This window comes from Carassius carassius, chromosome 31 (genome assembly GCF_963082965.1).
Source record: "Carassius carassius chromosome 31, fCarCar2.1, whole genome shotgun sequence".
NCBI classification, from domain to species: Eukaryota; Metazoa; Chordata; class Actinopteri; order Cypriniformes; family Cyprinidae; genus Carassius; species Carassius carassius.
In genome coordinates, this window is record NC_081785.1 from 23,933,506 (window position 1) to 24,169,947 (window position 236,442).

At 37.7% G+C, this 236,442-nt stretch overlaps 6 protein-coding genes and 2 pseudogenes across 11 annotated transcripts; 5 read left to right on the plus strand and 3 right to left on the minus strand.

Moving 5' to 3' along the window:
- Positions 1 to 5,916: 5,916 nt before the first annotated feature.
- Positions 5,917 to 9,793, minus strand: LOC132112127 (STAGA complex 65 subunit gamma-like; annotated as a pseudogene).
- Positions 9,794 to 10,754: 961 nt separating this feature from the next.
- LOC132111797 (kanadaptin-like) lies at positions 10,755 to 19,230 on the plus strand. Of its 2 annotated transcripts, none has more exons than XM_059519397.1 (14): positions 10,755 to 11,566; positions 12,723 to 12,918; positions 12,998 to 13,126; positions 13,212 to 13,272; positions 13,519 to 13,658; positions 14,235 to 14,395; positions 14,486 to 14,555; positions 14,648 to 14,840; positions 15,935 to 16,031; positions 16,147 to 16,372; positions 16,604 to 16,702; positions 16,902 to 16,978; positions 17,477 to 17,546; positions 18,814 to 19,230. In XM_059519397.1, exons 1-14 carry the CDS (start codon positions 10,772 to 10,774, stop codon positions 18,861 to 18,863), a joined length of 2,364 nt encoding a protein of 787 aa, XP_059375380.1. In that variant the 5' UTR covers positions 10,755 to 10,771; the 3' UTR covers positions 18,864 to 19,230. The 2 variants fall into 2 exon arrangements, with proteins under 2 accessions (XP_059375380.1, XP_059375381.1); XM_059519398.1 differs by having other exon boundaries at positions 15,938 to 16,031.
- A 3,396-nt stretch (positions 19,231 to 22,626) lies between these two features.
- On the minus strand, positions 22,627 to 47,247 carry LOC132111799 (uncharacterized). The gene is made up of 6 exons (XM_059519399.1): positions 47,004 to 47,247; positions 46,678 to 46,907; positions 35,543 to 35,624; positions 33,233 to 33,708; positions 28,467 to 28,520; positions 22,627 to 24,030 (listed from the first exon to the last, which is right to left on the minus strand). Exons 2-6 carry the CDS (start codon positions 46,744 to 46,746, stop codon positions 23,905 to 23,907), a joined length of 807 nt encoding a protein of 268 aa, XP_059375382.1. The 5' UTR covers positions 46,747 to 46,907; positions 47,004 to 47,247; the 3' UTR covers positions 22,627 to 23,904.
- An 8,397-nt stretch (positions 47,248 to 55,644) lies between these two features.
- Positions 55,645 to 59,814, plus strand: LOC132111801 (large ribosomal subunit protein bL33m). Its single transcript, XM_059519400.1, has 4 exons — positions 55,645 to 55,753; positions 56,080 to 56,098; positions 56,455 to 56,561; positions 59,361 to 59,814. The coding sequence occupies exons 1-4, from the start codon at positions 55,732 to 55,734 to the stop codon at positions 59,408 to 59,410; spliced, it is 198 nt and encodes a 65-aa protein (XP_059375383.1). The 5' UTR covers positions 55,645 to 55,731; the 3' UTR covers positions 59,411 to 59,814.
- A 176-nt stretch (positions 59,815 to 59,990) lies between these two features.
- On the minus strand, positions 59,991 to 90,109 carry LOC132111800 (ribokinase-like; annotated as a pseudogene).
- A 1,192-nt stretch (positions 90,110 to 91,301) lies between these two features.
- LOC132111808 (BRISC and BRCA1-A complex member 2-like) lies at positions 91,302 to 200,525 on the plus strand. Its single transcript, XM_059519413.1, has 12 exons — positions 91,302 to 91,409; positions 93,457 to 93,609; positions 97,772 to 97,848; positions 101,684 to 101,778; positions 134,990 to 135,184; positions 140,669 to 140,743; positions 185,197 to 185,306; positions 193,876 to 193,975; positions 196,279 to 196,349; positions 197,213 to 197,295; positions 197,735 to 197,888; positions 199,039 to 200,525. Exons 2-12 carry the CDS (start codon positions 93,473 to 93,475, stop codon positions 199,100 to 199,102), a joined length of 1,161 nt encoding a protein of 386 aa, XP_059375396.1. The 5' UTR covers positions 91,302 to 91,409; positions 93,457 to 93,472; the 3' UTR covers positions 199,103 to 200,525.
- Positions 200,526 to 210,241: 9,716 nt separating this feature from the next.
- Positions 210,242 to 218,728, plus strand: LOC132111802 (fos-related antigen 2-like). 3 transcript variants are annotated; one of them, XM_059519402.1, is made up of 5 exons: positions 210,242 to 210,419; positions 210,625 to 210,839; positions 213,954 to 214,208; positions 214,491 to 214,598; positions 215,848 to 218,728. In XM_059519402.1, exons 2-5 carry the CDS (start codon positions 210,738 to 210,740, stop codon positions 216,394 to 216,396), a joined length of 1,014 nt encoding a protein of 337 aa, XP_059375385.1. In that variant the 5' UTR covers positions 210,242 to 210,419; positions 210,625 to 210,737; the 3' UTR covers positions 216,397 to 218,728. The 3 variants fall into 3 exon arrangements, with proteins under 3 accessions (XP_059375385.1, XP_059375387.1, XP_059375386.1); XM_059519404.1 differs by having other exon boundaries at positions 210,747 to 210,839; XM_059519403.1 differs by having other exon boundaries at positions 210,242 to 210,839.
- Positions 218,729 to 220,783: 2,055 nt separating this feature from the next.
- Positions 220,784 to 232,594, plus strand: LOC132111803 (molybdenum cofactor biosynthesis protein 1-like). 3 transcript variants are annotated; one of them, XM_059519406.1, is made up of 12 exons: positions 220,784 to 221,047; positions 224,350 to 224,488; positions 224,915 to 225,082; positions 225,513 to 225,677; positions 226,301 to 226,362; positions 226,641 to 226,752; positions 227,848 to 227,960; positions 228,268 to 228,378; positions 228,475 to 228,595; positions 228,732 to 228,779; positions 231,070 to 231,297; positions 231,394 to 232,594. In XM_059519406.1, exons 1-12 carry the CDS (start codon positions 220,796 to 220,798, stop codon positions 232,122 to 232,124), a joined length of 2,250 nt encoding a protein of 749 aa, XP_059375389.1. In that variant the 5' UTR covers positions 220,784 to 220,795; the 3' UTR covers positions 232,125 to 232,594. The 3 variants fall into 3 exon arrangements, with proteins under 3 accessions (XP_059375389.1, XP_059375388.1, XP_059375390.1); XM_059519405.1 differs by having other exon boundaries at positions 231,070 to 232,594; XM_059519407.1 differs by lacking the exon at positions 231,394 to 232,594 and having other exon boundaries at positions 228,732 to 228,794; positions 231,070 to 231,211.
- The last annotated feature ends 3,848 nt before the right edge of the window (positions 232,595 to 236,442 follow it).

Consider the following 236,442-nt stretch of genomic DNA (forward strand, 5'->3'; position numbering starts at 1 on the left):
TATAACATTATCCAGAGAAACAAATGTTAATGATAAATCCTCTGTTATGTTTGTACTGGCTACTGTATACAGGCCACCAGGGCACCATACAGACTTTATTAAAGAATTTGGTGATTTTACATCCGAGTTAGTTCTGGCTGCGGATAAAGTCTTAATAGTTGGTGATTTTAATATCCATGTTGATAATGAAAAAGATGCATTGGGATCAGCATTTATAAACATTCTGAACTCTATTGGTGTTAGACAACACGTTTCAGGACCTACTCATTGTCGAAATCATACTCTAGATTTAATACTGTCACATGGAATTGATGTTGATGGTGTCGAAATTATTCAGCCAAGTGATGATATCTCAGATCATAATTTAGTTTTGTGCAAACTTCACATAGCCAAAATTGTAAATCCTACTTCTTGTTACAAGTATGGAAGAACCATCACTTCTAACACAAAAGATTGCTTTTTAAGTTATCTTCCTGATGTATCCAAGTTCCTTAGCATATCCAAAACTTCAGAACTTGATGATGTAACAGAAACTATGGACTCTCTCTTTTCTAGCACTTTAAATACAGTTGCTCCTTTACGCTTAAGGAAGGTTAAGGAAAACAGTTTGACACCATGGTATAATGAGCATACTCGTACCCTAAAGAGAGCAGCCCGAAAAATGGAGCGCAGCTGGAGGAAAACAAAACTAGAGGTATTTCGTATTGCTTGGAAAGTAACATATCCTACAGAAAAGCATTAAAAACTGCTAGATCCGATTACTTTTCTTCTCTTTTAGAAGAAAACAAACATAACCCCAGGTATTTATTCAATACAGTGGCTAAATTAACGAAAAATAAAGCCTCAACAAGTGTTGACATTTCCCAACATCACAGCAGTAATGACTTTATGAACTACTTTACTTCTAAAATCGATACTATTAGAGATAAAATTGCAACCATTCAGCCGTCAGCTACAGTATCACATCAGACACAGTGCACTATAGACCCCCTGAGGAACAGTTCCACTCATTCTCTACTATAGGCGAGGAAGAATTGTATAAACTTGTTAAATCATCTAAACCAACAACATGTATGTTAGACCCTATACCATCTAAGCTCCTAAAAGAGGTGCTTCCAGAAGTCATAGATCCTCTTCTGACTATTATTAATTCCTCATTGTCATTAGGATATGTCCCCAAAACCTTCAAACTGGCTGTTATTAAGCCTCTCATCAAAAAACCACAGCTTGACCCCAAAGAACTAGTTAATTATAGACCAATCTCGAATCTCCCTTTTCTGTCCAAGATACTAGAAAAGGTGGTATCCTCACAATTATATTCCTTCTTAGAGAAAAATGGTATATGTGAGGATTTCCAGTCAGGATTTAGACCGTATCATAGTTCTGAGACTGCTCTCCTTAGAGTTACAAATGATCTGCTCTTATCATCTGATCGTGGGTGTATCTCTCTATTAGTTTTAATGGATCTTAGTGCTGCGTTTGACACAATTGACCACAACATTCTTTTGCATAGACTTGAACACTTTGTTGGCATTAATGGAAGTGCATTAGCATGGTTTAAATCGTACTTATATGACCGCCATCAGTTCGTAGCAGTGAATGAAGATGTATCCTATCGATCACAAGTGCAGTATGGAGTACCTCAAGGCTCAGTACTAGGGCCGCTACTCTTCACGCTTTATATGTTACCCTTGGGAGATATCATCAGGAAACATGGTGTTAGCTTTCACTGTTATGCTGATGATACTCAACTCTATATTTCTTCGCAGCCCGGTGAAACACACCAATTTGAAAAACTAATGGATTGCATAGTCGATATAAAAAACTGGATGACGAGTAATTTCTTACTGCTAAATTCTGAAAAAAGGTGTTAATTATAGGACCTAAAAACTCCGCTTGTAATAACCTAGAACACTGTCTAAGACTTGATGGTTGCTCTGTCAATTCTTCGTCATCAGTTAGGAACCTAGGTGTGCTATTTGATCGCAATCTTTCCTTAGAAAGCCACGTTTCTAGCATTTGTAAAACTGCATTTTTCCATCTCAAAAATATATCTAAATTACGGCCTATGCTCTCAATGTCAAATGCAGAAATGTTAATCCATGCTTTTATGACCTCAAGGTTAGATTATTGTAATGCTTTATTGGGTGGTTGTTCTGCACGCTTAGTAAACAAACTACAGCTAGTCCAAAATGCAGCAGCAAGAGTTCTTACTAGAACCAGGAAGTATGACCATATTAGCCCGGTCCTGTCAACACTGCACTGGCTCCCTATCAAGCATCGTATAGATTTTAAAATATTGCTTATTACCTATAAAGCCCTGAATGGTTTAGCACCTCAGTATTTGAATGAGCTCCTTTTACATTATAATCCTCTACGTCCGCTACGTTCTCAAAACTCAGGCAATTTGATAATACCTAGAATATCAAAATCAACTGCGGGCGGCAGATCCTTTTCCTATTTGGCGCCTAAACTCTGGAATAACCTACCTAACATTGTTCGGGAGGCAGACACACTCTTGCAGTTTAAATCTAGATTAAAGACCCATCTCTTTAACCTGGCATACACATAACATACTAATATGCTTTTATTATCCAAATCCGTTAAAGGATTTTTAGGCTGCATTAATTAGGTAAACCGGAACCGGAAACACTTCCCATAACACCCTATGTACTTGCTACATCATTAGAAGAATGGCATCTACGCTAATATTTGTCTGTTTCTCTCTTGTTCCGAGGTCACCGTGACCACCAGATCCAGTCTGTGTCCAGATCAGAGGGTCACTGCAGTCACCCGGATCCAGTACTTATCCAGACCAGATGCTGGATCAGCACCTAGAAAGGACCTCTACATCCCCGAAAGACAGCGGAGACCAGGACAACTAGAGCCCCAGATACAGATCCCCTGTAAAGACCTTGTCTCAAAGGAGCACCAGGACAAAACCACAGGAAACAGATGATTCTTCTGCACAATCTGACTTTGCTGCAGCCTGGAATTGAACTACTGGTTTCGTCTGGTCAGAGGAGAACTGGCCCCCCAACTGAGCCTGGTTTCTCCCAAGGTTTTTTTCTCCATTCTGTCACCGATGGAGTTTCGGTTCCTTGCCGCTGTCGCCTCTGGCTTGCTTAGTTGGGGACACTTCATCTACAGCGATATCGTTGACTTGATTGCAAATAAATGCACAGACACTATTAAAATGAACAGAGATGACATAACTGAATTCAATAATGAACTGCCTTTAACAATCATTTTTGCATTATTGACACTGTTTTCCTAATGAATGTTGTTCAGTTGCTTTGACGCAATGTATTTTGTTTAAAGCGCTATATAAATAAAGGTGACTTTGACTTTGATCCGTACAAAGTTTGGCGCGTAACTTGTCCCGCAGTTCTTGTCACAGACCAACGAAACAGGCGTCAAATCATGCGGCCTATTCGGGAATGGTGTGCTATGACTTTTATAAGTGATCGGGTGTACGATGTTCGCACACCGGGCGAAAAATCCCATAGACAATGCATTACGACCAACTTTGACGGATCGTAGCTCCGAGAGAGAATTTTTCAGAAACATGTGAATCACCACATTTGGAGAGGCTATCAGGCTGTGCGAGAACATACCCCGCAGTGGGGTATAAGTTGTACCCCTGGGGCGCAAGAGCCCCCCAAATTTGCCCCATAGACATAATATGGTGAGAGATCGCCCATGAAACAATGTGTTTTTCCTACTATGATAAATTACATAGGGATTTTGTATTGAATATAACTCTGCATCACAATGTCATAGAGACCCTAGCAACCACCCCGATTACCCTGGCAATTACAATGCATACCCTAACAACTGCCATAGCAACCATGAAGGGGACCCTAGCAACCGAGGGGCGAGTTTTGCCACTGCAAGCACCACTCACATTTTCTTCAGGAAATGTACATTCTAGTTCAAATTACACTTTCTCCCATTCATTGTTATGAGATTGCATCATCTTGGTATATCTGAAGTCTTTGATTCAGCTCAGTTATGAATAGCCTTCTTCAACCAAAAGTAAAACAAACAAGCTATAAATATATAGTAACACAATACAGAAAATAACTGGTTGTTAAAATGCAAGGGAAGTGGAAACATTTTAAACCCGAATTATTTGCATCTTTTACATGAATTGTGTAAATTAATCTGAACTACAAAGAGAATTTTTGACCGGTTTGTTTAAATTTGTTGGCTGCAAGATAGGTAACATCTCCCACATCAGTGAAACTATCTTTTAAGCCAGTAAAAGCCAGACTGACTGTACACTTCGCTCATAACCATATATATTTGCAAGCATCTTCAAAGCTCATAGGTATAATTATCTGCTGAAGTTCTGAACATGTTTCCATTTAGTGAAAGGACTTCACAACTGTCACTAGAGATGGGTAAAACGGATTACTCTCTCTGCTCAAATACAGCTTGTTCACAAAGCAGGATGCTCAATAAAAGCAGACACAGCCCAGTGGAATATTGAACACCTGGAACGAGACTTAAACTGCAATGTGTTTGTGGAAGAAAATCAGTGTTGCCAGGTTTTCACAACGAAACCAGCCTAATTGCTACTCAAAACTAGCCTAATCGATTTCTGGGCGTTAAAATGCATGGAAAATACATGCTTTACCTACGGTTTCCCTGATAATATTTGCATTCCAGGGGCTAAATATCATGTTGGTCCAACCTATGGACATGAAAAACAACCTGCAGCAACAGTATTAAAGTAGCACAATTCCGTTGGAAAACCGCGGACTTGGCAACACTGAAGAAAATGTGCCGGTGTGAAGCAGTACTGCCCCCTGCTGTTTCAGTGATCGAAACAGAACCCAGCAACAACATCCAATTAAACTGAAGATGGGGATGGAATAAACAAAAGGTTTTTGGAGACATTGTAATGAGCACAAGGATGGGAAACATAACACTTTTTTTTAGTTTGAAAAAAAAAATGCATAATGAATCATTATAAAATTCAAAGATTTCTCACACAGATTCACAAATGCCATTTTGTTAATTACAAATCCACAGCTGTGGAAGGAATCAATTTCAAAGTTTAAGATATTTTTTTTTCTTTTTTTTTTTTCGTTTAGAAGGCTACACACTCATTTTAAGGTGATTCTTACAAAACCTGACAAAAAAGTCCGCTCATTTCACTTCACTTCACAAGAAACAAAAAAATAAAATAAAATGACACCTATTAAGATTTATTAATAATTAAATATTTTTAATTACCAGAATGTATGTATGATTTTAGTGTGTTGTAGATAACTAGTTCCAAAAAGACCACTTAAAATGTGTGTCTGCAAGATTATTTCAAAGTCAAATGATCATTGTGTGAAAAAATATATATTTATTATATTGCAGTTACAATAATGAAAATCTAATGAGAAACCAAGAATAATAAGAATTACAAATGAACTCAAGAATAAAATTCCCAGGCACTTTACAGCAAAGAGAAGGGTAAAATGTGATATTTTGTCATGAATATAATGTTCCAATGCCATTTTACAAGTTAAGAATTTTAATTATTTTAATTTAGGCATTAACAGATTTGGTAGCTTGTGGTATGAAGTCAAGGTTTACAGAGGTTTTTTTTCTTCTTTTTTTCTAATAAAAATGCCCTTGAAGTGGCCCCTGGAAGGTTATACCATTTCATTTAAGGATGTTGTGTGAAAGCTATCTAGTCTTGGTCACTTTTGATTGAGCCTCAGAAAGCATTGCTACCTGTGAGGAGCTAAATTTACACTCAACAGAATGTGTTCAGGAAAACAGTTTTGGCGCAGGTGGCTAGGAGACAACACCTCCACTGTGACGCATGGGAGTGTACAAGCAATGAAATGGCTTGCTTATTTAACATGCCGATTTATGCATGCTGTAATTGATTTGCCATTAGTCCTTGATTGATGTCCCTGTGTGTTTTGAAGCAGACATCAGGCTATAATTACTCCCCATGTTGTGCTCCCTCCATAGTTTCATTACAATAAGCAGATGCCTTGTTGTCCTGCTAAATAATTGGGTAAAACAGTGACCGTCTGCCTTTTTTCCGGTGGAGCATTCAAACGCTTTTTTTTTAATTGTCGGCTTCAAGTTCACTAAAAACTTCCATTCAGAGCTAAGACATCTAGTCCCAACAGAAGATAACACTATGCATCACAATGATTGTGGAAGTGCTTTCAGTCTCTTTTTCAGAAGACAAAATCATTATTGTTTTCTCATCTGTTTCTTTGGCCGTGAGTGAAAGGGGATGTGCTTATGAGAGAATCTGGTGAATGGGATATGTAACTTCCTTCAGAACCTCCAGGAGGACATGGGGCCCTCTTCAAAGACGTTGCTGCCCAGAACCCCATGAGCTGATACCTGGCCCTCCTCACTGTCCTGAGGTTGCATCTTCGCCTGGGCTAAATGCCACAAAGGAGAGCTGTTCCCTGCCGCTCCTATTGAAGACAAAATAAATATAATAATATGGATTATTAAAAATAGATGCTGTATTACGCTTTTGTTTGAGCAAAATATCACAGTGGAGCCTGTTAAACCTACATGTTAACTGTTGTTTTTAGATCATCAGCCCTTTTATATCAGAGCAGAGAGCACCTATGCATGGCTGCCAGATTGGGAAGATGAACTAAAACATGAGGCAGCAAATGCATCAATTTAAGAGAAAAGCTGACTGAGGGATTTAAACTTTTGACATCCGGGCAGCCTCAAGCATAGGTTAAGTGTATCCAAGATAACACTAATGTGAAATAAATACAAAACGTTTTTGGGATAAATAACCAGGGAGCAAATATCACTGACCTTTATGCTTAATTAAATATAAAATATAAACATATAATAAAATATAAACAGTTTCTGTCACTTTAAGACCTAATGCACAGATCCAGTATAACGTTCACTAAAATTGTTTGCATTCACTTAAGACTAGGGGTGGCACGGTTCGCTGAAAAAAACGAACCGTTCAGTTCTCCACACACGGTTCGGCACAGGCTGGGACCGCAGTTCAACTTAAATCTGACAAATCATCTGTAATTTCGTTTGCTATAAATAACACGTAAAACAACCTGGGTCCAGCTAATATATGTTTCTGTTATCCATTCTGGATTCCCAGACATAAAAACAGTGGACAAACCATGTGCTCTTGTTCAATGTGAATGCCTTTTATGCTGAATATGAGCAGTTTATTCCGTCATCACCCGGGTGCTGATAGCGTGCGCGCACAGATGAGACCTGAACTCATTTAAAGGGTAGTTCACCGAAAAATGAATATTATGTCATTAATAACTCACCCTCATGTCGTTCCAAATTCCGTAAGATATTTTAGAGAACGAGTCAATCTTTTGTTCATTATCTGGCTCGGCTCAGTGTTCATCTTCAGTTCTCTCTTCACAGCAGTTCAGTCAGTGTACTGTTTGAGTACATTAATTACTCCGGGATATTGGTTTGTTTGAACTCAGAGGGAGTGTCAGCCACATTAAAAAACTTAACAGCTTAAGTCATTTGTGGATTAATGCGTATTGGAGACGCGAACCGTTTAAAACGATTCAGTTCGATTTGGTGAACTGGTTCAAAAAGATCCGGTTACATCGAATGATTCGTTCGCGAACCGGATATGACACTGCTTTGATTTGAAATCTCTCACAACAGACACTGAAGAGAAGACAATGCTGAATAAAGTCGTAGTTTTTGTTATTTTTGGACCAAAATGTATTTTCAATGCTTCAAAATATTCTAAATGACCCTCTGATGTCACATGGACTACTTTGATTATGTTTTTATAATAACAACATGAGTATGTTTCAGTGCATTCTCTTAAAGTGACAGTCTTTATATTAATCGAACAGCAACAACAAAGAAATCACTCACTGCTCTTGATTAAAAAGCTTTTGTAACTTTAAAGAACAATCTTTAATTTATACAGTCCAATATGCGATGCTGTTACATTTGATTACTTTATTCAATTTCTGTACCTTAAAACTAATGCTCCCTAAAAAAAAATGTTACTCTATTGTATTTATTTGTGCTGTTGCTCATAGTTAGATAGATTTTTTTTTTTGTATAGTTTCTACATAAACATAGCACATACTGAACTATACCGAAGAAAATGACTCTAAAACCGTGAAACAAACCGAACCGTGAAAAAGTTGAACCATGCCACCCCTACTTAAGACATAACCAACTGTGTTTACATTCTTGTCAAGACTTGTAACGAGTTGAGATCTCTTTCACGGCGTGCTTTATGCATTATTGTGAACAGTCTTCCAATTTAACAGAATTACTTTACCAAACCAAAGCTTTAACCAAACAGATCTGAAGAAGCAGTGGCTGCTCACACAGACATGTATAACAGACATTTTGCCAGAGATAAAGATAAAACATAGAGATCCATCTTAAAATGCAAACCAGAGATGGTTAAATTAGCCTAATCAAGGGTAAACACAATTAATGGATAAATCAAGACATATATGAATGATCCTATATGAACGTGGAACAGCTTGTCAGTGAACAATGGCTCTGTGTAGTTAATGTTGCTCTATGTGAAAGCACGCACGTAATGGAGATTTACCGTTCATTACAGAACCGACTGTGTGAGGGGAATGTCCCTCCTCCAGTCCTCCTGCCAGTCTTTCATTGGATTTGCCCAGAACACCGACCAGGAAGGGCCTGGTCACCTGAGGCCAGATCTGCTTCTGTCTCCTCGCTTAAAAGGAGTGCAGTGTCACTCATTGGCTCCTCTTTAACCTTCAAGGGTTTGGAATCCTCCAGAGCCTTTTCTGGATTCACAAGTCTCTCGTACTCTTCTGAGAGCTCCTTACTGACCTAGAGTCAAAGACAACACTACTTCCTCATGGAATACCTGTTCCACCACATCAGGGAAGGGTGTAGAGCCCTGGCAAGCCTCCCTGTCACAGCCACACGCAGCAACTTGGTGATCCGCAGGTAATGTTCATGGGTCAGGTCGGTCAAAGTCTCTAGCACACTCTCGTTCGCCAACTCGATTCCAACGTGAGCAAGCAGTGTGGCGACCGACTGGTACAGAAGCTGACGGCAGGATGGCCAGCTCAACTCAGTGACTGGCTCACCTTTACCTCTAAGAAGAGGGAGATGTTGAGAAATAAAAAAAAAATAAAAAAAAATTAACTACTAAACTATTTTTTTTATACCAAAAACTATTTTTGTCTTTATTATCATATCAAGACATCTCTACATTTTTTTTATGCTCCCATAAAATATCAAAATCAATTTTAATTCAGAAATTAAAAAGGTTCTCATCCTAGAAGAGGTGTATTCAGGTCAATATATTTTCATATATTTTTGAATAAATTAATAGATAGGACAAACAGTGACTGATACACATGATGATCTACTGACATACTTGTAGAAGTCACTCTCTGGGTCACTATGGTGTAGTTGGAATGGCTGTCGAGGAGCTTTACTATCCAGTGGAATTAGATCATCAGGTACAGTGGGTGTGGCAGGCCGGGGAGGTAGAGCATCCCCATTCTCGGGTTTCAAGGCACCCTGGGCATCTGATAATGTGGACAGGGGTTGCTGGCCTTGTTGGAGACGACGAGAATGCTGGCTCAGCTGCACAGTATGGATTGTGAGGCTGCAGGGCTCAGAGGGGATATCCAGCATGGTGGTAGGACGTGGACGCTGTGCAGAAGGTTGGTGCAGGGGAGGGTCTTGCATCTCCACCTGGCAGAACTCGCGCTGCAGGACGTGAAAAGAACTGCGGCCCGAGGGAGCCGAAGCCACTGGGAGCTCACCCCAATAACGCATCATCTTCACACAGTGCTGTCACTCAGTGCTTCTTTGACAATGGTACAATCTGACAACCACAGTAAACATTAGTCAGGTTGAAATAAAAAACATATCACTCATATCTCCTATCACCTGGTGCATATGTAGTGGTTATGAATGGTTACCTCAAATATCAAAATATATTTTTAAAACTTTAATTTTATATATTTTTTTTGCATTGTGATATTTAAAACTATCCCCCACCAACACACTTCTACAAGTACTGCCTGTTCACTGATTAAAAATAACAAAATAACAAAATAAATAAGTTACAAGAATGACTGACAATTCTAATGAAATCAATGAGAAAAACTATTACAAACAAACTCAAAAGTACAGCAAAAATATATAATGGCCTTAAAATGTGATAGATGATCCATAGATTTTGAAAGACTTGGAAATGTAAGTAAGACATTTACTGATATATTATAATATGCACATGAAACGTTTATTTTCTTTTTACAAACTTTCATGATTTCGTGTTTTTAAAGACTTCATTCTGCACTTTTACATTCACTTTTTCTTCACAACATCAGATGCCTTACAATGTCCATTTTTTAATGTGGCACATATAAAACATAATCACCATCATAATCATCATAACAAATCGCTTAGTTTACCTTTTATAAGTAGATGATCATAAAGGCGAATAATAATCAAAATAATTAAGCAATATGTATAATTTTGACAAAACGACGAATGAACGACGACCAATGTGAGGTACAACACTAAAATGTCTCCGTACAGAATGTAAATAGTTCCTAGACAATAGAGATAAGACATAACAACTTTAAAACGTCAAAACTACTATATATTGCAAATAATTATTATACATAATTATTAAAATATTTTGATACATTTCTGGTTATTAACTAAATAAGATCAATCAGAAATTCTAGACTACAGGATCGGAATCATTAAAAAGTTACACCAAACACACACCATATCGTGTAGTGGACACATGATGGAGTCTGAAAGCAGCGGACAAATAGAAAATAATCACACTGAAATGGAAACAGAGAGTAGCTCGCGCCCTGAGAACGGTCAAACCGGTGATACTAAACAAGACTTCTCCAGCACTAATGAAACCACAGATGCTTCTTTTAAGAAACCGGATATTTTTGTAGCTCCATCTCTCCCTGCGAAGAAATCAGGAGGGTTAAACTCAAGCAAGAAACTAACAGAGGAAATAAGCAGCAGCATATCAGAGAATAAAGGCACGGATAGTAAACACCAGCAACTATCTGCAAACCCCACAGACAGTCAAACAGACCCGTGCGATCATCCATCCGAGAAATCAGAGGTACAGAAGGTCCAGCCGAAACCGAAAGACATCCTACCTAAGATTCCTGCCAAACTACCCCCGGCGGGTAATTTCCCCCCGCTCCCGTACACCGAGCCCCCGTGGGGATCTGTTCCTGACATCCGCTACTCGTTTGAGCTGCTGAAAAACGGTTCAATCTTAGACACGGTCCCGCTGACCCAGAGAAGTTACTTCGTGGTGGGTCGATTGCCGGTGTGTGATGTGTCTCTGGAGCACCCGTCCATCTCCCGCTATCACGCTGTGGTGCAGTACCGGGGCAGAGCTGGGCAGGACGGGGTCGTAGGAGAGGAGAAGGGCTTCTATGCCTATGATCTGGGCAGCACTCATGGGACTTTTGTGAATAAGAACAAAATACCACCTAAAACTTACATAAGGCTACGAGTGGGACACGTTCTGAAGTTTGGAGGAAGCACGAGACTCTTTATTTTGCAGGTGTGTATTTATTAAGAGTAGCACATAAAATACATATGCCACAATGTCAAAACCTGATAGAAAAGCCTCAAATAGGTTATTACTAAGTATTAGTACAATATCACAGTATTCAATATCACATTCATTGTCATTAACACGTGTTACAGCCATGATACCATAGTTGATCCAGTTAGTAATATAATCTGTAACTTGGCAATAGCCACTGCTGTCTGCTTTTTACACTGGTAATGTCTGGTACTTACACTGTATTAAATAAATAAATGGGGTTATGTTAGTTTTCTTCTAAAAGAGACTAAAAGTAATCAGACCTAAAAAAAAAAAAATTAATGCTTTTCTGTAGGATAGGTTACCAGATGTGTTGTTGTTTTTCTTTGTCTTTTTTCTTTTTTTTTTGCCTTTACAATAGTAACAATAGCTGTAGTAACTATTGTATTTCACCATGAAACTGTGTTTACCAATTCAAAGTAATCAAGAATTATTTTCACTCAGAAGTTGCTAGTAAATTTCACAATTAATTACAAGGAAAAACATTAAAAGTTACATATTGAATTAAACACGAGAAAAGATGAAAAACTGAAAATAACAATAATAAAATAAAATAAAAATATATAAATAAATAAACATTCTACAGAAATCTTTGTTTTATTTACCACTTAGAAAAATCAGTTTTACAGTGTAGTCCAGCAGTTGATAAAAAATTAAGAATGTATGTTATCTAGTGATTGTCTGACCCTTATAAAATACAATTTTATATATATGATTTTTTTAATGAATTTTTAATGATTAGACCACTTTGATCAGTAACACTTTATTTTAAGGACCAACTCTGTTAACTAGTTGCTTATTAACATGCCTATTTCTAGCATATTGGCAATTTATTAGTACTTATAAACTTATACACAGGTTAATGCCATATTCTGCATGACCATATTTTAGACCCCTTAACCCTACCTCATACCTAAACTTAACAACCACCTTACAAGCTGTTAATGAACAGCAAATTAGGAGTTTAATTAAGCCAAAAACATAGTTAATAGTTACTTAATAGTGAGAATTGGTCCCCAAACTAAGGTGTAAGCGATTTCTCTCATGCTCCTTATTATTATTATTATAGCTTGAGCTAGCTTTGATTATACTAGATTCCCTCTTCTCTCAGGGTCCAGAGTTTGACGAAGAAGCGGAATCTGAACTGACGGTGACAGAGCTCAGAGAGCGTGCTAGAAAACAGAGAGAAGAGCTGGAGAAGAGGATGATGGGTGATGGCTCAGATGAGGAGGAAGAGAAAGAGGACAGCGAAGCCAGTGCTTCAAGGGGAAGCTCCTCAGAACATACTGGATGCTCTTGGGGAATGGGTAACAAAGAAAACAGATGATCCTCAGTCCATTATAACGACCTCATTCTTAGTGATCTCACACTTTGTCCTTTTTTTAGCTGAAGAGGCAGTGCCAGAAGAGGATGAGAATGAGGAGAATCCGTTCGCCACAGAATTTCAGGAGGATCAGGAAGCAGCTTACTTAAAAGATCCTAAAAAGGCATTACAGGGCTTTTATGACAGAGAAGGTAAAATAACTTGATTCAAATCATGAAATCTTGATTTCTTTGCAACATACAACCATAAAATCATAATTGTTTATTTTCTTTTCAGGAGAAGAACTAGAGTTTGAGTATGAAGAAAAAGGCCATGGTACCTGGCTCTGCAGAATTAAGTAAGCACTTAATCTCTGTTTGTAGCCAAACCTTGTCAAAATGGTTTTTGTAGCAATTTAACACCTGCTACAAAAATTGCAATGATTGGTGGCAAAATTATCTATGGAAATACACATACTGGTGGCTATGCATTTGTGAATATTACTTCTGGAAAAAGGATACAGGTGATTTTGGTGACATTTATGTAGAAATTGAGGTTTGAAAATAACTTTTTTAGAAAATATTGTGATTTCTGTGTCTTTTAGGTTGCCGGTGGATGATTCTGTAGGCAGGCAGCTGGTGGCTGAAGTGACCCACACAGGGAAAAAGAAAGAAGCAGCCGTCCAGTGCTGCTTAGAGGCCTGCCGCATCCTGGAGGCCCGTGGTCTTCTGAGACAGGAGGCAGGTAGGTAGACTTACCAGAAGACTTCAGTGACATTTATGACTGAGCTCATACTCATGGATAAACCTTTTTAACAATTGCCATGTTAACTATTTGTTTTTTTACCATATAAAATGTAAAAAAAAAAAAAAAAATAGTTGTTTATGTATTTTGGTTGACATTTGTGTAAAACTGTGGATTTTAGAATTTAGTAGGGTTGTTCAGTTATGGGTCTTTCAGGGTCGACTCCTCAACTCCATTTACTCACAGTGGTGGCATTAAGCAGCAACAAGATTGCAGCTGTTATATTAAGCACTAAATGGAGACTATTTTTTGTCTCCAGTAAGTAATCCATATAAAACTGTTCAGACCAACTTTTCTGAAGAGACTCGATCACTTTATATGATGAATATATTTAATTTTGGCCTTAATTCACATATTTACATTGAACAGTTTCCAGTTTTTAAATTGTTGGTCTCTCTTTAATGATATTTTGTTTGCTGACAGGTCAATAAAACTTCTAGTTTTCATTCTTCTTCTTTTTCTTTTGCCAAGCATTTATAGTCCACTTGCAAGCATTCTATTTGTGTCTCTTTGCAGTGTCCCGCAAACGCAAGAAGAAGAACTGGGAAGATGAAGATTTTTATGACAGTGATGATGACACGTTCCTTGACCGGACAGGTGCAGTGGAGAAGAAGCGGACTGAACGCATGAAGAAGGCTGGAAAGATTCAGGAGCGTCCTGATACATATGAATCACTGGTATTGACCCTGCATCATATTTCCTTTGTGATTATCCATGCCCCTGTGTGTGCTGTACCCGGTATTGATGTAATATGTATTCTTTCTTAGCTAGCCAAACTGGCTAAGGTGGAAAAAGAGCTGGCTGACACTGAGAAAAGGCTCAGTTCTTCTGGGAAAGGTAAAGTGGTGAAAGGCTCTGTCCTTTTTCATGTTTTTCTCCATATTTCATGATGTGTAAGGTTACACTTCCTGTTTGTTGTCCTCCTTCAGGAGTCTCCAGTTCTTCCACAGAGGACCCTCTGGATGCTTTCATGAGCGCCGTACGGAGCGAGGCCGCGCTGGATGGGGTGGAGAGAAAGAAGCTACATTTACATGTAGCCGAGTTGAAGAAGGAAGGTCAGAGACTACGCAAGCTAGCAGACCTGGCCAAACCCACCCAGCTGCCCTCATTACAGGCCAGCAGGTGAGCTCAATGTCCCTTTCAGATCCGCTGTACTATAGACTGTAAAAAAAAAAGGACAACACTACATAGCCCGTTTCACACTGCGATTCCAGAAAATACACGGGTAATTTAACTGCTGGCAGTTGTTCCCAGGTCACTTGATTTTGCCCCTTTCACACTGCCAGTTATTAGCCGGAATATGTGCGTGTGTTCGCACACAACCCGTAAAGGTCCCGCAAAGACACGTAACATCAGGGCGTGACGTGTAATGTACGAGTCCAAAACGCTAGGCACGTTAACTTTTATTTAAGCTGGCGAACGATCTCCGCTTCAGCGTGGATCGTGAGGAGCTAACTGATCTCTGCTTCATTACAGTTTGCACATATTTTTTTTGCGCGAATGTTGATCTTCCTTCAAAACACCTGGTAAAAAAGTTGCGCGATAACGTTTCATCACTACAACACACCCTTTACAGCGTTAGTTCTGGCTTTTGTTCACACAGCGCTCGTTCCGGGACTGAACCCGGCAATGTTACTAGGTCCCAGAATCAATCCCGGGATGTGTTTGCGTTCACACAGAAGGCGACCCAGAAATGTTCCCCCAATTTTCCGGTGTGAAAGGAGCTCATGTCTCCTGTTCATTCCACTGTTGATAAGTAAAGCCAAAATGTTCTAAGATCTTCAAGTGGGCCATTAATTGTTAATAATTGTTTATGAAATATCACACTTTTTTTTTTTTACTATGTTTTAGTTTAACCAGCAAACCTCTGAAGCACAGCACTTTGTTTTTCAGTAAATGAAAGGAATTGTTCAAATTTCTTTTGATTTGAATTAAATTGGTAAAGTTGTATGTATTAATTGGATTACCACAACAAAACCGAATCCAGAAAAATTAAAAAAGACAAAGCCAAAGTCATCTCAAAAATCACGGATTTTAATAAATTCTTCAATTGTTAAAGTTTCATAAATTCATCTGATTGCCTAATGTTGATTGTTAGAGCGTAATTAAACCAGAAACGGAATCTAGAAAAAGTTAATCCTGAATTTAAAAACACAGAATTTGGGCCTAATTTTGTATGTAATGTTTTTGTTTGTTTGCTTTAAACACAAATCTAGTAGTCAGGACACCGAGAAACCTAAGAAGTTATCTCTGCCTTTGTTTGGAGCCATGAAAGGAGGGAGTAAGTTCAAACTGAAGACTGGAACTATAGGAGTGAGTCTTTTTACATTTATAAAGGAATAATATATAGGTCATTCTTAGGCTTTGTAAGAGTTGCATATGACTCTCTCTCTCTCTCTCTCTCTCTCTCTCTCATTCAAATGAGTAGACGTTACCCCAAAAGCGAACCAATCTGCCTCCCGAGCTCTTCAACATGAAAGAAATGCCCCCTGGTGGTGAGGAAGAGAATGAAGAAGAAGAAGAGGAGGAAAAAAACAAGAAAACAGAGGACATGCTCACAGATGGTGATATGGAAGTTGTTCAGTCTGTAGAGCCGACCAGCTCAGAACACTCCGGTGCAGACAGAGCTGAAACTCAGACACACCGCCCTAATGGTTAGACATTTACAAAAATAACTACCCACAGCCTTTACAACGCTTTGTTAGGAATTTACTAATTACTTGTAATACATAGTGTAATTCTATTTCTGACCACAAGAAGGCAGTGTTGTGCCTCACAGAGTCTCATTTTACTTAACTACCACTATGTACAAAATGTCATCCATGATATTAGCATGTAATCAGAGCTAGATATTGTCTAAAATATTTCCGTGTGTCTAGCCAAAGTAGTCCTCGAGGACCAGCCTGCCAAGATAGCTGCATCTCATGAAAAACAGAAATACAAGTCTGCCCATCTTCAAGACAAAAGTGCCTCTCCTCCAAAAGGTAGAATCAGATATTTTGTGTATGGTTTCACGTATTGTAATTTCTTTGAAAGGTGAAGTGTGACTGTTTTAAAAATGTTCTTCCGTTTGTCTATTGATTGTTGTTACAATTGGTGCTTCTATCTTTACCTTTAAGTGGATAATGGCTGTGACAAATGTCTGATGCACACTGTTTTTAATTATGATTCATATCCCAACAGAAGAATTTGAGAGCAGTGTCTCAAATGTCCAGAGTCCAAAGACAAATACGAAGAAGAAAGTTATCGGCCCAAGCAGGGTAAATATTGTAATAGTAAATAATTATTATCCACATAAAATATGGCAAAGATCGACAAAACAAGCCGTTTGAGGTTTGGACCTACACTGGCCCCAAAATATAAAAAAGTGGCTTTTATTTTAAATGAAGTTAACTTAAAAGCATGCTTTTCAAATTAAACATTTGTCAAAAATATGTTTATTAGGTATTCACTTGTGAGACTGATATACTATTCGAAATGAAGACAAAAAAAAGTGATTCGACTTTTTCTGGTTGTCAAACCAGACCATGTTTGTAGTAAATATGGTAGATACAAAATAATTCTTGTGTGAAATATTATTGTATTGTTTTTACAAAGTCACTCTGCTAGCTGGAACCCTTGTGTGATCATTAAGTGTGTAAATATGCAACCACTGTATGAATCTAAACATGTACAATTTGTCTGTAACTTACAGTAAAGTTCTAGAATTAGTTTCCATGTGCCCTGATATTTATACATATATCTACCCTTATTTCTAGCCTCCTGTGACCATGTCTAAGCAATACCCAGAAGATGACCCCGACTACTGCGTTTGGGTTCCTCCGTCAGGTAAATAGCTCCCTCTCTTCACCCCTGATGACTGTGATATAATTAAGTCCTTCCTGTACTTTTATACAAAACCCTAAACAACTACTTATGTCTTTGTGCAGTTAGAAATATGCATCAGAAATCAAACATTCTTGGCAGTGCACCATTAAATCTCAATTTGCAGGCTTTCGCTGAATGAGTGTTAGCTTCTGATCTTAGGACACTTAAAGCATAGTTCTGACATTTCTGGAGATTAGAGAAGTTGCATTATTGGAAAGCATTAATTCCAGGCCAAGGAATTTATCTTAAAGTCAGGAGGTTATTATCCGATAAGGTTCTTTGGTTCTTAGAAAAAAAGAGGGAGATCCAGTCTCTGCCAGAATCCATTTTTGTTGATATGGTGCTTAAGTTGTAATCATGTTAAGCGAACCTAAAGCAAAAACAAATGGCCCTTATTACTACACTGTATTAGCCATATGGATATCTTTGACTTTATCAAAATGTATAAAGACTTAATGTTGACCTGAAGTATATTTCATTTGCAGACGTGCATAGTGTGTTCTTTAATCTGCTTTGAAAGAATTTTTGTTCAATTTAGACTACTGCTGGGGTCTGGGGTCAGTAAAATGAATTTATTTATTTATGAAAGAAATGTATACTTTAACTCAGCGAGGATGAGGACAGTAAAGACGTTTTATCTAAATATCCTAAAATGTATCACATATTCCACACAAATATTAAGCAACACTGTTTTGTTAAGAAGAAATATATCTTGAGCACCAAATCGGCATATTAGAATGATTTCTAATGGATCATGTGACACTGAAGACGGGAATAATTCAGCTTTGCCATCACAGGAATACGTTACTTTTTAACATATCTAAAAAAATAAAAGTGAAATTGTAATATTTTACAATCACACTGTTTTGCCATATACTGTATTTGACTAAATAAATGCAGTCTTGGTGACCCCAAACTTTTGAATAATAGCATATTTTAGGGACTTCCAGATTATTAGAGACTTTTGAATTTTTTTTATGATTGCCTATATGTACGGTATATAAATATCTATGCATAAAAATTTACATTTTCCCCCAATTACTTTAGAAAAGGTCCCTGATGCATACAAATAAATGATTATCCTGTGTTAGTTTGCTTTACATTTTCTCTTTGACTTATGGAAGTCAAATAAATGCTTTGTAATTGCCATTTCATGCTGTCATAAACCAGAAATGTTTAACGGGTGAAACAAAGAGATCATTTTATCCTGTGTGTCTGTTTTGAACAGGTCAGACCGGTGATGGTCGAACACATCTGAATGATAAGTACGGATACTGAATAGAGAAAGAAAAGACCATCCTCACTGGATCAGGAATGGAATCAGTCCAACCGTTCATCTTAGCCCTTCGGAGTGGCCAGATATATCATTTTTTCCCATCTTTGTGCCAAAAGAGTGAACTTTTCGACAGATGTAAGCTTATGATAAGATGTTTCTAGCACTGTTCTGAAAACTGTTTGGTCCCGTGACTGATTTTCATTTCCCTATGCCCTGTTTTCTTTAAAATACATCCATTTCCACCTTTTTACACCTGGTCTGAAACCAAGGATAGTTTTGGAGTGGAGGTAGCTGAAGGTTGGGGAAAAGATCATTCTGTTTTCGGGGTTGGTTTCCTGGGCAAACAATGTTTTGGAGTTTCTGGTTATTTAATTCGAAATGTATTCCATTTGACATTGTATTTTCTTCAGCTGTGTCAGTCGTGTCAGTCCACTTATGTTTAAGCACTTCTGTTGTTGACAAATCTCTACGCACAGCTTGCTGTTCTGGGATCATTTCAACAAGCTTAAGCGAGCTCATTGACCACTCAGTGCGTGGTTCTGGGTCATTCTCTGAACAACGGCGGACTCCCTCTTCAGTTTGGCTGAGTGGCCACGCTCCGTATGGCGAGAGCTCCTGTTGGATGCGGTTCTGTTGACTGCTAATGATGCCTCCTCAGAGAGAGATGGCTTTACCAGCCATCTGGACACTTGCTTGGCATTCTAGGATTGGGAGCAAGCGGTTAATGAATTCGTCTATGTGTGTGTGTGTTTGCAAGAAAGGGAGTGATAGTGAGCTCTGTGTACATTATTAATGTGTGTGTTCACTTCTCTTGATATTAATGAAGACTGACTCAGTGTTGGTGAAGTGTGAGCTTGTGTGTGTGTGTGTAGGTGTCTCTGAGGATTGATTAGGCCCCCCACATTCACTACTCTGTGTATCCAAACCTTTTAGTGCTTTTAAATTCTCCATTGTTTGGAGAGCATGTTTAGTCATATACAAAATGTGGTTTTTGTTATATTTTGTCAATTAAAAATCTACACTGTGTCTCACCAACATGGAGTCTTGAGGTTTTGGGATCTTATAGCCGTATAAAGCCGTATAAATTTGATCATATTTGATGATGCACAAATATCTATGGCCTCTAAATTATCAACATGATCAGATGCTTCCTGAAACAAAGTCTGTATGCCTTTGGTCATCTTGTTGATTGCCTTTTACTATAATTTTAAAAATGTTCCTCTTCAGGTCGTCGTATATGGTCCTTTTTTTTAATGAAGTCAATTATAATATTAATTACAATATTAATAATCACTTGCACATTGCCTGTTAAACACATTAGCGGTTCTCACATTTGTTCATTATCTATGATCTTTTAAAGGAGTGTTTAAAAATAAAGGTTAAGGTAACCATAAAATAAATCAATACATTTCTGTAAAAACAAATAAGATATGTGTTTACAGTAATACTGTTCTGGAGGGTGTAGACCAGAAATACAATGGTTTTTTTAAGCCATTTCTGATGCTTGTTCTGAACAAAATAAATAAATAAATACTATATGTACATATCCATCCATATATAGCCATCTTCAAGAACGGGCTAAAATCACATATTCCTTCTTTATTTGACCCTCTAACTCTTGCACTCTCTATTCTAATTCTATTTTTTTTTAAATCCCCCTTTTAGACTTGCACTCTATTCATTTACTAACTGCTCGCTTTCTTAAAAACTTCTCTAACCTTTTAATATTCTATTTATTTGTTTTCTTTTAATTATGATTCAATTAACAAAAGCAAAAAAAGGCCTCTAACACTAGCTTGCGCTATTCTTTTTATATTCTATTTTCTTTCTGTTTATTTTATAATAAAAAAAAAACCTTGCTAAACTAACTTAAGCTAACTGAGACTTGTTACTTGCATATTATTGCTCTCTTGTTGATTTTGATTGCTTCCATCATCCGTCACTTTGGATAAAAGCATCTGCTGAATGACTAAATGTATTTGTGTATACACACACACACACACACACACATATATGTTTGTCTGTGTGTGTGTAGGTATAGTACAGTTTTGTATAGTACTTTTTGTAATATACTATGGTAGTTGAAGGTTTAAACAAAATGCAATGTAATCAGTTCCCCTAAGCTGTGCTGTTTACAGCATATATTTATATATTGATATATAAGCATTTGTATCACACTATATTTCAGGATGTTTAAGGATGTCTTTTTAAGTTTATCCCTGTGCACTTCCTCACTCCATAAACCTTGAAGGCAAGGTAATATAATTTAACATAATTTTTTGACAGGAAGTTGTGAGAGACAGAGTTTCAGTGTGTTCAATCTATATAACATGCCCGTTGTTCAGCTGGCAAAATGTTTGTTTAAATGTAATGTTTAAAACTAAGAATTATTATACTGAATGAGGTTCACAAATGCTCTTTGCAATACAACTGCTTTAGATCACTTTAGATGGGTTTTTACAAATGTGCCATTTGCAATTAACTTTACCCATTGCACATTCTAAACGGAGTGTGTACACACTGCTTATCCTACAGGAAAGTGGATTTGAAAGGCATCTGATTTAACCATATTATTCTAGAGTATCGTCTAATCAGGCTGCACACACCCATCATGATGTTTTCATTCCTGGCTTACTTTCTTCGGCCCCTCATCATAGCTAGGCACTGACGTCACTCGTCGGTTCCCTGTACACAAATACACAGCTGATTGCTCTGTTTGGGATCTGGCTCAGATAGGCCTGTGGAATCAGCCCACGCTGGAATGAGAACGCTCCTTCAGGGTGGATATGAACCTGCAATGTTGGCAGACAAGCACATACACAGTAAAAAAAATAACAACCTTCACACAAACACTTTATTACATGTAGAAACAACTCTCATGAAAGTGGCTTTTGAGAGGCATGTTTATGTAATCGGTAAAATGAGACATGAACATTTAGATGCCACTTGCTTACGCAAGTATTATAACTTTAAAATAAACTATTATATTATTAGCAAATATTTTAATAGCACTTTTTGTAACAACAGTAATATATTGATATATAACAGTAACTCTTACTGTTATATATTAATATATTACTGTTTTTAATTACAAAATGTGCTATAAAAAATATATTTTCCTAAACTATTTTGTGAGCTAAACTATTTCCCAAAATATGTATTATTTATATAGCAATTTTGTTTGTCATTTTGGTCAGTCATTAAGCTCTTAATAATTAAAATGTAAAAATGAAAGGTAAATAATTTTAAAATACAAATATTTTGTTTACTTGCTAATCGTGTCCATTAACCAACATCAGAGAACTGTGATATAACAAAATTGCTATATAAATAGTAAATATTTTGGGAAATAGTTTAGCTCACAAAATAGTTTAGGAAATATTAGTAGTAAAGTATTTGAAGTGAAGTAACAAGACTCAAAACTGGGAAGAAACATTTATTCCCCTCATTTGAGGTATAGACAGAAAAGGACAAATATTCACATGTTGCAAGCATGTACTGTACTATATGCCCCTATAGCTATATTTCAAAAATACTGTATTTGTTTCACATAGATACATGTAACGCCTAGGTTAAACTTATGCAACAACTACAAGTAATTGTCCTTGTACTGTTCACCCTCTGGTTGGCCTAGCTTATTGACCCTTACATGGGTTACAACTGCAGTTTACATTCAGTAAAACATATTGAAGTATGCTGCTAAGTACATTACATCCACAATCAAATCCTCAGATGGATAGGTTCTGAAATATACTGCATGGATAGGATTCCTGCTGTCCCCAATTAAGATGCACATGCTGAGTCCTGTACTTAACTTTTACACATCATAAGGGTAACACACAGCTATGTTTGGAATAGTATAATAGCATACTCATCTTACTATTTTTGCAGTATGTTATGTGTGTAGCGTGAATAGTATGCACATTTTCTGGAGACCTTCTATTTCCAGTGTGATTAATAAACCATTATTATTACTATTTTTTTTTTTTTAAGAAATGAATCCATGCAAACTAACATTTTATATATACTGTATGTATATATATATATATATATATATATATATATATATATATATATAAACAGCATTTTTTTTCCGAACATTGTTGTAGTTATAATGTATCACATTATACTGTATTTTTTTTAAATAGTACACAGTATATAATGTGTATTTTGCAGGAATGATTGTATCCTTGGTGTGTTCAAACAGTGTCAAAACATTTAATAAACTAGATCTTGATGGTAAAAGTTATTATATTTATGTACACAGCACTGAGTATGCTACATAGTAAGGCGCAAGTTTAATACAGTATATGATGCTGAAAGATTCTAGTATTTCTAGTGTTTTTTTTTCCCTCGTTCTTCACTTAAGATTTAATTACTTTGGAATTCACATCAGATAATCAGCTCTGATAACTGATAGATTGTTATGGTCAGACTTACATAACATCTGAAGTTGAACAATGACTTGGACTATCTGGCCTGTGCTTTCCGGTTTACATTTTTTATAGATCGAAAAACTATTTTAGCAAAAATGAATCAAGGCCCATTCTGGCATTAAACTGATTGTCTCTCATCACATTTTGCGGTCTAAACCAAAAGCAATCTGAATGTGGTTTTACGTTATACTCTCAATCCGATGATCTCAACATAACCATGTGGACCAATCATGAGACGTTTTCAACGAACCACTAACTAATCTCTGCTCACTCCCGTTAAACACATCAGTGAGACCAAACCATTTAGTTGTTGTTTAAAAGATGGCGCAGTGGTCATGGCCTTTATAATAAGTTCTAAGTGGGTTTCCTGAGAGATAAAGAGGATGAGACGGTTAAAGGCAAAGTGTGGCCATCTCCTCATTCCTCTTCTACATTCTGGCCCTGATCACACTTCCTGTTTTGTCAACAGGCCTTATCACAGGGCCTTTGTTCACACTTATATCCTGCAAAATAAAAGGCAGTGCAAACAAACATTGTCTTTAATGTTGGGAATTTTTGGTCCACAAATTTGTGATGTTTTGTCTCTGCGAGTTTCCAGTCCTTTCCCTCAAGCACATGGAGGCTCCTCAGCAGGGAGCAGGGGGCTGCAGGGTGGAGCGCTGCTCAGAGGGCGGAAAGCGAAGATGGATGGATCGTAGGAATAGCGGGGTGTGTGACGGCCACCAGTCAGGTTCTGTGAGGGAACCACAAGCAACAAAAAAAGGCTATGAAGGCGACTGGAAGATGAAGTGGGAAGAAACTGGATTTGATTTATTAGTGAGTTTCCATTAAGTCTACAAGACTGTTCGGGGTGCCATTCGTCATTTTATGATTCAGAAAGGGCACTCTTGAGCACCCCTTTGTGATGGTCTGGGATGAGGGAGGCATTTGCAAGAAGAAGGCAATTTGAATCTCTCAACCCTTAAATGGCCACCACAACTTCCAGTGCAGTGCAGTATACTGAATTTGTGAGAATATTTAGCACAAAATTAAATATTGAGGATGTTACGCAACAATACAAAGCAATATCAATACAATGCACCTTAACACTTTATGACAGAAAGACTACTATCACAGTTTGCTATGGAAGAATACTATATCGGAGAGTTTTGTGGAACATAAGCAATCCATTCCAATCAATCTGTCTATTTGTCATCCCAACCATCGTCTCTTGGTCATCTACTTGGATTTACAGATCTTCGGTGGAATAATGTTGAATGAAAGTCAATTTATATGATTTATAAGACATCAGTGGCAAGGTGGGGGAGTAACCATTTCTGGCTAATTAATCAAAAAGCTGTAGATCCAAATCACACACATTTGTAAAGCGGTTACCGAATGTTTTTTTGAACTATGGTTTTGGAGAACAAAATTCTTCTAACTTTGTTAGTAACGATGGAACTTGAGACCATAGTTGTGAGGGGAAAAAAAATTAATAAAAAATTAAATCTGACTAATCAAAGAATGCATTACTATTAAGTCATTAAGTAACAAACTATTTTCTTGAAATCTTTGTATGGTAAACTCCATCCGACTTTAACTTGCATGTAGTCTATCATCACTGGCTTACATGACTGAAATTAACTTTAAAACAAAACCCGAGTAAAACCAAATGAGCAAAAACCTGAAAAACCCAGAGAAAGGAGGAGTTCCTGTCCTGGGCAATGAAAAAAAGTTGTTAATATGTTTCACATATGGCCAGCTAAATCTAGCCTGGCTTAAACTGCACAACTCACAAAGATATATAGGCATGTACCACAAGGTTAAGCTCTTTTCCTGTCAAATAGCCACTCTGTTTGAGGTTTTCAAATCCATCAAGGGGGGGAGATCAACACTTCATCAAAATAAAAAGAGGAGGCCTCAGGGTTTCATTGCAGTGCTACATAATTCCATTTACTTTCTACAAGCAGCTGTTTTCCATGAATCTCCCTTCACAAGCAACGTTTGGAGTTGAAACATGGTTTCATTCATGCATTCCTCACAGCAAATGCCAAACTATCAAATACTTTATTTTTATGTTTTAAATAGCTCCACGGGCCTTCATACTGACATAGGAACTTTAGGAAGACTAATAATAATAAATAGCTCAGGCATTTTGAAACCACATAATGCATTTAAAACACTACACGCTACACCACTCATACATGGGAAATATTTAACCCTTCAACCCCTAACATCGGTCTCGTCAACAAGTTTGGACCAAAACTCATCCAGGCAATGAGACTGGCTTCATCCTACATTGATTTTTTACCCCCCATTCTCTCTCTCTTTAGTTCACTGCTTTCTTGTTTCTGAGCCCTCATACTCTCTGGTCATGACCCAGACCTCTTTCCTCTCCCCTAACAGGTCCCCAGATAGCTGCTTCGCTCTTCATCTCTAGTGCTCACCTGGAGCGTGGCCAGCAGAGAGACAGGGGCTCTGAGATAAAACGAGGCAGTTGAGAACATGTGCAGTTGAGAAAGAATATAAAGGGGAGAGTGAGTGGGAGAGAAGTATTATTATAGGGTTATTTTTGTATATTAGAACAAAAAGACAAGCTACTGTTTCGAAAAACATTTTCACAAACTGAAATAAATGAGAAATTAAAATGAAACAAACAAAAAGGTATGAATTAGGGGCTTAGGGGTTAATAGACAATTAATGCTCAGTAATATTAATGTTTTAACCAAACTATCAGATGAGAATAGAGCTGGATAATGTCACTAACTTTGCAATGCAATGACGTTATTGCCTGCTGTAGAGCTGCTTATAGGCTGAAAAAAGAATGGTGTAAAAACAACATTTCACGATTATTTAATAAGAAATGGTAAGTAATATGACTGTGGCGTTGAAAGACTGAAATAGAATTTTCTTGTAAAACACTCCAATAATATTTTACTTACAACCAAAGTTTTACAATGCAGCTTAAACCAATTAAAAAATGTTGAATTAAAAGGCATAATGACACTTGTCTTCTGTAAAACTTGGTTACAGCTAAAATTGAACTTACTTCAATAACTGACACCTGGATAGTAAAATATGCATTGTAGTAAACCATCCAAGTATTTGACTGTTTCATGAAAACTAAGGACACAGACATACTTCTCCTGAATCCTTGGTTTTCATGAAACAGTCAAATACTTGGATGGTTTACTACAATATATATTTTGCCTGTCTCTGAGGTCTAAAGTGTGGTCTAATTTTAAAGCAGAAATACAGAACATAATTATCTAAGAAGAATCAATGTCTACTTGTCACTGTTTAGCTTAATACCTTGTGAAAGTGATATGGTTATAGTTTTCACTAGTCTGAAACTTTGAATAGATCGATGGATGCAGAAATTACAGGGTAAATAATAAAACCATTTCCAAAATGCATATTTAACAGTCTCTTCCAGTGTCATTTTAACTGAGCTGTGACCAACATTTTACATTTTTCAAAGATTTACTGACTAATAATGAGTTATTGTTTAAATTGTTATGTACAGATGTGACTGATAGGTAGTATCTATCTATTTTTTATACCCTTTAATCCTAGATAGCATCACAGGGAGTGCTGGAGCTTATCCCAGCATATCTTGGGGCAAAAGTGTGTTGATATAACCATAAAACTATATGGTGTTGATTGTTTGTTGATTGTTCCAAGCATGAGCTATGTCCCATGCTTTCCCATGTGTTTGAACTACATAAATTATGAGAAAGTGGACTTTGTCTCCTTATTTTAGCACAATGCACACCATTGGTGTAAAAGCATCCTTTTGTGGAATATATGGCAGATTGCAGTGCTGCATACAAATTGGAGAATTTAAATACTTTTAAGATTAAGTGACTTGAATAAAATCTGAAAATACTAAACAATAATAAGCTTGGTGCAAAAGTGGTGGAGAAGGAAAAGAAATAGAGAGCCTGAAAGGAACAGAAGATGTGGCCACCCATGGAGGATAATTTGAACATGTCTTATAAAACGGATATACATAATATGACAATATAGAGGCAAAGTGTAATAGAGTGCGAAAGCAAAGAGAGTGGGAAGAGTGAAAGAAAGTTGAAAACAACAACAAAGCAGAGGAGTGAAGCGATGAACATCTTTGCTCTCTATGGCTGTAGATCCTGCAACAGCCGGCACTCTATAAATGGAAAATGACTTCATCCTAACACGCGCACACTTCCTTCTCCCTCTCCCTTTTCATCCCTTGCTCATCTCCTCACCTCCAATCTCCTGCAGATGAAATGGAGGTTTCTGGATGTTCAGTAGAGTGACAGACAATTACATAATTATTTTGCAAACAGAACATTTTACAGGAGGTAAATCTGCATTTCAGGAAGCTAAAAAAATACGTTTTATTATTATTATTATTATTATTATTATAACATTTTAGTGCTGCAAAATTCTGTAAATATGAGAATATCGTGGTACTTAAATGTTACTAAAAGTTATTTCAAAGAATTCAATGCTATTAATATCTTTATTTTTTTTCCTTGCAAGGGGCCCCTAAGAGGTGACACAGATTGTGCTTCTATTTAATTTCTCTGACGCCTGGTCTGTAGCCAGGGTTGCCCAAGAGTGTTTCAGTTCCTGTGCCATGCATGGCGGGAGGAGGCAAGCAGGAGACTCTGTTCTGCAGACTAAAAGGTGCCGAGCTCATAATGACGTCACACACTGGCATCACTGAGTTCGGGCCTTCTGGACCAGTGTGATGAGGGCCAAAGAAACACTCGGGGTCCACGACCATGGCTATGAGGGTCAGCGGGTATGCTTTGGTGAGGCTCCAGCGCACTACCGAAACAAGGCCTGCTCACATGTTATGTTTTATAAAGCAATCTAACCACTCTCATTCAAAGAAATCATTTATTGTTTGATTAGATAAAACCTGATCCAAGACCAGAATTACAAAAACACTGCAGTTACAAAATGTTCAACACATTAATTATAAACATGCTTTATAAGATTTATTTATTTATTTTTTAATTTTGAATTGCATATATATATTTTGGTCAAATTGTATTTTTGAAAAGTGTGCTTGAGCGATCATTCTTGATAATAAATGACACTTTGTTTAATATTACATTTAATATTTTAACTATTGCAGTGACATTCATACGAACACTTTTTGGGGCCCAATGTATCAGAGACCATTTTTGATACACTCACCCGAATCTTGATTGTCCTTGTTTTCCCTCCACAGTTCTTTTTTAGAAGCATTTTCTGAAAAAAAAAAAAAGCAAAATTACAAAAAAAAGAAAGGAGAAATTGTGGTTAAAAGGAATTACATAAACCTTCCATAAGTCTATTCAAAGCCAAACTCTACACAACAGCACAATGAGGAACAAGTTTTTTTTTTTTTTTTTTTTTTGCCCTTGAGCTGTCCTGGAAGAGCCCTGGAAGTTCTGGGCTACTGTGGCTACCAAAACTAATGAGTCTTTTATGTAACTGAGCAAAACATCCTGTGGGCCACCCCCTCGGGACAACCATGGAAATCTGTTTGCTTTCCTTACCCAGAACTCTACTGTTAGTGCTAAACTGAGGCCTGGTGGCAAGTTAAGTCGGTTTCTTTACAGTTCATTTTAAAAGCAGTACACTTAGGGTTTAACAGTCTGTTGAGCGGTCACATTACAGTAAAAACAATCATTTATCCTCAAAGATTACAAAACTTTTATGATTAAAATAAAACCTGCAATGAATAAACATTTCTACATTCTACATTACATCTCATTTCAAACAAAAAGAGGATGTTTGGCAGAACGCTCAGGCTTCATCAAAGACCAGGGCCGTCAATGCACAAAAGGCAGTTTATAAAAGTAGTCTAAAAGTTTCAGGCATAATATACATTTTTATAAATATGAGGAACATTTTTAAGTCACTGATTATCTTGAACTTCAAATCTCATACACTCTTTATGCTTTTATTCTGTAGAAAAGAAAAAAAAAATCCACAAAAGAAAGATTGTCATACACAACAATGGCAACCCATCATTCATGATGATGGAATAACTCTCTGTTTCTTTAGAGATCATTTACAACCCGAATTCCGGAAAAGTTGGGACGTTTTTTAAATTTTAATAAAATGAAAACTAAAAGACTTTCAAATCACATGAGCCAATATTTTATTCACAATAGAACATAGATAACATAGCAAATGTTTAAACTGAAAAAGTTTACAATTTTATGCACAAAATGAGCTCATTTCAATTTTGATTTCTGCTACAGGTCTCAAAATAGTTGGGACGGGGCATGTTTACCATGGTGTAGCATCTCCTTTTCTTTTCAAAACAGTTTGAAGACGTCTGGGCATTGAGGCTATGAGTTGCTGGAGTTTTGCTGTTGGAATTTGGTCCCATTCTTGCCTTATATAGATTTCCAGCTGCTGAAGAGTTTGTGGTCGTCTTTGACATATTTTTCGTTTAATGATGCGCCAAATGTACTCTATAGGTGAAAGATCTGGACTGCAGGCAGGCCAGGTTAGCACCCGGACTCTTCTACGACGAAGCCATGCTGTTGTTATAGCTGCAGTATGTGGTTTTGCATTGTCCTGCTGAAATAAACAAGGCCTTCCCTGAAATAGACGTTGTTTGGAGGGAAGCATATGTTGCTCTAAAACCTTTATATACCTTTCAGCATTCACAGAGCCTTCCAAAACATGCAAGCTACCCATACCGTATGCACTTATGCACCCCCATACCATCAGAGATGCTGGCTTTTGAACTGAACGCTGATAACATGCTGGAAGGTCTCCCTCCTCTTTAGCCCGGAGGACACGGCGTCCGTGATTTCCAACAAGAATGTCAAATGTGGACTCGTCTGACCATAAAACACTATTCCACTTTGAAATAGTCCATTTTAAATTAGCCTAGGCCCACAGGACACGACGGCACTTCTGGACCATGTTCACATATGGCTTCCTTTTTGCATGATAGAGCTTTAGTTGGCATCTGCTGATGGCACGGCGGATTGTGTTTACTGACAGTGGTTTCTGAAAGTATTCCTGGGCCCATTTAGTAATGTCATTGACACAATCATGCCGATGAGTGATGCAGTGTCGTCTGAGAGCCCGAAGACCACGGGCATCCAATAAAGGTCTCCGGCCTTGTCCCTTATGCACAGAGATTTCTCCAGTTTCTCTGAATCTTTTGATGATGTTATGCACTGTAGATGATGAGATTTGCAAAGCCTTTGCAATTTGACGTTGAGGAACATTGTTTTTAAAGTTTTCCACAATTTTTTTACGCAGTCTTTCACAGATTGGAGAGCCTCTGCCCATCTTTACTTCTGAGAGACTCTGCTTCTCTAAGACAAAGCTTTTATAGCTAATCATGTTACAGACCTGATATCAATTAACTAGATGTTCTCCCAGCTGAATCTTTTCAAAACTGCTTGCTTTTTTAGCCATTTGTTGCCCCCGTGCCAAATTTTTTGAGACGTGTAGCAGGCATTAAATTTTAAATGAGCTAATTAAGTGGATAAAAGTGTAAAATTTCTCAGTTTAAACATTTGCTACGTTATTTATGTTCTATTGTGAATAAAATATTGGCTCATGTGATTTGAAATTCCTTTAGTTTTCATTTTATTAAAATTTAAAAAAACGTCCCAACTTTTCCGGAATTCGGGTTGTAAATGCATTATATTACAAACAGGGTTTTTCATTACCATAAAAACAACCAACATATTGTAGAGGTTGACTATAATAATAAATCTATGAGAACAACCTATAGGAAGATTAATCCACATTTCAAGCAGGGTCTTTGTTCTACAAGGGAAAAACCCAGGAATTGTCCAGATCTGCGTGACTGGAAGGCAGCCATGGTGAAAGCCCAAGTGGAGTCTGAAATGAGCTCGCCCTCATTTCAAAGTTCCCAAAAAGGAGATAATGTTTGTCAAGCTCATTCAACCATGGAGGGCAGCATTTAGACATCTGTCAGACAAACCATTCATTTCACACGAACAATAGCTGGACCCCTGCGTTTGAGATATGAGTAACTGCATACGTGCAGGAATGGATTAGCTGGCAAGGATTAATAATGAAAAACTAACACCGCTCTTGGCCAAATGTAGCGCAGGATATTACCATAACAGTTGTCGTATATAATTAAACATGCGATACGTAATAAGTTGAGGCTGGACACGTTTACAACTTCAATAATGATGACTTACCATTTTAGTTAAAAATGGATTTGGTTTTTAAACATTAAAGCTAAATGAGCATTTCGTAGTTTACTTGAATGGTTTCCCATATTGTTTTTCCATCAAAACCTCCCATTCCCATTCCACCAAGCACACACACACACACTACACTCTGAGAGTCATATGGTCCTCACAGCCATCTTCATTCAGCTCCACTCTCTGTTCTCACCTTTTTGTGATTTCTGTCTCCACATACCTTTTATTTTTCACCTGGCACAGCTTATTTGAACACCTGAAGACAAAACTACTAGGTTTACTTAGTTTACTCCTACTTTGCTGTTTCATTCACTCACATATTCACTCCATTGGGCTTTTGTTTAAAGTGAGAGAGGGGGGCTGACATCTGTCATCCTCTCTTTCTCTCTGGAGGTGGTGGGCACAAAGCCCTGGAGCACATGGAGTTGTCTGATTAAGTGTAGTTGTGTGCATTTGTCTTGCACTTTTTTCAAACTTAGCCATTGAGTTAACGAGGACTCTTGGTCTGAAACAATATTCCGAAGAGATTTTACACCAGAATGTAATATAAGATGGTCTTTGGAATTAAAGCATTTAAGTAGTATCTATTTTTTTAAAGGAAATGTCACAATGACTGGTCATAAGGTTTTATAAAGTTTTTGTTGATGGCTGTATGAAGTCACTTCCCCTCAAACTCATACAGGTGTCTATGCAGAGTGCCCACAGTTTCCCGTACGTCTGAAGAAAACAATAGTGTCCATAGAGTTTTATCTTAATAGAATAAAATCCATTAAAAATAAAATGGCACTTTATCTAATACTTTGTTTCTAATGCATTGATATTAAAACCTTTTTTAAGTGTGACTTAACTCTCTAAATACTTTTTGTAATTTTGGTGTGAGAAATATACTAATATTTTAATTTTTTTAAACTGTAAACTGTCGCTTCATTAGTATTTTTCTAAGATGCAGATATATTTCTTTATCAACTGTTTTTATCATTGATTTTCCAACTGGGGTCATATGGATAACCATTGCATTCATTTTGATGGTTTTTGAAGCATTAACTATGAGGGTTCCTTCCACTTGCATTATACACACTCAGAGATGGATTATTTTTCTAAACAATCTCAGTTGCAAAAGAAAGGCAAAAAGATTTTGGTGCAATATCTAACTGATCTGTGTAATTTGTTTACCCATTTGCTGTATGTGTCAAAGTTCACAATGTCTTTGTGTTCACTCTTCACAGTCACACTTTAGTCCCATGATTAATAAGGCAGAGTGCCCATATCTTTTTTTATATTTGTCCGCACCAAGTCATAGTTCATCCATTTGTACATTAACCATGTTCCTAGTTCTGTTGAGCGATCCCCCTTCACAGCTTTTCAGTTTTCCACATCCATTTCTTGAGCTTTTTTCAAAATGTATGAATGTCGAGAATGGCCAGAGCTGAAATATAGGGGTATCACATCCCTATCGGGAAAAATTAATTGGTGACTGATTTAGCTAATAATGTGTTCCTGGATGTATATCCTAGTTAGTCCTGGAAAATTAGTCCTATCAAGCAGTCAGATTTCAGGATTAGGGGTGTCTTCTACATTCTCATCAACATTTGTATTTTCCTCTGATTTATAGCAAGATTGAGCATAGGGTTAAGACTACAATTGTTTAAAGAATATGATGTTCAAGTACCAACAAACTATGCTGATGTCCTCCTACCTTGCAAAATCACACAAAGCCTCTTGCTGGCTAAGTAAGAACTTGGGGGGAAAATGAGTGTTTCTTACCTGCTGCATTTTCTCAAGGTCCAAGCTGGGGCGACCAGATTCTCCTGTGTAAGTGGGCCGGTGTCTCCAGTAAGGCATGGAAGGTTGTTCAAAGTGGCTGAGAATAATGGGCCGCACAGCAAGGCGGGCTGGGGTGTGAAAAGGCTTGAGGACTCGAGGAGGGGAGGAGCTGAAGAGAACGGGGCTGGGAGAGGTGGTGCTCAAGCGAGGTCCCGCCGATGATTCATTTGGCCCACACAGGTCCTTCACCTCCTCATCACTAGAGGCACTGCTCATGTCTCCATGTCTGTGCCACTTTCGGCCCCCTTCTGCCACCGTAGCTCCTGCGATGCGCTCAAGCTCCTCTTCGGAACTGTGATGGTCCAGGATTGGGTCCAGGAATAAACGGAGACGCCGTAAGTGGGCGGGAGAAAGAATGCCCTGGTTGTGCTGCTGGCTAATGGCTAGAGGGGTCAAGGCGCAGTTCCGCCGGCGCTCTGCAGGGGGTGTAATATAGCAGAGGGATGTCATTTAGCAAAATCTAAACTAAAAACACACTTAAAGGGGTCATATGATGCAGTTAAAATTTTTCCTTTCTCTTTGGGGTGTTACAAGCTCTTGGTGCATAAAGAAGATCTGTAAAGTTGCTTTATTCTAAGAGAAAAGAGTCAACTACACCTACATGGAACGACTCATTCTAACATGCCCCCACATGTCTACATCACAATGTGGGAAGATTTGCATAACGCCGCCCAAATGTACACGGAAAGAAAGGAGGAGTAACTTTTATTCTCGCTGTTGCCGCCATTGCTGTTAGTTTCATTGTTAAAAAGCTAAATTATTTTGTCTGGCCTTCCAAAAGAGGGCACAACTAGAAATCTGTGGTTAAGTTGTATTTACAACACTGTTACAGAACAGTTCAACCCAAATATTCAGATGTGTGCAGGGCATTTTACGGAGGACAAGGACTATTTCCTGGAAGAGTAGCCTACAATGCCCGTGTCTGTTTTTATAAAGTGGGGCAATTCCAACTTTGCAAAGACAGTCTGACGCTTCTGACTCACAGTCTGTAAGTATGTTTATGTATTTAAAGAATTTTCCACTGATAAAGCAAACGTGAGTTTTGAGAAGTGTAGAGTAATGCTTCTTGTTTGTCATTTCTCCGATCACAAATGCAGACATGTTTTTTTGTTTACGGAGTGCGATACGCAACGAAACGCATAAAAAGTCTTTATAATCTTTCTTTATAATAAAGAAATAAGTCATTATAATCAGTAATTATTTGGTCACTGGATGCTACAAATGCCTCTTTGTAATGGGTTTTATCTCGTGGCGCCAGGTACTCAGCATCATAGTATGTTAAGAGGCATAACAGTTCGGTCACACGCTTGAGGAATTTGGCCAATCACAACGCACTGGATAGCTGGCCAATCAGCGTATACCTCGCTTTTCAGAATGATGAGCATTGTAAAAGTCGACGCCTTTCAGAAAGGTGGGGCAATAAAGGAGAAACAATAATGTACATTATGTGGAAAATAAAATGATTATTTTTTTTATTAACCTTAAACCACATAATCACATTGCATTACACCAAATACAAAAAATAATGTTATTTTTAGCAACGTCACATGACCCCTTTAAAGGGGTCATAAACATGAATTTTTAAACAAGACAATATGATGCAGGCTTTTTTTAGAGAAACTGAAAGCAAAAAATGCCTAGTGCTTAGTCTAACCAATTTGGATCCAACACTAATATTGCACATACAGTACAGACCAAAAGTTTGGACACATCTTCTCATTCAAAGAGTTTTCTTTATTTTCATGACTATGAAAACTGTAGAGTCATACTGAAGGCATCAAGGGCTATTTGACCAAGAAGGAGAGTGATGGGGTGCTGCACCAGATGACCTCGCCTTCACAGTCACCGGATCTGAACCCAATCGAGATGGTTTAGGGGTGAGCTGGACTGCAGACAGAAGGCAAAAGGGCCAACAAGTGCTAAGCATCTCTCGGGGAACTCCTTCAAGACTGTTGGAAGACCATTTCAGGTGACTACCTCTTGAAGCTCATCAAGAGAATGCCAAGAGTGTGCAAAGCAGTAATCAAAGCAAAAGGTGGCTACTTTGAAGAACCTAGAATATGACATATTTTCAGTTGTTTCACACTTTTTTGTTATATATATAATTCCACATGTGTTAATTCATAGTTTTGATGCCTTCAGTGTGAATCTACAATTTTCGTAGTCATGAAAATAAAGAAAACTGTTTGAATAAGAAAGTGTGTCCAAACTTTTGGTCTGTACTGTACATGTGGCAAAACACACACACACCTCTGTCAATCTGTGCCAGCTCTTGGTTTTCACCTTCTGAGTCTTCGCTCTCCACTCCTTCCTCACTGCCATGGTAGGAAATCTGTTTCAAAGCAAAGCAAAGGTCAGACAAACCTGAATCCCCATGATACAAACAAGAATACTCATACTGTCACGTCCCACAGCTCACAAACTAATGGAAAGTGTTTTTCATGCATCTGTATTCCAGTCTAGTAGCATGAAAGTATTGCTTATAATTTGCTATCACAACAAGACCAATGACTAACACTTGGGCAACTTCTTAGGAAACGTTCTAATATTACAAAGGGTGAGACAAACATAAGCGGTAAGTGCTAAATCTTTCTTGCAAACAGTCTATATCCTAAACAAAGAGGTTATCTATTTACTCAAACTTATTGCCGTTTCTAAAGAAAATGTACGAAATGATTACCCATGCAAAAGTTGCCTTCAATATGCAAGGTTGATGTGTTTGTGTTTTTTGCATGTTATGCTTTGGTTGCATGTTCAGTGGCCCAAGACATAAAAGCCCACCCCCAAACCTTGATGAGAATATGTTCTATTGGATTTTTTTTTTTATATTTGGCCCATTTTGTAATCTGCCTGCAGAAAATCTGAAATTTCAGTTTTTAAGAAAGTAATAGAACACCTCAATAACCTACAGCAGAGATCCCCAACCATCGGGTCGAGACCCAGTACTGGGCAGTGGCTACGGGGGTCGCAAGTACATTCTGGGAAAAATGTGTATGACACTGTTATTTATTGTGTTTTAATGACTGTTCAAATTATTCCGTATTTTCACTTGTTGTGTGCCATTGTTATGAAGTAGCAATTTTACAATTTCATGTCAATTAAATGTTTTATTAGTAAATTTATTATTGTTAAGATTTGTCATATATTAGGGGTTAAACGGATCTCAGTTGATCCGTGATGTGCATGGACCAGGCACCACAGTTTGGCACGCATGTGATTTGCAGATTAATTTGCCAATTTACAAGTTCAACCGATTTTAAACCACAAAAAGAAGAAGCGAAAGGGAACTTAATTCGTTACTCACACGCAGTTTTTGGTTTGCACAACAGCCGCACACACCCAGTGTGCGCACAAGCACAGAGACATGTTTCAGACAGCGTGTGAATACGGAGTTGATTCCTCTTTCATGTCTCCTTGCATTTGATATACATTCACATAAAATAACCTTATTGAAAATCATCCGATCGTTGACTAAAAAAAAAAAACACAATATGATCCATTGAACCACTAAAATATATGTAAACCCCACCCCACTCCAGCTGGTGCACAAAAATACTTTCAAAATATAATAAGTCCATGGTGTAAAAGAGGTTAGAGACCCCTGATCTAAATGAATCATGCCACACTTAGGCTAGCACAAATTATGTGTAATACATCAAAGTTTAATACCCAGCATAAGCATTTTTTTATAGCAATGCCTGCCTTAGAAAACAGCACTGATGATTCACAGATCCACACCTAAAGTGAGATAAGATGAAGTGTGATTAGATTAGAATGTGAGCTCAAATGGAAAAGGTGCTCACTTGCCAAACGAAATGTATTTCAACTTAAACTTCAGTATGTGCATTTCATTTTTTGATTTGCCTTGTTTACATAAATACCCTGAAAGTGTGAAAAGAAGAAACAGGACATTAGGTTAAGAGAAGTAAAAACAAGAGGCACACCCAATACCACAACACCAATTGCTCTGAAAGCTTAGCTGAGTTCCAGTGTAAGTTCATTTAGACAAGATTATTTAAGAGCAAAACTGATTAAAAGTCTCTCAGCGAATGAGGGATTGGAACTGAGAGAAAACCCAACAGATTGCACCAGTAAAGAGTTAAGTAACACAGTGCACGGTAATTACCTTGTCCAAGCCCAGCTAACCAGCTGCCATCTGTTCTCAAGTACACACACATGCATACACACACACACACACACCACTTCTCTTCTCATCTCTTTCGCCTTTCACTAAGCAAACAGTGAGAGAAACTGAATGACTCAAATGTGTCACTCTTTCTCACATGCACTAGGATCTCATGGCAGATCAGGGCCCCCAGAAGAGCCATTTCCAATCACTGAAATCCAGTCTGTCTCAAATCTAAAAGTCATTACAAATTACCATTCCTCACCACCAATACCTCAAGTGTCTTCAAGAAGTGTCTCAAGAAGCTATACACTAGGTTTTCATTTAATATCACATACTTAGAAACTCCTGCCCATTACTGTATTTGAGAGTATACGTTTCAGAGGTGATAACCATACAAATAAATACAGAATGAATGCCCTTATTGTTCCATGTGTGTACTGAAAACACAAGTCAATCCCACTAGACAAGAAAACACACTGAGCCGGGAGAAGGTACAATATTCATCTGCAGTAGACAATGTATTTTCAAAATGTATTAGTTAGTGGGTTAGTTCAGGAGGAAACCCATATAACTAGGCTGATTTACTGCTTTAAAAAGTTTTTTGCTATATATGGTTACTAAGGTGTAGTCCTTTAATAAAGTAATTGGACAGATATTCAACAAATAAAAACGCTAAACAATTTATTGTCAGTTATTTTTTTTCTCAAGATACTGTGTCTAAAGGTAAGGTTCAGTATTGTACTCTCAATCTATATCGCTATTTTTGTAGGGAAAATGTAACTGACCACCATTGTCACAAAAAGTCTGTGAAAAGGTGAAATACAGGTTACTCAGTGTACACTGACTATTTCTATTCATTTACATTTAATGCATTTAGCAGATGCTTAACCAAAGCGAGTTACAGTGTATTTAGGATGTACAACTTTTTACCAGTCTTCCATGCTATGAAAAAAACGATGCGATTCCCTAAAGTATATATATATATATATATATATATATATATTTTTTTTTTTTTTTTTAAGCCAACACCAAGGTGCATACTTTCAAAACTAAAACTATTCTAATGGCTCTACGATAAAAGTAGAAGCCAAATGAAGAATAAGGAATTACTGGGTAAAAGATTGCAATATATCAGTTTTACACAAGTTTTGAATGACAATACATTTACAAAGCATAATATTATTGTATCGTGATACAAATATCAATATAACATCCCTAGGTCCATGCAGATTCCTCCTCCTACTGTAAGATTTAATGCCACAACAACAGAGCAATGACTGGAATAAAAATTATAATAATATTTATATATATATATATATATAAACGATAAGCTAATAAACGATATCAGAAAACCTGTTTCTGTATGTTATTATGGACAAATAGACTTATTTTAGGTATAAATGTACTGTCAGCCTGTCAATATTGAAAAATAAACCTTGACACTGTGATCTTGCATCACTCTCAAGGAGTTTACTTTGTGATAATGACCAAGTGTTTATTAATGGTTTGGTTATGTAAGCTGTTTTACCATGCCAATAAAGCAAATAGAACTTATTATAGCCTATATGTGTGCCTCTACTAAACAGACTGGTCTCCTTGTAGCTCTTTAAAGTAGGCAAAGGGTGACACAATATCAGAGCTACAAGATGCTGGCAAGTGACCTTGACTTGGTGATAGCCAATCAATAGATCCTGGGAGCGTTCTTATACATGCAGCCTAGTTTCAACCCATTTCAATGTCGAGAGAGAAAACATTACTGATACTAAGCCGACTTCTGATTCTTTGCCTGCACAGAGAAGCTCTGATAGGATCTCATGGGTGCAGACACAAAAAGCTGCTCAAAAGGGAAAAGCAGTTCCAGTAGCACACAACAAGAAAAACAGGCTTTGTGTATACTAAGTCTGAGGCGGATTCAATGCCAGAAGGTAATGTCTTAAGATAAATAATGATCCTACATTTTATTTTGGCTACACACAAACACACATGCATATACACACAGCTGAGTGACTGAGCTAAATACTGCAGCACTGCATGAGGCCTGTTTCCCAGGGAACGCCCCCAGATGGGATGACAACATCTTCACAAGGGATTATGGGATGCATGTGTTTAAGTGAAGATATGTTAACAGAGCTATTGTCAAAATCATCAGCATCAGGGTCAAATTACCCATCAAGCTGTTCACTATGATTTTGGATAGAAATAAAAGTACAGCCTGTTTTCCTCAAATAATTGTTTAGGCAGTATCTTCTCTTAGTTTAAAAAAAAAATAGTTCAAAGTTCAAATGAGGTCAGTGCTCACATACCACTGGCTTTGAAGAATGAAGATTGAAATACATGAGATAGATAGCATATCGCTTCATACTACCAAAGTATTCACAGTATGCTTTTGAATTTCAGTAGGTTTCAATGAATATCTCTCAGCCATAGCACTACTTTAATAAAGAAACTACCATTTAAAACAACTAAGCCATTGGTAATTCCATGGTACTGACATGGTTTTACATTGTAATAACGTGGTATATGGAACATTTAACATGGTAACAACATGTTAAATGTACCATCTGAAAATACATGGTACTCTGAGATACTCCTAAGAGTACCATGGTACAAACATATTGTTAATTTGTTTTTTACTATTCTAGAGGTGGTACCAGGTACAAAGGTAAGCAAGATGCACCAATAAACAAACAAGCAATTCTTCCACCAAGTTAGGATAAGAGTAGGATGTTTATGGTAGTCAAGAAATGTAAGTTAATAATAACATTATTATTAGAGACCAACTGATGTCATATATATTTACACATTTAAAAGAACTTATGAGTTATGTGAGTTACGAGTTTTATTAGCTGTAATAATTTTAATATCTACAATTTCAGAGCTGTACTATACTAATAGTATAACGTTAAATAGGAAAGACTATTCAGTTCTTCATTATGGTCATTAACTTTGCCTCGATGGCATAACTTAAAAATGCAACAGGTAGCACATTCATTCAGTGACTGGTTATTTATCTGAAAAACTGACAGACAAAGTTAGTAGGGCAGGTAAACAACACAGGTATATGGCTGCGCTTGAATAATTTTCCTAATAACTATATATGATACAAGGACCAATTTGCTGTGCCCTTTTTTTCAGGGGTGGGTGGCATGAGGTCAGTAAGCACCCATTAGTAGCAGTTTTTTTCTAATGTACATGTCGAGACTAAAGTATCATTTTAAATCAAACCGACAAAGACAGCACTGTTTATTAACATAAATGCATGTCATACTGCAGGGGACTGCAGCTGTAGTCATGTAGGTGTGAATCAGTTGGAGGTTTACAGCCCAGCCCATTCCCTCTGCATTTGCATATGTATTTGCATTTGCAGTGGACCAGAACTGATTTGCTTACACGTGGATTATGCCTTTCCTTCATCTATGGCAATACATAATTTTCATCAATACGAAGTACAATTCGAGAAAAAAAAGTGCATAATTATAGTTCAAATCATCATCTAAAAAGTATTAGAGTGCCATGGTGATACATCTTTGTATCAGATGGTCCTGAATAATTACCACATTAAATGTACATTACCATAGAGTGTTTTTAAATAGCTATTCACTTTTTGTATCGTGGTTCCAAAAGAAGTACGTTTCAATTAATGTGTATCATTCATTAAAATGCTTTAATAAAATAAGATGTATGGTTTAATGGGTTAAAGAGTTATGGTTTCAAATGGTATCAGATGATCATACTGAATTCATGATTACAAAATTCATGTAGATTCATGGAATTTACATGACACTAAGAAATACTTTAAAGAATAGAATGGCATTATCATGGTACCATGTCTAAAATGGCATTATCATGGTACATTTGTTAGTTATAATCAACTCTATTCTAATAATAAACATAAAAAAGATGCTTCAAAGAAACATTTACATCATTCATTGTAATGAATTTAGGATGGAAATTTCCTTTGAGGAAAGTTTTTCTTAGATTTGAATTTGATAACCCCTTGTTGTAAAGTTATGATTTAAAGCTGCATGATTAAATATAAAAAGTGTTTTTTGGTATCCCTGACAGGCGGGATATCTTGTTTAAAATCGATCCCATGATATTTTCTACAGCAGTAGCTAGCACAACCCTTTTGCATCAACACATGCAACAAAACAGCATTTGCATGAGGCTTTGATGCAGACCACAATGCACCTCTTGCAGGCAGAGCTGTTTGCATAGTTTATGGTTTACTCTATATCCTCTGGCACTGTTTGAGCTCATAATTTGTAGGGTGGTCTGTGTGTTTGTATATGTAACATAATCAGTTGCCCCGTAGCCTCAGGGTCTACAGTACCATCCCGCAAAGCAGTCTGGGAATGAGAGAGGCAGGGAGGTGCCACTCCTGTCATGGCTTTATGGATTAGCATTGGCTATTCTCATTTGAATGTGTGGGGTAGATTAGGGTCAGTGAGGATGGTCATGGATTACAAGCTTTGGAGAGGGTGTGTGTGAATATTATATCAGCTCAGAAAGCTGCTGGCACACAAATGATTTGTTAGTGTGATAATGCTCAAAGGTCAATCACCTGATAGTCTAAATTAACGTCATTATGAGAAACCTAGGCATCCTAAAACAGACGAAATCACATACATACCAGCGAAATAATGGTACATTGCTCTAAATTCTATGCATCATGCCAATAGGTCCTGATTTTGCAGTGGCCCATAATGAGAGAGTGATCTGATTGGTTACTGTTGACCTTTATTACAGTTGCTAAAGGTGAGATGTATAATTTATAATACTTTCCCTCACCACATCTTAAAATGCACTACACAAATGCAATACACAACTACAAGTAAACCATATGTAGACCAGTACCCTAAAAAATTTGTGGTAGTGTGACTCTATCAAAAACTGACCAGCTAACACAATCTAATGGCAGTTTTTATTTTACAATTTGGCTAATCCTTATGAATTTGTACAATCTAGGTGTGTTTTTTTTCTTTTTCTTTTTTTTCTTCTTTTTTTAATGATCTGCATAAGGTCACAGTTATGTTTAGGGTTGGACCTTAATTCTTTTTCATTTTATATATATATATATATATTTCACATACAAATTTACATGAAATGGCTACCTGTTAAAATAGTTATATTTAACCATGAGATTGGGTTGGACAAGCCCAACACCGCAAAATTGGCTCAAGCAATGGAGTGAATTTGGGGTGGGACTATTCATTTGTTCACTAATGGCAGGAAAGGGGAGTGTTTTACTGTTCACTGATATCCTGCCAAGGGCGCGAGGAACTGATGTACCAAAACTATTAATGCATAACTAGCAATTGCTCCAAAGTCAACTAAATAAACTTTAGCTCAACTGTCTCAACCAAAGAATTAATCAGTGTCAACAAAAATGTAAGCTTCACATTTTTCTTATTATAAATCCCCCATGTATTTGCCTGCTTGCCTTGTAATTTTTATTTATTTACAAGGTATTTTCTATGGTAATCAGCAGCAGATCTGAGATGTCTCAGAGTTTAAATTATATTTCACCCAGAACATGTAAATGTTACATTGAATGACATAAGTAGTGTAGTAAGTAGGTTCCACAACCCATGGAGACCAGTCCTAAATTGCCCATGCAATCTACACTGTTGGGTTGTAGTCCAGTCTGCAACAGTGCATGTGTAAGAAAAGAATGCAGTGCAGCATAAAAGATGGTGCTTCTGATCACTCTTCTGAATAATCAAATGGCTAATAAAACACCTTATGTCCTCTTGGGCTTCACAAGGTTATATCAAGTGTGCCATTTGGAACAGTGCCCCAATTCTCTCACAATGCACCAAAAAAAAAAAAAAAACTCCTAATGTTGATGGCTAAATTAATGGAATTAAAAAAGTCTTGGCCCGTTTTCCTCAACATTCCTCAGACAGAGTCCCCTAAGAGTTTTAATGGTGTTTGTGATGTCAAAGCAGTATGCTGTGTAGTGGGCGGTAGGTGAGAGCTTCATACTGGGCGTCAACACGCATGTTCTAGCTATGCCATCTGCTTAACAGTTTAGGATGGTGATTGGTTCTGTAATCACAGTCTGTGTGTTTGTGTGCAATTCTGCATGTGTAGATCATGAGTGTTCAACAGACAGAAAAAGTAACCACTGTAACACACCACTCTGCTTCTTCCATACTTTTTAAAATGAAATACTTACGCATGCATACATTCCAGAATCTTATATTGCAACACAGAATCAGATTCATATCATTGCATTACATCGACGCAACTTCATGATATTTTTTCTTTAAACGTTAAACTCTCACAAACTTTTCTTTAATTGTATAAGGGGTTATGGGCAATATACATTTAAAAAACACATGCACCTCTGACATATTTTCAGTGAGTTATGCTAATGTCTATTTTTGAGATAACTTAGTTTAGAACAGAAAATGCCTCTTTAGAGCTCAATGCAGGCCTTTCTTTAGTTGTCATATGAAACATGTCTGCTTGTCCTCAGTTGATTGACAAGTAACTGTTGGAAACATAACTTTTCATTAAATCAGCCAAACCTAAAGGATTTGTTGAACCAACATTTTAAAATAAGCATTTACCCACCTTTATGTTGTTCCAAAGCTGAACTTTCGTTCTCATGTGGAAATATTTTGAAGAATGCTGGCAACCAAACAATACTGGAGCCCACTGATTTCAATGTACGGATAAACCGCATTAAGACATTTCTCAATATATTTTCTATGTTCCACAGAAGAAGGAAAGCCATAAACTTTATTTTTTGGCTTTTGAATGAAACGAGGGCGAGTATATGACGAAATTTTCATTTTTGGGTAACCACTTTAACAGATCTTTGTTGTTTAATTTTAATGTTCAATTTTCAACCACAACCTTAAAAACACGTATCGTGCTTTCTGCAACAACACTGAGGGTTTCACAATTCTCAAAATTCGCTGATAATACTTGTGACCAACCACAGCTGTGTTCCGATCGACTTGCTAACAATGTCCAGCAGAAAGTGCCTAATCACTACCAGCCGCTACCCTGCGTGTTTCACATTACCACCCACAGCAATAGCAGAACTATCAATGTTGAAATAAGTTTTGCTGCAATTAGAAAACCAACAGCAGGAATTAATAGTGAGGCAATAATACAATTGCATGAAATAAAATATCTGATTATGTGTTTTTGTTTTTTGTTTTATTACGATGACATGCATGCTTAAATACAGACATAAGCTGCCAATTATGCCAAAGGCCTATAAAATCTACTGCAGCCCGAGTACATTCGCATTTCTCCCTTTGGCTAACCATACTACACAATGAGTATGTGGAAATTACTCAAGTAGGAAGCTAAAAATGCTATTACAGCATCATTGTGTTACAAATCCATAACGTCACATTTACTTGTTAGCATTATGAATTACTTGGTTTTTCCTCTCATGCTGATTAAAACCATTACACGTATCCAACTTTCTTTAGCCTGGCTGCTAGATTAACATTTAAATGACATTGGACAAGAGTTTCCAGTCTTCATTCTTTTGGCTTATAGAAACGCAAACATTTGGCAAACTGTTTGAGGTTTGGCAGTAGGATTAAGGCGAGCGTGTGAATCCAGCCAACTGTCCTTACATATATTGCATGACATCTTACATTAAGCCTGCACAACTGACATAAAGTCAATGACCTTTTTGGCTTGTGTGTAAACATAAAACAAAGTCTATGTAGGTCGGCAATCTAATGCTTCGTAGATTGCAAACGAATGACTAAATTAATCTGATAAAGTGCTGCACTTTACAAGAGTCTTGCACGACTTGCAAAGGCACTTTTGTAAGATGAAGCAGTCTGCTAACCATGGGAGTGTTTAGGCCAAGTCCTCTGTGGTCAATTTAAGATCACACAAAGAAAGAAAGAAAAAAAAAACAGAAACATTTTTACACAAAAACATTTTTACACAAGTGGACAAGAACAAACCAATCAAAAGGGGATCAAGTGAAAGGCTATGATACAGGACACACTCAAACACAGGAAGACACACAATAAACAGGGCCATGACTGCAGCTCTGTGTGTTGCGTCTGTTTACGCATGAAGGAAACTTCTGGGCGACTCTAGCTTCTGGGTTAGTATATAGATCAGTTTATGTTCTTCTTGTACAGTGTTGGTTCACTGGTAATGTGTCCTAACTTATATTTGAATTCTACTTCTGTATTTTTCATTTAATAAGGCCCTTCCAAATGACTTGTGACAAGATTCCCCAATGTGAGAATCATGCTAAAGCATTACAGCTGACAGAGATTTGTATGCAGGTCAAAAGTTCCAACATTATGCTCAAAGTTAAATTACTTAAAGCATAAAGTAACATTCAGAGGATAAATCTTATAAAAAGGCCTTTACTTATGGTTTGATCTTCTGGCTTGTATCTGTAGTGAAGATCCTTAAATTTCCTCCAAAGCTTCTCAGTGGTCTACTAGATCTACTCAAACATGACAGATACAGACACTTACACAAACACAGCCTCCATCAGCAACCCAGCAGTGCTAAAGACGTTACTGACAGAAGGCCACAGTCCAACCACCATAATTTTATTTCTTAGTGTGAGCCACAGGGTCAAGCTGAGATCAGAAATGTGTCCATTGGTACAGGAATTACAGCCTTTGGCACTGAGTAGTCAAAACGTCTGCTCAGAACATCTTTCCATCTTCATTTAACACGTTGAGACGATGAAAAAAGTTTTAGTTTTGTTTCAAATGGCGCTAAAGCTTGAGAATCAGCCAGGTTTTACAAATTTTGATCTCAACGTTGATCATAGAGTGGTGCAGCAAACAAAGCTTTGCCATTCATACAGTCTTTCAGCTCTTTCAGTCTTTAGATAACTATGGTTACATGAGCAATGTAAATAGAAAGCTTCTGTATTCCACTGTGGCACAATACAGCAGTCATAAGACAAAGTGCTTCTTGATAGCATGTCACATTATACTGTAAAATACCGTATGTTACTATAAATTATTACCAACGTAAGAACGTGTGATTACAATCGGTTCATTATTTCATTAGTACCGTATTCAGTACTTATTTATGCAACATTAACATTGCTTCATAAAGTATGGGATTTTTTGGTTTTGATTTATTTAAATCAACCTATTTAAACATGCATAGTTCTGCATACTTAATTCATCTTGGCCTACAAGGTTATTTAGCATTATTGTTAGTACAGTCAAGTTATTTTTTTTTTTATTAATTTAATACATACATATTTTTTGTAATACAGTTACTGTCTTACCTTTACTTGAAAAGGGTGGATCTCATTCAGAGAGTGCCTTCTGAGTTTTTTAGTAAGGGTCTTCAGCATTCTGTCTGTTTCTTCTTCTGATTGTTCTCAGCTTTGTTTAAGATCACTTCTTCAAATTACAGATTCATATTTAATACATAAGGTATGGAATGATCACCTCTTTCTAAGAAAAGTCAATGAGTCTATTCAGAGATGTTAAGCTCCATGCAAACAAATTCATGCTGAAACACAAACAAACAACGATCATGAGTTCCCAAAGCCAAAACAACAGCAGCTCTCCGTGCAGAAGGGAACAGATATGTTTAAAGTTAACTTACCAAACTCTCATAGCTTGGTCTAAACATCCATTACTCTGATGAATGTAATTTAATTAAATATAACTATTTAATTCCTGTACTGTGAAGAAATGGTCAGCGACATTGCCATTCTTCCTCAAAAACGTTTTTTTAAAATCCAGATGGGTAAAATCAATGTTAATCTTACTCCAAACCCCAGATGGACGATGAGGCTGAAGTGTGTATAATTAAAAAAAAAAAAAAAATATATATATATATATATATATATATATATATATATATATATATATATATATATATATATATATATAAAAGTCTATAGAATCTCACCCATACACGCACACACTCACACATACACATACACACATCCGTATGCGCTTTACACATACTACTCTCTCTAGCTCATGCTCGTCGTGGTTTCCCATTGGTTGCTTAAACCGATGATGCCATTGCGTTCTAACAGGAGGCGGGACAGTAACATCTTAAAGGGGTATGAAGAATTTTTGCAGAGTCTGGCAAGTATAGGTCTCTGCACGAAAGTAATGGGAGTTACCAGATCAGGGTGTTTTACACCATGATACCTGGTTGGCTGACGTCATAGTGACGTTAGGTTTAGGGGTGGGGTTGGGTAAGGGGGATCATTTTGATTGCATGATTCAGAAACACCCAGCAATTTGAAAACACCCACAAGGTGATAAACGCCCACTTTTGCTCTGCAGAGAGTGTGACATGTTTCTTAGGCGCAGGTAGAGCCCTCCTAATCTATAGGCTCATTTTAAATATTTTGTGGATATTTTATTTTAAGTGATATTTTATATTATTTTTTCTATATTCTTATACAATTATATATTCTATAATTGTGCATTGTACTGTACAAAATTTGTAAGAATAATTTTCTTGATATGAAGCGATTCTAATGTGTTGTTAGAAGCCAAATTATTTCTAACGTTAAAACAGATTTAGTGTAATTTAAATAGACAAAAAAAGAAAGAAAATCGTATGTCATAACTAGTAGGGCGTATTATTATAGTTTGTGTGTGTGTGTGTGTGTGTGTGTGTGTGTGTGTGTGTGTGTGTGTGTGTGTGTGTGTGTGTGTGCGCGTGCAATAAGGTAAAGTACTTTTGAAAATATAAAATAAATTAAAGTAAATAACAGTAAAGATAATAATAACAACAATAATAAATAGTAGTAGTAGTTCATTGCTCTTGTCTCCATAGTTACATTTTGTTATAGTCTACTTTTGTAAATATTATATTTTGCCTGAAGTGTACTTTTGCTGTTATGAAATGCTATATGACATATCTTCAAGGCAAACACATCAACAAAAACACTGACATTGAGTTCTTTTTTTTATTCTTCTTTTTTTACACTTCTTGTGTTTTTTGTCATTGGTTAGCTTTTGTTTTTTATTTATGTTATGTTATGTTATGTTATGTTATGTTATGTTATGTTATGTTATGTTATGTTATGTTATGTTATGTTATGTTATGTTATGTTATGTTATGGGCTTCTATACTCGTGTCAGTACGATTGCCACATTAAGAAGAAAATGTAGGAGCACAATATGAACACTAGAGAGCACTGTCTTTTAAAAAAATGAATGCGTTCGTTGCACGTGGCTTTTTGTCATGTTATTAGTCAGAAGGACTGTTGATGATTCCTATGAAGCAGTTTGAAGCCAGGAAATGTGAAATTAGATTAGAATTTACAATTTTCAGTTTTTGTATTTGACGCTCTTCATGAGTGCAGACCTGGAATTTGGATATTGGAACATATTCCATACTACCATTATTCTTAAGTGAGGAATAATTCTAGTTGACTTGTGCTTTTGAACAAGGGTCTGTAGCTAGTCTATTAACATGGTGTTAAACTTTCTCCAAATAAAAAAAAAAAATTAAAATAAAATATTTTCATTTGAATCATCTCAGTTCCGCTATTTGTCAATAGAGGGCGCTGTATGAGCGACCACTGATGAAGAGCTCCAGCAAGAAGCTATGCATGTATGTATGATGTAAATAATAAGTTATATATATATATATATAACACATCTCAAACAAACATGTGGCATGTGAAGCGTTGTGACCTTCACACCCTTGTTGCAGTACACAAACGCTCTCAGCCTACTTGTCCTGAACAGCATTGACTTTGCAGGTGCACACAGCCCACACCGCCCACCGCTCTCTGGACCAGTTAAGCCCATCTCTTCCTCCCCTGTGGTCTGCCTCCCTCTCTCACCCACTGACCCACTGGCGGAAAGCGTGGGCATTGTGCGTCCAACAGTCCGCTTTTAGAATGCCAGATGGCTATTTTCTTCCTCAAGCACTCTAAAAAAGGACATACTTACATAAAACCACCACGGCTAAAAATGCTGGTCCTGGAGAGATCTTTAGAGAACAAAGGAAGCATTTCTCTATCAAGTACTTCATAACACCTATCTATGTTTCTTTTCTAAATAACACATGCAAATGTGTGAATTTTAAGCAGAGATGAGCCACCTAAAACTGATATTTTGGGCCATCATTGTTCATGATGATGTGTGAATAAAAATAAAATAAAAATCTAATGAAAAGCCACTGATACATTAACTTTGAACGCACTGTCATATGGAATGGCATGTGATTCAAAGACATCAAAACATTAGGTAACTCTTTCCATTTTAACACCAAAGTCAAAAGTCAGGGATATTAATAGCACAAATCACGACTTGCACATGCAGATGTTGTCATGATGTGATATACTGTACTGGTTGTATGACTTCTGTAAAATTGTGTTACATCGTGACGACATTGCTGATGACTTGAAATGACCATATCCTCTTGGAGAATGTGTGGGTGTGCATATCAGCATATAAAAAAATAAGCAATGCTACTTTAGTGGTTAAAAATGATGTGCAGTTGTGGTGTCTAAGTGCACGCCTGTTTTGCAAACGGGAAGCTGTTTGGAAAATGGAGATATTTTTTGGATGACTTTAAATTGACCTTCTAATAAAAGTTTCAAGTTTCTAAAATGATTCAGAGTGAAACTTTGGATTGTTCCAATAAACTCAGAGCAAAAACAAGTCTTTCATAGTGGTTAAATATTATATGCTGTATTATTTAACCAATTATTAAACTATTATCCAGAGTAGATAGTTTGTGTACAGATTTTTTGCACTAAATGTCTTTTTACAACCTCTTTAGCCCCATTTACCACTTTTTCAAGACAAGTAAAAGTTTTAAAATCACAAGGGGGTATAACTGATGTATTTTATTCATAGAATAAAAGTAAAATATCTTGAGCTTGTGTTAACCACATACATTATTTCAGGCATTTAATAAAAAAATTCATTGACTTGGATGGAACCAGTGCTAAAAACTCATTTCCGGGCTTTAACTTACAGACATGTCATCTCTGCAGCATTCTTTAAGATACTTTTGCTCATTTTATTGTCCATCTGATGATAATCAGAGGTCCAATTGCTTTTACAAGTCGCAGAGCACTTTGCAGCAAGTTGCATGATTTGAGGTATCATTTTCATCTTTAGCACAAACTTGCAGTCTGAGTTTCACATCTTTGTTTAATACTTTGTTCCAGTACCTGACATTAAAAGAGTTCCTAAGCAAGCACAACCAACACACTTAATAACTTACATATTACAAGTAGTAGCCCACTTTTGTATTTAACTTTTATTTATTTTTTAGTATTTTGTAAAGAAAATTTTAGCATATTCTTTGTTAGCTTGATTCTGTACCATCTGTTTTTCTATTCTGTACCATCCATTTTAATGGCATACTGTATGAAATTAAAGAAGAGTATCAAACACTTTAGTGAACTGCATGTAAATGATTTGAACGTCTATAAGTCTTTCTTCGAGGGAAGTAATGCATATGAGACATGGAGAGTGGAAACAATCCAATCAGAAGTGTTCCAGTGACTAATCCACGGCTGTGTTAGTAAAGGCACGGATTTGTTTGGGGTGCTACGTCCTGCGTAACCTTGGCATCTGTTGCTAGGTGATGGATGGATGGAGTGGAGACAAAAGGTATTCAGTATGACACATGAACAGGAATTAGCAAATGTTTTTTGGGATAGTTTACCCAGCAATTAAAAGTATGTCATCATTTACTTACCCTCCAAACCTATTTTCTTTCTTCTGTTGAACACAAGAATCTTGGCAACAAAACAGTTGCTGGTATCCATTGACTTCCATAGTGTGTGTATATATATATATATATATATATATATAATTACTATGGAAGTAAATGGCTACCAGCAACTGTTAATTTTCAGAAATTCTTCGAAATATCTTCTTTTGCTTCTTTGAAACTTTGAAAAGAAAGAAGGATATGCAACAATTATCATTTGAAGTGACTCAGCTTCACTTTATTACCAGCAGCCGCTGTATTTCCACCAACTTCTGATCATTTTCAACAGACCATTAACATTTTTCATTTTTCAGCAGTGCCGTGGTTTCACAGTAGGTTTCCAGCCGTACTGTAAGTGGACTGATCTTATTTTACCCTCCCTGTTCCTTTTATTCATTCATCTTTTCTCTCTGCCTCCTCTTTCTCCTCATGGCAGATGTCAGCAGCCTACTCTCCCCTCGGTGGGAACAGGAGGCAGTCCACTCCCACTCCCGCTTGCGTCACGGAAAGGAGAGAGGCTTCCGAAAGTGGAACACAGATGGGAGAGGCATCCATTGATGAGAACAAAATCCACACAGACTGCGATTGAGGCATTTGACACTTCTGTACTAATGCATTAATGAGTGGTAATGCGAGAGGAAGATTTATTTATTTTTGTACTTATTATTAGTACGTATTTATTTATTTTTGCAACTGATTAGAAAGTAATACCTCCTGTGTATTTAGGGTACTTTTGGAGTAAAATTTTATTGTAACTTAATGAGTTCACTTGGATGTAAAATAACACATTTCGGTGTATTTTCTTACCTGCAGCCTGGGGAAATCTATATTTTTTTTTATCAGGCCTAACTAATTATAGACATCTGTAAGCTGAAGGCAATGCTTTCTGAAATAAAAATTATTTCATGAAATGCTTTTGTTCTTATTCAGACACCTGTTCCATACGGAGGTATCATTGAGAGGGTACAACATCATCTGGTTTTCTGAATTGCCATCGCCATGGCAACCTGATGCACATCTGTATGACATCACAGCTCACTCAGTCAAACAAGCAGGGACAGAATGTGATTTGAGTCTTCAAGACTCTCTGACCAGTTATTTTCACAATAATTAACAAATAAACATTCCTTAAAAGCATTATATAAAATATTTGATAATGACATTTTAGCATGGTTTTTCTAAAAAGAAAAATAATAATAGTAATAAATTATAATAAAATAAAATAAAAACATAAAAATAAGATGGATAATTAAGCTGCATCCGCCCAAATCTTGAAAAATAAACAGCAATATAAAAAAATATTCTCATGTTTATTATAACTAACAATATACACTATAACTAACACAATTATAACAAACAATATAAAAGTTATTCTATATGAAAATCATTAAAGACCTCACAGCAAAAAGACACATGCACCACAACCTGAAGGAAGATGTTTTTAGAAATATACTAAAAGGCATTTTACTTGATAAAAAGTATAAACCGTCAGACAACAGATCGCATTTTGTAGATTGTGTAAAACATGTTTTTCATCAAAGTTTTTATTATGTTGATATTTGAGATGCCTTTAAAACGATCAAATGTGATACAGTAGGCTTTATTGAGTTAAATATAATATATAATCACAAAATGTATGCAAATTTAACATGAAACTTAATTTGAACTTAGGGTTCAGAAAAAGAGATAAATGTTTAAGAAAATCTAAATGTCTTTGTCTATTTCGTAATTTTGGAATATTCAGCATTTCAAAATAATCTGTTGGCAGATCAGATTTGGCACCTTCTCTCTTGCACATGTGTCTATTGCAGTATGTAGTGATGACATGCTTCTTGTGTCAGTGACAGTAAGCAGGGTGGTTTCGTTAATAAAATCTGGGAAGACGTGAGCTATTTTAGCAGGCTGAATGAAATGCTTCTTCTGCCACTGTAAGGTCTCTCCACAGAACCCTCAACTAATGACGCAGGCAATTTCACACACATCCTGCCAGCTGGTAGCAGTGTGGCCCATCCAACAATTAATTTCCTGAACCCTGTCTTCCTTTTGGCAGTATCATTTCCCCTCTACCAGTCATCACTCTTTCTATAGAAGCTGCCTCCCACATTAGTAAATCTTGAATATGAGCTGCTGGTCTGCAAGGACAGCACGCAATTAAGGTCACGTACACACTGTGGTGTTGTGGGACTGACAAAAGCATTTAATTTCAAGACTGAATGCTCCAAATTATCATTCCAAATGTGTACAGAACAGGACTGCCACTAAAATTCTGTATATGTGGGCCTCCTCTCCCCAGGGCCTGGAGCAGCTCAGACTCCAAAAAATACAGTTACTCCAAAGAATATAATTTAAAATGTTATTTTCAAATAAAACAACTCATTTGGCAGACTTCGAAAGATAATTTTGCCAATTTGCAACCATCTTTGTATTGTTGCAATGTGCTGCATGTAAATTAAACAGTGTACTTTTTTACAGTGTACATTTATATATTTGTCATTGTCAACTATATATATTTCATTTAATTTTCAGTTTTAGTTCTTTTAGTACTAAGCTACTTCTTTTAGTACTGTATATTTGTATATTTTAAAATGCCATAGGCCGCATCCAAAATTGCAAACTTCCCTACTATATAGTAGTCAAAAAAAGAGTATGTGACAAAAATAGTATGTCTGAATTCACATTACTCATAAAAAAGTAGACAAAAAAAATAAAAAATAAATAAATACCAAGATGACATAATATTACTGGCAAGATTCTGAAATGTGTTGTACATTGAATATTTACTATCCCACACAAGGTCACAGGAGAGGATTTATGCATGGCAGTGAAGCTACACAACTGACGTTGGTAGGTAATGTGATAATGACAACATGGTGAATGTAATATGTTCTGATTACAAAACCGATGGATGATATTGTTCTGTTTATTATAAGCATGCTGCAGTTATATTGTCTACCGCTTTAAATGCTAGAGCTTTTTATGGTCGGGTGAATTCTGATTGGCTGTCAGTGTCCTGTGTGCTGTTATTGTTATAGTTGTCATCTTTTACAGTGCATAGAAGGCATACTTTTTTTCAGTATGCGCTCCCAGGAAATTGAACATATGACAATGATCTCATGCTCTACTAGATCATTTAGAGGTATATTCATATGCTTGACCTAGCAAAACAGGAAATATTTGTCATACAAAAGTGAACCAAAATCTAAACAAAAAATATAAAAATAAATAAATATAATCTACCTAAAGATATTCTGCTATAATCTATAATTTGACATGAACAATAAATATATTTTTATTATTATTATTATTATTTAAGACGATTTATTTCGCAATCCAAACTGTATAGTAAGTTAAATTTTAATAATTGGATTTCTGGACTTAAAAAAAATAAAAAAATAATAAAAATCTTCATATAAGAACTGCAGGCTCTAGGGTCATGACCTACCAGTTGAGAACCGCTTATTAAAAAGCAAGCAAACAAACAAACAAAAAGCTATTATCTAAAATAGGCCTAAATTACAGACTTCACAAGTCTTTAACAACTACATTTTCCCCTTTTCTATATCAGTAATAGACTGACCTTAATATTTAACTTACAGACAATTATTATTATTATTTTATTTTTATTTTTTTGCAGAAGTGGTTCACATCCTATTCATCCCTTTCTGAGTAAACAACTTGAAAGTAGTAAAAAAATAATAATAATAATCAACTTTATTATTATTTATTTTAAGTATTTTAACTGTCAGCCTAATTCATTCATTCATTCATTTTCTTTCTTTCTTTCTTTTTTAAGCTTTTCATGTTCACATATCCACTTTCAATATCTACATGTTAAAGACAAATAACATGTAGAACCACGCTAAACCATAGGCGAAATAACTTTTTTATTATTATTATTGTTGAACACACTTATTTACAAAACACGATTTACAAAATCTCTCATTGGGACACTTATGGGCAAGACATATATAAACACAATTAAATGAAACAAATTTCGATAAAGAAAATAAATACAAATAAATGTAAAATAAAATAAATTAAGCAAAGGCACTTCAGTCCATAAGGCATGACAAAATTGTTTACATACATATATTGTCCTCAGTCAACATATATTCTTAAACTAAAGTTACATGGAAGCTTAAGTTATAATGACAAGTATTTTGAGACATCTTCACATAGTGAGTAAATGTTATCACTGCAGCCTTTCAGAAGTTTCAAAGAAGCAAAGTATTACCTCAGTTCAATTTTAAACACCATTAGGGATGGATTTGTTTTGCCATTTACATTTATTAATATGGTATTTACCCATCATTGTTATGATATTGTACATTCTAAAAAGTTCCTTTAGAAGGTTTTCATTACCAAAAAGAATCTGCTCTAACTTTAACTGTGTAACTCTCTCCATTTTTGTTTCCAGCCAATTCATGACATCTTGCCAGAATATTTTTATCACTGGACAAGAGAATAGGCGAAATTACTTAACTCGAGTTCCATCAAAGTCCCGATGACGCAGATGACACCGGAAGCACTGGAGCTTCACCCGGAAATTTAAAATCAGATTAGCTCAATGTGACATTTCGGAGCGTTTTTTTCTTAACTGTAATAACTTAACTGAAGAATAAGAATGTTTCTCACTACAGTAAACCGTGAGTACACCTATAATAAAAAAGATCTAGTTACAATATGAAACTAAAAATATTTACAACACTTCTTTGTCAGCATAGCTGTGGGCAAAACGTGTAGACGGCAGAACAGATGCATTGAGTTAGCGGCTAATAACCAGTAGGTTCACGTGTAAATGCATAATATTTGTATATTCATAAAATGCCGAAATTCAGATATGCTTAATTATATACCACCAAGATTTGTTGTAGATGTTACTGGTGTTTATCTGTTTATATAAACGTCCTTACGATACACTTGTTATTAGATGTGCTAATTACTTTTTTTCTCTTTAATTATTTCTCAATAGTTGCCAAGAGCAAATCTAAGTGAGTATTGCCACATCTTCACTGAGCTTGTTTACATATATAAAATTTAAACTATCCTGTACAAATATTTAGTATGCTCTGCTGCCAATGGCTCTTATGATTAGTTTATGAAATGTCAAACAGAGATCATTCAGAATAATGCATTTCATTGTCAAATATTGCTGTTTTGTTTTGGAACATACAGTTGTTAACTTTGATTTGTTTTATGAACTTTGATAGCAGTTAATTTTGGTAGGTCTGGATAAACACTTGATTTAATAATAGTTTCTGTTGCTTGGTTTAATGTCTTGTTTTATGACAGACACATGGAAGTCAGTGCTTTATACTTGTACTGACTCTGGCTTCTTGTGTTTCAGGACATTGCTGGTTCAGATGGTGAGTGCAGCTGGCACAGGTTATTGTTTTAACACGAAGAGGGGCCGATTGAGGGACAAACTGGTTTTGCGAAAGCATGACCCTATAGGTGAGGTGTACAATCCATTTAGTTCATGTTTACTTTTACTATATAGATTCTGTTTTCATCAAAAGAAGCCAAACTAAGTGGATCAAAATTAGATAATGTGTTTTATGTCTTTGTAAGTAAAATGGCAAACACTGAATTATACATTACACAAACACAGTATAAAGGCAGTTCTATATATTCATGTAAACCACCTCTTTAGACTGTGTGTGAGATATAGTCATTTTACACTTAATTGTAGGGTTGGGAATCGTTGGGAATTTTCCGGTTCCGGTTCCACCCAACGGTTCCGGTTCCGTTTCCGGTTCCATTAAAATCATTAAACAATTATTAAGAAATAGTGGTAAGGAAAAATGCACAATACTCAACTACTCAATGCTCAATACTGTTTATAACTTACTGTCAACTTAATTTAAAGGTTGGCAATGTCAAAATGCAACATATATTAAAGTGTACAGCTCTTCATAAGTAGGGTTGGGTATTTTTAGAAATTTTCCGGTTCGGCTTCTGGTTCCATTTAAATGAACTATTATTATGTTTTTTTTTTTACTATTTTACCTTCACTGAATGTAGCGTTGCTGCAAGGTAGTAAGTAATGTTGAGTAATGCTAGTCCATCAATCAGCATGTTTTTCAAAGTTGATGTTTTTTACACTATCATTTTGCTTTTCAAGCAGGAATAAGCTTGTTGGCCAAATAGTCCCTTGAGGGCTGAGACACTTGTTAATTTCCCTTAATGAAATATAAACGGTTAAACCTCTAAACATGTATACACACTCTCCATAAAGTCCCTATTTTACAAATAATAATGCAGTCAGGAAATGGTGTGATGCAATGAGTGGTTTCCACATTTTTAAACATTTCAAATGCATAAAAATAAATATTTTCTATCACTTTGTTTATCACTCTTGAAATGACCTGTACACTAAATAATCTAACCCCATACTTGCATAACAATAGCAGTCTATTTATTTAGTGGTCCAAGTTGAAACCAGTATGTATATTAATCACAATATGGGACAAATATAATGTAATTTAGTCGCGGCAGGTGCAGCGCGCTGCTGTTAGATGTACAGTCAGACCAAACGATGTGCAGTTATCAAAGGAGCGAGTGCACATACAGTCGTGGGAAACAATGTGTTCAGTGATTAAAGAGGCAGGGAGGCGTTTCTGTTATTCGGTTCGTGACATCCTTTACAGGAAACGCTGATTATTCAGAACACCGGCGCAAGGCTGCTCACAGCGCTTGGTCACGTGTTGCACCAGAACCGTTTTCGGAACCGAAACTTAGAAATTGCTCACGGTTTCGGTTCTTTTCAAAGAACAAAACCGGTAAGAACCGGTTATCGGTTGCCATCCCTACTTAATTGTACAAATACATTTACATCAGTTTCTATTACAAAGAAACATTCACTTGTATTACTTCGACAGCTTGCTGTTTCTACCCACTGTTAATGTTAAGACAAACAAACTAGAAACCTGTTCATTAAAAGAAAACGGAAACCTTTTAATTAAAATGTGTGCATACACCAATATGTGAAATAATTATCAATCTTCAGTCGATTTACAGATAATATTGCTTTAAATCCCCAGAGAGCATGTCCATCACAAGAAATACTTATAAATAAATATTGGTAACACTTTACATTAGGTTTAATTTGTTACATTAGTTAGCTACATTACTTAACATAACCCAGAATTAATATTCTAAAATTACATGACTTATTACTCTTATTACTTATTACTCATCATTTAGTAATATATTTGTACAATCAATACTGTTAAGTCTGTTAACATTACATAGTGCACTATGTCTAACACAAACAATTGTAATTTTGGTAAGACTTAATGTTAATAAAAGTCTAATTGAGTGAGTGACATGACATACAGCCAAGACCCATACTCAGAATTTGAACATTTTACCCATCCAAAGTGCACACACACACAGCAGTGAACACACACACACCCGGAGCAGTGGGCAGCCATTTATGCTGCGGCGCCCGGGGAGCAGTTGGGGGTTCGGTGCCTTGCTCAAGGGCACCTCAGTCGTGGTATTGCCGGCCCGAGACTCGAACCCACAACCCTAGAGTTAGGAGTCAAACTCTCTAACCACTTAGCCACGACTTCCCAATTGTTTGTGTTAATTAATGTTAACAGATACAACTTAACTTTTAAAAAGTATTAGTAACTATTGAAATTAACATTGAATAATATTAATAAATGCTGTATAAGTATTCATTATTGTTAGTTCATGTTAACTGATATTAACTAATGTAAACCAATGAGACCTATTGTAAAGTGTCACCTAAATAGATTTCCATACACTTATTTCCTTGCACTATTTTTTCCTGAGACTGTCATTAGGCTAAATAATTGCTATATTGTAATTTTCCTTTTAAAAAATCAGAAAGAGAATTTGGTAAGTATGTTAAAATATTGTTACACATTTAATTAATATATTATTAATTATTATTAACCTATGACCACCTTGCAAATGGACTTTATAAAAATGCACTTTATAAATAATTTCTTTCTCTCAAGTGTTCTGTGGGCACAAGATTGGATACCACTGAGGTTGTGTATTTTTAAACGATGACAAAATAGACCTTCGATACGTTGTGCTCAAACTTCAAAACACAAGTCAAGACAAAGTATAAAGGTTTTTTTTACTGTTTTGGGGGGTCTTTAAAATAGATGGTTTTATTAATGGTTTGTAATGTTTTTTTTTGTTGTTGTAGTTATTTTTTTCTCTTTCATATTTCAGTTAATGTTTTAACATTTTTCTCTTCATTACTCTCCACAGTAAACAAACATGTTCTATTCACTGAGAAGAGGAAGATACGTTCTCTTTAAAAATGGGAGACTCTTTTGATACAGACACTGAGAAATTTGACTTTTTAAAGTGTCACTGGAATATAACAACTGCCACAGTGTGATGGACAACAGCAAACATCTGAAAGTGTCACTAATCAACTATGAAGGAAGAAGATTTACTTTAAAGTAAAGAGTTTTCATCACTGCAGCTGTGGATGACTGGTCTAAAGAGACCAGAAATTAGCTGTACATCTTGTCAGGATGATATGCACTGTGTTAGATTTGTTTGGTTGTTTTGTTTTCTTTAGAAGTTTGACCTACTGCAAGCAATGAACCACCTACTCAATGACTGATTGCTTCAGGCTGAAGTGGATTTGCTGGAATAATTAGCCTGCAAAATCTGTTTAATAGAAAAAGATTTCATTAAAAAACTCCCCATCTAACTTGCTGTTTGTACTTTGTCAATATCTGAGATATTTAAACATTATATCATCTCATTTACAAATAATGCCAGGAAATTACTTTATCTAGAACTCTCCAGGAAAATGGTTTTGTTTATTATACAAATAATGGACACTGTGCACAGATTAATGGTGTTGTTTTTAGGTCAAGGGTCACCTTCAGAATGGTTCAGTTGGCAGATCCTTCTGAAATGGAAAAGTCGTTTGAGTGCCGACAGTTTGTACAGACACGGCTGCGACGAGGTTGGCTCTCCTGGCCATCTCTGCCAGCGGCATTGTGGGATAATGGGTAGAAAGCCAGAGCACCAATGAAGCTGTCGCCTGCTCCCTGTTAAAAGACATTTTTTCAATTCAGTTTGTGGCATTTGGATTAATTCTCACAATGCAGAAAAGAGCTCTGAACTTTTCATCACTACTTAGAGAAACAAATATGACAGCAGGGGGTGTCGTCATACTTTTCAATGCCAGTAGGTCCAACGGTTTTTTAAATTGCAAAAGAAATATGGGAAACAAATAACACCACAATGTACACATTTTATTGAGTCCATCTTAAAATAAATATTAAACTACCAGTTGCTCCTAATTCTCTATTTGTGTGCCGAGTCATTTGTGTGTTTCCGTTGTGCAATGCATGGTGAGTAAGTCTGTAACTGCTGCCATGGGCACAGGTCAAGGGTCAGAGTGAAACAACAAGCATGCTTTAAGTTTGCTTTGACCTCCTGTCAGTGATGTTGGGTCACCTCCTGTCTTGAAGTCTTTGTGAAGGTCTTCTGTTGTGAGTTGTGCACTTGCTGAGACATGCAGTGTGACATTATTTTTGTGTGTGCATTTTTTACTTACTCTCCTACTTAGTAATTACTCAGTGAATATTTATTGTTGAGTGACTCTCATGTAGCCTGACAACCAGCCTCGAACTCTCATTATGAAAATTATATAAAAAACAAAGATCTATTTAAAGAGAATTAACCAAGTATATATATATATATATATATATATATATATATATATATATATATATATATATATATATATATATATACACATACACACGTGATAATAGAAGTCTCCCATTCCTCTCGATTACAGTAATGTAAAATATATATGTTCATATTATAGTAAAAAAAAACAGTAATATTGTGACATGTAATACGTTATTTTAAATAGCTGAATTCAATTTAAATCCATTGGAATCTAAAAATATGTATGTATATATTTTAAGAAACTGAGCAAGGGGATTTTTGTTTATTAATTTAGGGACATTCTTTTTTCCAAGTCAGCAATAATACACACTAAGCTGCCTTTATTTTATCTCAACTTGTATGAAATTGATAAGGACATTGGCATGTTTCACCATGCCTGCAGGGGTTAGACTGGGATCTAAAGGGAGGGGGGATGTTTGGTGTTGAATTTATGATGGGAAAGCCCAGAAGAATGCAATGATGTGCAGATCTAACCGCAGATCGCCCTGTCACTGGTTCTCACAGGTCTACCAGATTACTCATCTCAATGGCTTGTCTCTTAAACATTGATCTCTATTACACACTGCTGACTGTCCATTCGGTCTTCATATAGCCACTAGGCAAAAGACCGCAGTTGTCTAAACTCCCCTGCTGACTGATGACTGATTCAAGTGAACTATACAGACAAGAATCCATTACAAAATGATCACAGTCCACTTTTGCCCAGTTTGGCGTAAGTAATGCATTTTGTGTGTTTGGGTAAATGGAAGAACATCTGCAATTGGACATATGTTGTGGTCATGAAAATAAATTCCCATAAAATTTAGGCAAAGGCTTTAGGCCACCTTCTTCAGATGAAGGCTAAACCTATCACACACCTCTCTTACTCCAATAAGATTCAACAATTGTGATTTTTTTTGCTATAGGTCATCAAGTTGGTCATAGTGGCAGTTCCTACTTTTAAAAGGAATTGCTGTCAAAAAGCATCTTTAAAAATTACACTTTGAGGTATAACAATAATTTTACTAAACAAAAAGTGAAAGTAATGTTAACCACAGACCCTAAGACTCGTGTAAAAAAAACAAAAACAAAAAAAACACCATTCTAAAAACCTGCAAGAATGGCCTAAAACATTACCATCATAAACGATCAGCTACATTGCCAACAAATATGCTATTTTGTTTCCACAAATAATTTTTTTTTTTCGGAAATTTAATACAACCACGTTATATCTTGCTGCAAGTGGAAATTATACATTTTCACTGACAGTTGGTGATATTATGTGGCTGTAGCAATGTATATATATATATATATATATATATATAGTGGAACATGTTAAAAGTAAGTTAAAGAAAAAAAACTTTTCAAACTTGAACACTATGATGTAAAAATCAATGTAACTTTCCAGTTCTTCATTAAAACGATCATCATTCAGGTGAGTTCGCAAGTGAAACTGACATCTGACAACATTTGTCTGAACCATAGTGTATCCTCCCATTAGCATCCAAATGGTCCCAGACACATTCTGGTAAATGTTATATAGAGCTCTCTGTCAATCATATGATACATTTTAGACCAGTGTTCACAGGAACAATAATGTGAACAAGGAAATTAACAGAATTGATTCTGAATGCATACTGAAGTCAGTTGTCAATGTTATATACTAAACTAACTTCTAATTTTGTGCTAGTCCATGATTATGACCATTGGATTAAAAGCATGGAAAAACTGGATGGCCACCACAGTTGGAACATTTTATCACAACAACAATGTACATCTACAAGTCCACTGGTTAAATACAGTAAAAGTTTCCAAAAACAATGGAAGGAGTGGATGACTCACAGATGATGTGATCAAGATGTCATCCAGAACTTTAATGCTGAGAAATGTCTATCTGTGGTCACTGAGTGAATGACCAGTGGGTGGGTTGCATGAAGTAAAAAACATAAAGACGGCATAACAAACACTGTTATTCTGTTGCTGATCACAAGCCTTCAGAATTTCCAAAAGGTTTGTGTATCCTAAAAAGTGTTTTTGAAGTAAAACCTATTGATGTTCCGAGAGACATACAGTACAACCTTCAATGTTTATTGATGGTCAAATGTCTAATCTTTTATAAAAACACTTGGGGGTCTAAGTTGTCATCTTGTGTCACCACAGCATATGCTGCTAGGATATGTTCCCTCAAAAGAATGGCTGCTGTCTAGTGGGGCTCAGTGTGGGATCTTTGTGGGCTTCATTTACGGTCTCTTGGTGTGATGACATCAATGTTGGTTGGAGGAACGCAGTGTTTTCCGGTAAATACCCACCACCTTCTCCTGTAAAGATCCCTGTGGTGGGTAATCTATGGCTCTTTTCAAAGAGGTGAAGTTTGGCTGATTGTGATTGTCTGAAACAATTTGAAACAACTACAAGCCGTAGTTGGCTTGAAGGCAAGGTTCTGGAATTGGGTTGATCTACAAATGAAAGAGCACAGACCACCCACAGTCCATCTGAACTGACTATGCTGTAGGTTAGACAACTTGGTCTCTTTGAGCACACACACATAGACTACAGATAGAATCACATTCTTATGAAAGGTTTGGTCAGGTTTAAATGTATAAAGGCCTTTGTAAGATTTATGGAGGAAAAAGGAATGATTATAGAATGGGTGAGTAGCCACACAGAGGAAAACTACTTACTTATTTGCCCTTTCAAATTTGCAGTGTCTGCCGTGCTTTTCATGTAATGCCATACCACACAGCTTTTGATCACAGAAGAGGTGCCTAGCTGATGTGAAGCTGTAAAAACAAAAGATCCTTTTAACTTGAGACTGCTTTTGTGTCCAAGGGAAAGGATTCCTTGGTCATGAGTATACACCGGCGCAGTCCCTTTAAAATAGACAAGAGATTCCTTGTGCATAACATCCCTTTAAGAGAGTCAGAAGCTAAGTAAAAAGTTGGGAAAATTAACAACCCACACACCATTTTTCAGTCATTTTCATAAGCTCAAACAGCAACAAAAATAATTCTGGCAGTCCCATCAACCCAACTCTCTTTGCAACCTCTGGGAACAACAAAAAGTTGAGAATTTCTAAGTGGCTGTTGATGGGCGGTCTTTCATGGCTTTGGTGTGACCAATGAGCTAGCAGTTGTGAACACGGAACTCTTTCAATCTTCAAATGCATGCTGAAGAACTGACAAGCCATAATATCCACAGCCCAACGAATGATTGTGAAAATAAAATTGTGGCATCGTCTTTTTTTCTTCAGCAAACAGTATATCGTCAACACTACATCAAGACACCAGTTGACTTATCGGTAAGACCTGCCCCCCCTCAGTTACTTTTGCAAACTCGGACAAACAAATGGATTTGCTAACTGTCTTACAATGACAGCTTTCAGTGTGAAAATCTTGTCACAAGATGTTTTTGAACAATTCTGGACACAGAAGAACCCCCTTCAAGGGGGATATATGCCATTGAGGGAGAAGCCTCATGTTACGGTCGCCACGATCGCAAATAACAACATCCCAGATCAACACTGTTCATGTATTGCAGGGTACGATTAAATTAATTTACATTTAACCAGTTTAATATGAAGAGAGGAAATGTAGACCTTCGTTTATGTGTTTTTGCCCTACACTGTACAAGATGTGAGAACAGTCCACTATTTAGGTTTGTATGGACTAACTAACTTTGACGTTTGCTAGTTTTAGCCAGAGATACCTTGCAAGCACAAGATGACATTAATGTTCTGCTTGAGCAGATGAAAATTGTAACTTAATTAGAGCATGATAACCAGAAAACTAATGTTTTTGTCTTCATTTGGGGATGAATGTTTTGGGACATTTTGCTCTGTTTTGTTTGGGTTTAGGAAATAGAATAAAATAAATTCCATTGCCTATCCTCTCAACGTTTTTCCATTTTTGAAGCATAAACCCCATATAAACGATCTTCTAAAGACCAGAAGCTAAAACCTACAGATGTCCGAGCTCTGCTCCATGTGTAACTGATTTGGTTCATCTGCATTTGAGGTGAGGGGCTCACAGGTCAATTGTTGTCCATGGGGTCTACGTGGTGTTTCTGTTCTCATTTCAGCGAACGTATTGACTTTTGGTTGCAAAAAGACAGAATCCATGAAATAAGTGACAGAATCCATGTTTAAATGAATATCCCTCTTTCACATCTAGATAAGTGTGACAGACCCAAAAGAGAGTAATTTCAGCAACAACAGGTTAATGTGACATCCGGTTATCACTGTATTTCAAGTTGATCAGTTGGCATTTTGCTTAAAAAATTACAAACAGACATATTTTTGTAATCTCATTTCTGTCCAAAACCATTAGTTGCTAAGTAGTTGTGTATGAGCTGTGGTGCAAACTGAGCCACTTAAACAAAAAGACAGCATTCAATTCTTGCAATACCAGAGGCAATTTTCATGCCTATTCTCTGAAATCAATGGTTTGTTTAGTATGAAATACTGAGATTCGGTGACACTGCAGAAAATGCTGGATTAAGGCCAAGGAGCAGAGAGGGCTTTGTGACACACACAACAATGCTCGGAGAGAACCATTGTAAACACTTTAAACTCCTATTGAATGTTCCTTAATGACTTAAGATAGTACTCATAAATAAACACTTGCCACACACTTTTGCTGCTGGCAGACCAAATAACCGGAAACACAACAAAAGCTTATTTTTAGAAAGTGATATGCCATCATTCTTTGAGAATAAGCTGATGGAAACATGCCGTGCTCCTGTCTAGCCGTTGAGATAAAATCTGGCACTTGCCCCCATTCCCTCCTCCTCCTGGCTTTTAACAAGTGGGAAAAAACAGAGTTACTGGAAGAGGGATCAAGGCATCCAAAAGAGTTAAACAACTCAGGATTTATGGGTCATCAAAGTGCGCAGGAACAGACCAACCGCCACGTGGAGACCACAGCCAGGCGGACTCCCGCTGAGTGGATCACTGCTAAGCACTGAGTCATTCAGAAAGGGCAGGGGAGCCAGGGGCAGCATACCCTGATGAGATGGGTCACATGCTGTGCTTTACATGTGTGAGTGTGTGAGTTTTGAGAGAGATGTTAGAAGTGTGTTGTGGTTAAAGATCAGACAAAATAAAATGCATATTTAAACGTTTTAATCACTGTAAAAAAAAACCTACACATAAAAAGTGGTGCACATGAGAAGAAAAACAAACTGACTAAACAGTATGGTTTGAAAATCTTCTATAACATTTACAAGAAAAGATTCAATTTAATAATTTTTTAAACGTCATATGGTAAAACCTTCCATCAAATAAAAATAAAACATATTTTCCTTACATCTTATACATCTTAAGCATTATTATTATTATTATTATTATTATTCCCCTGCACATTGGTTGCACCACATGGCTTTGATCACCTTTTTAAGTTTTGTTAAATGGGGTCTTATTATGCTGTTGTTTTGGGGGTGTACTAGAACAAGCTCCCATGATTGGTGGTTCGAAAAACATATTATTTTTTTTACAAAATGTACATTATTACAATACCTTTCTCCTCAACATGGCACAAATTTTAGTTCCTGGTTTGATGAAGGCCCGCCTTCTGAAAAAATGAAATTTGATATGATTGGTTAGATGTCCCAGTGTGTTGTGTTTGGCTAACAGCTTAGACAGTGTTTCAATACGGCCCAACCCCTTGCCAAAGCAGCAAGTTCCTCTGTCTGCTCCAGTTTAAGAATGGCATCAATCCTGTATTGACATATCAGTTTGAGCCGGAATAAGACCCAGAGAATATTGAACAAGAGGATCGCACAGAACCTTTGCATGCACAGATATTGCAAGACATATTAGAGTGGTAACGTTATTGTTGTTGTAAAAATGATATCTACTCAGTAGCACACAGGACTTTTACCCTTGGTATACACAAGTAACAGACATACCCAAAAATCTTATAAAAATACAAAATGTATTTATACGACAATTTTAAAAAGAAACCATACTTAATTGTATGCATAATCAAGTGACAACATTAAATGACTACTGGTTTACATTCCAGGGCCAAGAAGAGTGTCACAATAAGATCATATATCGAACAGCACACAATCACACGTGAGATTTACACAGCAAGGGTAAATAACTAGTTCAACAATGTACAGGTGTAATCACTTCAAAATAAACCCCACACATCAAGAAATGAATGTAACTACATTAGTTTGATCAGTCATAGCCTTAAAAACAATTCACTCCATTATGGAGGTTAAGACAGTTGACAAAATTTAAACCTGGGCGAACAGCCCTTATCTCACGAAGCCGAGAGAAGTGTAAACAAACAAAACGTCACAATTATATGCATTTATCAGAATTTCACAGCACACAAGTCACTCACGACCCCGCCCACTGGGCGCTCGTAATGCAAACAAGAAAGCGCTAAAGGCGAGATAGAGGCAATTTGCAGTAACACACAAGTCCCGGCTTCAATCAATCATCAGGACGCTCCCAATGGCCAGCGGAGGAAACCGGAACCGTAGATCCAAGCTGCGAGACAAGGGAAGGGCAATCAGTCCTGAATAAATACATGTCAATGCCCACTTATAAGTGAACAATAAGAATTCCCACTTCCCTCCATATGAATAAGTAGAGCGCATTGATTAATCTCGTACATAGACCTCTCGCTGCCAAGTGTCGATCACGATGGTTATCACTGCATGGAGTCGCACCTCAAATCAGTTGGCACAAAGGCAGTCAAACTTGTCTCTCCACTGCGTCTCTCATCGTTTTCAAAGGAATGCATGGAGATCTTTTTATTCAGTGGATCTACCAATCAGGATGTACTGCTGGATCATCAGTAACATTGAACACACCTGCAAAAGAGACTTGCAGGTACACATGCACACCTGGTAGACATTAACCCACCCTCACAGGTTGTCCAACAGTCAATGTCCTCTTCCTGTTACATTTTCCCCCAACCTTTAATAATGGTCGCCCCGGACATAGTCTCTAAGAGTCAACGGCCAATGCCATGGAGTGTCCAAACAATGAAGGCATATAACGTGCAGGTGTCTTGTTGCTTTGTGAGCTGATGTCGCTGGTGCATAGGGAAGAGAAGTACCAGTTACCAAGTCCACTGGGTCACAACAAAGACTTGGAGGGGCAGTCTGATGTTGGGGGGCAAGAGGTAGAGGAGCTAGTGGAGTAAAGGACCAGTGATGTTGTCTGGGGCTGCGTCGGTTGAGGCCCTGACTCTCGCTAAAACAAGCTTCTTCATTGTGGCTGGTCATTTGTTGATCCCCAGGGCAGGGCCTCAAGTTATTGCGGTGGATCGTTCGAAATAGGACCCTCCTTTGTCTCAGGCCGGATGCTGAAGGCTGGTTGATCTTTGCGTTGCTGGGCCACCACTACAAAGGGCATAGGGAACCATTGTGGAGCTAGTTTTCCTTTGGCTCTACGGCGGAAGTTCCTTAACAGCACCCTTTCCCCTGGTAACAGTGGCAAGGTTCTGGCATGCCTGTCATAGCTAGATTGGTTCCACTGCTGACGAAGTTCAACATTGTTGCGTACGGTGGCATAAGCATGAATGAGAGTTCGATGGTGGTTCCTAACCCAACCTTCCACATCATCCTGATATTGTGGCGGCATTACTTCATGGAGCACGTCCACTGGCAGTCCATTGAGCGTGCGAATCTGCGTGCATGGTGCTCAGGAGGGAAAGGAGGGTACGATTAAACCGTTCACAAGCCCCATTCTCCTGTGGGTGGTATGGCGTAGTGCGACTTTTCTTGCAACCATATACAGCACAAAGCTGGTGCATCAGATCTGACTCAAAAGCCCCCCCCTTGATCACTGAGAATACGCTCTGGACAGCCAAATGGGAGAATGAGTGCCGTCCATAAAGCCTTGGCAGTAGTGGGAGCAGACTGAGCTCAGGTGGGCACTGCCAATGCGTAACAGGAGAACAGATCTGTAATCACAAGGATATACTGAAAAGTGTCGGCTGGCCTCCTGAGGGACAGAAAGTCCATTGCCACAATTTCAAAAGGATAACTAGCAGAAATGGGGCACAAGGGTGCTTTTTGTGATCCCCCCGTTTGCCTGCCACACAGTTAAGACATTCAGCTGCCCACGTTCTGGCATTTGTGCTCATCCCCACCCAGTAGAATCTCCTCTGCAGTAGCGAGACCATTTTATCGCCACCTGCATGACCTGCAGCATCGTGGTATTCTTCCCAGACTCGTCGGGCTTGAGTTACTGGCACAATGATTTGTCGCATGGGGCTCCAGTGTCTGGTTCAGTGACAAGTCTAACAACGGCCCCATTATGGACTTCCAGCCAGTCCCACTCCCTCAGCAAGCAATGGAGCTGTAGAGACAAAGTAGAAAGGTCATTTATTATTGGTGGCTCACCTTGTGTTTTCGAGGTGTACAGCTGCTGCAGGTCAGGGTCCTGCTGGCGCTCCCATAGTCCTCCCCTCTTGGGTGACCTTGGGGGTGTGGTACTCCATACTGCATGTACCGTAACATCTGCTGTCTCCCCTGGTATTTGAGAAAGCACATCTGTGTTCCTATTGGCGGTTCCTGGTCGGTAGCAGGTTTCGTAGGAATAATTGGCTAGCTGGGCCACCCATCTCTGCTCAGTCGCCCCCAATTTTGCAGTGTCCAGATGGACTAAAGGGTTATTGTCCATGAACACTGTAACCTGAGCTCCCCACAAATAATCATTGAATTTCTCAATGATGGCCCACTTCAAGGCCAGCAGCTCTAACTTGAAGGAGATATAATTTTGATCACTGCATTCTGGGGGATGGAGGCTACGGCTTGTGTAGGCTATAACCCTTTCTCTACCCTCCTGGACCTATGCAAGGACTGCTCCAAGGCCATTCAAACTTGCATCTGTGTATAGCTTGAATGGGAGTTGAAAATTGAAATAAGCCAGTATCAGGGCACTGAGGAGGGCCTGTTTAAGTGACTCAAAAGCGACCTGGCACTCGGGGGTCCATTGGGTGGCTGAAGAGGGACAATGGACACTTCCCTGCAGGAGCTGGTTGAGGGGGGTAGCTACCTTCGAGAAAGCAGGGATAAATCTCCGGTAGTATCCTGCAAACCCCAAGAATGAATGCACCTGTTTCACAGTTGCTGGGGTAGCCCTTCTCTGCAGTTTTCTCTGGGTCTGTCGCTACCCCCTGTCTGCTGACCACATGTCCCAGATAGGTCACCTTTTTCTGGAAAATATGGCATTTACGAGGTTGATATGATATCAAGGTAAATGAGAAGAGAATCATAGACCTGGGCACCCAGGCAGCGTTGCATTAGCCTCTGAAATGTGGCTGGAGCATTACAGAGGCCAATAGGCATTCGTTCAAACTGGTATATACCAAAGGGGGTGGTAAAGGCAGTCTTTTCTTGGTCTGCAGGTGCCACTTCCACCTGCCAGTACCCGCTGTACATCAGGCTTGTGAGGGATTCCTCTATGCGTGGCAATGGGAAAGAGTCTTTGTGAGTCACTGCATTAAGTCTACGATAATCTACACAGAACCTCCATGACCCATCCTTTTTCTTTACTAGAACAACTGGAGCGGCCCAAGGACTTGAACTCTCTTTTACAATGGCACTCTCTAACATACCTTGCAGTAATGCCCTCAAATCAGGGTAAAGGTTAGGAGGAACTGGTCGATACCTCTCTCGTATTGGTGGAGCTATGCCCATGGGGATCTTGTGAGTGAAAACCGAAGTCTTCCCAAAGTCGTCTTCGTGGGCCGCAAACACGTGAGACCACTTCCGCAGGAGGGCCGCCAGTTGAGCTTGCTGGCCCCCGGTCAGGTCCTCACCACACAACGCAAGGGCTGGGTGATCTTCAGTCTGCGTCTGTTCCACATGCATGACATCAACTTCAACCACCTGGGGTTCGATGTTCCGTAGCAGAAGTCTGGAACGTCCCTTTACGTCCCTTGGATCTATCTGGGTCACAGAAGCCAGGGGGCGCAGTTGTGGGAACTCTAAGGGGAATGAATTAGGATTACAGACACGGAGAGGAACTTTCCCACATTGCACCCAGTTTAGCGACAAAAACGCTGTATGTGTCCCCCTTCTCCGCAATCACGACATATAGCTCGGCCTTGAGCATCCCCCTGGTAACGCTGTTGGTTGGGGGGGGGCTGACCCCAAACGTTGGCGACGGGGGTCACCGTCAGAGTGAGAGCGATCAGGTGGCTGGAACAATGCCTCAGTTGTTGAGGCTTGGCCCAGATGCCCCTTCAGTTCTTCTACCAGGGATTTCCCCATGAGTGTTAGTTGCTCTCTTAATTCCTGTTGTAATTCACGTCGCAATGAATCCTTCAGTCGTTGCCATTCCGAAACATTCATCCCTTGGTCCTTCTCTCCAGCCAGTATTGCTGCTGTCCTTGATGGAGCCAAAAAGGTTGGACAAACCTGGACCTCATCCTCTGGGGCCAGCTCTTGTTCTAGTGCCTTTGCTTCCCTACAAGCATCAGAATAAGTGAATGTTGGTGCTCGGCGGAGCTGTCTTGACAATTCCTGCTTTATCAATCCAGGTCTCAATCCCATAACACATTGAGTTCGCAACAATTCGTCATCTGTTCCAGCAGTCAGGGGTTCTCTGGCCCACCACCTATGATGCAGCTCACGTAGCCGAAGGGTGAATGGCCCTACTCCCTCCCCTGGTTTCTGTTTACAGTTAAAGAACTGAATACATAACTGAGCAACAGGCTGCTGACCACCATACAATAAAGATAGGGCATCTAGAATTTTTACATCAGTGTTTCGTTCTCCTTCAGCCAAAAGCAGGACTTCTCTTTTAGCATTCCCCTCCCATGCATTCAGTACAATGTCAACCCGCTGCACCTCATTCAGCCCCTGAGCCCGAATAAAAGCCTCCATTTGGTTTCTCCATTCTTGGAATTTAGAGGGCTCCCCTCCACCGAATTTTGGAACCCATGGCCCTCCCATAAACCATGGCATTAAGGCATTTACTTGGGGCTGCTTGTTGTGACTCATATTACTTGTGTACGTCAAGGGCCCTGCCGACTTACGCCTAAAGTGTAAAAATGATATCTACTCAGTAGCACGCAGGACTTTTACACTTGGTATACACAAGTAACAGACATACCCAAAAATCGTATAAAAATACAAAATTTATATATACGACAATTTTAATGAGAAATGAGAATGAGAAAAGGCTATCACCCGATTCACCCCAATAAGATCATATATCGAACAGCACACAATCACACGTGAGCTTTACAAAGCAAGGGCAAATAACTAGTTTAACAATGTAATCACTTCAAAATAAACCCCACACATCAAGAAATGAATGTAACTACATTAGTTTGATCAGTCATAGCCTTAAAAACAATTCACTCCATTATGGAGGTTAAGACAGTTGACAATTTTAAACTAGGCAAGCAGCCCTTATCTCACGAAGCCGAGAGAAGTGTAAACAAGCAAAACGTCACAATTATATACATTTATAAGAATTTCACAGCACACAAGTCACTCACGACCCCTCCCACTTTTTTTTGGCTATATCACGTTTTAGATAGGATGTCAACAACCGCTTAAAAAATAACTGCACTATATACAGATAAGTGCATATGTATTATTTGTATTGTTATTTAATTCTAACACAATAACATGAATTGCAGTGAAACTGTTAAACAGTTACATTTATTTATACCATAGTCCAGTGTTTCCCAGGGTGCATTTAAATGCAAACTCATCCTCTGATAGCAAGAGGCGCTGTTGGAGTGGTAGAGAGATCAACTAAACACAAAGCAGCCTTCTCAAAAAACTGCTTTATCAGACATTACATGCAAGAATAAATTAAAATGACATCCATTTTTTTCTGAAGACAGTTGGTTTCCTTCAGAAATACAGTGATATAAAAACACCAGCGCTCAGTGTATGGGAAACACTGTAGTCTCATAATTGAAGTGTAAATTCTGCAGATTACATAAGTCCAGTATTGTACTGTCAGCAATTTATAATACAATTTTTTTTACATTGAGTCATTGAGCTTTTATCCAAACGACTTACAAATGAGGACAATGGAAACAAAATCAACAAATAAGCAATGATATATAAGTGCTATAACAAGTCTCAGTTAGCTTAACACAGTACAGTACACATAGCAAGGGCTTTATATAATATAATAAATAAAAAGAAAACAGATAGAATAGAAAAAATAATAAAGGCAAGCTAGTGTTAGAGGTATTTTGCTTTTGTTAATTGTATAATAAATGAAAAAAAAATAGATTTTTTTTTTAAGAAAACAAGCAGCAAATGGATAGAATGCAAGTCTAAAAGTGTTTTTTAAATTTCTTTCTTTTTTAAGAATAGAATTAGAGTAGAGAGTGCTAGAGTTAGAGGGTGAAATAAAGATGGAAGAGATGCGTTTTTAGCTGATTCTTGAAGATTGCTGATTCTGCTCAGATTGATTTGGGCAGGTCATTCCACCAGGAGGGAACATTTCATTTAAAAGTCCATAAAAGTGACTTTGCGCTTCTTTGGGATGGCACAATCAAGTAATTTTCACTTGCAGAACACAAGCTTCTAGAGAAAATGTAAGTCTGAAGTAATGAATATAGTTAAAGGGGTGCAGAACCAGTGGTAGTTTTGTAGGGCAAACATCAATGCCTTGAATTTTATGCGTGCAGCTAATGGTAGCCAGTACAATTTGAAAAACAGAGGTGTGATGTGCATTTTTTGTGCATTCGGCTCAGTAAAAATTAATCTGGCTGCTGTGGATACATTGTAAAGGTCGTAATTGTAAATAGAACTGTCAGGAAGACGTGCCAAGAGAGCATTGCGATAAAGAACAGAACAAGAGCTTGAACAAGAAGTTGTGCAGCATTTTCCGAAAGAAAGGGCCTGATCTTCTTGATGTTGAATAAAGCAAATCTGCATGACTGGACAGATTAACAATGTGGTCTGAGAAAGTCAGCTAATCATCAATCATAACTCCAAGGTTTCTGGTTGTTTTTGAAGGAGTTATGGTTGATGTGCCTTACTGGATGGTAAAATTGTGATGAAATGATGGGTTTGCTAACCAAAAGCAGCTCTGTCTTTGCAAGGTTTAGTTGAAGGGGATGGTCCTTCATCCAGCAAAAAATATCTGTTAGACTAGCTGTTATGCGAGCAGCTATCACTGGATCATCAAGATGGGAGGTAGAGTTGAGTGTCATCAGCATAGCAGTGGTATGAAAAGCCATGTTTCTGAATGACAGAGCCTAATGATGCCATGTAGACAGAGAGGAGAAGTGGTCCAAGAACTGAGCCCTGAGGCACCCCAGTAGTTAGATGTTGAGACTTGGACACCTCACCTTTCCAAGATATTTTGAAGGAACTATCTGATAGGTAAGACTCAAACCACTGGAGTGCGGTTCCTGAGATGCCCTTTGCCAATAGGGTTGACAGGAGGATCTGGTGGTTAACCGTGTCAAAAGCAGTGGACAGATCAAGCAAGTATTGAAGATTGAAGATTTGGATTCCGCTCTTGCCAGTCTTAGGGCTTCAACAACTGAGAGAAAGGCAGTCTCGGTTGAATGGTAAAGGATTAAATTTCCAATCATTAGAGGGAAGCAGACCAGTACCTCCACCTCTTCCAGTCAAACGAGGGGAGTGGGGAAAAACAAAATGATTGGTTTGATCCAAGTCTCTGTCAGGGCCATGCGATTTAGCTTTGAATGACTAATAATAGAAGTAATGAAATTGACTTAGTTTACAGCGGACTGTGAATTCCAGAGACCAATAGAAAAAGAAAGTAATATATTAGCAGACATACTCTAGGTAAAGTGTGCAGGTTGTTAGGATTGCGCTGCCTACAGTGTGTAATGCATGGTTTGTAATTGGCAGTGATAGTAGGGATATGGAAACATATAGTAACAATTTGTTATAAAAACTGAAACAGAAGAGAAATAAGTAGTTGGAAAAAAGAATCAATCAAAACAATACTTATAGCAGTACTTCTTGGTCGTCGTCTTGTCTGATGCACCATAGGCGGGAATTATTTTAATGATACTATAATGGCAGTTTTGTGATATCATTAAAGCCAGAAAACAAAAGCTGTAGTCCAAAACGAGCCATTTGTTGTAGTTCTTGAAAATTGTTTTTTTTTAAACGAAATATCTCCCTTTGGATTGGATTTAGAGATCTGTAAATTTAAAGATAAGATTTGTAAATCTTATTTATGCACAACCATACACAATACACACGGACTAAAATTCAAAAAGTGGAAAAGCATAATAGGAATAGTAGTAATAGTAAAGTATTAATAAAGTAATAATTATAAAAGATAAGCCAACACTTGCATCAGTATGTGCCACTTACAAAATCTTGCACATACTGTAAATAATATGTGAATATTGCTCATAATAACTGCAGTTGTTGGAAAATTAAATGGCTTGCAGATAAAAAAATGAAGAAATTTTTTTTTAAAAACAGACATATCACAATAGTGAATTTGTAATTTGGCAAACCTTTCTCAAAACGGATGTTTTGGTACTACATTGGCTTTGCTGGCTAGATTATTTACAAATTGTAATCTGTTACTGATTCCAAATTACATGAGAACATTTTTTGTTAATATCGAATCTATTACATTACACATTTTGAGTAATCAGACTACTTTTAATTACTTTTAGATTACTTTTGAACCGTGAATATACAAATGTGTTCCTTAATTATTAAATTATTACATTAAAATCTCAGGTCTGAGTACCCTGCATTACATGTAAATAAGAAATAACATGAATTTGTGCATTTAAATGTTTTAACAAAAAAAATCTTCCAAAAACAGTGATACAGTACATAATTACATAACACACTGAGTGATTAATTCAAATAAAAATTAATATTTTCATCAGTAGTTGTTTCAGTATTGAAATGTTGAGAAAACACTTCTTAAAATTGAAAAGATTTGTGTAAATCCAGTGGTGAAATGCTGGGAGGTCTCTAATTTTTTTTGTGTAATTATATTTGCTTGACTAGTGACTGGTCTTTATGTGAATGTCCACAAAACTGGAAGACTTTCTGAATGTATTTATCCTCGCTGGTTAGTTGAGGAGTTAATGCAGACTAAATCATTGGAGAGGTCCACCAGAGTTACACCACTGGAGAGGTAAATCACCGGAGAAAAGTCCTTTGATTTAACTGTTATCTTCCTGTATTTATGTGCAGTGATTTACAGACAAATCCTTGACTAAAAGAGATAACAATAAGTAAAAAAATATGGATATGGTCACACAAGAATCTTGCTGTGAATCCACTGCTTATTCTACTGAAAACTACAGTGTTTATGGATTAAAGATAAAAATCCCCATTTATATCTCAGAACTTCTCCAAATTTTTTTTTTTTCTTGGAATTTTAGTTACATGGTCACTGACGGGACATATTTATTGCTAAACTTGCATCACACTATGATGTGTCCACTTTCCTTTCTGGCTTGACGCAATCTAATATGTGACTAATGATTGATCGTGCTGTTCTTCACAAGACTCCCTTAGGTGTTTCAAACATTTTAGAGGGCAATAAAATAAACAGGAAATATTAGTTGTGATGACGCCAGAATTTGCAAATCCAGGTGTGATATGAGTAAGCGTCTACAGAGATTACAATCAGAAAAGAAACCAGAAAAACCACATCCATAATTAGCATGAGGTTGATGTCAGATTCGCAAAAATATGAGGCAAACTAGTCGTATTCAATTCACATATACGTAGAACTCCAGACTGAACTTGTAACAACAGTGAGATGTTTTAGTAAGAAATGACAGATAACTTTAATGGTATGACAAATAAGTCTGGTATTCTGGAATAAATTCTGGTTTTCTCAGATACTGTGTCATGTAGTTTTAGCTTCAGATGAACCAGTCACAGACTATCTGATGTGCTCTATAAGATCTAACCAGTCTGATTGGTGCATGGGTGTTATCATTAGCTGTTATCAATATCAATAGTTACCAGTAGGGCTGCTCCGATCACGATCGGCCGATCGTTATGCGCATCTCGTCAGTAAAGCCGGTTCTCTAATCAGTGGTAAATTCCATCAGGTGCATGATTTCACATAGAGCAGCTGTTACTACACAGAGCCATTGTTAACTGAGAAGCTGCGCAAATTCCACGTTCATTTTCAGCATTTATTTGCGCATCTTCTCAGTTAACAACGGCTCTGTGTAGTAACAGCTGCTCTATGTGAAATCACGCACCTGATGGAATTTACCACTGATTAGAGAACCGGCTTTACTGACGAGATGCGCATTAATGATCGGCCGATCGTGATCGGAGCAGCCCTAGCTACCAGGTGTCAATATGTTTTCACCATTTAAGATAATGAAAGGCAGTTAGGTAGCAATATCCTTAAGCAAAATTGTATATTCTTTGTTTAATGAGTTTTGTCTTTAATAAAAACTTTTCCTTCTGAAAAGATTCTAGACTATATTTGTGAGTTGTGAGCCTCTTTCTATCTAAGTGGGCAGTTCTTGGCCAGAATAAATTGAAAAGTGGACCTGATATCTATACTGTATCTGAGACTAACTCAATGAATTGGGCATGCTGTTATAACAAAGAGTAAAGTGTTTGGCTACGTCCACACAAAGCCATAGCTTTCCCTATCCAAACCGTTTTTTTTTTCTCCTTGTCTCAAGAAATATCTGTGTCCAGACAAAACTGCGAAACTGACACAAAACGATGTAGTAAACATGCCAGACCAGCATGTGTCACTGTAATTCTGCCACAGAGATACACTAAAAACAGAGAAGAAGACTTAGACTATGTGCATAAACTTTGCGTGTGGAATATACAAACGAACATGGAACAATACATTTATTCATCTGTGTTAATGTTAGTCGATAAAAAGACAATTGTTAATTTTTTTTTCATGTTTTTGTTGCTGTTACGTGACGTAGCATTGTCTGACTCGGGGCGAGATGTGGGCTGATTACGTCATCGTTTCAGAAAATATATGGATTTGCTGTCCACACAAAAATGCAAGGGTGCCGTTTTCAGATTTATCCACTCTGGGACCCAGTTTCCCAAAAAATATTGGTTTCACTCTCTAAAAACACAGAATCCATCTGGACGAAACGCCTATACGATACAAAATGTGTGCGTATACAGCTAAAAGCGTCTCTGTGTGGACAGGGCCTTAGAGAACGTACTCAAGAAGTACCCTAGTGTGTGGGGATGAGTCACAGGCTTTGAGCACCAGATATATCTGCTCAATTTGCCTCATGATACATTTCTTCTCCTTCATATTTCAAGTGCCTGAACAGTTTTAAATCCAAGTTTGCTGCATAAAAAGGATGATTAGATGTACTTTAAGTGTAGAAACACTTAAATTACAAAATTAATATACTGTAATAGAAATACCTGCAACTTTAACAACTGCAATCTTACCGTGGTGTCTGCAGCAGTCACTGCAGTGGTGGGAATGTGTTTAGGGGCCATGTTTGTGGACTGACACATCACTCAGTCCTGTGTCCCCAAGGAGACAATAACCGAACCACAACCTTTGAGGTAACGGACAGACCCGTCAACAGCTCTGCCTTAGAGGAACACCACAAAATAATGAGGAAACATTTATGCTAATAACAGTTCTGCTAATAGCTAAAATGCAACTATGCTAATATGTTTGCATTCTAAAATACAGATACAGTTGCCAGAAGCATACTATTTGTCCAAATGCTTAGCTAAATAAATTTAATGTGTAGTTGCTTTCTGATATGTATCAGGGCAAAGTTTAGAAAGCAATACAAGGTCATGTTGTATTCTCAGCTACAGCATGCATGCAGCATGCAAATTAACAGTTTTCATTTTCAGATCAACTATTGTCATAGCTGAGCAACAGTTTAAAGAGAATCTGGTTTAAGTGACTTAAAGTTGGTATTAACACAATATTACAACTGTTCATTGCATCATGGACCAGCAGTGGACCAGCAATGATTGAGCAATATTTCTTTAGCATTTATAAATCTAGTTTAATATTATTTTTTTCAAGTTTGAGACAGTGATATTAGGTAATACTTAAAAAAAACAAAAAAAAAACAGAATTAACAAAAACAATAGCATTATATTTCAAACAAGACTGATATATGATATATGTATAAAAAAAAAAAAAAAAAAAAAAATTGCTGTTCATTGTTAGTTCATGACACACAGTGCATTATTTCTATTAACACATTTAACCTCATTGTAAAATTTTAATAGGTTGGCTAAAATGTTGACTTGGCTAGATAACTAAATAACAACTTGGATGTTATTTTATTTTATATGCTGCAGGTGTGAAGGATAGCCCCCACTCAAGCCCACCAAAAGAGTGAAGATAGAACTGAAAGATCAGGTCAATTAGTATCCCTTTTGTATTTGTGTATTTGAAGCTTTGCCATCAATCTTTCCTAGCTAGCTGCCAAAACAGAAAAGTGCACACATTACTCATCAATCTGCTTCTGTAAACCGCTGATGATTCACCATTCACTCTTCAACTGAAATCGTCGAGTGAGAGCCAATCGGGTACACGAATGTGTGCGCTGGGACTAGGGATGACTCTAAGGGGTTGATTTGTACTGAGGGCTCTCACTTTTAAGTCCCACCTGTACATTTTTCCCCCTCCAACCTCCCAGCCACATCAAAGCTGCCCTGACGGAGCACTCTGGTTCAAACTTTCAGTCACACTGGAACTTTTGCCCCAGGCCACACTGACACACCATCTGTGCATCTGCCTGCCTGGTTGTGGCTGCTTTAACTTTACTGTTTCCCATCAATACAAATCCCTTTTCTGTCATCTCGCCCTGCCACGATGTGAAAGAGGGTGGCTCCAAACATAACAGTTACTGTAAGACACAACAGCCAACCCCTTAATTTCTTGAATTTGGCAGGTAGGTGACTTTTTGGGCTGTTGTATTTTGTTTCTATTATGCAGGTCATGACCAGGCAAGGTAAATGAGCTCTCGTTAAACTCTAGTTGCCTTCTTCAATAAACCTGAAGACCTATTTGGAAAATAGGCTCTTCGGGTTAATGCATTGGGTTCAAAGTTAATGTCAAACTGCTTTTTGGAATTAGTATTCATTATTTAATGTTCATTTATAACTTTATAATGACATATTTTACTTTAAAATGGCAGCACACTAGCAACTCACAACAACAACAAAAAAATAATTCTAAACACCTAATCATAGCAATACCCTGGCAACCACCAACAAAACCATAGCAATGTGGAGCAAATTTAGCCTGTTTATGTGATATTTTGTATGCAATGTGACTAATGTTGTTTTTCACCTCACACTTATTGCAGCAGAAAACATCAGATGCTTTGTAGAAATCAGAACACAGGTCTGCAATAGCTGGAGATGGATTAAAAATGGTCTTTACTGTAAGAGACACAGAAAATATTATTCAGATATTATATAGATATCATACATACAGATATCATATAACCCAGATATTGGGTAACATTAGCTCTTTTTTTTCTTAGAATCACACATGTAAAAATATAAACACCAAGGTAAATAATTTCTATGATGTCAAACTATTGTTATGAGATATTATAAGCGGTGTGCATGCATACCACAGTTCACGCCAGACAGTCAGTATGAAACTTGCCCTCTGAGCTACTTGCATTCATTTGATTTAATATAATCAAACTTTGCTCCTTTCTCAACATAACCATAGTTTCATAACAACGTCAAACTTTGGCTATCAGTTCCTTTTCTCTTTTCTTCTCTTAGTCCTAAACTTAAAATGTTTTGTAAAACTCAACCACAGGAAGTAACTGTAACCAAACATCTTACTTCCTGTCTTTCAGGGGATTTCTAGTAAGCTTAGTAAACGACGCAATTTAAGAGGTGGGAATATTTAGTATGTCATAAGGAACATTTCTGCTGAACAATTTCTCCCAGGTTTGAAGATGATCTTTATTAGAAAAAGATGTTCATATTGGTTGTAAGAATTGTCATCCTCTTATCATATTCCCTTCCCCTAAATAACATTTGAAATTCACTCATCACAATTCACTGAATGACAACTCCTTGGCCTTACACGTTAAACCATTGTGCTTTCAACAAAATTCACACCTGAAAGTTTGTGTTTTATGTTCATATTCATATTTTAAAGATTGTCCTAGCTGGTATTTTCTAATTAAAACTGTAAAATGAATGGTGATATAGACTGCCAAGCTCCAAGAACGCAAAGAAACAGCATGAAAGTACAATAAATGTACGACTGGCATGCTATATTCCACAAAAATCATGTTCGTTCAGGAATCTTGGGGTGATCCTTGGTGATCAGCTGACCTTTAAGGCTCATATTGCAAAATCAGCATCATAATGCAGGTTTGTACAACACAACACCAGGAAGATCAGACCCTTCCTATCAAAGCATGCAATGCAGCTTCACGTCCAGTCCTTCGTCATTTCTAGGCTGGATTATTGCATTGCTCTTCTGGCTTGACTTCCAACAAGTGCAATCAGACCTCTGCAAATGAGTCAGAATGCAGCAGCATGTCTTGTTTTCAATGAGCACAAGAGAGCCCATGTCACACTGCTTCTGATCTCTCTGCACTGTCTTCCAGTCTTGGCTTATGTTTTCTTTCCACCGTACCCTGTTGGTGGAATGACCTACCTAACTCCATCCAGACAGCCGAATCCCTCACAATCTTCAAGAAACAACTGAAAACTCATCTCTTTATAAAACTCAATGAAAAAAAAACAGAAGTACAAGTTAAATGTAGCCAATCTCAAGTATGAAATAACAAAGAAGCTTTGAAGTTAACTGGAATTAACTACATTTGAGGAGAGAATCGAGGCAAAATGGTCCTTATATTCATTTATTTGAAAATGCGGTTAGCAAAACAGTATTCGGATTCTTCTCCAGTGAGCCTGTGGGGGTGGCATGTGCGTAATACAAGCCTTGAGCTCCGGCTAAGTGCTATTTGCGCACGTCATTGTCTGATGAATTCATCCCAAGTGATAGGCGCATAATCTGGGCTAATGGGCTGTCTCTTAACACTTAATATGGCCCGCTAATGGGCTAAACAGCATGTATCTGGGAAGTTCTGAGGTGGTGAATGTGAATATCGAGGTGCGTTGGTGTGGGGAGGGGGGCATCCATCTGTGTCATCCATCTGTGGAATAGGCTTGTTGCATCATTGTGCATCTCCATGACAAGGATACAGGGTGTCTCTGATCAGTGGGGACCTGAACATAGAAGGTGCTAATAATATCTGAGACACAGCCGGTTGTGTTACTTTCCATGGGAGGAAAGAGTCGTGCTTTGCTCTCACCAATCATTCAGTATAAGGAGCAAAAAATAGTTTTTAGAAAGTGGGAGTGAGAGTTTTTGGAAGACAAGGAAAAGGTATTAAACTACTGTTGATAAACAATTAAACTATTGCATTCATGTAAGTTATTTTATGAAAAACAGTAAGACATGGACTTTATTAAAGTGAAAGGCTGTAACTGAAAACTGAATGCTGATACTGTACCCGCGGACATACAGTATACTCACATAAAGCAATAAACACTATATACCTAATCTTGGCTTTGTGATTGTCACAGAAATGTAAACTGTTTTATTGTACAGCTTTCCATATAAAGCTGGATATACAGGTACATATCAATAAATTAGAATGTCGTGGAAAAGTTCATTTCTTTCAGTAATTCAACTCAAATTGTGAAACTCATGTATTAAATAAATTCATTACACACAGACTGAAGTAGTTTATGGATAGCTGGCCAATCAGGGCACATCTCGCTTTTCCGACCGATGAGTTTTGTAAAATATTATGCATTTCAGAAAGGCGGGGCATAGAGGAGAAACAATAATGTACAGTAAGTGGATTTTTTTTTTTTTTTTACCTTAACACATTTTTGTTTTTAGCAACATCATATGACCCCTTTAATAAACTCTGTTGAAATGTAATTACAGTTACAGTTGAACTAATTCTGTTTGCTGACAGAAGATCAAAATATGCAAAGGGCGTGCATCTTCTCCAAACTGGACCTGCGTAGTGCTTACAACCTCATTCAGATCCGCAAAGGTGATAACTGGAAGACTGCCTTCATAACACCATTAGGCCACTATGAATACCAGGTGATGCCATGTGTTCTCTCCAACTCACCCTCCATCTTCCAATGATTCATGAATGAGGTGTTCCGGGAGTTTCTTCATCAGTTTGTCATCGTAAAATATAAGGCCAAGTCTCCATCCTTGACTCCCAATGCCATCAATGCCTTCCAGCAACTTAAGGATGCCTTTTGCACCACTCCTAACCTATCTCACCCACACTAAAAAATGCCTTTCATCGTCAAAGTAGATACTTCAACAGTAGGGGTAGGAGCGGTATTGTCACAATGTCATGGAGAGCCTTCTACACTCCATCCATGTTCCTTCTACTCAAGGAAATTGTCCATGGTGGAACCGAATTACGACATCAGCAACAGGAACCATATCACCAACAGACAAATGGCCAGACTAAGTGTAAGATCCAGGAAATTGTGCGATACCTGAGATCTTACTGCCATAGCCACCAGCATAGCTGGAGCCGTTTCCTGCCCTGGACAGAGGATGCCAAAAACTTCCTATGGGAAGGTCTGGGACTAGCACATATCCATATGCAACAGACAATGTGGAGACATAAAAGACAGGCCGATGCTCACTGTTCTAATGCTCCCCAGAACCATTTGGGTCAAAACGTCTGGCTTTCCACCAGGGTCATCCGTCTCAGGCTGCCTAGTCGCAAATGGCTTTCTCCTCTTCTGAAGCATCATTTACATTTAGCAGACGCTTTTATCCAAAGCGACTTTCAGTGCATTCAGGCTATGAATTTTTTTACCTAACATGTGTTCCCTGGGAATTAAACCCACAAACTTTTGTGCTGCTAACGCAATCCTCTACCACTGAGCAATAAGAAATATATAAAGCATAAAACATAAAGCAATATATACTATATAGCAAATCTCAACTGCCCAATCTTTTATTTTGTCACAAAATATAACTATATTATAGCATAATATAGTTACATTTGTTGGATATATAGTTGGATACATACTCGCATAGGGCCAAATATACCAGCATATCTCAACTGCTTGATTGCTTGTCATGTTGCAAATTGTAAACTATATTATTACCCAGCTCAAATCTGCTAAATGTTACTATAATGCATGGAAGTATTATAAACATTAACATCATGACATTATGTAAAGACACTTTAAAACAAAGTTTATTGTAAAAAGTGCTATATAAATACATTTTACTTGACTTAACTTGAAGAAAGAGTTGTCTGAGAAACAGGTAGTGGGGTGATACAGTGAAGTATATTAAGATATGAAGCCAAGATGCATGACTGACCATGGTTCTCTCTGGACATTCTCAAGGCCTGAGGTGATGTATCTGGGTTGATTTCAAGCTGGCAAACAAGCACCTTTGCTTTTTTATGGCGGTTAGTGCCCGCTGCAGTTGCTGCATATTGCCCAAAGAGCATATTAACACCAGCAACAATCACTATGGCATTCTCCCCTGTCAATACAATATATTAACCATGACCACAGGATGCATATAAACATTCAATGAAACATTACTGGTAATTAGAATGAGATTTAATTATAAATCCAGATTTATAATAAATGCATTTGTGACTGTTACACCCTAGGAAAATAAATTGGCTCTAAAAAACTATTCAGAAATTTAAGTCACATAAGTATGAATGCCACTGTATTTGATACAGAATATCAAACAGAATAAAAAATATCTTGCTATAGTGTCACAAACAGACAGGCACAAATAAAGAGCTGACATGAACATTCGGAAAACCACAGCGCAGGGTCAGAAGATATTTATATATATATATATATATATATATATATATATATATATATATATATATATATATATATATATATATTATTTATTTATTTATTTTTCTCATTAAAGCTTTCTTGTTAGCCCGCAACATAATTGTTCTAATTCACATCGCTGTGTTATTCACACAGGAAGCTGGGATGAATATATGGTGATCATGACACCAAACAGAGCTCTTCTTTGAGTGCTCACTGTGGTGCTAGTGGACTTCTACAAGGCTCAGCACTTAAGCTGGATCACTAAACCATGACATTTACAGTGCAGTAGGCCTTACATTTAGAGGCAGACTGGTTATGTCACCTTTCTTTAAGTCCAAGCAGCGCTACATTAAACTGGGTCTAAAATTACTCTGCGTGGGCGAGCTGGACACAGGTAGAGAGCTTCTCACTCATCCATGTCTCATTCAGAAGAGTACTTAGTGGCATTTATGTTATTTTAGGGGCTTTCAAAACTCAGGACATGCAGCAGAGCCCGGTACCCGGACCAATTTAATTTTACCTGTGTCATTTACGATGATAGAGGCAGCTCCAGTTTGCAGCATTTTCTGTCAGCTCTACATAGGCTAAAAAGAGAGAGAGACGTGGTTAACCTAAATTGCTTACCGTATTTATAAACTGAATTTTATAAGTCTGAATGCTCATTTAAAATATTTTACTGTGTTTATAAATTATGATAATAGAGACAGTACATATGCAATTTTAACACTGTAGCTTGAACATATGCCTCATTTAAATATCTAATAAATTCTAAATGACAGCTTAAATAAATAATACAATTAATTCATTACAAAAAGTAATAAGTTAAACTACAACTAACAATTTTTTTTTTTTTTTTTAGATAACTACAGTAAGGGACAACATATTTTAAATGATGTCATTATCAGATTGCAAAATGCTCTGCAAGGTGTTTCAAGATCAGAACTGAACTGCACGAAGTCCTTTTGTCTTGTTTTCAGGTAAAAATATCTAAACTTCTTCAAAGCAAGATTTTTTTTTGTTTCGTCTCTGCCTACCTAAAGAGGAAAAGCAACCAAAGATAAAAAGCTGAACTTGAGATGGTATTTTCTAGCAACTCACTGACCGGTCAAAGTTCTGCATTGCTATATCAGACCAAGCCTTCCAGATATAGCATCCCCAAACAAACGCCTCCACTCTACAAATACAACTTTAATCTCCACCTCTCTCCCTCTTTCTCTCTATGAGACGTTCAGTGGGGCAAAAGGCTTTCTTTTTTCCCAACTGGGTCTGCTTTTATCCCACACTGGTAAAGACATGCCAAGGATGGGATCCTAATCCCCAGCAGCGGAGACCCTTCACTACCTGGCTCCTGTCTTTGAAGTGTGATCTCTCTTTGAATGTTTCTGAAAGCACAGTCTATTTTTACACACTGCATATGCTTCGATATTGATTGGGGTCTTTGCACTGAAAAAATGAAGAGCTTTATAACTGGGTATCAATTGAAACTTTTTGTGTCTATGTGTACTACAGGCTATATTAATTTATTTAGGATGTTCAGGAAAGCAGGCCATATTGGGTACCTTGCACACCATGGCAGTCTTGGCCCCCATTCGTGTAGCTTGGATGCACTGATTGGCCCCTTTGCCACCAAAACCAATAAAGAACCTGTGTCCATGTATCGTCTCTCCAGCCTTGGGAAGCAAGGGGGCCTGACTAACAGAACCACATATGGGACTAGGTTGTAAAAATAAATCCACATTTAATTGTGCTTGTAATAAAATTGTCATCTTTTATTCACATTTTTCTAAACCATTTCTGTGTAACACAAAAGAACATTATTTGAAAAAAAAATCGAATTATTAGTTTTAGTTTTTTTAATTTTTATTATTATTATTAATTGTTATTATTTTATTATTATATATTTAATTGTTTTAATTGAAATATGACTTTAATTAAATGGACCAAAACAGTTGAAACATTGTTCAAAAAACCTTCTTTTGGGTTACACAGTTAAAAAAAGAAAGTCCTAAAGGTTTGAAAGTGCATGAAGATGAGTAATTAACGATAAGATTTTCCTTTTTGGGTGAACTATACTTTAAGTACATATAAGGAGTAGATTTTCCTTTCAAAATAATTTTAATACACAAAGTTTGTATTAAAAACAACCTACTGAGTTCCCTTAATTTTACATTTTTAATTTTAAAATTGATGAATTAATGCATTGTGGGTGTTCAATCTTTGTACTGCTATGCAATTTGATTTCAAAGCAATGACAGATGGGCAATTCAGTCAGTTCTCAAAGTCCATGTTGTTAAAATGAAAGGGCCTTTTACTGGAAACATGCTATGTCTGTGAGCTGTAAGTGAAAATAATATGACATGACATCCTGAGCCCTTCTAAATCTAAGGCAGGTGCCCTGAACTACCTAAAAAGCTAATTGCTGTGCTGCCTTAGTGCGTGACTTTTCGGAGCGGGGTCCATCAGCCTTTCACCCGAGCAGAACTAGCAGCTATTACTCATTCTACTGAACAACAGAAAAACCCCCTCAATCTCAGACATCTAGTTACGGTCTGGCCCCAATCCAAGTCTCCAGGAGCCCATGTTTATGTGATGGCAGAGTAGGCAGATAAAGTTGTTTTTCACTTGTGTGTTGTTTGTGTGGTGTGGTTAGTTGCGGGAATATTACAGGAAGTCAATGAGGATGTTAAAATCCTGCTGAGATTTCAGTAAAATGAGTAGTAAGTGAACAGATTTCAACTGGTTATGATGTTTTTTAATTAAGTTGATAAAGATAAAACCTGAACAAGGTCAAATGAAGAACTAAAGGAGAATTTACTTGAGTAAAATTAAATACTTCATGTAAAGTAAATGAATAAATTAAAGGAATAGGGCAATAAATAAAGTAATTAATAATGTATTGTTAACAGGTAATTGTCAATAATAAATAGTTAATTGTTTCAGTTAGTCTGCAATATGAGAGAACATGCTCTACTTCACAACCTGTACCCAATACTTACCCAAGTGTGTGTGATTGAGTCATTGTCTGTGTCACAGGTAAGAGACAGACTGGCCTCACCCTAACTCCTCGCTTACAGTTCCTCTATTGTTTAATGAGCAACAGTCATTCTCCCACAAACCAAATCTTATACAAATGCTGTAAGTTTTTTTGTGCCAAAAAAGAAACACAACAGGTGTTCTGTGTAATAGGTTGCGGTGCAAGCAGCTGTTTACTAGAAAGGACAGAAAACAGCCACAGCAACACTGCAGCAACACAATAATGTACATTGTAGTCCATGGGGCAACGGGCAAGAATTTATTGAAAACAAACAAACAAAATAAGTGGTATGACAGTACCATGTTTTTGCATTTGGTCAATTGAAAGTAGTCTTTGAACTAGGATATTATTGTACATTCCATGCTGTATTAATATGATAATTATTAAGTACACTGTAAAAGTTTAGCAAAGTTTAGCTCCAACCCCAATTAAACACACCTGAACCAGCTAATCAAGATCTCACTAGGCATACTGACTTTCAAACAGGTGTGTTGGAGCTGGTTGGAGCTAAACTCTGCAGGACAGCGGCCCTCCAGGACCGAGATTGGTGACCATATTTTTTTATGTATATGGTACAATGGTATTCTTTAAAGTATCTTTGACTTATCATGGTTCATCTATATAGTCATCACTTGTTGCTAAATTATGCTTTTACCAGTAATAATATATCTATTACAGTTTATTACATCTATTACAATTTGAACCAAACATAAGGTGCTTGAGGTTAATTGTTATTGTTTAGTGTTATAGGAACATTTGAGACTTGAGCCAAGAGAATAAAGAGTTTGAGTGTGCCACATACACACTCTTGACTAACATCTCTTAGCAAGAGAAGATAGTGAAGGCTCCAGTGAAGGCTCCAGTGAAGGCACGCTAATCTGTTCAAATTGTAATCAGCAGGTGGCACTGTCTGGCTTCATCACAAACACACAGATGTTCCACACGAGACTCGTTCGTGTCTGATTCCGTTTGACTGTCACAAACACAAGCCACAAACAAAACTGGATTTTACACATCAAAGCCATGCATAGAACTTTAATGGGTGAAATGTGTCAGCCACCCTCCCAAAAAAACAGCCTGTTGAAAAACAAACACACACTTCCCATCAAAACTATTGCCTAATTGATGCAATCTCTTCTGTTCAAAGGCCAACAGTGATGACTGGGATTTTTAAATGATAAAAATATGTGAGCAATTGGATTTTTTCATAATGGGTCATTTGTTTTGAGCACTTGCAGAATGACAACGAAAGAAATGAGTATGACTTAGTTAAGTAATGTGTGGAAACTGCTTAGCATGGTTAAACAGCTCTGTGAGCAAAACAACAAAATGTTCCATTATCTATATGTTACTTTAGCTGTGCTGTTTAAAATTATCAAATTAATAATCTTTGAACCATTTTGCACAACTCCAAGATTAGGCCACATCCCGTCAAAAGATTCACCTGAGCTGTAAATACTGCAGAAAAGATGACTGGGACACACTTGACGATAAAAAAAACTTGCCGGCGGCAATTGTGACCAGTGAGCAGTGAATCAGTTCCTTAGGGAAATATTAATAATAGACAGAGCAGGCAGAACAGAAGGCAGTTCCCCAAATCTGCCTTTGCTGGACCTTATTTGGTTCCTGCTGGAAGGACTAATTAATTTCAGAGTTATTTTAAAAACTTAAAAATCTGCCATCTGCATGTGGAATATGTTCCACTTCCAGTGTGTTTGTCACATGAGCATGAAATCATCATATAGGACAATATCTGAGGATTGAGCATTAAGATGATAGAGGGTGAACACTTGTTCATTATACAATGCAGTTAATGTAAATTTCTTGATCCAAAAAAAAACAAAAAAAAACTGTTATGCATGAAATTACGACTCAGAGGTTGTGTATCAATGGTCAATCAACTGCTTGCATTTCCTAAATAAAAATGATCATACATTTTTATTAAAAATCTTTCAGTGTCAGAAATTAACTTTTTATTGAGGAATGATGTACTGTATGACCCCATTCAACTGATTTTTAGAAGCATGAATACTATGAAACCATATTTTTTATTAACTGTGTGTCATCTATTATGGTAAATGGTTAAAATATATAATCTAAATTTATATATAAAAAAAATAGCTGTTAAATATGTTAAATCATATGTACACAAACACAAAGGTATTAGTAAATAATTCACAAGATATCATAATGTGAAAAATGCTCTGCTAGAATGCATGGTTCATAACCAGCTGGTACATGCAGTATGATTACATGGCTCTCTATTGTTTGTTGCCACAGTAGATTTTGCTGCAATCACTTTTCGTTCTACAGGACAGAGTAATGCATTACAAAGGCATTTTTGCCCCCACATTTTAAACATGGGAGGACATATTTACCTTGAGCCCATTTTCACTTGTGACAATGAGATTCTTTGATGATTTACCTTACTAAGTCAGTCATACAAGAGCCCACCACCAAAAACACTCACATCTTCAGACATGTCCTAAATAAAATAGATTGAATAGCTACAAAACTACAACATTAGATAACTGAAACTCATAAATGTACATTATTTACGGAAATGTTTAATCAAATGATGAAAAAAAATAATAATTGAAGAGCAACATTTAAATGGTTAATTATTGGTAGTTACGCTCTACATTGAACATGCCTGCACTAATGTGGATTATTATTTGAGGACTGGATCACGTGATTGACAACAACCATGGAAATCCTTCATTAATTCAATCCCTTGCATGTAGGCAACGTATGTGAATAGTAGAGTGTTAATCTGCTCAAATCTCTCAGCAGGCCTCAGGGAACTGTAAAAGCCTGCCGGCGGCTAAGGCACAGCCTACATTTTCTCAAAATAACTGAAGTCCAGGCTACATTTTACGAATACTTAGATTCAAATCAGTTTAAATTGTTTGAATCCCTTGAAGTGTTTTGCTGTGTGGGCATGACCCTTTGATAGATATTACCATCTGTGCACAGAGTTACATTGGCCGCTACATGTTGGAGAAACTATTTAATAATGTATTATAAGTATAGAATTATTATTACAGACTGTAGTGTTGTTGTTGTTTTTTATTCTAGGGAGTGCATACATTGCAATAAATATGAAAGTGGGTCTGGAGGACAATCTGAAAAATTACTCAAGTCATTAGTAATGTGCAGGTCTGGGAACAATAATATCCAGTTAGGCTAGTAAAATCTTGTTAGAGGAGTCATGTGCATTTTATTTACAATCAGAGACAGTATGTTAAAATGTTTCTAGATTTTTGCAAAACCCTTTATCTCGCCTGGTTTACCTGGACAGTTATGATCAAAGTCTACTAATTATTTGCACCGTCTATAAGACGACAGACTTGATTAATCACCTTATTCACAAGAATTCATGCAATATCACATTAAACTGTATATTACACTTTGCCTAATCGTCCACTGAGTAATGCCACATCTAAATTGACAAAGCAGCACTGCTTTCACGTTTATTTGACAACACAGAAGCGCATGCGACGAGACGTGCATTTGAGCTGTCCCTATTTTCTCCTGTCTTTAAATATATTATTTATACTTTCATAACGTGCCGAAGCATAAATGTCACATAGATAATTCAACTTTGTATATTATAGTACACTACTGACCACACAAACGCATTATTCAAGTAGTAATTTCACTATACCGTGGTAAAACTATCAGGCACATTTCTAAACATCCATAAACAAGTCTCTCAATAACAACAGCGGAAGTGGAAAATAAGTTCATGCTCGATATTTGTGCTATATCTCATATAAAAGGTACCGAAAAGGCGTTTGTTACTTACAAAAAATAATTTCAGCGAAATGACTGCTTTTGATAAAGAAAGAAACGTCATTAGGCCAAGACTCGTTCATAATGCCGGATAGCATGCTACAGTAACTTAGCTGGTCTGTTAGCATAGATCTGCAGCTCCAGAACAATCTGATCCACAAACGAAATAATTTTAAAATTACACACACAAACCCCCCCAAAAAATATTTCGATTCATTCATGCACATGGTTAAGCTCAGCGGCGGTAGTGTTGTTGTTTTGTTTGTTAGTGCAGTTTCTTGATAGTATTGTTAAATATCAGTGTTTATAATGTTTTCTAGGAGCTTTGTTATACACAGCTGAACTCGCGAATTTTAGTTACTTTTCTTGTATAAACAAGTTTTATTTATTTTATATTGTGCAAATCCCTCTAATCAGTTTAATCAAGGACATTGCAGCCTTTTCTGTTTTTATTTCTCCTCTTAATTACTGTGATAGCATCAAGTTACACTCCTCTAAACGTTTTCCAAACAAGTTTTGAATTTAGGTTTAAATTATAGAAGTATAATATAGATAGATATATTAATATAATAAGAATACTGTTCAAAATGAAAAGAAAGGTTTTTATAGACACTTAGTGGAACTTGAGGTTGAGGTTACTCTGTTAGGACATTAGTGTTGAGTGGAATTAACTTAGTATATCCATTACCAGAGACAGTGGGACTAATTGATACCTGCAAACATAGCTCATATATTTGTTCTGAGAAAATCACTGTCATCATTTGTATATTTTGATATCTGATGTCTCTTTGATATCTGGTTAACAAATCCAGTGACGTACAATTTTATGTGTGTCCACATACTTTTCAGGAGCAACCACAACTGCATTTGCACTTGATTGTCATTTTTTTCTTATTAAGTTTCCTGTTCCAATTAAAACTGATTTCATAAGTTCAGCAGTCATTTCAGTTATGATGATGATTATAGGTGCCTAAGTGAGGCTGTATAGATGGTGGATCTTGGATTCTTTAGAATGCAAAAGCACCTGCCCACTTTTTCAGTGTGGCCCTTGGTTCTGGAACTATTAAGAATGCATTAATTAAGTCAAGTCCTTATTATAAAAAATAAAACAAAAAAATTGATACAAAATTATAAACCATGAACCAAACAAACCAGTGTCGGTGAATCACATCACAAACATGAATAAAATAAAAATGATGGATAAATATAAATCTACTGATGTTTATTATGTGTATATTTCATGTTTATTGCAAAATATGCATATCTATAGAAATGTTAAGTAGTTTGAGAGCCTTGGTAGATTGACTTGTAATGTAATTAACAGTGTTTCATGGAAGTGTGCAGATGTTCTTTTTTCCAATTTTTTGTTTATTTATTTATTTTTTAATAAATTAAATTTTTTTTTTTTTTTTGCAGAATCATGGATGATGTAGTTTTTCAACAGGAATATTTTCTGGCATGATAATAATAATGAAAAAAAAGTACAAAATCTAATTTCCTATGGAGAAAATGAATGCTATTTACTTTCGTAACCCATCTGTTGCACTCTAAATGGGTCTGGGGACATGCTCCCCGCCCCTGGAAGAAATGTTTGTATATTTAAAAATTATCTGGTACACTTGTGAGAGTTCAAAATGAAGTGTCTCAGTTTACATTACATTCATACTGGTGTTTTTAGGAAGTAAAGGAATAATATATATATTCTATGTATATGCGTTGTATAATACTTTTATTTTATCATCATTTTTAATATTATTTTAAACTGTTTTTATTGTTGTTATTAGTTTCATCCCTACAACAGTATGATACAGTAATACATTTTCGATTTAAGTTCAACTAAAAGATGCTTTTTTATAAATCAATGGTGCAAAACACATTCAAGATATATGTTATTATGAGAAGTGTAAAATTATTTTATGTTTAATAATGAAATGGTTGCAGGGAAGATTAGATTGTTGTGGTATCTGGAGTACTACTGATGAGGAATGAACATCTAAATTTCTGTATATTCATGGTCTCTTGTTACATTGACAGTGACAGAGTTTGGAAGATGAACAGTCTCTCTCCAGAGGTGGTATTGAGCCGTATTTCTCCTGAGCTGCGGCCTTTACTCTGCTCTGTGGTGTGCAATGGACGGGTCGGTTTAGACTCATCCAGCTGTCTCAGAATCACTGACCTCAAGAGTGGGTGAGTGTTCTGTAAACTAAACAAAAACAGAGAACAATGCATCTGTAAGTTTTCCAAGTTACAAATATGACTAATATCTTAATGATTTAAAATCCAATCATAAATGATTAATCAGAATTCTAGAAAGCAGAGGGGACTTTTCAAAATTGATCAATGAGGTTACTGTCGGTCGCTACTTCCTTAAATATCTAGAAGTCATAAAGTCAGCTTTACTGCCAAGTATTTTTACACACACGAGGAATTTGTCTTGGGGACAGGAGCGTCCAGTGCAGAATAAAGAACAGACATAGTGCAGACATACATAGGAATTACACCGTAGAGTTGAAATATAACACTAACATACGAAAAACTGAAAATGCTATTTAATACAGAAGTAGAAATATAGAGAAATTATTTGTTTTTTACAAGTTAATTTGTTGAGTTAATACAATTTGTTACAAGTGTACAGTTTATGTACTTTACAAATGTACCATTTTCAGATGCTTTGTATAAATGTGTTGGTTGTAATGGACAATGTATAGTTAAGAAAGTATTAATTGTTCAGGCTGAATATAGTGGGCCAGAGGGCAATAGTTGATAGAGAGCTTGGGCTAGGAGTTTTCTTAGCCCTTTTCCTCACTCTGGAGGTGTAAAGTTGTTGGAGGTTGGGCAGGGGAGTACCAGCAATCTTCACAGCAGTCTTGACTGTCTGTTGCAAATCTCTTGATGTCTGATTTGGGTTCAGGTTCAGGTTGAATTTCCTCAGTAGGCGAAGGAAGTACAACCTCTGCTGGGCCTTTTTAGCAGTGGAGTCTATGTGAGTGTCCTACTTCAGGACCTGAGAGATGTTGGTGCCCAGGAACCTGAATGACTCTACTGCAGCCACAGTGCTATCCTTGATGTGAGTAGGGGGAGTGCAGGGGGGTTCCTCCTGAAGACCACTGTTTTCTCCACTGTTCTGAGCATGTTCAGCTCCAGGATGTTCTGAATGCACCAGACAGCTGGCTCTTTAACGTCCTAAGTGTAAGCAGCCTGGTCTCCATTGTGTATGAGGCCGATGATGGTAGTATCATCTGCCAATTTCAGAAGCTTGACAGACGGGTATTTTGCAGTGCATTAGTTCCTATACAGGGAGAAGAGCAGTGGGGAGAGCATACTGTACATCCCTGAGGGGCACCAGTTCTGATTGTGAGAGTCCTGGATGTGAGTTTACCCAGCCTCATTAGCTGCTGTGTGTCCACGGACAGATTGGGGTGGGCATGGAGAGCTGGGTCAGTTTTTCTGAAAGACGGTAGGCATGATTGTATTGAAGGCCGAACTGAATTCTACAAACAAGAACTCCTTCGTTAGTCTGTTTCTGGCCTGGTTGTACAATATTTTATCACCACTTCAGTAATCATCCCCTTTGGCATGACGAAACTGTTTGAGTTTCCCAGTAAACCATGATATTTCATTAGTGAATGATATGAATGACCCGGCAGGAATGCACATATCTTCACAGAAACTGACATATGAAGTAACAGTATCTGTGATATCATCCAGATTGGTGGCTGAAACTTCAAAAACACTCCAATCAGTGCAGTCAAAGCAGGCTTGTAAATCCCACTCTGTTTCATTGGTCCATCTTTTAACAGTCCTACAGGTTCAGCTGATTTCAGTTTCTGCATGTAGGTTAGTATGATATTTACTAGACATGATATGCATCCTTTATTCTGGTGTAACAGTGGTCCTGTATATTACTGTCTCTGGTGGGACATGTAATGTGCTGTCTGTATTTTGGAAGTTCATGGGAATGCTTTGTTAACATCTCCAGGAATTATTAAAATAGAGTCTGGATACCTTTGCTCCATTTCAGTTATTTGTTCAGCCAGCTATTGCAGCACTGTGCTCACACATGCGTCTGGAGGAATATACACATTTGCGAGAATGAAAGAGGAAAACTCCCATGGCGAGTAGAAAGATTTACAGTTTATGAACAGTGCCTCTAAATTGACAGCATGCCTTTTTTAGCATTATTGCATCTGAACACCAATTTACATTGATGAAGAAACACAATCCTCCACCTCTCGTTTTCCCCATTAACTCCATGATGGGATCTGCTTTGAACAGCTGGAAGCCCGGCAGACGAAGCATGCTGTCCGGAATGGCTGCACTTAGTCTCACGCAGCCAGACTTTCAGACTGTCAGCAGAAGGTCTGGGAACCTTAGCCACTTTGAATGGCCAAGGTCCACCCAAGAGGCCTGTGCCTGACAGGTAAATCAGCCAGTCACCAGTCATGTTTAGTGGTGTGGAAATGTCCCCACAATAATGGACCTGTGTGTAAAACTCTTGCGATCTTTAAATATTTCACATACTTTTGGAAATCCAGCATTTAGTTGATCCTGATAAGCGCTCATTGTCACAGTTGTAAGCATATGTCAACTAGGCTTCGCTCAGCCAGGTTTCAGTGAAGCACAATGCAGCAGAGTTTGAAAATTCCTTGTTGATGCAGGTGAGGAGAAGAAGTTTTGTTAAGAAGGGAACAGACATTTGCAAGATTCTTGGGAGCGCAGTCCGAAAGCCTTGCTCGCGGAGCTTTAAGTCCCCATGAAATCAAAATGGAAGTGTTTTTAGTGTTACTATCAATATGCTAGTCTTAAGGTTATCTATAAGGCATTGTGCTCCAAAACAATGACAGAATTTGCATTTAGAAGATATAAGCATTCAAAGCTTGCAGTCTGTCACTTCCGCCAAAAACGGCTCAATGATTTTTTTGAATTCACATCGTACTTCATGTTCTCATCAAATCTTCTGACCAATAACATGCTTTCTAGAATCTGAAGTGCTCGAACCTGCACCATATATGAGATCGGTCACTTGTTCACAATGTAGTATTTCACGTATAGCGAATGGCTCGTAGTGCACAATGTAGGCAATAGGGAACGATTCAGACAGTGTAAATAAGCTTTTGATTGGTGCAAATAAGGTTTCACACAAACTGCAGCAGCGCACACAGTCTGATCCATATTACAGTATTGCTCCGGTCCAGAGATGCGATTGCACAGAGCAGATCATATGCGCAAGTCTCCATATAATAAAAACATTTACAACTGCACAGCCTCAGCATGATTATGACCACTATTTTGTTTTACTAAAAGTTCCATATTGAATGTAGGGAGTAGGTTAATCTAATACACTGTGGCTGTCAAATGCGGCATTACCAAGCAGCTTAACGGCTCTGGCCTGAGCAGATATAAACAAAACACTATTGGCTATTTTAAAAGGGGGGCGGGGCTGCTAGATATGTTCCACACTCTCTTTCTGTTTCAGTTGATTTTACGCCACAACATAGAATAATGCTGCGTGTTTCAAGGCAGTTCAGGGGACCTTTAATCAGCACAATGGCACGCTTCCCACTACTGCGTGTTTAAACCAAGCGGCAACCTCTTGCTCTCTCTCGTGTAGCCCATACGGAAGTGACTTAAACTGTAATTTGTCAACCGGCCGCTAGAGGCTGGCTGCAAAAGGGATTCAATTCCATAGACTCTTCACGTTACAATACCCAACTTTGCAGCATAAAAAAAAAACATGTTTACAGCCTGGTTCAAAAAATTATTTTGCTCTATTATAGCAAATTTTGCCCTTCATGATAACTGTGGTGGGGGGGGGGTGAATTATATCATCTGCTTAAATTATATTAAGCCTTAAAAGTTCTGCATAATTATGGGCACGGCCACTTGAGCGACAGGTGGATTTCTGCTGTCGCCACCGTCTAGCTAGGTGCTCAAAGTTTTAGGTTAAAAACAACTACAGGATGGGTCATGTTGTTTATGATTGTAATTTTCCATCCTTTGCTGAGCTTTACAGTTCAGGGCCTTTAAGATGGTTGCAAATCCTTTTTATGATGTTTTAATTATTAAAATATATTCAATTATTAAGTATACTATTTATGAAATATTATTGCAATTCATAAGTAGCCTTTTTCTGCTTTTTGTGGAAACCATTATATATTTTTCAGGATTCTTTGATGAATAGAAAGCTTGGAAAAAAAATATTAAAATATTTTGTAACATTACAAATGTCTTTACTGTTACTTTTAATCAGTTGAATGCATCCTTGCTAAATTATTTTGTTTATTTATTTATTGTTCATTTTTAGCTTTTGAAGTGTCAATGAACGTTTTTTCCCCCCTTTTCATTTTAGCTGCACATCACTAATGCCTGGTCCATGCTGTGACCGATTTAAACTTCATATTCCATATGCTGGAGAGACTCTCAAATGTAAGTACTTGTTCTATGAGTATGAACAGATCAGAGATCACTCATGAATATATGTAAGGTGTTGATGTTTGATGATGGTGGTTTGCTAGTGATATGTTCCTGCAGCTTACAAAGTTATTGTCGGATATGCGGAAATTGTGCTGATTTAATGTGTAGTGATGCATTATTGATTTATTACAGTTCCAAACTGCAGTGTAAAATAGAAATCATCTTGTTGTTGTTTAATACAGTAAAACTGTGGAATAAAACTGTAGAAAGGATTGAAATGATTTGTAAAATACTGTAGGAGGCAAGACATCCTGGTAAAGTTTGTTTGGCTTCTGTTCAGAGAGTCTATGTGTGTTTGCATTTTCTGACATGTTATCATCAAATTCAGATCTGGGATTTGTCATCAGTGCTATTGTGCTAGTGCTAGTGATTGTTTAAAATCTTATTAAAGCTAAGGTGGAAAACTCATTAAATGCCAGTGATATTTTGTATTTAAGCAGTTTATTTGTAATCCAGTCCAGTTAGTTCATGAGAATAATTTTTGGTAATTTAACATCTTATTACTCATTCTTGCTAAGGCAAACATCACTTCATACTTAAAGAAATAGTCCACCCAAAATTTAAATTTGCTCACCTGCATATCATTCCAAACTCATTCCATTTCCCGTAAACCAACAGAGCTACATTCTTTAAGAGGTCGTGCAATGCAGCCCATTACGCTATGAACTTTTTGCAAATGTTAGACCAATAAAAGCGCATTACACGGATTCTTCAAGAATCCATAATGGTGGTGCAATGAGCACAATTCTTTCGATTTGGAAACGAGCTTCTGAGAAGGGCTTTTAGAGGTTTTGTCTGAAATGCTTTCAAGTACCTCAGCTCAATGATGTTTAATGAGGTTGCATAGTAATTATAACTCGGCAGTGATCTTAATTGAGAGTTCCTGTTATAGCTCATGAGTCATGAGACACTCAAACACTCAAGCAGTTTTTCACGGAGGCCACAAATGAACAAATTTCTAGGAGCTGGAATTGTCATGCAGTCTGACAGTGAAAAATCAAGGTTACTCAGTGAGGCTTTCTTCCTTTTGGAAATGCTTGGCTATTGAGATATTTGTAATATTGTGTTGTCATTTGTATATGTTCAGAAGAATTATAAGAAAAACTATGGATTAGTTTATGACAAAGTTTGGTTATTGGTCATTTTGGGAGCATTGGTGCATGCCAGAGGCAGTGCTTTTAGTTGTGCATTATCAGAGCGTAATAATGTTACATTTTTGCATTAGTGGCCTTTACATTAGTGGCCTTTACTGAAGGTCAGAGCTCAAGTGCAAATTGAAACGGAAAATCCAATTTACTACTAAAATGGAGGCATCGCTGAACGATGTGCACATTCTTAACACAATAAATCATAGTAATCAGTATTTGATTTACATCCGTATTCTCACGTTAAGTAATAACATGCTCCTCTCACATTAATTAATAACGTGCTCCACTTTTCAGGGAGTAGTCCATTAAACATTTTATTGACAGTTCTTCACATGAATTAAAATAATAGGTTTTTGTAGTTATTGTTCAGAAAGAAATGGGTTTGAATAATTTTCTTGGAAATCTGATGCATTCACACACCCATTATTCATAATATCTATTATGTTAGAAACACATTAAACTTTTTCTGCATCTAAATAATCAGGAAAGATAGCAGAGTTGCTTCCTGGGTCTAATTGTACAACTGCCAGTATGTCCCAACATCGATGGAATTAATTACTGCAGAGTCAGCAGAAACAGAGACAGAAACAAAACAAAAAAACAAGGAAATATCTTAAAATTTCTTAACTGTAGCTTGCTCTCATTGCTAGGTGGTTCATTTTGTTGCTGTTCTTCCAGGAAAAAATGCAGATTGTTTACTTGTGATACTAAAACTGGAGTGCTGACTCTTGTTTGCATGCAAAGAGAGCACTCTAGTCACTAGTCAACATCCTTCGATTTTCTGCTTCTCACAAGAGTTTGTGACAGCTGGTATGGTATTTTTTGAGTAGTACCCCATTTTGACTACCCTCAGGGTGTAAATTTGGGTAGTGCTGCATTATTGCCCAACATTTACGCTTCTATGCCAAGTCCATTGCTATCTCTTTTTAGGTATTTGGCAGCTTTTCCAAGATGCCATCAGATGTGACAGATGTACCACAAACATCATCCAGGCGCTTTTCTCTTGTGCTCCATCTGTGGAAAATTACTTGTGTTTATTTTGCTCTGTTTTTTATCCATGGAAAAGCCTGAGGAGCAGAAGTATGAAAAATAAGAGAAACACAATGGCTGTATAAATAGAAATGGTCTAAAATCATGTCAAGTGAAGTTACCTTTATTTATATAGCCTTTTGTACAGTACATATTGTGTTAAAGCGGCTTTACAGTGTTAAACAAGAAACTCATGTGCTGATAATGCTAGAGGATAATAGAAAGCAGTCAGTTCATCATGTCTGATAGGAACACCGATGGGAGCTAAGCAAGCTACAAAAACAATGCTTGAAACAATGTCCCTTGAAACACTAATGTTGAGTTGTTAACTTATACAATACTTCAAAAGTAAATGCCTACTGACGTCCCGAGAAGCACAACAAAGTCCCAGAAGTAAATGTCTTTTGCTTCACCAGATCTTCTGCAGCTTACTGTGAAACTTAATTAATAATGGCTTTAATAATAAATTTAGTTTTTTCCACAAAATTTTTTGGTTAAGTCTGAGATATTCATAACACTTGCAAGAACTTTTTGTGTGTATCTTGAACAAGAGAAACATATGTTTAGTCATTTACAGTGTTAAAAAATCTTTGTCACTGTTGTGGTAATCTTTAATGATGATAAAGAAATTAATAGCTTATGTACTTTGACCCAGTCTAGTGAGGTATGTTGTTGTACCCATCTTTGTTCCCAGAAAGGTACCAAATCCTACTCTGAAAGCTTGTTTGTGGCTTTCTAAGGGATTAATTGAACATGACAAATGCTTTTTGAAGTATAGAATTTGTACCTTTTTACCTGTAGCACACAGATTAAGTCCATCAAAATGGTATCACATGTCCAACAATATTTATATTGGAGCTTTTTCAGTGGCTTGCTAATGTCCATTAGTATTATATTGCCCTTTGAGAGTTGGTGTTGCTAAAAGAGCCATTATGCCATGGAAACAAAATAGTCTTTGATACTGGCATTAGTTGTTCAGTCTAATAAGATCATGCTTTGATAAACAACCATGCTACCATTATTTTTTACATAAAGAGCTTACATGGAAAGTAAAGTGTGTGAATGTCATATAGGCATCTAAAGTAATTATTCTTGTCACAGTAAGATTTGCTTTTTATATGGTGGAACTCTACAGTGCTAAAAACCGAGCAAAAGCATGCACATCAATCTCAACTGGGTGCTTGACTAAGAAACAAGTGGAAAAATATTTAAATGTAAAGTCGGCAACACCAAAGCTCCAAAAATATCAAAATATTTTTTTATTAAACACTTCGACGACACTTCGAGCACGCAGGCTCTACATCAGGCAAATGGACAACACTGATGTACCAATCTTTATAGGCCTACCTCCAAGTGATCAAAGGTCACGTGACCATACAATATTATCATGATCAAAACAATGACATATTAACCAAGGAGAAAAACAAAGAAACAATAAATGAAACAAAACATATAAAACTATGCAAAATACAAGAATACAAATATACAACTCTACAGTGCTGCTATAAAAAATGAGTTTACAAATGTGATTTGGCTTGAACTGGATGTAAATCAATGAAGGATGCCATTCATTAAATAATGGTCACGTGATTAACCCTTTCTTCTTACAGGGGATATTATTTTCAATGCCAAAGACCCAGAACTGCCCCCTGACTTTATCTTCGGAGAAGATGCTGACTTCCTTCCTGAACCATCACAACTCCCGGTGCGTATTAAGATTGTAATTATGTGACATCATTACCCTGCATTCTAAATATAGAGAATTTAATATAAATATAATGTTACAGAACAGTAGTTTAGTAGACTAACTATACAAATACTGTAGTTATAAATAGTAGTAAGAAGACAGGAATGTACGATAAGAAAAAAATTACACCCATGCAAGATGATGCATTCAGTTTAGATCTTCTCTGTACAGAGAGACCAGATTTGACCAAATCTGACAAATGAAAAGTCTTGTTTTAGTGTCTATGGTTGCTTTAGGGTCACTCTTAACCCCCACAAAAATATTTCTCAAATCTCCAGGGAACCAAAAATGTGACAATGTCTGTCAATGACATTGGTTACCCTTTGTTACCACCTTTACTGACGTAGAAACCACATGACAACAGCGTCGTGGACAAATGCGGAAGTAGCTTCGCGACAAAGTTCAAGTAGAAAGAGATGACCATCTCGCTTATGTTTTACTCGACAGGTGATTTGTTTTGATTCATATCTTTACAGAAAACGTATGCTATTATAATGATCAACAAGATTAGTATTATGGGGCATACACGCCAAATGCGGGGCATCACGTCTCTAGACCCGCACGAGGACGTGTCTGATCCATAGTCTTGTTGCGTCTTTGCATTGACTTTGTATGTAATCTGCTGGCGCAAATCGTTGAACTCGCGTTAAATCCATGATTTATCTTTCCGTCTGATCGATGGCCGTCAACGGTTGGGTAGAAGACAACAAATCCCATCATTCCACGCTCCTTCTTAGCGTCATCAAACCACGCGATTGTTATTGTTTTGGTAGTGCCCTCTAGTGGCAGGTCCTACAACCTGTACCTTTAAATTAATAAAATAGCATAGATACTGGATCGCTACATTATACTCCTGAGCAAGGAAGTGGTAAGTAAGGTTTTGAAGTAACTAAACTCTCTCTCTTTCACTCTCTCTCTCGATTGATAATTAATTCTAATAAATGCTTATAAAAGAATAAGTGCTTGGCAACTATTTTTTTTAATCTTGATTAATCACATTATTGTCTGTGATTAATCACAATTAATCACATTGTTATGCACAAAATTAATAATGCATTCAAAAGTAGTGTATTGTGCACTTTCTTTTAATTTAAATGTAGGCCTACTGCTATATGAACAAACATGTAATATCATTTGGTTTGCAAACACTTTAAAGGTGCTTTTTACAGCAGTGTTCCTTTTACATAGCCTAGTAGCAGTTAAAATATTTATTGTAGCCTAAATCTCAACTTATAACATTAATGTAATTAAAATAAATATAACAAAAGCTATTTGTCACTGCCAGGACAATTATGTTTTTATAGAAAATATTTTATAGTTTATTATAGAAAAGCAAGTTATGCTCAGAGTCCAGAGTCTCGAGCATAACATTATAACAGGCACCTTATGATCATGGGCCCCATCAAAGCAGAGTGCAGCACGGGACAACACTTGATGGGCAGGTAGAGACTCATGTGTGCGGGAGAATAGAATAACTGCGTCGGAGTGCAGATGTTCTAATTAAATTAAGTTAAATTAAAGTTTATTTGTATAGCGCTTTTTACGATACAAATCATTGCAAAGCATCTTTACAGAAAATTTAGTCTCTACAATATTTAGTAATAGCTTATAAATGGTGACTGTCAGTTTATGTGCATATGACAGGAATTTTCAGAAAAATTCATACAAGACATAGGCAACCAGACGATGAACACTATTAACAGCAATTATAATGTGATTACATAGTAAGTAGCAATATTTGTTAGTTCTGTATGATGTTTCAGGGTTAGCATCATCTGAGGTGCTCTGAGGGGTTGGCATCATCTCTTCTCAAGTGTTCTGGATCCAGACTGGAGCTTGTGTAAATCCTATGTAAATCCCGTGACAAAACAAAGAAACAAATAGAGACATAATTAGCGTAGCTGCTGTTCCAACCAAGTAAAATTAATTAGTTTAATCCAAGCTAAAGAATAATAATGCACATTTGATCAGATACAACTGCAGTCAGAAATTATGAGATGCATTATTCGAATGCTTGCTGAAAAAGATATGTTTTTTATCTAGATTTAAACAGAGAGAGTGTGTCTGAAACCCGGGCATTATCATGAAGGCTATTCCAGAGTTTGGGAGCCAACAGCGAAAAAGCTATACATACTTTAGTGAACTTTGCTATACTAGGAACTACCAAAAGTCCAGCGTTTTGTGACCTTAGGGAGTGTGGTATAAAGCTAGTTAGGTACGCAGGAGCTAAACCATTTAGGGCCTTACAGGTAAGTAATAATAATTTGTAACTGATACGGAACTTAATAGGTAGCCAGTGCAGAGACTGTAAAATTGGGGTAATATGATCGTATTTTCTTGACCTGGTAAGGACTCTAGCCGCAGCATTTTATGAAAAGCATGAAAACTGTGGTCTACTAGATTCTGTGTATTGTTTTTTGGTCCAATAAGTAATATCTGTCTTATCCGAATTTAACAGGACAAATTATTGGTCATCCAGTCTTTTGCAATTTTAACACTCTGTTAGTTTAGATAATTTAGAAGTTTCATCTGGTCACGTTGAGATATATAGTTGAGTATCATCAGCATAACAGTGGAAACTAATCCCATATTTTCTAGTAATATTACCAAGGGGCAACATGTATATTGAAAATAGAAGAGGACCTAGGACAGATCCTTGTGGCACTTCATATAAATGAGATGACTCCCCATTTAAATAAACAAAATGGTAGTGATCGGACAGATAGGATCTAAACCATCTTAGGGCCAGCCCTGGAATACCTGTATAGTTTTGCAATCGATCTATGAGCATGTCATGCTCTATGGTGTCGAAGCAGCACTAAGATCAAGTAAAGCTAGCAATGAGATGCAGCCTTGATCTGACATAAGAAGCAAGTCATTTGTAATTTTAACAAGTGCAGTTTCTATGCTATGGTGGGGCCTAAAACCTGACTGAAATTCTTCATACAGATTATTTTTTTGCAGGAATGAGCTCAATTGAGCAGACACAACTTTTTCTAAAATTTTAGACATAAATGGAAGATTTGAAATGGGCCTATAATTTTCCAGTTCACTAGGTAGGATCTAGTTGTGGTTTCTTAATAAGAAGCTTAATAACCGCCAGCTTGAATGGTTTTGGGATGTGACCTAAAGATAACGACGAGTTAATAATGTTGAGAAGCAGTTCTTCTGCTACATGTAACAACTCTTTCAGTAATTTAGTGGGTACAGGATCTAATAAACATGTTGTTGGTTTAGATACAGTGATAAGTTTATTTAGCTCTTCCTGTCCTATAGTTGTAAAGCACTGCAGTTTATCTTTGGATGTGATGGATGAAACTGAAGTATTAGACGCTGTAGAATCTACATTTGCTATTTTATCTATTTTATCAGTGAAGAAATTCATAAAGTCATTACTATTAAACGTTGATGGAATATTTGAATCAGGTGGCATCTAGTTATTTGTTAATCGACCCACTGTGCTAAATAAAAACCTTGGATTGTTTTGGTTATTTTCTATGAGTTTGTGGATATGCTTGGCCCGGGCAGTTTTTAGGGCCTGTCTATAGATGGACATACTGTTTTTCCACGCAATTCTAAAAACTTCTAAGTTAGTCTTTCTCCATTTGCGTTCAAGACTACGAGTTACTTTCTTGAGAGAGAGTATTACTGTTATACCATGGCACAGTATGTTTTTCTCTAACCTTTTTAAATTTGATGGGGACAACAGCTTCTAATATATTAGAGAAAATAGTGCCCATGTTGCCAGTCAATTTGTCTAGTTCATGTGTATTTATATATACACATTGCAGTTAAGATAAATCAGGCAGGTTATTTGCGAATCTGTCTTTGGTGGCTGGAACAATAGTTCTGCCCAGACGGTAATGCTGAGACATATAGTTAATATCAGTGATATGCAGCATGCGCGATACAAGGAAATGGTCGGTAACATCATCACTTTGAAGTACGATATCTATATCATTAAGATCGATTCCATGCGATATAATTAAATCTAGTGTATGATTAAAATGATGAGTGGGCCCGGTGACATTTTGCTTGACTCCAAAATAATTTATTAGGTCTTTAAACGCAAGTCCTAATGCATCATTTGTATTATCAACATGAATATTAAAATCTTCGATGATTAGCGCTTTATCAACTATAACCAAAATGTCTGAAAGGAAATCTTCAAATTCTTTTAGGAATACTGTATATGGCCCTGGTGGTCTATACACAGTAGCCAGAGCAAGAGACACAATAGATTTCTTTTGCATATCTGACAGTGTAACATTAAGCAGAAGTATTTCGAATGAGTTAAACCTGTATCCTGTTTTCTGGGTAACATTGAGAATATCACTATATATTGTTGCAACACCTCAGCCACAAACAGTCTGACGGGGCTCATGCTTATAACAGTAGTCAGGTGGAGTAGACTCATTTAGACCAATATAATCATTTGGTTTTAGCCAGATTTCAGTCAAGCAGAGTACATCAAAACTATTATCTGTATTATCTTCTGATACGTGCTGCATGATTGCACAAATGTTTCTGAGCGGCAAAAGCGATATATCTGTAAAGCAATATATTGAGAGAGGGACGTGTGTTACCACGTCCCAAACGACTCAAAATAAAAACCACAAAGTTAACAAAACGATTCACTCCACTGTGCTGGGCAAGAGCGCTTTTCTGCTGTCTTCACGTGTGATCAGAAACTTCCTATTTCCAACTTTTTAACTCATGATTGTGAGGTTGTTGCATTCTTTTCTGTTAAAAATAACAGTGTACAGTTGTTTGTGAATGTTGTTTGTTAGCCTAAATAATTTGATCGGGAGCATCCCCTCCTGTGACCCATGATTTGTCTGTAGGCCTATGTGTATTCAGAGCCAGTGAGCAACAGACATTCATAATAATAAAAAACTGCGTTAACACGTGATTAAATAATTTTTGGCATTAATCAATTAATGTGATAATAATGCGTTAACTTGCCCAGACCTAAAAATAATTCATAAAAAATAAACGTGGTCTTACCACACTATTTCATCTTTTAATCTTTTTTGAAGCGGGCAGAATGCTATAGCTTAATGAGTGGTAACTGATGAAAAGAACCGTCATTCCGGTCAAATACTGTACTGCAAACATAATTAAGAGCTTTAATTTGTCAATGCTGGCAAATTACCATAGTATAAGCGGGGTAATGCGTGGCTAGCTGTGCATTAAATGATTTTAATAATTTTCCTTCACTTTGTGTCGGTTCATTCTCAATGACGTGCATTAAAATAGTTTTTAATGCACAGCTAGTCATGCGTTATTATCCCTTAGATGTACATCATTTCTTTCTGGTTCTCAAATCTGATTGGCTAAGATTCCTTTCCAGGAGTGTGATATTCTGGTGATCTTTGAACTTTTCATAATTTGTATCACTCCACTTGCAGTATTTCTCTCAGCAAGTGTCATGGTGGACACCCAAATCCATTATAATTTTATAAATAATAAAATTTTGTCACAGAATGTAGTTTTAAGAGATTTTAGGTGCCAATGTATTTTTTTTAACTTTAAATATGCAGTTTGTTAATAAAGATAAGGTCTATTTGAAAATTTGCTTTAACGTTTTTAGAGATTTGAGCTCCAGAGTATCAGCGGCCGTTCAGTGCTCATGAACCTGCTGAGAATAGTCTTACCTCGGCCAGATCTTAAGGAATTTTCCGCTGCTCTGATGTCTCTATAGTGGTTAAGTATGAGATATAATTTGCTTTGGGTAAATCTGTGGTCTTATTAATTTATTATTTGTTACAGAACAAATAGTTTGTATATGTTTGATTATATTCATCAATCTCACTACTTTTGTTTGTGGATAATTTTATTAGAAATATCCAACAAATTTAACCCATTACATATTTGTGCGTCAGATCCTTGTGAGTTTATGAAGAGTTAATGATCAAAGACATAGGGCCCTATTTTAACGATATAAATGCAAAGTGTAAAGCACACGGCGCAGGTGCACTCAATGCGTGTCCAAATCGACTTTTGCTATTTTAACGACGGAGAAACGGTCTGTGCGCCAGGGCACATTTTTGGAATGGGTTGACCCTATTCTCTTAATAAGTAATGGGCGTAACGTTCAATAAACCAACCAGAGTGTCATCTCCCATTCCCTTTAAGAGCGAGATGCGCTCGCGCCAGGGTGGATCGCTATTTACATGGCGGAATGTGTTGGCAGAAAAGCTGAACGCCTCTCAAGCGAAGAAACCGATCTGCTCGTGCGCGAAGTTAAAGTGTGCGAGCAGATCACCTACGGGACAAGCAGGAATCCACCAAAGCTCTGCGGGATGAGTCAGTTAATATATATGTGTGTATATTGGCACGATTGTTCAATTAATTAGCCAATTTCATTCATCATTATAAGTAGTAATAGGCTGAATTGCAAATAGATAGCCTAATTCTAATAAATACAATGACTATCCATCATTACATTTTTACATTATTGTAGCCTACAAAATAATATTATTTTACACTGTGATCCTTTTGTTTTTAATATTTGGCATGTTTGTGTGATCCGCATCCCTGTGTGTAATAAGCAAAGTCAACGTGCACTGTAGACCCGCCCAGAGGCGCATTTTCTACCAATGCACTCTAAATAAAAAAAAAATATTGCGCCATTGACTTTAGACCAGGTTTGAGTTGGTCTATGGCGCAGTCTATTTTCAGCTCCTTAAAATAGCAATGCGCCTGAAATGCGCCTGAACATTCTCTTTTTTAAACCAGCACGCCCATGTGCTCACAAATGGGTGCAAATGCATTTGCTAATTAGACGATGTGGCGCTGGACAGGAAACGGAACGGGGCCGGACTAAAACTAGCAAACACACTTGCGCTGCGCCTTGCGTCGCATTGCGCCGGGTGTATGATAGGGCCCATAGTCTTACAGACTGTTTCAAGTGCACTTGAGAAGTTTCACCCACAGCATTCTCAATACAGTATGTTGTTCTCAAATCATCCATTGTTAAACACTCACATTATTCAAATGGGTGACATCAAATCTGTTTGTACAAACAATCCATAGGTTAAACCGCATAAGAAACCAGTCATTGAGCCATTACCTTGTTTCCTTGATCATTGTTTTTTTTTTATTATATCCCTATTATAAAAATGAATGTTTTGTAATCACATTGTGGAAAAATCACAACAACAAATTCAACTGACCATTGTCATATTGCCGTAAATTCTATTCTATTCTATTCATAGGCAAAATGTACTGGCATCTCAAAGGGGCCTGCCAGATTTCTCTCATGGTGTGCTAAAATACACAGAATTCTCATTATTAATGAGAATTCATCATATGGGTTTGTTCCTCAGAGATGATGTTTGCACAGTTTGTGCAAGACATGGTCTAGATTAATCTGGACCCTGTTGTTGAGACTCCTCATTCACTGATTGCTTAAAGCTGTCCTGCAGGCTATTTTTAAGGAGGAACGGAATGAAAAAATCCCCTGCTTATGTCAGAGTCTGTGAGACGATGACTATTGCCCATGAAGCATGAGGGGGGAAGCACCTCTGCGCTGCCAAGTCTGCACTCTGCCTATGTGTTTGCTTTGTGTTTTTTAGCTTATTCGTTATGGCATGTATGTGAGTGCAGCCATTCGGTTTCTTTTCCAGGGATATTTTCTTATGCTGGTTTGTTCTTCATCCTGTTTATACTACACTAAGCACAGTTTTTTTATTTTTTTTAAATGTGGAACCAAACATGAATGATCCAAAATGCCTGTATTAATTAGTTGTATATGTTCTTACTCTGACTTGTTCATCTTATTTGCTTTCATCCTTCCCATATGGTTCTCCTGGTTTAATTCATCTGTCAGTGCATCCCATGCAAACTGATTATTTTCACATTGGCATGTGAGAGACTCAAGATCAACAATTGCGTCTTGCATCCTGATCTTTCACCTGTCAATATGCAGCTCTGTTCCAAAACCTAGCAAGCTGCCTTGCTATCTACTGCCTATATACTCAAAGGAGGAATCTCATTTTTTATAGTACCTCACAAGTAAATTATTTTGAAGGGTGCATATAATCAGCAACTCGGAAGAGCATATGTGATATACAGTAAATCATTTGGCACCATTCGTAGCACCAATTGTTCCAAATATTTTTTTCTTTTTTCACAATCACATGACCCAGGGTTGTGAGGTTAAATGAAGTTCATGTATAAATGTAAATGCAATTTAAAAATAATTAAGTTATTTTGTTAAGTTGTGATGCATTTGAACATTTTTGAAAGAAAAAATAGTTTACATAGGTTTTGTTCGTAGGGACGTAAGCATCTTACTGAGCTAACAAAAAAGATATCTGACTGTGTAATGTCTATGATTCTAATTTTCACATCACCAGCGTTCGGATGCTGGACACTGGCTTGTTTTCCAGCTACATGGAATATTGCAGAGATTTCACACTGCTTTGAGGAATTTCTGATGGGTTGTTTACAGTCTTTCACAAGTATTATTTGCTGCTGACCACTATTTTTTTTCCATGGCTCGAAATGTTAGGTTTATGTCAACAAATGACACCAGAAGATTTACTAAGGTGTGAAATGTTTTTATATTTTTATTTTTTATTTTTTAGAAGAATGTTCTCATCATTGGTATTTTTAAAGTTGATTAATGTAGGTTCTTTTTACAAAGTTTTCAAGATTTTCAATTTTCCTCCATTTAAATTTTGTAAATATGTGGCTTATTACAGAAAGTTGATGTTGCACAACCTTGCACTCAGTTTTATCACAATGTCTCCTAAGAGATTGCTCTTAAAGGTATGGTTGGGTATTTTAAAAAGATCTGGTTTACAAAGTTTATCAAATTTGGCAGAATGAAGCTTAAAAAGTAAAAAAAAAAAAAAAATGTACCAAGATATTTTTTAAATTATGTTTTCATTTATATAATTCTGTTGTGCATCTTACTTGATAAAAAAATGACAATTTATTGTAAATGAATTGTTATATTTTCATTTGATTAAATTTTAAAAGCTTGATTAAATTGTTAAACTCTTTTAAAGTTTTATTAACTTATTAATAGTTTCATTATGCATCATTTTTTAAGATAAACTTATATTCAACCAATAGCATTTGAATACATAAAAATAAAATGAAAAACAGAAATTTAAAACTGAAACAAATTTTAAACTAATGTGCACAAATGCAAATATGATTTTTGTCATATTTTAGCCAAATATTAAGGAGAGAAAAAAAAAACATTTGCAATGGAATACACCATAAACAGTAGAGATGTCCTGATGCTTCTTTGTAATTGGCTATTAGTATTGGTGTTGTAATTTAATATCCTTAAGTACAAAGTTGGCCCAAAGTGATTCAGCATGCTGAGAAGAGGGCCAAAAAATTATGCTTTATTCCAGTCTTACTTAATTCCTATAACCAGGCCATTCACTTACATAATTTAGCGGAAAATGTATAATAAAGTGGTGGTCCTTCCCAGAATGTACCTCTAAGATCAGGAAGCCAAGCCTCAATGAGCAAGTAAGGAAAGACACTAAAAGGCAAAAATATTATTTTAAAGCATTTTATGTATTTGCTTCTATAGATTTTGATTACAATACAATAACAGTCTGAAGACTAGTTATTCCTCATGCGCTGTGGTGGATAGCTCCACTTCAGATTTTTTTTTCTTTTTAAGTTATAAAAAGATATATCCGTATTCTCCTCTGTAAGAACTCTAATGTGCCAACAAAATGAAACAATATTTTCTGTTCTTGAAATGTAACACTTGTTACATGTTACATGCACTTACTATAATATAAATTAATTTATTCATGATTACATGCAAGTAACCCTAAAGGCCCATTCACACCAAGCACGATAACTTAAAGATAACGATAAAGATATAGTTCTAAAAGTTGTTCTCAATATTAAAGAATAGCGGAGTCCACACCACAACTATAATGATAAAGGCACAGAGAAACGATATCGTTGGAATCACTTTCAGAACGTTTTTTTTTCTTCTGATGAACGATAAAAACATTGCCAACCAATCAGAATCAATCCTGCTGTAATGAGCTCGAGAATTTAAAGCAGCAGACGCGTGTCCGTTTAGAATACACAGACAATATAGTTCGCTGGTGTGGACGCTAATATCGTTATCTTTATAGTTATCTTTATAGTTATCGTTCTTGGTGTGAACGGGCCTTAAGCCAAACCTTAATCCTAACCATATAGTAAGTACATCTAGTTACTTATATGTTTAATTACACTGTAATAAGGACACCTTAAAAATAAAGTGTAACCGAAAATTCTTCTTTTTTGTAATAATAGAGGTAGGAATTATATATTTTATTGTGTCTCCTGAAGAGCAGAATGTGAAAGTGAAAGTGAAGCACTGTTCTGTTTGTTTAAATATGAGAAAGGGATTCCTGTATGCTACATGCCTCCGTTTAGTGTCTCTAATAAACCTCTGTATAACACTAACACTGCTGCAGCTGCACACTACAGAGCTTCACTACTTTTTTGAATACTTTTATCACTACTGATTGTGGCTAGGTGGCTGAGACAGTGGTCTAAGCTCCTGGATGGAACATCAGGCGTTATTAATGGGAAAACGGGAGAGATCAAAGCAGGCTCATTTTAATTTAAGGTTGCGAAGAATCAAGGCTGCAGTCTAGACAGCAAACATCTCAGCCTGTGGTGATGTCTTGTTTAGGCTTATATTAATGATTCATGCTATGCATAATCCTGCTATATTCCACATATTTGTGTGACCTTGTTTTGACCATTATTAAAGGGTCCACGTTTAGAAGGCATTGTTACTTTATTTAATAATTAATAAGTGTGACTATTGAATTATTCAGTGATGGTTTATTCAGGACAGAGTGGTGTATGGTCAAAAGAATAATACCAAATTACTGAACAAGTGAAACCATCAAGTCAAAATATATAAAATATAGTTTTTATTGTACAAGTTAAAACAAACCAATATCCCGGAGTTATTCAATTACTCAAACAGTACACTTACTGAACTGCTGTGAAGAGAGAACTGAAGATGAACACCGAGCCGAGCCAGATAACGAACAAAAGATTGACTCGTTCTCGGCGTCAAGAACCGGTTGCATCAGTTTACGGATCACCAGTAGTTCTTTCAGACAGTTCGATTCAATAAACCGGTTGACGTTCTGCAGACAGAATCCATCAATCTCCTAGTCCTCGGAGGCTCAACAGCCGATATTATTCTGGGTCGTCCCTGGCTGGTGCAGCATAACCCTATCCTCTCCTGGTCATCTGGTGAGATTATACGGTGGGGTGACCAGTGTTTCCCTTCATGTTTCCGCAGTCTTCCAGCTCCACCTCCTCAGATCCTACCCCTAAATACCACTTCCATTGGAAGTCCACTAGAAAAATGTTCCATCAACATCCTTGTTACAAGGAATTCCACGATATCTTCTGCCCTCACAAAGCCTCACAACTGCCTCCTCACCACCCCTGGGATTGTGCGATTGATCTGATTCCGGGTGAGCCGGACTCGTGAGAAAATCTATCCCCTCTGCTTACCGGAACAGAAGGCCATGGAGGAGTATGTGGAGGAAGCCCTCAATCATTCCATCTAACTCCCCTGCCGCTTCCAGCTTTTTCTTCGTGGCGAAGAAGGACGGAGGCTTCCGGCCCTGCATAGATTATCGCGCACTAAACTAGATCACCATGAAGTTCCGGTATCCTCTTCCCCTCGTCCCAGCCGCTCTGCAACAGCTCAGAGGAGCCACCGTATTCACAAAGCTAGACCTACGTAGTGCATATAATCTCATCCGCATTCGCAAAGGAGATGAGTGGAAGACAGCATTCGTGACCCCCACTGGCCACTACGAATACCGGGTCATGCCGTATGGCTTCGTCAAGGCCTCTCCCATTTTTCAAGACTGCCTGCACGCAGTGCTCTGGGAGTACCTCAACCGCTTCGTGATTGTGTATATTGATGACATCCCCATTCAGTCCCGGAGCCTCGCGAACATCACGTGTATGTAAGAACTGTCCTCTCCGAACTCAGAGAATTCCACCACTTCCTTAACCCTCTGGAGTCTAAGGGTATTTTTGGGGCCTGCAGAAGTTTTGTCATGCCCTGACTTTTGTGCTTTTTTCGGTGTCTTATACACAAGTCTAGTCTCACTGTAATCAGCACAAACTTGGCTACAATAATATGTGAGCAGCATGTATGTACATGATTGAGTTTTTGAGAAAAAAAAATGTTATGCGTGGTTAGTGAAAAACTAAAAATGTTAAAACACTTGAATAAGGCAATTAAACACATACAGAACAATGGTTCCCGGGATTTTTGAGAACTGGAGCTTGTAGCCTAGAATTTTTCTTTCTAAATTATGTGAAAATCATCTTGTTTACTCACTTACAGAAAACAATATATTGATTTACATTTTCGAAGACACTTTTTGTTTGTAAAAGTCATATGCGAGTAGGCGTCAACTATCATGAATATCATTGTGATTTACACCTGAGAAGACAAAGGCCTGCATAATGAGCTGCATAATGAGCCGTTCTGTCAGCTGTGCCAGTGTGAGGAAGGAGTTACAAGAAAGAATGTGAGGACAAAATAAATCTATATAATTTTATGTTTGTAGTTTATTTAGAATATATTTAATTATCCCACAACATAATTTAATATCCACTTGCGAGTGCAGTTAAACAGTTTATTAGGAACAATCAAAGCTGACTTTCAAACTGAATTTTTTGCATCATTACTCCAGTCACACAATCCTTCAGGAACCCTTCTAACAATCTTATTTTCTACAAATAAAACATTTATTGTTATTATTATTATTATTATTATTAATAATAATTTTGAAAAGAGCAGAGAATATCTTTTCCAGTTTTTTTAGGGGGGAAATTGAAAGAACAGCATTGTTTGTTACATTTGTTACAGTTACATTTATTTGTTACATTTATATTATTTACATCAAGCTTTTGAATTGTATAGTATTGTATATTGTTATTGAAACTTCATGATATTTCACTTGATTATACATTTAGTCAGGAACTATAGTTTGGAAAAAGTCTAACTAGTAAAATGGTTCCACTTAATGTGAAAACTAGTACAAGTATATAAATAAATAAAAAGAGACTTACTCATGTTTATGATCTCTGCTGAATAAAGCACTTCATCCTTTTTTTCTGAGGAAATCCAAATCTCAAATCATCAACCACACCACATATTTTTGGGGAGAATTATGTCTCATTCCTCTCATCGCGAAGCAAACAGTAAAATAAAAGAACTTGAAGAACAGTCTGGCTGCATTGTCTTATGTTGTGTGGGCGTATTCAAGCTGCGCGCTTCAGTGAAACATTAGAATCTGAATAGGGAGTTTAGTGCGGGGACGTGGTCGCATTAGAAGATAATGAAGGGAGACGTGAAAAACAGACATCGCATTGTTTTCATATGGATTACTTTATCACAGAATATCTGTTTTCGGCAGCACTTGTTTAGTTTAAAAGTAGACATGTCAGGCTTTCTATAGATATCTCTCTCATGTCTCTTCGTTGAGTATTCACAGAGTTACAGTTCATTTTTATGACGCATGTCTAAATGAAGATCAGGGCAGACAAAGGCTGCAGACAGCACACCTTGTTTGTTATCTTTGTTTTATAAGTCCACAAAGTTCTGTTGTTATTATGACGTCAGTTCCATGGTGAATGAGGTAGTAAGCAGACCAATGCTGCACAAAGTGACTGGTGCATGCCATTGTATATTAGTGGGGGGGGGGGGGGGGGTGGAAGGACCTGGGGATGTGGGATCTGGGGGGGTTTCATAGTTCAGTGGTGCCTGGGGCAGAAGAGGGACGGGGGGGCAAGTTCGGGAGCGAGTTCAGCTTCCTGACAGCCTGATAGATGAAGCTGTCCTTCAGTCTGCTGGTCCTGGCCTGGAGACTCCGCAGTCTCCTCCCTGCTGGCAGCAGACTGAAGAAGCTGTATGATGGGTGGGTGAGATCACCTGCGATGCAGAGGGCTTTGCGAGTAAGACGGGTTCCATAAATGTCCTGGAGGGAGGGGAGAGAGACACCAATGATCTTCTCAGCTGCTCTCACTATGCGTTGCAGAGTCTTTCGGCAGGACGCGTGGCAGGCGCCATACCACACAGTGATGCAGCTCATCAGGATGCTCTCGACGGTGCCTCTGTAGAAGGTGTACATGATGGTGGGCGGGGCTCTGGTTTCTTCTTAGTTTGCGGAGGAAGTAAAGATACTGCTGTGATTTCTTGGCTAGTGCTGCTGTGTTTTCAGTCCAGGAGAGGTCCTCTGTGATGTGCACACCCAGGAACTTGGTGCTGCTCACTCTCTCCACAGTCGCACCATTGATGGTCAGAGGAACATGCTGAGTGTGTGAGATTGTTGTCACTGCACCATCCGGCCAGGCAGCTCACCTCGCTCCTGTAGTTTGTCTCATCTTTGTTGCTAATGAGACCCACCACAGTCATGTCATCCACAAACTTAATGAAGATGTTGGAGTTGTGTGATGGTGTGCAGTCGTGGGTCAGCAGAGTGAAGAAGAGGGGGCTCAGCACACAACCTTGGGGGGCCCCAGTGTTCAGTGTGATGGTGCTGGATGTGTTGTTGCCGACCCGTACTGCCTTAGGTCTTCCAGTCAGAAAGTCCAACAGCCAGTTGCACAGCGATGTGTTGAGCCCCAGCTGGACCAGTTTGTAAATGAGCTGTTGAGGGATGATTGTGTTGAATGCTGAACTGAAGTCTATGAACAGCATTCTGACGTATGAGTACTTTTTATCCAGATGCGTGAGTGCTGAGTGGACGGCAGTGGAGATGGCATCATCGGTTGATCGGTTGGCCCGATATGCAAACTTGAAGGGGTCCAGGGACAGGGGAAGGGGCAGACTTGATGTGGTGCATGACTAGCCGTTCAGAGCACTTCATGAGGATGGGAGTAAGTGCAACAGGACGGTAGTCATTGAAGCAGGATGGAGATGGCTTCTTCGGAACTGGAATGATGGTGGTAGTTTTGAAACATGTGGGAACAACAGCCTGACTAAGTGAGATGTTGAAAATGTCTGTGAAGACATCAGTGAGTTCTGCTGCACAGTCTCTCAGTACAGGCCCAGGGATGTTGTCAGGACCCGGAGCTTTGCGTGCATTGATCCTGCTGAAGGATCTCCTCACACTGTCTGGGGTCAGCGTCATCACCTGGTCGCCGGAAGGAGGTGAAGTCTTCTGTCCAGTGGCTCTGTTTTGTTGCTCAAAGCGAGCGAAGAAGGTGTTAAGCTCAATCAGCAGAGAGATGTTGCTGTCACAGGTCCGTGGTGGGGGCTTGTAGTCCGTAATGGTCTGTATCCCCTGCCACAGGCTCCTAGTGTCTCTGCTGTCTCTGAATTGATGGGCTATCCTCCCGGAGTGCTGTCTCTTAGCCTCTCTGATGCTGCGGGACAGGTTGGCCCTGGCTGTTCTCAGGCCCACCTCATCTCCAGCTTTAAAGGCAGCATTCCGTGTCTTCAGGAGTCTGTAGACCTCCCCTGTCATCCAAGGCTTCTGATTGGCCCGGACAGTGATGGTTTTTGTGACTGTCAATACACTTGTCAATACACTTGTTGATGTAGGCAGTGACAGCCTCTGAGTACTCCTGGAGGTCAGTGGAGTTATTGTATGTGGCAGCCTGCTTAAACATGTCCCATTCAGTTGTGTCGAAGCAGTCTTGAAGAACTTCTGATGATCCTTCTAGCCACACTTGAATCTGTTTTTGAACTGGTTTGGCGACTTTAATGAATGGTCTGTATGCAGGTATTAGCATGACAGTGATGTGGTCTGAGGCTCCGAGGTGGGGGAGGGCTTTGTAAGCTCCTCTCTGTGTGGTGTAAACAAAGTCCAAAATGTCATTACCTCGTGTTGGAAAGTTAATGTGTTTTTGGAAACACACTCTTTAAGTCAGCATGGTTAAAATCCCCGGCTATGATGAGAAAAGCATCGGGGTGTGCTGTCTGCTGCTCACTGATGTGCTGGTACGATTCATTTAGTGCAGATCACAACATCATTGCGGCACCACGCGTCATTGATGTAAGCACAAAGCCCGCCGCCGTGGGTTTTTTCCTCCCGCGATGAGAGTTCTGTCCGCTCGATAGCACGTCAGCTGGTTGTGCTGAATAACGCTGTCGGGAACGCTGTTGCTGAGCCATGTTTCCGTGAACACAAAAACACAACAGTCTCTTACAGTCCTCTGAGTTGAACGTAGTAATTGAATGTAGTCCAGTTTATTGTCCAACGAGCATACGTTAGCTAGTACGATGGTGGGGATAGATGGCTTGTGTGGGTTAGCCGTTAGCCTAGTCCGGTTACCTCCGTGCTTACCCCTCCTCTGCTTCCTCTCACACCACTTGTGGCGCCTCATCTGTGGGCGAGATGCAGTCGTGGGGGGCGGTGATGGTGTTGGCCTCCGTAGCAGTGGTTCTGCCAACATCGAGCAGAAGCTCGCGACTGTATGCGCGCTTACAGACAGGTAGACGCGATTATGACGTACAAAAAACTGCGACCCACAAGACAAAAAACCCACAAGGCACCGCTGCTCATGGACGCACCGCTACGTGCGGACGCGCTGCCATGATTGGAACATTACATAGTACATCCGACTCCAGAATTCCCCTTTGTGGTTGAAGTGGATGCCCCAACCACCAGAGTGGGAGTGGTCCTCTCCCAGCGGCAGGGCTCCCCTCCTTGACCCCTCCATGTGCCTTCTTCTCTAGGAAGCTCAGCCCGACGGACTGTCCTCACAGACCATAAGAATTTACAATACCTTAGAGAGACCAAATTTCTGAATCCCGCCAAGAGAGGGGCACTTTTCTTCACCAGATTCCATTTTTTGATCTCTTACAGACCTGGTCATCGAAACATCAAGGCCGATGCTCTGTTCCGACTCCATGGTCCCGAAGAAGGCACGGATGAACCTGAAAGTATAATACCCACTCAACTTATTGCCAGCCCTATTCAGTGGTCCTCACCTCCAGTTATTGCGGAAGTCCCTCCTTCTGCTCCGCCAGGATGCCCCCCAGTATTTCGGTATGTCCCATGTACCCAATGCACTCATTCTAACCACCCAGACATCCTTAGTCACTGGCCACCCTGGGGCTGACGCTACTTTCTCGCTGCTCAAAGACACCTTCTGGTAGCCCAACATGGCAGCTGACGTTAGAAGATTTGTCCGGGGATGCACAGAGTGTGCCATATCAAAGAGTCCCCGTCATCTCCCAGTTGATAAAGTTCATCCAGTACCCATTCCTAACTGTCCATGGTCACACCTAGGAGTGGACTTTATTATGGATCTGCCCCCATCTGACGGTAACACCTGTATCCTCGTAATAGTAGTAGGTTCTCTAAATCCTGCTGCCTCATTCCCCTGCAGGGTCTGCACACAGCCCTGGAGACTGCAGAACACCTCTTCAATTGGGTATACCGTCAGTTTGGTCTCCCAGAGGACATTGTGTCAGACCATGGACCCCAGTTCATCTCCCGTGTTTGGAAGGCTTTCTTTTCTCTCCTAGGTGTGACCGTAAGCCTCTAGTAAATTCTGGAATCCCGGCGGGGGGTACTGTCACAAGTCGGTCAGGCTCATCAATCAGTCATTCACAGCGCACTCCCACACCAGAATACTAATCACCAGCACCTGCTCACAATCATTCCATCAGCTCACCTCCACATATAAATCACACACCTCAGTTACCCAAGTTGTCCAGTCTCGTAGTTGCAAAGCGGAATCACTCCTGTTGCTTAGCTACCTGCATTGACTCACTACTAACCTTGCTACTTACCTCTTATTGACCCATTCTCCTAGACTCCTGTGTTTCTCCAGTGTCTCTCCATCATTCCTCCTGATTGTCTCCTATGATCCCTTCTCCAAACTCTCCTCTCCAGCATGAACCCTGAGTTGTGTGCAATGTGTCTGCCATCCTCGTCACCCCATTGGCAGCTCTGAAAATTCCCAATACCCCATCCTGTCAGTCAAGCCTGACTCAGCGATCTCACCGAACTATCTCACCTGCAGATCTCCCGTGTTCAACTAATTACATCTGTCAATAAATCTAACTCACTATTTCCTTCTGTCTCAGAGTCCGTGTGTTACAGTACTGGAGACGCAAACCATTTCAAACTATTCAGTTTGATTTGGTGATCTGGTTTGAACGGTTCATTAAGAAGATGCTGTTAAATAGAATGATTCTTTTGCAATCTGGACATCACTAGAAGAGACAAAACCAATAAAACTCATTACAAACATTTGTGTCACGGCTTACGCTGCTGGAAGGAACACGGAGCCGAAGGATAAACGAAACAAGGCTTTATTAAATCCAACATAGGCATTTATCCAAACATGGATCTCAGAGGAAGACACAGGTAAGTAGCAAGTAACTGGTGACTGGTAACTGGTGGCAAATAGACCCGACAAAACAGAACTGAAAGGACAAGGCTTTTGTACAAGGGATAATGGGGAAACACAGGTGGATGGAATCACTAAATTAGCCGGGAAATAGAACACATGGAGAAATGAATAGACACACCTGGGAACTAATCAAACCACACACGGAAGACAGAAACTGGGTCACAGGGGCAAAAACACACAAAATGAGTCCAGGTATGTGACAATTTGTTGCATCCAGTAGGGACATAATTACTGATTATAATGACTAATACTGTCTTTTTACGCATTGCATATCACGCTGTGTATACATAAAGCCATGTCTGCATTTGTGATTGGAGAAACAACACGCGCTACTCTACACTGCTCAAAACATTCAAATCATCATTGGCAAATTATTTAAATATTTAAAAAACGTACTTACAGGCTGTGAGTCAGAAGCGCCTTTGTGCCACAGACGCATTGTAGGCTACTGGTTCAGGAAACACTCCTCATCCTCCATAAATTGCATTGCACACATCCGAATATTTGGGTTGAACTGTTCTGGAAGAGTGTTGTAAATACAAGGAAACTGCTGATTTCTAGTTGTGTCCTCTTTTGGAAGGCCAAACTAAGTAGTTTTGTGTCACAATGAAACACACAATGTCTCCACAACATGGTGCTGGAGGCAACAGCGAAAATAATTTGCGTATAATTTCTTTACGTGAATATTTGGGCAGCGTTATGCAAATCTTTCCACATCGTGATGTAGACATGTGGGGGCATGTTAGAATGAGACATTTTAGGAGGCCGTGGACAAGTCTTAACTTTTATAAAGTATATCTCTTTGGATTTTGGAGACATTAGTCTTTGCAACTTTACATGTCAGGAAATTACTTGTCTTTAAAAGTTTTAGTTCTATACTTACCTGTTGATCAAAAATAGCCTTAAACCTGTACACTTAAAAAAAAAAATTTAGTAACTTTCAGGAGGGTGTACTCATTTTTGCATCACAAAATTTGATCACTTTGATAAGACAATCCTATTTTGCTGAATAATTTTGACATTCGTCTTTGGTAATTGATCAAGCAGCTTTGTTTGAACATTATATCTCCAAAGAACCCTCACATGTCTTCTAAGTAATAAGTAATTGCTGAATTTGTTATGTTTTAGAGGGGGTGTACTCATTTAAGCTGTGCACTGTATGTGTTAGTGTTTATAAAATGAGTTAATAAAGTTCATAAAACTTTTGTGCACAAATTACATGAGTTTGTGATTCTGTCGCTGTTTGTGGATAGTCCCTTTATGATCCAATCTTGTTACAAGCTCTACTGCACAAGTACTGTAAGAAAGTTATTTTCTGTGGCTACGAAAGTCACATATCTTTAATAGTTAAATATGAAATTACACTGAATGATTGCTGGACGAACAGATTAGTTGATGGTAAGATTAATTTTGCTGCATTTACTACTTACAGCTGATGTAAATACTTGCAATTAGAGGGTTAATTCACCCAAAAATGAAAATTAGCCCATAAATTACTCACCCTCAAGTCATCCTAGTTATATATGACTTTCTTCTTTCAGATGGATACAGTCAGAGTTATATAAAAACATTGTCTTTGATCTTTCAAGTTGTTTAATGTCACTCAGTGGTTGTTGCAGTGTATCAGTCCAAACAAGTGAAATAAAAAGCACCCATCCTTAATAAAAAGTGTCTCACACAGCTCCGGGGGGTGAACAAAGTCCTCCTGTAGCGAATTGATGTGTTTTTGTAAGAAAAATAACCATATTTAAAACTTAATAATTAAAAAAAAACTATAAAAACTTATGACGTATGAAGTGGGCACTAGCTACATTAAATTGAGTATTACGTTTTGAATATGGATATTCTTCTTACAAAACGGCATCAATTCACTACAGTAGGCCTTTGTACACCCCCCGGAGCCATGTAAGACACTTTTTTTTTTTATGGATGGGCGCTTTTTATTTCATTTCTTGACTGATGCACTGCAACACCCACTGAGTGCAGTTAAACAGCTTGACAGATCAAAGACGCTTTTTAATATAACTCTGACTGGATATGTCTGAAAGAAGAAAGCCATGTACAACTTGGATGCATTCAGGGTAAGTAATTTATGGGCTAATTTTCATTTTCGGGTGAACTAACCATTAAATTATAATTAATTGTAACTATTTTTATACATTTCCCTTTTGAGCTAATTTGCTAAACTAAATTGGTGGAGTATCTATTTACATTTTTTACTTTTGTGTAGATAGTGTAAGCTTAACTTCTAATGATGTAGTAGCTTAATGAATTTAAGGAGGGTTAGTGTTATAGGGTTACAATAATTGGATATTGTGTCATCTTTGTATGGATTAGTCTTATGTTATTGATTAAAGTGCCTGTCATTTGCCCCTCTCCCTTTCTCTGGATACATAATCCCATCAATGCCCATGGAGGGATATTTCATTGGTCTCCCGGAATTCCCTTCAAGTTTTTTTAGGCCTATTCTGGCAATCACCCTGGCAGTTCTGTTTTTTTTTACGATTCACTTGGCGTTATGGGAAGGATGAAGCATTGACAATAGAGAGGTAGGAGGGGTTGTATTTTCCATGGCTTGAATACACCGTTTATACTGACCAGGAAACTGCCGGGAAGTTTATCGGCCAGGGAGATTTTGGGAACAACCAGAGGTGACCAGTGGCTGGATACAGAAGTTTTAATGTACACCCTGTCATCTCTTTCTAATTTAGTGATGGATGATTCTGATAAACTTATTGAGATGCATTGTTTTATTCTTCTAAACTTTATCTGACTGGCTTTGTTTGATTTGCCCCAGTTGCAGAGAATTAAATAAGTAATATAATATAGCTGAAACAAGGCCTGAAACCTGGAAACCTCTTATTTACAACAAAGATTAGGTTGTAAAGAGCTAATTTTCTGAAATGTCTACCAGAAAAAAAAAATATATATACCCTGAATCAATTCCAGGTGGAAAAAACACATAGTTCACACAAGACATTACACTTAGTCATGGGAAAGGAAATGCAGAATTTAAGGATCTATGGTGGATGCAATAAAAAGTCATGTTAGAATAGAATCTGCTTTTACCTCCTGCTGAAGGAACACCTTATGTCTCGTTACACAACAATACAGTGCAGGATAACCATATACAGAGGAAGGCAAACCTGGGCACACTTAACCACCATTTCCTTTTCCTTCCTGTTCTCTTGAAGCAAATCCCAAAGTTAATGCGGCTATTACTGGCAAGCTATTGACAGAAACAGAAATATCTTTGTGTGTGTGGTTCACAATATCATTGTGATCCAGTGGTGATGCTTTGTTTAGGAGTATATATTTTGTATATTTATGAATAAATGGCAATGTCATGCCAATATATTTTATTTTTTTCATTTGGGAAATTCTCTTCCCTGTTCGGTCATTAGTATAAAATAGATGTATTTTAATTTTGTAACCCTGTTACTCATTCTGGCTTAAATTTAATTTATTTATTCTTAAAGTTTGTATATTGTATTCTGTTAATTTAATATAATAATGTATTGTTATTATATAAATATATATTGATAGGAAAGGACAATTATATAAATCAGGTTTTTAATAAATTCAAAGTAAGACAGGTCAGTTTCTGAAGGTTAGGCACCTGTTTTGACTTTGTTGGGAAAAAGCATAGACTGTAAAAAAAAAAAAAAACTCATCCATAGGTTTCATTTTTGAAGCCTAAAGTGGGCGGAGCAGACCATCGCCATCTTGGCAGTGCATCTCTCTTGGATAATCGAAAATGGGCTAAGAGACTGTGGGTGGAGATGGTTGCTGAAACCACGCCCACCTAGCTTGACGGTGGTGACAGCAGCTGCAATCCACCTGTCACTCAATTGGCCTTTAAGGCTTAATATAATTTAAACGGATGAGTTATAAAAAAAAAATACACCCCTCACAGTTGTCATGAAGGGCAAAATTAGCCATATAGACCAAAACCACTTGGGCATTTTAACATGGGGGAGTCTATGGGATTGACTCCCTTTTGGAGCCAGTCTTAATTGGCCAATTGATGAATTGCAGTTTAAGTCACTTCCGTGTTGGTTTCAAGAGAGAGACCGGAAGGTTGTCGCTTGGGAAAAATACATACTTTTCTGTAGAGTTTTAAAGCCTATTTTTTACCCTTTTTGTGATAAGTGCCTTCTCTTTTTTATTTGAAGCATCATGTTCATGTTAGGAGAACATTCTGGACATATGACAAAATCAATTTAGTATGATCTTAAACTTGGCACTCTTTAGACACTCTTCAGAAGGAAAACTGAACACTTGCCCACACTCAAATTAGACGCTAGCTCAGATTAATTTAATACTCAAAATATTTTTCCTCTTTTTAATTTTATGCTCAAGTTTGTTGCTATTTATTGGGGCTGATTGCCAGCGGCACAAAACATTTTATTAAGGTGCTTAAATATTAGCTGTACCCTAAAAAAATTATCTCTGAATTTCAGATGACAGCTCTTCTTATAGACTTTTGGAGAAGCAGTTTGGAAATAGAAATAATTATTAAAGAGCCTCAAGACCTTACATTACATTTTCTCTCTTGTTTTGTGCCTGTTTCTATTTGCGAAAGTTATAAACTAGTTGCAAAAGGCATCAAAATACTCAATACAGAAAGTCCAAAACAGAGGTTTTATCAACAAATGTACATAGTTTAATTTGCTCACCAAAAGATTTTGTTGTGAGTGTGACTGATGCATTATTATAGCTTTTTCTGTTTGTGTGTGTGTGCGTGTGTGTGCATGCATGTGTGTGGGAGGTTTGCTCTGAAGGTGAGGAGGACTGGGTGTGCCTCTCAGGCGTTACTGAACCTGGAGGCGTCACGCCCACGGCACATCATCCTTGGCCCAGCTGTGACAGATCAGCTTACAGGAACTCGCACTGCCCTCTTAAAATGCTCCCAGTGTGGCCGCATAACAGTGAAACAAAAAGACTCCATAAAGATCTGCAGAACAGATAAAATATGTTTACTATTATTATTATTATTATTTTAACCTCTTTTTGTCAGTGTGCCCCAGTGCATTAAATTCAACATAGTAAAGTGTCAAGCTACATATTAATTCAGAAAAACCGAATTAGCAAAAGGCAAATTTAAGTAAATTAAATTGAGTTTTAAAAATGTAAATCTGTTAAAGTTAGTTTCAAATAAAAATTTCCTGATAATTTACTCACCCCCATGTCATCCAAGATGTTCATGTCTTTCTTCAGTTGAAAAAATAAAATGAAAACGGTTGAAATGCTCTTTTTTTTTTTAAAACAACAAACATTTATATACTTTTTAACCACAAATGCTCATCTTGCTCTAGCTCTGTTTGCGCATGCGAGTCTACACGTATTATGTGTAATAAAGTGTTAAAGTGCACATAATAAAGTGTTTGCACCTACGTCACACGCGTCCTATTACAGCTTTTCACCATTAACCAATTAAAAGGTTTTGCCTTTGCATTTTTAAGTTGTCTCTTACCATAAACATCATAATCATATTATGTTGATTCTACAATGAGGATGTCATTCATTGAAAACCAATTGATTTTAAACACCTTTTACACTCTCTCTCTCTCTCTCTCTCTCTCTCTCTTTATAACCATGAGGTACATTTTTGTGCGATGTGTGTAATGATGAGATGTTACACAATGAAGATTGCATTGTCCTCTCTCTGAGTAAGAAATGGTTTCCAGGCAGACAGGACTTGCAGTGACTCAGAAAAAGTGTAAATATTGCATCACTGTACCTGCATTGGCCTTTTGTTTTATGGCACGTATCTAGCATTCTGCTGTCTCGATTGTATTGTCCAGGGAGCACAAAGTGACAGAGACTCTCTGGGGGCCCTGGTAAGTCCAAACACAGTTCCTCTGACACAGCACATTCCTCAAGTCAGCTTTCCTTCGTTTTTTTCTTCATCCTCAGCTCTCCTCGGGCTGTTCATTGCTTCATCCTAAAACGTACCTAAACAATATCCAACTTGTTTTCTGTCGCCCACTACTTACCGGAATCCTGTTGTTGCTGGTAACCGTAGACAACCCAGGATGATGAGGTCATTGCTGGTGTAAGCGTCCTGCCTCTGCCCCAGCTTCCTCTCCTGGCAAAAAGGATGAGCCCTTCCCTCTCCAAAACAATGGCATCTTTTTTCTTGCTCAGACTGATCTATAGAGAGCTGTAAAGAAAAGTGGCCAGACGGACAGAGGTCGGACTGAGAAACCGGACTGTTATTGTCATCTTTTCTAACCATTCAGTGCTTAACTCTTCTTGTTGATGTGGCATTCAGATAACTCTGACATTTGACCCTCGAGATCTCAGAACAGATAGATCTTAAAATAGAGCAATGACTGATAAAATGGCTAAAGGAGACGGCTTGTGTATGTGAACTACTGTGGTTATGTCGTCATCAGCTGGCTCATAGCTGGTTTCTTGCATGGATTTAGCTGCTGAATGCCTCAGATGTTTTCTGGGGTCATTTATACTCAGTATTTGTGAAAAGCAGTCAAATGAGAGGTTATACTTCACACAACTGTCATGCTTCTCTTATAAAATGATGTCATTCAGAATTCTTTCAAAAAACAATGACGTGGTAAAGTCAGAATGCTTTTTGGCTTTCTTGTGATTCTCTTATCATGCTACAGATTCTAGTATTATGTTACACTTAATGGATAAAAAAACATACTTTAAACAACTGTTTAATCTAGGGTGTGAATCTTTGGGTAGACAGCACTTTTAATTTGATTTGGATGAATTATTTGATTCTGTATTTTTAAAGTGTGTTTTATAACCAAAATCTTAAAAGTTTTTAACTTTATTTGCCAATTCTTGATACTAATAAATGAAATAATTCTAGCCTATCATAATTCAGAAGAAATAACAAATTACAAAGGACAAATGCATAAAATAGAAAAAAAGATACACATGGAATAAACAGTGCTTTACGTTTTTCATGTACAGTAGGTCAGTCTAACAGTAGTGTTCAAGTAAGAAAAACTGAAATTTTATAAAATAATCAAATGTCAAATAAAGCACTGTATCAGATTTACATTGAACTTACATTGATCCTTACTAATGCTCCAAAAATAAAATAAAAAATAAAAATAAGTTAAGAGCGATTCTCTTTTTGTATTTTGTTGTTTGGTTAACATTAAAGCCAGCAGGTACAGTATATTCGGCTGCTGTCATTTTAAGTATTTATGCAGGTTTATCTGTTCCTTTAGTTAATTTTTTTTCTTCTTTTTTTTATTACATTGTGAAGGCTTTTCCTAAATAATCATTGTAATATTTTTGGAGTGCTGCAGATGTTTTTCAGTTCTCCAAGTCCATATTTTGGTGACGCAATGATCCATAGACTGTTGAGATATCTGCTGTAAAATCCACAACATTGGAGACTTTGCAAAAGCCAATGGTAAACAATTGTGAGCATCAATCTGAATTTTAAAATAAGAAATAAAACCGCTATAGTCATAGATTTTTTAGATATTAGCTAGGGCATCCTCTTCAAGTGCGCCATCTTGGACAGTCCCTTGGTTACCAAGGTTGAGTGTTCAGTGTTCAGTTCACAGTATTTGTTAATGGAGAATCACTTTGTGTGTCTAGGCTGAAATGACATTGTAACAAAAATGTTCTTGTTAATCTTAAATTAAATCAAGACCCTGTAAATATGGATCTGACTGTTTTGTGTCTGGATGTTATGCTCTTGTTGTGATTTACCATAGCAGAAATCCACCCTGTATTAATGTGATGAATAATGGCAGTCTAATAACTGTTTCACACACGTCTTACTCCCTACCAAGGGGAGTGATGCTGGGCAATGAAGTCATCTCACTTTTAAAGTAAAGAGTTAAGACATTATCCAGAAAACCACTCCTCGTATGTGGAAAAGTTGACTTTCTCATGACCCCTTGATCCTGTAAAGAATTTGAAATTCTGTAACAGTGGAACAGTTCTTAGGGTGTTGTAATTCTTAACCAGGATGGGAGAGATAACTATTTAGCCCATGACTCAAAACATTTTGGAGTGTTTCTTAAAGTCAACATGAAACTGAATTTTGCAGAAATTCTGACGATCAATTTGAAGGACTTTTTAAGTCGTCCCACCCCATTTTTTGTTTTCTAAATTTTTTGTACAAAAACTAGACAGACACACACACTCATACACACACATATATGCAAAAAATATATTTCATACTGTAATGGGGCAAATGTTTGAATATTTAATTTAATTTTGTTTTATTTTATTTTAAAAAGTTTCAGAGGGTTGTGCATCAAGGACAGGAAATAACTGAAGGAACAGGAACTAGAAATGTCACGAGCTGGATTCAAGCTGATGTTGCCTTTTTGAGCACCAGTGTATCATGTATCAAAGCATGTGTGGTAACAAATTTGCAAGGCTCCAACCAGTTTACCATTACTGAAAAAAAAAGAAAAAAAAGAAAAACCATCCTGAATCGATTGCCCTAGAAACACTATTTCCCTGATCATCATTCCCTCATTCTTTGTCATGGGTGAAGAACTCATCTCTTATCTTTCCTTTCCTTTCCATTTTTCTTTCTTTTGCATTAACTAAAGATGAAAAGACGCTTTGATCTGATCCAAGAAATGTAACAAGCTCGGCCGTATGCTGTGGGTTGTGCTGTTAATAAGTTGTGTAATGTGTGCCTCAGTAGACAGAAGGCGTGCCCTGTCCCCTCTATTCTCTTCTGCTTGTATGTGACTCAATCAGGCGTGTAGATGGAAGGATTCATGTGAGCGATGAAAATCAAGTTGAAATTGCATTGCCATCATTTAAAAATCCAAGACTGTGTTTGACAAACTAATTTTAACACAGCCTCTGTTTGTTTTTGCCTCGCAATGACAGGAATACTTATTTGTCTTATTCTTAACCCTTGACAAGGAGCTGTTCTTTAAGCGAGATACATGTTATGTTTATTTACTTGCTTGCAAAAATTTAGTTTCTGCATTTTATTTTCAGTCTGTGTCACTAAAACTTTATTTCAACTTGTGTACATATCACGCATCAACAAGCAATTGGGCCTCGGAGACAGAACTGGCTGTTGGGTAGAATTAGGCCAGTGAAAAGAATGGTGGAACACTTTGTGAAAAGGTGGCAATTTGGTTTTTGCCCCCTCACTCTTAATTTGCATACCTGTGCACTGCTCCAGTCAGGGAAGCTCATGCAAATTGGGATCACCTATGCAAATGAGATCAGCCTGTAGGAGGAGAGGAGGAAAGGCAAGTAGATCGTGCTGGCATGTAGGCCTTTTCCCGCTCACGCAGTGGGCAAGAACACGGCAATGCAAACTCTGTGTTGGGCATACACCCACTCAACTCACTTCTTTCCCTAATAGCACTGTGTTTGCAGTAAGAAAGACTGTAAATAGTCTGCGCTCGGTTGCTGTCTAAACCTTCAAAAATCTAGTTTTCTTACCAAACCATTGTTCCCTGCATGCATTACATATGGCACAGACTCAAGGTCTTGTACTGTCTTATCTGAAAACTGTGTGAGAACAGTGTTTCCTCTTTTCCAGTGGCTTAATTTTTCATGCTTTGTGGCACATTGCCTTAGCAAGAAATGGAGCTGAAATTCATCGTCTTTTGGCTTCTGTGCTTGGTGTGCATAAACTTAGGAGATGAAAGAGTCCCTGCCGGTGCAGGATGTCCTGTGTTGTTGCCACCTCAAGATGGTTGGGGGGGGGGGGTGCAAAAGGGCGGAAACTACCACATCAAGTTGACATTTTGACAATAAAGGGTTATAAGGCCCCGACTCAGCACTTTAGAAACTGCCACCTGACTTTAATTGCCTCGGTTCTTTTTTTTTTTTTTTTATCTCTAAAAGTCTCTGAAGTTTTTCTGCAGTCTACACTTACAGTCTGTATTCCATATCAAACTTGCATCATTCAAAGAGGATTTTTTGATAACATGATGATTCATAAAGCTAGTTTAAGGTTTTAGCAACATGTTGTATACTGAAATTATTTATTGTTATATGCCAAAAGCATGGTGCATGTGTGTGTGTGTGTATATATATATATATATATATATATAAATATATATATAAAAATAATAATAATAATTATATTTATATATATATATATATATATATATATATATATATATATATATATATATATATATATAATTATTATTTTTATTTATATTTTTGTATAGGGCCTTTTAAGATACAAATCATTGCAAAGTAACTTTAGAGAAAATTACGTTTCTACAATATTTAGTAGTAGCTTATCAGTGGTGACTGTCAGTTTAGGTGCATATGGCAGAAACTTTTGGAAAAATTAATTAAAGACGTAGTCAAACAGACGATGAACACTGTTAACAGCAATTATTATATGATGCAATCACACCTGTAGCAATATTTGTTAGTTCTGTATGTTGTTTCAGGGTTAGTATCATCTGAGGTCCTCTGAGGGGTTGACACCATCTCTTCTTAGGTGTTCTGGATCCAGACTGATGCTTGTGTAAATCCTAGTTACCCGTGGCAAAACAAAGAAACAAATAGAGACATAATTAGCGTAGCTGCTGTTCCAACCAAGTAAAATTAATTTGTTTAACTCAAGCTAAGGAATAATAATGCGCATTTGATCAGATACAACTGCAGTCCAAATTATGAGATGCATTATTTGAATGCTTGACCAAAAATATGTCTTTAATCTAGATTTAAACAGTGAAAGTGTGTCTGAACCTCGAACATTATCAGGAAGGCCATTCCAGAGTTTGGGAGCCAAATGTGAAAAAGCTCTACCTCATTTAGTGGACTATCCTAAAACTACCAAAAGTCCAGCGTTTTGTTACCTTAGGGAGCTTGATGGATTGTAGCGTGGTAGAAGTCTAGTTAGGTACGCAGGAGCTAAACCATTTAGGGCCTTATAGGTAACTAATAATATTTTTAACTGATACAGAACTTAATAGGTAGCCAGTGCAGAGACTGTAAAATTGGGGTAATATGATCATATTTTCTTGACCTGGTAAGGACTCTAGCAGCTGCATTTTGGACTACATTCAGCTTGTTTATTGAAGATGAACTAGCTTTTCTGCATCAGAAACAGGTAACACGTTTTTAAGATGGAAGAATGCTGTTTTTGTAACATGGGAAATATGGCTTTCAAAAGACAAGTTGTTGTCTAATATAACACCCAGATTTTTGACTGTAGAGGAAGAAACAATACATCCGTCTAGTTGCAAACTGTTATCTACGAGATTCTGTTTTCTGTTTTTTGGTCCAATAAGTAATATCTCTCTCTTATCTGAATTTAATAGGAGAAAATTATTGGTCATCCAATCTTTTACATTTTTAACACCCTCTGTTAGCTTAGATAATTTTTAAGTTTCTTCTGGTCTTGTTGAGATATATAGCTGAGTATCATCAGCATAAGAGTGGAAACTAATCCAGTATTTTCTAATAATATTACCAAGGGGCAACATGTATTGAAAATAACAGAGGACCTAGGACAGATCCTTGTGGCATCCATATTTTACTGGTAATAAATTAGATAACTCCCCATTTAAATAAACAAAGTTGTAGCGATCAGACAGGTAGGATCTAAACCATCTTAAAGCCTGTCCTTAAATACCTGTATAGTTTTGTAATCGATGTATGAGTATGTAATGATCTATGGTGTCGAACATAGCACTAAGATAAAGTAAAACTAGCGATGAAATGTAGCCTTGATCTGAAGCAAGAAGCAAGTCATTTGTAATATGAAACAAGTGCATTTTATGTGCTATGGTAGTATATGAAATCTGACTGAAATTCTTCATAAAATTCCATTTTTGCAGGAAGGAGCTCAACTGAGCAGACACAACTTTTTCAAAAATTTTAGACATAAATGGAAGATTTGAAATGGGCCTATAATTTGTCAGTTCACTAGATCTAGTTGTGGTTTCTTAATAAGAGGCTTAATAACCGCCAGCTTGAATGGTTTTGGAACGTCCTAAACCTCTTCCTGTCCTATAGTTGTAAAGCACTGCAGTTTATCTTTGGGTGCGATGGATGAAACTGAAGTATTAGACACTGTAGAATCTACATTTGTTATTGTATTTCTGATGTTATCTATTTTATCAGTGAAGAAATTCAGAAAGTCATTACTATTAAACATTTATGGAATATTTAATATTGGTGGTGTCTGGTTATTTGTTAATCTAGAATCTGTGCTATATAAAAACTTGGATTGCTTTGGTTATTTTCAATGAGTTTGTGGATATGCTCAGCCCTGGCAGATTTTAGGACCTGTCTATAGCTGGACATACTGTTTTTCCACGCAATTCTAAAAACTTCAAAAAAAAAATTTTTTCTCCATTTGACTACGAGACTACGAGTTTCTCTCTTGAGAGAGTGAGTATTACTGTTATACCATGGCACAATATGTTTTTCTCTAACCTTTTTAAATTGGCGAGGAAACTGGGTGACGGAATGAAAGGACTCCATCCAGAAAAACAGAAAAGGACTGGTTAATATAGGGAGGATAATGACTAACAAGTGAAGACGCCTGAGTGCAATTAACAGGAGTGCAATTACTGTGATGAAGGGGCAAGGCTTTGTGGAAATTGTAGTGCCTACAGTGAGGTGCCTATGGGGAAGTGAGACCACTAGTGGAGACTCAGGGAAACAGAGACCAGGAGCTTGACATTACCCCCTCCTCCACGGAGCAGCTACCAGATGCTCCACCCGAACCCAAGAAGAGACCAAGGAACACAGAGACCAGGAGGGAGATGGAGCGGCGGAGGACCAGGGGGAGGGACGGAGGGCCAGGTAAAATGGGGAAACAGAGACAAGAAGTGCAGAAAACAAAAACAAGGAGCCCAGGAGGGAGGTGTACCGGCGGAGGATCAGGGGGAGGGATGGAGGACCAGGTCCATAGAGGGAAACAGAGAGAAAAACAAAAGTAAGGAACCCTGGAGGAAGGTGGACCGGCGGAGGATCAGGGGGAGGGATGGAGGGCCAGGTCCATAGATGGAAACAGAGAGAAGAAGGAAGGACATAACGTTCAGTCCCCAGGGCCGAACCGACAGGGCAGGAATCCAGAGAGGAGCAAGGTGGAATTGGAGCCCTGCGGTCGAGACAGAAGCCCACCAGGGCGGCGCAGAAGTCCACCACATCCGTGCGGTCAAGACAGAAGCCCACCGGGGCAGCGCAGAAGACCACCACCTCCGTGCGGTCGAGACCGAAGCCCACCCGGGCGGCACAGAAGACCACCACATCCATGCGGTCGAGACAGACACCCACCAAGGCGGCGCAGAAGACCATCACATCCATGCGGTCGAGACAGAAGCCCACCAGGGTGGCGCGGAAGACCACCACATCCGTGCGGTCGAGACAGAAGCCCACCAGGGCGACACAGAAGACCACCACATCCGTGCGGTCGAGACAGAAGTCCACCAGGGTGGCGCAGAAGACCACCACATCCGTGCGGTCGAGACAGAAGACCACTAGGGCAGCACAGAAGACCACCACATCCGTGTGGTCGAGACAGAAACCCACCCGAGCGGCGCAGAAGACCACCACAGTATATATATATCAGTTACATCGATTCCATATGATATAATTAAATCTAGTATATGATTAAATGATGAGAGGGCCCGGTGACATTTTGCTTGACTCCAAAAGAGTTTATTAGGTCAGTAAACGCAAGTCCTAATGCATCATTTGTATTATCAACGTGAATTTTAAAATCTCCAACAATTAACACTTTATCAACTGTTACCAAAAGGTCTGAGAGGAAATCTGCAAATTGTTTTAGGAATTCTTTATACGTCCCTGTTGGTCTATAAACTTTAGCCAGAGCAAGAGATACAATATATTTATTTTGCATAACTGACAGTGTAACATTAAGCAGAAGTATTTTGAATGAGTTAAACCTGTATCCTGTTTTCTGGGTAACATTGAGAATATCCCTATATATTGTTGCAACACCTCCCCCACGACCAGTCTTACGGGGCTCATGCTTATAACAGTAGTTAGGATGAGTAGACTCATTTAGACCAATATAATCATTTGGTTTTAGCCAGTTTTCAGTCAAGCAGAGTACATCGAAACTATTATCTGTGATCATTTCATTTACAATAATTGCTTTGGGTGTGAGTGATCTAATGTTTATGAGCCCAAACTTTAAAAATAGTTTTTGTTCATTTATTTTACATTTTTCTGGTTTAATCACGATAAGATTTTCTACATTAAATTTATATGTTGACCTTACTATTTGGGGAACAGACACAATCTTAATAGATTGGACAGTGTGAGTACTTCTATCATTTAAGTGGGTAGAACAAAAGCCTTCATAGTAGTTATTTGAAAATTGGCTTACTAGTCATATTGAGCGAAGCGTCCCGGAGATGTTGTCCGACAGGAGTTCTGCTCCGACTCTGCTGGCCATCAGCGCGAAAAAGCCTAGGACACTCCCAGCTTAACAGCACAATACAAATAAGATCATATTTTGCGCATGTTTTGCACAGCTTGTCAGTGAAAATCGGCTCTGTGTGGTTAATGCTGCTCCATGTGAAAGTGCGCAGGTGATGGAGATTTACTGCTGATTACAGAACCGCCATTACTGACAAGATGCGCATTAAATATTGCATGCGATTTATCGTGCAGCCTTTATTCAGTTTATTTTGCTCAAAAGTTTGGATACTTCTATAAATACTCAAATCTTTAAAAGTGGGCTGAAAAGTGCTAGATGTTTCTGTTTTCCCAATCAACTATTTTTTCTTATTTTTGTGATAAAATGCTGACTCCCACTCTCTCTCTTTCTCTCCTCCGGCAGCACTTGGTGTCGTGGGACACGAGTAAACCAGAGTGTCTCCTGCAGCTGGTGAAAGAGCTGTTGCAGCAGTATCATCAGTACCAGTGCCAGCGGCTTCGTGACAGTTCCCGCCTGCTCTTTGAATATGGTAGCCTGCTGGAAGACCCCAACTATGGGCGCAGTATGGAGATCTACGCTGGCCGCAAGAACAGCTGGGTACCAGTGCTGCATTGCCTTATGCATTTCCATTAATATAATAGTCAAAGTTTCAAATTAGTGAGCTTGTGATAAACATCCATTGGTCCATCTATTTTCCAAACCACTATTTGGGTCAAGGGGATTCTGGAGCTTATTCCTGTGTGGCTGTGTCTTAGGCCAGAAGCAGGGAATCACCCTGGATGGATAAAAGAAAGTATTTAATTACCCAAATTATCAAGATGGTTAATGAATATATAAAACATCACACTGCCAGCTAAAGCATATATTTGGAGTACTGGATCACTTAGCTCTCCTTCAAGCAAACTGACCTTCTCTTAATGAAATTTCATAAACTAATTGATTGAAGTGGTAAAAACTCTCTTCTTTCAAATTTTAAAGTCCACCTGTGTTATTCTCTAATTACCAGTACTTTGTTATTTAGCTGACTCTTACAGTATCTACTGTGCTAGAGGGAGTTCTCTTATTGCAGATATATACTTTTTTTGGAACAACCTGAAATTAGGAGCCTTATTCATGGGCACAATGTTAACTGGTAATCATTCGTACCATTTGGGGTTTAAACCAGCAACTTTATGTATGTGGTGTGATAAAATCACACACTACTTGATGTTGTGATCCTAGCATCAATGTCACAGAATCCACACACAAGGCATTGGGTTTTTGATAAAGTTTAAAGCGAATTGCACAACCGGTTCAAAAACGAACACACACTCCCTCACACATGGACACACAGAGGGTTCCGTAATATGGTCATGTTTTTGGGAAGAGTGTAGTGTGTTGGGCTGTGGGCGTGAGTGTGTTGCTTCATGGGCTTTAGTCTTTAAAGGGATGTGGTGAACTGTGGTCTGTGGGATAACAGTCTATGATTAGGAAACTTTTGTGTAATTTTAAAAATATGTAACCTAAGTAATGCATAATATATGAGTGTAAACAAGGAGTCATACAGCGAATTTCATTTGAAAGTGAATATAGCTATGGCATACTTATTCTGGAGAACATATGAAGAGAACTTTAAGTGAACACTGAGAGCACGGCATTGTGTGTTGTACTTCTATTTTAAATTTAATCAAAATCATACCTTGACAAGAGCGGCTTGGCCAATGCATCAGTACCAACCTTACATGCACACCACATTGAAAGGGACATACAATACAAAGTAAAAAAATATAGTCAAAGTCCTATTAATATAGTTCCTTTAACAAAAATATAATTAAAGGAATAGATTTGTGTGACGAACAGACTAATTTAAGCCTTTATTTACTGAAAAGCAATATATACACCCTAGCTCTTAATGCCACAGAAGTAGTGATTTCTGATTTGTAAATGAATCATTTGACAGCAGTCAAGTCAAATCACATTTATTTATTGAGCAACTCTTTAAAAAAAAATAAGGGAAGTCGTGGCCTAATAGAGTCAGATTCATGACCCAAAGGTTGTGGGTTCGAGTCTCGTACCAGCAGGGATTGTGGGTGGGAGGAGTGAATGTACAGTGCTCTCTCCCACCTTCAATACCACGACTGAGGTGCCCTTGATCAATGCAACGACCCCCAACTGCTTCCTGGGTGCCGCAGCAAAAAATGGGTGCCCACTGCTCTGGGTGTGTGTTCACAGTGTGTGTGTTCACTGCTGTTAGGGATGTTGTCGTTTAAATTAACAATCAATTAATCGATTAATCGTTTACCTTAATGCTGTAAAATATGTCTATTGCAACAGCATGTAGTCAGTTGCATGACAGGATGTGCAAAAGCCACTCAAAAAAAAAAAACCTTTCTCACCCAAATAAAAGGGGTTTTAGTCTGATTAAAATGCTAGTAGCAGGATAATAAAATGAATGGATGTGATTATTATTATCATTCAATTAAATGAAGAGAGAGTGCCATATGCTTGAGATCATTTTACCATGTTGATGGTTTCCTTTCCCGGCACGGAGACCGCTGTATGCGCCTCTTTAAATGGTTTCGTGGTGCTCGTGGTTGTATTTTAAAATACAATTACAATGTTTTCAAATGACATTATGGCATTTAAAATAAAATTATCCCAAACGTGTGTGGCTGTGCTGCGCAGTCAGAGAACCTCTTCCATTGGCGCTCCTGCAAAACACACTGTTGCTCACATCAAACATTTTCATGTGATTATTATGACGTGTACTTAATTTGATCCTGCTGGATCCTGTTCCGGAAAATGTCAGATTATGAATTTTACCGTTCTGGTAGGCCTATTTGTTTAAAAAAATCTGACATTCACAGTGCATTAGTCTGTGACATTGTGGACCGGTATGCTGCGATCTATTTAAACTGACCAGTGTATCCTTTTACCCAGTTAACAATTTTTGGTTCTCAGAACATTCCCAGAACGTTAGTTTTTGGTTCCCAAAACTTTCCCAGAATGTTAGTTTTGGTTCCCAGAACGTTATTATGGTTTGTTTTTGGTTAGCCAGGAATGTTTTCTTAACGTTCCCAGAACGTTAGTTTTTGGTTCCTAGAATGTTAGTCTAAAATTCCCAAAACATTATTATAATATTCCCAGAATGTTAGTTTTTGGTTCCAAGAATGTTATTCTAATGTTTCCATAAAGTTATTATAACGTTCCCCTAACCTCTTTACTCCGATATGATCACCCCGCTGCACTTCGGTATTCATCCAGCACACTCTTGACCCAGTATAGTAAAATTAAGTAAATAAGACATTTATTCATATATATATATATATATATATATATATATATATATACGTATATAAAAGAATAAAAAGTTACTTGACTTAAAGCAGTACATTCATTCTTACCACTGAAGTTTAAGTTACAGTTTGTGCAGCGGGACCTTCTTTTGATCTGTAAATAAAAACCTCTCGCTTAACATCATGTTCTCTTCAGTTAGGCATTTTAAGTCTCACTGAAATCAGATTTACTCTCATAAATATTTTAATTTTATGTAATCATTCAATAAAGAGGTCGATAAATGAGTGAGTCAGTCATCCAGTAAAACAAAAAATGACCGTTTTTTTTTTTTATTCTGCGAGCGCGCGGCTCTCTGTGGAAGACAGGTGAAAGCGTGTGCTGGTGAAGCACGTGCAGATCAGAGGCGCGCAGTAAATGAAGATTAAACAAACCCACAATTTTTTTTTATTTCTGTTATCACTCTACGATTAACCCTGGCTTAATACTATAATTTAAATCGCGTTTTGATTTATCTAATTTCTGTATTTGAATAAATGCTGCATTAAATTTCAGGGCTCTGTATAGGTCATTAGGCCTACACATTAACATCTGCAACATTTTCATTGGAAAGATTTATAGGGTTATAAAAATAATCTGAGAATAACCATAAGGGAACATTCTGTATAAGTTATTTTATGGTTGCAAAAAAAATAACCAAAAAATAAAGTTTCTCTAACATTAGTATTTGGTTCCCAGAAAAATAACCAAACGGAAACCAAAAACTAACGTTAGGGGAATGTTCTGTGTTTGCTAAGTATACGTTTGGTTGACTGTATTTTACTTTTCATAATAAACAGAACTAAATCTTTTGATTAAGATATAACTATGAAAAGTTTTTACTTTTATTTTGCACATTCACAATAAAAACAGAAGATTTGTGATTTCATAAAATAAAGCAAGCAAACAAAATGTGAGTTGTCATCCTTTCCTTTCCGTATAACTTGTTTATGGAGTGCCGTGCCACACTTCTGTTTTAAATCTGTTAGCTTAATTATTTAAGTCAGATATGTTTAGCTTTTTTTTAAATGAAAAAAAAAAATTATTTTTATTTTAGGCCTATTACTTACATAGGCTATAGTATTCCATTTTGTCCCAGAGCTTGAAAACCTAGGTGCATCTAGAAACTTGTGAACAATGTCCTTATTGTGGCGTCACCATTTAGTGACATCATTGAATGCTCCGGGAAAGCGTATCGTCAGTGTCGGTCACAGCGCCTTCTAATTGGTGTTTTGAATCCAGCAATTATTTATTTACAAATTACAAACTCTGATTATGACAAGTGTGGTATTAGCTTTATTTATTAGAGGAATAATTGGTTAGCTGGAAAATGTTACATGGTGACCATGCTTTTGGATGCCGATCTGTCCTGCAGTCCTGCAGCCCTGCAAAGTGCAGAGCCCAATATGAAACAATTATCTATATTTCTACATTTCTATTGCTTTCCATGTTGAAGAACTTTGTGTTGTTTCTATTTTAATGTACTTTTAAAGTTTAAATCACATTAAAAGCTTAATTTGTACATTGTGAATTAATGATGATGCATTTATATACCATCAGCATCACTCACAGCTGCTCGCACGTGTTTTGCGCATGAGCTTCACTCAGCCCAAAATTAATAGTTCAGTTCAGTTATAAAGCAGCTCTCCAGAAGAATTCAGCTCAGTGTTGATTCAGTTCAGTTCAATAATAGTGAAAAGTTGATAAATTATGAAGTTCAATTCAGCTGTAAGCAGCTCTACAGAAGGTCAGTATGTCATTAGTTAAAAGTGTTGTTATTCAATTCAGTTCAGTAACAGATGTTGCAAAATTATAAAAGATTTAGCTATAAAGCTGCTCTACATTATGTGACTCATTATGTATACTACATTATTTTAATTAATCGTTGGTCCAGTTCACAAGACTGATGTTTATTTCACATATTGAATTAATTTGGTTCTTCTCACTTACTGATGCATTAGTTGCTTTCATCAGCTGAAGGTTATATGTTGTAGATTATCAATGAATAATGGCCTAAATAAATTTTGAATCGTTCGACTCCCAGTTGATCAAAAGTTTGAATCTGAATTAGAATATCCAGATTTGGAAAACACTTGGATCCAGGATCAGGCAATCCATTTTACTTTTGTGCCAGGTTTTCGTAGCAATATTGGATTGGATTCCTGAAATCCACCCTTCTGATGGGATCAGCGTAATTCAGACTGTATGAAACAAAGGAATCCCAGTTTTACTAAAAACCACATACATTGATCCAGATCAAAACCAAGACTGGACTGGATTATGTGATCTAATATTATTTTTTGAACAACTGCAATCTGATCAGATAACTTAAACAACTGGGCCCAGAAGACTAGGAAAATCTATTATATGTCTTCCATCCATTTTCCAAACCGTTTGTCTTGTGTGGGATTGTACAGATGCTGGAGCCAATCCCAGCATCTCGGGCCGCAGTATGGACACATTGCTGGCCAATACACGGCTAACAGTCAGACATATGGTATGGGTGTTTTTAATGCTGCTTTTTTAATTTGATGGAAAAGAGTGATCAGGGCGATTCTTCAGAATTGCTGAACTATTGTGTTCCATGGCGTAAATAAAGTCAAGTGGGTTTGGTACAACATGAGGATGAGAAATAATGACATAATTATTCCATTAACAATTAGGTTACTGTGTGAGGAAAATTACAGAGTGTTTGTGTGTGTGTGTGTGTGTGTGTGTGTTCACTATTTGATGCTCTTCATGTGCTTTTTTCTTTTTCTTTTTTTCTAGACAGGGGAGTTTTCTGCTCGATTCCTTCTGAAACTCCCTGTGGATTTTAGCAACATTCCCGTCTATCTTCTCAAGGTAAGATCCATCCTTTAATACAGTGGTTCCCAAACTTTTCCATTCCACGACCCACCTAGACAAGTGTAATCTATTTCATGACCCACCACAATATTTGAGGAAAAAAAAGGTTGATATTACTTTAAGCCTAATCTTACTTAAAAGTTTGATGACAGAAATGAAGTATTTAAGAAAAAAAAACTTTTTATTTTAGAGTAGGCCTACACCTGAAAAAAATCACTATTAATATTTAAGTTTTAATTTTTGTTTACAGACTTTAGAATATGTAGTGTCCATAAAAACGTTAAACAGGCTCACTCCAGTGAACTGTAATCTGCGCTGCTGTGTTTTGTTGCAGAAAATGCATTCACGATCCTTCCGTGTGTGTCGGTGAGAACGGAGCACAATCCAACACTTTTTTTAGAAAAAGCATAAGAAGCAAAGCAGAACTATCTAAAACTGTTTGGAGATTAAAATAATTGTGAAATAGGTAAAAAATAATAATAAACATGTGTCTCGTTTTAAATAAACAAAAAAAAAAAAAACTGGATGACATTAAGTTCAGGCAGAAATTTATTTTAGCAATGGTTAAATTAATGTTCAGCAATATCTTCAAAAGATTTCTGAACTTTGGCAAATTTTTCTCTAAAAAGAGATGATACGTCAAGGAGTATTGCATTATTTTTTTGTGCATTTTGTTATGTGGAAATGTTTAAATCTTGTAGTGTTACAATTAACCCTGCGTTTGTGCACTGCTCACCCTGTACATGTGAAATGCTTTTTACAAACCGTTTCCCGAACGAAAAAAGTGCACAGAGCTCAAACGGACGATAGAAATGAATGAACATGGCCTACCTGAAACCGTTTTCGTAACATTTGTTTTCTGGTGTATGCAATCTCATGCGGAATATAGTGTATTGAAGTGAGCAAGTTTTTCTCTTTTAATAATGCGGACCGATTGAACCTTTTAATGACATTGCTCTGAGACCTTCACTGTTATTACAACTCGTGCGCGCCCGCGCTTCAAAACACGCAAAGCACGCGGACTTAATTGCAATTCGAAAATCACACTAAGGATATTGCAGTCCTTATTAATGTTGGTGGGCTATATCATTGTGACGAGTGGGTTCCCGGTTCCCGCCTCCTCCTTCCCGTGATTGAGAAGTTTTTAATGTGTTAGACTGGTGCCGAAGCCTGGGAGGAAGGAGGGACGCGCTGCCGAAGATCCCTCGGCACTGAGGTGAATCCGCAGTGCCATCGAGTAGGGCGAAGGAGGATGCTCGAGGCGGTGGGCTGGAGTGAGTTGCCGGGGAGACGGACGCTCCTCTTTTGTATCCTTCCGATCTCCTCCGTGGTTCTCGAGACTGGTGAGTCGAGCAGGTGTCGCTCAATTCCAATCACTCCACCGGCCTCGCACCGTTCCCACTCGTCACTTTCGTGCAGCCCTAGACTGAACTGTGTGTGTGTGTGTCATTGAAACGCAAATTTAGCTGCAGCCAAGTGACTTTGTGCGACCCACCTTGTTCCATTCTGTGACCCACAAGTGGGTCGCGACCCACAGTTTGAAAACCCCTGCTTTAATACACACTTTAGGGAAGATCATAAACCCCCATTTCTTTGATTTGTTTGGTGAAAGGATGTTTATCTGTTTATCAGTGCATGAAAATGTCTCCACAAAATGTTACATGTAAAAGTGCATGAAAGTGTAGGTCTCTCTCGTGCAAACGTTCGTTTCTCTGCTCTTGTTTGTGCGTGTGTGTAGGCTGCGAGTTGTCTAATCAGCAGCCTGTCACTCCCAATCAACTCTGAGCTGTGTTGTGTCTGCAGGCCCTCTCTCTTTCGCCTCCCCCTCCAGTCACCCTGTGTCTTGCCTTCCCTCCGTTTTTTTCTTTTCTTTTTCTGTTTCCCCATCTCTCCTGCACTACCGTGTGTATGTTTGTGTCCATGTGTGCGTGAGAGGGTGTACGGCCTCGGGAGGCCCTTGCTCTATGGCCTTTTCCAGCCTGAGCCATGTTTGTCCTCCCCAAGAGAGCTGAAATGATGGTAAACATACGGAAAATAGCAGCCATAATCAGCATCACTGTCTCAGCTTTCTGTACCTCAGCAGTACTGTACACTAGACTCATACATAGACATGTACAGTTCACTCCCAGTAGACCATATTCCACTGAAACTCACTTTAGTCACAGGTCAGCGGCCGTCTGTAAGGTCATCACTGTGTGGTCATTATTCCCAGCTAATTTGTCATGAAGCTTGATATATCAAGACCTTGATAACTTTTATTATAATGTAAGGTCCGTTTTATTTTGTCTTCAGTGCGTTGATTTAAGCTGTGTGTCTTCTACTGAGATGTTTTTTTTTTTTTTTGTTCAACAGTGTTTGTTGTGATTTGCCATAGATGGCTTCAAGCACTGACCATTTTCCACAGAAAAACTGGCGACCAGATTTAGCTCTGTAAGAGGTGCTTGTGAAATCCAATGGAATGTCTGCCTCTGTACAATAAAAAACTCTGTAAATTAGCACCCAAATTTGCCTTGTTGGCACTGAAAAGTAGCCAGAAAAGTTCAAAGGAATGCACTGAACAGTTTACAGTTGAAAATCAAATCTGTATGTTGTTTAAGAGTGTTGCTGTCTGAGTGAATAATTATTTTGAAGTAAGTGTCAACTGATTAGGTCAACTGGGGTTTGTTTAAGATGAGACATGTATGCACGTGTGAATGCTTAATGTCTGATAAAGAACGAACAAGTGTGACGTCATGTCGACACATTCAAACTTCCATTGGTCTATGAACATTACTTCATAGGTGGATGTGCTTTGGGGCTCTAGCTTGTTTGACATGGGAAATCTTTTCATTTCTTTAATTTCTTTAATTTCTTCTGTGCCAAACTGCACATTGGCTCAATCATATCTACGTCCCTATGATCGGATGCTGTTTTCACTGCTTTTCTCATGACTGATATTATTGTTGTGTCTTAGTTGTGTTTCTGAAAGGATAGCTCGCAGCATATAGTTAAATACACATACACAAATCACTCCCATTGCTCATGAGCAGCTTTGGAATGTTCACAAACAGTATACTATTGCTCAGCTATTTTAAACTTCTGTTTACCCTTATGCAAAGAATGAACCAGAACTTTCTCAGAAAGAGAGTATATTGGGGCCTTTAACGTAATATTCTGGTTACCTTGAAATCCAAATAACAAAGCTTGCATATACCTCTGTTAATGCCCGTTCACACCAAGAACGATATCTATAAAGATAACTATAAAGATAATGATATTAGCGTCCACTCCAGCGAACGATATTGTCTGTGCTTTAAATTCTCGAGCTCATTACAGCAGGATTGATTCTGATTGGTTGGCAATGTTTTTATCGTTCATCAGAAAAAAAAAAATCGTTCTGAAAGTGATTCCAACGATATCGTTTCTCTTTGCCTTTATCGTTATAGTTGTGGTGTGGACTCCACTATTCTTTAATATTGAGAACGATTTTTAGAACTATATCTTTATCGTTATCTTTATCTTTATATTTATCGTGCTTAGTGTGAATGGGCCTTTAATCAGAATTTTGGAGATATACAAAGTTACAGTTGCCTGTTGAAAAAGTACTTTAGAGTAGTGTTGTCAAAAGACCCGGTACTTCGGTACCAAGTCGGTACAAAAAAAATGTAAAAATGTAAGTCATTAATTTCAGCATCTGAGCTTCAGAGTTCAAGCGATCTGAACTTTTCAGTTCATCTCAAGGGACGCACAACACACCTGTATTTGATGCTCTGTAAACTCTTTGTGAAGGCGCACGACTCACCGTCTCTTTACTGATAGCGCTGTTTCTCACACATGCAAAGAGAGAGAGAGCGAGAGTCTTACCACGCTGAATCGACACGCTAAATGTAAACTTCTTTGTTGTCTTCTCCTGTCAAAATAATGGAGTTCATTTAGAATTATTCATATTCATTTTCGAACAAGCAGAACACATACCGGTTTCTCCGGTAGTGGGCGGAGCTAATTCGCAAATGGCAATTTCATTGGCTGGCGCTGATCTAGTACCGTCCCTGTTTTGATTTCAGCAAATCAGTTTGACCGAACGCAGACAATGTGATTAATATTCATGAACCCAGCAGCTCATCAGTTCATAGTGCATTGTATATACATTAGTATGATAGTAGAATTAGTAGTAGTATTATCTTTTAATAATAATTAATATGATCTATTACTATTTTTTTTACAGAAACCCTCAATGACCAAAAATATCTTAAGCATCACCACCAGTCTTAAGTTCAGTTAAAATGACAAATATGCATTCATTAGGCCTAAAAGTTAATTTTTACATAAAGGCGTTGTGCTAGAAATATTAATATTATTTAGTAAAATGTATGTGATACTGCTACTACTGTTGAAAAAATTTATAAAACTTTATTTTTTAAAGAAATAAATCACAATATTTCTTCCATGTTTTAATTTTAATAGCAAGTCCCCTTTATTTACCAAAAATAAAATGTGTTTAAATTTCATAAATTAAAAGACAAATTAAATTTGGGTGAAACTTGTTTACTGTTTTTCATAATTATATAACTTGTAGAAAAACTTTTAAACACAATTGTAAATAAGTATAAAGAATGGCATTGGTTTTATTTTTAGTGCTAAAAAGAATTTTTTTTTTTAATTAGCATATTTTTGTGTTTTGAAATGGTACCGAAATTGATACCGAGAACCGTGGATTTTCACTGGTATCGGTACCGAATACTGAAATTTTGGTACCATGACAACACTACTTTAGAGTGTAGGGACCCTAACAGTATATTAATTTATGAATGTCGAAATCAAGGTAATTGCTAATAAAAGACTGAGATTTTTTGGTATTAAGGCTTTACACACCGGTGTCCAATACTGCTCCTTCACTGTAAAAAAACAAAGTCATAAGTCGAGCCAACTTAAAATTTTAAGGCAACCAGCTCTTTTGAGTTTACTCAACTTAAACCTCAGTTAGTTGTACAAACTTTTGTGCATGTTTAACCAACATCATATATTAAGTTAACTATTAGGTAAACTTCCAATTTTGTTTAGTTGACTAGAAATATGGAGATTTTATAATTTAGAAATATAAGTTTACAAAACCTGATAATTGAAGTTGCTTTAAAAAATCTAAATTTGAGAAAACTTAAAAGTTTAAGGCAGCCGGCTTCAGAAGGTTTTTGAGTTTTCTCAACCTTTGATTTTTTTTTACAGTGCAGCTTCAGTACTTTAGGTTTTACTCAACCAGTTTTAAGTTCAGCACAGAACTGTCAATCCAATATGAATGAATGAATTTATTAAATGCTACTCAGTGCAGCAACATTGGTCTTAAAAACAATCTTTAAATGGACAGAACAACTACCTTTTTATTTCATCAATTTGAGTTCTTTGTAGAAAAGCAAATTTAAATCACAAACCAAATCATTTACAATAAAATAAATTAAATACAATTATAATAAAATAAAAATGTCTGTTCAAGTTAAGAGCTTATTTGTCACATTTGAGTTGCAAAAATAAAAATTTCTATATAATTGAATAAATGGGGAACGCATCAAGCTAAAACTAATACAAAATTCAAGTCCAAAATAATGTGCAACAATAACAACAGGTCCAGTCAAACATTTATTAGATAAAGTTTTTTATATTTCTGTCCTTCATGTCATATATAGCGATAAAAGTGCGTGCATAGCAAGAAAGAGGCCAATTTCCTTTCAAGTGTTAGATAACTACGTTCCCCTTCAAGAGGATACCGGTCAGTTTCATGAGGATGGCTGTCTCCAGGAAATAACTGGGCAGTTTGTAGCTCACTGTCTTTTGGTTCTGCATTTTGAATAACACATGTGTTTTAAAATCACACTGGCTAAAAGGGCACCTTACAGTTTCATTCTTTTTTTTTTTTAATTTTCCTAATATGTTTGGAGTAATCAGGTGTTTTACAAATTACACAATTCACAATTAAATGAAGTTAAGTGAAGATAAGCGCTTATGTGATCTTGAAAGGTGACACTTCAACCAGTGGTTTTAAAGGAGCAGATGCAGTCTGTGTAGAGGCAGGGTAGTTTCCCTTGCTTCTTCCCTGGTAGTGGCGCAATCGGTAATGTTTCAAAAGGACCTCCTGAGCAGGGTGTTCAAATCTGCATATATTGACCTGCATCACCCTAATCAGAAAAAAATAAACAATACAGTGGTAGAACTAATTCTTTGGGCCACAACATAAGATTTTTTATTTTATTTTTTTTACCACAGGGGATACATGAGTTCATTGCTAGAGAACAATATAAAAGAACAACTTAAAATACTATCATAAAGCAAGTTAGTTAAACGAATATCAAATTTAAAAAAAACTGCTATGAATTTAAGCTTTAAAATAGCTCTTAATTTATTAGCATTTTTTAAAGATACATATTTTAAAGATTTATAGTACAGTTAGCAAACAAAAGCTACACAAACACTTTGCACTGAACAAGCACATAAATGTAAAATAAGTTAAACAAGGAAAATACATCTTTGGGACAAACCCACACAACCTTATCTTATGTTGTTAATTTTTATTTAATTTTTTTTGTAATACACTTACTTGTGTTAACAGTGTTCCTGTAGCTCAATTGGTAGAGCACTGCGCTATCAAGCGCAGGGTTGGGGGTTCGATTCCCCGGGAACACATGATATATAAACATTATTAAACATTTAGCAAACAAAGCGTCTGCTAAATGCATAAATTTAAATTGAATAACTTCAATTATCTTATTCAAATCTCAAAGGCATCCACACAACTGTACAAAATTAACATATTAGAAGCTAATAAAGAAAACTCTATATCCTTAATCCTAATCTAAATCCTTTTACTTAATATACATAAGTCAAGCAAGTCAAGTCACCTTTATTTAAATATTTATTTACATTGCGTCAAAGCAACTGAACAACATTCATTAGGAAAACAGTGTGTCAATAATGCAAAATGACAGTTAAAGGTACAGTTTGTAGGACCTGCCATGAGAGGGCGCATTACCAAAACAATAACACTCGCGTGGTTTGATGACGCTATGGAGGAGCGTGGAATGATGGGATTTGTTGTCTTCTACCCAACCGCTTACGGCCATCAATCAGATGGAAAGATAAATTAATTTATCTTTTATCTTTTAAAAAATTAATTTTTTTTGTAATACACTTACTTGTGTTAACAGTGTTCCTGTAGCTCAATTGGTAGAGCACTGCGCTATCAAGCGCAGGGTTGGGGGTTCGATTCCCCGGGAACACATGATATATAAACATTATTAAACATTTAGCAAACAAAGCGTCTGCTAAATGCATAAATTTAAATTGAATAACTTCAATTATCTTATTCAAATCTCAAAGGCATCCACACAACTGTACAAAATTAACATATTAGAAGCTAATAAAGAAAACTCTATATCCTTAATCCTAATCTAAATCCTTTTACTTAATATACATAAGTCAAGCAAGTCAAGTCACCTTTATTTAAATATTTATTTACATTGCGTCAAAGCAACTGAACAACATTCATTAGGAAAACAGTGTGTCAATAATGCAAAATGACAGTTAAAGGTACAGTTTGTAGGACCTGCCATGAGAGGGCGCATTACCAAAACAATAACACTCGCGTGGTTTGATGACGCTATGGAGGAGCGTGGAATGATGGGATTTGTTGTCTTCTACCCAACCGCTTACGGCCATCAATCAGATGGAAAGATAAATCATGGATTTAACGGATGTTTCGTAAATTTTCTGTTTGATGTCATAATTTTCAAACGCGAGTTCAACGATTTGCGTGAGTAGATTACATACAAAGTCAATGCAAAGACGCGATCAGACTATGGATCAGACGCTTGATCTTGTTGATCACTATAGCATAGTTTTTCTGTAAAGATAAGAAACAGAACAGTCTGTGCATTTATTTGCAATCAAGTCAACGATATCGCTGTAAATGAAGTGTCCCCAACTAAGCAAGCCAGAGGCAAAAGCGGCAAGGAACCGAAACTCCATCGGTGACAGAATGGAGAAAAAAACCTTGGGAGAAACCAGGCTCAGTTGGGGGGCCAATTCTCCTCTGACCAGACGAATCCAGTAGTTCAATTCCAGGCTGCAGCAAAGTCAGATCATCTGTTTCCTGTGGTATTGTCCTGGTGGTCCTCTGAGACAAGGTCTTTACAGGGGATCTGTATCTGGGGCTCTAGTTGTCTTGGTCTCCGCGGTTTTTCAGGGCAGTAGAGGTCCTTTCTAGGTGCTGATCCAGCATCTGGTCTGGATACGTACTGGATCCGGGTGACTGCAGTGACCCTCTGATCTGGATACAGACTGGATCTGGTGGCTACGGTGACCTCGGAATAAGAGAGAAACAAACTAATATTAGCGTAGATGCCATTCTTCTAATGATATAGCAAGTACATCAGGTGTTATGGGAAGTGTTTCCGGTTCCGGTTTACCTAATTAATGCAGCCTAAAAATCCTTTTACGGATTTGGATATTAAAAGCATTACTATGTTATGTGTAAGCCAGGTTAAAGAGATGGGTCTTTAATCTAGATTTAAACTGCAAGAGTGTGTCTGCCTCCCAAACAATGTTAGGTAGGTTATTAGGTAGGTCATAAAACAGTGCTTACCTAAGTTATGACATTGTTAAAAAACTACCACAAATCACTTAAAACAGCTTGAAGACGAAGCAGGAGAAGTTGAACTGACCAACTTGGAGCCACCTAAGCAGTTGTACAGAAGCACATATTGTGAACAAATACCATTCAGATTCTCTTGTAAATTATTATCATAGTCTGCATAGAACATTACCTGCCAGAGTGACTGCAGTGTCAAAAACAACAAAAACAAAACCTGGTGCTCGTCTGACCCGAGGCAACTCGACCATTCTCAGGCAACTCGAAGACGAAGCAGGAAAATTTAAATGACTAACGTTAACTTGCCTCCACCTACACCGTTGTACAGAAGCGCATATTGTGAACAAATGTCATTCAAATAATCTCGTAAACTGATAACATTACACATAAAAACAACAACAAAAATACTGAAAAAAAAAACTTACCGTGATCACATTCACTGGTGGACTAAACAGGCACCGCTTGAGCCAAATCGAAGTCCATATCTGTACAAAACCACGTATTTTGAAAAAAAAAAATTTATAAATCAAATTTTATCGTAATAAAATTACTAGAAAAGAATAGCACCTACCAGAGCGATTACATTAACGTTAAGTTGCTCTGTCGGGAAAAAAACAGACACTGTCTGACCTGAGGCAACTCTGGGAAAATTTTACTCACTTGAAGCCGTTCCAGTCATTCAGCGGGAGAAATGGCGTATATTAAAAAGTGATCGAACTGGCATGCTCATCAGCCTTTGTCGGGCAATACTAATAACAAACTTGAAGTTGTTAGTTTTTCCAACTTTAAATATTAATTTGGTCAAAAAAATTGATCGAAATTTCTATTTCACTTGCCTTTCTGTGTTATCTCAACTTTTTAAATGCTAAATAGTTGAAAAAACTTTAAATTATGAGTTTTTAATACAAAATGTAAGTTGGATTTTTTACAGTGAGGGCCAATATATTGCAGAGTTTAGCTACATTCATAATTAAACACACCTGAAACAGCTAATAAAGTTCTTCAGGATTACTGGAATCTTCCTGGCAAAAGTGTGGGGGCTGGTTACAGCTAAACACTGCAGGACATTGGCCCTCCAGGAGTGGGACACGCCTGGCTTAATCGTTAAATGGGCCTTAGTGTAATGTAAATGTTGTCATTGACATTTGCTTGACAGTACTATCCTAAGCTAAAAATAGAATGTATTTAATTATATATAATATCACTGCCTCTTGTTGACACTTGTTGACAATAGAGAAAGGACAGTGTAATTGCTAAATACAGAATTAAGTTATCACCAGGTCAAAATTTCTGGTGTGGGGATCACAAAATTCTCTTCCTGTCCAATACCTTCCCTTACATGAATTCATGATATGTTTAAAAGTGAGCAAACATCACTGCCTTTTTGTCACTCCTCTAACAACTTGCTGGAAGATAACATTTTGACTGTTTAAATCTTCATCAAATCTCCAGTGACGTCCCTCCACCCTCCATGATTGCCTTTGCCCTCTGCTAGCAGAGCGAGGCTATGTAGGCATCGGTAGGAGTGGTGTTTTGTGCCATGATAGTTGCCTGGAGTGTGCCATCTTGCTGGTTTTATCTTAGTAGTCTGGACATGGTTACCTTCCAAAATCCTCTTGTGTCCCTCAGGGTATCGAGGGCTTGTCATGAGAGCACTCTGCACTGCTGGAGAGAAATAGAGGACAGTGGCAATGGTGTAGTGTAGCAATCCTATCAAGCATCAGTAGTTTATTTCCTAGTAAGGAACGAAAGACTTGCAATTGCTGTTTTGTCTTTCTACTTTTGAATTGACTGTGGGAGCTTAAAGGGTTAGTTTAGCCAAAAATGAAAATTATGTCATTAATGACTCACCATCAAGTCGTTCCAGAATTTGTTGAAGCATCGAAAATAAATTTTGCTCCAAAAATAACATAAATTATGGCTTTATTCAGCATTGTCTTCTCTTTCTGCCGACGTGTTTTCTTTGTGATTGGGTGCACTGAGAGCTGCACGTGAACGTGCTCACAACAGACGAGAAGACAATGTTGAATAAATTCGAAATATTTGCTATTTTTGGACCAAAATGTATTTTCGATGCTTCAGCAAATTCTAACTGACCCTCTGATGTCACATGGACTACTTTGATGATGTTTTTATTACCTTTCTGGACATGGACAGTATAACGTACACACATTTTCAATGGAGGGTCAGAAAGCTCTCGGACTAAATCTAAAATATCTTAAACTGTGTTCCCAAGATTAATGGAGGTCTTACAGGTTTGGAACGACATGAGGGTGAGTCATTCATTACATCATTTTCATTTTGGGGTGAACTAACGCTTTAAAGTAGAAGCCCTAACCCTTACTAAAATGTTTAATGTTTAAAAACTGATGCTAAACAGTTCATTTAGTACAGAAAAGGGCATCAGTACAAACAGTAAAATCTAGTAGATTTGGACTGAGCACTGTTCACTGCTCTTTTGTTGCTTGGTTCAGCATGGTACCCATTCAGCTCTAAATGTCAGCTGTCCTAGTTTGTGCAGCCATCGGTGAAGCAAGCGGAGGCTCTGTGTTCGTGACAAGCCTGATCAGTCTCACTCCACTGGAGCCATACGGACTGCTAGCCGAGACCTGTCTCCCTGTGCACCGGGTGAGGAGGAGGATTGCGCCGTTGGCCCTCAGGGATCCACCGCCAATGCCGTTTATTATTTTAGACAACTCTGGAGAGTCACATGCCAGGTCTACATGTTGCTTTTTGGCTGCTGTTAAAGGGCCAATCTGTTGCTGTTGAGTAAAGTCACTATAGTGGAATTAGTGATTGTTTTAATTAAATATGAAAGGGAAAGAATGAAAGTGAGAGCTAAACCTGGAGGCCTGTTTCTATCATGGCTTAAATATCTACAAGGGACACTTATTGGAATGCACAAATGCACAACACAGCAACACAGGACAACAAATCTTGTAATTACAAGTATTTATGTTATGCTTACATTGTAAACACATTTATTTTAAAATCAGGTTCAAAAGCACTCCTTACAGGCCTATTCACTCCGAGAGTGAAATGAAAAGCAAAACGAATCACTGAAGACAGGCCTATTCACACCAGAAATAAAATGTAAAAGTAAAATAAATCACAGATGACAGGTTTGTTCATGTCAGAAGTGAAACAAAAAAGCACTCTGGTTATTCACATGCAAAACATAACATCTGATACAGCATTTGAACTGGGGGTTGGGGGAGGGATCAGTCAATTTGGTCAGTCACACTTATTTACACCTTTTAGCTTTTCTGTAAACCTACACATTTTTTACCGTGTACCATATTTAAAGGGGTCATATGATGCGTTTCAGAATTGCATTTCAATTTTTCCTTTCTCTTTGGAGTGTTACAAGCTCTTGGTGCATAAAGAAGATCTGTAAAGTTGCAAAGTTCTCAAATCCAAAGAGATATTCTTGAGTCAACCACTCCTACCTAAAACGGCTCATTCTAACATGCCCCCACGTCTATGTCATGATGTGGGAAGATTTGCATAATACCACCCAAATGTTCACGCAAAAAAAGAGGGTGTAACTTTTATTCTCACTGTCGCCAATGGCGTCATGTTGTGGATACGCTGTGTGAATGTTGTGAAAGCAAAGCTACTTTGTTTGGCCTTCCAAAAGAGCACACAACTAGAAATCAGTGGATTAGTTGTTTTACAACACTGTTCCAGAAAAATTTTACACAAATATTCAGATGTGTGCAGTGTATTTTGCAAAGGACAGGGAATGTTTACTGTGAGAGTATCCTACAATGCCGGTGTCTGTTTCTATAAAGTGGGGCAATTCTAACTTTGCAAGGACAGTCTGACGCTTCTGACTCACAGCCTGTAAGTACGTTTTCATATTTTAGAATTTGCCACTGATAATACAAATGTGAGCATTGAGCAGTGTAGAGTTGTGCTTGTTGTTTATCGTTTCTCCGATCACAAATGCAGAAATCGTTTTATGTTTACGTGGTGCGATATGCATGGCAACACATGAAAAGAAATTATAAGTCATTATAATCAATAATTATGTCCCCACTGGATGCAACAAATGCCTCGTTTGTAATAGGTTTTATTGGTTTTTATTTCTTGTTTAGCCGGGACACACAGCATGACAGTATAGAAAAGTAATGTTCTTTTTAGCAACGTCATATGACCCCTTAAGTGTTTTTTTGCAACTCATTCTCACTCCCAACTCAAAGTGACAAATTGACAGTGATTGAAATTTAGCATAATTTTTCAGTGTGAAGGGTACTCTGTTGCTTTGAGTTGTATGTCATATGCATCAGATCAAGATGCATTTAATTATTTTCATGTATTTGTTAAAATAGAACTCCTGCATTTACTCTTTACTTTCACAGATATTTTGGAGTACCTAACCTCATCCATATCCTAAACCGACCAGCTTCTCAGCAATATAAAACATGCAACAGGCAAATAAAAGTAGATAAAGTCACAGGTATTTATTGCAAAAACTGCCCAAATAGCAGTATAAATGTATTACGAAGTCGTCTTGCATTCTGAGTCTTCTGAAGCCATGCAGTATCTTTATGCAAAGAACAGAGTAAAACATAAGGTTTATTTACATTACACTATTTACACCTTTTTGAACATGTAACCCAACCCCTACCCCTAATTCTACCATTTGTCAATAATAAAACACAGGATATATTTGGCAGGTACAACTACAGTCACAATTTATTTAAAAAGTATTAATATTTCAAGTCTTCCGGTAATTTTACGGCAATTTACTGGTATTACTGTGTGAAAGAGGCTATTTTCACTAATTGAAAATAGTCATGTCTCTTTAAATTGTAAACAACCCACATAGTGGCAAAATTATTACCCAATATGTAATTTAATCATGACGATAAAATCCCCATTCCCATCGCGTCTGCATAGTGATGCCAACGGTTTCTTATTTAAAGCAACGGAATATTCTGCACCTTGAAAAATTACGCACATGGTACCCTGTGCATTAAAAAGTGATGCCAGAGGGTCGATATGGCAAGTTGGGAGTGAGAATGTGTTAGATTTTCCTAAGAGTATGTAGATCAGCAGCAAACATGTGAAGTTGTCATGGCAGCCAGATAAATTGCTATGTCTATTCTTGCATCATTAAACTTGTTACATTGAAAATAACGCAGAATAAACATGTTTGTCAGCACAATTTCAAAGTAGAATAAAGCAAATCAGTGAATTAATAATGCGGCGTCATTCACGTTAAATGCACAATGGCAGGCACACATATTTAGTAAATCTTACTGAAAACATAATATTAAGCAGTTCATATTCTAAAATCTATGTTTGGGTTGGTTCTTTGTAAATTAGATAACACTTTTAAGTAACTGAACCTCCCTACAATGAGAACACTGAGCTGCTACAGTGGGTGTGTACTGCGGATCACCTTTATTAGCATGGCATCCTTGCTTTTCCATCTTGCTTATATGTTATTACATTGTTTCATTTTTGTGCCGAATACTCCCTGTAAATTGTCTCATAAAATGTGCTGATTATCTGCTGCTTTTTCCAGTACATCCACAGTCTCTGTACCTTCAGACGGCCACATTATATTAATCAGCCTCCCTGCCCTTCCTCATGCCACATCAACTTAAATAGTTGGCCAATTAGTTTTACTCTAATTATTTTCTGAGTACTTTTCCTTCTTGATTTAAGTGTGCTCTTAACATCAGTGGAGGCAGTTGCCAGGGTGCGTCCAGGGTGAAGCTGGCCCTGGGGTCTGTGCCTTTCTCTGCTCCTCCATTTCCCAGCCTCATTTATGCAGGAGACGCCCCCATTTAATGTTCTCTTCCCTTATTCCCTTATTCCCATTCTTTCATTCAGTCCTTCAATGAGATCTTAAAACGTGTCTGACAAACATTTTGCAAATAAAGTGTACTGTGGTTGCCCTTTAAAAATTAAACGATGAAAAATCAGAAGAAATGTGGCCTCATCATTATCAAACTCTTATGCAATAATTAATTTCAAGGCTGTCTGTGCCTATCAAAATCTTGATTATTATTTCAATTAAAGCAAATAAAAAATCATCAGAGGAAATTTTTTCCCCCTCTGTGATTTGTTTTTCTCTTGAATGGCATACAAGATCAAGCTCCAGAGGGTAGAATTTAATAAACATTGTCATGCACTCTTGTTCAACAGCCCAGGGCATGGTTTGATTTAAACCGGGATATGCATTGACCATAACAAAGAGAAATGGAGAGTGGGTGTGAAACAGAAAGAAAGAAGTATGATTGAAGGCTTGAGGTTTAATGAATCTGTTTTAACGTCAGTGCCATAGAAACCCTCTGCTGCATTAAACGCACAATAAATTAGACCATGAATTTTCTTGACATTGGCAATGGTTGACGTCACATACTCTGTCATAAGCACAAATTACAAAGATTGTTCTCTGTATTTTTAATATGTGATCCTTGTGGACCTTACAGACAGTAATTTAAAAATAAACCTGTTTGAAGTTTTTGATATTGGCTGTCACTCATTTTGATCACATTTTGTGTCACTCCCTATTTCTTTCTTCCTTTCCCTACCTGATTTTCCGGCAGACATATTATTTGTTCTATTAGACATTTATTGTTAGGCATTGCTTCCTTAATAGAAAATGTTGTATTTGTTTACACTGTCCTATCATATTCGTCATATGTGATAGGATCATATTGTATCTTAAGTGAAAAATGTGTATGACAGTGCAGTCTGGAAATCCAAGTTTATTCCAAAGGTTATTGTCCGAATTAAGGGTGTTGTACAAAATTAACATTAAGGCCGACATTGGATTTATTCAGGTGTGGCACAGACATTACAACCTTGAGAACTAAATGTGTGGTTTTTAAATCTAAGGTGGAGCCCCAAGGAATTTAGTTTTTCCGTTGGTGTGGATGTAGTTTTCTTGAGATACTGACATTGTATGATATATGTAGGACAAAAGTATTATTACACAATTTATATATTGTCTGTCATAATATGTTTTAAAGGTAAAAACTAGTTTTTTAGGTTTGGTATGGTTAGATTGCTAGCTAACATCTTTAGCTAGGTGTTAAAATTGTTATTACATAAAAATAAAAAAGAAGCTTTTTATTGTACATCTTTAAAAATTACAATTTTAAAATACTTGTACAATTTATTAATCAAATACAGCGCCATTCTTCTGTTAGATGACGTGTACTGGAAGTGTTATTCTGTGAGAAAAGGATTTCCATATCTTTGGTTGTTGTCAAAAACTGGGCATCCAATCAAACTCTGCTTCAGTACAGCATTTTGGCTCAAATTCATGTGTGACTTGGTAGATGCTAACCAAATGCCAACATTGACAGTTTGCATGTCATGATCTCATCCTCAATAAAAGATGAACAAAACTAACCCAATATGAAATGTGTCTATAGTAAATTGCATTCTTTTGTATGTAAAATTTTTTTCCTAATCAGTCTGTTTGTCAAATTTTTTGCTGATTATTGGGGGCATTGCAGTTTTTTTTCAGTATTTGATATAACACTGTTATGTGCAATATCTAGAATGGATGTTTCATGTCATAGCATAGTATGTTTGCAGTGTAGCCAGCCTGCCAAACTGGTTTCAGTTGGCCTTTTGATCCAGGACAGGTTCATTGACTAGATCTTTTTACATTAAACTCTTGGTTCTCTTACGAGAGCTCTCTCGTACTGCGTCTTAGCTAAGACGCTACAGGAAAAGTCTCTTTTCACGAAATACTGAAGCAAAAAAATATCCTTAATTTGTATTTTTGTAAAGCGCATTTGCAGCAGTACACAGCCATAGGCGAGACGGCTCGTTCGCTCATTGGCTTGTTCTGCGGCAACTGCACAGCCTATCGAGCGCAGGCTGATGCAACATCAGACCAATAAGGGAGCTTCGTGCCCTTCTTGCCACTTCTCGCCGAAACGGGTGTGGCCCAACCTATAAAAGGAGCTCGAAAAGGCTGACTCACCTGATTTTTCATTGCTGGATCACGAGGAAGCAAGCGCCGTCTGGAGGGCATATCAGCAGGACGAGCCATCCTGAAGCCGCTGGCATCGCCGCCTTCCACTGCCGTTCCTGCTGCGTTATCCGGCGCACATATCATTTACATCCTTATTCTGTTATATCCTGTGTGTGTGTTCGCCCTGCGACGCACATTCACAAAAGAGCTGCGTCTTTTTATAGATGCCCTCGTGCGGCTCGTGCAGAGCCCCGCTCAGCGAAGGAGATCGTCATGTCATCTGCGTCTCCTGTCTGGGTGAGGACCATGCAGCGCCGTAAGAAGCGCCGCTCGCAGCGCCGCTCGCAGCGCCGCTCGCAGCGCCGCTCGCAGCGCCGCTCACAGCGCCTACCAGAACCGCCTCCAGCTCGGCCGAGCTCGCCGGTTCACTCCGCTTCGCCGGCCTCCCCTGCATCGCTTCCCGATGCTCAGCGTCCGCTGCTTGCCGACGCGTCATCTGAGGAAGTGGATCTCAGGCCCGCGTCGGAGGAAGAAGACACGTGCTCTCTGCTTGCTTCGGGCAGTGAGGGTTGGGCGAGCTCCGTGGATCTCGCGCCCGCTGCTCAGAGGCCCAGCAGATGGGGGGATATCGATAAGGAGCTGATGCGTGTACTCTCGCTGGCCGCGGCGAGCCTCGGCCTCGAGTGGTCTGCACCAGCTCCCCCTTCATGTTCCCGGCTGGATGGTAGCTATCTTACGGATGAGTGCTCTTCCTCAAGCTCAAAGCACGCCCCTTTTCTTCCTGAGCTTCACGAAGAAGTGGCGAAAGCTTGGGACGCTCCATTCTCGGCGAGAATCCGCTCATCTGTTTCGCCAGCATTCTCCACACTGGACGGTGCTAAGAACAGAGGCTACCTGTCACTTCCGCCAGTGGAACAGGCTATAGCAGTGCACCTTTGCCCGCCCTCTGCTGGACGACGGACTAAGGCGGCGTTGCCATCCAAAGCCTGCCGCATGACGTCATCGCTGCTCGCACGGATATTCTCTGCTGCTGGGCAGGTTGCGTCTGCGTTACACACCATGGCTACGCTACAGATTTTCCAGGGCGATCTTCTCCGCAAGCTGGATGAGATGGGATCTGAAGCGATCTGTCTCGCGGATCTGAGGAGTGCTTCGGATCTCTCCCTCCGCGCTACTAAGTCTGCTGCACAGGCCATGGGACGGGTTATGGCTTCCGCTACGGTGGCTGAGAGGCATTTGTGGCTGACGCTTTCTGACATCAAGGAGTCTGAGCGCGCTGCGTTCCTTGACGCACCGCTAACTCCTGCTGGCCTCTTCGGATCTTCCGTCAACGAGTTTGTGGAGAGATTCGCCGAGGACCAGAAAGCTTCGCAGGCGTTCAAGCATTTCTTGCCGAAGCGCTCCAGTTCTGCAGCTAGCCGCTCTAGACCGGCCCCACAGAGCTCTCAGTCACGCCCACCGCCTCCTGCTGCGTCATCGCGACAGCGTCAGCAACGCAGCTCGGGACCCCGTTCTCGCTCTTCAAGCCGTCGCCCCGCGCCGCGGGAGCCGCGGCAGAGGATTGCGGTGAAGCCAGAAGCCCCGAAAGCATCCTAGCACTGCTGGGAAAGCACCGGTGTTCGAGTTCCGCTGCGGCCGAGCTCTCACCCAAGCGCGCCGCTGTTGCAGTTCCAAGAGTTGTGACTGCCTCAGTGTTTTCTGCAATGCGCAAGCCTGCACGAGTGCCCGCTTGCCTGCACACAAAAGCCGTTATCACGGCTACCCAGATGTTTCACAAAAAGAGTGTTTTTTCTGGTGTTCCGGCCACGGCCGATGGTGCTATAAATGTTGTGACGATGCCCACTCCTCAGTGCCCATCTCCTCATGTAAGCACAGCCCTGCACACAGGGCCTGCGCCCATAATGTCGACTCAAGTCGGTCGCGCACACTGCATAGTAAACGTGCCCACCCCTCAGTGCCCACAATTACTATGTCACACGCGTCATGTGGTTTCTGTAAAAACGAAACCCGTGCACGCTCGTCCGGCCACGGCCGATGGTGCTATAAATGCAGTGACGATGCCCCCTACCCAGTGCCCATCTCCGCATGTAAGCACAGCCCTGCACACAGGGCTAGTGCACATAAGATCGACACAGATCGGTCGAGCACGCCGCATAGTAAACGTGCCCACAGTCGGTTAAGCGCCGGAACGGGGTCGAGGAAGAGCGATCTGCCCGCTGTGATCAGCGCGCTCCCCGCCTCAGATGCGCAGCACACTCGAGCGCCGCCATTGCCCAGTCAACAGAGCGTGTTTCGCATCCAGCCCTTAGCCATTCATGCAGATGCATGGTCAGTGCTTCCAGGGGTTTCGGATTGGGTGCTAGGCATTATAAAGAGAGGCTACTCGCTACAGTTTTCTCGACGCCCACCGCGCTTTTCAGCGCGCGTCGAAACTACGGTCAAAACAGAAGTAGCACACATACTTCGGGCCGAAATATCAAAACTGTTGAGCAAAGGGGCTGTAGAGCCTGTGTCTCAAGCTCAAAGCGAGGGGGGGCTGTGCAGCAGATACTTTCTGGTGCCCAAGAGAGACGGGGGTCTCAGGCCCATACTGGATCTAAGACAGCTGAACAAGACATTGATGAAACACAGTTTCAAAATGCTCACGACCAGGAAGCTCCTCGCGCAGGTTCGCAGAGGGGACTGGTTCATGTCAATAGATCTGAAGGACGCGTATTTTCAAATACAGATAGCGTCAAACCACAGGCGATATTTGAGATTCGCCTTCGAGGGCCAGGCATACCAGTTTACAGTCCTGCCATTCGGCTTGTCCGTAGCTCCTCGTACGTTTACGAGGTGCATGGATGCAGCGCTCGCTCCTCTCAGACTCAGAGGCATACGAGTGCTGAATTATTTGGACGACTGGCTGGTTCTGGCCCGATCACGAGCGGAGCTCGTGGACCACAGGGCCGTTTTACTCGATCACCTCGAGAAGCTCGGCCTCAGTGTCAATTGGGCTATAAATGTTGTGACGATGCCCACTCCTCAGTGCCCATCTCCTCATGTAAGCACAGCCCTGCACACAGGGCCTGCGCCCATAATGTCGACTCAAGTCGGTCGCGCACACTGCATAGTAAACGTGCCCACCCCTCAGTGCCCACAATTACTATGTCACACGCGTCATGTGGTTTCTGTAAAAACGAAACCCGTGCACGCTCGTCCGGCCACGGCCGATGGTGCTATAAATGCAGTGACGATGCCCCCTACCCAGTGCCCATCTCCGCATGTAAGCACAGCCCTGCACACAGGGCTAGTGCACATAAGATCGACACAGATCGGTCGAGCACGCCGCATAGTAAACGTGCCCACTTCCCAGTGCCCACATACACTATGTCACATACGGCGCGGGGCTTCTGTAAAAACGAGGCCTGTGCACGTACATTCTGCACAGGCAGACAGCGAGTTGAAAGTGGTAAAAGTGCACACATGCAGCCCACGGTTACTCGCAGATATATCGAGCCCCACGGGACCCGCTCAGCCTCCCCCCAGTCGGTTAAGCGCCGGAACGGGGTCGAGGAAGAGCGATCTGCCCGCTGTGATCAGCGCGCTCCCCGCCTCAGATGCGCAGCACACTCGAGCGCCGCCATTGCCCAGTCAACAGAGCGTGTTTCGCATCCAGCCCTTAGCCATTCATGCAGATGCATGGTCAGTGCTTCCAGGGGTTTCGGATTGGGTGCTAGGCATTATAATGAGAGGCTACTCGCTACAGTTTTCTCGACGCCCACCGCGCTTTTCAGCGCTCGTCGAAACTACGGTCAAAACAGAAGTAGCACACATACTTCGGGCCGAAATATCAAAACTGTTGAGCAAAGGGGCTGTAGAGCCTGTGTCTCAAGCTCAAAGCGAGGGGGGGCTGTACAGCAGATACTTTCTGGTGCCCAAGAGAGACGGGGGTCTCAGGCCCATACTGGATCTAAGACAGCTGAACAAGGCATTGATGAAACACAGTTTCAAAATGCTCACGACCAGGAAGCTCCTCGCGCAGGTTCGCAGAGGGGACTGGTTCATGTCAATAGATCTGAAGGCCGCATATTTTCAAATACAGATAGCATCAAACCACAGGCGATATTTGAGATTCGCCTTCGAGGGCCAGGCATACCAGTTTACAGTCCTGCCATTCGGCTTGTCCGTAGCTCCTCGTACGTTTACGAGGTGCATGGATGCAGCGCTCGCTCCTCTCAGACTCAGAGGCATACGAGTGCTAAATTATTTGGACGACTGGCTGGTACTGGCCCGATCACGAGCGGAGCTCGTGGACCACAGGGCCGTTTTACTCGATCACCTCGAGAAGCTCGGCCTCAGTGTCAATTGGGCGAAGAGTTCGCTGAACCCCAGTCAGACGATCCTGTTTCTGGGTATAGTTCTGAACTCGTGTTCCATGACGGCGCGGCTGTAACCACAGCGCGCGATGGGCATTCAGCACGCAGCGAGTTCTTTCCGCTGCGGCACGACCGTGTCGCTCAAACACTGTCAAAAGATGCTGGGTCTCATGGCCTCAGCATCTCCGGTTCTGCGGCTGGGCCTGCTCCGCGTGCGCCCCCTGCAGTTCTGGCTGAAGGGTCGGGTGCCGCGCAGAGCGTGGGTGTCTGGCCGGCTGCATTTCAAGGTCGATCAGAGCTGTGTTGCGGCTCTAGCACATTGGACAGCGAACGGCTGGTACCGATCAGGTGTAAGCCTGGGAACTTCCCCGAGTGTGAAAATGGTGTCGACGGACGCCTCCACTTCGGGATGGGGAGCGCTGCTCGAAGGCAGACCGTCCTTTGGCCTATGGTCAGAACGGGAAAAGCTCCATCATATCAACTGCCTGGAAATGCTGGCAGTGGAGAACGCGCTGACGCGCTTTTGTCCCCATATCAAGGATCACCACGTCGTAGTCCGTTCGGACAACATGTCCGTGGTGTCCTACATAAATCGACAGGGCGGTCTCGGGTCCCGAAACCTGTGCAGGCTGACGGAACGCCTCCTGGTTTGGGCTCAGCGCAACGTGCGCTCGCTGAGAGCAGTGCATGTGCCTGGACTGCAGAATCTGGGTCCAGACAGGCTGTCCAGAGGCAATGTTCCTACGGGCGAATGGTCTCTACACCCGCAAACAGACCGGCTGTTGTGGGAGAGATTTGGCATGGCGGAGGTGGACCTCTTTGCGTCCCAAGAAAACGCTAACTGCCCCGCGTTCTTTTCCAAGAACGAAAGCGCGCTGTCACGGAGATGGCCGTGCTGCCCACTTTATGCGTTCCCTCCCGTCTCCCTCCTTCCGCAGGTGATAGAACGGGTGAGAGAAACGAGATGTTCAATACTGCTTGTAGCACCTCTTTGGAAGAACCAACCATGGTTCCCAGATTTGATGCTGTTAGCAGATGTCGCCCCGTGGCCGGTACCGTTGAGGAGGGACCTCCTCTCGCAGGCCAGGGGCTCGATTTGGCACCCTCAACCGGAGTTGTGGTCCCTCCATGTGTGGGCGCTCAACGGTTACCCGCTGATCTCGCAGTGGGAGTGCTAAATACCATCACTCAGGCTAGAGCTCCGTCGACACGACGTCTGTATGCCTCGAAGTGGTCGGTGTTCTCCAGCTGGTGCACAGCTCGAGGTTATTCACCCCTTAGTTGTGAGGTGACGGAGGTCCTCTCCTTCCTACAGGAGCTGTTGGATAAGGGCAGAGCCCCATCCACGCTCAAAGTTTATGTGGCGGCCATCGCGGCGTTTTCTGAAACGGCGTCCGGTCAGTCAATAGGAAGGAACGATTTGGTCATCCGGTTCCTCAGAGGAGCTAGGAGGCTGAATCCTCCCAGACCTCCGTCAGTCCCTATGTGGGACCTCGCGGCGGTTTTGGAGGCCTTGAAGGGTCCCCCTTTTGAGCCTATCCAATCGGTTAGCCTTCAGCATCTGTCGTTCAAGACAGTATTCTTGTTGGCTCTCGCTTCTGTGAAGCGTGTGGGTGATTTGCACGCGCTCTCGGTGAGCCAGTCGTGCTTGGAGTTTGGGCCCAATGACTCAAGAGTCATACTCAAACCTAGGCACGGTTATGTGCCGAAATCCCTCAACACACCGTTTCGGGCTCAGGTTATTGCCCTGTCTGCCCTGCCGGTGTCAGGGTAGGATGGAGACTCGAGTCTTCTTTGCCCTGTCAGGGTTTTAAGAGCTTATGTGTCTCGCTCTGCTGCCTTTCGGCAGACGGAGCAGCTGTTTGTCTCGTTCGGTGGACGTTCCAAGGGAATGGCTGTTTCGAGACAGACTCTATCCAGATGGATAGTTGACGCCATAGCGTTAGCTTACGCTTCCAGGGGCCTTCAGTGCCCGTTGGGCGTCAGAGCACACTCTACAAGAGGCGTCGCCTCATCGTGGGCGTGGTCTACTGGGATCTCCTTGCAGGATATATGTATGGCGGCAGGTTGGGCCTCGCCGTCTACATTTATCAGGTTCTATAACCTGGAGGTTCCCGCCTTGCAAGCAAGGCTGCTGTCGGTATAGTCGAATCAGGGCCCTGAGGGGAATTCTGAGTTCACGAGCGCTATGCGCTGCCGACTGTTATATGGGCAGTATTGCGTAAGACCCGCATTGCCACTTTGGTCAGGCCTTGCCTCGGCTGTGTGATGTCATATTGCCGCATCTACGGATGCTGCTAGATATGGGACGGAGGGCTTCCCCCCTTTCTGTCCTGGACTCTCTGTGAGTCCCTCAGGTGACTGTGCACTGTAAATCCTGGGCGTTGCTTCAGGTTTATTGGTGTGTAATCCCTGCGCGCACGGCGTTTTACATTGGGTTCCCGTAGCGTCTTAGCTAAGACGCAGTACGAGAGAGCTCTCGTAAGAGAACGTACTCGGTTACTAAACGTAACCTCGGTTCTCTCTAGAAGAGCGAACGAGTACTGCGTTCTCTGCCGTGCGTACGATTCACTCTGGTTCGCTTCGGCGATGAAATAAATCAGGTGAGTCAGCCTTTTCGAGCTCCTTTTATAGGTTGGACCACACCCGTTTTGGCGGGAAGTGGCAAGAAGGGCGCGAAGCGCCCTTATTGGTCTGATGTTGCATCAGCCTGCGCTCGATAGGCTGTGCAGTTGCCGCAGAACAAGCCAATGAGCGAACGAGCTGTCTCGCCTATGGCTGTGTACTGCTGCAAATGCGCTTTACAAAAATACAAATTAAGGATAATTTTTTTGCTTCAGTATTTCGTGAAAAGAGACTTTTCCCGTGGCGTCTTAGCTAAGACGCAGTACTCGTTCGCTCTTCTAGAGAGAACCGAGGTTACGTTTAGTAACCGAGTACGATCTTGTGAGTGATAATGAAGAATGCGAGCTACACTCCAAAGGCAGTTATTTTGGAGAAAAGCAGCTTTGTGAAATGCATTATGCAGTGTATAAAGCAACAAACAGTAAAAGCTATGTTTTTGGTCTGCCATAATTGGTTTCTATTTCTTTGTCACTCAGAAGCCACAACCCCAGTCAAACCTCATTCGTTTATAGCTGCATATTAATTATCAAATCGATGTTTGTATGATGCCACACAGCATTTTCACTGCCGGTGCAGACAAATTAATTGCTGAAACTGTTTAGACACATTTAGACATTTATTGGCATTTATTGGTTTATTTTCTTAGTCTTTTTTTTCACAATTTCTGAGACTCATGAAACATGTTGTTGAGTGCCCACATCCTGTTAGTGATCTCTCAGCTCTTCAGAGGCGTATCAATCTGAGCACCTGACGTCTCCTCTGAAACACCACCCCCGACCGGCTCTCCCTGCTCCAGCAAAGCTCAGATTAGGAGAGAACAGAGTGACATAAAGCCCCTTTTAACATCGGCCTACACCCACCATTCAGCTTTATGCCAGCAGCAGCACCAAGCTTTTGGCTGCTTGTTTGTTTGTCTGTTCTGTGCTGCATGTGGACTTCCTATTCTCTCATGTATTAGCACCGCTGTCGAGATATGTCACACTGACTGAAGAGGTCATGTCAAGAACCTCACTTCTGTCGATATGATGTTGTTAAAAATATTGCCATTTACTGACGGTTCCTGGGATTATGCATTATTTGGAATCAGAGAATTGAGCGACACATAAGCAGAGAATGTTTTGGAAAGTTCCTCTTTGCTTTGAGAAAGCATGCGTAGGACTTTCTTGTCTTCTTTGATAAAGGGTGAGTTTTCTCTAGTGTGGCTGCAATGTTTTTGGAGAACTGTTTGCCCAACACAGCATGTTGAGTCATGTGATGACAGAACTGCAATGCCATACCTCCGCGAGAACACTCATAATCTCCTTGGCACTCCATGTCCACTAACTCGCTCACTCACTAGCTTGCTCAAAAAAAAAAGAGATGTTCACGCCTTCTATTGCTGTATAAACATGGACAAATGGATCTGACAAGAGTGTTATGGAGGAGATTGTGGTATGACATCAATGACTATGACTGTAATACCCTTCATTAAGACGACATTCACATTATAATTAACTGCCCAACAGTCGAGCTGCTTCAACTGGAGTCTCTCCATCAGCCTTGTGTACTTTCTTCCTTTGTCTACAAAAATGTATACCAGTATGTTTCAGTTAATAATTTGCAAAGAAAAGAACTGGCTAAATTAAGCGAATTAAGTCTTGTTGCTATTGTGTAAAACATTCAGAAAATCTTTCAGCTAATCAAAATCATGTTTTCATTCCATATTATCTTAGTGAGAGTCTGTTTAAATAAAAAGTATAAGGTAAAACCTGTTATACCTTTAATGGCTAGTGGGAACTCGGAAATCGTATCCAAATGTTTACTTGATCAACGTCCCAATCAATTCTGCGTTTTATGCTTTTCTTTCAAGTTGCCAAATAATGCAGTATAGCTGCCAAATAATATTGTTTACGACTAGTCATAGAAAAAGAAAAACAAGAAAAAGAAAATATCTTGACATTACACCGCACACCTGTGTGATCAAAGCGGATTCTTATATGGCACACTGTGCATGTTTGAGACACTCCCTGCTTTGTGCGTGACTGTAGAGCATTTCATGCCAACGCCAGTAGTCGTAATTTTCAGGAGGATTGAGCACTCCAACAGTAAACACTGACTCAGTCCCAACGAATCATAAGAGCTTTGAAGTAATTGCAGGTTCCTCCTGAAACTGTTTCTCCACCATTGCTCGGGCCATAAGAAACCAATGCTGCGCCACAGCAAACATCTGTTAGAGGGGAAATAAACTGCCAAACACCTCTCTACTAGAGACTACTCTACTCTACTCTCTGGGGCTTGTTTGATCTCTCGGCTCAGATTCATTAGATTTGTCTACGTTTTGCAGCGCTATATACAGCCAGGGATGTAGTATACATAAATATTTTTTCTATTTATGTTTTATATATATATATATATATATATATATGTGTGTGTGTGTGTGTGTGTGTGTGTGTGTGTGTGTGTGTGTGTGTGTGTGTAAATAATGTCAGTAATATCATAGCAATTAGGAGGAAACATCCAAGCAACTGTGAAGAAACATATAAGAAAACACCCACAAACCTTTGCAAGATTTTTTGCATGGGATTGTTTAACTTTTATTTTCTTAAGAAGATGTAAAGCTCACTCACTTTAATGTATACAATCTTTGGCCCAATGTGCGTCAATAATGACTTGCATTTTCTTTCTCTTGACATTCATAATGTTCACCTGTGCCTTTTTATAGCAATAAAGCTAGCAAAATCTATGCAAAAACCCATCAGAAGACTGTGAACCTTCGAGAATGCCACTGCTTCATGTTTAGCTGAGATACCCCTGACTTTAGCATCACTTTTATTCAGAGTGTGATGGGTAAAAAATAAAAAATAAATAAAAAAAACAAGCGGGAAAAAAAGAAAGATAATTGCTAGTTTGAAGATCTTTAATGCAACAGGCGATGAAGCACTGAAAAGAGCAGCTAAGCCCATCACTCCGACAAACAATCAGGCTGCTGTTTAAGAAGCCAAATTATAGGTTGGGCTGGGCCTGAGGATCAAAATAAAATGTCAGAGGAGAAGTTCACAAACAAGAGTCAAATTGGTTGGAAAGACAATGGATCTGAGCAGTCTGTTGGCTTGGGAGCCAAGTTAATAAGTAAAGATTTTGGCACATGAAGTCTCTCTGAAATCTTTTCTTCCCTCACTGTGAGAAAAGCTGGAAGATTTGAAAACTTGCCAGGATATGCACTACAGTTGCATATCGTTAGCTTAATGAAGCTGTTTCTAACTTTTTCCATGGAACACCAACACAAAATCATATGGACTTCTGTGGTCTATTTAGTCATTTTTGAAGCTCGACAGCCCAGTGGATGCTATTGTTATATGGAAAAGAGCAGCTAGGATCTTTTGCTAAATATAAAATCTTTAGTTTCATGAAACAAACACAAAGGCATACAAATTGATGAGGGTGAATAAATGACAACACAAATGTTATATTTCAGTGAACTATTATTTAGTTATTGCTTTTTTTGATTTATTATTGCACAATTTTCTGCAGATAATTACATTATTTTTCTCATGTGTTTTAGTACGAAGAAAGGTGTTAGCTTGGTCCAACCTTGGTTGATGTGCCAAAATCTTTAGCCGTACATACAGGGAAGGAACAGAATTTTTGCTGATTCAACTTTTACACATCTGGTGTGTGTCGCAAGTGGGCGTTTGTGGTTGGAAAATCATAGAAATGTGTCAATGGTTTGGTCGCCTGCCATCACAGTAAAGTAAAAGTTAAGTGCCAGGTGATCATACTTTTAAAATTTAGGATGCTTTTGTTTCATTACAGAGATATAGATGCATTATCCACACCTGTCTGTATGCTTTTTATGTTTTAATGGTCACTTTCATAAGTATTGGCTATTTCTGTCTTTATTGATTACTACAGTATTAAAGCCATGTAATACATAAGGAATTTATTATTTCTAGGTTTGACTTAATCCAGCATCTTTGTTGATGTTGTTTCATTTGCTTTGTCATTTGTATTGTCTCATATTTCCATTACAGTAAATACACTTAATTAAACATTTTGGACATAACAACCCAAGTCAGACCACTGAACCCAGTGCACACCCATTACACACACTTGTCCTGTAAAAGGCTTTGCTTTAGTCCCATGTAGTGCTTGCTTTTGATAATGTAATTATAAAATACAGCCAGGTACCCATATTTTTAGTTATTAAACCTGATAACCAGTGTTGTTTTACATCCAGTGTAAAACACTAGTCTACATAGTCACATAGTTTATATCTATGTACACTGCCTATTTTTTAAACATGTTTTTAAAAAGTTTTAAAATGTATTTTGTGCTCACCAAGGCTGCATTTGTTTGTTCAAAAATAGTTAATAGTAAAACAGTAATATTGTGAAATATTATTACAATTTCAAGGAACTGTTTTCTGCTTTAATTATTTTAAAATGTAATTTATTCCTGTGTTGGTGAAACTGAATTTGTACTCTAGTTGTACTCTTTGAATACTCCAGTCTTCAATGTCACATGGTCATTCAGAGATCATAATATGCTGATTTGGTGCAGAGTTATAAATAATGGTTCTTATTATTATGAATGTCGAAAATAGTGTTTGCTAAACAGCATTTAAATACTTTTTTGTGGCATTATTAATATATAGTATACTTTTTACTTGCTGATTAAAAGTAATAATTTCTTTATTTATTTCTTCTGTTTTTTTATATTTATTTATTTATTTGTATTATAATTATTATAATTATTAATTGTGTTTTAATTGTTCCTAATGGTCCAAATGGTTCAATGGTAGTTTCTGAATGATAGATGTTTCTTAAAGCACTAAATATTAGAGAATGATTATAATATAATTTAAATGATTTCTTAAGGATCATGTGACATTGAAGTCTGGAGTAATGACTGCTAAAAATTCAGTTTTATCATCACATGAATAAACTGTATTATGACGTATTACAGTTTTTACTGTATTTTTTATCAAATGAATGAATAATTATTCCAAACCTTTGACTGGTAGTAATGTGTGTTTGCTCACATGATGTGAGTGTTCTGGGTGGAAACATGTTTTATGTGGTTTGTAGCACGATTGCTAGATAATTTGCTGTCAAAAGAGCCCACCCTATGATATTCTATGCATGGTATTATGGTGTCTAGGTTTTGCCTGAATCCATCCTTCATTGTAAGCCTATGGGATTTTTATCCACCTATTAAATTGTCTATGATATGCATGCCAAATTGAATACTTAGGGTTAAACCTAAGTATCAACAATAGGGAAGCCGATGCTTGCCTTTGCAGGCATCACTAAGAGGGCATTATGGTAAGACACTATCACATGTATCTCTTGGATAAACATCTGGCTGCCGTGCTGCTTTGAATAGGCAGTGAGTTAGGGAGTGATAAAAACGGCATGAAACATCAAAAAGAGACCTGCCCGCATTCTGTCTCCATGTGGCTCTGAACAAATTTACAGACTTCAACTCCCCACAAATACAAGCAGACACAGCTGAATCTCTGGTCTTAGCGTGTAAACTCGCTATTATCACTGTAAAGGGCTGCATCAGCTAATGAAGGCTGATCCATTCTGTTATAGCCCCTAGGGAAGAAAAGGGGTGCTCCCAAATTCTCCAAATGGTGGGTGGCATCCTGTTTGAAGTAGTGTAGATTATTGCAGCAGTCTGGAGGGTTGTTGTCGAGCACCTGCTGCTGTCAGTGGGAGAAATGCAGAGAAGCTTCATCTTTGCTGATCACAAAGCTTATAAAAATGCACACCTGATGCAGTATTGTTATCCCAAAAAATCTTATTTGTGTTAAAATGTTTTATATGAAATGCAGCCATATGGCTGATATTCTCTGGTTTACAGGACATGCTTTCTAAATGTAGTTTGTTAATAGGGTTATCTTAAAAGATCTCCACATTTTTGCAAATCTTCAAAAAGTTGAAATGAACACTAGTTGCAGTAAAACACCAACAACTTTAATTCCTTTTGACACAAATAATGATTATGGGTCAGATTATCAATTTCCTTGAGGTAGAAAATTGGCCCTTAAATGGAACAAAGTTATATGGTACAGTTATATATGTACCTCTAATGGTGCTTTTCCACTGCGTGGTACAACTTGGCACGGCATGGCTCAGTACCGTACGGCACGGTTCAGTTTGGCACGGTTTGTATTTCCACTTTAGAGTGGGTGGGATTATTCACGTCAATACAGAGCCGCCTCATCAAGCTCTCGCTGGATCCGCTCCTCTGCTATCAACGAAAGGAAATGAAACAGTTGTTAAAAAAAGGTGTGCTCGATCAAAACAGTTGCGTTAGATCCTTTGCTGGCTGTGCTGATTAGTGACACAGGTAGTGACGATTCTCTCCAGCCAGTCCGTGATCAGCAGAGTTTACACGTCACGTTTTGGTAATGGTACGGTTCACTTGGAACCTCAACCGAAGTGGTACTTAAAAAGTACCATACTGTATACCAAGTGCTGTACCCATTGGCAAACCCCCCTAAAGTGAACCGTACCGAGCCGTACCATGCAGTGGAAAAGCGCCTTAAGTCGAGGTATGCGTAGAGACATGTTTTTTGCACAGTTTTCTGCACAATACAATGTTATGCCTTCAAAATTCTTTGATCAAAATGTATGACTTAATAAAACAATATTATTAGTTATTAGATTATATTTTCTCCCTTTTTTTCCAAACCGCGACAAACGCCAGTCTCCATAGCTTCAAGCTTCTCTGCATCCCTCCCAGAGACAGCAGCAGGTGCCCGACAGCAACCCTCCAGACTGCTGCAAAAAAATGAACCATAATGCATGATTTGTAAACTAATAAATGTTGGCGCATCACATAACCAGCTCCATATCTATGGCTTTTTATAGTAAACTTGCTTAGTATGTCACCTGGTAGAGCATTGCAATGAGTCCTTTAAATCATGAGTTACAATAAAAGAGGTCTAAGGACATGCAGCTAAATTTGATTGTTCCGAGTCTTGATTCATAATTGTTGCCAGATTGTTGAAAAAATAGCTAATGAGAACAAGCTCATAATAAACTGAAATAAATCAAAATACTTTACATTGAAAATAAGACCCAACTTTATTAATTCTTTAATTTCCACCTTAATAATTCCATAAACTTGGTCACTTTATGAGCCAAGCATAAACAACAAGCCCAAAGTGCTTATAATAAGTGAAAACACTGCAAGAGAGTGCTCTGCAAAGCAGCCTTCTGAACATATATAAAACAGCAATAGAGTGTTTACCTTTAAGAGCCATTCACCAGACATTTCATGACGGAACTGCTGTGATATGTACAATAACCAACACAGTAAAATGTTGTTTATCTGTTTCAGATAAAACTTCATATGTTTGTAGCACCACTCAATGAATGTTTCACATTGAAAGTGTTGCAAAACTTGCAAGAAGCAAAGTAATTTTTTCACAGAAATGTAACCACAGATAAATTTTTCAATGAGCCTGGGTAGAGTTTATAATGGTCTTAATGTGTCTGTCAGGATTGCTTATGGAAATGACTAGGCCCATACTGCACCATTCACATTTTCTGTTCTGACTGTAAAGGAAATGGGTTTGAATATAGTGAAATGTACGGTAATGCCAGTACAACATAGTTATTGGTAACTTAAAAAAATATATATATATTACATTAAAAACACAAATGAAGACTTACAAAATAAAAAAAATAATAATTTCCGCAAAAATCAGTAATGTTTCTGGTCAGTACTGAAAAGTAAATTTTCAATTTTACGAAAAATTCGATATTTGCTGAGTTATTACATAATGTTTTCTCCCTTTTATTTCCAAACCGCGACAAACGCCAGTCTCCATTTTTTGCAGAATGCGATATATCCGCTCAACCAATCACAGCGCACCATTCCACGCACTGTAAACAGTAACAGCCAATCACAGTAATGGAGGCACTTTGAATAAACTCTGGATCTTAGTTTTACTCATCTACTTTGTACTTTTTGATCAACAAAATAGGGCTGCACAATAAATCGCATGTGATAAATCTCCATCCACAGAGCTGTAGATCACTGACAAGCTACGCTATATCGCATTTATTAGATGAATCGCATTCGATTATGAACGCCATATTGCATAGTTTGTCAGTGTTAGTATTTTTATTAAAGCCATTTATGTTTTTGTTAATACAGCACATAGCACTAGTCAACTAAATGAATGAAACATGGCAATGATAAATGCACTTTAGGAAGTTGAATGTAAAGGAATTTTGGAATTTCTGTGGTCTCATTTGATATTGTTGTTCTTGTTCATGATCAAATTTTATTTTATTGCTGTAATTAATTTATAGTATAAACAAGATGACCCGTTGAATTCATTTTGGAAGCGATGATTGTATTTTTAGTCCAGTGCCTGGATATAAGTATTGATTATGATCTAATATAATTAGTAATGATCAAGTTCAGAGGCTGTCATATGTGTATCAACCTACTACAGTATGTTGTGTATTTCATTGGTTTCAATATGAAAAATAACTTTCATAACGATTCATTGAAATATCATAGATTTATTGCATTTTGGGGAAAAAAATACAATTTTATAATACATCTTTGAAAATCAAAAGCTGAATTTACATTTTTAATGTTATTATAACCTAAAGACGCTATGTGAAAGTTTGAAACAGAAAATAGTGGTTTTCATCTTGCCACTTTCTTGTTAAAGAAAACAAATTTTTACTCAAATTAATAAAAATGGATTTATTGCGTTTTGGAACCAAACACTTCAAATATATATTGTGTAGCACTATGAAACTATTTATAAAACTAATCAGCAGGCACAGGTGAAATCCACAGAATTTTTCTCATTTCTGCAATGATTTTAGAAAAAGAAGAAGAAGAAAAAAAGGATCAGTTCTGTGGAATAGATGCTTACTTGACAGAAGGTTTTATAATTCAGCAAGTACAGAGCGTTGTGAAGGAATTGTGTGGAAATATGCATATGATTTTATGGAGCTCTGTAGACTCGTATATAGCTTGTATTTTTACCAGCTGTACAGAACTAACTTAGATGATTTTAAAATGCTGCCGGAGTCTCTAATAAAGTCTGCCTAGTTCTTGATGTTTGTTGAACCCTCTGCTGCACCCAAAAGCAAATTTACTGACAGAACAGAGGGGATATTGACCTTCACAACTGCTATTGCCACAAGCAATTACAGCAAATGCTTATTTTTTTGTACCATTTGTCTTCCTCTCCTCCTTTCCTCCTCTTGTGTTTGAGCTAACAGTTGTTCCATTTGCGCAATGTGTTAACTAATTAGATTAATTAATCAAGGTTAATTAATCCGAGAAGTAACGACTGACTGAACAGAGGGCACAGCGGAGGGGTAGGCTCACACAGCACTCTCTGCTCAGCACTCACACACATTAGAGACGAGAGAAAGACAGACCGTCTTAGCGGTACTTAGAAAAACACCAGATCTGTGAGGAGGAAAGGGGATCTTTTTCGAAGCTGAGACTGCTTTAATTAAACCACAGGAAATCTGTGACAAGGAAACAGCAGAGCTGTAGAGGTGTCATGTAAGCTGTTGGTGATAAGAGACTGGAAAGACAGACCTGTACGGCATAGTCGTGTGGGAGATGGAAACGCAACAATAATTTACTGTAAGCACAGGGTTGGAAGGAAGACATAGCTACAGGCTGTATGCTAAATGTCTGATATCAGGGAAAATGTGGCTCTTATCAAACATAAGAACATAAAGTCCTTCTGTGATTATGCTGTTTATTTTTAGATTTAGAGAGTAGGCAATCAATTCTCACTCAGTGTAGTCATTTGAAATCGTGAAACAGGAAGTTACTCTGGAATTAAAGAGCTATTGCATCATGCTACACTTTCGATATAACACTCCCTCTCCCTCAGACTCTGATCATATCTTTTCTGGTTTCTAAAGAAAATTGCAAATTAGGAATTTAGTTCAGGGTAAAAACAGGTTAAATGTCAACCTTAAGTTGTTCAAAACCTGTGTGCGAAAGAAAAATGTTTTAGTAGATAGAGAAAAGGCCCCCACATATTATTATTTATTTAAGTAATGTATTATTATAATTTTTTTATTAATACATTAAATGTATAATTTAATTATTTTACTTGAATTAGATACACATTTCAAACATCGTAATTATTCCTCATGACCTGTAGACCGAGTGGAATCATTGAATCATGAATTCATAGGTTATTGCTATTATAACATCACTTCAATTAAAAATACAGGCCTGTATTTTTTTTTTATCAACAAAAATTGTTGGGACTGTTGTGTTCCACAGAAGGAAACTTTTAATTTTTAGTTGAACTATTGCTTTTCGGTATGAAACTGATATATTTAAGACATAAAAGATCAAACATTATTTTTGTCTAATATATTTCTTTAAATGTATTTGGATGCTTTTAAAACACACACTCACACATAATAAAAACAAAGGTTATAAATAAAATGTTTTTTTTTTAAATGTACGGTATGTATAGGCAGGAACCACATCCTCTTATGATTTTGAGCTTATTTTCTGGTTAGAAGGACAGTTTTATATAGGTACAATGGGCTTAATATTTTTCTTGGCAAGGGAGGAATTCTGATTTGAAAGTATCAAAGGAGGGTGGACAAAGCCTAACTCTGAATAATATTACTGCTGACCTAACTGATATACGTATATATCACTTTTTTATGGATAAATAAATATATTTTATGTATTTGTATATGGCTGTATCTTTTCCATTTTTGTGAAGTTTGCTTTATCTTTTTTATAAAATCCCTCAGGCAATTGGACACAATGCAAAATATTCAACATAATAGCAATGCAATTATCCTACCCTTTCCTTTTTTTTTTTTTTTTTACACTAAAATAGAAAGCTTTTGTCAATTCCTATTTGGCGAGTAACTTTATTAAGAAATGAAATGCATGTTTATTTATTAATATTACTGAAATCATGATACTGCACTTTAACCAGGAAAAAAAAATAGAGCATTATTTAAATAGTCACATCACATGATCCTGCATCACTAAAGATCATCTACTGATCATATGTGTGGAAATGCAAATATTTTATTTTATTTATTTTTTTTATTGTCAGTTGTGCATATGTCATTAGTATGATCACATGACATTTATTTATATTTTATACAATATAATATCCAACCTCTAGTATAGATCTTTTTTTTTTTCATATATATGAAAGTAAATAAAGAGAAAAAATACATAACAATATCAGAGACAGAATACAGCTCATTCTGTGAATGGTCCCTAACAATATGTTTTAACCTATTCATTGTGGGCGTCTAATAATGGTTTGCTTAATTTATGAAAACGTGAATTATCTTACAACTATCCTAACTAAACTTTATACCTATAAATCAACGGGGATCAGATATATAGACCAGAATATCTGTAATAATAATGCTTATTATATTACAAAAGTTTTCAAATGGGTTCAGTTCCCCAAAATTGTATGAATAAAAAATTAGACCCTGTTATAGTTGGATTATACTGTAAGTGTATTAAAATGACTTTTGGTCCTTCTGTACCTGCAAACGTCAAAAGACAAGCAGGTTTTTTTTTTTTTTTTTTTTTAAAGGGGACTCTTGGACAATTTGACATTTCATTATCTGTGTTAACTTTTGTAATGTCTACTTTCACATAGGTATGTCTACCTTACACCCTAGTTATGACAACAACAGTTATATTATTAGTAGTATTGCTAAAAATAGACAGCTGTTTTAATCATTGTACTGTGATAAATTTCTGTGTCATGCTTATTTCCTTTGCTCCATTCCAAGAGTTACAACATGTATTTTAGCAATGGATTGCATTTTTTAAATAATGCAAGTGATTCTATTGCTGGAGAGCATGTATTTTTATATGAATTACTAATTTGTTTTGTTAATTTGTGTAGTGCTTTACTGGATTTTTTTTATGCAAATGTTCCTGCCATTTTGCGATGCTTTGTCACGTCATCCTTGGTATAAATAGGCAGTGGGAATCCACTCTAGTTTTCATGTTTTGTTCTCAATTGAATGTCAGCTTTGTGTTCATTTAGTGATTGTGACCAGATTTATTTGTGCTTACATCCCCTCGCTTAAAACGTTGGAAAACATTGATGCATCTGTTTCTCATTTGTCTGTGTGTATTTGTTCCAGTTAAAATATCAAGAGACCCCTTCTAAATAGTGTTTTTAAAATGGTCATTGTTGCCAGGCCTTGCAGGTGTTAGAATGAGTATGACCAAATTTTACTTCACGTGCCGCTTGCCATGTCTGCGCTGATGATATAGCACTGTGTGCATTACTCACACTGACTCGATACATCGTGAGCACCCTGGTGTGTTGATGCTTTTCAGACAGGATCAAACGAGCGCAAAAAATGAGGACATCACGCCGCTATCACAACTGCATGCCCCAAGTGCAAAGCTTATGACTTTATTCTGGCTACAAATGATACGCATTGATGACAAGTCATCCTTATGAATGCATCATACTGTGTAATAAATGCTGTCTACTGTTTTGCCTCCCCAGAGATGGGTGGCATCATCAGGGGTGTGATGGTTAATGAAGTGTGGGAACTTAATACCTTAATGGGATTTAATACCTTTATGTTTTAATGTACCCTTAATGCCTTGTTAGTTTTGGAGTCATTGTGTAAACACAACTGCAAAAATATTACTGTGGTTTTACTTAAGCCCCTTTCACACTGCGATTCCGGCAAATACACGGGTAAAGTGTTCCGGCAATTGTTCCCGGGTCGCTAGATTCACACTGCCAGTGATTACCCGGAATATGTGCATGCGTTCACACACAACCCATAAAGGTCTCGTAACGACACGTGACATCAGGGCGTGACGTGTAATGTACGAGTTGAAAACGTTAGGCACAGTAAACTTTCACTGAAGCTGGCGAACGATCTCGGCGTCAGCGCAGAAAGTGAGGAACTAACTGATCTCTGCTTCATTACAGTTTGCACATATTTTTTTGTCGCGAACGTTGATCTTCCTTCAAAACAGCCAGTAAAAGAGTCACGCGATAACGTGCGTCATCACTACCACATGGCATTAGATCTGGCTTTTGTTCACACAGCGCTCGTCCCGGGACTGAACCCGGCAATGTTACTAGGTCCCCGACCCGGGTTCAATGCCGGAATCAATCCCGGGACGTGTTTGCTTTCACACAGAAGGTGACCCGGCAATGTTCCAGCAATTTGCCGGGTCCGACGTGCAGTGTGAAAGGAGCTTTAGTAATTGTAAAGGCATATTGTGCTAAAATTTAACCCATAGACATGCTAAAAGTTGCCAACTGGTGCAACATCAACTTTGTTTGAAATTAAAATAGTGTTCCCTTTACAGCTTGGCGTGCAACACTATACCTGTTTAAAAAATACAGCTGTAACTCTATTTGCAGAGTGCCATTGTATCATAACAATAACTTAATCAAATTTCTAAATAGCATTTAAGTAATTGAACATTACAAAAAAAAAAAAAAATATATATATATATATATATATATACATCTATTATTTAGTTTTATTTCATGAAAAGAAACTTGTATTTGACTAACAAATACAATTTGTAATGTGCTATTAATATTTGTGTTAAATTTCATTCAAAATATTTAAGAACTCTAAATATATTATAGGAGAAAATATAATATAATGTCAATATAATTATTATAGGAGGTGATCTATTAGTGTTTAATATTCTGCTTTAGGTTTAGATTTATAGAGGTTCTGTTATGTTGCCATCTTGGTGTAGAGTCAAGCCCATTTATATATAGATTTCACTGTTTTAAATGTAATTTAATTTATAAAGAAATTTCACCAAAATAATTAAGTATATCGTAGTTTTTAGAGTGTGGTTTAACAGCATTTTCCCTGATTCCAGTCATCACCAGTCAAAACCTGGGTCACAGTTAGTGTGTGTTGGGAAAAAGTGGAGAAGTGTATGCCGCCACATGTTTTCGCCGTGGACCACAACTCATGGCTCTATATCAAGCAGCTGTTGATTGTCCTCTGTGAGTCACACATTGCTGCCATTTCCAGGCACTGCTCCCTTTTCAACTGCTTGTGTGTTTTGAAGAGTGGGTGTACACTTTCCCTCTAAATGTTTTCTGTTTTCATCTGACTGCCTGTAGCTACCTGAAATAATGGAAACAAATTTTGTTTTTCACCTCTACCTGTAGAGATTTTAAATAACCGAGAAAGATGCGCTATGACAAGAAGCTTGCTTTAGATTATGAAGGTCCAATATTCAAAATGAAGCACTAGAAACATGAACTGTTATTCTGTGTTAGTCTGTTAGCTAGCCATGCTTTTCATATTCCACTGATAGGCTGTGCTATTTTGTGAATATGCCTTCTTTCTGTCAAAAGTTACTAATATTCTGCTCTCTTGTGTGTCACATCACGGCTGTTACTATATCATGTTTTTTATTTTCATATTGACCAGTCAGGTTTGTTTTAACCCTTCAAAAGCCACACGTTATGCAGCTTGTTAAGGAGTATTGAGCTACTGGTCTAAGTGAGCAAACGTAGAGTGTTCACCAGGAAGAGATGCATGAGATAGTTGAGTAGACGAGTATTTAGTTAATTCTGTGAATAAAGAAGTTATCTTCTTTATCGTATTCTTTGATCAGATGAATCATCTGATCAGTGGTAGCAGCTTTCTGGACACTGGGCTGCCTCATCCTCCGCACCCAATTTAAATAGTATTTGGCTCAAGCACGCACACACCCCTGAGATACAGACACTATGGTGCAGCTGTGTTCTCCACCTTGGAGGGTGTGCCCAGATTGTTAATATGTTCCACAATCCTCCTCCTTTATCCACCAAAAAAACCATACCCACCTATTTATGTAACACGCAACCTCTTAAAATGTCTTAAGTTAATCAGTGATTGGCACTTTTTAGCTTGCATTATCATCATATTTTATCATCTGAAATGTGCTGCGCCTTTGCATGCTTGACTTTAATTGCAACTACATCAATCATGCAGAATATTTGCTTCTGTGTTTGTTTGTTTGATTACATCAAAGTGTACACATCTGGATTCATGCGACTTAACTGTTTGTTATATTTTTTGTCACAAACACAAATGAATACAGAAACTCTCTTCCTGCGAAATACTGTGCTGTTTTGAACACAGTATCTTGTCGGATTGCCGGTCACAATTTTAGTACCTTTGGAGTTTAGAAATGTTTGTCAGGTTTATATTGGTTGAGACAGCTGCCTCTGCTACCCTGATGGTTTGCTGTCAGATTGTTGCTTCACGTAAAATATTTCCACCATAAAAATCACCCATTCAAGCATCTCTTCAGTGGGCATGACACCTAGGCCGGAAATTATGTTTCTAAAATCTTGTCAATAACAGTAATTTAATACATGTTAATGTTAAAGTTATGAATGTCACTTACAACAGACAACAATAATCACAAATAACAATATATTTAAAAATGAAAGCATTGGGATTTATTGAGGTTCTCTTGATGGTGAATGTGATCTCAAGGCAGAATTCATTAGCAACCACATCATGGATGTTTCAGGAGGTTCAACAATGCTCCAAGATCAGCTAAACATTCAGGTTTGGTTATGGAATCCAAGCTGAAGTACACATATGGTACATCCTGATACATATTACCATTTAGTAATCCAGTTTGTGCAGCTGGTTTGAAATAATGTGCATAGTGAAAAGCAAATAAAGAAACCACTACATGAATCTTGGAAGCTAATGTTGAATGCTGTGGTTAAAAAAATAAAGGTTTTTTAATAGCATGAAGAAAGCTAGGATATTTAACATTTGTGGAACTTTTCCACTTCACAAAATTTATTATAGTGGAAAAATGTGCTTTAGATTAATTAAAATATCCTTAACATGGAGAAAAAAAAAGGTATTTTAAGAACTGTTCACTGAAAGGGTTCTTTGCGGAACCCAAAATGTTTTTTTTTCTGTGGCATCACTGCAAAACAAAAAAAAAACCTTTTGAAACCTTCATTTTTAAGAGTGTGGGAAAGCACCTGTTCTTGACCGCTCATGTCTCTGTGCTTTCCCCATATGAGATGGCACAGAAAACATTGAGCAATCCAGTCCCGTCTATTCCTATAGTGGGGCCAAGCAAATCAGCTTCACCTCGAGTTTTGGTTTTAGACAGCTTTTGGCTTGGAGACTGCTGTCACATCTCTACGATGTCACATCACACAGTATGGCAAGCACCCGAGGGGAGGTCATAAAAGAAAACAGAGCGGGCACCCACGTGAGGTTCTTACCCGGGGCACCCACGAGCCCCGTGCCCTACCCCCGACTCCTTGACACTGACTCACTGATTTAAACAGGAGGTAGGGAGTGCACAATGCTCCCTCTCTCACTGTCCTGGAGGAAGGGTCGCTCAAAACACTCATTAGTCATCACGGTTGTCTTCATTAGTTCTTTACCAAGAACCTATAAGAGCATGTTTTAATGATGCACCTTTATTCTTATTTAAGTAGCATTTTGCCCAAAGCACAGACTTCCACATTAAAGATGCTCTTTATATGTAGATTAATAAGTGTTCCTGTAACCTACTGAAGATTTATAGTAGAAAAAGAACATTTCTAAAAGACTATAATCATCATTATAAGTCGCAATGTGTGTAAAACTTAAAAGATTGTTAATGTTAAAATATAGAAGTTTATTATACTTTTTTATGGTAATTAATTGTTTATACTTTTTAGCAAGCAAGTAAAATGTCTTTAAAATTGTAAAAATGTCTGCATTCAGGTCATGTTACATGTCCTTTACTCTTACTTTGTTCACTTGATTATCCAAACATCATTTACAGAAAAAATTTAAAATGTATCAAATATTATACATTAGACTTTTGAGGAACATTTTTTTGTTTGTCTCTCAGTCAAAATGTGAATCTGAATTCAATTCAATTCAATTCTGAAACTTCTGTTGTTTGTTTGTTTGTTTGTTTAAAAGCAACCTTTAGTCAACATCCCAGTCCTTTTTCTGCTCTCTTCCTTGCCTAGAACACATGCAACATTTCTTTATTCATTCATTCGTTCATTTAGCATTCGTTGGCAGATGATTTCTAAATAAAAAAGACAATAGGATGCTTCCTTGCACCTCTATTGACTTTTAAATTGTGCATTACTTCTTTCTCAATACTTACTCTTGAACTAGTTGTGTCCAAAATGGAGTGGAGAACTGTTTGATCAGGTATATTTTGTAACTATTAACAGAGCTGCTTGTTGTCATTGTTGTTGTTGTTATTGAATCCTCATATTTGTTATCAGAAATAGATTTGATAGATAAGTAGATTTGAGACACATTCAAAGCTTTTAATGTTTGAGACACATTAAAATAGCCAGCTAGTTTATACACAGTATTTGTACACTATTAATTGCCTTGGGATAGCCTACTATCGTACTAGCTGAAAGAATTGTAAGTTTTTATTATTCAAAATGTATTCATTAAAAGTCTGTAGCTGCATCCCAAATAACACACTATACACTATGCACTCATACATTATGTACTGATGCACTATATACTCAACCATGTACCGTATGAATTATATAAGGTTATTTTGTCATTCATAATCAGAGTCTGATAGCCCCTCTCCCTTCGGTATGTAATTAAAGCTGACACAATTGAGTGCATAGAGTGCCCAACATTCCACACTTCATTTTTTTGGTTAAGTTCATCATCCGGGTGTTTAAAATGCACTTCTTTTTGGAATTTTTAGTGTGAATGCACTACTCTATTTATACTACAAAACATCATAGAATAGTGCATAAGTATGCAATTTAGGATGCACCTTGTCTTTTATCATATTTCTGTTAACATGCCTATAACAACAGATTTAGCTATTGTAATAATAAATTTATTGCACAGTCTTTCATTGCTAATTACTTCATTACATTTCCTAGAAATAATTGTTTTGATCTTGTCATTTTAGAATATCTTTAGACTAAAGTTTAGAGTGTTTTTGGTCCTATGCAAATACCAGTCACACAGAAAATATTTATTCTCCATCTCCTCTTTCTTGTGCCAGCCATAACCTAATAATCCCCTCAAATGGCAATCAGCAAGAATGAATTATGTCTCTATGAACGCATGGCTCATACCATAGTACTCTACTGATGCAAGCTGATTAAATCAAGCAACACCTTGGGATGTAGATGCCCCCCCCCCCAAGCCCAGGTATGTGGCGTATGTTGGCGGCTGATGAAGAGCAAGAAGAGACAGGCGACAAGAGTAGCCATCAGCTTTGCGCTTGACATTTTGTTCCTCCTGATTTCATACAGATTCACGTTTGCCCTCAGAGCTTCATTAAATAGATGCTTTTCAACAGCAGCCCCATAATTCTACTGATTGAATTGTAAACCCATTTTTATATATTTTCTTCACTGAAAATGAGGTTTTCTAGCCCCAGAAGGTTTTTAGAGCTTGTGAAACATTTTGAACCAATTTTCAAATCCATCCTAAGTAATAAAATCAAACTTTCTTGATGAATTTGTGATAAATGATCTGAAGCTTATCTGGCTGGATCTTTCCATTATCCACCCTTGAGGCTACATTCATTTTTAAAGGTCTCTGAAATCTACTGACCAATATTTCCAATCCACAGTCGTGCATATTGATGAGAAAGGAGCTTACAAAACACAATGAAACACTTATTGGTATGCTCTTTACTGTAAGATTATACAATGTAAAGGCACTGAAATACTTCAAGTGAAATCAAAGAACAAACTGGTGTGACGTCATTCCAAACAACATCAGGCTAAAATGAAGTTTGATTTGGAGTTTGTTTTGGGAGCTCTAGAACTTTCCGGAAAAGGCTGGTAAACACATGAACTTAAACTCTGCTCTGGGTTTCCACCTTATTTGACATGGAAATGTTCTCCAAGTGATTGGCAAAGCATCTATACCTACAATGTTGAATTTTAGAAGGTTGTTGTCTGAGATGCAGAGAGTCAAGCCAAAAGCTTTATAATAATTACTGTTGTGTCTGAAACTGTCGAGAGTAATACATGCAATCATCACATCAAAATGTTGAAAACTTGGAACTTGAACTTGAAAAATGTATTTTTTACTCGTTGTTTTTACTCTTTTAAAAACAAAAGTCAATTTGCTGTGCATATATTGTAACATGAATCCGTAGAAAAACAAGTAATGACCTGGCAGAAAATTAACAGTATGTTTACAGACATTTCCTTATTAAATGTCATCAAATTGATTTTTTATTTATCTTAATTTATTTTCATTTTCACACTTAGTTTGCATTCTTCAGTTTCTGTTTTCCTTTGTTCAGTTTTCCCGCTCACTTATCAGTTGTCATGGTGATTCTTTTACACTCACAAGTGCTTATCATTATTTCCCTCTTTGGCTTGGTATTTACTTTGCAGTCTTTTCAGCGTTTAGTTGTCCGCTCTCAATAATGCATCAGTTGAACTATCACTTCTATATTTTTTAGATTTACCTTAAAGACTTTTTACCTAATCTTCTTTGTCATCATCTGCTTTTACAACTATGCGTGACAATATTAACACTGTAAAGTGTTAAAGTGCACATTGTTTTTCAGGACAGTGCACATAAAGATGATAACAATTATAACCATTAGATTCCATTTTGGCTTACAAACACAGCTGAATCATCCTAGCTACACAAAGTTGATTTGTTGAGTCTTATAGTGTGTTAGACTTAATTGTGAAGTATTTTGTGTAGCTCTAATGTAGCACAGAAATCATTAACACTTATAATAGGACTAGCCAGAGCAATACAACTTTGTTAGAGATGAGAGAACCATCTTGCTATAACATCAAATAGACTGTGGAGCCATAACTGAATACGTCCCTTTCACATTTATCAAGGTTGAGCTCTCGGTTTCTCCCCAGACCTCAATGTGCCTCACCAAGTTATGCGTTAGCTTATCCCACACATGTCCCCTCTAACTGGTAACGTCACATTTCCAACACACACGGCTCACTCTAATGGGAGCAGAGGTTACACAGCAAGCAGCAATTATCACAAATGGATGAGTTCAAACCGACTGAAAGACATTTGATTAAGAGCGCCATGGTGCTAATGACGAACATCAGGGCCTAGCTGTAGGAAAACTGGGCTCAGACAGCACAGGAACAGAAAGTATCATCTAGAGTCCCTGCGGAACCTTTTAATGTGATAAGCTGAAGACAGGCAGATGTGGCCATCGCTGAAGCTAAAGCTAATGCAGCATGAATTCTGGTTGTAGTCTTTTCCTGCCAAAACCGTAAACCACCTTCAGTTGCTCAGCAGCAGCCGGGCTGGTCTGTCTGCTAGCTAAATGCCCTCAGTGTTAGCCGATGCATTGATTTGCCTCAGGGTCTTTATCCTGAATGGAGTGTTCATGCATTTTAAGGTAGAACCTGCCATTTCCCCATTTTCTGTTGTCTTTCTAAGCATATGATAATTCGTATTACATATCATTACGTAGGCGGTGCTAATGTGAATATCAAAACATGTCATAGCAATCTCCGGGACTTTTTATCTAAGCTTTGATACATGTAAAATACCTTATGTGAATGATGTTTCATCGGATCTGTTGTCCACAATCAAACATTCGCCGCCCACCAGTTAACCACAAAATAGAAGGATAGTCAATATATAATACAAAAACATATAGGAAGTACAGTTTCTACATTTATTTTGCTTATTATTTTTTTTTTTTTAAAGTGCCTTCTGATGTTTGGATGTCTGTTCATCACCCAAAGCAGACACAGATGTTGCCCAATGCTGATAATCTCATAATGGCAAATGCGAACCGATTAATAGGTTTAACATTAGCCATGCACACACTTGTTTTGTAATATGTTGCGAACCACATATTTGATTGTCTCCTACAGTCTATGATATAACAATTTCTAAATATTCATTTTTCTTTATCCCTCTGTCAGGACACAGCACTAGATCCAGGAGAAGATGTGGCGCTTCTGTCTGTTAGCTTCGAAGATGATGAAGCCACGCAAGTCTTTCCAAAACTCTACCTGTCACCCAGCATTGAGCAGTGAGTGACTTTACCCTAATCCATTCAAGTGGAAATACATTTTCCCAGGTCATATAGAATTGAAATGCTAAAGTACCTCGGGAGAGTGGTATATGGTATTTCAGGGGTGGACATTCCTTTTCTAACATTTTATTTCCCTAAAAGTTTACCCCATTTCATAGACGAGAAAGACTTTAAATCTTAAAATCTTGTATCTGCTAATAATAATTTCATTATTAGTATTAGCAGTAAATGTGGCATGAAATGGATGTTGCAGTTATCTTTTCATCTCATTTGAGAAAAATGTATTGATTGCTGGATTTGCTATTTCTTGCGATTGACAAGAAATAAATCATGATTGAACAGATAAACCTATAGTAATATACATTGCGATATTTAATTTAGCAATTTTTGATTTTGATTTCATAACAACTTTAAATGATATCATATTGTTTTATCTTTTAAAAGTATACTAGAAGACCTCACAGCTAATTGTTTAAAACGCACACATACTTGATTTTGATGTAAACATATAAGATGAAGCTCTTTAAACATTGTTAATATCATATTCAAAACATCGAATTTTTCAGAAAGTTATTAATACACTACTGAGTGAAAATTGCTTTTCATCTCTTTAAGTGCTGTTATTTTAGAGATTCAAGCACACGACTAAAGACACACCTTATCCAACCGCCAGCTTGAGTAAATTAAGGCAGCGCTTCCTCTTCTGCTGTTTACTTCCTGAAATCCTGGAGGAATTGAGAATCAGTCAGTAAAATAGATGTTCTGTTTATGCAAGGACGAGAGCCGTTATTAAAGGGTTCAGTTATTGATGTGACTTGCACATGACATTACTGACTCTGTTTTAAGTTAGTGTACAAAACAACATTCTTCCCACCTGTTCAATATTTGTGCAATACATCTTGGAATTAATTTGATCTTGTGCACCGTAAAAGAGCAGTGGAACATGTTCATAAATAGTGCTACCCCACTCCTGCTTTATTCATTTCATGTGACCTTGCTACAACTGTTTAGGGATTAACAGATGATCAACATCCTGACAATAGAAAAACCAAGAATTATGTCTTCTGTTCTCTGCCCCTGCATGCAGAGAGCTCACCAGTGAACAAAGACTTGGAAGTGTTTTCACTCGTTTATTTTCTCCATTTCACCCTCAGAGCTCATAGTATGCCTGTATTGAAAAGTTCATATTTTCTAACTCACAATCAGAGTTTCTATATAAAAAAAAAATGTTTTTTTTTTTTAAGTCAGATCTGTATCTACTGAGGTTTCATCAATTAAATATGATTGATTATTTAGCTAAAATATTTTATTTGTAGTACACAATGGAAGAATAAAGTTGTAATCTACATTGTAAAAACATGAAATTTGCCATAATTAGCCCGACATTTCCCTCTGCAGTATCTAGAACACAAGGTCACTTCTCAGAAGGAATGGAAGTAACTTCAGTGTGACTTAACAACAGATAGATCTCAGTGGGCAAGGTTTGCTCATGCCAGCCTCTGGGTAACTAATGACATTTTTTTTGTCTTTCACTCTGTGTGCTGTCCTCCATCCACTCATATCAGCGTAGCGAGAGGGGATGAGGAGGAGGAACAAGCCTGTTTGTTTGCTCTCCAGCCATGTCAGCTTCTATCTGTCATGGCCACACTCTCTCCACCCCGTTATATTACAGGGGTTTGGATAATACAGGAGCACACAGGGTTGACCTTGCCTCCATGCATGCACGTTAACAGCTCAGACAACAAGGGTGACTTAGGAGAAGAGACGGGGGGTGGGCGTATATGTGTGTGTCTGTGGGTGCTAGGGGCACACAACAACACTGGGAATATGGAAACTGGCCTCCTGAGGACATACCTGAAAAATAATGTATGCTAGAACAGTGGTACAGTGTTACTGAAGCCCACTTTTCTGTCTGAGATTTGAACTTTTTGTACAGATATAATTCACTCATTGTAAACAGATTAGATTTTTTTTCCATGAGTGGGTGGATGTTTATTAGACTTGTATCTGATTGGAGTTTTATTTGTACTGGACATTTCTTGTGCTGATGGTATTTGTGTGTGTGTGTGTGTGTGTGTGTGTGTGTGTGTGTGTGTGTGTGTGTGTGTGTGTGTGTGTGTGTGTGTGTGTGTGTGTGTGTGTATACTTGTGCCGCTAGTTCTGTTCTGTTGTTTTACCGTATGCTTGGTCTCGTTTTGTTCCAGACCCACTTTTTTCTGTGGAAAACAAAAGGAAAGGCAGAATGTCCATGCTTCTTTTCTTACAATGAAAGCAACTCATGCACTATATTTCAAGACTTCTGAAGCCATATGAGAGCTTGATTTAATGTTTATGAGAAACCAATTGAAATATAAGTTTTATTCTGTTACTTTTCCTCCCACTGCATCCTCAAATCTTATTTGCATTTGTAGATCTGCCAAACCCAATCTCACTGGAAAATGTAACAATTTTACATGGTGGCATTTTCATATGAATTCACATTGTTTGACCCTTACCCCACACCTTCATCACTAGGGCTTAAAGTTTTCGAATCCATTCAGCCGATCTCCGGGTCTAGTGCTAGCACTTTTAGCTTAGCTTAGCATAGATCATTGAATCTGATTAGACCATTAGCATCTCGTTCAAAAATGACCAAAGAGTTTCAATATTTTTCCTATTTAAAACTTGACTCTTCTGTAGTTACATCGTGTACTAAGACCGACGGAAAATGAAAAGTTAAGATTTTCTAGGCTGATATGAGGTCATTTTTAAGCAAGATGCTAACGGTCTAATCAGATTCAATGATCTATGATAAGCTAAGCTAAAAGTGCTACCGCCAATCCTCGAGATCGGCTGAATGGATTCAAAAATGGTAAAACACAATTGTTTAACTCTAGGGGGGTTGGAAAATTTTGCTTATTTTTTTTTTAATAGTGGAGTGTTCTTTTAAGCAGATCATACAAAAATGTAGTACTGTGTGAATTCATATAAAAAATATATATATATTTTACATTAAATAGTTAAAAATTCCCATGAAATTGTGTTGGATCTGCATTGGTTTTCATGTGACATGACCAATTAAAATGTGGCAAGTCTGATTGTCCAGGAGAAATTTTCAGGAAAAAAACACAAAATTTGAGGTATCCTCATACAAATCTATCGTATATCTAAAAATAATAGTAATAATAATAATAACAGCAATGTAATACAGAAGTCATATGGATAACTTCTCTATCAACTATCAATACTTCTCTTAGAATCGTGTCTATTTTTTTTCTGTCTCTCTTTCTGTCTACTGTATAGTAGAGTACTTATCTGTTCATGTGTAAAGCAGCGGGAGGATACATGGTGTGGATTTCAAAGACACATGTAAGGGAGACAGGTCAATTTAGCTCAAAGGGGATCATTTAAGATTTTAAAGGGAATTTGAACAGAATCACTGTTTCATGGCTGATCACTGAGACGCACTGCGATTCACTGAACAAGCCGTTTAACATCAAATCTGCGCTGGATATTAATATCCAAACTATAGTTCATACAAATTGCAGGAAGATAGAAAGTTAGGGAAGAATGAGTTTAAGAGAACGAAAATGTGGGATCCCAAGTTTACAGCAATACGTGAAATTGCATAGACATGAACAGCCATCAATCACTTAATTAACCCTTGCATTGAGTACCTCAATGAGGTTAAAATTAAAATAAATACACCAGTACAAATGTGAGGAGGAGGTACATGCGTTTCCCGTGTAAAGGGGTTCCCTTTGTTGTCATTGAAAGGGGGTTTCCCAAGGTCGCTGATTGGCTGGAAGTTCAGTAGTCACTGAAGTGACATCTTGGGAAGCCCGTGGTTGGGCGTTGGCTGAAGACGTGGAGTTGTGGGCTGGTTGAAGTTAAACGGGCACTCGAGGTCAGACTCGGAGACACGTCATTACAAAACTTAACTCAGAACACGAAACTCTCAAACGGAAAAGAAAAAGAAACTAAAGTAAAAGAACAGAAGTAAAGTTTGACGAGACTAGGTGGTGTTTCTTCTCATCGTGGCTAAGTAGCAGCAGGCGTGCAGGCCGACGCACGCTGGTACCGTGCACAGAGACCGAAAAGAAAAAGAAGAAATACACAATAAGTGATTATAAACATGATAGTCAAATGTGTGGGTTACGTATAAATGAATATGGAGTGAAGCGATGGACTGGTATTCATTTATGAGTCCTTTTGAGTTCATTTTGGTCCATTTATATCTAGAAAAGACAGTTCCTGTGCCATTCTCTGACAAAAGATGTTCTGTGGAGACCAGAGGTTAAAAGGTCCCCTTAGGAATTTCAGTCTGGTTCTGCTAGGTGGGGGGAAGTCAATCCAAGGATCTTGTTTATTACCCTTATAGGTATACATGTGCTGGCCGGCGTTGCATCTTGATTACTTGCCCCAAATTTGACAATCTCTTCTCTGAATTGAAATTGTCAATAATTGTTCTAATGGTGTTAATGTTGAAAGCTGTTCTGTGAAAGAGTTGGTTGGTTGGTTATCTGGCTTCTGACTTGTGGCACTAGGAATGATTTACAACCTCCTGTTGCCTTTCTGAGGAATTCGGCTTATGTTTCAACCACAGTCCTGATCAACTCTTTAATTTGTCTGGTTCGGGTCTGATACGCTACACACAGATGCATTGTAGACCAGCAATATATCATCGTATATCTAAAAATAATAATAATAATATTAACAGCAACGTAATACACAAGTCATATGGATAACTTAGTTTAGTGCTTAGTGGTCCTATTTTGGATCATGATGGGTTGGGCCATGACATTTCTTCTCTTCTTATACAGAAGTAATTTTCAGGTTTGAAACGACAAGAGAGTGAGTCAATTAAAATTATAGAATTTTCATTTTGGTTGAACTATTTCTTTAAAGAAACCCAGCACATGCGAGGAATCCCTTGTTTTAGCTCTCATCCAGGCTGGCACAGAACATCCCCTCCAGCCAGCCAGTCATGCGGCCGTCCCTGCGGCCCCGTCACAGAACCAGAGAGAGAGTGAGTGGGACTTGAAAGAGAAGAGCAAGAGAGAGGTCGCTCTCAGCCTGCCTGAACTAAGTGAAATAAAACCCTCCCAGGAATCCTTCTCTCTATCTCTGTCTCTGTCTTTCTATCTCTGAATCCACACATCCAGGTTTACCCGGCATATCGCTCTTGCAGTGATGGCCGCTCTTTACTCCCACACAGCAGGCTGTGTTATTATGACTGTGAAGTGCTCACTGAGTTTGACAGTGGACTTCACATCTCCTTCAACATGTGATGGTGCGAGATGGACACCTACACATTCTATAGTTTGACAGCACTGTGAACACTACCAAACACTCTTTTTTTTTTCTCTCTTCTCTTTTTGATTTAGTTTCTGTCTTAGAAGACAGCTATTTGTTGGTTGTGCTTTGTATTCTTGTGCCGTTTGTTTGCATGTTTTCTCATTTGTCTCTGGCTGTTGTTTATTCTGTTCTGCTCTTTGTTCTTGTGTTCGTATATAACAGTATGGGTTTATTCACAAACCCAATAGCATTCTGAAAAACACAAAAGAAACCGGAAAATCAGGATTATATATAACATTATAGATGTCTTTACTGTCAATTTGAATTTAAAAGAGTTTTGTAAAATCAATAAGCCTTTCGATATTGAGAAATTAGTTTGCTGTGCTTAATGCCTTAAAGCAGGGTTGGGCAAATTTAGTCCATCCCTGCCAAATAGGAGTAGTTCACTTCCAGAAAAAAAAAATGTCCACTTGTTCCAAACCTGTGTGTGTTTCTCTATTCTGTTGAACACAAAAGACAATATTTAGAAAAATTTCAGTATTCGAGCAATTAATGGGCACCACTGACTTCTATGGTATTATTTTTTTTTATTTCTACTATGGAAGTCAGTGGTGCTCATCAACTGTTCATATACTAAAATTTTTCAAGATATCTTTTTTTTTTTTTCCTTCAACAGAAGAAAGAAACTCATACAGGTTTGAAACAAGTGGAGGGAAGGTAAATGATGACATAATTTTCATTCTGGAAGTGAACTAATCCTTTAAAGCATATTTTAGTTGACCTGTGACTATATTCAAGATATACTGTATTAGATACAATATCATTCTCAATTCTAATAATATGTATTTTACATATCTTGTTGCATGTTTTTGTCTGTTGGCTTCAGTGAATCCCTGTAATATCTGCATAAGAAAGTCAGAACAGAATATTCTTAGACAACTTCAGTTCAAGGTTGTAATTCCATAATCTTCCCTAAAAATATCTCCTGCTGAGATTTTTCTTGGTTGCTCCAAATAGCTATTAAACAAAAATCCCCATAAGCCTATCCTATTCCAACAGGCAAATTCTCATCTTCTCTGGTGTGCTTATGTCTGCTGGTGTTATGCCTGCACAAAATGCTGGGACAAAGCATAATGTTAGTTGTGTTTGCGAAGCTGTAGTCTTTTACCGACCGCCTAGCAACCAGTCTGAAAGCCCTAGTAACCATGAAGCAACACATTGGCAACCACACAGAACACCTTAACACCACACCAACAGTTTGCCCAGGAAAGCATCACATACATCAGAATCAAGCTGTATCTCCATGGAGATGCTGCTCTATTGTCATTGTAGCACAGCAACATCATTGTGTTATGACTGAGCCCGATGGAGAATTGACAGCTGAATAGCATTTGAGTGGCATCCCTCTTCATTTCCTGTTTCTGCAGTTAATAAATAACACGTCTGTGCATTAACATCTTTAAACAGTCCATGAATATACTTCAGGAGCTTGATGGACGTGAATGACATTTCCATGCTTGTATATTGCCAAAGACTGTTTCAGCAAAAGGTAATCTTTCTGTCAGTCAGGGGCATTGTTGATCTAAACCCAACTGACAGAGGATTCTAGTTGCTATTCTTCATATATTCAGAGACTAGACAGAATATCTGAAGTGGTTCTTTTTTCCTCTCCTTTTTTGAACTAGAGTATATTGTAATCTTCCTTCATACTCTATTAAGAGACACTCATATTTTTCAGCTGTTTATAAAAGGACTGTCCAGGCAAAAATAAGCATCTATTAACCAAACATCCAAAATAAGAGCCGCTAATGGATGTTCTTTTTTTTTCCTCTCATACTCATACTATTGATCAGGCAAGTTCCAGTGTTCTCTTAGAATCCTGTCTAGTTTTTTTTTTCTGTCTCTCTTTCTGTCTACTGTATAGTAGAGTACTTATCTGTTCATGTGTAAAGCAGCGGGAGGATACATGGTGCAGATTTCTAAGACACAGATGCATTGTAGACCAGCAAAGTCCAATTCTGAAAAAAAAAGAAGAAGAAGGAGGCGGGAACCGGCGGACAATCAAATGATATTTTAATGATCAAAATAAACACAAAACAGCGCGTCAGCCCCTCACGGACGACTGATGCACACAAATAAAAATCAAAACACAAACTAAAACCCAGGCTCCGGTTTTATATCCCTCCATCTCCTCTGTGGGACTCGAGACCGGTGGGTCTCGATATATATATAAGCATTTACCAAATAACTAAATTAATGTGAAAAGTGACGTGTAGCCAAGTATGGTGTCCCATACTCAGAATTTTTGCTCTGCATTTAACCCTTCCAAGTGCGCGCACACACACACACACACACACACACACACACACACACCATGAACACACACCCGGAGTCATTTTTGCTGCGGCACCCGGAGAGCAGTTGGGGGTTCGGTGCCTTGCTCAAGCATTTCACCTCAGTCGTGGTACTGAGGGTGGAAGAGAGCACTCGTAATTCACCTACAGTCCCTGCCGGTACTGAGACTCGAACCAACAACCTTTGGGTTACAAGTCAGACTCTAACATTAGGCCACGACTTCCCATGTACATGTAAATCCTTTTGCAAAGATAATGTGATTTAGTCCAGGACCATTCTACTAATCATTTCAATTCCAAGGGCTTGAACAAATGTTAAAAATTAGAATGTAGAACATGATTTCTATTGACTGATTTTTTGTTTCTTATTTGTCATTTATGCATAAGCCTTTGATGTTAAATACTTTGGGGAACAGCCAGCAAGTTCCCAGCATACAAGGCATGCCAGGTGGCACCTCATGAAATTGTTTGAGAAAATGCCCAGTGTGTGCAGAACTGTAATCTTCTTCAAACGACTACTTTTTAAGAAGCTAAAATATAGGAGCGTTTTCAATTATTTAACATTTTTTGGTCACAGTAATTTCCATCTGTTATTTCATAGTTTTGATTACATTAATATTATAAAATGTGAAAATAGTTATAAAGATGCATTGTATAATTATGGAAATAGGTGGAAATGAGGTTCCATGTTCTGCACACTAATAAAGTACTCTAGAATCCCCAAACTGAACACAGAGGAGTATGTAGGGAGTGATGCTTGAAGATCAGCTGCTCTAGGGTTTCCCCGAATGTTGACCTCCAAAAACATTGTTAGCAATTCACTGATTTTGCTATGTGAGATAAAGGAACTGTCAATGATGTTATTCCTTTTAAGGTATGTAGGGCTGTATTCAAATGTTTTTGTATTCTTTTATGTCTTCCTCTTTCTCTCTTAGTGCACTTGGAGGATCATCGGCATTACATATCCCAGCATTCCCCAGTGGAGGCTGCCTCATTGACTATGTGCCTCAAGTGTGCCAATTACTCACAAACAAGGTAAAGGATAATCCTTACTTTGTGTGTGTGTGTGTGTGTGTGTGTGTGTGTGTGTGTGTGCGTGCGTGCGTGCGTGTGTGTTCTTTCAATTACTGTAATCATGTAATCAGTTAGGTTACACTATCACTGAAGTGTGGGTTTGTTTATAGTACATGATGTGTATGGATGGTAAAGTTGATGCACTTGTTTTTGCGTTTTTATTTGTTTATGTACATTTCTGATCAGTTTAGTCAAGGCCTTATGACAAGCGGAAATAAGATGAAGAAAATATGACTGTCACTAGCCTGAGGAGTGACTTACATTCCTTTCCCCTGACATCTCTACTTCAGTTCAGCCCCACTCCTCATATCCACACAGGCAGCATGAATAATTAACCCTTCCAATCTTCCACTTCATGCCCCACCAATGGCCACCAGCTCCTCAGGACACTCTCACCTGAACTAGGGTCACACATTAGTCTACTTGAAAATGACAAAACTGACAACATAGAACTTTTCTTACATAGAGATGTAGGGTGTTGTTTCATACACAGAAGATGCAAATTTGATTCCAGCTCTTGTTGTGTAATGTGTACAGTACTCACCATGTCTCTTCCTTTCATTTTTTGAGTACCGTTTTGAAAAGCCTTAAAATTATTTTTGTCCTTCGGCAAAAGGTTTTTGATTTAGTAAAATATATTAAATGCCCATACATCATGATGATAATTAAACTGTTTTAATGAAAGCATGCTGTTTTTGTGAAAATGTTTGTTAAATGTTGATACTTTTAAATTATTATTAGTATTATTTTCAATTTTAAACTTTGTCATCAACTAAATTGCAATTGTCCAAAACAAAAGATGTTAAATTGAATAAAAGTGAAAGTGAGATGAGGCGGATCCTGATGCAGAGTAGGTTTAATAACTAAATGTAATATTCTACATTATAGCACAAGTAAACCAAGATAACATGGAACCTAACCCTAACACCTGACAAATGAACAAAGAAACACAGGGGTGTATATACATGGGTTAAAGGGTAAAAAGAGGAGTAGCTAATGAATTACCATGACACCTAATAGGAGAAACTATAGAAACAAACAAGGTACGCAAAAGAACAAAGAGGACACTGAACACATGGGGAGAGCACAGAAACACTAAAGAAGTACAATTTAAAATGAAAGTACTTGTCTTGAAAGACCAAGACGGGAACACAGGCAAGGACTTGACAAACAGTTAAAGTAAATTAAAGAAAAAATTAAAGTCCTCCAGAATGTTTTGTGGTGACAAATGGAATATTGGCTTTAAACCACCACAATGTACAGCCATACAGTTAGGGAACTGCAGTCTGCCAGAACATGATATGTTAAATTCGGGGTTATTTATGCGCATCTAAGAGGTCAGTGAGTGTAGGTCACCATCAAGCAGTTCGGGACCTAAGGGTCTTTCACCTGCATCCAGTGGAGGTCAGAGCAATGGCTCTCTCTCTGACCGCCACAAGCCATCCATCTGTCACGCAGGGAAACAAACACTGGTTAGGCAAACACCTTTCCTGGAGGCTGAATCTGATAAACAAGGCATGAAAGCAAAGACTTTCAAGCAGATTTTTTTTTCTTGCAAAAATGAACCCTAGATATCAGCTCCATATATCACCACCCTTTCACACAAAAAAGCATCATGTGTATATGAGTATGAAATACAGTTGTTGTTGTTGTTGTTGTTGTTGTTGTTGTCTTTTTGGCCTACTGGTTAATGTACCTGCTTATTCAGATCTTGTTTATGTCACTTGCTCAGGCAAATATTTTCTTCAGACAATGTCTGGTCAAGTCATATTTGTTTATATAGCATTTTATAAAATACACATTGTTTAGAAAAAAAGCTTAATGTTAATAAACTGGAAAATAACAAAAATGTTCAAACTGAGCATATTTTTTCCATTTCCACCATTGCACTCTATGTCTTGCACCTTATGTGGTGTCTCTTGCATGACACTGCGCTCTAAAAACACAGCACTGACATTAAAGTACGTTTTTAGATTTTAAAGAACACACCTTGAGGCATTGCTTTTTTCTGCACTTCACTGTTTTCAAAGCAATAGCGTGTTTTGTGTGCATGATCCGTTAATGTTGTAAAATGCATCAATTATAAAACTTCAGCTGTAAAGCAGCTCTACAGAAGTGACTTTACTCAGCTCACGCCATTTAAATACAATGTTAATTCAGTTCAGTTCATCATGTGACATTTTTTTTCTGCTGCATTCATTTTGTTATTTTTCCACAGATAGACTGTCATTTCATTCTATATTGCGTTTTTTTTCTTAACACAGGTTCAGTATGTCATTCAAGGATATCACAAGAGGAGAGAATACATTGCTGCTTTTCTCAGTCACTTTGGCATGTGAGTCAATTTTTCCCTTTAAAGAACTGATCTCTGTGACATTTAGAGTAAGCCATATTCATTTAACAGTCATTCAACAACTTAAAAATGAGAAACAGGAGGAGCCTAATAAATTAACAGCGTTATTACTCATTTCAGTAGTGATCTAGAATTGTACAAATTCAAATTCTGTGTCAGGTTTTCTAGATAAACTTTTATCCCAATAGAAAGCTAAAAGTGATGTGGTACACTTGAGATATATAACCCTCCAAATCAAGACAATGAATAAATAAAACTGGCCTTGCAAGTCTATACTTGTAGTGGTAACCAGTATAGCTGCTCACCACGCCCCTGTGATCATGAGAATTAGTTACAGACATTAATTCCTTGTTTTGTTTGTTTAATTACTTAGGATAATTCTGCTTCTAATCTTATAAACACGTGCAAACAGCCACTTTATAATGGGCTGTAATACACAAGGCACCAAGATGTCTCCAGTTTATTAACACACCTTTATACTTCATCAGACAAGAGGCACAACCTAGCACATTGATTTAAAAAACACAGGAGGACAATACATTATTCATATCTCATGGCTCTTCAGTGCCTTTCTCTTTACAATTACAATATTAAGTATCATCTGCTAATGGTCCAGAAGATACCCAAAAAGTATTTGGGCTCATAAAAATGTTTGAATGTCATTATATTCGATGACAAAATAATTACATGATTAAAATTGTAGCTTAAGTGTCCAAATCCTTTTTGGGTTTACTGTGTGTTTGACTCAAAATCAAGTTTTTAATAGTACAGATTACAGGGATAAGCCAAGTTGTCCTTGGTATCTTATATATAAGTATGAATATTTCTCTATTTTGACTACACAGGGGTGTGGTAGAGTATGATGCTGTTGGGTTTACCAAACTCACCCTTCTGCTCATGTGGAAAGACTTCTGCTTCCTGGTCCATGGTGAGATGCACAACCATGTCCCCTTTATGCAACCCAGGGTCATTGGAAATATGTGACACTGAAAAAAACAACAACACACACTTTACATTTTGCTGCACTTTTCTGGTATCACATTCATGAAAGCCATTATAGGTGATATAATTATTTTCCCCAAATGCATTTGCTGAAGCAACCGTGCGATTTTAGATTCTAGAAGTTTTTGAGCTTGTTTACTGTGGAGAAAAATGCATTTAATTGTATATACAGTATAGCTACAGGGTTTATGCAGGGCTGCAGAAATGAAGCCAGAGTCACATATTTTCACTTGAGCATGAGTTGTCTTTATATATTGTGTAAAAATGAACTCCTATCGCTGGTTCATGGTGGTATCTTTCATGCTTCTCCATTTTTGTAATGGAGGATCTGTATTTGAGATGTTCTCCTTGCTGTCTTCTTGTAGTGGACCTGCCTTTATACTTCCCTCGAGATCAACCCACCCTCATCTTTCAGTCTATCTATCACTTCACCAGCAGTGGGCAGCTCTACTCTCAGGTGCAGAAATCTTACCCCTACAGTCCGCGCTGGGACGGCAACGAGATGGCCAAACGAGCCAAGTAAGAACAAATAAATAATGAATCCTTCTTAAAAAGAGAAACCGATAGTTTTCTCCCGGTGAAATTGTATTCCTCTCATTTGGTTCCACTTCATATGTAATGGTGACCTGAATGCAGTTAAAGTGAGTTTTCTGGAGGCTACTGGAATGTGTAGCATTCACCTTTGGACTTTTTGCCCGGCCACACCTCATAGCTGGAGAGCTATCTTTGTCCTGAGTGTGATAAGTGTTAAAGATAACACATTTCTTCTGTTTGTGTTTGGCCGTATCTTATCCCTGCTTGGATAACATTTCCTTTGGCTTTCTGGATTAGCTTTAATCAAGCAGAGAATACAAATATAGATGCCCTGATCAACTTTACCAGCTTGTATGGACATTTATTTAGTCTTTTAGTGTGTGTGTGTGTGTGTGTGTGTGTGTGTGTGTGTGTGTGTGTGTGTGTGTGTGTGTGTGTGTGTGTGTGTGTGTGTGTGTGTGCTCTTGTTTTTGTGACATATCAGGACACAACTCTGTATAATGACATGGGTATGACACAAGTATTACAAGGAGAGGGTGACTTAGAAGGACATAACCCATGTCCCCATTTTTCAAAACGCTTATAAATCATACAGAATGAGTTTTTTTGAGAAAGTAAAAATGCACAAAGTTTCCTGTGAGGGTTAGGGTTAGGTGTAGGGTTGGTGAAGGGCCATAGAATATACAGTTTGTACAGTATAAAAGCCATTAGGCTTATGGGATGTCCCCACTTTTCACAAAAACAAACATCTGTGTGTGTGTGTGTGTGTGTGTGTGTGTGGCATGATTGGTTGTAGTCTGTCTTTCCTCACTTTTTGAACATATAGGTGTTGTGTCGTCGCAATGATAAATGCTAAAAATGTACTAAAAACATAACTAGTCAGTATTAATACCAGCATAATCTAATGATTCTTTATACCAGTTTTTTGATCCAGCATTAAAAAATGTCATTAAAAAGTTAAATGGTATTATAAATATTAACACGTTGAATTAAGTAGTCTTTAAGTAAAGAATATCATTTTTAAAGTAATTAGTCAAGTTAAGAGTTCAGGGTGATTACATGCAAGTTTCTACATGTTGTTGTGTCTCTCTCTTTCTTTTCTGTTTCTCTCACTCTTGTTTTTTCTCTCCAACAGGGCTTACTTCAAAAGCTTTATCCCTCAGTTCCAGGAGGGGGCTTTTGCCACTGGAAAACTGTAGATTTACTGTGTGAGTTAGGAGCTCTCTGATTTGAAAGCAGGGTCTATAAACATGATGTATAGGAGACAGCATGTGCTCAGAGTCAAGCAGGAGTCTAAAAGAAACCTGTGATTCACAAGTCTGCCAACTCTTCAATGTTCCAGCCCTCATAAACAACGTCATTTGGTACATTTAAAAGTACTGTGTGTATTTTTTATTTTATTATTATTATTTTTTTAATTCTATTTGTGATTCTCATGTTCTTTATGAATATATTACATATTACATTTTTTTACATCAATAAATCAAGCCCTTTTTTGCTGCTTTACTCAGTTTCTTATTTTGTTTTAAAGTGTTTTACATTTTTAATTCATCCACAGATTTGTTTTGTGCCAGTTTATTTTAGACAAATCTGATATATAATTAGCTAAGCTATATCAGTGTGTTATTTTGGTAACACTTCTACAATAAGGTTTCATTTTGTTAACATTAGTTTACTTAATTTAGTAAATAGCATAGTAAATGAATTGCTCGTTAGTGCATTGTTGAATTGCTGCTAAGGCATCACATTTTTAGTTATTGTTAATTAATGCATAAACTAATGAAAATAGGAACTAATTGTAAAAATCCACTCCAAATCTAAAGTTCAGTAAGGCCATGTTTGGATGAATTTGAATATCTTGAATTTGATTGGAGTGACTGTCAATCATAACTCCCATAACTTGTGTTAGCATTTATTACCAAGGTCAGACAATGCCTAAATTCTCTTATCTGTTACATCTAGTCTTTTTACCATTCAGTTTTCATGTTGACTGTGTCAAGAGACTCTAAGAAACCATGAATTCTAAAAATGTAATCATTAGCACCAAACAGGCTGGATTATTTTTATGCATCAAATTCAGTTTAATACTTTGGGTCAGGGTTGGTTCAATTACTTTAACCTATGAATGAGGAATGGTGATAATGATCCTTGCCCTAGCAAACGCTAAGTGTGAGGTCATCAGTACTTAACTTTGAAGGATTTGGTTCCAATTTGCATGTATGTGTGAGTGAGTACACGTGTTGTTTTCTTGTGATGGAAAAGTGTTCTGGAGTGTCGTCACTGTCAACACTGATTGCTTTTAAGCTTTTAACAGGGTTTCAGACTTGAACCAGAGTGAACATTTGTAAATGTGTTTGTTAAGGGACTGTAGTCGTGAATGGGATGTGTTGGAGACAACCTAGAGCTGAGGGAGTGAGAGACTGTAAGAGTGAGAGCTCGCTTGTTTTCATCATTAAACATAGGGGTCATTGTCAGGGGTCTTTGTTGGCCTCAGGGTCTGCCCTCTGCTATATTTGTTGTTGGTAATGTAGGAGCTGTCATGTCTAATTGGGAACCACGGGATGAATACATTTGGGGCATTTAATAGAATCAAGTCTCTTAATAAAAGATTTAATAAAAAGATTATTTTGTCTGTTTTCCCTTCTGTCCAAGCTTGGCACTGTAAACTTTTTTGACCTGCTGCTAAACTGGCCCCATCAGGTTGTGTAGACCCCTATTTAAGGTGGTGTTGAGAGTCAAGTCAAGTCACCATTATTTATATAGCGCTTTAAACAAAATACATTGCGTCAAAGCAACTGAACAACATTCATTAGGAAAACAGTGTGTCAATAATGCAAAATGATAGTTAAAGGCATTCAGTGATGTCATCTCTGTTCAGTTAAATAGTGTCTGTGCATTTATTTGCAATCAAGTCAACGATATCGCTGTAGATGAAGTGACCCCAACTAAGCAAGCCAGAGGCGACAGCGGCAAGGAACCGAAACTCCATCGGTGACAGAATGGAGAAAAAAACCTTGGGAGAAACCAGGCTCAGTTGGGGGGCCAGTTCTCCTCTGACCGGACGAAACCAGTAGTTCAATTCCAGGCTGCAGCAAAGTCAGATTGTGCAGAAGAATCATCTGTTTCCTGTGGTCTTGTCCTGGTGCTCCTTTGAGACAAGGTCTTTACATGGGATCTGTATCTGGGGCTCTAGTTGTCCTGGTCTCCGCTGTCTTTAAGGGATGTAGAGGTCCTTTCTAGGTGCTGATCCAGCATCTGGTCTGGATACGTACTGAATCCGGGTGACTGCAGTGACCCTCTGATCTGGACACAGACTGGATCTGGTGGCCACGGTGACCTCGGAACAAGAGAGAAACAGACAAATATTAGCGTAGATGCCATTCTTCTAATTATGTAGCAAGTACATAGGGTGTTATGTGAAGTGTTCCCGGTTCCGGTTTACCTAATTAATGCAGCCTAAAAATCGTTTAACGGATTTGGATATTAAAAGCATATTAGTATGTTATGTGTAAGCCAGGCTGAGAGAGGTGAAAAAAAGGTTGATGGCCCCTTTAAGCCGTATCAGCATTCAGATTAGTTTCTTTTTTCAGCACCCACTCGATCAGCTCTAGTGCTGCATTAACAGTACATCGCAGTACATTATGGATTGGGAGGAAAGTGCTTCCTCCACTGTATTTCAAGCACATGTCAGCAGCATATATATGAAAGTTTCAGTAATTTCACTAGTTTAAATCAAAGAGTTGTAATAGGGATGCAGATGAATAAACAGCTGTAAATGAGGTGTAGTGTGAACCTATTTTTAAAGACCTTATTTTCTTTTTGCTCTCCACTTTTAGTGTCGGGGTCTTGCCTGCCAACTTTGCTGCTAATTCCCCAAATCCACTAATCCTGCCTTATTTAAACCATCTTGATGGCAGCAGGCCACAGAAAAAAATTTGGCAATCTAAACGTTGCTCAGATTCATCAATTGCAACGGTATTGTCATTCCAAGCAAGCAAGTTAACCGTTGAAGGAATTGCTTTTGACAGTTTCAGCTGTACAGGCTATTTTAAAATGACTTCAAGCCAGCCGTTAATCTAACTGTATAATTTATTTTAATACAGGTTTAGAGAAGACCTAGCCACAATCGCATTTCAAAACAAGTTTTCCCCAGTTTTTTTGTGTTATCTTGTTTTTTATTTATTTTTTTCAAAAGGTGATATTTGGAAGATAAACAGTGAGAATATTAGTTAATGCGTTTTATATATATATATATATATATATATATATATATATATATATATATATATACACACAATTATATATATACACAATAAGATCCATTAACTAACTTTCATCCGTTAAATAACAATGAGAAAGCATTTGTTACAGAATCTTTGTTAATGTTTGTTAATATATATATATATTAATATATATAATTTGAAAATTAAAATTAGCTAAGATTAATAAATGCTTTATAAAAAAAAAATATTAGTTTAGGTTAACTAATGTAAAAAAAAAACCTTATAGTAAAGTATTTTGTTTGTTTGTAAAAGCTTTACCTTAAGGCCTTAAGAAAAATAAAACTTTTGTAGTAATTGTCCACCATTATTTCATTATTCATTTTTTCACAGGTAAAAATGAGTTTGATTCACTGAACTCTGAACACTGAAAAATCTGTATTTAAAATAGTTTCAATATGTTTATTAGGATATTTAGGGGCTTATTTAACAAGAATATCAAACCATTGTTTTAGCTGGAATATAAAGTACAGTCATTAACACGAAACATTGTCAAACTAGCTGTGTGAAACCATCATACCGCTGTTTGAGAAAATAAGGGTTATAGTTACTGATAAATAGTTGTGGCATCTTCCCCATGGGACAACTAGCCCCAGTGTCCTCTGACATCTCTAGGTCTAATAGTGGATGAGACGTCTCTTACTGTGACTTTTGCCTCTGACCTTACATTTCTCCAGAAGAACATCATTCAAGAAATAATCAAAAGAGAGGTAAGAGAAGTCCAGACACTTGGTTCCCTTTCATCTGCAAGGCAAACTCCAACATTCGATAGAGTCTTGATGTCCACAATAAACAAAGAGAAAGCAAATGATTGAAAATACCCTTTGCCATCTTAGATCACCTCACTCTTGGAGATGCTAAGAAGACAGGGCAGCGGCAAACATGAGAGGTAATCGGAGCGAAATAAGGAACATTACAAAGGCCTGAATATGTCAGAGCAAGGATGATGAAATGCGGCTGCAGCCTTTGACTATTTACCACTGCAGAGTTTCCCAAACTGTCAGGCCTGGCGATTTCTTACGCGGTCATGATTATTTAACGCATTCCTCTAGAAAACAAAAGACAAACACATCATTAAAAGAAAGTCACTGAAACAAACATCTGGGAGAGGGGAAAACGAGAATGAAGTTTCTGATAACTCTGGGATACTTTGTGTCCTGATTTCTGCAAATTCAGTGTGACATTAGTGAGAGTATATTTCCCCTCTTCATCATCTTGTTCCAGTGGGGGAGAGGAAGGGATTGAGGATTGTGGATTTCAGCGGTGGCGGCACTCATATACATGGATGGGGTTGTTGATGCGAGCCATGTTTGGGAGGATGGAGCTGAGAGGCTTAGCTAATTTGGAAGAGTAGAGGAGATTTGAGGCCTTTTGTTGGAGCCTGTTTGATCTGTTGCAGCAGGAAAAAAATGGCCTCTGAGATGTCATGGAAATGAGAGAATTACAGTCTTTTTTGCCTTGCTTTGTCAATGTGCAAGATATGTTTTCACCCTTGCTTGATAATAACTTTGACTCGTTAAGCCCTGATTGTTAATTGCTAATTACTCTCCTGCTAGCCATGCATCAAAAGGCAGGAGAGAGTCATGCTAAGCGGATCAAACACGGTCTTTTCTGGCTCTGGCTGGTTTCTGCTGTTGTCTCCCCCTCACGTTTGTGGGACTCGGTTTATTTATTTATTTATTCCATTCTCTTTGGGATATGATGGGGGGATGACAAGATGAATGCAGATTTTCTTCCATCTTCCTCTGGGCTGCAAATCGTAAATGTTCGATTTAGACCTGTCATGGATTTATAGAAGCAAACCCCTTAGGTGCATCAGTCCTGGCACACGGCTCGTGGCTTTTGCCAGTTTAACTTGGAATTAAAGAGACTGACACTCCATTTGTAATGGGGCATTTGTGTGACTTTTTCTGAGATCATTTATTTTAGCCATCTTATTGGTGCAGATATCAAACTATTTTTTCCATCCTTAAAGAGTCATGCCCTTCTATGTTCCCTCCATTCCTCCTACTCTCTGTGTGTGCAAGTGCCTGGCTTGCGGCAGTACCTGGTCAGCTGTCAGGGGGGTAGACATGTGCTCTGATGGCCTGTCTGGCTGATTGACCTGTCAGAAGGAGTGATGTATGCAAGATAGAGTCGCATGGACAGGTGCACGCTGCAGATCAAAAGCCTGGAATCTTTTTTTCTTTGAATTTGGTGAACCCTATAGTACTCTATCTATTCTCTTTTTTACATGGAACTCCGGATTTATTTGTTTTGATTATTGTTGTATAATAATTAGATCAGACCTTACTAACGCTAAATGGATATATCAATAATTTTGTGTAAATCTCATAAAACTTGATCTCATATTGATTTAATAAGCCCCATATTTTATGTACAAATAGTTTAATACATACTCTACCCAGGGAAGTAAGTTTAGTTGGGGGTAGGCCTGCATTTCTGTAACACCCATGGCCGAAATCTTTCAAATCTGCTTTCCATAATGTTTCTCTAACTGATATAGTTGTTGTTGTATACTGTTGTTGTTCTCTTGTTGGTCTGACTGCTTCTATTGTTCTCATTTGTAAGTCGCTTTGGATAAAAGCGTCTGCTAAATGATTACATTTAAATATAGATTTGGAAAAGAGGGAGATTTGTATATCTGCAAGAATATGAGTGGCACATAAAAAATCTATTAATTAATTAACAACAAAAAAAACAACAACAACATATTATTGCTTTGCATTTCTTTGTAAGTGGTGCATAACAGTTTGAGGTTGATTGAACAAAAACATGATTGATTTTGTTTAAAGATACTTTCACGGTGATGGTGTCATTTACTGTACCCACTCTTGCTCAATTAGAAAATAAAAATATGAAAATTTTAATACCTTAATTGCTTTAATTAGCTTGTAATTCCGCTTGGGGTGAGTAGGGCCTTATTAACAGATATTATCTTGTCAAATTCTTAGTATAGAAATAGGAGAAGTTGGCACTTAATTTTGTTTGGTTTTGTTGTAATTAATAGACAGCGTAGGTTGTATTATACACTTATATATTATATATATATAAAGACTTTGTCTTTTGTTATATGTCAGCAATTCCGTTATTTATTTAAACTGCTTTTTTATTTTTAAACTTAACAACTTTTACATTAGATGTTAAAAATAATAATCTTTTTTTAAGCCTGTTTATTGGAGGAAAATGTTTAAAAATAACAATAAACATGCCCTTTTGATTAGCTTTTGATGCAGAAGTTAAATGCATCATTATTTCTTACCAAATATTTAACTCCTGCACAGCTGTAAACTGTTGACCTTTGTATGTGCCCTTGACCTCAGAGGTCCTGCCCTGCCGGGCTTCAGATGGAGGGCTAGACAAATGGTGGGCAGGAAACACAGTATAGAGAGTGGATGGAGGAACGGAGGAAGCTCTTGCCGAGTGCCTCAAACCCCCCTTAGCTGCTTAATTAAATTTTCCACTTTTCCACACTTGCATTAAGCTTTCATTCAACCGGACAGAATGAATGCTCCAAAGGAGTAAACCCCGGAGAGGGACACTGTTCACTGACTGTTCCACTTCCTATCCAAAAGAAATAAGTGTATAGCTGTATATTCAAGAGGAAATTAATCTTCATGCCATAGGAAATTGGGTAGGGTCAAAGTAACACTCAATGTATCATCTGTTTCCATTTCTGTAAGTTGGAAAGAATGTCACTTGCATTCTATGTCTCACCTCTCCTGTTCTTTAGGCTTGTTATTGGGTGTCATACAAAGTCAGGTGGAGACGAGTGAAGTTCGGCTCATGTACAGACAGGTCAATCGTCAAGAGACTGATACTCACTGAGTCAGCATGGTTAGTTCTCTTTAGGATTGACAGAGGGCCCTTACATCATAAGAAGATGATGCAAGAAATAATACAAGGATATTACCAGTTATTTATTGGATCAACTCTTTACTATCAAGCATTACTTGTGTTATTTTTTATAGCACCATGCAAAGGTCACATCTGACTTACGCCTCGGATCTGTACTAAGAGAAACCCTAAAAGAAAAAAAAACCCAATACAGTAATAGTCTATGGAAAAGTTTAATAGTTTATGGAACTGGACAGCAGTTGCATCCGCAGCAGCTTCTATACCACAAAGATATGTGACTGTTTAATGCTGCACAGAAGTACCCAAATACTGAAGGTCTTTAGAAGTAATTAGTATAAGTAATTAGTAATCAAATACATCTACAGTTAAAATAATGACCTTTGTTCTTTAACTCCTTCTCAACAAATTACAATTGCAGTTAACATGTAACAAATTTGCCACAAACCTCCTTTAAATCTGTGGCAATGTTTGCCAAAGGTGTCCTCAAATGTTTGCAAAAAAAAAAAAAAAAAACCAGTATCACGTTTTTGTAGGAGCTTATAAATGCTCACTCATTCCTTGTTTCTTATCAGTGAGGTTTGTTGTGGTATTTTGTACCTGGACTTTTTACAAATTGGTGTATTTGTCCTATTTATGTACTGTCACATACCATGTTTATAGCATTTAGACACATCAACGAGATGCAGACCGTTTTACAGGAACCTTATCAGGTCAGACAGCCCAACATTGTGTCCACACTTGTGCTCTAAACAAATAAATTAGCATTCCAAAAGGCTTGCTCCTCATCTCAATGCCCATTCATACGTAGATCTAAAAGAGCGGTTGTTTGCGTTCCGAAACTATTTTTCCCCATTGTGTTCAGCGTCTGTGATGAAAAGAACTCCAAAAGCAGCACCTGACAAAATAAATAGCAAAACAAGGGGGTAGAGAATGTTAAAAATCTCATATATACCTCTGCATCTTTCCTTTACTGCCCTCTCGGAATAAAAGCTCACTGTGATGGGTCATATTTGCCTCGGCTAAACACTGAAGGTTTACGGGAAGACCCTCTTGCAGTAAAGACAAATGCTATATCTTTCTGTCCCCCCACCTCTCTTATTTCTTCTCCATTTGTTAAGTTCTTCCACTATACGCTCCTGCTTTCCAACCTCCTCTTTGTTTTTTAGTGGCCATCACTTCGTTTTGTCGCTCTTTGTTTTGAGTCAGCCACACGTTTGTGACGCATTTCCTTCCATTGTAGCAGGAACTGATTCTTGTAGTAATAACACTTTCAGAACCACGGTCAAAGCCACAGTTTGTGTTTGTGTATGGGTGAATTTAGTGTACTTCCAGCAAAAACAGTTTTTTTTAAGAATACTGGCAAGCATAAACACTTCTTGTCAGCTTTATAAAGAACATTTTTCAGGAACGGGGGGCATGATATCGTAAAGATTGCTTGCATTCATCACATTCTTCCTTGTCGAAATAGATCCTGACCACTTGGTTATAGACAGCAGGAGGTGGAAATATAAGTAAATAAAGAATGCTCCATTCGGTAACAACTCTGAGTCATTGAAGATGAGTCTCTAGGATTTCACCTTTCACAAACATAAACAAGAATATAAATGTGAAGTTGCCTTGCTATAGAATTTGTGTCTTTAACACAGCATTCATTCTCAGATGTCCTAGTCATTTATGAAGATGCTTGTCTCTTTACCATCTAAAATGTCTGTTTACCATCTAAAATGATCATTCAAAATAATCACGAACTCTTTTATAACTGAATATTTTTGTTTTAACATGTTGTCTTTGTTAAGAAGTTGTTCATCTTTGCCTTAGTAAAGAAATCAATGCGGTTTTGCTTGGAGAATTATTGTGTTGCTTACAATTTGAGCAAATCTTTCATATACCCGGGAGATTATGTACAATAGACAAACCAATGCCATGTTTCCTACTTTTCTGTAATGTGAATGGCTTAATCAGTGGAAATGTTCCAGCATGAATTTATTTTCTGTCTTCTGAGTTTCGTATTCCCTCCAGGCCTGGAATGTTCACATTGTAGCTCTGTTCTGTTTCAGACAAGTCTGCAATTAGTTGCCAGGAAATTTAAAATTTAAAGAGATCAATGAACCGCTAATCTAGATCAGGTGTTTTCACCAGTCAGTAATCCACAAAACACTTGCTCATCAGCCTCCACCCAAGACTCCCAGATCCACCCGAGGCAGATCGTGACCTTAATTAGGCACTCAGTGCCACCAAATCTACCCCATATTGCATATTGTTGGAAGACAACAATTGTGGGGATTCCAGCATGAAACTATAATGTTCTGGCATTTATTTATGTAAATCAGTTTGTGCTATGCCATTAAATGATGTGAAAACATGAATTTCATGTTATATTGTTTTGTAAACCATAATTTTCCCCATGTGAAATTGGGCGCTGAAGTCAGAGGTTAATAAATGCGTGATAAACAATCAGTAAAAGTTATATTGCCTTCCCCATGTGCCTTCATTGCATTTACCTCATATAACAGTATGAGTCGGCACGTGCATCCAAGGGCTAGAGACGTTATCAGATTAGAATGAATGCGTATCATATTAAATCTGGGATCAGGAGCTAATGCATTTATCAGTATATTGCCCTCATGACCAAGTTAATGCTATGGTTTATGGACACATGCGATGGAGTGAGTATTATAAATAAAAATGTTAATCTGAAATAGTAACCTTTTCGTAAGGGCATTACACATTTATTTATGCTATTTATGTCCGTCATCGATGGTTTGAGACTAAAAATCCTAGTATTAATTGACCCTGCGAACAGCTATAGGCTAATTCTCTTTCCCTAAGAAGAGATCAGAACTGTGCCAGACAACGACTGACGTTCACCATCACCGGGAACGCGCGTCACTTCTGTTCTTGTTCTTTTCCATAACGCTCAGATCAGATCAGATCAGATGGCAGACAAGTATAGAGAGACTCAAACAACAGCTTCACAGCAAGCATATGATGTAATTTATATTTGTTTTTATCTTAGTATATTGCATATTTATTATTATTATTATTATTAATCTGAAAAGCATTACTGCAGTGAAGTGTTGAAATATATCCACTTTTTCTGTTTATCGCTGGTAATGCATTATGGCGACATGTTAACCAAAAAAATATTGTTTCCACAACAACATTGGTTCCAAACCTGACTGGTACTGTGGTAAAATTGTCATTTTTTGGTTGTATTTATACAAAGAAATCTCCATTTCATACCCATGCGTTACAACATGCATTTCAAAATATACATATATATATATACATATCCGATTCTTACACAAAATAGGATGGACTGCGCGTAGGACTTTAAAACTAAATTCTGAAAAGTGTTGAACATTGTATTATACAATAGATAATTCCCCTCCCCCAATAAACTTTATTGTACCACTGGCGACATCTATCTGTTCTCCTGGCCATAAAGGGTGAGTTTGATATTGTCTGGATTCAAAATCATGTCTTAAGATGGAAATGGGTTGAAAAACGGTTATGATGAAATAAATAATTGAATCATGGCCTATATAAAATACTGAATTAAGACTCTTTTGATTCGAACTCCCGAAAAAAAGTGAAAAACTAAAATTCCATGGTGACAAGACGCGAAATTTAAGAGCAACTGCACATTCATGCTCGCAAATTAAAAAGCGCACACAGGGTTCCGAGAGCACCATGCTGACCGCGAAGTAATGCTCTGCGGCCACTTTCTGTGAAACCCACGACCACCTCTACACACTCTCCCTGTGTTCCGTGCAGAACCCAAGAGCATGTGTCCACAGAGACCACCCAGTGAAAGTTAAAAGTGGGGAAAGAGGGGAGGGAATCCTTGACGCGTCTTTACCTTGCCTTTTACCAAGGAAACCCATGCGCGTGTTCTCTGACGCAACTGCCCATTTTTGGAAACATGCGTCAATGGTCGAAACCAACTGTGAAATGGGGGTGGCCGTGACAAGAAAACAAGTTTTAAAACAAATTAAAGAATTTTAGACATTTCTTCTTGCTGAATTTCTGCTTGTATACGTAAGCGTTTACCCATATTCTTTCATAAACGATTCACTGGATAGTAACGTCTGGCACAATTCTATAAAATATACAGGCTGCACCCCTATTTTGCTGTGCGATTTATCAAGGCTGTGACGCGTAGACGCAGGTTGGCGTTGATAAGCGGAGCTACGAAGTAGAGTAGTGCCATTGAAGTGAGTCATCTAACGACGTGACCTGTAGAAGTAGCACTGAAGTTCACGTAGTCGCCAAAATCAGTTCATCAAAGTCCAGAGCGGTACACTCATCACTGCCGTGAGTCACTGCTGTAGGGACAGGACTAAACCTACGAGAGCACCGAGTTCACTGAAGAAAAGTAGGTGCTTCACAGATTTTTTTTTCTTCTTAGAACATCTCAGTAGCGATGATTTTTAGGCATTAGATTTACACTGGAGCATCTTTTTATTGGACTGTTAAGAGAATTCAGAATTTGAGAGCGTTGACTTCTCCAGTAATATAATATCACACAGCCTGGATTTAACATAATGACCATTAAGAAGTATTTTGGATTTCATTTTTAGATTAGGTAAAAGGCATCGCTTTGCTTGGAAGTGCTTTTTTGCCACTGAAGACACTCTGATCGTGTGGGAATTGATTATCAACCTTCTGAAATCTCCCCCTCTTTCCCTGGATCATGTACCAGGATTACATCGGGACATACGACACATCCTCCCGCGGAAGCAGCAGCTCACCGGCGCACCCGGACACCAGCCCCATTCCCGCCTCGAACTACCAGGTAGCCTTCTGATGTGCTTGAGTGTCCTTATGCTGATAACACTTTACATATACTCTTTACACTCCTCTGGTTTGCATAAATAGTCATACCATGTTATCGTAAATAATTCCAGGTAAACAGGTAATGATATGCATTTATCCACAGCATATTCTCTTCACACACTTTACATCACAGTGCTCATACTACTTTACACATACTAAACTACATGTTGTTACAAAAAACAACAATGCCAATATGCAATTAGAAGCAGCTCCGCAAACTAATAACACATTAGCACGTTTTAAAGGCAATAGCCTACACATTAAAGTTTAAACAGTATGTAAAAAGTGAACAAACTTTCTATACATTGAGGACTGGCAGTCATTGGCTGTCTTTTTCATGATGAATGCATGTTTTTAATGTGTGCTACATTTTATATAACACTTTTTTTCTGAATTGCTAGGTTTTAAAATAAGTTAATCGTTTCTGATCATTATTTTCAAAAGAAAGTGCACGAAAGACGCATATACTGTAGCTTTTGTGCATCTCCGCGAAATCCTATCAGAGGAACCCGTCTCTCTCTCTTAATAAATGATTCCCAGATGTGAATTTTTCCCCGTCTTGCAGTCTGTAATTTTATTAAGATAGTGCACATGTTGGCACTCATAACATTATGTTTCCGTGGAATTAGGCATGTCGTCAGATAAGGGTAGCAGTGGCGTGGGTGGTGTGCGTAATGTGCAATAAACCCATGGAGAGTGAGTACGTAGTGGCCAAAGGATGCGACACTTCCGGAACTTATTGCACTTTACTAACCTTCAGAACATGTTTCATCTGTTTATCTGAAAATGTAAAAAAAAAAAAGTGGATACAATTTAGCCAATTTTTATATCGAGTAGCCTACATGGACTTTTAAAAAGATGGGACCAGTGAGACTTGTTGCCTACCTAAATGAAGACATTTTACGCAGTTATTTTAAAGCACTGACTAGAACTTGCTGATATGATGAATAAAATTAAATTGCAATAGACGTTTGTTTGCAGTCAATGTCATTTGCTAGTTAAACAAGTATACTTCAGCATGTTCTTAATACATATGAGTAATGGAGATGATACAGGATGCATCTTTCTGCATGGAGAAGTGAAAGCTCACAGACTCAAAATGGAAAGAAAATCAGTGAAAAAAACATCAACTCAGACTTTGTTTGATTCTTTTATAAAGATTGTCATAAATAATGTTAATCACAGTTGTAATATGGCCTATAAAATATCATAATTATCTGTCTGTTACACCAGGAGTATTAAAATGCATTAATATATAATGTTTCAAGTAAAGTTTTACTAGCAGCTCTGCTTCACTTATAACTTTTATACAATTTTGTGTGAATTTTCCTATTTTGATATCAGTGCAATGAATGGGAGCTTGTGCACCGGTCAGTCTGGCAACTTTTTCCCCAGACTCTGGTGTTTTAATCACATCTGGTATGTTTAACAGCCCCTGTCAGAAATACTGGAGCATCATCGTCTGGTAGGGTTGTGTTTTAGCTACTAAACCCATGGAATAAACTGCCCCCTTTCGATTCCAGTCTGTGTTGTTTTGACTCCTTTGGGGGAAAATCAAGTGAAGGGGGAAATTCGGGTACATTTCAGGAGAAACTAGCGCAACGCGCTCATTTCGCAACACAACAGAGCATCATAGAATGATTCGGTAACATGTTTACACGTTGACCTTCCCCGTCGCATGTGATAGATTCAATGCGAAACAAACGCGACAGGTCCTGGACGTAAGTGGAGTCTTTCGCATTACAGAGACCACGTTGAAGAAACACTATACCTTTAGTTTATAGCCTACTTTTTTCTTTTGCCTTTTTTTTTTTTTACAGAGTAATGATGGCTGTTATCGTTTTAAACAACACCGCGCTTCCCGTAATTCATTCCCACTGTGGTAAACACAAGTCAGTTTCCCGTTAAAATCCCACCAGGAATGTGTTAATGTACTGGAATTTGGATGGAATGTGCTGGCACGGGATCCCAGTTCAGTTTCCCGGATGACTAGAATAAATAGCAGTCTTATAACGTGATTCAGCATTTGTCAGACTACATATGTGGGAAAAAACACACACACACATATATATATATATATATATATATATATATATATATATATATATATATATATATATATATATATATATATATATATATATAATATGGGTACAGGCAGTGTGTTTTGCAATTAGACATGTACAGAATAGGTACATTGTATCAATAAAAAAACAAACAAACAAAAAACAAAACAAATTGGTAACACTTTATTTTAAGGTGTTCTTTTTACATGTTACATGTACTTACTATTATAATAACAATTAATTATGCATAATTATATGCAAGTAACCCTTAGCCAAACCCTAAAATGAACCCATAATTATATAGTATGTAGTATGTACATGTAGTTAATTAATATTACTCAGTATTTAAATGTATAACTACACTTTAACAAGGACACCTTAAAAAAATAATTATTTTCTTATTTGATGTAAGTACATAGTAGTTAAAAACCTAATATAAAGTGGGACTGCAGTATTAATTATTGTTAATAGCAAATCAAATAGTTGAGAATGTTATTATAACATTAACAAATGTCAATAATAAATACATTTTATTAAAATCAGCATTTTATTTCAGTCATCTTATAAACAATGCAACTGTTATAAGTCATATTCACTTCTTATAAGGCACAGGACGTTTCAGAAAACAAAAATCTGTTGTATACCCACACAGCGGTGAATCTGTTGCCCATTGCATCACAGAGGCTATTATCTAACCTTGGTCGGCTTCAGTCAGGGAGGGTTTTGGGCTTTCCCATGATTCACTCTGTGTGTGTCACCCTGTCGCTCTGGGGGTCAAGCAGTCAAGAGGGCGCAGAGCGAGATAGCACGTGGAATGATTCATTAATCTGTGATGTACGAATTTGTAAAACAACTAAAAAGTGGTTGGCTGGGGGACTGCAGTAACAAAGACTAAAAATTAATCATACCTTTTTTTACGTACAATGGAAGTCAAAATTCTAATCCAGTTTCTTCATAAATATTTACACTTCAATCTCTTAATACTTTTTTTCCCTTTTTTTTCACAGAAGTACAGAGTAGACATGCCTGGCTCTAGCAGTGCCTTTATTCCAACAATAAATGCCATAACGACCAGTCAGGACCTGCAGTGGATGGTTCAGCCCACAGTAATCACATCCATGTCTAATCCATATTCCCGGCCTCACCCATATGGCCTTTCTGTGTCTAGTGGCCCGAACCTCCTCGGCCACACAGCCCTCACACGGCCCGGGGTCATCCGGTCCATCGGTGACACACGTGGGCGACGCAAGCGAGACGAGCAGGTTAGCGTTAACAGTTTTCTTCTTTGAAGCACAGAAACAAAATCAAACCAACAGAACCAGTTTTAACGTACAGTACAAAAACACATCTGCTGAATTTTGGAATAATTTTTTATTTTCTTTTGAGCTGCATTATACAGAACTTTGCAACAGTAATATTATTATTTTCTTTTGTATTGAAGCAGCTTCACAGTAATTAGTAAAATATTTTTTGTAAGAACAATTTCTCACAAACAACTGCAAAAGTTTAATTGTGCAAGTGCTAACTCTTCCTGTTGTGTGCAGCTCACCCCAGAGGAAGAAGAAAAACGGAGAGTTAGACGAGAAAGAAACAAACTAGCTGCAGCAAAATGTCGGAACCGCAGAAGAGAACTGACCGAGATGCTGCAAGGGGTGAGTTTTCTGCTAATGTAAAAAAGAAAGAAAAGAAAAAAAATCCTCTAAAATTACCAACACAAAGGAACGCATATAATTACCTCGAATGAAATGTCCACAACTATCTCAAGACTTAATTTCATACAATTCTTAGTGGTTAAAAGCTGAAAAGACCCTAAAAAGATAGGTTTTACAGCCACAGAAGACCAGTGTTGTCTGGCAGACATGGGAATGCCCCGAGTCCCAGACAATTCTGGCTCTAATTGAACTACTTGGCTTTATAATAGCATCTCTCAGGCTGTCAGACCTGAAACATGAGAGAGGAATGTGCTACAGGGAGTTGGAGGGAAGCAAACGTCTGATATTGTTCGAAGAGGAAACCACAGCTAACCATCAAACCCCCCACACTGCTATCTTCTTTCTTCCCTTCCCCCCATTTCTCCGCTTCATTCATCACCAAATAAGGAACTGTATCTTTTGTGACGATAACTATACCCTTTCTTCCAATGTACGGTTTCTTTCTTTGTAAATTAAGCATTTGTATTGCTTTTAGTTTCCTTCTTCCTCATAGCCATATGAATGAGTCAAAGACACAGTTTACCTATGGCTGTCAAGCCACATTGTTACAGTATGTCAGTCTTTTAACCTTCTGGAGGCTTTGACAGTTGTTTCAAAATATTTGGTACTGTTTTAAGTGTTCTGTTTAACAAAGAAATATTTATAGTGCCAAAGTGCTCAGAAAGTTCAATCAGGAAAAGGTTCAGGAGTGGATGAAATTGGCTTTATACCCGAAGATAATTTGCCCAAAATAAGTAAATAAAATCCATGTTTGTTTGTGTGTAGTTTTATATATTATTTATGTATTATAATTACTGTTATTATTAAAATAATAGTAATTAGAAGTAAATTGATTATCACTACTAATTAAATTATATATATATATAGTTATATTCAATTAAATTGCAGCCTTTTTTGACATTATAATAACTTTTGGGGTTTTATTTCTATTAATTGTGCAGCCATCATATAGGCTTACATTAAAGACCAGAATATCATATAGAAATTCTGGGGGTGAGATCTTTTGACAAAGACCACCCAGATCACTTAACAACACCCTGACAGCCTCCTTATTAAACATGTTAAAATGCTTCAATGTTGAATCAACAATTAGCAGCATAATTACTACTGTAAATCATTTCACAGTCCAAATGAATATCAGAGGAAATGTAGCATGATCATCCATTGTTTTTTTCTTTTTCCACTCAAGGAGACAGAGAAGTTAGAGGAGGAGAAGGGTGACCTGCAGAAAGAAATCGAGACCCTGCAGAAGGAAAAGGACAAGTTGGAATTCATGTTGGTGGCCCACAACCCCGTGTGCAAACTGCCCCCTGAAGAACGCCATCAGAGCTCGCACTCCCAGCAGTGTGCGCCCCTCCCTCTGACCATGCGCTCCAACCTTGGTCCCCGGCGACCGATGAATACCCTCAACCCAGTCGTGGTTAAACAGGAGCCTTTGGAAGAAGACGACGACGATGAGGAAGAAGGAAAAGCCCAGCATTCAGTCATTAAGCCCATCTGCCTAGGTGGCGGCATGTATTGTTCTGATGGAGACAGCCTCAACACGCCTGTGGTGGCTGCTTCCACCCCGGTGTCCACCCCGAGTAACCCAAGCCTCATCTTCACCTACCCCAGCATACTTGAGCCCGAGAGTCCTTCGCCCTCGTCGGAGTCCTGCTCCAAAGCCCACCGTCGTAGCAGTAGCAGCGGCGACCAATCCTCAGATTCCCTAAATTCTCCCACCCTGTTGGCGCTTTGAAGGAAACGTTCTTGACCATTCTCGTGGATCGCCGGAGCACCCTCAGCTGCGATTTGAGTGAGGACTTCACCTCAGCAAAGCTGAGAACCCTCAAGGGCTAATTTGCTCATTTTGATTTAAACGTTTCAGAAGAGAGTTTTTGTTGTCATTGTTGAAATGTATGTGCAAATTCCACTCGCTGTTTCAGCTACAAATAGTGCTGAGTTTCTGGAATGAAGACGAAAAAAGCGGGAGTACAGATTTCATCTTTCATCTTTAGCGAGACTCAGAGCAACTTTCAGTCGGCTGCCTGTACAGAAGAGCAAGATATTTCCTGCTGGCTGTCTAACTTAATTCTTGATAGGTACAAAATAAGATATTGGACACTACGGTAGATTGCTGCCCTCAAAACATCATCTTTGTATTTGTGACGTCTGATTATTGTCTCTTTGTACTTTGTGTCCTGCTGTTTATAATATTTAGGGTTCACTGGATGAGCCTCACTGCTGAGTGTCGAAAGAACCATCTTGTATAATAAAATGCTGACCATTGATGATATTTTGTATATGTGGCGCAAGCACTAAGATAATTTGCCAAATTTACATAGCTTTTGTTTTGTAAAGCAAATAAACAAACAAACAAACACTTTCTAGCATCAGCGAATCTACTGTCAGGGATTGTGTCAGTGAGCCATAAGCATTACTAGAAGCAATTGCACAGAGAACACAATATAACGGTGTACATGAGGGATACTCTAGCCATATTAGGCTCTGCCTCTAACCCTGACATGGCAATACCGCTTTTGTATTGGCGCACACTGTGGTTTTCAAACAATAATAATAATAATAATAATAAAAAAAGATTACTTTTATAATATGTACTTTTATGTCTTGATTGGCCCTTTTTTCAGGGTACAGATTAAACTGAATCATATATCAGCCATATGAGCACTTCTCCCTGAAACACTGGTTGGCTTTTTTTGCCACACTTGGGAACAGATGCTCTTTGTCAGCAACCTTACAATCCAAGTAAAACGCCATTCTTTCCAGTGATGGATTAAACAGGGAACACAAAATGATTTTGAACATTTGATGCAAAAGGTGAGTGTGGTGTGACACTGACACTGATCAGACGCTGAAGAAAAGACACACGTTGCAATATTTCTTGAAAAAAACATTCCTTGAAATAGAAGACTGAACTTCAGAGAGATCTCAAGGTTACTGTTGCCACAGTCAGATTATAACTGAGGGTGAATGTGAGTATTTTGTTGTACAGGATGCAGCAAAATGAAACAAAACAAAACAAAACAAATGTGGCTTCTGTTTGAAGGACTTTGTTGCTTTATTTATGTCAGCAACTTTCAAGGATCTAGCAGATAATTTCAGTGTTTGTTAAATGGAGTATGAGAGATTATAGTTGCAAAAACAAATTTAATACCGAAAAAAAGACAATGTTTAAGGACTGCGTGCTGTAAACTGTTCTCTGTTGGTCTTTGAAACCTGTGTGATTTGAGCAAGCCATCTGTACAGCTTTCTGCACATGTCCTGCTTATAGGTGTGTATTCTCTCTCTCTCTCTCTCTCTCTCTCTCACTCTCACTCTCTCACTCTCCCTTTATTGCTTTAACTGTTAAAAGACAGAAAACAACCTACAAAAACAGCAATATGTAAGGCAGTGTTGTTCCTTTGATAATACATTTAAATTTATTATTATGATAATAAAACCATTTCCAAAGTGGTATTTTTGGATAGTCGTATTTTGTTGTGCACAGTGTTTTGCGTATGTTGGATATCTCATTGTTACAATGTGGTTGCTTCTGTGTTTCTTTGAGTCAATCACAAGATGGTTGAATGCACCTGCAGTTATTCCTTCATCTACAATTTCTTAATCAAAGATGCAGATTTATTCATCCTAATTTTGGTCTGCGAACCTAAATCTGTCATTTACCTTTGATAGACATCTTTGCTTTGTCACTCTGACAGTAATGACAATGTAAGAAATCAAGAATACTTGCTTTGTAAAATACGTAAAATATTTCATAAATCTTGCATGGTGGTGTAGAGGAAAACAAATAAGCATGTACATACATGTACTCTATGTACAGTTTTAAATACAATACTTCCTGCTCATAGTTCATCAGTGCTTCTGCTGTAGTTCTGGTTATCAAACTGCACTTTATGTAAAAACTAATATTTAAATTTGTATGTAAGGATGCTAATTTGGCCATAAAAATCAGGGTTTGTTACTCAATATTCATTTCAAATGTCAAAACTGATGTTTTGGTTAAAGGTGCATTCATTATCTTGCATTACTATGAATGGATGACCCATTGTCTCATTCCACCAAATCAAATTTTGTAATGATTATGTACTAGGTTGAAAATGATTTGCCAAGTTGGAGATCTGAGTCAATTTTAAAACATTCATGGCTGTTTTGCGGTTGTGTATTGAGCTTTAGGCCAAATTCATATGTCTGTGTGGAAATCTTTTATTTTGAAATAAATATTTCGAATTTAAATTCTGAAATGTGTATATGCATATTATTTTGGATATATCACAGCATTGATGTCTAAAATAACTATATATATATATGTAAAAAAAAAAAAAAAAAAAAAAAATATATATATATATATATATTTTATACATACACACATACAGAATATCAATTGAATATAATATTAATAAAAATTAAGACATTACATTTTGTATATTGGTTAAGACATATTTACACAGCAATAAGTTATGTTAGGTCAGTCAATAATTTATTCCATACAACCATAAACAAATTATAACCTACTTTAATACTCCCTTTCCAGGTTTTATTTATTTATTTATTTATTTATTTTGCAACAGCCACATTTTTACAAGATGCCACTTTAGATTAGGTTTAATCTTTTATAATGATTTAACAATAATAAAATAAAATAAAAAACTACATTCCTACACTAACCATATGTTAAAAGTGTGTTGCTCCATCATTTCAACAATTAAATATTACAGTGTTTCCTTTAGTGGATGTGGACTGCTTTGATATTTGTTTTTATCTATTTTACACAATAAAGTAAAACACAGCCTTATGCTGTTTTGGAGAAAATGTAACTCTGTCATGCAATTAAAAAACTCCCTTGCTTCAGTTATCTTTCTATATTTCTAATTTACTAATAATCCCACTTTCAAGGACAACAAAATGGTAATATTTGAAATGGATAATAGTCAACAGGCAAAAATGGCACCCGTATTGTGCAGATAGAGTTATACTGCCACCATGTGTTTAAAGAGTGCTACATATTTGTTAAAGGACATTATTTTAAATTTTCTATTTTCAACATTGCTGTTCAAAAGCAACACAATTAAGTTATTTTTTAGTATGTGCAAGTGAAATTATATCAAATTATAATTAACATGAAAGGTATTATCAATGTAAGAAATACAATTCAAAATATGATATATCTTATATTTCTTCTAAAAAACAATAATAATCCTCAAGAATTAATGCACAAATTATTTTATTTTATTTATTTATCAAATGGATATCAAATGGATATCTCCAATTAGACCCTAACTGACGCTTGATGTGCAGTCTATGGTTAAAGGTGTAGGCTGGTAAATAAAGGATTTCAGGTTCTAACGCTTCAGGATCACTGTGTTAGTTAGTTGACAAAGTGACATGACACACAGCCAAGTATGGTGACACATACTCAGAATCTGTGCTCTGCATTTAACTCATCCAAAGTGCACACACACAGCAGTAAACACACAAAGCAGTTGGCAGCCATTATGCTACAGTGCCCAAGGGAGCAGTTGGGGCTTCAAATTCGATATTTATGTGCATTTGCATGTAAGTCTTCTATACTGTTATAAAGATCTAACTGATTTTCATTACAAGCTATACTAATTTCATATATATATATATATATATATATATATATATATATATATATATATATATATATATATATATATATATTCATGTAGCCACTGTAAATATAATAGACTCCAAGTTATTTACTCTACCATATATCGGTCAGGTCGGTCATATAATAATATGAATTTATAGGACAAAAAAAACAAAAAACAAAAAAAGGACAGAGCCCCAGTCTCACCTAAAATATGCAATATATTAATTGTGCGTTACTAATTAAATAAAATTTCAGTGCACTCAAAAATAGTGATTTATTCATTTCAGCTGTATGTTTACAACAGTCCAAGTTCGAACTCCAAATTTGCTCTCACAGGAAAAGATGAGTGACTTCAGAGGACTGTGAAATCATTAACAGCACGTTATAACGGATGTTTATCAGAACCAAAGTCCCTTGTCGTATTTTTGTAGTTTGTAGTTCACATTCATGAAACTATATTGCCCAGAGTTCTTGTAGCTGCTCCTTGACGTTGATTGGCTGCGCAAAGACACCCCTCTTGTTAATGTTCCAGGCGAACTGCATGTCAAGTTTAAGACAGCCGCTAACAAACGAAGATTATGCCTACATTTCAACCAACACAGACATTTTTGCTTCGACGATGGCGTTAAACTGCAGCACATTTAGCCGCCTTATTTTAGGAGCACAGGCCGCGGCTGAGGCCTGCACAAAGCGGGCTGTTCACCTGACATGTGGGAGATATCCAGTGTGTCGATGGTATTCTGGTGTCACTTATGAAGAAAACAGAGTGGAACAGGTGTGTGTTTCCTTACATCTTTTACACATACATTTACACCTGCCACTGTTGCACAGGTACGAGATCATGAAACACTTTAAAGTCACGTGATGGCAGTTATTGTAGGCTAATACACGTAGTTTTGGGACAAGGTTTAAAAATCTTGCAGAAACATATCGAATTTTAAGTGGATAATGTTTTCGTTAGGGGATATGCTTTGAATAAATTAAAGTGCGATTTATTTGGTTTATGTAACGTTATATGGTAATCATTCTGCATATCAGTTCATATCATATGCATACTGTGCACGAACTAGCCCTCAAATTAAAAATAATTATATATTGACATTGTATTAATGCATTTTAATATATATATATATATATATATATATATATATATATATATATATATATATATATATATATATATATAACTTTTTTTAAATCTATTATTATGGTAAAGCTCTGGTATATAAGAGAGGTATACACATGGTTTCATTTATGCTTCATGCTAGAGAAACTGAACATAACCGATTTAAAGTGTGACAAATTATAAATGATTCTTTCTTTACAACTGTTTGGTCATAAGACTCTCACTAATGTACCAAACCAGACAAATCAGTAATGGATGTCATGTCACGCTGTATAACACAAGAAGCCGTTGTCTAATTCCCTTTATTCTGTAGTCTTTGCCGTTGTGCATGTTTAATGTTAAAAGTCTCACTTTCAATGAGCTTCACAATACCTGGACAATAGCCTACACACACAATGTCACACAATCTGCTCATTTTATTGGCCTTGTAGTTTTTAATATGACTGTGAATAAAAACAATTTTGCTCTGCTGATTTGTCGTTACGGTCCTTGTTTTTGGTGTCCTGTCCAGTTTTGTGCGGCTGTTCAGTCTGTATTTCACACAGAGCTATGGTCCTGTCTAGGGATATGCCGGTATCAAATTTTCCTGTTGCTATTAATTGCCCATGGCATGCTTTTATCACGGTAAACGGTATTATCACGGTATTGGAATTTAGTTTAAAAAAAGTGCTCAAAATATAGTATAATATAATAGGTTAAATAACTTTTTTCTAATAACAAAAATAACTGAACATTTAAATAAAATAAAACAATAAAGAAAAATCTATAAAGTTAAAGGTTTTGCACAGATTAAAGTGCAAAAGAACTATAAAGACCCATAGGTATCACTTTACAATCTTATTAGTTAAGCATTAACAGTCACAATAGCTGCATTTGCTACAGAAGTTATTCATCTTTAAAAAAAATAAAAAAAATACAAGTCATAGTTCATGTTCGCTTATTAAATAATACAGTTGCAACTTTACATTTTAACAACGTGTTATTAAATATTGGAATACCTAAGATTAATGAATGTTCAGAAGAATTTGTCATTGGCAGTTTATGTTAACCAATGAATTAACTAATGTTATAAATGAAGCCCTGATGTACAGTGAGAATTAACAATAAAAAAAAAAAAAATTTAAACTATATCTATGGCACATTGTAGTCCAGATTAAAATAACCTATAAAGTCTTAATACTTAAGTATTTGGTAGGGGTGCGCCGATCATGACCGGACGATCGTTATGCGCATCTCATCAGTAATCTCATTCATTTTCAGTGTTTATTTGCGCATCTTCTCAGTTAACAACGGCTCTGTGTAGTAACAGCTGCACTATGTGAAATCACGAACCTGATGGAATTTTACTGCTGATTAGAGAACCGGCTTCACTGACGAGATGCGCATTAACGATCGGTCGATCGTGATCGGCGTACCCCTAGTATTTGGCACTGTGATGAACATCATAGCAAATACACACATCTGAATGGCTATTTAAAATTATTTAAATATGTTTCAGAAAGTAGTACAGCTGGTTAAATTAAGGGGTTTCCATGGGTACTGACTTTTTTTTGCAGTTTAGCACCATCTGCTGTCAGAGAGTGAATGTGCTTCATTCAGCTTGTCCCTCATGTGTTCCTCCATGTGCTTCTCTTACGTGCTTGTTTACATCAGAGCACATAGAGTCTTTCAAGCAGCATACAGCGGTGTTGTGCATTTTGACCAGTTGATGGGAATAGTATTCTTAAAATGCATTCCAAATTCAGAATAATTTGTAATATATAATTATTCACGGTATTTAGAAGTGCCCATGATAACAACATCATGCATAATCATTACCGTGATATATCGCATTACCAAATACCGGCATGAGCAGTCCCTGAAAATTTCTCCGTTTTACTGCACGTTCAAAACAACGTTTACTTTCACCAGCAGAGGGCGCTTCCAGCTATACTGATTACTAGTTGTGGCCGCTACTGTAGCCACAGAGAACTTGGATAAGAGCGGAGTGCTATTATCATCAATTATCAAAATTTCAAGGTAGTCACATGCTAACTTTACATGTTAAAACAAAGTAATCCTGTTTGTGTGCACTTTATAACAAGTCATGATAAAGTTGTGGGATTGTTTTGCAGACAGTATTAAACTTTTCTGACACTTTCACAGTCCCTGTATAATATATAAAAAATAATAAACTAAACGATTACATTTGCAGAAATCACATACTTTGTGGTCAAAATTAGCTGAAAATGTTAAATAATAAGCCTGATTAGGGATAGTAAAGATCCATTTCCAAAAATAAACATAACGTAACTTAAAAAAAAAAAAAAAAAAAACCCTGTGAAAATTTGCAAGTACTTTATACTCACAGTCTGTGAAAATGTTAAATGCTTTCAGATAATGTTATAAAATATTTAAATAGTTTTATTTAACAAATGTTAAATGCAGTCAGATAATGTTATACAATATTTAAATAGTTTTATTTAACATGATCTCATATTTTTATTTTTAAACATGATTTTGTAAATACGTTTGTTGTAATCATATTTTGATGTTCACTATTTGCAACAGTTACTATTTTTTATAGTGTGATTTTTGGTGAATTGTAGGCCTATTAATAAAATAGGGTAAGGAAGATGATCCTCAAACATCATTGTAATTATTAATTTTGATATTAATATATGGAACCGACAACAGTTAAAAACAAAAACATCCCTTTTTTGTCAATAATCAAAAGTGAGATTTCAATTATATTTTGACCTCTGAACTAGGAAATGTAATCATGTTTGATTAAATGTTTGGTATTTCGCTTTAAGTGATAAATGCACAGCAAATAACATTGAAATTATTTATTTATTTTTTGCGCTGATCTGGAAAAACAGTCCGATTTGTGACTCAAAACCATAACGTGATCCGCACTGTGAGTTTTGTGTTTGTCATCCCTATTTTGTTATATTTGTTGTTATCTGCAGGTCAGAGAGCTTGTGGTTCCAGGTAGTCACAGGCGTATCCTGAAAGATGTCCTGCCTTTCTCAGCGTTCCTTATGGACTCCTTTGGACGCAGGCATAATTACCTTCGCATTTCTCTCACTGAGAAATGTAACCTCCGCTGTAAGTCTCTCACATACTGTATGCTTTGTAAAAAGAAATGGGCTTCTCTTGTCAGTTAGCGCTGACTTGATGGGCAGTACTACCAGTACAAATGAAGCTCTACTAATAAGTGTAATTAAAGGTATTCCTGATTAGTAATAAAAATATCCTACTATAATTATGGTTCTATTAACTGCAGCAATAAGCCACAAGAGGTTGTACATTGTACAGTGATTTTACGGCGGGTAAGGGGTATTCATGGGTAGAACCAGTGTAACACAATCTTGAATAGTTTTAACATCAAAACACCTTTTCCTGATGAACATAAGTTTGATCCAAAGGTTAATATAAAAAATAAAAAAACCCTGAATAATATCTCATTGTTAAAGGTATGAAAAGAATTTATAATCAATAATAGTTTTTAATGAAATGCCTTCTATTTCTCAGGTCAGTACTGTATGCCACAGGAGGGGGTTATGCTCACCCCTCGCTCTCAGCTCCTAACGGCAGAGGAGTTGTTGATTTTAGCCAGACTCTTTGTACAAGAGGGGGTTAACAAGATACGACTGACTGGGGGAGAACCTCTCATTCGCCCAGATGTTCTGCATATAATAGGTAACTTCAGCTTTTGTTAGTTTTGTAAATGCTTGTTACTTTGTATCATAACACAGCACTACTGTGTTATGATCTAAACCTCTCAAAATCTACATCTTATGTTGCATTTCAGAATATCTGCAATTATGAAATGACGGTCAGTTAATACTATTAATAAACGGTGGGTATTTTAACTCGGAGACTAAGAGTAAAACCAATTTTTCTGAAGTCAATTCATTTCAACGCACATGCCATTTCAAGTCATTGTAACAGTGAGACTAGCACTGATAATCACTTTGTTGGTCACTGATCATGTGCTGAATATTTCGGACTTTATGGCTAATATTCTGCATAACAAGCATGAAAAAACATTGTTACTGTCAGAAACCCTAATTAAACTTTGAACATTTTGAAAAGCTCTCTTTTTTTTCCTTTCCTCTCTTTCTGAAAGCGGAACTGAGGAAGTTGGAGGGTCTAAAGACCATTGCAGTCACTACAAATGGGATGAATTTGACCCGACTGTTGCCCAGTCTAAAGAAAGCTGGAGTGGATCTACTCAACATCAGTCTAGACACTCTGGTACCTGCCAAATTTGAGTTCATCACTAGACGAAAAGGTACAGGATCCTGCTGAATTCCAGTACACAGAAAACAGACAGAAAGCATGAGGTGTCATGAACAAAGAAATTCAGACTCTGAATGTTTTGACGCACAAAGGTAGCAGCAGAACATGGAGAAAGTGTATGAAACCATTTAATAGTTGAGCTCAAAAAAAAAAAAATTGACAAAGGGATTATGAAAATGTACAGTTCAAGTTAGGATTACTAAATGTAATAGTTTCTTAATCTTTTTTTATTATTAATTTGAGTCATCTCATATTATTTGATAAAAACTTGTAGTTAAATTATCATGGTCTAATCAGATGTTGTCCAGTGAGACTTTTGTCAGGGATTTGAGAGGTAGATGATCATTTATCCGTTCATCTATTAACTTGTAATGCCAAGTTTTAAAGCTGTATAATCTGCTTACCTTTTGTTGTTTATTCAGCTTATTTACACAAAACGGGCCATAGGAGAAGTGTTCATTAAATGCCATTGTTTTAATTCATGGTTTCAGCCCTCAAAAACTATATCGACCCGAAATGCTGGTTTGGTAGAAAATTTTGGGGTTGACAAATTTTGGTGTCACTACCTAAATTATGCACTTTCTAATTGATTCTTTATATTGGTACCACTTGCAGGGTTTCATAAAGTGATGGAAGGCATTGAAAAGGCCATTGAAATGGGCTACAATCCAGTCAAGGTAATGTACTTGCCTCAAAACATCTGAATAGATAGGCTTATCCCCTTTGAGGTAAAAAATGGTTAATGTCAATGAAGGATACAGCTTTAAAGCTTTCAGTTAGCAAAAGTACTCTGAAAGTGTCATCTTAAAACCATTTAAGGTCATTTATTACCATCCTCTAGCAACACCTAAAACACTTAGCTTGTCATTAATATTCATAAATTGTCTTTTTGCATTGAACCTTGGGTAACCTCAGTTATTCGTTCATTGTGGTAAAGTTTTGTCTCTCTTCAAAGGTGAACTGTGTGGTCATGAGAGGTTTGAATGAAGACGAGTTGATTGACTTTGTGTCACTGACAGAAAGGAAACCATTGGATGTGAGATTCATAGAGTACATGCCTTTTGATGGTAAGTTTGTTATCTAAAGTCAAAGAAATGAAACTACATGAACATTTGTTAGCCCAGCTTACCGGTTTGTAGTAAATTGGCACTGTTGTAAAGGCTGCATTTTCTGCCCTAGTTCTCTAATCGTATTAGTAGTGCGGATTATTTTCTTTCCAGGTCAGTTAGACTTGGTGTATCTCAAGATTTATATTCATAACACATGTGACACAGTCCACATTCTGTTGATGTTTTTGGTGAATGACCACCAAAGTCGTATCCTTTCATTACTAAACATGTTAACAGCAATGTGTAGAAACAAGTTTCAACTCCATTTACTGGATAACAGTGACAATGAATTTGATTAGAGATATTCAATAGATTTATTTTTTGAGCCTGGAGGAGAGAGATTCTCTAGAGCAGGGTTAATCAAATCTTGCCCTGGAGGGCCAGTGCACTGCAGAGTTTAGCTCCAACCCTGATCAAACCCACCTACCTGTGATTTTCTAATGATCCCAAAGACATTGATTAACAGGCTCAGGTGTGTTTGCTCAAGGTTGGAGCTAAACTCAGCAGTGCACTGGCCCTCCAGGGCAAGATTTGTATAACCCTGCTCCCAGAGCCATTTTGCAGTAACTGATATGCTGTCACTGCTATCGGTATTTGCCATGGGGGCCAGTACTACATCAGTCACTCCAATAATGGATTAAATACTTGGATTAATGGAGCCGTTTGTGTGGTATGCAAGCAATGACTCATCTAACCTCACCTCACCTAAATCAAAGTGAAACTGAATGACTACAGGGAAAAAATTACATAATGTAACATAGAATCCATCTTAAACAATGAAAGATGTGCACGATTGTGTTTTCATTGCACTTTTCTTGGTAAGGTTTAGAGAGATTGAGATTAGCACTTTTCTTTCATGTGTTATACTCGTAGTGAAACATTTTTAGGGTGATTAAAATTTTAATATCTCTTCACACGGGATGCCTTTTCAAGATTTCTTTTTTTTTTTATCTTGTTAATTATCGGACATTTAATCCGTGTCTGGAAAAACCTTTCTGCATACAAGAAAGTAAAGCAGCTGAATGTACCTTTGCACATTGGCTGTCTCTATAGGGAACAGATGGAACTTCAAGATGATGGTGAGCTATCAGGAGATGTTGGACTGTATAAAGCAAAAATGGCCCAATCTGGAGCCTGTGGCTGGAGAGGAAACAGATACAGCCAAGGTCAGCACAGCTCCAAACTGCTAAATAAATCATTGGCCATTAATCATTCTCCGTATTAAATTGTCATTGCAGCTCATTTTTTATTTTCTCTTTAGAGGGTCAATCATTATCAGGTTTTTGCTATGTTACTGTGCAGTATTTATTTATTGGTCTTTTTGAATTTTTTTGTAATTATTCATACTCATGTTATTAATAGAGGATTTAATAAAACACACATTTTGTAGTCTTGGGTCATCTTGGTAAGACTATAGAATCATATCAGTGGATAAGGCCTCATTGTGTGTGTTTCTGTGTTGTCTGTTTACAGGCGTTTAGAGTTCCAGGATTTCAAGGCCAGCTGGGCTTCATTACCTCAATGTCAGAACATTTCTGTGGCTCCTGTAATCGCCTGCGCATCACGGCTGATGGCAACCTTAAGGTAAATGTTGTGTGTGTGTTTGATATTCCTTATGCTGATGTCTAATTTTTTTTTTTTTTTTTTTTACATAATGTGTCTGTGTTGGCACGCCATCAGGTTTGTTTGTTCGGAAATTCAGAGGTGTCTTTGAGGGATTTTCTGCGCTCTGGAGCAACTGAGGAGGAACTACTGCACATCATAGGGACAGCAGTTGGGAGGAAGAAGAAACAGCATGCAGGTAAAAACAAACATACTCTTGATACATCACATTAATTAAACGCATCAATTAAAATTTATTAATCAACATTCAGGTCATGTCTTATTCATAATTTATTTACTTTATTTAAACTGAATATAACTTTCTTTTTCTGCAGGGATGTTCAATATATCTCAGATGAAGAACAGGCCAATGATCCTCATTGGTGGGTGATGTGGCTGTACGTAATACACTTACCATCTCACTCACTATATCATCTGTGGTGTGTTGAATATCTCATTATTTTCTGGGATTAGACAATGTTTTGGTTTTAGGTACCTTGACCAAAACTTTTCATATTCTTCATATTCTGTACAGTGATTAGTAATTTGCACTGCAGAAATTGTAAAATTTTCAAATTACAACTGCATAAATAATGTGGAGATAAATGTTTGAAAAATATTTTGAATATTGAAATATGAAAAGAGATATTTGGACGTTCCAAATGCATTGTATTTGGCTACTTTATGTAGTGAAACTGTGCACTCTTGAGGTGTGCCATTTAGTTTTTTTTTTTTTTTCAAAGTAAGATAATGTCAGTTCCACACTGTTATAAGAAAACGTACAATATTATTCGAGATGATATATCGCACACCCTATCTACAAGCACCTTTTGTCATTATCTAGTTGCAATCAGAGATATTCAGCCCCCTGACCTCAAAAGTCATTACAGTGATGTCGATGAATGTTAATGACAAGAAATGAAAAAAAAAAACATTGTTGAAACATATATTTGAGTTATTTTGGCAACAGAAGTTCACTTAACTTGAAAGTGCAAACGAAAGATGTAACTCTTTTAACACGTGCATGTGCAGCATTATTCGACCCCCAGCTTCAGTACTTTGTGGAGCATCCTTCAGCTTTTATAAATTCTAACATACCTTTTTGGAATGTGCTGACAAGCTTCTTACAGCTCCATTCTTCATGTGCAAAAGCCTCCAGTTCAGTGATGTTTGATGGCTTCTGTGCTGCAGCTGCCTTCTTTAAATCCCACCAAAGATTGTTTTAGTCAGATTCAAATCTCGGCCACTCCAGGACATTCCAGGATCTTTTTCTCAACCAAGCTTTGGTTGACATGTTGTTATTGGGATCATTGTCTTGCTGGTCCAATGATCACCAAGGTTTAATTTGTCAACAGAAGGCATCATGTTCCTCTTTAAAATGGTCTGGTATTTCTGGAAAACATGATGTCAGGTACACGATCAAGATTGCCAGTTCCTGCCACAGAAAAACAGCCCCACATCATTAAATGACCCACCTCTATGCTTGACCGTGGGGATTGTATCCTTCTGGTCATAAACCTGGGCTTTCACTCACCAGACATATCTCTGGTCCATATGTCCGAACAGTTTCAGTTTGGTTTCGTCAGTCAATAGAACTGTCTCCTAAAAACTCTATAGTATCATCCAAATTCTTCCTGTAATATTCTAGTCGACTTTTGATGTTTCCTTGTTGTCAAGAGTGGAGTGCATCTTGGGGTCTGGCCACGAAGCCCTTGCATTATTCAGTGTATGTCTTATACGTCTTACTGCAGCACTTACACCAGCCTTCATCAGGTCATCCTGTAGGTGTCTTGCAGTCACACGTGGGTTTTTCATAGTTGTACTAAATTGGCCTTGATGAAATTTGGGGCTTTCTTCCACGGCCAGGCAGGTTTGCAGCTGTTCCATACCTTTTAAACTTCCTTATAATGCTCCCAGTGGTGTCTCATGGAATGTAAAATTTTTGGGAAATCTTCTTATACCCAAAGCCCTTCAGGTGTGTTGAAATAATTTCCTCTCTCAACTTTTGTGGAAGCTCCTTTGCATTTCCCATGATTGCAGCTCACCTTGTATACCAGGGCTATACAAATCTTGCCCTGGAGGGCCAGTGCCCTGCAGAGTTTAGCTCCAACCCTGATCAAACACACCTGAGCCTGTTAATCAATGTCTTTGGGATCATTAGAAAATCACAGTTAGGTGGGTTTGATCAGGGTTGGAGCTAAACTCTGCAGTGCACTGGCCCTCCAGGGCAAGATTTGAATAGCCCTGTTGTATACCTTCATGGGTGGGGTTTATATATGCATAAATTCTGAAACAAATCAAGGATCATTATATAGTTCCCAAAGGCTTAATTCTGTTTCAACTCCACAAAAACTTTCATAAGAAAGCTTTAAAACAACAACATTTTATAGGGGTTCAATAATTGTTATATGGTTATCTTAACAAAATATCCTGTCAAATAAAATACTACATGCATTTTTTGTTGATTTTATGTATCACTCAACTCATAAAAGAAGTTATCCAAAGCAGAATCTTGCTCTTTGCTATCCTTGTTAATGGATAAATCCTTAAAAGCTTTAGGGGTTTGAATATTTCTGATTGCAACTGTTATAATACATTCACCAGATTACCAGCTGTGGAGGATTCATCTTTAGAAAATATTGTTTTGTTGAATGTGTGTGTCGTTGTTTACAGGTAGAAACTGCAGCTGGCTGCTGTCAGTACCTCTGTTTAGAGGCAGTCAGAGGCAGCCTCTTCCTTTGATCCACGCCATGGATTCAGCAGCCACTGCTACAACTCACTCATTTACAAATTACATTCAACACTTTCATGGTAATGCTAATCAGGACTACAAAAGAACTTTTGTTATTGATGCACTATGTTTGACTCCTCTTTGTAAAAAGCATAATCGACCAAGGTTTCGTTCTATGAAAAAATTTAACAGTCGAAGACAAAGTCGTGCAATCTCAGAGGCACTTTGCAGTGAAGTGATGACCAAATATTATCAAGTGAATGCTGGTGCCTTAAAACCCCCCAAAGCTTTAACCGTTGATACGCACATTTTGGACTGGGGGTCTCAGCCACTACAGTTACAATCCAAAACATTTCCTCCCATCCTCTTTCTCAGTGCACCACTGTCAACAACCAAATTTAGAGATTCAACTCTGCAGTTTGCACGGTACTGCCACAGCAAAACCCCTGAATGTGGGTTTGATTTCAAAATACCCCATACAGATGCACAGTCCTCCAGCCTTGATGCAACCTCTGAACAGTTGACCCACACTGATGCACAGGGTAAAGCCTCCATGGTAAATGTGGGCAGTAAGGCGGTAACTAGTCGCACAGCCATGGCTTGTGGCAAGGTCATCCTGGGCCCAAAAGCTTTTAATTTGGTGCGTGCCAATCAGCTGGCCAAGGGCGATGCTCTAGCGGTAGCACAGCTAGCGGGCATCATGGGTGCCAAGCAGACCTCATCTCTCATTCCGCTCTGCCACCCGCTTCCTCTTGACCACGCCTCTGTTACCATAGAGCTGCTTGAGGAAGAACATGCCGTCATCGTCAAAGCAACCTGCCAAACCACGGGCCGTACAGGAGTGGAGATGGAGGCCCTGACCGCTGTTGCGGTGGCCACGCTAACTCTCTATGACATGTGCAAGTCAGTCAGTCATGAAATTGTTATTACGGACTTAAAGTTGCTCAGCAAGACGGGTGGACAGAAAGGTGATTTTTATCGCTCACCTGATTCCTAAAGAATGCATAAACTGCAGGCTTAATCTCATCTGTTTGAATGTAGCTACAGTATTTAATTCTTCTCTCTAGAATCAGTTTTCTTTAACAAAATGTGCCTTCAGATGCCTCTAGCTATTCTACTTATTATAATTTTAACTATTCCTGTGTCCATATTCAGAATGAAATGTGATTTAAGTAAGATTCATTTACTTGACATACAAAGAGTATTTTATTTTGTTCTAGATTTATTTTGATAATGATAATGCAGCTGATTGAAAAGTGTTCAATCAAGGTTGTCACCAGTTGTCACCTGTTTGCAGGTCAAAACCCAACAACAAGCATTTGGGCACTTCTGGTTCAATCATCCTGTCTTATAAAAAGCCTGAAAAAAAAAAATTACAGAAGCTCAAGATATTTTCAAGTTTTATTATACAATATAAAATAAATCATTACATCCTTGGGATTTTTAAAGCTTTTTCTTGTCTTGAAAAATGTTTGTCCGAAAGAGTTGTTGGAAGTTTAATGGTGGTGTCATTGAAGACATGTGGCTGTGCTGTAGTTTATTTAGAGCTTGCAGATTTTATTTAGGCTTTCAAAAAGTTGTGTGAAGATTATTGTGATTATGAAAGAATCATAAACCTTTGTTCACTGGCCTACAAAAATATCACTACAGCACTCTATTCAAAAGGCTTGTGTTGAAAATTCTCACTTAGCCTATATACTGTGACAGTATTATCTTATAAAACATCCATTTTCTATTAGATTACATTGCCTCTGTTTTTGTATAGGCTCTTTCATGTAACACGAGGAGAACAAATTCATTACAGCATTTGTTCGAGTAGTTTTATGAACTAACATTCGGTTGGTGTTTTATGATCGAGGCCCATGTTTAATAAAAAAATAAAATGTTTTTCATATCGTTCATGTAAAATTAGGTTTTCAAAAAATGTTTTTGAAATTGAATATTTGCATGATGTCCTGCTACAAAAGTACTGTAAATTCAGCCTCTGACTTGTCTGAACAAACGAGATAAATTATACCTTCATTTTTATTTTGCTTTTATTCATAAAATTGAAATCACTAAATCTGAACATTTGTCAGAATGCCGTTTATGATCATTTTCTAATAAAATTGATGTTTACAATGTGTAATATGCTCCATGTCTTAACTGCAGTAGTTTGGATAATAGCTGAAATATTCTGACCAGAAGAAGGCAGTGTTGCACCCTGAGAAACAACTGTGAGAACTGCCATTGGAAAACGGATGACTGTTTGCCTAGGATATTCATAGTACAACATTGGACATGTGTGATTTAAGAGCCAGCTGTACTGAAGTGTAACCCAAAGTAAAAGGTTTACGCAGATGTCAATGAAACAAGTTTATTTTTACTCTACAAAATGTCACATGGAAAGGGGGTCAGGTGGAGGGGTTGAGAGTCAGACCATAAACCAACAAATATATTTAAATGAAAGGCTTGTTATTCTCATACAAACAACCTGACAAATATCAATTACAATATAGCTATACCATTTCTTTCATGATGTGTATACATACGAAATATAGCAAACTAAGCAAGGCAAATAAATAGAGCTTCAATTTACAGGGGAAAAATGTCATCATTCCTCAAACTTAAGTTTCATCTTTTTTTTCCCACAAATGACTATGATGGTGTACAAAATAATTTTAGAACTATACATTATGTGAGGCCCTTGTCGAATCAACCTTTAAAATGGGGCACTTGGCATAAATAAACCTGTCAAAATCATCGGTGGAGCATTCTATGAACACATACAAAGTGTCATGCGTTTCATGTCACAGATAATAATACACCAACATTATCAGATAACCACACCTGTGCACCACTTCAGCCAACAGGGAAAACATCAAGTGCAATTGGACCAAGCAGAAAAAGGAGGCAAAACATTATTTCTCAAAAATATCTAAAATATAAAAGCAAGTGATTACATTTAGGCAGTTGGCATGGTGTTTTCAGATGCAGTCTTATATATAATGTACCAAAGATAATCAATTTTCTTCACCATTCATATTACAGTTCATATCTATATAAATCTATATTCAATCCACAATAATCAAAGAGCTGAAAAGGACAGGTTTATAAAACAATGGGACACAGATTATTGGGTAAATTCACACCTTATCTATGTATGCCTGATCTCTTAACTAAAATATATACTTTGATTTTCTTTCTTTCTTTCTTTTTAGCCTTTGGCTGCTCAGTTTTGTAATACAGGAAAAAGTCTGACCTACAAAAAAAAAAAAAAAAAAAAGTGCATCAAGCAACTAGCTACATATTTTCCTTTCTGTTTTGGACAATCAATGACCAAATATACATAAAATACAAATAATAATACTGAAGATTTTTATACTTTGTAGAACTTTAAAGGCAGAACACCAAAGCTGTGTAATAATGTTAACAATGTAACTTCTAGCGTCTTGCAATACCACTCTTCTCATGACAAGAATGACAAAAATGTAAAGGAAATGAAAATAAATAGCCCAAAACACCTCAATTTTAATTTGCAAGGGGCAACTTGCATTTTATGTATATGTATATATATATTTTATTTATATTTATATATGTAAGTTCTGTACTGAATGTAGTATTATAAAAATAGTTTAACAAAGTGTATGTCTTTACTTCTGTTAGGTCATATTCATGCACAAAGAACAGTTCATTATGCAAATCCCCATTCCTAATTCTGCCTGTTCTCCAATTAAGCAGCACAAGATTAGGACTTTGGCATAAAGTCTAATAAGAGCCTCTATGAGGAATCATTGGTAAGTGCAATCAAACTAACTGCAGATATATTAGCCTTTTTTTTTTAAATGCTCAGATTTAAATGTGCAATAATTGTATTTTTTTTATGTCCCAGACAACACAATCTGCTATTTTCTGGTCAAACCAGGAACTAACTGTCTGTTGTGCAGAAATAATAACTTGTAATAAGCAATCTCAAGCCTCAGAAAAGTGACTTAATATAGATAGGACTGCAATTACTATTTTTGGTATATATATATATATATATATATATATATATATATATATATATATATATATATAACATAAATATACACCTTTCAATTATTAAATGTAAAAAATTACACATCAGCTGACGCAGTATGGGATTTTTTTTTACATTTTGCAAGCTTGCAAAACTTTTTTTTGTAAGATTTTGAGTTTTCGAACACATAGTTTCAACCTTTCAGAACTGTATTTTCAGTTTTGAATCATGGCAGGATTTAAATCCCATAATGCAGGTGAGAAAGGAGAGAAAGGCTGCACTGGTCTGTTGTTTTGGCACTTGTAAGCTTAGTGTTAAAACTTGCTTATTTTTTGGACTGTTAATAAATTACCTTACTGGCACAAAGAAATATGGATATACCAGAAGCCCAGGCAGCAACACAGTGTTGGCCCAGATCCGGCTGGCGTGAAATCCATGCAGACCATATATGGGCCGGCTCTCTCACAGGACACCCTACTTGTGTATTAAGCAGGGTCAGAAGGGGCAGAGCTGTACTCACAAAAATTAACCATTCGCACCATGTGTGTCCATATTAATTCTTAAAAGATAAACACAATCATCTCATACAGAACTCCCACTGTGACCCCATATGGACAGAAGATACTGCATTTATTCGCATGAAAGTGCATTCATCAGTTTTTTTTTTTATTATTGGTTCAATCCATAATCACCATCTCACTGGACTCTACATTCCCCTTAAGATGTTTGCACTTGTTGCCTTCATATCTGTGTCTATATCCATACCAGAGGCCTCTCATCTTTCCTGTCTCTAACACCATTTCTCTGCCACACCATGCCAACTACATGGTCATTGTATGTACCTCCGCATCCTTTGTCCTAACTACAGCTACTTAATATACATGTTATTTAAAGATGATGAACAAAATGTAAGAAAACCAAAAAGGTTACATAATTTTGACCATGAGAACCAAGTCTAAAATTCAGTAGATCTCTCTACAAACTTTTTTCAGACCTGGGTACCTAGCATTTCTTGATATACACATTAAGATGGAAAGATAGTTAGATAGCAAGACTATTTGTTCTATTATAATTAAGAATTTAGAATTTGTTCTATTATAATCAAGGCCAAAAGGGTTCAATATGTTAACCTGAAGAAGTGATGAAGACACATGGTAGTACTTAGTGACAAATAACTGCTTCTTTAAACAAACTTTCATGGTCTCTTCCTTCCTAGAAAGCTACTTCAGGGAATTTGGATAAAGAGTGCAGTTGTATATGACAGATCAGACAAATTGTTATATGAAGTATAACAATCCAATGGGTTCATTCATTT

Coding starts and splice junctions, on each gene's coding strand:
- LOC132111797 (XM_059519397.1), top strand. CDS start 10,772: ATGATGGAGTCTGAAAGCAGCGGACAAATAGAAAATAATCACACTGAA. Junction 14,396..14,485: donor CTGATACATATGAATCACTG/GTATTGACCCTG, acceptor ATTCTTTCTTAG/CTAGCCAAACTGGCTAAGGT. Junction 16,032..16,146: donor TGAAGACTGGAACTATAGGA/GTGAGTCTTTTT, acceptor TCAAATGAGTAG/ACGTTACCCCAAAAGCGAAC.
- LOC132111799 (XM_059519399.1), bottom strand. CDS start 46,746: ATGCTGAAGACCCTTACTAAAAAACTCAGAAGGCACTCTCTGAATGAG. Junction 35,625..46,677: donor TCCACCCTTTTCAAGTAAAG/GTAAGACAGTAA, acceptor GCTTTGAAACAG/ATTTCCTACCATGGCAGTGA. Junction 24,031..28,466: donor CAAGGACAATCAAGATTCGG/GTGAGTGTATCA, acceptor GTTCCCTCACAG/AACCTGACTGGTGGCCGTCA.
- LOC132111801 (XM_059519400.1), top strand. CDS start 55,732: ATGTTTCTCACTACAGTAAACC. Junction 56,562..59,360: donor GCGAAAGCATGACCCTATAG/GTGAGGTGTACA, acceptor TACTCTCCACAG/TAAACAAACATGTTCTATTC.
- LOC132111808 (XM_059519413.1), top strand. CDS start 93,473: ATGAACAGTCTCTCTCCAGAGGTGGTATTGAGCCGTATTTCTCCTGAG. Junction 93,610..97,771: donor ATCACTGACCTCAAGAGTGG/GTGAGTGTTCTG, acceptor TTTTCATTTTAG/CTGCACATCACTAATGCCTG. Junction 97,849..101,683: donor TGCTGGAGAGACTCTCAAAT/GTAAGTACTTGT, acceptor TTCTTCTTACAG/GGGATATTATTTTCAATGCC.
- LOC132111802 (XM_059519403.1), top strand. CDS start 210,738: ATGTACCAGGATTACATCGGGACATACGACACATCCTCCCGCGGAAGC. Junction 210,840..213,953: donor TTCCCGCCTCGAACTACCAG/GTAGCCTTCTGA, acceptor TTTTTTTCACAG/AAGTACAGAGTAGACATGCC. Junction 214,209..214,490: donor GACGCAAGCGAGACGAGCAG/GTTAGCGTTAAC, acceptor TGTTGTGTGCAG/CTCACCCCAGAGGAAGAAGA.
- LOC132111803 (XM_059519405.1), top strand. CDS start 220,796: ATGTTCCAGGCGAACTGCATGTCAAGTTTAAGACAGCCGCTAACAAAC. Junction 226,363..226,640: donor TGGGCTACAATCCAGTCAAG/GTAATGTACTTG, acceptor CTCTCTTCAAAG/GTGAACTGTGTGGTCATGAG. Junction 228,780..231,069: donor CAGGCCAATGATCCTCATTG/GTGGGTGATGTG, acceptor CGTTGTTTACAG/GTAGAAACTGCAGCTGGCTG.